Raw genomic sequence first — 246873 nt, 5'->3', positions numbered from 1 at the left:
AGTCTTCCTCTGCCCCCTAGGCTGGCTGGAATGCAGTGGCACAATCTCAACTCACTGCAACCTCCGCCTCCCAGGTTCAAGCAATTCTTCTGTCTCAGCCTCCCGAGTAGCTGGGATTACAGGTGCCCACCACCACGCCTGGCTAATTTTTGTATTTTTAGTAGAGACAGGGTTTCACCATGTTGGCCAGGCTGGTCTCAAACTCCTGACCTCAGGTGATCCACGTACCTCAGCCTCCCAAAGTGCTGGGATTACAGGCGTGAACCACCACGCCCGGCCCAGTACCAATATTTCTTCCAGACCTGCACTGCCCACACACCTCCTGCCAGTCTGACCTCAGACTTGTTATCCTATTCTTGGACACCTAAAAAGCAAAATTATCCAGCAGTTCTATGGATCCTTTGTTTTCGATAGGCTGACCCATGTGCTCTGCAACTGGTTTCTCTGGAGATGGCCAGATGGTGAATTTTAGGAGAACAGTCCAGGGACCCGAAGTCCCAGACCATAGCCTGGCTGCTCTGAGGATACAGGAATCAGTGTCTCAAAGTCAGCCTGTGGTTCACTTGCTGGACATCAGTGTGTCACCTCTGACTTAGCAAATAAGGAGTAAATTAAGATATGCACCCAGATATTTCAGGAATCTCTTATTGTCTATGATTTTTCTATATATTAATAATCCAATTCCATAAATACTTTTAATCATTCTACCAACAGTTACTAACTGCTTAAAGTGATAGCAGAGCAAAAGCCAATGACAAGTTCTAAATATCTCATGGGTCAAATCTTCCAAGATTCAATAGCATAGGTTCAAATTGAAGGGTCAAAATGTTTTGCTTTTTTTTTTTTTAACTGTCATAATTCATCCACTAAATGTTTTATAACTGAAATTGCTAAATATATAAAATACTTAAATCTTTGCATTTTAAACACTAGCAATCACTTAAATTTAAGAATTAAGCTGTAGGTAATCTAACTTAAAATGACAGTGCCTCAGAAATAAATAAATCAAGATTGTGCTAACCCTTGATTTCATTTAACTTTTCATTTTATTTTGAGGACAGAACTGAAGCAACAGAAAAGTCAGAAATAAAAAGGGAGTAGACAAGCATTGAGTGCTGTGTAAGAAACTTCAACAACGTTATTTGTGGCTTGGATTTATATACCGCAGATTTGTAGCAAATGCTAAACCTTTAAGTGTATAACTCTGGGATATTGTTAGAATTTAATGCATGTATTTATCTTGAAGAGTTGTGAGAAGTCAGGGGGTTCCCAGAATTTGAGAAATCAGTAAAAGTTCTCCTTGCTGCCTGACACTTCCCTTTTGATAATACTCATCGCGTCTGTGCTGTCTTCTCTTATAACCTCTGTTACCATCATCCAAACTTAAAAATGCTGCAGAAGTTAGTTTTAAAGGCAGCATTCAATTTTTAATGGTCCACAGATGGATCATAATTCCATATTCTAATTATGTCATTAAAAAATTTCATATATAACACTGCAATGTGAACGTTCACATATATAAATATTTGTGGGAGTCTGATTATAAAGTGGAACTACTGAGAGAAAGAGTATACAGGTTTTTGAAGATCTTAATTCATATAGCCAACTGTCTTCCATGTAAGTTGTATCTACATACATTCTTATCAACTATGTACGGGAGTGCCCATATATCACAAAACTTCAACACAAGCCATTATAGTCCTTTAACCATTGCCAATTTAAAAGAAAAAAAAAACAGTACTGTTTAATTTGCATTTCTTTGGTTGATAGTAATTCTGAACGTTTTTAATATTTGCTGGCAATTTGAATTTCTTTTGTTAATTGCATGTTCATGTCTTTTATTGCAGCATTTATATCCTTCCTGTTGATCTATAAGACTTTTTTCTCTATTGGGAATATGGAATCTTTGCATATGTTTTGCAAACATTTTTCCCAGGTTGTCATTTGCCTTTTTATTTTGTATATGGTGGGAGTTTTTCCACCCAACTATTTTGTAACAGATTATAAAATACATACCTAAAAGTTTTATGCAGAGAAACACAGTTCTTCATTGTATTCATAAAATATATTATATGAAATAATGCAGAGTTTATCAATTAATCATTTATTCTTTTGCTTTTGTTTTTTGAAATGGAGTCTCAATCTGTCTCCAGGCTGGAGTGCAGTGGCGCAATCTTGGCTCACTGCAACCTCTGCATCCCAGGTCCAAGCGATCCTCTTGCCTCAGCCTCCTGAGTAGCTGAGACTACAGGTGCGCGCCACCACACCCAGCTAATTTTTCGTGTTTTTAGTAGGGACAGGGTTTCACCATGTTGGCCAGGATGGTCTCGATCTATTGACCTCGTTATCCGACCACCTTGGCCTCCCAAAGTGCTGGGATTACAGGCGTGAGCCACCAAGCCTGGTCTCATTTATTCTTAAATACAAAATTTACTTGCAGCCTGATTTTGGCTTCCTGAAATGCATCAAAACTTGGTCATCTCCCTTGAAGTGGCAACATCTGACCCTCTAACATCCTGTTAGGGTTGATGATAATATGAATGGCCCACATTGCCATAGTTTTATTTTACAACTTCCAAAGCACTTTTACAAATATTAGGTTATTTTTTAAAAAACACAAATATTAGATTATAAAGGGGAATCTAGGAACTGCTACAAATGGCTACAAATCTGCAATTACTTACCCACTGCAAGCTTCTCCTTCCTGTTTCAATGAAGGAATAAGAGATTAACGAATCTAAAACACAAGAGGTTGTTCCTACTACACTAGTGTTTAACTTTCCTAAGTCTTATATTTCATATCTGAGATCCAGGTTCTCAAAAATACTTTAATGTGTTTGTATTTCTAATCAAGACCAAATGTCTTAATTAAATAATTACGCATTCTGTGTTACATACAAATGTTTAAACTTGAGAGGATCTTTTTCATCAAGGAGGTGCTCTACCCTAGGAAAGCAAAAGCAATATACTTTTTAGAAAATTATAAATAGCAGCCTTAAAAAGGATAGTTTAAATTTAACTTCTACATAGTTATTTATTAATATATGAAATATATACTTGTGTATACTTTATATAAGTAATTTTTTTTCCTAGTTGAAACTGTCCTCCATCCCTTCACCATATTCTGTGGAAAGGTCTTTATTAGATCAACAACAGCACCAACAATCGATGGCATTTATTGAACATTTACTATGTGCTACTGCACAGTGTTGAATGTTTTGTATGAATTATTTTATCCAATTTCCCAGCAACTCTCTGAGGGAGCTGCTGTTATTCCAATTGGATAGACAAAGAATATGCAGTATAGCGAAGTCAAGTAAGGGCTCAAAAGTCACATAGTTAATAAAGGGTAAAGCTAGGTGTCAAACCCAGAGGTCTGACTGCAGACGTAATACTCTCAACCCAACACTCCATTATACCTCCACTGTCAGGCTGTGTGGAAACATTGGTCAAGAAGGGTCACTTATAAAATAATAATCATAGCAAACACCAATGCAGTTTTTACTATGTGCCTGATGCTGCACTAACCCAGGATTTCTCACTGGTGGCACTATCGATACTTGGGGACAGGTCATTCTGTGTTGTGGGAGATATCCTGTACATTGTAGGATGTTCAACAGCTGGTTCCAGTAGCAGGCCTCTCCACCCCAGTTTTTTTTTTTAATAAAAAAAAAATTAAGAGACAGGGTCTCTATCACTCACGCTGGAATGCACGGCATGATCATGGCTCGCTGTAGCCTAGAACTCCCAGGCCCAAGCAGTCCTCCCACCTCAGCTTCTTGAGTAGCTGCGACGACAAGCATGTGCCACTGGGCTTGGCTAGTTTGAAAATTTTGTAGAGATGGGGCCTCACTGTATTACCCAGGCTAGTCTCAAACCCCTGGCCTCAAGCAATCATCCCACCTCAACCTCCCAAAGCGCTGAGATTATAGGCATGAACACAACACCTGGCCTCCCCACCCCAGTTTTGACAAACAAAAGAAAAAAAAAGTTTCCAGATATTGCCAGATGTCTCTGGGGTGACAAAATAGCTCCCAGCTGAGAACCACTGCATGAAACGCTTCACTTATATGAGGCCATTAAAAAAATTTTTTTTATTTCCATAGATACTTTGGGAACAGGTTATATGAGTAAGTTCTTTAGTAGTGATTTGTGAAATTTTGGTGCACCCATCACCTGAGCAGTAAACACTGAACCCAATTTGTAGCATTTAATTTTTGTAACCACCTTATGAAATAGTTATTATCATTATTTCCATTTTAGTCACTTTAGGCCAGTTCTATTCTAGGTAACCTAATGAGCCAGAAAGTAAATTTAAAAGACAATCCATAACCTGGATTAGCCTAATTACTTGTTTTTCTTTCCTTTTTTGATTTTTGAGACAGGGTCTTGCTCTTTTGCCCAGGCTGGAGCACAGTGGCACAATCAAGGCTCATTGCAGCCTTGACCTCCTGGGCTCAAGCAATCCTCCCAACCCGGCTTCCTGAGTAGCTGGGACTACAGACACACATCACCAGGCCCAGCTAACTTTTGTATTTTTTGTCGAGAAAGGGTTTCGCCATGTTGGTCAGACTGGTCTCAAACTCCTAGGCTCAAGCGATCCACTCACCTCAGCCTCCTGAAATGCTGGGATTACGGGCGTGAGCCACCGCATCCCTAATTACTCCTAATTGTGTTACTGGCAGATAATCATCTACTTTGAAAACACAGCAATTCTTAGATTAACATATTTTTGTCGGGAAAAATAATCTCTTTTTAACAAGGTCTACCTGAGTATGGAGAGGGTCCCCGGAAGTTCTAGTATCCTCATTCATTCTGTGGTTCATTCAACAAATATTTACCGAACACTTACAACACATCAGGCAGCATCCTGAACCCTGGAGATCAAGCAGCAAGCAGGCAAGGTTCTCACGCTGACATTCTAGTGACAGTGTACATTCCAATGAGAGAGAGTAGTTAAGTAAATAATAATTTATTTTCAGTTAATGTGGGTGTTCTGAAAAAAAATCAGGCAAAGTATGAGGGTGAGATGTGCCAGTAGAAAGTTGGGCAGGGCACATGTTGGTTAAAATAAGGTCATTAATGAAGGCCTTGTCATTAATACAACACTTGGGAAAAGGCAAAACCACAGAGACAGAAAATAGATCAGTGGTTGCCAAAGGCTGGAGACAGAGGAGGGGTTAATGACAAAGGGACATAAGGGAATTTTTAGGGTGATGGAAATGTTTTATATCCCGATTATGGTGGTGATTATACAACTGTGTGTTAGTCAAAATTCTAGAACGGTACCCTAAAAAACTATGTACATCATTTACTGTATATAAATTATAATTTAATAAACATAATTCTTTCTCTCTCCACTCACATAGCCTCTTTGCTATTTTAGAAACAGATAATTAAGAAAGGGGCTGTGGTGTCTCTGAGGCTGGCGGCTCTCCCCTGGGCTGGAGCTTGAACTTAATAGAGCAGAAATCCAGAGAGAACCTCTGAGCAGGCCAACAGGAGACAGCAGTGGTACCTTCAGTGACTGTGGCAAGGTTGCTGCAAAGAACTCCACAACATGAGTGCACACAGGAGGTCACCCCTTCAGCAGCCAGGTTGAGTCAGCCAGCCTGACCTGGAAGTACAGTCAGCCCCTCAGAGAACCGGAAAAGGTGCTCAGCACTGCTCAGACCCCAGGCTGTGGGTCACTGAGCTGCTTATCTTTGTTCACTCAGTGCATTTCTTTTTTATCATTATTTTATTTTTTTTGAGATGGAGTTTCACTCTTGTTGCAGTGAGCGTGATCTCGGCTCCCTGCAACCCCCGTCTTGCAGGTTCAGGCGATTCTCCTGCCTCAGCCTCCAGAGCAGCTGGGATTACAGGCATGCACCACCACGACTGGCTAATTTTTGTATTTTTAGTAGAGACGGGGTTTCATCATGTGGAGCAGGCTCGTCTTAAACTCCTGACCTCAGGTGATCCACCTGCCTCGGCCTCCCAAAGTGCTGGGATTACAGGCATGAGCCACTGCACCTGGCCCACTCAGTGCATTTCTCCTCTAAGTGGGGAAATATGGTTTGAACTGCCACCATTAGGTTTAGAATCCTCAATGGGCAGAGTTTGCCCCAGGCCCTCACACTCAGGTCTCCTGAGATACGGCTGGGCTTCTCATGCCCAGCCCACACAGGGCTGCTTGGCTCACAGTGTCCTGACCCCAATCACCTGTGGCTGGAAAGGCAGTTTGTTTTCACTCACAAAACCCTCTACCCTGAGACTGCAGCCTAGACAGGAAAGAATCTGTTGGAGCCTCTTTCCTCAAAAGAACTATGCGTCAAGCTTGTCTGCCCAGCTGTATACTCACAGAGAGTGGGAGCAAGGAGGGAAAACCACCCTGGAATGGATTCTGGGACCACTGTGGTATATTTCAGCCTCTGGGAACAAAGTCTGGCAACCGAACAACCGAATTCATTATCTTGTTAATTACATACATAAAGAGACAGAAAAGCATAACCAAAACATTCTTCATGATGGTAAATATAACAACCATTGAATATGTACGAGATAAAGTAAAAAATTTCTCAGAGTCTGAAAGTATCAGGCCTAATAGATCCAGTCTCAGATAAAAAGAACTGGCTGCAACAAGAGAGCTCGTCTGACTCTAAGTAGTATCATTTCTTGGTTTTCTTGGGGATAGAGCAGAGGAGAATGAAATGCTTGGTTTTGCTGTTTTGTAGTTGTTGTTTTTTTCCTTCTTTGTATTGCTTAGCCCATTGACTCTGAATGTCTTCAAATGTGTACAGAGCGTGCCACCTTCTATTCACTCACTGTTTTTGTATTTCAGGTCAGCTGCTTGTTACTTAACTAGAATCTTTCCCCAAGAATTCTGTGCTAAGTATAGTCACTGAATATAGAATGCAAGTGTGAATACAGGGATATGTGCTTTTACAAAGATGAACAAGATGGAGGTAGAAGAAGCTTAATAATTGATAAGAACTTTTCAGTTTACATATCTATTTGATTCATCTTTATTCATTCTCTCCCTCATAACAAGTAGCAGTGTTTTCTATGCTGTAGCCCTCTTTATAATATTTGGTAAATATTTTGTGATTTCTGTACACAAACTGTCAGCACAGTAACAATGTTTAAACTTCTATAGTGGTTATGAACTTGTTCTCTCAGAACATGAAAACAGAAGTCAGATTGAGTAGTTCCCCTCTGTTAGTGAATCAGGAAGTAATATATCAAATACAAAGATACATCCTGGAACTTTTTTTTTTTTTTTTGAGACGGAGTCTTGCTCTGTTGCCCAGGCTGGAGTGCAGTGGCAGGATCTTGGCTCACTGCAAGCTCCGCCTCCTGGGTTCATGCCATTCTCCTGCCTCAGCCTCCCGTGTAGCTGGGACTACAGGCGCCCGCCACCACGCCTGGCTAATTTTTTTTTTTTTTTTTTGGTATTTTTATTAGAGACAGGGTTTCACTGTGTTAGTCAGGATGGTCTCAATCTCCTGACCTCATGATCCACCCGCCTCGGCCTCCGGAAGTGCTGGGATTACAGGCATGAGCCACCGCACCCGTCCCATCCTGGAACATTTTTAACTCATGAGACATCAGCATCAATTAGTAGTCTTTCAACTGTTATTTTCAAAATGCAAAGTAATTATATAGATATGCTGAAAAATTTTTTAATACATGAAAGTATGGAATAATTTTTTCAGTGCATGGAAATAAATACAAGTACTTTGTGTTCATAACCTTGTCCTTGTAAGTTTCTGAAATCCTAAGTTAATAACCTTCTAAAGTTTAAGGAAACTCGTAGTAAACACTATAAATTAGAGGAAAGGTCCTGTCTGTATATGTTATAACACTCAGGGGAAAAATGGCCATACTCAAATAAGTTGTTGTTTGTAAAGACTTCATAGGCAGAGGGGAAGGTGGATTTCATTCATTCATTCAGAAAGTATTTCCGAGGGCCTGCCATCCAAGACCTCTCAGCTAGTCAAGCAGACAGACAAGTAAGCCAATGTTCACAGCCCATTGAGTAACTGCTACAATCAAAGGGGCATCCAGTATACTTTGGGGGCACAAAGAAGTAACTCGCTCAGCTTGGAAAGTTCAGGATAAAGATAGCAGAGGAGGTGACCCTGGAGCTGAGTCTTGAGGGCTAGCAGATATTGGAAAGAAGGGTATTTCGGAAGGAGGAAACTTATTTAAAAGCACAGCTGTGGGAAAAATGATACGTTCTCAATGCTGCAAATAGTTCAGAATGGACATAGGGCTAAATAGGTAGATAGGGGTTAGATTATAAAGGACCTTACAACAATGCTAAGGTGTTTGAACTTTACCTTGAAAGCAATAGAGTCACTAAAGCATGTTAAACACGGTCCTGGGGGATGAACAGAATTAAATTTGTGTTTAGAAAGGTTAAGGAGATTGGCAGGAAGTATGGAAAGTCCTTTTGCAAAGACCTTTTTATTCAGTCAGTAACTGTGGCCTGGTTATAGGACACCTACTTAAGAATGGGTGAATGGAAATACATGCATGAGAGAATGCACATTCCTTCCCCATGTCCCCAACGCTGTGTTGGGCAGTTCTTTTGGGAATGCTCTGGGGACTACAAGGAGTGGCCTGACAGTGGGCCGGTAATGACCTTCCTAACACGTGTAAAGAGTGAGTTTCACCCGAAGAAGTAGCTCATATATTATGACAGTCACCATAGTCCCGCAGTTTGACCTGGACTATGCCATATCCCTCTCACCAGAAGAATGGGGACAGAGGACAAGTGGGGCTTTTAGTCTTGGCTGTGATTGGGACAGGCTTATAGTGGCCATGTGAAAGAGAAAAGTGGTCCAGGCGTGATGGCCCATGCCTGTAATCTCAACAGTTTGGGAGGCTGAGGAGGAGGATCACTTGAGCCTGGGAGTTTGAGACCAGCCTAGGCAACACAGTAAGACTCCATCTCTACAAAAAAAATAAATAAAATTAGCCGGCATGGTGGCTTGTAGTCCCAGCTACTGAGAAGGCTGAGGTGGGAGGATCGCACCAACGTACCCCAGGCTGGGCAACACAGCAGGACCCCGTCTAAAAAGAAAAAAAATAATAAGACAGAAAAATGACCTTACTGTGCAGAGAAAAAGAGAGCCTAGAGGGAAGGAAACTAGGCAGGTTGCCTGCAAATTTATATCTCCCCTTGGGGATGGAAGTTTGTTCTTGGAAGAATGGAAACTGAGAAGATAAGCTGAACAAATGAATAAAGTTATTGGTGTTGCTTATATTTTCCATAATATAGTAATAATTTCATTTTTATTCTCCTTTAGATTTTAGCAAAGTTCACTTAGAAATTCTAGATTGGTTTAGCTGTGGTTAAGAGAGCTGAGGCTGGGCGTGGTGGCTCATGCCTGTAATCCCAACACTTTGGGAGGCCGAGGCGGGCAGATCACGAGGTCAGGAGATCGAGACCAACATGGTGAAACCCCATCTCTACTAAAATACAAAAAGTTAACTGGACATGGTGGTGCGGGCCTGTAGTCCCAGCAGCTACTCAGGAGGCTGAGGCAGGGGAATCACTTGAACCTGGCAGGCCGAGGTTGCAGTGAGCCGAGATCATGCCATTGCACTCCTGTCTAGCAACAGAGCAAGACTCAGTCTCAAAAAAAAAAAAAAAAAAAAAAAAAAAGAGGTAAGGAAATTCTCTTTCTTGTCTTTTCTTTTTTCTTTTTTTTTGTATTTGGACCGAATTGACAGGTGAACCAAGAGAAACCAGAGTGAGAATATAAGGTAAACTTCAAGGGACACACTTTTAGTTGGGTTTACTTGGCCACCTGTCTCTCCTGATTTGGAGATTTGCTTCCCAGGGGTATGATCTGGTCATATTTACATAGCTCTCTATTTTAATGAGACTGATTCCACAGGAGGCTGTTCATGTCAGAACTTGGAGAGCAGAAATACTACTAAAAGAAATCCTAAGTCCTCTAAAAAAGATCACATTCCTGGGATCCAGATTTTGAACACATATACTGTATATAATCATAGTTTAATCTTTTAATCCTCCCCACCCACACACCCAGTAGGCAGAGCACAAAATGAAAAATCAAACTGTTTCTTTATTAAGTGTATTTACATACTAGGGTTAAGTTCTCTTTACTATCTATTGGTATTGCACTTTAACCAGACTAAAACATTGTTAACCTCATCATCATAATTATCAATTAAAATTAAGCATTCACAAAAGACGTCCTACTGACATCATGTATCAAATTATCAGTAGAGTTTTCAAATTTTCTGATTATGGCTGTGTTTCCTCTCATGGAAAATTATTAAGACTTTCACAGCATGTATTGATCCATCATTCCCTCTGATTCTACGGATCCATTTATGGGCGAAGTTGTAAGATCTCAGCATAAATTCTTAGCTGCAAATGCTTCTTCAAATCCTGTTCCTTAGTATTGCCAGAATGAGAGAGAAAACGCCTTTTCATATTCTACGTTTTTTTTTCTTTTGAGATGGAATCTCACTCTGTCTCCCAGGCTGGAGTGCAGTGGCGTAATCTCAATTCACTGCAACCTCCCCCACCCAGGTTCAAGCAATCCTCCTGCCTCAGCCTCCCAAGTAGCTGAGATTACAGGCACCCATCATCACACCCAGCAAATTTTTGTATTTTTGGTAGAGGTGGGGTTTCAACGTGTTGCCCAGTCTGGTCTCAAGTTCCTGACCTCAAGTGATCCGCCCACCTGGGCCTCCCAAAATGCTGGGATTACCCGCATGAGCCACTGCTTCCAGCCAAATTCTACTTTTAAATAAGGTAAATGTGGGCTGTGGTTTAGACCTTATTAATACATCTAAGTCATATGATTCGTTATAAGATAAATTGCATGAAAGCTGTTTGGCCATTACAAAAGGAATACAAGCTATCTCTCCTATTTGGATTCATTCATTCATTCAAAAAATATTTGTTGAGTATCTACTGTATGACAGACATGGGAAATAATAGGTACTGGAGATTTAAAAGTAACAAAACAAAGCTCTGCTCTCATGAAGTTTACATTCCAGTGGGAGTACAGAGATAAACAGATGTATATGTCAGGTGGTGCTCAGTGCTGAGAAGAGAGGAGTTGGGGGATGGGTTACAGGTTTACATGGATAGTCAGGAAAAGTGACATGATGGAGGAGGGAGTAGCTAAGAGCTTGCTAGACAGAGGAACATGTGAAGGCTGCATGGGCAAGCACTTGGCCTGTTGGCAGAAGAGGAAGGAATCCAGTGTCTGGGAGTAGCGTGCGAGCCCGTGGAGGGGGCCAGATCACAGGGGATGTTTTATTTCATCATTTTTACTGGGCTGATGGAGCAAATGAGCTGAAAATACAGATCAGTAAATAAAATAGGTTTCAGGATAGAACAAACAATATATTTCACCAGGAAAAAAAAAAGATTAAGTATGGGAATGCCTCTTTCTTTTCTTTTCTTTCTTTCTCTTTCTTTCTTTCTTTCTTTCTCTTTCTTTCTTTCTTTCTTTCTCTTTCTTTCTTTCTTTCTCTTTCTCTCTCTCTCTCTTTCATTTTTTTAAGATGGAGTCTCGCTCTGTTACCAGGTTGGAGTGCAATGGCACAATCTTGGCTCACAGCAATCTCCACCTCCCTGGTTCAAGTGATTCCACTGCCTCAGCCTCCCCAAGTAGCTGGGATTACAGGCACATGTCACCACACCCAGCTAATTTTTATATTTTTAGTAGAATCGGGGTTTCACCATGTTGGCCAGGATGGTCTCGAATCTCCTGACTTCGCCATCCGCCCGCCTTGGCCTCCCAAAGTGCTGGGATTAAGGCGTGAGTCACCGCGCCTGGCTGGGAATGCCTATTTCTTAAATAAGGAATTTTTACTGCAATTGTAATCTGATTTGATTGCAATGCTTTTCTAGTCTTTCTCATTATAAAACTGAAAGAAAAATGCTGAACTAAAAATCCAAAACTGAACAAGTAACTATGAGCAGGGAAAAAAAAAAAAAAAAAAACTATGAGAAGAATGTCATTTGCTGTTAATGTACACAAAGGTAAACATTGAAAAATCCAATAAGGGCTGAAACGTAGTACCAAATTCCAAAAATTCAAGCAGTGGGTTTGTTTACACAATTGTCTTTTGTATTTAAAAACAAAGTTACTGAGGCAATTTTTATCTATGGGCATAGGTGTCATTGCATAGGAGGTAGAGGGTGTCTCTTCCACATAGCTCCGATAAAAAATGTATCCTGTACTTTGTGGTTGGAACCCTCCTTGGGAGAGTTTGTGATGTATCTTCTTCCTGACTGTAACAATCTTAAATTGTCCCATCCACTTCCCTTTGAACTAGCAGTCCATGTCAGTACTTCATTCTTTTACATCATATTGTTTTTTCCTAACCACTTGCCCAAGTGGAAGTGCACAAAACATCCCTAAATAGATCTCCCAGCCACCCCAGGCTGCTACCACAATTTGGTTATGTTATTTGATTATCAGTCTTCTGGACCACTTGCTTTGCTTGCATTGGGTTTTTTATTATGGAGACAAACTGAAGATCTCCTGAACAAATGTCATTTGCGGGGAATGACCACATTCAACCATCACGGACGGAGAGCATACAGCTAACTCAGAGTAGCAAACACTAATCTACGAATAATGAACATAGGCATTACTTTAAGAACCAAAAGCAGATGGGCATTTGGTTTACGCATCACTCAGAGACAAAGTACGGAAATCCCTCCCTTCGTAATGCATCATGAGCTACTGGGGGCAGGGACCATAGCTGTTTTGCTCAAACCCGATGGTGAATTAACATGTAAAGTACTTTAGTGTTTTCATAAGGTGCCAAATAAATTAGTTGTTATTCTCACAGCCTAGCATATAAGAGTTCAATGTTGGGTAGAGGACTGAATAAAGAATCTACTTTTTCAGATTCTTATTATTCCACCACTGGAAAACAATGATTATGGTCATAGTGCTGAGGATCATATTTGCGATGCCACAAACCCACCACCTAGAGCACAATAATTATCAGATTATTGCCAGGGGAATGATTACTAAGGCTGGAGAAGGGAGGCGAGTCTTGGTGAGTTCCCTCTAAGCTCTGAGACGACAGAGTCCGCCTCTCTCACGGCCTTCCAGCCCTGCAGAGGGACCTCTTCCTAACTTCCACCCCCAGGAATTCTCCTAACCCCAGTTTCAAGGGGCGGGGAACAACCAGAATCTTTGTCAGGTCCGCTACGCCACGCCCCCTCCTCGCCATATCCCCGCCCAGTCTGACGTCCCCTTCCCCCACTAGCTCCTCTCGCCACAGACGCTCCCCTTCCCCCAACCCCTTCCCTGGCTCAGGCAGTCCCCACGCCGCGCAGGAGAGCAAAGAAACCCCCGGTGGGGAAATGACTGCCGCGGCCTCTCGGGGCGCGCGGCCCGGCGAGGGGGCGGGACCTAGCGGCAGGGGGCGGGGCGGGGCCTGGCGGGAGGGGGCGGGGCGGGCAGCAGCCTGCGCCGCGCCGGGACTGACTGGCTAACCGGTCTCCGACCCCCACCTACTCGCCCGCCCCCTCGGGGCCGCCGGGGTACTCTGACCCCCTGGCCTGGCGCCGCCTGACGGAGCGGGAGTGGCTCGCTCCGGGCCGGCCGGCGCCGGGGGTGAGGCTGCCCGGACGGGGCCAGGGGCGCGCGAGGGGCCGAGCATCCCACACCTCAGCTCGCCGGCCCCGGCCCCCGCCTCCCCCGCTCCTCCCGCCTGGCCGGCCTGGCCCGCGGTGACCCCTGGCCGCCTCCGGAGCCCGACGCGGTAAGTGCGACTTCCTCCTCGGCGTCGGGGAGGGGGCCGCTCCGGGCAGGGCCCGCTCCCCGCCCCCACGCGACTCTCACGCCCAGCCGCGGCCGCCCCGAGCGCGCTGGGCGCGAAGACGCTGCCCCCGCCCCAGGAGGCGGCTGCGAGGCCCTCCGATTCGGAGGGGCTGGACCGAGCGGGGGCCTCCCCACACGGCACCCGGGGCTCGAACCCCGGCCCGGCCTCCCCGCTGCACATCCCCGAGCGCTGGAGCCGGCGCCCGGGCCGCCCTGGAGTTGTGGAAAGTTGTGGACGCGGCGCTGGTGGCCGACGGTGAGGAGCGGACTGCGGTGCACACGTTGCTGCTTTCCCGGACTGTTTCTGCCAATAAAACAAACTGGAAACCATTTCGGATTTTTTTTTTCCTCTCCTTATTACTTGCAGGCAATTTTGACCTAAGTTTTTAAGCTTTTCTTTTAAATAATAGCCTCGCCCCCGGAGTGTGGAGAATAAGACGAGGACTTCATTTTCCCGAGACCCGGCGTGTCTGGTGAAACTTTTCCATTTAGACATTTATTTCAGTGCATGCTCTGGGATCAGAAGCTGGCGGAAAAAGTTTGCTGTGTCAAAGAGTAAAGCATTACTGTGGTTTTTTATCTCTTCATTTCATTTTTTAAATTATTCTTTAGTAGTCGACAAGTTCACAGAATTCAAAAGGTACAAAAGGGACAGACAGGCTCCCCACCCACCCCTGCACCCACGCCAATATTCTGTTTCTGGTGTCTTCTTCCAGAGGTTAGATGTGCAGATGCCCCTCCTGCTTGCTTTGAAAAATGGAGCTGCTGTTATGTGCCTGGCATCTGCTGGTGCTAAATAAATGTTGATTCTCCTTCCTGTTAGGAAATAGTTTAATAACTCTTTTTGGTTATTAGACCTCTGGCGGCAAAAAACAATCATGACCCTTTTTTTCCTTTTTTCTTTTTTTTTTTCTTCTGGTTTTCAGCATTTACAGATTTGACTGCATTGTGAATGTGTATGTCCTATTGGCTTGTTATGACTTATGTGAATACTTTTACACAAAGATGAATACGCTGACATTGTTGGGTAATTGGGCGGGGAGGGCGGAATCAACATGAAATTGTAAGAAGATGCAATATGTACAATATGTAGTTCCAGAAACTATATATTTGAAGCAATCTAGGGACCATGTAGTACCATAGGATAAAACAAACTAAATGGAAAAATTGAGGTAGAGCAGGAAAAGAAGAATACAAAGTCAAGAAAAAAGATAATACCAAGTTCCTGTTTAAAAGATCCTGTGCTAGAGATGAGTCACAGTTTGGGCCTTGGGCTTCCTGGGAACTAGGTAAAAAGAGAAAAAGGAACAACATAAGTTTCAGCCTGTTTTGGCTGGGCGCGTTGACTCACGCCTGTGATTCCAGCACTTTGGGAGGCCATGGCGAGCAGATCACTTGAGCTCAGGAGTTCAAGACCACCCTGGCCAACACGGTTAAACCCTGTCTCTACTAAACATACAAAAATTAGCCAGGTGTGGTGGCACGTACCTGTCGTTCCAGCTACTCAGGAGGCTGAAGGAGGAGAAGCGCTTGAATCCAAGAGGTGGAGGTTGTAGTGAGCTGAGTTGGTGCCACTGCACTCCAGCCTGGGCAACAGAGTGAGACTCCATCTCAAAAAATAAAAATAAAAAAAGATGAATTATCTATTCTTCAGGCAGTTCTTCGTTAGTATTTCTTACGACTGAGGTTCAATGAGAATTGGAAAGCAAAGAGTTGAGGTTAGCCAATTTGGTAAGGTCCAAAGTGAAGATAATTTAAGAGTCAGGATTTTAACATACTGTATAGCAAAGAAGAACACTACTTTCCCCCAATTCTTTCACATTCCTTCATTGTTCTGCAAGTTGCCTGTTGAAGGACCTCTAGGGCACCTTCTTGTTCTGTACTTAGTGTCTATGACTTAGACTAGGTATAGGCAAGTTGAAGTCCTTGAGGAATGACTTTATTCTTGGATGTAAATATGTGAATTTTTTTTTATCACAGACACTATTTGTACTGTTAATTTACTATCAAATCATAAGCATTCCATAGCTATGAGAAACCTAAGAAAGCACAGTACAGCGTGGAAAGAGCGAAGATTTGAAGCCAGAAACTCTGGGATTGTGTCACTGCTGAATGTGCAGGATTGTTTCCAGCAAGTCGATGAACCTCCCTGAATCTATTGCCTTATTTGTAAAATTAGAATGATGACAGTACATAAATTCATTTATGGAATAAACGAGAATCTACTGGGTACTGGGTAGTAGAAAAACAGCAGAGTGCAAATGAAATAATATATCAAGAATTCTTCACTGTCTAAATTTATTCCATTCCTGAGTGCAGGTGGCAAGAGTATGGAAGGCAAGGAATGGCACCTATCCAAATGTATTTGGTTCCAGAGTTTGAGATGGCAGGTACAGAGAGTTGAGAGAATGAGGTGTTGATCCAAAAATTTATCAGAATCCTTTCAGTTCCTGTGTTCGGATGATGAGTTTGGATAATGAGGGGCACTTCCATTCAAAAGTATTCTCTAAATGATAGTGCTATACAAAATGATACCATTCTGAAACTAGAGGGCCAGAGCTATTCATTGCTTCATTCCATTTATGAGAAAGGGGTTTGCTGAGTATACCAGGAAGGATAGATTATGCTGTGGTAACAAAAGAACTCTCACATCCTATTGATTTTAAACAGCGAAGATTTTTTTTCTGTTATACTACATGCTGAAGCAGGTCAGCAAGGGAACTCCATTACAAATGGTCAGTCTCAGGCTATCGGAGGCTATATTTCAGCACGTGCTTCCACAGTTGTTAGGACAGGGAAAAGGATGTGGTGATTTTACATTGGCTCTTTTCTTTTTTTTTTTTTTTTTTTTTTTTTTGTGAGACAGAGTTTCACTCTTATTGCCCAGGCTGGAGTTCAATGGCATGATCTCAGCTCACTGCAACCTCTGCCTTCTAGTTTCAAGCAATTCTCCTGCCTCAGCCTCCCGAGTAGCTGGGATTACAGGTGCCCGCCACCATGCCTGGCTAATTTTTGTATTTGTTGTAGAGATGGGGTTTCACCATGTTGTCCAGCCTGATCTCCAACTCCTGACCTCGTGATCCACCTGCCTCAGCCTCCCCAAATGCTGGGATTACAGGCGTGAGCCACTGCACCCGGTGTACATTGGCTCTTCAGGGCTTCTGTCTGGAAGTGACACAGGTAACTTCCACTGCTATTTCATTGGCCAAAAGTCACTTGACTACCCCCAACTTCAAAGAGATGGGGAAATGCATTTCTACCATGTGCCCAGAAAGAGGAGAACTGGAATAGTCTGTGAACGGTCTTAATGACTACTAAAAAGGCTTCAGAGTCCCATGAGCTAACACAGAATCTAAATAAATCAAAACCCAAATTATGTCAGTACAGTATTCTATTTAGAAAACAGAAAACAGCATTTCTTTGTGTATGTGTGTTTAATCAGAATTATGCTAATGAGAATTATAAAGAACATCTTTTATTAGTTTGAAATGAAATGCTTTTGAAAACTCCACGATTAGGTTTGTTATTTTGGCCAAATGAATTTCATTCTTTTTAAATTGTATGTCCATTCAATAAACATTTGTTAAATGTGTATAAGGGGCCAGGTGTAGTGGCTCAAGACTGTGCAATCCCAGCACTTTGGGAGGCCAAGGCAGGAGGATTCTTCAGTCCAGGAATTTTGAGACCCGTCTGGACAACATAGCGAGACCCTGTGTCTACAAAAAATAAATAAAATTAGCTAGGTATAGTGGCATGTGCCTCCAGTCCCAGCTTCCACAGGGGCGGGGGTAGGGAGGTGGGATGATTGATCATTTGAGCCTGGGAGGTTGACACTGCAGTGAGCCATGGTCAAGCCACTGCATTCCAGCCTACGGAACAGCAAGACCTTGTCTCATAAATAAATAAATAAATAAATAAATAAATAAATAAATAGTATAAGGCACTGTGTTAGGCCTGTGAGGATAAAAAGATAAATGAGAGTCGGGCGTGGTGGCTCATGCTTTTAATCCCAGCACTTTGGTAGGCTGAGGTGGGCGGATCACCTGAGGTCAGAAGTTTGATAGCAGCCTGACCAAAATGGTGAAACCACATCTCTACAAAAAATGCAAAAGAAACTAGCTGGGTATCATGGTGCACGCCTGTAATCCCAGCTACTCTGGAGGCTGAGGCAGGAGAATCGCTTGAACCTGGGAAGCAGAGGTTGCGGTAAGCCGACATCACGCCACTGCACTTCATCCTGGGTGACAGAGTGAGACTCCATCTCGAAAATAAATAAATAAATAAATAAATAAATGGGGAGTTTACAATCGCAATAGAAAATAACTATACTTGAGTTCTCTCTCCCTTTCTCTTTAAGGCGTCATTTACAGTGTGTAAATGATGTGTATACACACATATATAAAATAGTGAAAAATACTAAATATATAAACTGTTATACTTTGTTCCTCTCTGCCTTTTTGGACTTAAGGAGTATTTCATGACAAATTAAACAATATTACTTAAATTAGCATAAGCAAAAAGAATGTCGTGTTAGAAAAGGAATATAGTTTATATCAGAGGCCAAGGGCGAGAAGTGCAGCTGGGCCTCAGAAGCAGCTGGCACCAATAACAGAAAGCTAGGAGCTAGGGCTACTTTCTATCTCTCCAGGTCTATATGATTTCTTGCTAGTGTCTCTTTCTGCACTTGTATTTCTTTCTTCTTCTCTGTTGACTGATTTTTCTCTATTTTGCTGTTACTGGGTATTTTAATCTAAGAGTTTATGAACTTGAAACTAGAGGCTTTAGCAATTTTAGACAATCTGAAAATTTTTAAGTGCATTGTCTTTGTAAGCTCTTAACCACTAGACTTAGGAAATAATGCAGTTGACTCTTAAGGTATAACAAATTAGCGTAATTGACAACTTTATAGTAGAGAAAGAGGCAGTTATAATAGCTTTCAATCAAAGAAACCAAGGTGCCATGAAAAGTTCTACACAATTAACATCAGCTTGCAAATTCTAGTGGGACAGGCTGATTATGATAATCAGGATAAGAAGGTATAACTGGATCTGACTTAAGTAACTACGATATTCCCTCCCTGAACACTGGCAAATGCCATCTCCGTTGTAATCCTTTCATCCATCCCTTCTTCCTCTCCGAGGGTGAGGATTGACTGAATTGTCTAACTCTTACAAGTCATCTGCTTTGATCCTGATACAGGGCTCCCTGGCCTCTCCTCATGGGTAATAATGTAGGAAGAAGGGCATATGTAATATACTACCTAGCTCTGCTCTTTTCTTCCATCCAAACTGGTCTCGTAGACACTCTTTATCTGGACATTTTACATTTTAATGTGCTATTACCATATCTCTTCACCAATTTAATCTAACTTTATTCTCAATACATTTCCATCATTTTCTGTTAGACTTGTTTACTTAGCTTCACTAGCAGAGTTCCCTTGCATTTTCAAACTATGCGATATCTCCTTCATGGTTGAAAAATATCTATAGCTTCACCTCAGCAGTGGCTGAAGAGATTAACTATGGGGAGGTGGTATATGTTACCTGAAGAGGATTTCCCAGGGAGAAAAAAAAAAAAAAAGATGAGTAAAAGCTGTATATGAGATTAGGTTTAGATTGTAGAATGTCTGGAATGTCATATTAAGACTCTTAGACACTTGTTGCTGTGCAAATGAAGGGGTTTTCCTGGATTTAACTAAACTTCAAGTTCAGAAAGCTTGTTTACTCAGAAGGCTATCAGACAGGAATCATAGCTTGCCAGCAGGGCAGCATCAAATGTTCCTCAGTGGGAGTGATTTTCACAGCAGTCCACGCAGGCAGCTCATAGCCATCTGGGCAGCACCTCAGAGGAAGCTCACGCTAGGTGGTGCAGGAGCTGCCTTAGCTTAAAAAACAAAAAACAAAAAACAAAAAAAAACACATGTCCCACAGGAGCCAGTAACTCTTACACAAACGCCATAGACTGAGTTTCCAGGGTTCTGTAAAAGCTATGCTAATTAAAAGAGCCATCACAGGGAAGTCAAAGCTATAGCTTCCTTATGAGGTATTTATGGTTCATTTATGGTTCCTGAGTCTTGATGCAAATTTAATCACAGGGATCATTTTTACTATAAGTAGTGTTACCTAGTAACATAGTTGAGGTACCTAGTTTTACAGATGCCAGGAAACAGAGCCAAAAGGGTTAACTGAAGCTTAACTCGACTCATACTTGTATTATCTGCAGTGCCTTTCATTAAGATGTATTCCATAATATTTCTTTTGCTTATTTTGATGTAGTGTGTTTCTACTCTTTTTAAATTTATTATTATTATTATTATTATTATTATTATTATTATTACTGAGATGGAGACTCGCTCTATCACCTGGGCTGGAGTGGGGTGGTGTAATCTTGGCTCACTACAACCTCTGCCTCTCAGGTTCAAGTGATACTCCTGCCTCAGCCTCCCAGGTAGCTGGGATTACAGACACCCGCTACCACACCCAGCTAATTTTTTGTATTTTTACTAGAGATGGGGTTTCACTATTGGCCAGCCTGGTCTTGAACTCCTGACCTCGTGATCCGCCCCCCCCCCCCCCCCCCCCCAGCCTCAGAAAGTGCTGGGATCACAGGCGTGAGCCACCACACCCGGCCCATTTACTCCTTTTTATGATGGAGGAAGTGAAATAAGTTGAGAGGAAGGTGAGCCTGGAAAGGCAGGCAAGACTACTAGATCATTAAAAATCCTGAATTCCATGCTAAAGATCTTAACTTTTATTTATCTTGTAGCTGATCGAAAACAAACAAAAATAAACATTTTAAGTAGAGTGATGTAGTCAAGAATTGCACTTTAGAAGGCTACTTTGGCGATAGTGTGGAGAATAAGAGAGGATTTAGACTTGAGGTTGGTTGGTTCATTTCTACTTAATATTTGCCTTTCTTTGGGGAGCTATTTCTTTGATAAGCAGGAAAAAGGAATACTCAAGTCTCTGCTCCACAGGAGTTTAGAATTGCTCGCCTGGTTTCCGCATGGTTCTTTGGAGTGGCCTGAATCAGTTTGTCCTAAATTTATTTGTCATCTCCTTCCCCCCATTGGAGTTTGGGAGGACTACTCTGAAGTGCCTCCTAAGAACATTGGATTTAATCTAATGCATGATTAACACCAAGAAATTCTAGCCTCGACTGATCTCCACTAATCTCCATTTGACCACTAACATCCTCCTTTTGCTTTTTGCTGAAGTTAAATTATTGAACAGGTTATTGGTGGCTTTTCTTTGGGTCTAGTTTTAGGGCAAGCTAGGCAGTTTAATGCTTAACTGGTTTAATTAACATTTGTAGTGATTAACCATTTCTAATTATGAGCAATTGAGAAACAGTGCTTCACATTTTCTCCTCTTTATTGCTCATGCTGCCCATTACTACCCTTTCCCTACCTGACTTACGCTGTTCTAACAAAAATATATAATTTATAAAATTTGGATTGGTCCTACAGCAGAATCAAGTTGATCTGCGATTGGCTCATTATGTGTTCAGAGAGCACAGGCAACTTTAATTGATGATGCTTGTGACTGGAGAGTACTGATTGATTAAAATTTTTTTTAACCTCCATCACCATAAAGCTATGTGATGAAACACATAGCTTTGGATTTGGTTGAAGCACTTCTGGATTTGGTTGAAGTCAGTAAAAGACAAATTTGTGGTTATCCAGATTGTTACTTTTTTTTTTTTTTTTTTGAGACAGTCTTGCTCTGTCGCCCAGACTGGAGTGCAGTGGCCGGATCTCAGCTCACTGCAAGCTCCGCCTCCCGGGTTTTCGCCATTCTCCTGCCTCAGCCTCCTGAGTAGCTGGGACTACAGGCGCCCGCCACCTCGCCCGGCTATTTTTTTTTTTGTATTTTTTTTTGTATTTTTTAGTAGAGACGGGGTTTCACTGTGTTAGCCAGGATGGTCTCGATCTCCTGACCTCGTGATCCGCCCGTCTCGGCCTCCCAAAGTGCTGGGATTACAGGCTTGAGCCACCGCGCCCGGCCGATTGTTACTTTTTATGGCACGTAAGATAATTGGGTGTCTCAGCACATGCCAACCATAATGGATCAGGCAAGAATTTAGCGGTGGTTTTCCATCATTTTTTAAATGATATTACAGTTTTCATCCTTGTGCACAGCTAATATATACTTACATTGACAAAAATCTAAGGAGTGGATAGCAAGGGAACCTTGTTTTTTACCAGTCATCAAGCCAAAGGACTATTTTCAAAAGTAATGATTTTGTTATACCATAGTAGTATCAACCGTAATAACTTTTACAGGTGAGCTTAAATAAAGGCTACATAATGTTAATTTAGCTGAGTTTTAAAATGTCCCTTGCTTTACTACCAGGTGTCAGTACTGATAGGTAGTTGTGGAATAAAACGATTCTTTTGATGTTACTGTAGGCCAGTACTTTGTAAGAAACAGCAGCAGAAATTGGGAGGGTGCTAAGTAGGGAGAAATCTGTGAGGCACTTGTACTTGGTGAATAAATGTCATTTGGCGTTTAACTGCAGTTATGATGAACTGAATATTTTGTTATATAAGAAATCATGTGTTCCTTAAGTACTCTGTTTTTCCCCCACTTCTGTGTCTTACTTGCTTTTAGTTTGGTCACATATTATCAGCAAAGAATTTGTCTGCTCTGCTACTCTCTACTAGACATCTATCCTTGTCCAAGTCAACTATACTGTCAATCTACTTCCTCATTTTCACAACTACTCTACCTGCCCCACAAGGTGTTTGCGAGTAGTGAATGAGAATACTTCTTGCTTTGAAAGCAAGAAGCAGTGTGGTGTATTCGAAAGTATATGGTTTTTAGAGTCCATCCTGGACCCTGCCACTCACCAGATATAGGTATTAAGTCAGGTTAATTAATCTTACTTCAGTATCTTCATCTATAAGGAGTGGCAGGCTGGGGGCAGGAATGACCCCTGTTTGACAGAGTTTTTCTGACAGCAAAATGCCCCAGTCAGTCTAAAGTATTTTATATATTATTGGACTCATTTGGGCACTTAAGAGATAGTAGCTGCTGCTACAAATCCTGACCATTACTCAATACTTAGATGTGCCACTTGATCCTATTACTGAAGAGAAAACTGAAGACAAAAGAGGTGAAATGGTTTGCCCAAATTATACAGCTAGCTGGTGAGTAGCTTAGCTATTGACTCAGACTCTTTCTGCTGTGTCACTTAGGCTACCATTAATAAGTGATAATGTGGGAAAATAACAGCAGAAGGACTCTCCACCAACTACTTCTGAACTGACTTGTAGCTCTAACCTGATGCACACTCTTCTGCTGTAAAATGTACTTACTGATACCACGGGCCAACTGAACACTCATGAATAAGTAGGCAGCTCCATAGCTGACCTGTACATCTCTGCTTACTCGTTGAATTGAGTACTTACCAGAAGTTGGTTCTGTTTATTCACAAACCTGTTTTTAACAATTATACTTGTTATAGTAATTATAAAACATTAGTAAACATATAAATTGATGAAAATGTAAAGAAAAGAGAATTCTTCCTGTGAAAATTAAGTTGAATGCTTTGCGATGCCTCTCTGTAAATGAGTTATTTAAAAAATTCTATCAAGTTGGATAAAGGCTGGATAATTGTAAGAGACTAGGGAAAAAGTCATCAAAGTCTAAAGCAGTGCCTGTCAAGGGCCATCAACCAGTTACCTGGTCTTCAGACTATTAGGGGTCCTCAAGGATATAAGGAGCGTACATTAGAATATTAATTAACTACATTAGGCAAACTAATGCACACTAGTTCAGCAGATATTTTGTTTTCATGGTGAGACTTTCTCCTTGAAGAAAGCAATGCATTAATTTACAGTCTGGAACAAGTTTTTCCTATGGTGGACAGACCACTGGTCTAATGGATTCTGTATCCATATTCTTTCAGAAGTGCTTTTAAGTTCTGTTTCCATTTATAGAAACTGTGAGTGGAAATCATAGATGATGGATCATTATGGGTATGACTTATGCAAGAAAAAGGACCCAAACTCAGTAGGAGACCCCTATCAAATATGTGGTATTAACCCTATATAAAAAGATTTACAAATGAATGTGCATGTATATGTTCAAGTTAAAAGAACATCTTTAAGGGAATGTATATATTATTTTTATGATTATTGACTTTTTTCTTTAGTGGACCAACTGTAGGTTTCATCTGAAAAGGGGGCCTTCACTGTACTCGGAGTTCCAGGTTGACTGGAAATCAGTCTTTGACCTCTGCAGCTGTCTAAGCTTGCCTTGCTATCTTAGCTTATCCTATGCATTCTGTGTGTAGCTTCATCATGCTGTATTATAATTTTTAAATTTAATGTCAGTTCCTGCATTGTAAGTGATATGGTAAAGGGGCATAGTTTAGTTTAAAGGTTAAAGTTTACTTCATTTACTTTTCTTGCCTTGATCTTTTTCTTTTTTTTTTTTTTTTTTTGAGACGGAGTCTTGCTCTGTAGCCCGGGCTGGACTGCAGTGGCCGGATCTCAGCTCACTGCAAGCTCCGCCTCCCGGGTTTACGCCATTCTCCTGCCTCAGCCTCCGGAGTAGCTGGGACTACAGGCGCCCGCCACCTCGCCCGGCTTAGTTTTTTGTATTTTTAGTAGAGACGGGGTTTCACCGTGTTAGCCAGGATGGTCTCGATCTCCTGACCTCGTGATCCGCCCGTCTCGGCCTCCCAAAGTGCTGGGATTACAGGCTTGAGCCACCGCGCCCGGCGATCTTTTTCATCTTGATCTTCTCTCATAAATGTATACTTATAGGTATATATTACAGTGATTTATTTAGGATACACAAAGAAATAAAATCTCTATATTATATGGCTTTCACCATGAAGTCATCTTCAGTTTTGAGCATATATCAAAGTTCTTGACTGCCTAGTTTTCAGTCTACCATGTGATTTGTAGAGCCACATCTCTTGGTATAATGCAGCTGAATTTAAATTGTGTGTGTGTGTGTGTGTCAGTCTTGCCCTGTTGCCTGGGCGACCGTGTGATGGCACAGTCTTGGTTCACTGCAACCTCCACCTCCCAGGTTCAAGCGATCCTCCTGCCTCAGCCTCCTGAGTAGCTGGAACTACAGACATATGTCACTGCATCCAGCTAATTTTTGTATTTTTGTAGAGACGGCGTTTCACCATGTTGGCCAGGCTGGTCTCGAATTCCTGACCTCAAGTGATCCACCCTCAGGGGTGCTGGGATTTTTTTAAATCTTCTTGATTTGTAGTTCTTATATTTCTGATATTTTCTTCATAAAAAATAAGAAGTAAGCTTAAACATTAATGCCTTTATGGCATGAAATTTAGCATTTACTTAAATTTAACACTTTTAAGGCATGAGCCACTGCACCCAGCCTAAATTTAAATTTGACATTTTAAAATTTTCATTTACTGATTAAATTAGAAGTATTTCCCAGTTGTTTTAACAAAGTGAAAGATTTAACATTGTGCTAGAAATCTTAGTTTTGTATTTCAAACTGTAAGTTTTTTATTACAGAAGACATTTTGGTGCCATGTGTTTGTGGTATCGAGTGAATAGAATACAAAGTGTTAACCCAGGGCTCACTTGTTCACACTTTAAATTTCCGGTTTCTTAAATAGATTAATTTTTGGCTCTAGATCCTATCCTAGCTGTTTGATTGCTTGATACATAGTTAAAACCAAACATGTCTAAAGCCGCACTCAATCCTCCTGAAACAATATTCTTACCTCCTTATTTGTGTTAATTTTAGTATTCTTCTTCCAGTCACTCAAACTTGAAAATGCTGTCATCTTTGAGTTTTTCCTCTCTGTTTGCCACAGCCATCCTATAAGGCCTCTGTAATATCTTCAACTTCCACCATCCTTTCAGATCTTGTTGCTTTGAGTCAAGTTTGAACTGTGCCTCTCACATGGTAGAGTTTTCTGACTGGTTTCCTTACGAGGTATCTTCCCTCGCAAATCCATTTTTCACCATTGCCAAATTAATCTTGAGGTATATTTCTAAACCCTCACCTCAAAAACCTCAACCTCACCCAAATAAAGGACATACTTACCTCTTCTTAATTCAGTAGGAGTTTCATTCCAGATCCTCTGTTGCTGGATTTTAAAATCTTTCAAGTCAAGGTCTATGCCATTAGTTTATTCATTTTTCAAAATTTAAATTCAGAAATGATTTAAATACCATGTTCTGTACAGGTTATTAGGGATATAGTGGTCCCTGTCTTGATTGATTTTTGTGGTCTATTTCCTCATCTTTGCATTTTATTCTGCTTACAGAACAAAAGATTTGTTGCATTTATAGAAATACAGTATATTTTTTACATTTATAATGTTTGCTTTTTATGAGAATGGAGAAGCAGTACAGAATATCTGGTGTTATTTCTAGAATTAAAATCAAGTTTAGTAAAAGTAGATCTCAAATCATTTAGGGTAAATAATTAACTGAAATTTTCCACCATCATACATTTTTAAGTGTTAGGGAATTTACATGCTGGTAGAATTATATTAATATTCAAATATTTTAAATCAAATTCTGATAGACCTAATTTGACAAAGTTTAAAAAGTATCCCAGAATTATTAAACTTTGGAGGGCGCTTCAAAATCATGCAATGCAACTTACTCTTTTTATAACTGAGGAAAAACAGAGAGGTGAGAGCTGCTGGGTTAGTATGGTAAAATTCTTGATGTTTTTTGATGCAGTGTATATCACACACTTAAAACTTTAGAAATAGATTTATTAAAATTGATGAGCCGTAAATACTGTTACCTAAAAAACTCTATGTGAAGAGAGATTGATGTAATGATGATTAGTAATATAAACTAGCTACCAAATAGAATTGAGTAAAGGCATAGCTTTAAAAGCCACACTGTTAAAGTTAGCTCACCTTCAGTCTATCTTAATGACATTTCAGTGTTTCTATTGTAATACTGAATAGTGTCATCTTTTAAATTCACAGACTAAGATTTGAGCAGTTTTGAAACAAATTGCACATGGGTCCTTTAATTACATTTTGAAAAATGTATTCATAATTGACACATATTATCTATTTTAAATAATACTTGAGCTTTTGTATCTCAAGTTTAACCTGAAATAAAGCAAGGTTATAAAATCGGAGGTACAGAATATAACTTTGTAATTAGTTTGAAGAAAGTGTGTCTACTTGAAAAGACATCTGCTGTTTAGCCATTGGATTTCAAGTGATAGAATTTTATGCCTTAAGAATGAATAGAGGGCCGGGCGCGGTGGCTCAAGCCTGTAATCCCAGCACTTTGGGAGGCCGAGACGGGCGGATCACGAGGTTAGGAGATCGAGACCATCCTGGCTAACACGGTGAAACCCCGTCTCTACTAAAAAATACAAAAAATTAGCCGGGCGAGGTGGTGGGCGCCTGTAGTCCCAGCTACTCAGGAGGCTGAGGCAGGAGAATGGCGTGAACCAGGGAGGCGGAGCTTACAGTGAGCTGAGATCCGGTCACTGCACTCCAGCCTGGGCGACAGAGAGAGACTCTGCCTCAAAAAAAAAAAAAAAAAAAAAAGAATGAATAGAAAAAAGAAATTCTTAGAATAACATTGTGATTTTTCTCCTAAGTTGAAAAAATACTGTATGATTTTGCCAGCCAGGCACCGTGGCTCAGGCCTATAATCTTAGGACTTTGGGGGGCTGTGGTGGGTGGATCACTTGAGCTCAGAAATTCAAGACTAGCCTGGGCAACATGGCAAAACCCTGGCTCTACAAAAATTCGCCAGGTGTGGTGGCGGGTGCCTGTAGTCCTAGTTACCTGGGAGCTGAGATGGAAGGATCACCTGAGCTCAGGAGGTTGTAGATGCAGTGAGCTGAGATCGAGCCACTGCACTCTAGCTTGTGTGACATAGTGATACCCTGTCTCAAAAAAAAAAAAAAAAAAAGATTTTATCACCAAGGTAAATGTGTCTGTAATTTTAAAATTAGATTCTTAATTTATTTTATAATTTAAAAAATAGACAGTATAAGTATCTACTTTTATTATTGCTCTTACAATTGTTGGATTTTATTATTGCTCTTATAATTGTTGAATAATTTATGTATTCATTAGAGAAATATTTATTGAGCACTTACTGTCTCCTAGGTACTATTCTATTCTAAGTGCTGGGATTACAGTCATAACCAAAACAAAGCTCCACTTGAGCGTACTTTGTAGTGAGGATAAAGATAATAAGCAAATAAACATCTAATATGCCAGGTGGTGGTAAGCGCTATGAAAAAAATTAGGAGGGTCAGCGGGCTTGTGAATGATGAAGGGCCTAATTTACAGAGAGTAGTCAGTGAAGACCATTTTGATAATTTAACAATGTAATGGTTTTTAATACATATTGATCTTTTATAAATAATTTTCCTGGGAAATACTTGTCATCAGAGCTGGATAAATTTTGGGGCAAAATAATTTTATATTGGTGAAAGTTGTTGGAACAGAAGAAAAGGTGTTTTTTAAGTAAATGCTGAATTTCATTCCATAAAGGCATTAATGTTTAAGGTTACCTCATATTTTTTATAAAGAAATATCAAATATAAGAACTACAAATCAAGAAGATAAAGATTGATAACTTAATAGAAAAAAAAGTAGAGGCCTAAATAGCCACTTCATGGGGGATATCCAAATGACCAATAAACATGAAGTGTTACTCAGCCACATTAATAATGAAGAAAATGTTAAGGAAAACCAAATGGGATACCATTACACACCTGTCAGAATGACTAAAATTAAAAAGACAATATGGCCAGGCACGGTGGTTCACGCCTGTAATCCCAGCATTTTGGGAGGCCGAGGCGGGCGGATCAGTTGAGGTCAGGAGTTTGAGACCAGCCTGGCCAATATGGTAAAACCCCATTTCTACTGAAAAAATACAAAACTTAGCCAGGCATGGTGGCGCACGCATGTAATCCCAGCTACTCAGGAGGCTCAGGCAGGAGAATTGCTTGAACCCGGGAGGCGGAGGTTGTAGTGAGCTGAGATCACGCCACTGCACTCCAGAAACCCCATGTCTAGTAAAAACATAAAAAATCAGCTGGACATGGTGGTGCGTGCCTGTAGTCCCGGCTACTCAGGAGGCTGAGGCATAAGAATTGCGTGAACCCGGAAGATGGAGCCTGTAGTGAGCCAAGATTGCACCACTGTACTCCTGCCTGGGTGACAGAATTAGATTCTGTCTTAAAATAAAATAAAATAAAATAAAATAAAATAAAATAAAATAAAATAAAATAAAATAAAATAAAATAAAATAAAATACACATACCTTCAACCCAGCAGGTCCACTCCTGGGAATAAATTCTGTAGATATAAAAGCCTCACAAGGATGTTTCTTTCAACATTATTTTAATGGCAAAAAACCCCAAAACCTGAAATCAACCTAAATGCCCATTAGCAAGGAGATAGTTTAATAAATTGTTTTTTTACAGCAGTGAAATATCATGTAACTCTTAAAAAGATTATTAATATTTCCATGTATATATGAAATTAGATGAGAAAAGCAAAATGCTAAAAGATGAATACAATATGATCTGTCTTATAGCAACAGCAAAAACTCCTATATATGTGTATATAAGTTTGTCCATGATTTTTAAACATGGAGAGAGGTGTGAAAGGCTGTATGTACCAAGCTTGGCGTCAACAATGATTACCATGGGAATGAGTGGAGGAGGATTGACAAAATAAAGGTATCATCTTTCATTGCCAGATGTTTGCTGTCTCTGGCTCCTGCCCACTCAATGCCTATAGCACTCTTTGGTCATTCCAACAACTAAAAATCTACCACCACCACTACCCATTTTCCAGAAGTCTTTAGGAGCAGGTTGGTGCTTCCCTTGTTGAGAACCACCTACTTAGAGTAACTGAAGTGTTTACAAAGATGGTAGTGCCTGAGCTAAACCTTGAAGGATGAAGTGTGTTTTTTAAACCAGAGTTTCTCTGGGAGGCAAACAGTGTTATAAAAGAGGGAACACCATAATGTAGACTGCCTTAACCGATGAAGTGGTGTGTCTATGTTGGAAAATAGTTAGAAATAAAGTTGGATAGGTAGAGTGAAGTTAGAAGGGTGTTGATCAGGAGTCTGACAAAGGTGAGAGGAGAGGGGAAAGTGTCATTTCACTCTCTAATGCGTCCTGCACAGTACCGCCAAGTTAATTTTCTAAAACATTGTCCTGTTCAACAGTCCATTCAATAATGCCTTTGCTGCATGCTCAAGGCATTTTATCTCATTGTATTCATCTAACTTCATCTCTTACTACACCTTAAAATTAATTAGGTATGGCTGGCTGATCAAACTGATTATTTCCCACTTCTTCCTTGTAGATATGCCCACCTCATGCTTTTATTAGAATCTTTTTCTATAGAAATCTGTCATTCTACCTAAACAACATTTTACTATTCTTAGCAGCCTTCTCCCTAATGAAACTGGCGCATACCATCCATTGCCATCCTGATATCTCCTTTCTTTCATACAGTTTTTATGGTTTTCCCCATATTATTTAGCATGAAATTGTACTTAGCTTTTTATGCTTCTCATTCTTGTTTCTCTGAATAATTTGTATTCTCCTAAAGAGTTGTGTGAGGTTAAGATATATGCCTCACAATATTTTTGTAAACCTCCAAAGTAGTTTTTGTTTTTGTTTTTTGGTCAGCTTACATAGGCATCGCCTTTTGTATGGAATTAATTGATAAAGGAGTAAATTCTGAGCACCCTGAAAACTCAAATTCTGCATTGATAGATCACACTTTAATATTGCAGCATTTTAATGTTTCTTATTTTACCTTATCAAATATTTTGTATTTGGTTCAATGGCTAGATTTAATTATTTTGGGGGTTAGGAACCAAGATGTATATATCTCTGTGTCCCTGACAATGCCTAGTAGATTGCATTGTTCACAATAACTACTCAGTATTTTTTAGTTTGATTTATTTTTATTTGCTTTATCAATTTGCCTTAACTGTAACCATGTTCAAACCATTGTTTGTTTTGCTAACAACAGAGGGCACCATTAGGGCACTTGTACAACCAATAGTCCCATCCCAGACCCTGGTAGCTTTTTTGAGCCGCACTTTCCTTTTCCTAAGTAATGTCATAGACATTTGGATATTATACTAACTGGCAGTGGCCCATTTCTACTTGTAGAGAATTCCTGGCCTCAGTTTATTTGAAAAATAGTATTTGTTACTTTATGATCCTTTGTAGTTTTCAGACTTATTATTCTTTATCCAAGTGAAATCTTACCCAGGATCTTACTATATTAATTAGATCCATTTGTTTTATGAAGGGAGAAGATAGAGGTGAAGGCAACAATCTGGAGCCCCACCTTTGCACTCCCCTTTCCTCCTCATTCCCCACCCAAAGAGCACAGCTTGAAAAATCACCATAACTCATCTAATTTTACAAATGCTTTTTAAAAAACTTGTTTTGTGGTATTTCACTTAGGGACTTAGTTTAGAAATGGAAACATTTTAGTTTTAAAGTGATTATTTTTAAGTACAAAGGGAAATGCTATAGAGTTTCAGCAATAAAAGAGTTAATATAGTAAGCAGCGGAGACTGAGATACTGCAAGGGGGATCGTGTTTTCTGTCTCTGTCATTTGTGGTTTAAGGAAAAGGGGGTGGTGTTCTGCATTTGAAAGGACTTTAATGAATGCTGTCAGTGTTTGTGAGACCCAATGGTCAGTATGGGAAAGGAGAGCCAGGAAAGTGGTCTAGCTGCTTCAGGATAGGTGGATGAGAGTTTGCTCTGATTGAACGGAATGTTCCACCGTGTTTCATCTTTATTCATTATCCTTTGTTCTTTAAAATCTGATATATTGGCATAAAAGTAATTGTAGATATATATATAAATGTGATTTATTTTCCTTTACATCTTTTTGTTGTGTACAGCAGGGCATATACTTCTCTTGTCTTGGTTGGATGCACAAATCTGTGTGCAGTGCTTTTTGCCCGTTGCCTAGACGATCACTTGGTTTCTCTGAGGATGTCTGGTTCTCGTAAAGAGTTTGATGTGAAACAGATTTTGAAAATCAGATGGAGGTGGTTTGGCCATCAAGCATCATCTCCTAATTCTACAGTTGACAGCCAGCAGGGAGAATTTTGGAACCGAGGAGAGACTGGCGCAAACGGTGGGAGAAAGTTTTTAGATCCATGTAGCCTACAATTGCCTTTGGCTTCAATTGGTTACCGAAGGTCCAGCCAACTGGATTTTCAGAATTCACCTTCTTGGCCAATGGCATCCACCTCTGAAGTCCCTGCATTTGAGTTTACAGCAGAAGATTGTGGCGGTGCACATTGGCTGGATAGACCAGAAGTGGATGATGGCACTAGTGAAGAAGAAAATGAATCTGATTCCAGTTCATGCAGGTTGATTATTTTCTTACTGTTAGAAAAGGGGTGTGGGGGTATAGCTCTATAATGTTTTTAAATAATTTAATATTTATTATTTAAAATCTGATTGTATATGTACATCTGCATGCACATATATCTTGGTATGAACATGTGATACTTCTAGGATTTTTTTAATGTTCTAATATTCTGTAAAATTACAAAGACAACAAATAGCATTCATTTTGAAATATCTTGTGTTCTATATATAGATCTGGCTCAGCTTTGAAAATAATATACAGTAGCAATTTCCTGTATCATTGCCTGTGGTTTGCTTCATTCATTAACCTTCTATATTCATATCAAAACTACAGAAAACATTTCTATAGTATGAAATTTTATGTGACATTTTAGTTTATAACAGATTATAGAGTCATTTTTTAATTTAATGAAAAGGAAAGGTTCTACAAAGAGATGCACATTGTAGTTACCAATTTTTTGACACAATTGTAGTTGTCAATAATATTTTTCTTATGGTTATTTCTCTTTGTCCTGTCTGTGTTACAGCTCTTCAGACTAATATAGAGAATACTGAGTAACATGTCTCTAAGATGACAGCTACTAATTCCTGTTACCTTCACTTTCACTGAAATGTGTGCTATTTAAGGAAATGAAGGACATTCCTTCAGGAGAGTTTAAGGAAATGTAGAGGGGCTAGATGTGATTATCTGGTGAAAAGGGGACAGGAAGAAGGGGAAATCAGTTAGAAGAAAAAATAAAGGAAAAAATTGGTAATTTCATAGTGACTTTATCTACCTTTTTCTTGGAATCTGGCTTTATCTTTGAAATGGATTTTCTTATTGATCAGTTTAAACTACAATAAGATTATGTAACAAGTTAGAGCATGAAAGTCATCTTTCTCATCCATCTTCATTCAAAAATATTTCTAAATATTTAAAGGCACAAATAACATCATTTGTCTAATTTTATTATTATATTTTTCTTTTAAAATTTCTGTGCAGCTTTTGATAACACTTGTAATTTGTAAGTTGGTTATTAATGATGTAGGCATCATATGGATTGAGACAAAATGAATTTATATATTTAAGTATAGCTTACTTGAGGATATTTACCACCTTTTCCTCTTCTAACCTTAAGAATGTGGAATTGGAAGGATAAAAAATGTATACTCTAGTCATCTGTCATCATTTGTGTAATGGAGAGGGGAATATCTGTATGTAGGTAAATAGTGTATTTAATTTAAATTTTTTTGAATTAGTTCATGACTTGGCATTATCTTAAGGGAATAGAAGCCACTAATAATTTAATTTGGAAATCAATTGAGCTAATGTGGTTTCATTGTTTGTATTTTCTTTGGAGACTTGTTGCCATAAAGAGAACAATTTATATAGTAAAAGATTCATTATTTTTGTGGAGAACCAAACAGTAAATGTTTCATTTGAAAATCAAAATATCAAGAATATTTTAACAAAATTTTAAAAATAAAACATTTATTTACCAACATAAGTAAAATCACATAAGAAACTCTTAACATAAGAAACTCTACTGGAGAAATTATAATGTGAATATAAAATTTTTCTACATGTGTAATCTTGGAAAAATTTTACACACATTGGTTGCTATAATTCCTTACAACAAAGGTAGTTTGCATGGCTAATAATTACTGAAATAAAATTAAGCTATTCTTTAGTATGCATACAGAAATATCTTGGTGGGCTATTCATTATGAAATAAAAAGATTATCCTTTTTTGACTGAGAGATTGCTATGTGCATTCTTCAATAATTTTAAATTAACATTTTTAATTTATAGGAGATATAAAAATAAAATGACATTTTTAAAAATCTAAAATAAATGAAGTTGTTTAAAAAATGCTACTCAAGAAGACTCATCAAAGTAAAACGGGTGTAGACAGTTTACATCTTCAGTGACCAAACTATTCCAAAAATAAAATTTCAAAAATAAAATGTACTGTGAAAAAATGTTTTTAATTTTTAGATATGAGGGGAAATATTTCAAAGCAATTTAATATTTTGGATGGTTTGAAATTTCAATCTTCTTATTGCAAATAAGGAAAAAAACATTGAAGATTTTAGAAAAGTCCTTTGTGTGTATATTCTTTTTCTCTATTTTTTTTCTAGATTAAATAGATCTGATTTTTATATTTTCCTTCAACGCCCTGGCTGAGTCTTTGACCTTGTCATAAAGATACATTTATTTGCACTCAGCTTTTTGATTAAGTGAGCAGTCAGACTTCTCTAAGTAGTTGTTCATCTACTGTAAACAAATCAAAGCCTGTCACTGTTAATGTCACACTGACATTCATTAATTTTTTTTTTTTTTTTTGAGACGGAGTCTTGCTCTGTCACCCAGACTGGAGTACGATGGCGCGATCTCTTCTCACTGCAACCTCTGCCTCCCGGGTTCAAGCCATTCTTCTGCCTCAGCCTCCCAAGTAGCTGGGACTACAGACGTGTGCCCGGCTAAATTTTGTATTTTTAGTAGAGACACTGTTTCACCATATTGGCCAGGCTGGTCTTGAACTCCTGACCTCAAGTGATCCGCCCACCTCAGCCTCCCAAAGTGCTGGGATTACAGGTGTGAGCCACCACATCTGGCCTCATCAATTTTTTTTTTTTATATAACTTTGAAACAATTCTTTTTCTTATATAATATTTTGCAAATAATATATAGTAAATATGTAGTAAACATTCTGAGCATACTACAGATTGATATCTTAAAATGTTAAAGACATAATGAAGAAATACATATGATATACTAATTACTTGTTTTAACCGTCATAATATTTACATGAATTTCAGAACTTAAACTGAAATTTTGAGTTATTAGAAAAAGGGGAAGACAGCTAAGTGGTTTTACATACTCAGAATCTCATTAACCACGGTGGATCTGGACAGTTTAAAGCAGGAATTAAGAGGCAGCATATATTGGTTATGTTTTATCAGTTGTATTCTAACAAGGAAAAATGTCTGTCTGAGTCTTAGACTTCTGGTAATTTCTACTACCATCCACCTAAGTGATTTAAAAGTTTCTCGCCTTTTAACTTTGACCTTGCCTCTGTAGCCTAGCTACCTTTTCTCCATGAGAGTCATCTAAGTCATTACTTTGGTATTAAAATACAGACTTAGTCTTCTTATGACATGAGGAATTTTAGACCTTCAGTAACAGAGCTGTCACCTTTTATGTGAGCAATAGGATCCTAGATCCTTAATTGAGGATGAATTCATACCAGGGCTAGCAAAATCTATATGGTGGCCCAACATGTAACCATAGTATAAACGTGGTTTATACTTCCCTTGATTTACTGACCTTGAAATTATGTAATTTTTGACATATTTTCAGTTGGAGGAATTGTATTTCAATTTCATTTATAAAGTTAGAGTTTAATATCATCAGGCTATTTTTACTCCTTTTGCATACAATCTTACTGCACTTTACAAGTACAGATGCTTCCTGACATAAAATTTTTCAACTTTACAATGATGGAAAAGCCTCATTTATTCAGTACATTCTGTGACTTACAATGGGGTATATCCCAATAAACGCACAATATGTTGAAAAAATATCCTAAGTTGAAAGTGCATTTTCGATTTTTGTTGGGTTTGTCCAGACATAACCCCATCATAAGTTAAGGAGCGTCTGTGTTAAAAAATAATCATTGCTGATACTAAACAGGTGCTTCCTAACTGTGAGGCACTATTCTAAGCACTTTACTATGTTAACTCATTTAGTCTTCGCAGCACATTCTTGAGTTAGGTTGCTGCCGTTATCAACCTAATTTTAATTTTATAGATGAGTCAAGTGAGGCACAGAAAGGCTAAGTAACTTGCTCAAGTTTAGTAAGTGAAATGACTGCATTTTTTAAAAAGAAACTTTATTTTTTTAGGACCATTTTACATTTACAGGAAAATTACAAAGATGTTACAGTAAGTTCCTATCTACCCCATATCCAGGTTCCCCTGTTATTTATATCTTACGTTAATATGGTGCATGGGTTACTAGTAATGAACCAGTGGTGATATTATTGTTAACTAAAGTCCATACTTTATTCACATTTCTTTAGTTTCTTACCTAATGCTCTTTTGAGTTCCAGGATCCTATCCAAGATGTCACATTACATTAAATCATTATGTCTCCTTAGCCTCCTCTTGGCTATGACAGTTTCTTAGATTTTACTCGCTTTTGATGGCCTTGGCAGTTTTGGGAGTACTAATTATACTAATCAGGTGTTTTGTAGAATGTCTTACTCAATTGAGGTTTGTTTTCCCATAATTAGACTGAGGTTATGGGCTTTGGGGAGGAATACCACAGAGATAAAATGCCATTTTTATCACATCATATCAAAGATGCACACCGTTAATCTGACTTACCACTGTTGGTATTGACCTTGATCACTTGGAAATAGCTGCATTTTTGAACTCAAACAATTAAGTTGTAGATTTCATGCTCTTAACAAACACTGTACTATTAATATATTGCCTACATACCTGTGACTATTCATTTAATCACAGAGTTTAGCTATAGCATGTAGCTAATTATTCATTCTAACCAGTTTCACCTTTCTTCAGTTAATTCTCTTTTAGTTCTTGAGAATGGCAAGCTTGGCTAGGTTACAGGTGTAATCTCTTGACTCACCCATATGACTCACCCATAAGTCTTTTTTTTTTTTTTTTTTTCTTTTCTTTTTTGGTGAGACAGAGTCTTGCTCTGTCACCCAGGCTAGACTGGAATGCAGTGGTGGGATCTTGGCTCACTACAATCTCTGCCTCCTGGGTTCAAACAATTCTCCTGCTTTAGCCTCCAGAGTAGCTGGGATTACAGGTGTGTACCACCGTGTCCAGCTAATTTTTTTATATTTTTAGTAGAGATGGAGTTTCACTGCATTGGCCAGGCTGGTCTTGAACTCTTGAGCTCAGGTGGTCTGTCCACCTTGGCCTCCCAAAGTGCTAGGATTACAAGCGTGAACCACCACACCTTGCCCCATAACTCTTTATCCACGGTCTTCTAACCCATCTTACTGATTGCTTGCCTCTCTCTCTTTCCACTGCAGATATCTCAAACTCTTTTATTTTTTGGTCAATTGATTTGCTACTCCTCAACTCATCCTGAAGGCATAGGTCCTCCTCCCCTCCCAACAAGAGGTTATCTGCATAATATCACCACTCCTCATGGGCATTCTCCTTTTTCTGGACCCTCTTTATGTTGTCTCTGCATCTTATTGTTTGATCCGGTCTATTAATTCTGGTTCAGTTTTAAGTTAAAATCCTATAATGGAAAAAAAAAATGTGTTTCCAGCGGTAGCAGAGAAGTTTATAATGAACTTATATCTGGAAAGGACAATATTGCATTGTCTCCCCTCTCACATATATGCCCACATCTTATCATGGACTCCTTTGAGAATGTGACTTAAGCTATGTAACCTCTCCTCAGAAAACACTGTCTCTGTGTGTGTGTGTGTGTGTGTGTGTGTGTGTGTGTGTGTGTGTGTGAAATATTTCATATAGGGTTCAAGGAGTTCATGAACCCTCAGAAGGCTATCTGTATGCTGTATCCATCAGAGTTCTTAGTTTTAAGCAACTGAAGTTGACTGGATGATTTAACCAGAAATAGGAATTTATTGAATCATAATAGTTCCCAGAACTCCTAGGAAAGCTGAAGAATCGGCATATGAAAAGGATAGGTCCTACAGTTACACAATTGACCTTTTAAACTCCAAATTGTTTAAGCAGAAAATCTGTCTTTAATGCCATTTATCACTCACATTTTATTTTACCTGTGGTTCACTTGGAACTAGAGAGTGAGGGTTTAAGTGTTTAGAATCAGATATATTGGGCATGAAAATGATGGCGTGTAGACACACACACCTCATAGATAACTATGTAACTACATAATTTGCTCATTTAACTTTAGGAAGTATATTAGTAAGGCATAGGCTAAAATGATATAACAAAGACATTCATAAACACAGTGGCTGAAATTAGATTGAAGTTTATTTCTCACCTCACAGGTGGGCAAGTCGCCCAGAGCAGGTAGGTAGCTCTGCTTCACGAGTTCATTCAGAGACCCAGGTTCCTGTTATATTGTTTCTCCTTACTGTATGATGTTGTCTTTTCTGCATGACTGAAGCTTACTCAGCTGTCCCTCAGCATGCCAACCTGTAGGAAGGACCAAGGAGAGGAAAGGGAAGATATTAAGCAAGCGACACAGGTTGTACATATCAGTTCTGCATATATTCATTGGTCACATGGCCACAACTAGTTACAAAGGAGGCTCAGAAATACAGTCTCACCCTGGGTAGCCATGTCTCCAGCTAAAAGTCATTTACTGTGGTAGATATAAAGAATGGATCTGGGATTATAATCAACAGAGTGCAGGAAGTGAAGATGGCTGAATAGAATGGTTCAGCGTTCTTTAGATCTAATTTTTAAGTGAATTTTTCCCTATTACCTTATATATATATTTTACCATATTTATATTATTTTTATATTTGTTACCGTGTGTGTGTGTGTGTGTGTGTGTGTATATATATATATATATATATTTTTTTTTTTACCATAGAGCCATTAGAAAAGACAGATAAGTAAAAATGGAAAAAGTAAAAATCATCAACTACCCAGCCACCTCAAAATGCCAACTGTTAATTTGAGGAAGTGTCCTGTTATATTTTCTATACATGTATAGTATGTGTTTTTAAAATAAAAATCTCAATCTTATTGTACCTTTTGTTTTGTAGCCTGCTTTTTTTGCCCTAATGTAAGTTTGTAAATTAGAACTCATGGTTGAAAATGACAGAAGCCCAAATCAAACTGACTTAAACAAAAACTAGAAATTTTTGGTTCACATAAATAAAAAGTCCAAGGATAGAGTCTAGCTTTAGACATGGCTGGATCCAAATGATCAAATAACACCAATAATCTATTTTTCTCCATTTCTAAATTCTGTTTTCCTTTATGATGCCATCATCTCAGGTAGTCTCTCAGTGTGGTAGCAGAAAGGCCATTAACAGCTCCAGGTTTACTTTTTGTCAGCTTAGCAAGCTCAATGGAAAGAAAGTGACACTTTTCCAAGAGGGTGATCAGACATCATAAAGTTGACTCTGATTGGTCTTGTTTGGGTCCTGTGCCCACCTGAACCAATTGTTATTGCCAGGAGATAGGATACTCTTATTGGCCAGGCCTCATTGGCTTCTACACCTCTGACCATTCCCTGTAGACTGAGGCAGGGAATGTGTGGTTTCTGAAAAAGTAGAGATGGGTTTTATTACCGTAAGAAGGAATGCTGGATAGGCAAAAACAATGTCCACTAAATAGCTCTCTAGGCCATTAAATATTCTGTATCTTTTCAAATGGCTCCATCATTCTTCCGTGTTTGGATTGTCCTTTTGTTTATTTAACCAGTATTCTATTTTTTTGAATGTAGATTGTTTCTAGTATTTCTCTATTAGAAACAACCTGTGAGAAACCCTCCCTGTAGCTAGATCTCTGTACATATTGATGATTCTTTCTTTTGGACAAAATCCTAAGGATGTTCACATTTGAGGGGTTTTGATTTGTATTTTCAAAGTCATTTCAGGAACATTTCTATTTTAATTCTCATCAGCATTGTATAAAAATGTCCATTTCCCTTCCCCTTCATACTGGTTATTATTTATGAAAATTGGATTCTTATAAACAGCATTTAACTCTCTTCACCACTGATATTCTGGCACTATCCCAGGGGAAAAATGCCCTGTAAATTTCCAAATCAAAATATATTTCTCTTGAGGAGGGAAAGGGTGAAGATGTCCATTTTCCTTAGCTCTTACTATTTCTCTTTACACAACTGCCTTGTCTCCTCTTCTTCCTCACCCATCTAAATGTCAAGACATATTTCAATTCGCACCTACTACTTGTTGACTTTCTAAACACTAGCCCATACTGATCTTCGCCTTTTCTGTATTCTAATAGCAATTATACTCCAATTAAAGATGCACAAGATGATCAATTGGAGTAATGGTTAAAAATATATATAAAAGCTTCTGTTTACATTTTGTCTTTTAAATTTCTATTTTTGTATATTATATAAAAATTGTACAATGGCATCTATATCTTTTATAAATTAGTAAATATATATTTGGGCACATGCTTAAAAGTATACTGAAAAGGATATGTATCAAATGTAGAGACTGCTAGCCTATACCTTGCACCTTGTAGTTTTGAATATTTGTAAAAGATGACAAAAGATTCGTAATATAGTAAGCACACTTCTGCAAAAACATGAGTTCTGAATGCCACAAACGAGAAGTAAATCACTTCCCTAGAGAGTGAGCCAAACAGACTCTTTACAGTTTCAAAAGAGCTTTTTTTCCTACTCATAATCATAGACAGTATAACTTTTATAAATTAATTTGTAAAACTTCTTTTGAAAAATTACTCTGTTAAGAAATTCTAGTGTAAATTCTAGCGATAAAAGTAAAAGGATCTAAATAGTTTATAATAAAAAGGTGTATTGGTCATGGTGAATATTGTGTGAGCACATGTACATGTAAGCACATGTAAAATCTGGGGAATTACAAGGGTTAGAGTTGCTAATTCACTTTTTCCAGATATGGAGCTTGACTCTTCAAATTCCAAGTCCCTTCACTAGGGAATAATATCTTTCTTAGCATTCCCCCAGTTTCTAACTGGTGCAATGCAGAGTAGTTGCTCTGTGAATAGTTAGTGACTTGTTTCTATTTGATACTTGCCTCTTTTCTATGTTTAGGCATTTTTCTGACTTTAAAATTCATTGCCTACTGCAGAGAAAGACATAAGCTATAAATTAAATGTTTCCCTGTAGACTAGAAATATTCAGCAATGTATTCATTACAGTGAAAGTCTAATATAAAAGATTTGAATGATCTTATGTAATTTTTTGAAATATGATTTACTATCTTAGTGGTATCATATAAGTAAAACTAAGCAGAGATGTTAGATGTATTTCCTCTGTTATGTAAAAGATCAAGTAGCAATCAGAGAGAAATATATTTTAAATGCTTCAGGAATGGCCTATTCCTGGATATTTGTGTTGTGGGTTAGGATGTTTACTAAAAGCCATTTTAAATAAGAAGTATGAAATTTAGTTATGAAAAATGATAATACCAGGGATCATTTTTTTTAAAAAGACAACCATCCAAACAACATTATATAAAGACAAAAGACTATAATTACAGGCCTTCCCATTGGCCACTGAAAAGTAGGGTTCTACTAACAGTAGCTTTCCTCGATTGTGTACTAATCTGCCCTAGGGCTGTGCATGCATTATATCATTTAATAATCCTCTCTTGAGGGATCCCCTAAAAGACAGCACTATGTATTATTTCTGTTGTGCTGTTAAAGAAAGTAAGCCTTAGAGAAGTTAAATAACTTGTCCAGAATTATACATAGTGAGTGACAGAGTGAGAGTTGAACCCAGGTCTATAGGGCCCTAGACCAGCACTGCACAATGGAACTTTCAGCATTGATGGAAATGTTCCATATCTGTACTATCCTATTTGGTAGCCACTAGCCCCGAGAGACTGTTGAACACTTGAAATACGACTAGTCCAACTAAATAACTGAATTAAAAATTTTTGTTTAAATTAAAAGAGCCTCCTGGGGCTAGTGGCTACTGTATTGGACAGCACAGCTCTAGAACTTCCTAAAATGTGCTTCATCGCTCCCCAATACCTCCTTAATTCTCTTGTCCTATTACATGCTAAACAAAAGATGTAATAGGAGAAAAAAGAGTAAGGAAATCTTACCAGAGGTGCTTACCAGAGGCTGAGGGTGGGGAGTGCCAAAGAGAGACTTGGGTCAGTGTACACAAAGTTACAATTAGGAGGAACAAGTTCTCATGTGCTAGAACACAGGAAGGTGACTATGGTTAATAGCTAAAAGAGAGGGCTTTAAATAGCTAAAAGAGAGGGCTCTACATGTTTTTCACCATAAAGAATTGATAAATATTAAAGGTAATGAATTTGTTAATTACCCTGATTTTAGCAGTTCACCACATATACACGGATCAAAACTTCACATTATACCCTATAAATATATACAATTGTTATTTGTCAATAATATTGAAAATAAAATTATTTTTAAAATATGATGTTCAAATCTCACCTCAGACCTATTGAATCAGTCTCAGGGTATAAGGCCTTGAACACTGAGACTGAAATGCTCCCCGGTTATCCTGACTTGTTTCAGCATCTGAACCAAAATACTCTGAAAGTTCTTGACAAGAAAATTATTAACTGGGCATATGCCAACATCAGAAGTAGCCTATAATAACAATGATGATAGTATTACAAAGTTCCATTGTTCTTTCAGAACTTTAACATTGATTAGCATCTGTGTTAGCTGATGGCAGTTCATCACTCAAGAAACATTCAACTAATTTATTTGTTTAATCATTACTTATAATTTGATATGAAGTACAAGAAATGTGATACAAAATATAGGAGCCTTAAGAAAGAAGTACTTGATTTATTTACCTGTTCTTGAATTTATGGCTTATAAAAATTAGATACTATAATTTTTTCCCCTCCTCAGGTCACTAATGCTCTTATAATCATTTGTCAGTATTTTAACAGTATAAAACTTTATCAAAAAATATTTTAAATATTCTTTTTTTTTTTTTTTTTTTTTTTTTTTGAGATGGAGTCTCGCTCTGTCGCCGAGGCTGGAGTACAGTGGCATGATCTCGGTTCACTGTAACCTCCACCTCCTGGGTTCAAACGATTCTCCTGCCTCAGTCCCCCGAGTAGCGGGACTACAGGCGTGTACCACCATGCCCAGCTAAATTTTTTTTTTTTTTTTTTTGTATTTTTAGTAGAGACAGGATTTCACCATATTAGCCATGATGGCCTCAATCTCCTGACCTTGTGATCCACCCGCCTCAGCCTCCCAGAGTGCTGGGATTACAGGCGTGAGCCACTGCAAAACCTTCAAATTATTATTCATCAAAACCACCATTATTTTTTTGCTTATGTTATGCTGTCTCCTAAATTTTAAAATAGTTTCTAATTCTCATTTATTTGTATAAACAATATGTAATTACATACTATTCAACCCATTTTTATAATAACGATCTTAAATGTGAAGTCAAGTATTACTTGACTTGAATTTTCCAAGTCATTACACCAGTAATATTCATAGTGTACAACACATCCTTTCTAGACAATATACGTTTGACTTCTGTTGTCATTACTGACAATTATCTTCCAGGGCATTTATCTGATGCCCATGTTTGTATGGTACTGAAAATACATCAGACTAGGAGGATTTAGGAAAGAATATTTATCAGTTAAGGCATTGTTAACTTCTAAAACAGATAAATCTTAGTTCAATGTGAATGTTCTTGCTTTAGTGATCTTTTGTGTATTTTACTTCTTCCTTTTTCCAAGTCTTCAGTCCTCTCCCTTCAACCTATGGATAGAGAAAGAAAATACGGAAAAGCCATACCTGTTCTTAGCCACTTTAAGGTGAACTGTGTGATGTAATAGTTCATTTCCATAAGAACACACCTATTTGCAAGAGGGGCTGGGAAATGTAGTTTAGCTCTATGCTCAGGGGGAAAAAGGGATGTTTTGGTGAACACATAGCAGTTTCTGTGATAGCCCTATCTCTGCCATGAATGAACTCTGACTCTTGGCAATCTCCTTGGCTTCAGTTCCCTTTACTTTAAAAGTAAGAAATATGATGACTTTTTCTTTTTTGATAAGGTTATTAGTTATATTAACAAGATTATCTTAAGATATAGTGGGACTTGATTCAACAAAGCATATATCACAACCATAATATCCTTAAAAGAAGATCTGATGAGAAATGAGAACTAAGTTATGGCACAGTCAGTGGTTTTACAGTTAATTGCATAACCAACCGACTTTAATTAGTTGATTTAAGTGATCCTGGAGAGGAGAACTGGGGGTAAGAGTGAGGAGGAATGTGTGCTCAGGACTTCATTCTTAGTCCTAACCTTTTTGCTTTTTCACAGTTTTTGTCAGTAAATCATATGAAAATGGAACATAAGGCCGGGTGCGGTGGCTCATGCCTGTAATCCCAGCACTTTGGGAGGCTGAGGCAGGCAGATCTCCTGAGGTCAGGAGTTCGAGACCAGCCTGACCAACATGGAGAAACCCCATCTCTACTAAAAATACAAAAGTAGCCGGGCATGGTGGTGCATGCTTGTAATCTCAGCTACTTAGGAGGCTGAGGCAGGAGAATTGCTTGAACCCAGGAAGTGGAGGTTGCGGTGAGCCGAGATCACACCATTGCACTCCATTCTGGGCAACAAGAGTGAAATTCCATCCAAAAAAAGAAAGAAAAAAAGAAAGAAAACAGAACATAGAACTCAGAACTCATACTCTTCAAATTATAATTTAGAAATTTCAAATGATTTTTTAGACAGCTGTATTAGGCTATCAAATGCTTTCAACCTGTAATATAAGTTATAGATTACCTGGGCTTTTGAGGACTGGACAGAGAACCAAAAGAATTATTTATAACACTATTTTTATGACAATATATTTTTTAATGAACTTGACTTGAATTTGTATCTCCAAAATAATTTAATTGCCTTTCTGCCTTCAAAGATGAGTTATCTCTTATATCCTTAAATACAATGTTAGGAGATACGGTTATCAATATGAATATAGCTAGCTCTTTTTCAGCAGAGACATTGGTTTTAACAGAGAAAAGACCTCACAAAAAGATACTACAAAGAATATGTGTAGCAATTAATTAACAGTTTAAATTCACTTACAGTGTTTACAGGAATCATATGACTTAAGGCATCATTGATTTTTAAGAGACTAAAATGAATGATTATACATTAATATTGATAGGTAGCATGATTTCTTCTATTACATTTGAAGGCTTTCAAAGGACTTAATAGCAAAGATCTTTTTAATGTGACAGTGATATTTCAAAATGTGTATTTTTTTTCTTTTCAGGACTTCCAATAGTAGTCAGACATTATCATCCTGTCATACTATGGAGCCATGTTCATCAGATGAATTTTTCCAAGCCCTTAATCATGCTGAACAAACATTTAAAAAAATGGAAAACTATTTGAGACATAAACAGTTGTGTGATGTAATTTTGGTCGCTGGTGATCGCAGAATTCCAGCTCACAGGTAGTTGTTTTCTATATTTCTGTATGTGTTTAGTATTTCCTCGGTAATTTAGATATGTATATTGTGGTAACCTACTTCAATTGACTATTATGTTTTGGGGAAGGGGAATTTCTATCTTCATGGAATTTCCATCAAGAAAACAGTGCATATGAAATTATTACATGTTTGGTGATCCCAAAAGGGTCATTGTCCTGCCGTAGAAGCACAATAACAAAACATACTAGCCTCAGATAAGTTGGTACTGTTTGGTATAGACTTCAGCTACTATAAGAAGCTTTTGTGCGATATTCTACCTATTAAATACTTTAAGTAAACTCAATGGCAGTTAAAGCTTGTGGATTTAGAAGAAAAGCTGGTGAAGTGGAGTAGCACAAAGTCTTAAGAGTTTTTAAAATAGACATATCTATCCCAGTTTCTGTTTGCTGATTTCCAAGAAGTATGAAAAGCAGTGCTAGGGGAAAAAAGCCTTTACTACAAATTACATATTATTTCTTGAAGTAAGAAAAGGAAAAGAACTGTTTAATAAAAAATAATTCATTTTCTTATAATTCTGTATTCAATTGTTCATTGTTAATCACCACTATGATTCTCAAAGGTTTTTTTTCTTTTCTGGATGCCCTTCAAAACTAATTAACACTCTGTCCCAAAGGTTTTTTTTGAAAAAAAAAAAAAAACCTTCCGAAGTGAGATAACATTGGGAAAAGCCTTCTAGACATTGGCTTAGGCAAAGACTTCATGACCAAGAACCCAAAAGCAAATGCAACAAAAACAAAGATAAATAGATGGGACTTAATTAAACTAAAAAACTTCTGCACAGCAAAAGAAAGAATGTCTGTGAGTTAACAGACAACCCACAGAGAGTGAGAAAATCTTCACAATCTATACATCCAACAAAGGACTAATATCCAGAATCTACCAAAAAGCTCAAATCAGAAAAGAAAAAAAAACAAAAACAGTCCCATCAAAAAGTGGGCTAAGGACATGAATAGATAGTTCTCAAAAGAAGATACACAAATGGCCAGCAAACATATGAAAACGTGGCTAACGTCACTAATGATCGGGGAGTGCAAATCAGAACCACAATGCAATACCACCTTACTCTTGCAAGAATGGCCACGATCATAAAATCAAAAAATAATCAATGTGGCATAGATATTGCTGAAAAGGGAACACTTTTACACTGTTGGCAGGAATGTACACTAGTACAACACCACAGAAAACAGTGGAGATTCCTTAAAGAACTAAAAGTAAAAAAAAAAAAAAAACTAAAAGTAGATCTACCAATTGATCCAGCAATACCAGCTATCAATTGAGAGGAAAAGAAGTTATGAAAAAGATATTTGCACACAGGTTTATAGCAGCACAGTTTTCAATTGCAAAAATATAGAACCAGCCCAAATGCCTATCAATCAACTAGTGGATAAAGAGTGGACATATATCATGGAATACTACTCACCCATAAAAAGGAATGAAATAATGGGATTCTCAGCAACCTGGATGGAACTGGAGACTTAAGTGAAGTAACTCAAGAATGGAAAACCAAACATCATATGTTCTCACTCATAAGTGGGGGCTAAGCTATGAGGATGCAAAGGCATAAGAATGATACAGTGAGGCCAGGTGTGATGGCTCACATCTGTAATCCCAGCACTTTGGGAGGCTGAGGCAGGTGGATCACGAGGTCAGAAGTTCAAGACCAGCCTGATCAAGATGGTGAAACACCATCTTTACTAAAAATACAAAAATTAGCCAGGCGTGGTGGCAGGTGCCTGTAATCCCAACTACTCAGGAGGCCAAGGCAGGAGAATTGCTTGAACCCAGACGACAGAGGTTGCAGTGAACCGAGATCATGCCACTGCACTCCAGCCTGGGCGACAGAGTGAGACTTTGTCTCAAAAAAAAAAAAAAAAAAAAGAATGATACAATGGGCCGAGCATGGTGGCTCAGGACCTGTAATCCTAGCACTTTGGAAGGCTGAGGTGGATCACTTGAGGCCAGGAGTTCCAGACCAGCCTGGCCAACATGGCAAAGCCCCGTCTCTACTAAAAAGACAAAAACTAGCCAGGCGTGGTGGCGTGAACCTGTAGTCCCAGCCACTTGGGAGGCTGAGTTATGAGTATTGCTTGATTCTGGGAGGCAGAGGATGCAGTGAGCCAAGATCATGCCACTGCACTCCAGCCTGGGCGACAGAGTGAGACTCTGTCTCCCCCACCCCCCCCCAAAAAAGAATGATACAATGGACTTTGGGGACTTAGGGGATAGGGTGGGAGGGGAGTAAGGGATAAAAGACTACACATTGGGTACAGTGTACTCTGCTTGGGGGATGGGTGCACCAAAATCTCAGAAATTACCACTAAAGAACTATTCATGTAACAAAACACCACCCATTGCCCAAAAACCTATTGAAATTTAAAAAAAATAAAAAACTTTCCGAAGTGGAAATAAAATCATTAGGAAGAATTGGCTTGGTATTACAGTTTTCAGTGACTCAATTAGCATTCATTTATTGAGATACTACTATATACTGTGACAGAAAGTCCAGGTTATGAACATGGGTTTGTTAGAAAAGCTGTTTCAACCTGAATTTCATAGAAGCGCCTCAAATTCTGTATTTCCAAAACTGAACTCATTACCTTACCTGCCATGCTTGTGTGAGCCATCAACATCTCACTTAGATGACTGATGCAAAAGCCTCCCAACTGGTCTCCCTGCCTCCACTCTTTGCCCCTACATTCTGTTTTAACATAGCTACCTGGGTGATCCTTTAAAGTGGAACTCAGATTCAGTCATTTCTTTGATCGAATCTTTCATTGACTCCTCATGTCACTGGTTGTGAAAGATGAAGTACATGCAATGGCGTATGCGATCCAGCCTGCCGTATCACTCTAGTATTGTCCTATTGGTCTCTCTCTTGCTCAGTCAGCATCAGCCACTCAACCTCTTGTAGTTCCTTGCATGTGCCTGGCATGCTGCTCCTGCCTTTGGATTTTTGCACTATTTCTTCTGCCTGAAGGCTATTCCCATTTACCTGCATGACCAAATCCTAAACCTCCTTCAGATCTTTTCCCAGGTCACTTTCCAGTGAGACCACCTATTTAAACTCACCACCCTTTCCCCATTTGCCTTTGCCCTACTTTTTTTCCCCTTAGCACTTATCACCTCTTAATATACTATAGAATTTACTTCTGCTGATCATTGTCTCCCTACCCTCTAAATGTAAGACTCCACAAGGGAAGAGATCTTTTGTCTTATTTTGTACCCTGATGTATCTCAAGTATCTAGAACAGTACCCAGTACTTATTGGACACACATCAGTATTTGTTCATTGAATGAATGAATGAATGAATGAATAGGCAATTTTCTGAAGAAGCAACCGGTGGCCAATAAGCATTTGAAAAACCTCACTAGCGATCAAATAAATGAAAATTGAAACAACAATGAGATAGCATTTAACACTACATAGATAGCCAAAAATTTTAACATCTGATAATATTATGGGGAAAATGTTAGTTTTATACAGTGCTGGTGGGGTCTAAATTGGTACCTTACTTTGGCAAATCTTATGACTCAGCAATGCCACTCCTGGGGAGGTAAGAAAATGGAATTAAAGAGGGACCCAATGATTATCTGTATCATAATCCTTATTACTTTTAAAAATGAAAATATTTATTTAAAATCTATTTAAGTCTGCTGACATGGAAATGTCTTCAAGACATTATCCAGTGAAAAAATGCCTGTTTCAAAAATAAGGCCAGGTGCCTTGACTCATGCCTATAATCCCAGCTCTTTGGGAGGCCCAGGCGGGCTGATCACTTAAGGCCAGGAGTTCAAGATCAACCTGGCCATCATGGCAAAACTCCGTCTCTACTAAAAATAAAAAACTTAGCTGGACGTGGTGGCCATCTCTGTAATCCCAGCTACTCGGGAGGCCAAGGCAGGAGAATTGCTTGAACCTGGGAAACAGAGGTTGCAGTGAGCCGAGATCACAGCACTCTAGCCTAGGAGACAGAATGAGACTCTGTCTAAAAAAAAAAAAAAATTTATAATTTAAATGTATTATATATGACCATCAAAAACTTAGAGACATAGCTAATATATTTTATAATTGTATTATAAAAAATATAGTTTTACAGTGTTATTACGACATAATTTTTAACAAAATGCAGACTAAGATAATAATAGACTATTATAAAAGTTTAAAACTTGCTAGCAAAAACCATTTTCAAATGTCTCCTATATATTCACTACTCTATAATTAATTTTTTTTTTTTTTTTTTTTTTTTTTTTTTTTTGAGATGCAGTCTCGCCCTGTAGACCAGACTGGAGTGCAATGGCCGGATCTCAGCTCACTGCAAGCTCCGCCTCCCGGGTTCACGCCATTCTCCTGCCTAAGCCTCCCGAGTAGCTGGGACTACAGGCGCCTGCCACCTCGCCCGGCTAATTTTTTTTTGTTTTTTTTAGTAGAGACGGGGTTTCACTGTGTTAGCTGGATGGTCTCACTCTCCTGACCTCGTGATCCGCCCGTCTCGGCCTCCCAAAGTGCTGGGATTACAGGCTTGAGCCACCGCGCCCGGCTATAATTAAATTTTTAAAAAATGGCTTACTTTATTTTCAAAAGTGATAAGCAAACAATAACTTTTACATTTTTCCTTTATATAGTTGATTTGATGCTATGGGCTTGTAGCTTGTTTTCTGGATGTTATAAAGCATGATTTGAGTAGTGAGCTGGTAAAGCATTCACCTCAGCAGAAAATTTGGTAATGGTAATTTATTATTCAAAGGAAGGAACTAGAGCATAAAGCAATTTGTCAAGCTTAAAACGCATTTCCTAGTACCATGCACTATGAGTAACAAATAAAAAAAGAAGCAGCAGCATTTATTAATGAACATCAACTTGAATGTGGTCATTGATTTTTTTTTTCCTAATGTGTTCTCAGATTGGTGCTCTCCTCTGTCTCAGACTATTTTGCTGCCATGTTTACTAATGATGTCAGAGAAGCAAGACAAGAAGAAATAAAAATGGAAGGTGTAGAACCAAATTCATTGTGGTCCTTGATCCAGTATGCTTATACAGGTAACAAGTCTGAAAATGTAAATTAAAACCTCTTAAATTTATGTTGTATTATTAGATTTCGGATTTCTGATTTTAGAAAGCATGCCATAGCTAACAGTTAAGTCTGCCATTGTCATCACTACCCTTTTGTATTTAACCTAGTGATAAATTAAAATCTCCATATTAAAACCTTTAAAATTGTTATCATAATTAAGTTTTTGAATGGCCCTTTAAAATGTTAATATAAAAATTAAATTAATTATGTAGTGTCAAATTCTTACATTTAAAATTTGAGAGTTGGCCAGATGCAGTGGCTTACACCTGTAAACCCCAGCACTTCGGGAAGCTGAGGCGGGACAGATGATCGCTTGAGCCCAGGATTTCAATGCTGCAGTGAGCCATTGGTTACACCACTGCACTCCAGCCTGGGCAATAGAAAAGACCCTGTCTCAAAAAAAAAAAAATTGAGAATTACACAGGTATATAGTAGATGTAAGTTACTAATGTATCATTTTAAAATTCTGAAAATAAGCCATTAGTTTTTGTTTTAGTAGATGTCTCAAGGAGCTAATAATTTTTTCTCCATTTAGCCCTTTTTTTCGTTTTGGGATGTCTTAAACCATGTAGGTCTGTAATGCATGTAATGAGCTCTTACATGGAACCACCACTGTTAACATCAGTTATTTTATAAAATAAGGTTAATGTAGTTCCATAGCTAATGGAATTTCTTTTTATCATTAAGGCCGCCTTGAATTAAAAGAAGATAATATTGAGTGCCTGTTATCTACAGCTTGCCTTCTTCAGCTTTCACAGGTTGTAGAAGCATGCTGTAAGTTTTTAATGAAACAGCTTCATCCATCCAACTGTCTTGGAATTCGTTCTTTTGCTGATGCCCAAGGTTGTACAGATTTGCATAAAGTGGCTCACAATTATACTATGGTATGTATTTTTTGAAAGTATCCTCCAAATGCATATTTCTTATTGTTGCAGGCTTATCTACATATTACTGTTTTCCCATGGCTCTGCCACATGTCTTGAGATTGAGTTTCATTGCCTAGTGTGTCATATTTTCATTGAGTTATAATGGGAACGCACCGAGTAATACTTCTCCTGGGTGTATGAATCAAGCCCTAAAGCAGTCCCTGGGAAACAGAACAGTGGCCTAGGCCTGTTCCATTAAGATTTTCAGATTTGCTGCTTTTTAAAATAGGACTCTCCCCAAACATTTTACTTTGCTGCACATGGATGAATTTCAGGATTGTATTCACTGATAGAAATTTCACTGATAGAAATTGGTGACAGAGGTTGCAGCATATTGGTAGAGGATGAATGGGAGGCTTTTTGTTAAGGATAAATCTGACTATGTATAAAGTGTTTACAGCCATGTATAATGATGTTTTTATTCATTATAGCAAATTATGCGCTCAATAAATCATAGAGGAGGTTCTGATTCAGTAGCCTGAAGGATAATAAAACGAAATAATCTGTACAAACCCCCATGATAGAAGTGTACCTGTATAGCAAATCTTCACATGTACCCCTGAACTTAAAAGTTAAAAAATGGGTTGACCTAGGAGAGTAAGAAAATAAGGTCATGTTGAGAGCATAGTATTAGGACAACCCTGTATGGTCTTAACAGTAGAGGGGTGCAGGCAAGGGAGGGTGCGTGGGTTTTTGAGGAATGTTCATGTTGCCACACTGTAACAGTTAGTTCTTCACACCTGAGCAATGACTGAAAACTGTTGCTTTAAATGCTTCAGTTTAGGGCAGTACAGTTTCTAAGAGAAGAAAAAATGTGAACATTCACATACATGTGTACAGTTGTGGATATTACTGATTTTATCAGCATTTAGGAAATGTTATTTTGCCTACCCTCTCCTTCATCGTTCCATTGAGTTGGGATATGAAAAGATTGAGAGTGCTTTAGGAATCCTTCATTAGAGAAATAGAGATTTGGAAAAATTTTAAGAATAGGTATTTACAAACTATTGGGAAGATCAGTTCTGTCTACTTCTTGAGCTTGGTGTGAGGATTAGATGAGTTAATAGAAGTTTAGCAGTCAGAACATTGATTGGCATGTCGTATATCCAGTCAGTGAGTCTCATTCCATTGTTGTCATCATCATTATATAGATTTCCTCTATCCAACACAATAGAAATTTATGAGAGGGAACAAAAGCACTTACAAAACCACAGCCTTTATGATTGGTTTTCCTCCCTGTGGTGTAATCATTTTCTCAGGAATGTTTCTTGTTTATGATAGTCACAGAGCCTCAACTGGAAAAATAAGAGATTGTACAACAGGACAATAATATATAGCCCTAGTGTGCTATTATGTTGACGTTTTAAAAATTAAGTCCATTGAAATGTTTTTTTCCCTCAGTCTTTATCATTCTTTGTAGATTCTCATTTTAACCATACACCTGCGATTTCAACTACTTTTTTGAATGAGATGAATATAAAGTTGGATTTTTTCCTTCATAATCAGTTTATAATTTGAATAATCATCTTTTTTCTAGGAAGGAGTTTTATTCAGGTGAAAACATTTGTATGCATTTAGGTCACTCCTGTTGTTTACAGTAGAGGCACGCTTGCTGCTTTAAGGCTTACACAGAAATTAAATTTAAATTAGCTGGATGTTTTTAAAGCTATTTTCATAGCCAATTAGTTGTGGTAGATTTTTTTTCTCAAGGCCATTATTTAACATTATTCAGTTTTAACAGAGACATGAAATTGAATTCTAATAACAATAAGTAATTTAGAGGCAGATTGTCTGATTTGAATTGTTGCTATGGGAACCAAATGAAAATGTATTGCAAAATTCAATCTTCAATTTAAATAAATCCCTCCATAATTTCATTTGCTTAAAAACTGTTCCAAAGGGGGAAAGGGCACAGTGCTAGCAAGTGTTTGGTAGCATGATAGTTGTGTGTATTTTAATATGGATTTAAAATATACAGCATAATACCACGCCAGTGAGTCCAATCAGTGAATGGTGCATGGACTGGGGACGTTCACTGATCCTGCACGAATACAAGTGGTAAAGGATGAGGAGTCCTCCCCAGGATCCATGAATCTGGAAACCTGTTTTCTCATTCTCCCTGCCACTGAAAATGACCTGGAGCAAGTCATATAACCTCTAAAAAAGTCTTAAGACTGGTTGTATCATTACAACTATTTATTGTCATTTTGAATTTATGACACAAATAAAAACGTTTAATTTTAAAACTTAAAATTGTCTTTCTCAATCTAGAAGACTTATAAAAAACATTGAGATCTGCTAAAGTAGCTGCTTCAAAACCAAATTAATACCTTTGAAAAATACTTTGTATTCAACCTTGATTGAGTTCAGTAGTATTTCATAAGTTGTTGAAAAACTCAATTTTCACTTAATGTAAATTATACTACAATGGAATGGGCATTATTCTGAAATAGATATATCAACAAATAATTTGTCAAGTGAACATTTACATGATAGTCCTTTTGTTACTGATGAAATCCAGTTAATGCCATTTGAAAGTATGGCATAGTTATACCAATGTATATATCTGTCGATTATACTTTATATGTTTAAGGAATTGGAAATACATGTTATTATTTCAGTTTCTTCACAGTCTCACCTAACATTTTATCATAAGTATCTTTCCATGTAGCTACGTGATCTTTGTCTTTGAAATTTTTAATGCTTATTTAATATACAGCTCCGCATAACTGAACATGTAGGCTATTTTCCATTTTTTACCATTGTAAATAATAATACAGAGAAGTATTGTAGGTATTCAGCTTTGTTTTTTGCTTACAAATTATTTATTAAGGTTTAAATTACAAATGGGATAACTGGGTTGAGAGTTTCAACATTTTTGTAGCTCTTGCTATGTGTTACTAAAAGAATGTCAGTATGCAATTCAATAGAACCTTTTGCTTGGAGCCATTCTAGCATTGAAGTTTTATTAAAATATGTTTCTGAAATGATAATCTATCATTTAAAATAGACTCATTTAGACATCCTTGAACAAATCATGATAAATTGAAGCAATTGAACTTCATTAATTATTCATGAATGGTTTTCCCCTTTAGAACTTCTACTGATAGGAATGCCAAGCTAGTATATATTTTAGATCAGTACCTCACTCGGGTTACCACAGGCTATATGGAAAATATAATTCTCATTTTAATATAGAAGATAGTTATTGATAGTCCTTATCTCTAGCTCTAATTTAAACAGCCTTAGCTTCTTTAGTAAACCTCTGCATGCTGAGACAGCGATAATACATCAGGAAATATGAGAAAAACATTAAGGGACAATATGTGTCTAGCATTTGCATTTATATTATAACTATGTCAACTATCCATTCATTAAGACTTACAACCTTTCAAATTAGATGGTATGTTTTCCTTCTCTCCTGATTATTTAGCATAATAGCCTATCAAGGTCATCTCACACCTAACGGCATTTTTATTTCCCATTTCCAATTATAGAGGATTTGATTCTAACGTGAGGCCAGGACTGAGTCATTTAATGTCCTGATCCCAGGACATTGTAGGTCACTACTTTTTTCCCCCCCTTTGGTCCTTTTTCCTATGAGACCAAAATAGCTTTGTAAATTACATTAGAAGAGATTAAAAATTTAAAAACAGACACTTAGAACATATAACAAATTAAAAAACAGACCCTTAAAAGAGATTAAAAATTTGAAAACAGACCCAAAATCCTAGATGGTCTTATAAATATCATTAAAACGACCTTGAAGACCAATATGGTTGTAGTATAACCCTAAGGACAATACTCATTCCAGGGAAGATCTGAGAAGACATCCGTGGTCTAGAAAGGTTCTGGAAAATCTAGCCACCCTGGGGGCCATTTCCTAGTTAGAGAAGTAACCAAGCTCTCTAGGTGTTTGGCTCCACTGCTGGCCAAATTCTTCAGCACCTACAAATCCAAACCACAAATCCAACCACTTCTCGTGTTAGAGTATCATATATCTCAGTGTCTAATTCATTTTTTCTCTCTTCCTTCAAAAGAATTGCCAAAAGTATTTCCTAACTTGAGTGAAGCAATACTTAAATGTCCCAGGTCCATTTTTTAAATGTAATAAGTGATATAACACTTTAATTCTACTTATATATGTTTAACAACATAATTGCAGTTTAATTTTTTTTTTCTCTGCTGTGTTTCTTTCCTAACAAGTAGTAGTACATTGTAAGGTCTAAAATATAAATTGTGTTTGGTAGCTAACACAAAAAGCTTTTACTTTCTTCTAAGTAAATTGTGATGGTCAGAAGGGACAATATTGTTTATCTGCTATTTCTTCCCTCTAGGAGCATTTCATGGAAGTAATCAGAAACCAGGAATTTGTATTATTACCAGCCAGCGAAATTGCAAAGCTCTTGGCAAGTGATGACATGAACATTCCTAATGAGGAAACAATATTGAATGCACTTCTTACTTGGGTCCGTCATGATTTGGAACAGAGACGGAAAGATCTAAGTAAACTTTTGGCTTATATTAGGCTACCTCTTCTTGCACCACAGGTAATTAATAGGTACTTGTTTATAGGAATTTTTCTTTGCCTATTCTATCAAAGAAAGTAATTTTACATGTATTCCTATGAAACGTGTAGGTGAAAAGATAGTAGCTAACAAAATTCTGCTTATGTTTTCAGTCCAGAAGATCTGGCTACCTAAATTGCTTCAATTAAGTAACATTGGTTTTTTTTTGTTTATTTTATTTTGAGATGGAGTCTTGCTTTGTTGCCCAGGCTGGAGTGCAGTGGCCCGATCTCAGATCACTGCAACCTCTGCCTCCCCAGTTCAAGTTATTCTCCTGCCTCAGCCTCCCAAGTAGCTGGGATTACAGGTGCGTGACACCATGCCCAGCTAATTTTTATATTTTTTAGTAGAGATAGGGTTTCACCATATTGGCCAGACTGGTCTCAAACTCCTGACCTCAGGTGATCTGCCTGCCTCGGCCTCCCAAAGTGCTGGGATTACAGGTGTGAGCTACCATGCCCATCCTCAGTTAAGTAACATTCTTGATTTGGGGTTAGTAATTTAATTGACTCAGCTACAAACCTATCCTACCAATTGGAGGAGAATTACTAAAACTGCTAATAAAAGGAGCACTGGACTCTAGAAACCAGAAAATTTAGCTTAATTTCTTTGCCACGTGTTTAATAAAGTGTCCACAAAATATTGGATTCTGGTGATATATAGATTAATAAGGTATATTAGTAGTCAAAGCTCTGACATTTTAAAACTCTGTGGCTTGGCATATTCACACAGCTCAGTTTCTTCATCTGTCAAGTAGAGATAATGTCTTCCCTGACAATCTCACAGGATTATTATAAGGATCAGAAACATACTCTATTACATAAAATGTGCTATGAATAAAAATATTATTTCAGAATTAAGAGCTATCTAGTTGGTGCATTCAAGGGAATCAGTCATAACATTTACATGCATAGTTTTCCCCTTTTTACAATTTTCACTGGAGTATATAAAAATTTTCCCTGCATACTTTGCTGCCTATCTCAAGGCCTTGAATGGTGAAAGAGGTTTTGAAAGCAGAAAAAGAATGAGCTGTTACTGTTCAAGTTCAGACTTTCTTTTTCTTTTTTTAAAGTGTCATAAATGTTCTCTTATTTGCAGTTAGCTTGAGCATAATGCATTATTTTCTGCTGTTGTGAGCAAAAGTTACTGTTCTTTACGTTACAGAGACAGTAATCAGTGTGGATGCTTTGTAAGACCTTCCTCTTCAGAAATAGAATATTGTATGAATACATAGGACTGAAAGTGCATGAGTTGATAATTCAGGAAAAGTAACATGATAAAATGTTTCTCTTGAAATCAGATTTTTAAAAGGGAGTTACATTTTTACTGCTACTTAGCAGATTTTAAAAAATTCTTTCTAGATGAAATCAAACCAAATCTGAAAAATCCTATTTGACTTTGAAAAGAATCTGTGCAATTAAGTAACCTGACAATTAACTTCACTTCTGTAGTTTCAAATATTCATGATACTATATTTGCACGACTCTCATAGACCTTTAAAATATCTCTTATCCAGGATACTACTGGTAATCCTAGCCATAAGTTCTTAGGGTTGAAAGGCGTTTTGGAGATCATTTGTTCCAACACCTGTTGTGCAAATGAAGTGACAGACCAAAAAAGTAAATCCATATGTTCAAAATCACAGTGTGATTGCATAAATTCCTCTCTTTCTGCATTGTGGTTTTAACTGGTTTTTGCTATTTGGCTAACATCATAGGGCTAATAAGAGGCAGAGGTGGGACTTGAACCCAAGAACAGTTCTGTACCTTATCCACTAAACCAACCATTCTGCCTCTTGAATGTACTGTGTGTAAAATTGCTGGAGGTAGCAGGGAGATGGTATCAGATGCAGGAAGAAATAGATTAAAAAATAAATCAGTGATTATAATGAGATGAAGACTGTGACAGATACGTGAATGTGGCATTCTGAAAATAATGGAAGTAACCCACCCAAAAGAGGGGGGTTGACGAGAAAGCAGGGAGAACTTCTTACAGTGTTATTTGATCCACATTATGAATTAGCCACCCAAAAGAGGGGGCATGATAACCAGGAGAAATAGGAGCTGTACTTCATCATGAAGTCATGAGCAAATATATTGTATTTTGGAATGTGAAGGTAGTTTGCATCGCTAGAGTGCAGGAATAAAAGGGGATAAAGTCAAGAGATGAGGCTGAAGAGAGGAATGGACCAGAACATGGAGAACTTCTAGTTATGCCAAGGAGTTTGAATTTTATCCTGAAAGCAAGGAGGAAGCACTAAAGGATTTTTTAATAGGAATGGCATAATTATAATTTTATTTCAGAAAGGTTACTGTAACTGCATTGTGGAGAATGGATCTGAGGGGTCAAAGCCAAAAACCCATTAGGAAGGCTTTTGGAATTCAGACAAGTAAATTAGGCACACTCTGGCAGTGGATATAGACAGAAATTACCAGGCTCAAGAGCTATTTATGAGGTCAGTTTGACAAAACTTAATGATTGAATGGTGAGGGTGTACGAAAAGAGGAATTGAGACTGACTCTGATTTGTGCAATTAGGCTGATTAAAAGGTGCTCTCGATTGAAACAAGGAATATAGAATGAAGAGCTAATTCAGGGAATGGGGAAGGAAGTTGAAGAATCATGTTCCCAAAGCTTCTTGGCACCTTTAATTCTTTTAGAGTCTAAGGACTCTGAAGTCCTTAGACTTTTTTGAAAACTACTTCCTTAGATTGTTGAATCCAAAGGCAAGAGAATGACACTGGCCAAGGAGTACACAAGAGTGCTTGGGATGGAACCCTAGGAGACACAATATATAGAGGTTGTTCCCAAACCTGGCTAAATAACTGGAGTGTTATTAAAAATTGATATCCTACTTCAAAAAGGACGAAGTTTTATCATCATCCTTTGCTACAGAGAAGACAAGGAAGGGAAATCCAGTGGATTAGCCCAGTGGTTCTCAAAGTGTGATCCCTAACAGGAAGATCAGCGCTACTTGGAACTTCTTGGAAATACAGATTAGGCCTCACCCTACAGCTACTGAATATGAAACTCTGGGGCTGGGGCCTAGCAAATGGTGTTTTAATAAGTCTTCCAGTGGCTTTGATGCATCCTCAAGTGTGAGAACCATTGTCCACCATAAGTAGTGGTGATGGAAGCCACATTGCCTTGTATAATTTAAACAAGTTACTTTACCTCTCAGAACATTTTTCTTTCCTACAGTGATAATAGTGTGCTGCAGTATTGTGACATTTAGAGATACTGGCAGGGTTGATTTTTCTTCATTGCCAAAAGTGAATGGCAAGATTGCAGAATTAGAGTTATCAGATAATAAAGTTTTGAAGTAGACACTAAAATAATGAAGAAAGTGTTGGATTGTATCCTGTATGTTTTATTTTAAAAGGTAGGAAAATATAACAATTATTAAATTGCCATATGCCAATCAAATAATAAATGACTAATATTTTTAAAATTCAGATTAGGTCTGGTTACCAAGAGAATTTATTTTTATGAAATAGCTCCTTTTCCAGTGATACCAACTAAATGAGATTTTATCCTACTCTGTTAATATGAAACATTCCACTTACCCTGGCTAGAAGGGATTCAACTTACATACAGTAATTTTATCATAGTGTCTCCAACAGTAGATTCTTAAAACAATATAGGAAATAATGCCTGATGATCATTTTTGTATGGCTTTTTTTTTTTTTTTTTTGACGGAGTTTTGCTCTTTTTGCCCAGTCTGGAGTGCAGTGATACAATCTTATCTCACTGCAACCTCTGCCTCCTGGGTTCAAGAGATTCTCCTGCCTCAGCCTCCCGAGTAGCTGGGATTAACAGACACAAGCCACCATGCCCAACTAATTTTGTATTTTTAGTAGAGATAGGGTTTCACCATGTTGGCCAGGCTAGTCTCAAACTCCTGACCTCAGGTGATCCACCTACCTCAGCCTCCCAAAATGCTGGGATTACAGGAGTGAGCCACCGTGCCCGACCTTTGTATGACTTTTTTAAAAACTGAATAATCCAGAAGAGAAGTATTTATGGTCATTTTATTTTATTATTTTGAGGCAGGGTCTCACTCTATTGCCCAGGCTGGAGTGCTGTGGTATGATCATGGCTCACTGCAGCCTCAATCCCCTGGGCCCAAGAGATCCTCCCACTTCAGCCTCCTGAGTAGCTGGAACTACAGACACACACCACCAACACCACCATGCCCAGCCAGTTTTTAAAATTTTTGTTTGTTTGTTTCTTTTTGATACAGAGTCTTGCTCTGTCGCACAGGCTGGTGTGCAGTGACGCGATCTCTGCTCATTGCAACCTCCATCTCCTGGGTTCAAGCGATTCTCGTACCTCAGCCTCCTGAGTAGCTGGGATTACAGGCACATGCCACTATGCCTGGCAAATTTTTGTATTTTTAGTAGAGACAGGGTTTTACCATGTTGGCCAGGCTAGTCTCGAACTCCTGACCTCAAGAGATCCACCCACCTCGGTCTCCCAAAGTGCTGGGATTACAGGTGTGAGCCACGGTGCCCAGCCAGTTTTTAAAATTTTTTTGTGGAAATAGGGTCTCACCATGTTGCCCTGAGTGGTCTTCGACTACTGGACTCAAGTGATCCTCCCACCTCAGCTTCTCAAAGTACTGTGATTGATTTTATCTTACTTTTGAAAGCATTCCAAACATTTCAATTTGATCAAATTTTAAACCATGTGACTAGAAATACTAGAACATATATACATTATTTAAAAGATTTTGACACCTAAATTGTAAATGTTTTCAATGTTTAGCCTGAATTTATAAGTATCTGAGTCTCTGCTATTCTACTCTCAGTTTAGTGTTGTTTTCTAAAGGAAGTCGGAAATATAAAATGAGTCAGTATTTACCTTTAGCATTCTTTTGGTTTACAAGGTCTTGATACTAAAACAACTTTTTTTTTTTTGTACAGGGTCTCACTCTGTCACCCAGGCTTGAGTGTAGTGGCACAATCATAGCTCACTGCAGCCTCAAACTCCTGGGTTCAAGTGATCCTCCCACCTCCGCCTCTCGAGTAGCTGAGACTACAGTCACTGTGCCCCATCACACATCTGACTAGTTTTTTTTTTTTTAATTTTTTGTAGAGACAGGGTCTCACTTTGTTACCCAAGCTGCTCTCAAACTCCTGGCCTCAAGTGATCCTCCTGCCTAAGCCTCCCAATATGCTGGGATTATAGACATAAGCCACCTTGCCAAGCCTCCAAAAACATTTTTTTAACATGTATAGAGTTCATAAATTATTCACATCCTATTTGTGTTTGAGGGGACAGTTTTAGAGCAGTAGTCATAAGGTGAACAAATATGAGTGAGGATAAAAATTTACAAAATAAAACTTTGTTCCTGTATTATGAATGCTTTCATTTTAATAATTTGCTCTTCTTTTATAGCAGAGAAGGCATTTAGTATTCACCAAAAATGCAGAGTACATGAGAGTATATATTTTGTAGTTTTCTCTCAGTGCCTTCTGAATAATTTTCTAAATGATATCTGGTTCCTCCCATTTGATTAATCTGATACTTAGATTAATGGCTTTTTTAATTCAAATGTAATTAATCCTACTTATTCATAACTTACATATACTATCTGTATATTAGGAAATATACTTTGCTTCAAATTGCAGTTACTATTGAGTCTCCCAAGAGTTTACTTTCTACATTTTTTTCACATATTTTTATTTAGAAACAACTAAAGTAATTGTATATAATAGAATTAACATAAACATTAAAATTAACCTTAATGAGCCAACTTTATGCATATTCACTAATGGTTTCTATGACAAGTATAACTATGTTTTGTATGCGTAGAAAAAAATGTGGAGTAATTAATACCAAAATGTAAATTCTGGTGTAGGTCAGGGGACTTACGTCTTATTTTGGCTTTTTTGCCTTTGGTATGCAGTGCTAGTTTCCAAAAGCCACCAACTTTTTTATAGTGACTCTTTTTAGAGACTGTTTCCCTCTTCCTCTATAAAAACATGAACATATTATCAACATCATTAGTCACTAGGAAAATGCAAAATAAAACCACATTTTCCACCTTCCTGAATGGCTAAAATAGAGACAAACTAACAATTGGTGAGGATGTGCAAAAACAGGAACCCTCGTACAATGCTGGTGGGAATGTAAGGTGGTGCTGCCACTTTAGAAAACAAGTTTGGTTGTTTCTTAAAAAGTTAAACATAAATTTGCCATATGCCCCAGCAATTCTACTCCTAGGTAATAATTACCCAAGAGAAATATATCCACACAAAGACTTGTACATAAATGTTCTTGGCAGCTTTATCCATAATAGCTTGAAACTGGAAGCAACCTAAGAAGCATCTATCAACTGATGAATGGATGGATAAAATGAGGAGTAGACCGACAGTGGAATATTATTCAACGATAAAAAGAAATGAAGCACTGATATGAGTAGCTACAGCAGGGACAAGTCTCAAAAGTATGCTAAGGGAAAGAAGCAAGACACCAGAGTCTCCATATTGTGATTCTCTGTATATGAAATGTCCAGCAAAAGCAAATCTGTAGAGACAGATTAGTGCTTGGGACAGAAGACGGGAATGAGGATCAACAGTAAATGGGCATGTGGGATGTAATTGAGGTGAAGAAAATGTTTCAGAACAGTTTTATGGTAATGGTTCCACAACTTGGTAATTTACTACAAATCACTGAATTGTATACTTGGAATGGATAAATTAGGACATGTAAAATATGCCCCAATAAAATTGTAAAGAAATATATAGTCAAATACAACCCGCAGTGTATCAAAAGTATACACTCTGACCAGAAAGGTCTTTTTCTAGGAATACTGAAATGATCATTAAGAAACCTATGAAGGGGCGAGGTATGGTGGCTCATGCCTGTGATCCCAGCACTGTGGGAGGCCAAGGTAGGAGGATCACTTGAGGTCAGGAGTTCAAGACCAGCCTAGCCAATATGGTGAAGCCCTTCTTTACTAAAAATACAAAAATTAGCTGGATGTGGTGGTGCAGGCCTGTAATCCCAGCTACTCAGGAGGCTGAGGCAGGAGAATTGCCTGAACCTGGGAGGCAGAGGTTGCAGTGAGCTGAGATTGCGCCACCACACTCCAGCCTGGGCAACAGTGAGACATCCTGTCTCAAAAAAAAAAAAAAAAAAACTATGAAAATCTATATTATCTTTATTGAATATAATAAAAATAGATGACCAAATGTTACAGCAACTATTGTCCTAAGTAATGAAACACTAAAACCATATCAATTCAAACCAGAAACAAGATACTCTATCATCCTAATTATTTAACATTCTTTAGAAGGCTTTAGCAATTGCAATAATAAAATAATTGGCATACACATTAGAAAAAGATATTCAACTATCCCTATTTGGTGACAGTTATGATTATTTGCATAACACATAGAGCTTAATAAGGGAATTTGGTAAAGTAATAGGTTAATACAAGTGTAATCAGTAGATTTTCTCTCCTGCAACACATATATGAAATAAACTTTTAAAACTCATTCCCAATAGCAATGAAAATAATAAAATATATAGGAAATGTATAATCAAGAAAGGTGTAATATGTAGAAAGCTATACAACAAATGGAAAGGCTTCTTGAACAGAAAGACTTAATATAAAAACATCAGTTCTCCAAAACTTAATAAAATTAATAAATTTAATTAATAAATAAATTTAAGTTCTTATTAGAATTCCAAGAGAATCAGGATAAAAAAAAACTGGATAAATTTGTCTTAAGTTTACATGAAAAATAAAGGCACAATAATAGCCAAGAAAGCTATGAAAGTTAACAGGGAGGGAAAACCTAAAAATATCGGGTATCAGAATATGCTATAAAGACACTGTAATAAAATATGCTATTTAGAAATAGGAGTAGACAAATAGATCAATAGAACAGAATAAAGAATTAAAAAAACAAACCTCATATACCTTGAGATCTATTTATGGAATGTAATACATGACCAAGAATCAATTCAGTTGGAAATGAAGGGGGTTATTTAATAAGTAGTACAGAACTGGCTCTTGATCTTAAAGAAAATAAAAATGCTCCTCCACTCTTACTCTTTTTAAACATTAATTCCAAAACAAATGAATTTCACGTGAATTCTTGGCCTAAATGAAAGAAAGCAATAAAATCTTGCCAGATAATCCAGGAGACTACATCTACAAACTGAAGCAAAAAGACTTTCTAAGAAGCAGGACTGTGAAAAGAAAGACACATATTTGATGACCTAAAAATGAAAAATTATTTGAATAGCAAAAGTATTATGAAACAACCTTAATAGACAAATGATTAAAAATCTAGAAAAATACAGTTGAAAAATAAAGGATTAGTGTGTGTATTATAAGGAACTCTTACAAATTTTTAATCAAAAGATAGTAGACAAAAGGAGGCAGATAAAGGAAGAAAAAGTACAAATGGTCAAAATATTTTTAAATGCTTATATTCACTTATCAGAAAAATTCAAATTAAAGGGAAAATGTGATATCATTAACAAAAAGAGCTAAAACACTTATTCCTGGCAGGAATGTTGTGGTCTTGTGCTCTTATATATGGCTATAATGGAATGTGAGCTACTTTGCTATACATGGCTGTCTCTATATATAGACACACATATATATGGCCATATATACATATATATGGCTATATACGTGGCTATATGTATAGGGCGCTCTCTCTCTCTCTCTAGATATATATATGTATACATGGTTCTCTATATATATATAAAATGGAATGTGAGCCACTTTATTATACATGACTATAATGGAATGTGAGCCACCCTGGAAAATAATCTGACAACATTGATCATACACATAGACACACACAGATACACATATATGTGCACACACATGCATACATACATACATATATACTTTGACCCACCTGGAATCAATTCAATTCTTAGAAATCTATCCTATAAAGGTAAAAATTAATCATAAGGACTTTTGTACTGGACTTGTTTTTAGTAGCAGAAAAAAGTATATTTACATATGCATGTGTGTATATATACACATATATACATATGAATATATGTATGTACATACTGCAACAAAGTTAATGTCCGTAATAAGGAAATGGCTAAAAAATTAGCGTATCTATATACTATAGAGTATTATTCAGTTATTAAAAAGAATAGATCAGGCTGGGCGCGGTGGCTCATGCCTGTAATCCCAGCACTTTGGGAGGCCGAGGTGGGCAGATCACGAGGTCAGGAGATCGAGACCATCCCAGCTAACACAGTGAAACCCCGTCTCTACTAAAAATACAAAAAATTTGCCGGATGTGGTGGCGGGCGCCTGTAGTCCCAGCTACTTGGGAGGCTGAGGTAGGAGAATGGCGTGAACCTGGGAGGCAGAGCTTGCAGTGAGCCAAGATCGTGCCACTGCACTCCGGCCTGGGCGACAGAGCAAGACTCCGTCTCAAAAAAAAAAAAAAAAAAAAAAAGAATAGATCAGAACTATACCTTTTCAGAAGACCTGGAGGAATTTTTGTGAGATAATGTTGAGTAAAGATGGTAAGATGCAGCAAAGCATATAATAAAACAATTACTAAAAGAAAAAACTGTAAAAATTACTACATGTATTTATATATGTTATACATATAAATGTATGAGAATTATGTCAGCAGAGGATTGCATAAATATGAAGAAAATATGAAAGGCTGCACACCAGGTTGTTTTTATAAGGCAGGGAAGAATTGCAGGATGGGGAGGGGGGATGGAGAACCAAGCACAAAAGGAAAAGATTTTAAATTTTTTTTGTTTTATTTAATTTCCAATGTGATCGTATTTTCATTTTATTTTTTAAAAGACTATCATTTTTAAAAAGACAAGGTGTAATCATATGTGTGCTATATAAACATATAAAAATTGTATTTGTGTAATATAAATATATAAAGTTGGATTCAGTGACACAAAAGGGATTTTAATGTTTTTAGGCCAATCACTGTTTGGAGTTCTTTGTCCCTTGAGAAATTGGTAACTTTTGCTTTTGCAGTTGTTAGTTGGACATTGTTTAGCAAAGTTAACGCAGCATAATTAGTCAACTCCCACTTATAATTATTCTTCCATTAGAATTAGTTCTGATTTTAATAGTAAAATTATTTATTTTAGAAAATCTGGAAATTATAGAAAAGTAGTAAAAATAACTTTATTTAAAAAGCGCCAGTATTCCTACTACCCAGAGATAAGCACTACAGTACTAAGATTTTAGAGTATACCATTTATGCTACTCATGTTTTGTTTTTCAATGAAATTTAAAATGTAAATCTTGTAAATGTTGCATATTTTAGTTAAAAATATGTGCCTATGCTTGAATTTTTAAAAACTATGTAAAAATCCGTTTGATAATTATGTCATTTTTTTCTGTAAACCCTACCATTTTCTTAGTCATTCAGTATACCTACCCACCGCTATTCTTTTCTAGTTCCTGGCAGACATGGAAAATAATGCACTTTTTCGGGATGATATAGAATGTCAGAAACTCATTATGGAAGCAATGAAGTACCATTTATTACCAGAGAGACGACCCATGTTACAGAGTCCTCGGACAAAACCTAGGAAGTCAACTGTTGGTACATTATTTGCAGTTGGGGGAATCGATTCAACGAAAGGTATCAAATAATCTTTTATTTGGGGGAGGGAGGAACAAAGAAAAATATATTTTAATAAGTACATATACGGCCAAAGAACTCTTTGGAGAAATGGCTGGTTGCAGGACAGGGGCAGAAAAAGTACCAGACAATTGTGTAACATCCTCTAGACCGGAAAAAAGGAAGTGGTCAAAGAATGATGGAGACAGGTCAAAAGACACAGGAAACAGCTTGTAAGGGCTACTACTGTCCAAATCTGGGATCATCTGAGCATCAAAATAAATAATAGTAAAGGATTATAACCTATGAAATCAATAAGTATTCATGGTTCCACACCTATACAAATAAGGGAGAAAGGAAAGCTCTTCCTTACATAAGAATGCCAATGAATGAATATAGAAGGAAAGATGAGATTACAAAAGTTACCATTTAGTAACCACCAATAACCAATTCAGTCGAGAATTATCAGTGGATGCTGAGACTAGTGGGAAAAGTTTGACAACAGGATACTTAGTCTAAAAGTGTCTCTCAGCCACATGTTTACTAGTTACAAATATACAAATAGTATATTTACAGTAGAAAAACGTAGCACACAGCACTTAAGCAAATGATCAAAGATAATGTTGACAGAAATCAGACTAAGCAGCAGCATTGTGCAGGACAGGATGCACGGAGAACTCAGCCACCCATCTATGCCGTCCTTGCCAAGAGTGTATAACCTGAATCTAATCATGAGGAGGAAACAAATCTAAGTTGAGAGATAGTCTACAAAATAACTTATCTGTCTGTAGTATTCAAAAATGTCAGTGTCATGAAATAAAAAAAAAAATTCAGAAATTGTTCCAGATTATAGGAGACTAAAGAGATGCGACAGCTATTATGCACCATCTTGGATTTTCTTTTGCTGTAAAGGACGTAACTGAGACAAATGACAAAATCCAAATAAGGTCTGTAGATTAGATAATAACGTGGCATAAACGTTAATTTCAGGCGCGTACTGTGGCTCACGCCTGTAATCTCAGAACTTTGGGAGGATGAGGTGGGTGGATCGCTTAAGGTCAGGAGTTCAAGACCAGCATAGGCAATATGGTGAAACCCCGTCTCTACCAAAAATACAAAAAAATTAGCCCGGCATGGTGGCACACGCCTATAGTCCCAGCTACACTCAGGAAGCTGAGGCAGGAGGATCACCTGAGTCCAGGAAACAGAGGTTGCAGTGAGCCGAGATTGTGCCACTGCACTCCAGCCTGGGTGACAGAGCAAGACTCCATCTCGAAAAAAAAGAAAAAAAAAAAGTTAATTTCCAGATTTTGATGATTGTATTTTGGTCTTATAAGATAATTTCTCATTTTGAGGAAGATACACTGAGTATTAGGGGTATAATGCCATAATTTCTGCAAGTTACTGTTTTTTTGTTTTTTGCTTTTTTGAGACAGAGTCTTGTTCAGTCACCCATGCTAAAGTGCAGTGATGCTCTCTCAGCTCAATGCATCCTCTGCCTTCTGGGTTCAAACAATTCTCCTGCCTCAGCCTCCTGAGTAGCTGGAATTACAGGCACATGCCACTACACATGCCTGACTAATTTTTGTATTTGTAGTAGAGATGGGGTTTCGCCATATTGACCAGCTGTTCTCGAACTCCGGACCTCAAGTGATCTGCCTGCCTCAACCTCCCAAAACGATGGGATTACAGCTGTGAACCAGTGCACCAGGCCACAACTTACTCTTAAACAGTTCAGGAAAATAAAAATACCTACATAGCAAATACAGTAAAAAGTAAACATTTGGGAAATCTGGGTCAAAGGTATCTTAAGAATTCTTTGTACCACTCTCACAAGTTATTATTAATATTAAAAATAGGCTGGGATCATGCCTGTAATCCCAGCACTTTGAGAGGCCATGGCGGGTGGATCACTTGAGGTCGGGAGGTTGAGACCAGCCTGGCCAACATGGTGAAACCTCATCTCTACTAAAAAATATCAAAAAAAATTAGCCAGGCGTGGTGGCAGTTGCCTGTAATCCCAGCTACTTGGGTGGCTGAGGCAGGAGAATTGCTTGAACCTGGGAGGCAGAGATTGCAGTGAGCGGAAATCATACCACTGTACCCCAGCCTGGGCAACAGAGCAAGAGTCTATCTCAAAAAATAATAATAATTAAAAATAATAGCAATAAACACTATGCACAGTGCCTGCTGGTCGCCAGTGTTATGCTAGTAGCTTTCTGTGTATTATCCCTCAATATGCATTGATCTCCCCTTTGAACTCCTGGCATTAGCAGTCTGCAATCTCCTGACAATCTCTCTTTGACTTCTGGCTACCTCTCTGATCTGATGTCAGCTCATTCTGTTAATACTTCTTCCCTTACTGATGCTTTTATTTCAACCCCATTGGCCTTTTCATTCATCTAACAGGCCAAACATTTTATCCATATCCAGGATATTACTTTAGCTGATGCTCTCACTGGCATGCTCTGCCCCCAGATATTGAAGTGCCTAGCAGAAATTATTCACTCAAATCTCTCAAATGACAACTTACCAAGGAGGCCTTCCATGACCATTCAATAGCAACCCCCTGACTACCACTTTCTAACCCAAATACATATAACATAGTGCTATTTATTTGTAGATGCTTAAGTTTTAGATATAGGCCTGATGACTGCACGGTACAGAAATAAATAACTGATTAGGGTTACAGTATAAGTATTTCAACATTGGGAAAGATTTTCCATTGTTCAGATAATCTGCAAATACTTATTGTCATCTGTGTACCTGGAGCTGGTGCTAGCTTTTGTAGTCATTACTAGCACTCTCGTCCCTCTATCTTTTTCTCTCCTTTTCAAGGCTTTAACTGTTATCTCTATATTTATGTATAATACCCTCACTTTGATTTTATTCTCATATTTCCAACTTGTATGTAATATCTATTTGATGCTCAGCTTTTTAAATTATTATTATACCTTAAGTTCTAGGGTACATGTGCACAACATGCAGGTTTGTTACATATGTATACATGTGCCATGTTGGTGTGCTGCACACATTAACTCGTCACTTACATTAGGTATATCTCCTAATGCTATCCCTCCCCCCTCCTTCCCACAAGGATTATAAGTCATGCTGCTCAGCTTTTAACTCAAACTTGGTACATGGAAAGGCAAGGAAACTTGCCTTGGTACATGGCAAGGAAAATGTGTATCTGTCTTTTCAGCTTTCTAGGAGATGAGTTCCTGCTTCCCATAAAGGCTCATACATACAGTGGAAAATTCCCCAAGCTTGGGAAGGGGACTAGATACTAAGCACCCAAAGTAAACAATTCTCATTCTCTCTCTGTCTCTCTGAAATCTTACATTCTGACAGTCGTCAGGTCTTTTTTCAAATGGGTCTTATATCTAATTCTTCCAAATTTCTGCTGCCATCCTTCTAATTCCAGTTAGCCTTTCGTCAGCCTACATATTTTGGTCATGTTAATTTAGAGGGAATAGCATTCATTACGTTGTTAATATGTGGCAGGCATTATGCTAAGCACTTAGCCTATATTATTTCATTTCATCGTCATAACAGTTCTCTTTTTATAGATAGGGAAACTAAGACTTGGGAGAACTTAAGTAACTTTCCAAAGATTACACAACTAATTCGTGATAAGATCAAGATTCAGAAAGGCATTTTGGCTTTGGAGATGATATTCTACTCCATTGACTCTTCAATGAACATACCATTATTCTGCTCAAAAACTCCAGCAGTCTTTATTTCTTAGCACATAAGATGCAAATGCCTCATTTAAGACTTTCTCTAATCTGACCCTTCTGTTTGACCAACTTTATTTCTGAGTATTTTTTAATAATTAAATACTCTGACCTCTCCTGTTCAAGCTATCTGCCTGGCCCTAATTTATTTCCCATCTTTATAATGAAGAGCAGTTTGCCTTAGTCGGATGGTAGTCTGACCATTGGACTCTTGGTTCCTTCATATATCTGTTTAGTATAGGGCCAAACAAATAAGTGAATACTGGCTCCAAATAGCCACTCAGAAAATGTTAGAGTATATTTGTGCTTACTTTATAAGAGGTTAATTCTTTGGTATAAATTAGGGAAGCCCCAAGGTTTTACATAAAATTTTATAATTATTAGGCTTTTGTTTTGGATATTTGGATTTAAATATGTATATATTTAATATATATTATATTTAACATTATATTTATATATTATATATTATAATACATATTTTATAATATATAATATATTATACATATGATCTATATAATATATAATATAATTTATATTATATAATATAATTTATAATTATAATTATATAATTATATTTTAATATATAATTATATTTTAATATATAATTATTATATAATTATATTTTAATATATAATGATATTTTAATATATAATTATAATTATAATATATATATTATAATATAATTTATAATATAATTTTTATATATAATTTATATTATATAGCATATGTATTATATATTATATAATATATATTACATAATATATGATACATATATAATATATAATATATATTACATATGATATAACATACTATATATAAATATATAATTTATATATTATATTTAATATATAATATTAAATATATCATAATATATAATAAATGTATTATAATATATATTAAATATATATTAAATGTATTATAATATATATTAAATATAACTTAATATATATTAAATATATATACCTGAGACTATGTTTTAATATTTTTATGTTTCAAATTAGCAAAATAACTTTTAGTTACCAATTCATATGAATATGATACTGCTTAGTAAACTAGATCTAAAAGAAATAACTTAAAATTCAAAAGAAAAGTATTCCCTAAATATATTCGTGAAGAGAGATGATTAGCTTTTTATTTGTTGGAGGGAATTTTCTAATTTGATTTGATTTATTTGATGGCAGGAATGATATTTTAAGATCAAATTTAGAGTAATTAAATATACTATTACTGTGTATGTTATTATTATAATGTAAGCATATGAGTAAAAAACCTCACTATAGCTAGAAACTATAAAGAAAAAGTACTCAAACATATTTTTGAATAGCTATACTATGTATAAGGGACTCTTATTTGGTGCTGTGAAAAATACAGAGGTGAAGGCCGGGCAAAGTGGATCATGCCTATAATCCCAGCACTTTGGGAGGCCGAGGTGGGAGGATCACTTGAGGCCAGGAGTTTGAGACCAGCCTGGCCAATATAGTGAAACCCTGTCTCTACTAAAAATATAAAATATTAGTTGGGAGTGATTGGTACATATCTGTAATCCCAGTTTGGGAGGCTGAGGTACAAGAATTACTTGAACCTTGGAGGTGGAGGTTGTGGTGAGCCAAGATCATGCCATTGCACTCCAGCCTGGGTGATAAAGCAAGACTCTTTGTCTCAAAAAAAAAAAAAAATATATATATATATATATATATATATATATATATATATGCATGCATGCAGAGGTAGAAAAAGACTTGCTGTCTATCCCAAATAATTTAGAATTCTGTAGGGTAAGTAAAAACTTTAACATGAGAAAATCCATATGTATAACAAAACTATTTCTAAATTTTAGGAAATTATCAATAATACTAGTGCTCTGATGACCAAATTATAACAAATACTTTAGAATAAATGTTAGTCATGATTATAATTCTGTAAGGTTAGCACTGCTTACTTGATGTATTAGAAGCTTAGAAGAGAGAGGAGGGTTCTAGTTGAACTCTTCACAATTGGGGGTTAGGTTTATTTTAGAGGGTTTTTTTTTTTTTTAAACATCCGCTCATCTTAACTCATAAAGAGAACAAAGGAGTCCTGGAATCTTCCAATTCTTAAAAAAAAAAGAAAGGAAAACATAGATGCCTTCAGGCAGCAACTTCCTGAACTCCTTACCCTCATAGTTTCCAAAGTACCTGATCTGTACTTACCCTATCCTTGCTTATTGCAGTGGAATATGTTCCCCTCCTCCTGTGAAAGCCAGCTCTTCTGCCTGTGCCCTGGGTACTGTGCTTTCCTGCCTCCCCACGAACCATAATGAACATGGTTCATTATGTTCATTCTGATCTCTTTCATCTCCTGTATTTTTAGCTGCTTTCCTCTCAACCAGATCCTTTTCATTCACATTTAAGCAAACTCTTGAGTTTTCAAATTTTAAAAGCAAAACAAAACAAAACTTTCCTCAACGCTTCTAGTAATTTCTACCTCTCCTTACTTTGATAGCCAGACTTCTCAGAAGAATCTTCTATGCTCACTGTCTGTGTTTCCTCACCTCCCAGTCACATCTCAACCACTCAGTAAGGAACCTCCCACTGAAGTCATCAATGACCTCCATGTAGCTAAATCCAATAATACTTCTTAGTCTTCATTTTATTTGATCCTTTCAGTGGGATACTGTTAGCAGACCTACTGCTACAAACTTTCTTCCTTTGGCTTCCATGACACTTAACTAAGCCTCTGCTTTTTTTCCCCCCACTTCTGGGTGTTTGTTTCTTACCCTCCTTTGACAGATAATCCTTGTCCATTTGACCTTTTCTTACTGGGGCCTGTGTGTGCCTTGGAGAATAGTAAGAGTCGAGGACACAGAGTTAGGCAGAGGCTAGATCATGCAGGACCTTCATGAAATATAATAAAATTATTATTCTCAATGCTAATAAGATTATATTTTTGTATCTGTAATTTCATAAAATTACCAATTATGGTATAATTTTTATTTATATAACTTCTGTATCTTACTATGAAGGAGCAACAAGCATTGAAAAATATGATCTCCGTACAAATATGTGGACTCCAGTAGCAAATATGAATGGGAGGAGGCTACAGTTCGGTGTTGCAGTGCTAGATGACAAACTGTATGTGGTTGGAGGAAGAGATGGACTGAAGACTTTGAATACTGTAGAGTGCTACAACCCCAAAACAAAAACTTGGAGTGTGATGCCACCTATGTCCACACATAGACATGGCCTTGGTAAGTATAACTGTGCAGATTCACTCAAAATATCACGTAGCTCCCACAGCACGTTTACATTCTGTACCAGGCAGAAGACCCGTGTGGCAGCCACTGCATCAGCAGCAGTCACCAAGCATTCCTCACATGCTGCAATAAAGAACTTGACAGGTCATCATAAAAGATGAGGCCGGATGCAGTGGCTCACGCCTGTAATCCCGGCAATTTCGGAGGCCAAAGCAGGAGGATTGCTTGAGCCTAGGAGTTCAAGACCATCCTGGGCAACTTAGGAAAATACAGTCTCTACAAAAAATTTAAAAATTAGCTGGGAAAAAAAATTTTTAATTAAAAAATTAGGTGGCTTGGGCCTGTAGTCCCAGCTACTCAGGAGGCTGAGGAGGGAGAATCATTTAAGCCTGGGAGGTCAAGGCTTCAGTGAGCTGTGATCTTGCCACTGCACTCCAGCCTGGGCAACAGATCTATCTCAAAAAAAACAAAAACAAAAAAAGATCAATACCAGTGAAAGTATGGTTGAGTTTAAATAGTATGGTTTATACAATACTCAGTTTATTAATACTGACCACCAGAGTAGAGGCTTCTGCTAAATAACAGTAGACAGTAATGAAAACTCTCTAGGGATGAAGATTGAAATGGGTATGGTGGTGGGTACAGTAAAAGATCAAAGAGACATAGATTTCCACTAGTTGTAATTAGTTCTCAATGCAAGATCATCTTAAGTTTGAAGTTTGATAAGGAAATAAAACCAGAGGGTTAAGGCAAAGACAAGAGAAGGAGCTTAAAATTAACTATATGAAATTTAACAAAGTAAACTTGTAAAACGTGACTCTTGAGTCCATAAAATCAACTATTATATAGGCACAGACTGGGAAAATGTGAGTTGAGCATGAATGAGACTTAGAAATTTGGGTTGACCATAAAATCCAGGGTAGAGTGAGTCAACTGCGTGCTTCCCCTCCCCTACAATGGGGAAGAAAATGTAATTCTAACACAGGCTAAATCCTTATGGATATAGTACATAGAATGTGATTGCTCATAGTCCAGCTATTCTGTGCAAATGACACTGTGCATTGAATACTGTCAGTAGTTCTAGGTGCCATACAGAAGACTTTACTGAACTGCAGCAAGTTGAAAGGAAAATGATCACATAGCTCAAAACTGTCTTCTTTAAGCCCTAATTTAAAAGTTTTGTGTCATTCAACACAGCAATGTTCTTACTAAATTACCTTGTAATTAAATAACTGTTACAAATTTGAACTTATAAAATAAACTTTTTTTTTCTTTGAGACAGAGACTCGTTCTGTTGCCAGGCTGAAGTGCAGTGACGCAATTTCGGCTCACTGCAACTTCCGCCTCCCGGGTTCAAGTGATTCCCCTGCCTCAGCCTCCCTAGTAGTTGGGACTACAGGCGCGTGCCACCATGCCCAGCTCATTTTTGTGTTTCCACCAGTAGAGACGGGTTTCACCATGTTGGCCAGGATTATCTCAATCTCTTGACCTCTTAATCCACCCACCTCGGCCTCCCAAAGTGCTGGGATTACAGGCGTGAGCCACCACACCTGGCCTAAAATAATCTTTTATTTAAGAAACATTCCTTTTATCTCTTCATATGTGGGAATTTTATGGACATTTCATTCAAAAAAGGAGTTCTGCTAAAATTTTTTTTTTTTTTTTTTTTTTTTTTTTTTTTTTTGAGACAGGTTCTTGCTCTGTAACCTAGGCTGGAATGCAGTGGTACATTTTTGGCTCACTGCAACCTCTTCCTCCTGGGCTCAAGCAGTCCTCCCACCTCAGCATGTCTAGTAGCTGGAACTACAGGCATGCACCATCACACCTGGCTAATTTTTGTATTTTTGGTGGAGACAGGGTTTCACCGTGTTGCCCAGGCTGGTCTGGAACTCCTGGGCTCAAGCAGTCTGCCTGCCTCAGCCTCTGAAAGTGCTAGAATTACACTTGTGAGCTACCACACCAGGCTTAAAATTTCTTTTCAAAGCCATTTTTTAATGGGTTGAATTAGGTGAACCCCTTAAGTTTTCTGCCCCCTTTGACATATTACACATTACATATACATATATATGTAAAATTAGAGAGATATACATATATCATAAACAAGTATATACAGTATGTGTATATATTATACATGTATATTTTGATATGTGTATATTTTTGTTTATACATAAATATATACACATATAAAATGTGTATATGCACGTATAAGCATATAAATAACATGTATGCATATTTATATACACATATATGTGTGTATATATGTGTACACACACACACATATAAAATCTCCAAAAGCTAGTACTGGTGGGGTACAATATGTAATAAATGAGTGGAATAATACGTTGATTTGGGTCATGCATGAATGATGAGTATTTTTCTTATCTGGCTGTGATTTCACAAATTAAAATATATCTGTAATACAGGGGTTCTTTTGGCCCCCAAGTGAGACATTTTATCTCACCTGGCCATGATCATGTCGCACCTCTTCTCAAATCCCCCTACCTTAAAGCCATGTCAAAGCCATCACGGAGACCGTTCTCCATCTCATTCAGAATAAAATCCAAAGTCCTTACAAGAGATAAGATCAGAGCCCTTATCTGCAGTCTCTGCCCTGCGTGCTCTGGCTCTACACTCTCCCTCATCTCTTATATTTTCCCCCTCACTCACCCTGCCTAGCCAGACTGGCCACCTTGTTGTCCCTCAGACACAGTGAGCATACCTCAGGACCTTTGCACTGCCATTTCCTCTACCTCACCTTCTCTTCCCCCAGCTATCTTCAAATCTGGTTTCCCAACTTCATTCACATTCCTGCTTAAATGTTACCTTACCAGAAAGGTCTCCCCTGACCCTCTCTATCCTTTTACTTTGCACCACTTTTTAAATTAGCAATTGTTATTAACTAAAATATATTTTATGTCTGTTTCCAGACTATAAGATTTATGAGGGCACAGCCCTTACCTGTTATATTCTGTTGAGTGCCTGGTACTTAGTAGACATGCAGAAGATATTTGGTGAATAAATTAACAAATGAATCTAGCTCAGCTCCCTGCTGATGAATCATACCAATAGATTATGGTATCGAATCTAACTATAGTAAAATCTCATGAATTTGAATTAATAGGGGAGAAGGTATAAAAATACAAATCCAAATTGTTGAAAAATGTTTTAAATAGTAGCAGTGTATGCATCTGGTGCAATTTTAAAATAATTTTCCACCATTGTACCTAAAAATATTGCCTGTAAAATTTTTAATTTTTTTTAGAGACAAGGTCTCACTCTGTCATCCAGGCTGGAGGTGTGATCATAGCTCAGTGCGTCCTGAAACTCCTGAGTTCAGGGGATCCTTCACCTTAGCTAGGACTATAGGTAATGCCACCATGCCTGGCTAATTTTAACAAAAAAATTTCATAGAGATGGCAGCCTTCCTGTGTTGCCCAGGCTAATCTCACAGAGATCCTTCCGCCTTGGCCTCTCAGAGCTCTGGGATTACAGGCTTGAGCCACCTCGCCCAGCCTCTAGAACTTTTTTTTTTGAGACAGAGTGTCACTCTGTTGCCCAGGCTGGAGTGCAGTGGCGCGATCTTGGCTCTCTGCAACCTCCGCCCCCAGGGCTCAATCGATCCTCCTGCCTCAGCCCCCCAAATAGCTGGGATTATAGGCACCTGCCACCATGCCCAGCTAATATTTGTATTTTTAGTAGAAAAGGGATTTCGCCATATTGACCAGGCCTGTCTCAAACTTCCCGACCTCAAGTGATCCTCCCACCTTGGACTCCCAAACCACTGAGATTACAGGCATGAGTCACCATGCCCGGCCAGTCTCTAGAACGTTTAAGACCAGAACTCCCATGCTATTTCAACTCCCTACCCACCCACCCACCGACCTACTAAGAACACTGAGGACACATGTCTACATTATAAATGTTTACTCAGTTCCATTTGTATGTTTAAGGCTTATTGTACTTATACTTCAATTAAAATGTGATTTTTAAGACGGCAGCCAATCTGAAGTCGTTGTTTCCTGTCTCTTCATAGGTGTGGCTGTACTAGAAGGTCCCATGTATGCTGTAGGAGGACATGATGGCTGGAGCTATCTGAACACGGTGGAAAGATGGGACCCTCAGGCTCGCCAGTGGAATTTTGTTGCCACTATGTCTACCCCCAGGAGTACAGTAGGTGTGGCAGTACTAAGTGGAAAGTAAGGAAATACTTAAAGTTTCTATTTAAAATGCAGTACACCAAATTTATTAAGCTATATCATTTCTAATTTAAAGATATACATAAATACAGTGACTTGAAGAGACTTTTAAGACAATGTCTTCTATAATAGTTGTAAATATAAACAGTTGATTGTTAAGCTAGGCTTTCATTTTAATATGCAGATACTGTACATTTCTAGTTATTTTGAGTGAAGACATTTTATATTAATGTTCAATATTAATAAGTTGTACTGTAAAAATCTGGTATATCTATATTAAAATATTTTATTTAATATACTTTAAAAGTATATTATCTGTATTATGTTTAAAAGCATGTATGGTCTTTTAAAAGTAGTGTAGTCTCTCTCAGTGTTTCTCTAAAAATTCCTTACATCTTTTCTACTGATTTATCTTGACTTTCACCTCTTTCTTATCTTGACTTTCACCTCTTTCTTATCTTGGAAAACTGGTGAAAACTAGAATGGATTTATAAAGAGGTGCTCTCTTGCTTCTTGTCTGCTCTGAATAAATAAATATAGGTAGAGCCATCACTAATAGCTCTGTTACTCGGAAAGTAAATGTGTGTCTTTTTTCAGTCCTTTCTTCTTCAGTCCTTTCTTCTTCCATAAAATGAAGCCGTCTGTGGTTGTTAAAGAAAAGTTATTTGTGGGGTACTTTTTGCTCATTTAGAATGCTTTATCATTGTTTCCAGAAAAATAAATGAATCAAGGTTAAAATAGAATTAAAATTATTTATAGAATTTTGTTAGTGATTATAAGGAAAATGAAAAATTAGTGAAATGTTTTATATTTTAGGACCTAAGACCTTGTTTCTTCAGGACCCATCAGTTATGTTCTACTTTTTGGTACTTTTTTTTAAGCACTATTACATGTGATAAGATGGATAAATGGAAATCACTTTTTAGATGTTTTTGATCTCCATGCCCCTGCCCTCATTTATTTTAGCTAAAGAAATCACCTCAAAATTCATCACTACATATCTTTCTAAACTCTTTGATAAGAGTCAGCCATTAAATAATCTAGTAAATAGAGAGAAAAAGAAAATGAAACAGTATCTTCGCGGCTTTGACCCTTTGGTTTAAACCTTTGGGATTGATTCATTGGATTAATTTTTGTTCAGTAGCTTATTTCTTAGCCCTTATTTCTAATAGAGGACAAAACAATAATTGCCTCCCCTAAACCTGATTTCCGGACCTACAGTAGCTTAGCTTTCTAGGCATAGAAACATCTTACTTTCTTACCTTTTCTTGCCCTCTAATGAGAAATATTTCAATCCTTAACCCACCTAAAGTACAGTTAACTGAATATAATTCAGAGACAACCTAATTAATCATATCAGAAGCTAAGGATCTCTAATCTACTAACTATTAAGAAATTTGATTTTGAAAGTAGAGTATATCTAAAGAATCTGGAATAAGTAGAAAGTATGCGGTTGGTTGAAAAAAACTAACGATGCATCTTATCATTGCTTTGTGGTTTAGAACAAATCGTTTCTCTGTACCTCAATTTTTTTATTCTGTAAAATGAAGAGCTTTGATTTTTGTGGTTTTTGTTATTTTAACTTATTTATTTATTTATTTTGAGAGAGAGTTTCACTTTGTCGCCCAGGCTGGAGTACAGTGACACGATCTCAGCATACTACAGCCTCCTCCACCTCCCAGGTTCAAGCGATTCTCCTGCCTCAGCCTCCCAAGTAGCTAGGACTACAGGTGTGCACCACCACATCCAGCTAATTTTTGTATTTGTGGTAGAGACAGGGTTTCGCCATGTTGACCAGGCTGGTCTCGAACTCCTGACCTCAGGTGATCCACCCACCTTGGCCTCCCAAAGTGCTGGGATTACAGGCATGAGCCACTGCGCCTGGCCTATTTTAACTTATTTATAATTTCTTTTTCTTTTCTTTTTTTTTTTTTTTGGTGGGGGGTGGTGGGGGAGTAGACAGAGTCTCGCTCTATCTCCCAGGCTAGAGGGCAGTGGGCAATCTCAGCTCCTCCTGGGTTCCAGTGATTCTCCTGCCTCAGCCTCCCAAGTATCTGGGATTATAGGCACCTGCCACCATGCCCAGCTAATTTTTGTATTCTTGACAGGGTTTCACCATGTCAGCCAGGCTGGTCTCGAACTCCTGACCTCAAGTGATCAGCCCACCTTGGCCTCCCAAATCTTAAAATTTTCCTACCATATTTGACAGAAAGAAACCTTATTTAGACTTCCAGTTGCTCAGGCTACCTTTAAGGCACTGGCTGGCAAATATTTTTAGCAGTTAAATCTCTCTTTCAAATGAAATCTTAAAAATACCTCAATATTTAAAAGGCAAATGGAAGTTCAAGTTTATTTTAAGCTTACTTAAAGTGTATCACAAGTTCAAGCTTATATTTACTTATTATAAAAATCTGTGAAGAAGAGTAAGTGCTGAAGAACAGAAGAATACATTTTAAAGAGCACTCAGCTTATTTCTGTGTCTTGTCTTGATTGTCTAATATGAGGAAAATCTTGATTCACAGATAAGAGGCTGAAATGGTAACAGTTATTTTAACTACTAGAGTAATTTAATTGGAATTTCAGGAAATTCTTCAGTTAAATTGCCCAAACAGTTTGAAAGTAGTAATAAATCTTTTTTCTAAGTTGAATCTCAAACAGTATCTGCCAACTACTTGCATTCCTTTTACTTTTGAGACAGGGTCTAGCTCTGTTGTCCAGGCTGGAGTGCAGTGACACGATCACAGCTCACTGCAGCCTCAGCCTCCCTGCCAGGCTCAAGCTATCCTCACACCTCAGCCTCCTGAGTAGCTGGGACTACAGGCATGCACCACCATGCCTGGCTAATTTTTAAAAAATGATTTTTTGTAGAGATGGGATCTCACTGTGCTGCCCGGGTTGGTCTCAAATACCTGGGCCAAAGTAATTCTTCCCATCTTGGCCTCCCAATGTGCTGGGATTACAGGTGTGAGCCACCGTGCCCAGCCTACTTGCATTCTTGATCATAATTTTAAAAGTCAGGCAAGACCTAAATCTTATTATTAAGATATATAGGTAGTACAATACTTTCACAAGTTGACATAATATTTCTCTTTTTATTATAATAGACACTATCATGGGGAAGAGAGATGAGTTCTGAGTCTTACATGACATTTAATTGAGCAAGGTGATATTTTTGAAAATTAAAAATAATTTTTAAAATTTGAAATTCAAATGAACCATTTTTTAGACTCCCTCAATTTCTTCATAGAATCCTATTCTTAGAATACAGTTTGAAAATCATTGCTTGAGATAATGATTATTTAGGAAGTGTTACCAATTGATTTTAACCCTTAATATTAGCTGAATATAAACATTGTTTGTACACTTAAGATCTCCTGTAAGTGCTATTTTCTACAAGAACAGAGAGACAATTAATTTTTCTCTGTAAATGTCTACACCATGATTATCATGTATTAGGCAGTGTTCAAAGTACTTTAAATTTAATTATCAAACCCTCCTATGAGGCAGGGTTTATAGATGATGAAGTTTAGATGGAGGTTAAATAACTTGTCCATAGTCACAACTAGTAAGTGGTAGAACCAGAATTGTCTGGTTCCAGAGTTCAAGCTCTTTTTTTTTTTTTTTGAGACGGAGTCTCGCTCTGTCGCCCAGGTTGGAGTGCAGTGGCGCAATCTCGGCTCACTGCAAGCTCCGCCTCCCGGGTTCACGCCATTCTCCTGCCTCAGCCTCACGAGGAGCTGGGACTACAGGCGCCCGCCACTGCGCCCGGCTAATTTTTTCTATTTTTAGTAGAGACGGGGTTTCACCATGGTCTCGATCTCCTAACCTTGTGATCCGCCCGCCTCGGCCTCCCAAAGTGCTGGGATTACAGGCATGAGCCACCGCGCCCGGCCGAGTTCAAGCTCTTAATCATTGTACTGTACCATTCTTTACAATTAAGACCCACGAGTCCACTGTTCAAGAGGGTAAGAGGCTTTAAAGCCTATTGTGTGTGGGTATGTGTGGGTGTGCGCACACATATGCATGTGTGAATTATTTTAAATTACTGATCCTCCCTAATTGTTGAAGGCTTCTTATGTTCTGTGATCCATATTTAGATAACTCTTCTACCAAGTATTAGTTGAAGAATAATATTAAGAACTAGAACATAAACAAGTTACTAATAGATAAAAGTTTTTAACAGATAAAAGAAGTTTTAAGATAAATTTTAATAGATGTTTCAAATAAATTTTAATTTCCATACTATTAATATAGCTTAAGTTTAGAACAAGATATTGCTACAACCATATGTTGCTGTTTAAGATATGGTCATCTTATTATTTAAGAAACAGTTTCAGTGACATAGTGGCATACCTTAATTAGGAAATCTGTGGTTAAATATGTAGATTTACCTAAATATAAATACTTAGAGTTTTAATTGGCAGAAATTTGGGATAATTAAAATATTGTTTCTTGAGAAATGATAAAAACAGTTAAGTATTAACTAACATTTGTAAATTCAAAATGTTATAATGTTTTTGATGAGCAACAAAGTAAATTTACTCTTTTAAAAAACTAGTAGAAAAAATATTTATAGAGAGCTTCCCAAATGAATAGTAAATACAAGAAGATTTTTGCTTAACAAGAAATACTATGTTCAAATATTTAAAATATTTTACAAACATTTTAGGTTCAGAGTAAAAGACTATTTCAAATTAGTGCAGTGTATTGATTGATAATGAATTTAAATTGATCTACTAGGTAACATTTAGGTCGTTCACGTGATAACCTATATCCTTTTCTGCAGTAATTTAAATTAATGAAGGATCATTGTTCATATGTAACAAATGTTACTTTTTATGCCATTGTTTCAAGCTATATTTTTATTCTCCTATTTCACTATTACAAGTACACTCTACATGACTGTGTTGACTGTCCAACTGTTTGTTCATTAATAAAACTGTGTGTCCCGATTCTGCTTCTTACTGGGTGACCCTGTGCAAGTGTCTTAGTCTCCGTGAACCGTTGTTTCTTTACCTGTGAAACAGCGATTCAAACAGTTTCTTATATCACTGTGATGATTAAATTAGTACATATAAAGTCCCTAACCTATGGTAGGTGCTCAGAGAAGGTTAGTTTCCTTCCCTGATAATAAAGTCTTAACTATTAAAAAAAATAAGCCATGGTATATTTATACACCATGTTTTGTCTATTCTAAGACACACATTTTAACACCTGTAGAATTTCAGTGCATATTACAATCAATGGTGACTTGTCAAAGAGATGGCAGTGGTGAAATAGTTGTCAGTGCCTTCATGTGCAGTTTGTTTTCCTTTTCTTGTTTATACAGAGTGATATAAGATACTTACATGTGTCATTTCAAACATAGCATATCTTCTTTAATGACACACACATTGACAGTGTGTTTTATAACTGATGGCACCTTAAATTCAATGAAATAACATAAGAAGAGCCACTTTGTTCTAAGCATAATGGCACAATGTCTTATTTATCATTTCATTTATTCTTTTTACAGACTTTATGCAGTTGGTGGTCGTGATGGAAGCTCTTGTCTCAAATCAGTAGAATGTTTTGATCCTCATACTAATAAGTGGACACTGTGTGCACAGATGTCAAAAAGGAGAGGTGGCGTAGGAGTGACGACCTGGAACGGACTGCTGTATGCCATAGGGGGGCACGACGCTCCCGCATCCAACTTGACTTCCAGACTCTCAGACTGTGTGGAGAGGTAATTTCCTGCAAAGAAAAACTAGGAACAAGAAAAATATATATATAAGTCTCTGATACTTATGTCTATTTGGAGAACATGTTGGAGAACTGGAAGGGAAAGTCAGCATTCAAAAATGCAAAGCAGCTTCACTTTATAACAGCCTGCTCTCACAGGAACTGATACTTCCAGAAAAATAAGTTTGTGTTGAGCATGCACTACACACAAGGCAATTTTACTTTATATGGGATATTGGACCTAATAAGAAGAGGAGCTTGATGAATTTTATGCAGAATGACTTAAGGGCTGTAGGCTAAATAAAAAGCGAAAAGGATAGGGACATTTCTGTGTGTTTTGATATAAAATAAAAAACTAATAATAAGGCTTACAAACTTAAGTCATCCCAACTGGCCTCGCAAAACTCAAGTGTGGTGCCAGGTAGAGAGCCAAAGAGCAGTGGGAGATTTGGATGGTAGGTCAGGTTCCCGTTTCTTATGTTTAGTCTAGTACAAGGAATAGAGAGAATTGAATGGATTTAGGCGGTACAATCAATAGGAGTTTGTCTGAACACTCCAAAGCAGAAAGAAATACTGTTCATACAGGAAACTGAAAGGTAGCCATTGTGGCTGGAGAGCAAAGAGTGATGGGGAGGGAATGGCAGGAAAGGAGGCGGAGTGGGCAGGGTGGGTGCAGATCATCTAGATTCCTTGAGGCATTGTTAAGGGTTTTGGATTATAAAGAAAAATAGGAAGTTAATGAGCGCCCATGTGTGACAGAGAGTGTGTGTGTGTCTGTGTGTGTGTGTATGTCTGTTGGATGTGATCAGATTTTTTTTAAAGATTAGTTTGATTTATTTAAGTTGTACATGACCAAGTGACCATAAGAAGGATAAAAAATAAAATCAAAGTTTGTTGATGATAATGAGCACTCTCTTAGTCTGTTTCCCATTGCTATAACAGAATACCCAGGACTGAGTAATTTATAAAGAAAAGAGGTTTCTTTAGCCCACAGTTCTTCAGGCTGGGAAGTTCAAGATTGGGAGGCTGCATCTGACAGGTTCTGGCGAGGGCCTTGTGCTGTGTGATAACATGTTGCAGAATTGGAAGAGAAAGTCGGCATTCAAAAATGCAAAGCAACTTCACTTTGTAACAACCTGCTCTTACAGGAACTAATGCATTCACACAAGAACTAACCAAAGAGAAAAACATTAATCCATCTTATCAACCTAATCACCTCTTAAAGGCCCCACCTCCCAACACTATTACATTGGCAATTAAATTTCAACATGAGTTTTGGGGGGTATGAACCACATCCAAACGATAACAAGTGCTTTCTGTATTGGTGTTGTTTGAGAAAGCGGGAAAGTTACAACTGCATTTCACTTATATTGGGGGGAAAACAATTCAGACCTATGCTCGTTTCATGTTGTAATCCAGGAAAGGAATGTGGAAGTGTTTATATACTTTGCCCCATGAATTATGGGCTTGCTGTTGTACTACACTCAGTGGAAAGCTGTTCATTGATACAACAGATTTAGGAGCAATATCAGTCATCCTAGCATGATGTATCTGCTCTTAGCTATACAACTGTGGGCAATTCTAGTTAAGATACCTCATGAAAGGAGCAAGAAAGCCCAAAACTGGACAGCTACAATGATTGAGGCTGTGAGCCATCTTACATAGAGCTTAATGCATTGATTTCCCCAAATTTTCAGTAGGTAATCTAAGGTCTGAAAGCAGTTTTCAGTACTGACCCTAGCTCCTTTTAAGTGTTATACATCTGTTAAGTGGATCTGTTAATATAATACTGTAAGTTAAAGTTGTCAGAAAAATATTGGTATTTTTCTCAAAAATATGTTCAAATGTATTTGATTTACATCGTAGATAATAAGTCAGAAGATAGACTTGAAGAACAAAACTGTTTTTACCTAAATATTTTAAGAATAATATCAGCTCCGGTTCTAAAATTTTCTTTCAGATATGATCCCAAAACAGACATGTGGACTGCAGTAGCATCCATGAGCATCAGCAGAGATGCAGTGGGGGTCTGTTTACTTGGCGATAAGTTATATGCTGTTGGGGGGTATGATGGACAAGCATACCTTAATACCGTGGAGGCTTATGATCCCCAGACAAATGAGTGGACCCAGGTACGGCATTTCATGTTTCATTATTACACTGACTCTCTTTATTAAAACAATTCTTATGGTAAAACAGATCCCCTCAATCTTGTCCAATACTGAAATATATGGCATAAATATGACAATCACCTCTTGATTAAAGATGAGAAAAAGAGGCAATGTTTAATTTTATCACATAATTAAAATCCAGAATTACCTTTGAGATGTAAGTTAATACTCAGAGAAATTATAATTATCTGCTACCACTTGCATGATGAGGTGTTCTAACCTGATTAAAGCCGATAGGACTACAGGCAGGCTGTAACAATGGGAGGGGAGACTGGAAAAGAAAAACAAGGATAGTAGTCAGAAAACTATGAACAACTTGCCCATGCATGAGCAGTGATTTTAAAATACTCAACCCATTGATATTTGGGAGCAGATTAAAGTCCTGATAACCTAATGAAGATGGCAACCCTAAATTACACTAAGTAAGAAACCTGATCTGGCAATCTTACTAACAGAAAGAATTTCACCCTTGTGTATGTCTGGGAGGGTCTAGCACTTCTAAGAATGATCTTTTGAGATCTTTGCTTCCGTCATCACCAAGAACAGAATCAGGAATTTGTGCTTATGACACCGAATTCAGTACTTGGTACATAAAAGACAATAAATGTTTAGCTGAGCCAAGATTGTATTGTATACAAGGAGCAATGGTAAGTATTGTCAAGAAAACAAAGCTTCTGTGAAGCCCCACGGTCATGTAACCTAAGGTCTTGGGGTAGGTAAGATCTACATGTGCAAGAGGAGAATGCACCACGCAAGGCAGTGGGTATTTCGTGTCCCGTGGCACAGGCGCCAAGTGATACAGGAGATAAGAGAAAACAGAAAGTGGTTATGGGGAAAGCTTTAGTGAGAAAGAAGTGGGATTTAAACTAAGCCTTAGTGAATTGATCCAATTCAAAAAGATTGGAAAGAAGAAACTGCGAGAAAATGTGAAAGAAATGTCACCAAAGCAGAATTATGTAAGACATATTGAAGTATGACTGGTTATAAGGATCTATGCTTGAGAGGAGGAGGAGTGCTTACTAGAGAGGAAGATTGGGGTCAGAATGGAGATCTGTGAGACCAAGGTGGGAGGATCACTTGAGGCCAGGAATTCCAAACCAGCATGGGTGACAAAGTGAGATGCTGTCTCTACAAAAATTTGTGGGTTTTTTGTCTTGTTTTGTTTGGTTTTTCAGATGGAGTTTTGCTCTTGTCACCCAGACTGGAGTGTAATGGCACGATCTCAGCTCACTGTAACCTCCACCTCCCGTGTTCAAGTGATTCTCCTGCCTCAGCCTCCCGAGTAGCTGGGATTATAGGTGCCCACCACCACACCCGGCTAATTTTTGTATTTTTAGTAGAGACAGGGTTTTGTCATGTTGGCCAGGCTGGTCTCAAACTCCTGACCTCATGATCCACCTGCTTCGGCCTCTCAAAGTGCTGGGATTACAGGCATGAGCCACCATGCCCAGCCCAAAAAATTTTGAAAAATTAGCAAGGTGTGGTGGCACGTACCTGTAGTCCCATCTACCTTGGGAGGCTGAGGCAGAGGATCGCATGAGCCCAGGAGTTGAGGCTGAAGTGAACCATGATCATGACACTGCACTCCAGCCTGGACAACAGAGCAAGACTCTGTCTCTTAAAAATAAATAATCATTTAATAATAATTTTTTTAAAGAATGGGGATGTGTGAAGGCCAAGCTAAAGAGTTTGGTAACAAGAAGCCAGCAGAAACTTTCAACCAAGTGAATGATGCAGTTGGGGTCACGTAGGTTGGGTTAGGGGCAGGGGAAGTGAGGGCTGGATAAAAGGAAAAATATTTAGAGGATTGCTTCAGTTGCAAGGCTTGAAGCATTCAATGTAGATGGATTCAAGAGATATTGCCAAGTCTTGTTGATCTTTCTTTATATACACACACTTGCTGGGTTGAATTGGGAGGTGTGGTCTCTGAAGAAAACAGGAAAGGAATGATCAGAGAAGTTCTCAGAAGACAATGGAATAGCGCATCTAAAGGGAGGAGTAGGAGTTTCAACAGTATAAGAAAGAATGAAGATTTGTCATTTGTAAAGTTATGGGATTCTCTGAGAATCTGATAGAAGCAGAAGCCAGTACACAGTTTCAAAAGTAAACAGAAGAGGCCAGGCACACAGTGGCTCAAACCTGTAATCCCAACACCTTGGGAGGCCGAGGTGGGCGGATCTTTTGAGGCCCGGAGTTCAAGACCAGCCTGGCCGACATGGTGAAACCCCGTCTCTACTAAAAATACAAAAATTAGTGCTCCTGTAGTCCCAGCTAAGGCACAAGGCTGAGGCACAAGAATCAGTTGAACTCAGGAGGTGGAGGTTACAGTGAGCCAAGATCGTGCCACTGCACTCCAGCCTGGGTGACAGAGCGAGACTCTGTCTAAAAAAAAAAAAAAAAGTAAACAGAAGAATAGGGTGTAGGAGCTAGAGAGGCATGCAGTTTTTAAATGATGATGATAGAAAGTGAATATTTATTCAGCACATCTTACAGACCAGGCTCTGTTCTAAGCACTGTAAAGAATTTAATCTTCAACAACCCTATAAGGTTGAGTTCTGGTATTTTCCCACTGTACAGGATGAGGAATATGACACAAAGGTTAAACAGCTAACCCAAGGCCACATAGCAAATAAATGGTAGAGTTAGAATTTGAGCCAAGGATTTTTTTTTCCACAATAGAGATGACAAGAGGGTAGAGAAAGATTCTAGATACTAGAAAGAAAGCAAAACTTGAAGGGCACCTTTCTGAGAAAAGGGCAGGAAACAGAACTAGGAGCAAAGACTGGGGGGCAGGCGCAGTGGCTCATGCCTGTAATCCCAGGACTTCAGGAGGCCAAGGCGGGTGGGTCACCTGAGGTCAGGAGTTCAAGACCAGCTTGGCCAACATAGTGAAACCCCATCTCTACTAAAAATACAAAAATTAGCTGGGTGTGGTGATGTGCACCTGTAATCCCAGCTTCTTGGGAGGCTGAGGCAGGAGAATCGCTTGAACCTGAGAGGTGGAAGTTGCAGTAAGCCAAGATCACACCATTGCACTCCAGCCTGGGCGACGAGAGCAAAAACTCCCTCTCAAAAAAAAAAAAAAGCAGACTGGTCACCCTCAGACTAGAAGAAAGATCTTACCCTCCAAGGCTTGGGAAAAGATGAGAATTTGAGTGTAGTGTGAAGAAAAAGATAGAAAAAAAGGACTTAGATTGTGTGGGCTTTATTCTGTTTCTTAAGTGAGATCACTTGATGGAGGGAGGAAGGGATAAGATTGAGAGCTACAAGATTCCATTGGAAATTAGATGATTACCTAGTATCAGCTTCCCACTATGGCAAAAACAGTTGTGAATGACACCCAAGGAGCTAAGATAAGAATCTTTTTCTGACATGTATTTAAGCCCTAAGTCCAGTTATATATATGATTTAAGCCCTATCAGCCAGTTATTTGAGACTTGTTATTATTTATAATTAATACATTATGCTAAATAATCCTATATCAAAATTTATCATCAGTGTCCACATAGCTATTTTTCTTGTAAGCCACCTCTATTACTATGTTAAAGCACCTAAAAATGTGAACTCATTTTCATAGTATCTGAAAAATGTAAGTTTTCCTGGGCCAGGCATGGTGGCTAACCCCTGTAATCCCAGCACTTTGGGAGGCCGAAGCGGACGGTTGGCCTGAGCTCAGGAGTTCGAGGAGTTCGAGACCAGCCTGGACAACATGGTAAAACCCTGTCTCTACTAAAATACAAAAAATTAGCCAGGTATGGTGCCGTGTGCCAGTAGTCCCAGCTCCTCAGGAGGCTGCGGGACGAGAATTGCTTGAACCCGGGAGGTGGAGGTTGCAGTGAGCTGAGATGGCACCATTGCACTCCAGCCTGGGTGACAGAGCAAGACTCCGTCTCAAAAACAAGCCAAATAAACAAAAAAATTTTGAAGTTTTCCTTTCAGTGTTCTGACAGATGGACATTTGTATAGGCACTAAAACAAGATGACAAAGTCCTAAGCCACTACCCCCTCACTACCAGCCTTACCTCAAAGCAAGAGGTGATTGTATTGTATTGATTGATTGTATTGATTGATTGATTGATTGTGATTGTATTGTATACAAATTCTCTAAGCTACACTTTCTAGCTGGTTGTCATGACAGTGTCAACTATTCACAGTGTAGAGACTAAATGTCTTGGGTGATTTGAGAAGAGCTACTAATTATAAACTGACATTTTGATATAAATGATTTTTGAGGTCAGTTTGATAATGCTATAAATAGATATGGTTTTAAAATAGGTTATTTGATTGTTCCAAGAGACTTACAGTGATCAAAACAACTGATTCAGATGGAGAACTGCTAAGTATTCTCTTATAACTGAAATCTGACCTGTTCTTAAAATCTACTCATTGGTCTATGGGGTCAAACTGATTAGGAAGTCATTTTGGCATTTGACAAAAACACTTTAGTATATACCCTAACATATATAAGTACAAAGCAAACCTTCCTAGTACTTTTCATTACTCACCCCCCCAATCCATGTTAACATTTTAACTCTCCTGGGTCAAATGCATAGATTCTTACTGCGTTCAGAGTAATTCTTCAGAAACTATTTTTGTTCACACTTTTATTTCCACTATAAATTACCCAGTGTCTAGAGTTCCTATTGTTTAAAAAAGAGGTGAAAGATTTAAGAATTGTTCTTTATCCATAAATTTAGATTGTATTCCTTCCTAGCAACCCTCCCCCGACTTCTATCTCACTGTAACAGAGCTCATTCACTGAGTTTGTTTCCACTCCTAGGGGAGTTGGATGGGTAGCATTTATTATTTATTTAGTCTGCTAAAAAGTAGTAGAATGGGTTTAGACTTTTCAGCCGTGCACATAGAAGGTAGTCCAAAAATGTGAGGTTACGAGTTCTTCTAGAATAAGCAGATCCCCAGGCATTCAGAGTACTTTGTGTGCTGTCTCTGAGACAGCATGGCTGTTAGAGGACCTCTCTAGATAAAACTTGATCTTTCCTCCATATTGGTCACAGCGTTACTGTAAGCGTTCAGCATTTCTTCATGTCCATACTGTGCATCATTTTGGCTAAAATAGAGTGTTTCATGTAGATTAATTCTTGAGCTGTTTTTAAAAATCACCTTTAAAGAAGAGTGAATGCTACACAATCATGATATACCCAGAACAATGTAGTCTGTGAAGCTTTGCCACGGAGGGTGGTTCTTGGGAAGAGGACCAGGCCAGAAACAGCACTGATACAGCAGGGGCCAGGGCAGCAACCCTTTGCCAACAAGTACAGGCTGCTTCAATATTTCACCAACTGGTATAGTAGAGTCGACATTTTAACCTACAAATCCAATACATATCTCTTTTTCTTTTTCAGGTTGCTCCACTGTGCCTAGGAAGAGCTGGAGCTTGTGTTGTGACTGTAAAATTATAATTTAGTGCTCTGTTTTCTACATGAAGACACCGTCTTCCTTTATTAATTTAGTATAATTATTCTATCCATGGATACATTTTTAGTAAACGTGCATTGTCACAATCCTGGGCACAAAGTGCCTGATCTCAAAGTGAAGATAGTAAAACAGAGGAGGAAGCAGTGGATGGACCAGGATTAATTCCTTTCATTTCTTAGTAAATTAAAACATGCAGCTGGTGGATTGTGAACACATGTTCCTGATGTAATATGTGCGGACAAATGCACTGCCCTGGAACATAACCCAGTGCTAACTGGGGGTTTCACTTAATTCAGTCAAGCACATCTTACTCACATCCAGATTTATTTTCCTACGGTGCAGACACACCAGATGAAACTTTAAAATGCTACTTTTTGTAAGCTTATCATACATGAGTTGCAGTAATTTGTTTGCTTGTTTAACCACAACCACTATTTTAATGATACACTAAAGATAACACTATTTAGTTTTTTCAGAAACATCTGCATTATATGTGTGTTGGTTGTGGATTTTGTTTCTAAAATTGGCTTAGTCCAATAAATAAAGAAAAGCATTAAGGACTTAAAGCAACAATAACCAAATAAAAACTTGATAGGATCTTTGAAGTCTATTTAAATATTCATTCCATTACATCTTAGACTCAACAAGAACTACATGTTATGATGTTAAGTTGAAGTTGAAACATGATGTTTTGCATTAAATTTAAGATATGCAAATTTATGTAGAGAAAATAAATGTTATATACCCTATAATGTTCTTTCACCTAATTAGTATTTAATTATATGGATTTGTTTTATATTATAAAAGATGCTTTGATTTTGTCTTTTGATATTGACAAAATTGTTTGGATATCCTTATGTTCTCAAGTCTGTATCTGCCCCCCTGCCTTATTTCTTATGTTTTGCCACAGTTAACCCATTGTGCTTCTTTGTAATCAAAGTTTGTGGGGGAATGGGCTTATTGAATGTCTAAAAACTAAGTTTAAAGTGTTTGTTACCCTAAGTTTTTTACATTTGTAAACTCTAATTACATATGTGAATGTTATTACTCTCAGTGAATTGTTATTGTTTGCAAAAATGCACTGGGCAGTAGCATTTTGTGATAAATCCTACAAGATATAAGTCATTGAGATGTCTAAGATGCTTTTTATTTTAACCCCAATTAGTAACCACCTTATGGAAAATATTTGCTAATATTGTTTATTGTGAACTAAGAATCAAAGTTTTCGTATGCATCAATGCACTTAATCCTCACAACAACCTTATGAGGTAGTTCTATTACCTTTTTATAGCTAAGGAGATTGGGGTACAGAGAAGTTAGCCCCAGGGTTATATACCGCAAGTAAGTGGCAGAGCAGGGATTCATACAAAGGCCATCTCACTCAGCAGTCTTCACTCTTACTATTCCTACCACTAGGGAGAAAAAGAAAGATTTCGGCTGGGCGCAGTGGCTAACGCCTGTAATCCCAGCACTTTGGGAGGCCGAGGCAGGTGGATCATGAAGTCAGGAGATCGAGACCATCCTGGCCAACACGGTGAAACCCCATCTCTACTAAAAAAAAAAAAAAAAACATGAACCCGGGAGGCGGAGCTTGTGATGAGCCGAGACCGCACCACTGCACTCCATCCAGCCTGGGCAACAGAGCAAGACTCCGTCTCAAAAAAAAAAAAAAAAAAATGTCATTTTATGTGAGGAATTATTTATTTTAATTGTTTACATCTCTTATGGAATTTTACAGATTTTTCTTTAGAAAAGTAGATGCAATATATTTCAAGTTTTATACATATTAGATGAATTGCATGGTATTTTAGGCAACTTAACTATAAACAAATTTATTCATAAAAACAAGCATTGTTGCCAACAACTTAGATGACCTAGATTAAAAAACACACCAATTGACAAAACAGGCTCAAAATGAAATAAAAATTCCGAACAGCCCTATAACAAGTAAAGAGATTGAACCACTACTCAAAAATCTCCCAGCAAAGAAAGTCCAGGACTAAATGAGTTTACTGACAAACTATGCCAAACATATGAAGAAGAATTAACACTAATCCTTCTCAAACTCTTCCAAACAATGGAATAGAAAAGAGCACCCTGTGACCCATTCTCCAAGGCCAGCATTACCTTAACACCAAAGCCAAAGACCTCACAGGGAAACTACAGACCAATATCCCTCATGAATATAGATGCAAAAAAACTTCAAAATACTAGCAGGCCAAATCTAGTAGCTTATTAAAATGATCATACAGCATGACCAAGCAAGATTTATCAAAGAAGTGCAGGGAACATGGTTCTACACACAAATGTCAATCGATGTAATATACCATATTAATAGAATGAAGGGAAAAAACAGCATAATCACCTCAATTGATAAGAAAAAGCATCTGACAAAATCCAACACTCTTTCATGGTAAAAACACTCTGCAAACTAGGAAGAAAAGGGAACTTTCTTAATCTGATAAAGACATTCATAAAAACCCACAGCTAACAACATAATAGCAAAACATTGAAAATTTTTCCCCTAATATCATGAAAATTCCTGGTTTCCCCACTGCTATTCAGCATTATACTAGAAGGTCTAGCCAGAGCAATTAGGCAAGAAAAAGAAATAAAATGAATCCCAAATAGGAAGAAGTAAAACTACATTTGCAGAAAACATGGTCCTATATACTAAAAATCCTAAAGAATCCACACAATGATTCCAGCTGATTTTAAAAATTCAGCAATGTTGCAGGTTGCAAGATCAACACACAAAAGTCTAAGAAAAACCTGAGAGAAAATTAAAACCATTTATGATAACATGAAAAAGAATAAAATACGAATAAATTTGACCAAGAAAGTGCAAGACTTGGACACTGAAAAGTACAAAACGTTGCTGAAAGAAATTAAAGAACACCTAAATAAATGGAAGATATCCTGTGCTGGCAGGTTGGAAGACTTAACATTGTTAAGATAACATTAGTCCCAAAATTAGTCTATAGATTTAATAAAATCCCCATTAAAATTCCAGTGACCCTTTTACAGAAACAGAAAAGCTGACCCTAAAATTTTTACAGGATTGCAAGTTACTGAAGGCACTCAAGTTTGTTCAAAACAATCTTGAACAAGAATAAAGGTGAAGGACTCGCATTTTCCAGTTTCAAAATTTACTGCAAAGCTACTTCAATCAAAACAGTGTTGTGCTGGTATAAAAATATATAAAACAATAGAGTAGAATGGAAAGTCCAGAAATAAATTACGTCAATACACTATGGTCAATTGATTTTTTTGACAAGGGTTCCAAGACCACTCAATGAAGAAAGAACAGTGTCTTCAACTAATAGTGCTAAGACAAGTGAATATTCACATGCAAAAGAATGAAGTTGTACCCGTACTTCATATCATATATAAAAATTCAAAATAGATCAAAGACCTAAATGTAAGAGCTAAAACCATGAAACTTTGAGAATAAAATATAGGAATAAGTCTTCATGACCTTGGATTTGGCCATGATTTCTTAGATATGGCACGAAAAGCACAAGCAACAGCAGCAAAAAAAAAAAAAAAAAAAAAAAAATTGGGCTTCGTCAAAATTAAAAGCTTCTATGTATCAAGGGACGCTATGAAGAAAGTGAAAAGACAACCCACAGAATGGGAAAAAATCTTTGTAAATCTTAAATATCTGCTAAGGAACTAGTATCTAGAATATATAAGGAACTCCTATGCTCAACAAAAAGACAACCCAATTTTAAAGGGGCAGAGAACTTAAATAGACATTTCTCTAATGAAGATATACAAATGGCCGACAAGCACATGGAAAGATGCTTAATGTCATCAGTCATTATGCAGATCAACACCACAGGAAGATACCACTTCACACCTATTAGAATGATGATAACTTTTAAAAAAGAAAATAGACCTAGGATCTAAACCTATAGGTAAAAAATAAATAATAGAGAAAATAAGGGTTAGAGAGGATGTGGAGAAATTGAAAACCTTCATTCATTATTGGTGGGAATGTTAAATGGTGTAGCCACTGTGGAAAACAGTTTGGCAGTTCCTCAATAAGTTAAAGAATTACCATATGACCCAGCAAGTCCAGTCCTGGACATATACTGAAAAGAACTGAAACAGGTGTTCAAGCAAAAACTTTCACACAAACATGCTTCGCAGCACTAGTCACAGTAGCCAAAAAAGTGGAAACAACCCAAATGGCCATCAGCTGATGAATGAATAAACAAACTGTGGTATCTACACATGGCACAATAGAATATTGAGCCATAAAGAGAAATGAGGTACTGATACATGCCAAAACATGGATGAGCCTTGAGCACATTTTGCCAAGTGAAAGAAGGCAGACACAAAAGGCAATGTATCACGTGAGTGCATTTATATGAAATATCCAAAATAGGCAAATCCATGGAGACAGAAAGCAGATAAATGGTTGTAAGAGGCTGAGAGAAAGGAGGAGTGGGGAGTGATTGCTAAAAAGGAGTTTCCTTCTAGGGTGATGAAAACGTTCTGGAATTACTTATTGGGGATGACTGTACAACATGGTGAAGGTACTCAATGTCACTAATGGTAAATTTCACGTACGCTTTACCATAATGTTTTAAAAGCTTTATTAGCTACATTATGTTATGATACTTAAATGTCATAATAATAGCATTCTGTACGCTTCACTAGGATCAAAACACTGGATTTATATACATCCGGAAGAGAATTTTTTCAATGTAATTTGCTAATAAATTAATTTCTAAAAATCTGACAGAAAGACTCTTAAATCTTAATTTCAACCTAAGAAGGGAGTGAGAAACACTGAGAGCCATGAGGGGAGAGTTAACAGGAACTCCCCCCTATCTGGTACATGGCAGACATTCCACAAATGTTTTCTAAAAGTTTAAATAGATATCTTTTCATGAACTCTGTAATATTTGGAATTGTTAATAAGTCTTACTCAAAAACAAATATTCAATAAAATGGTATTTAATTTTACTGTGACTAGATAATAAAGTTTCATGTAATTTTTTTATTTTTTAACTGGAGTAAAACAAAATCAAATGCCATGAAAAATTATAGGCTACTTAGGGCATTTTCATCATTCTGAGTCTTAAAGAACTTGTAAGAACACACCACCTCTCCCATCACAGCCTTTGTCCTCATTCCTAAGGCATAGGAGAGTACCATGTTCATTTTATATCTTCTCTTGGGGCTGAACAACGCGCAAGCCTCTTGAAGAAATGCCGTAGTGACTGATGTGGGTATTGGCATCATCGCTACACTTCACTGCCACCCTCATTTCCCCCTAGTCCTGGGTAATTATTTGGGCTAACGAGGTACAATTTAGAGAGCAAACCCAGGGAAGCTCGGGAAGCAAATCTAGTGCCCTGGATCTTTGCCCAGGCTCAAGCTGGTTCCATTTCACCATATTTCTTTGTGGATAATAAACAATTATGTTTAATTGAGGTATTTTCACATAGTTTTGAGGACAGCAAAAATCACCTGGTGGCCATCAAGCAGACCATCCAGAGGCAAAACTCCTTATCTGAGGAAGTCAGAAGTCATTAGACTGCCCTATTATCTAAAGCCAGCATCTGGCACTAGGCTTTGTTACCAAAAATGTGTTTAATATAAGTAATTAGAATTTTTTATACATCTCCAGAATGAATGTGTGTGAAAAGTGACTGTGCAACCCTTGCTAACGTCAAGGCACCAAAATGTCTACAAATGTAATCATTTACCATGGCCTGTGTAACAAATGTGGTCAAAATTACCCTTAAGGTCCATAAATACCTTGTTATTAGTCCATTTTCACACTGCTATAAAGAACTCACACCTGCAATCCCGGCACTTTGGGAGGCTGAGGCGGGGGGATTGCTTGAGCTCAGGAGTTTGAGACCAGCCTGGGCAACATCTTGACACCCCTGTCTGTACTAAAAATACTAAAATTAGCTGGGAATAGTCCCAGCCACTTGGGAGGCTGAAGTGGGAGGATCCTTTCAGCCCAGGAGACGGAGGTTGCAGTGAGCTGACATCGCACCACTGCACTCCAGCCTTGGTGACAGACACCTTGTGTCAAAAAAAAAAAATAGTTCAACTTAAATGAGTACTGATTTTCAGGGAGACGTTCACCTTCAGGGAAAAAAAGGAGAAACGAAAAGGATGTAGAGTAAATTTAGGGGTTGATTGGTTGATTCTGTTTTGAGACAGGGTCTTGCTCTGTCTCCCAGACTGGAGTGTAATGGCCTGATCATAGCTCACTACGTCCACAACTTCCTGGGCTTAGGCAGCCACCTCAGCCTCAGCCTCAGCCTGTCAGCAGCTGGGACTAGAGGCATGCACCACCACGTTTGGCTAATTTTTTTTTTCTGTTTTTATTTTTTGTAGAGACAGGATCTCACATTGTTGCCCAGGCTGGTTTCAGACTCCTGGGGTCAGGCAATCTTCCCACCGCCTCTTTCCAAAGTGCTGGGATTGTAGGCCTGAGTCACCACACTGACCTGGCGCAAATTTTGTGGAAGGAAAGAGGTCCCAGCTTAGTGGTAGCTGGAGTGATGAGGTTAGGGAGAAGCTATCACTCAGAGCCATCTCTGCAGTGACAAGAATAACTGTGTTGTGTGAGAACTTCAGAGAAGAAAAATGTTGGGTAATAAGTTTGGCAAAAGCTGACCTACTTATTTCTGATTCCGTATCAGAAACTCAGTAGCAAAGCAGCAGGGAAGGACTGGGAGAGTGAGTTAATCCAATAGAGAATCCCTTTACCTCAGAAACTTTCTGATCTAACACATTGAGCAAAACACTAGGGAGACTGAGATCCTATACAGTAATAGATGATAAAACAAAGGAGGGGAGAGAATGGTAGTTCCTTAAGGCCACATACGGGGGTATATTTAAGCACTTACCTTTTTATCTATTGTTACACCTTCACATAATTCGCTTCCACTCATTATTCATTGAATTTAAATAGGAAATATATTTGGTCTTTGAGGTAAACCATCTCCAAGGTATTGGAGTGTGCATTCATAGTATCACAGATTCTGAAACACAGAACAGAAAGAATCCTTGTGGCTTCCTTGTTCACATGTTGGTGGGGGTGGCCTAGGAGAGTGGACTAGGGCGGAAAACCTGGGCATGGAAGAGGGAAAGCCAGGATACCTTCAGAAAGTAGTGAGCGGCCCAGGCTGACTGCAGCATGGAACATGTGCAGAGGGATGGAGGGAACTGTCCGCCAATTTACTGTTTTTAAAATTAATTTTATCGTTAAAGTTTGTAATTCATTGCTTCAAATTTAAAATGCCAGCCATTCAGTGCTGGGATAAAGACTGCTAGCAGAATAAATAAAATAATAATAGAACTAATTTTTAAAATGCCAGTCATGCCTTCTGTCTGTACCTGACTAATATTATGGATGCTAGATGCAGTGGCTCACGCCTGTCATCCCAGCACTTTGGGAGGCCACGGCAGGAGGATCACTTGAGGCCAGGAGTTGGAGACCAGCCTGGAAACACAGGGAGACCCCCGTCTCTACAAATAATTTTTTAAAAATTAGCCAGGCGTGATGGTGTGCACCTGTGGTCCCAGCTCCTCAGGAGGCAGAGACAGGAGGACTGCCTGAGCCTGAGAAGTCAAGGCTGCAGTGAGCTGTGATCAGCCTGGGTGACACGAGTGAGACCTTGCCTCAAAAAATAAAAAGTAAAATAAAATATATGGAGACATAACAGCTGGTCATAAAACTGCAAGAGATGTAATCAGCAAGCAGGCCCCCATACACTCAGTCTACCTGCTCCTCCCTCCCGACGTTGTTTAAGTAGCCATACGGACTGCTTCCAGCTAAAATACATTAATACCTTAACTAAGCAGTCTATTTTCTCTTCTCCCAGCAATATTACAACATATTTTCTTAAAAAAAAAATTACAACTTTTTTTTTTTTTTTTTTGAGACGGAGTCTCGCTCTGTCGTCCAGGCTGGAGTGCGATGGCACGATCTCGGCTCACTGCAAGCTCCGCCTCCTGGGTTCAAGTGATTCTCCTGCCTCAGCCTCCTGAGTAGCTGGGATTACAGGTATGCGCCACTACATCCGGCTAATTTTTTTGCATTTTCAGTAAAGACAGGGTTTCATCATGTTGGTCAGGCTGGTCTCAAACTCCTGACCTCGTGATCTGCCTGCCTTGGCCTCCCAAAGTGCTGGGATTACAGGCGTGAGCCACTGTGCCTGGCCTCAATTTTTATTTTAGAGTTAGGGGGATACAAGTGTAGGCTTATTACATGGGTATATTGTGTGATGCTGAAGTTTGGGGTACTGGTGATCCTGTCACTTAGGTGGTGAGCACAGTACCCAATAGGTAGTTTTTCAGCCCACAACCCCTACCTACCTCCCTTCCCTCTCTGGGAGTCCCCAGTGTCTATTGTTCCATCTTTATGTCCTTTATAATAGATTTTCAAATGCTATTGATATTTTACTCAATATTTGGGTTGTGGAGGAATTTTATAATTTATTTACATTATATAAATCCTTCACAATGAGAAATAGTCATTGCAAAGATTGTACCAGATGATTGCTCAGATCCCTTCCAGCTCCAGTATTCACTAAGGTAGGTTGAATATCATATGACTGTCTCTTGGGAACCCACCCAGAACTATAACATCTTTGAATGTGAATCCCAGCCACAACCTGGAATGCCACAGGAGTTGTTACCCCATTACTTGAACTACAGTCCAGTGATTCTCAACTACAGTGTCATGGTAGGATTACTTGAAGAAATTTTAAAATACATAGATGCCTGCACTTCACTCCAGGTGTGACATCTTGGGATGCCAATCCCAGCCAAAACCCAGGTGATTCTAACGTGCGGCCACATTTAGGAGGATGACCGGGCCCCATTCCACACAATGGTGCCTTAGGCTCCTCGCATACTGCGTCCCTGACTTACCAACTTCTTCATATCTAGGCCCTTTGTCTTATTCCATGAGCAAACTTTTCAAGCACCCTCAGGCACGTTTACAAGAGCCATTCATTTACATAAATACGAGATTACAAATCATTCTTTTTTTTATTATTTTTTGAGACAATGTCTCACTCTGTCTCCTAGACTGGAGCTTAATGGTGTGATCTCGGCTCACAGCAACCTCCGTATCCTAGGCTCAAGCAATCCTCCTGCCTCAGCCTCCCAAGTACCTGGGACTACAGGCAGGTGCTACCATGCTTCGCTAATTTTTGTATTTTTTTTTTTTTTTTTTTGTAGAGTTAGGGTATCACCATAGTGGCCAGGCTGGTCAAGAACTCCTGGCCTCAAGAGATCTGCCTGCCTCGGCCTCCCAAAGTGCTAGGATTACAGGTGTGAGCCACCTAAAGTTCCCTGAAGACAACTACTAGGTACTTTACTAGTTTTATTAAGCCAGTGCAAGATACACAATTTAATTTATTTTAAAACATCATACCATGTGGAGGTTTCTACTAATTTAGTTGAGCTTTCCCAAATTATACCAAATCAGTGAGGCTGACAAATAATAGTTATTTTTGTAAAAGAAATTGAATATTTTAATCAAAGTTACTTAAAGAGATATTTGTGACAGTCTAAAATGGATCGTAGCTTTTAAAGCCATGAACAACTCAGCAGACATTGGTTTCTGGGTACCATGTTTGAGTAGATTATTCAGAAGAATCATCCTGCTTAAAACCACCACAAATTCAGAATGAAACATAAAATATGTTGTCTTTAAAGCATTAAAGCACAGACAAAATTTTCAGGATTAAGAGGACAAAAATCTAAGTGAAAGCCAGCCAGGTGCAGTGGCTCATGCCTGTAATACTAGCACTTTGGGAGGCCCAGGCGGGATCGCTTGAGCCCAGGAGTTTGAGACCAGCCTGGGACAACATAGTGAGACCTGTCTCTATAAAAAACACAAAAATTAGCCGGGTGTGGTGGTGCATGCTTGTAGTCTCAGCTACTTAGGAGGCTGAGGTGAGAAGATTGCTTGAGCCTGGGAAGTTGAGGCTCCAGTGAGCCAAGATCACACCATTGCACTGCAGCCTGGGTGATAGAGCAAGAATCTGTCTCAAAAAAAAAAAAAAAAAAATCCAAGTGAAAGGAGAGAAGACATGGAAAAATAAGCAGAGAACTGAAGCTCCTCTGCCCCAACGGCATTTGCCAAACTCTCAAAAATTCCCCTTGGGTTCTGTTGACCTCCCAGGGGATGGGATAGAGAACTCAAAACCTAGGACCTGTCCAAAGTGGGAAGATCCTACTTCTATATAGCTGGGACCTGTAAGTACTACAGCTTCGAAGGTAAGGACAAACCAGAAGCACACCTACCTCACTCCCCATTATCAGGAGACTACAAAAAAGGAAAGGAAATCCATTGGAAGATGTGACCAGAAACCAGTCTCTCTGGAAAGTTGCAGCCCAGATTCACATTACTTGGGAAAAAGAATCTGAATAATGCTATTTATTTAAAGAAAATCTTCCCCCAAAAAAACTCTAAACTGGGCGTGTTGGCTCACTCTTATAATCCCAGCACTTTGGAAAGCTGAGGCGGGTGAATCACTTGAGCTCACAAGTTCGAGACCAGTCTGGGCAAAATGGCAAAACCCCATCTCTACAAAAAATAAAAAAATTGGCCAGGTGTCGTGATGCGCACCTGTAGTCCCAGCTACTTGGGAGGCTGAGTTGGGAGGATCACTTGAGCCCAGGAGGCAGAGGCTGCAGTGAGCCGAGATCACCCCACTTCACTCCAGCCTGGGCGACAGAGTGAGACCTCATCTCAAAAAAAAAAAAGAAAAAAAAGAAAGGAAAAGAAAAGAAAACTCTAGGCCTTGACATTTTCATTGGCATTTTCTACCAGTCAAGGAAGACTATCTTTCTGAAACATATTTAAGCAGAATAATGAATGCCCAGGAAATGAAGCACAGAAAATATCACAAGGGAAACGCCCTAGCTACGCAATTTCAGTACATTTGTCATTCATATTACCTTCAACAATGCTAACACGTGTTCGTTTCATTACACTAAGCAATTCTATAATTACTCAAAATATGGTGAAAGACTTTCTTCGCTATTTCTGTCTAGTCTTTCATATTGCTCACGAGATTGACTGCCATTACTATAGTGTGTTAAATAATGGTTCAGCATTTCAGAAAGTATTGTAATACCTAAAAATATTAAACGATAGTCTATTCACAGGAATCAAAACCACAGTACATCCACATCTGCATACTGGTGACAAGTCGTCTGACCATAATAAAATAACAACTTAATATTATATATTTTAATAGTCATAATTTTTAAATTATTCTCTCTTATTGGTAATAAAAATTATTCAGGTCAATTTTTCTTTGGCTTATCCAGCAGATGTTTTAGATTATATCAAAGTGTTAAAAATCATGCTAACTTATGATTCTTGGTTGTTTGCTGATACTGCATAGTTAATGCTATTGAGCACATTGTCATTTTTTCAACTATTTCCATTGTGCTTTAAGATTTGAGCTAAAGACGTTTCTGCACTGAATTATCTACATTCGTATAATAACCTGTGAGTACAGAATCCCAGGGAGCCAGTTGACTGTTCAATGAAGGTTCATGATAAAATGTGGCAAGTATTATTGGAATAAGGACTATACTTAAAATTAAGAGTTTCATCGGTATGACTCACACCTGTAATCCAAGTGCTTCAGGAGGCTGAGGCAGGAGGATTGCTTGAGGCCAGGAGTTGAAAACCAGCCTGGACAACATAGCAAGACCCCATTTCCTAAATAAAAAAGAAAAAAAAAGTTTTTAATTAAAAAAAAAAAGATTTTTATCTGTGGTAAGGCGAAGTTTCCCAAACAAATACATATTTAAATGAGCACCTTTCTGAAGGACAAAGATAGAGAAAAATGCCCAATATAAGATTATACCTCAGCTTTGCAGGCCAAAAGACCTAAAAACTGTAGCTCTGTAGTCAGCAAACTACAGCCCACAGGCCAACTCTGTCTGCTATTTGTTGTTATAAATAAAATTTTATAGGAATACAGACATGCTCATTTGTTGATGTCTGTAGCAGCTTTCATGTTATGACAACAAAGTTGAATACCCGTGACAGATATACTGTTTTTTCTTAGCATTTACAGAAAACATTTCCAACCTGTGCATGGGGGATCATTCTTCCATCACCTAGAATATGAGGCCTCTGAGAGGAGGAGAATGAGGGAAAAAACTACAAGGAAAATGGTAGCAAATACAAGCAAAGAAAATGGTAAGCCAAGGTAAAGCTTCCAATGATAAGAAAGTAATTGAAAGAAGAGACCACGAGGTGAAAGACTGAGGAATGTGGGCCTGAACTCCACATGTCAGGGTCACCCTGAGAAAGTCTCTAAGAGTCTCTGAGAAAGTTTTCTCTGGGTCTGAAAACAATTAGGGAATATCTTAGCTGTGGAGGCACTGAAGTGAAATTGAGTTAAAAATTCAAGTTTTATTAAATTGCTTTAGACTTGTTCATTTGATTATTTTAACAGAGGGAGGATGAGTCAGCTTGATTATGTAACAAACACTGTGCTAAGCATTTCATATGTATGTTAACTCATTTAATTTTTACAACAGCTGTATGAAGTAGATATGACTATTCCCAGTTAATGATAGGGAAACCAGCTAGTAAATGTCAGAGTCAAATTTCAAAACCAACCAGATCTGTATGACCTTAGAGCCTCTTAAAAACTCTCTGCAAGATTGCTACATGGAGGTGAGTTTAAGCTGTCTACATTACACAGGATGATACATACTTAATGCCAAGATACGTCCTCACCACATCTGTGCTACATTTTAAGTTTTTACTTTTAGTGAGTAGCAACAGGCTATATAATTCTGCCTATTGTGTGCATGAATGGATACACACACAGAGAGCTTTCATAAGTGCCTTTCTATTTTCTTTTTAAATATGTTCTGTGAAAGGACAAAAGAAGGGCATTTTAGAAAGCATGGCATAGTTAATGACTTGGGTGCAGAGGGCTGTTGCTGTCAATAGAGCAGAGAGCAGGGATGCTCAGTTGAGCAGTCATGAATGGAAATGAGAGGATGAGCCATTAGCAGGAAGTCATAAACCCATTATTAGAAGTTTCATGTCATTGAAGGCAGCCAAATGCTTCGCAATTCTAAGGACTATGCATGGCCACCTAAGGAGGATGCGTCTGCTGCTGTGATGTATCAGACAGGGTCCAGTCGGGAGACAGAAACCACATGGTCATCTGAACAGGGAAGATTTTAAATAAATAATCATGCCCCATAACGGAGGATTGGACTCAGAAAGGACTGGCTAGTTATCAGGATCTGAGATTTGCTTTTGCCCTACTGGAGCTAATAAGCTGACCTGTTATGGTTTCATGGATGCTGGCAGAAGACATCCAGGGGTTGAAGAAAAAGGATTTTATTACTGAAGTCACAGAAAGCAGTAGGAATATCGTGTTGGGTTCACTTCCCTGTGCCCTTCAATTCCCCCAGGAACAAGACAGAGGATTCCAGGTGGGAATCCACAGAGCTTGGGAACTCCATTGCTTTTATAGTAAGTGGTAGGCTCTCCTGCTCTTTGTCCTCGAGATCTCTCGCTGCAAATACAACTCTGAGAAATGGCCCAGTTAAACAGTAGTGGGCGGGGACGCTCAGAACCCGCAGCAGATTGCTTCTCCCCTTCCTTCTGCAATGTCTCCAGCACCCTCTACCGACAAAATTTAGCACCGTGCAGGCTGGCAAAGGAGAAAAGGGCTCGTGTCCACTGAACCCAGGAGGTAGAGGTTGCAGTGAGCAGAGATCATGTCATTGCACTCCAGCCTGGGTGCACTCCAGCCTGGGTGACAGAGAAAGACTTAGTAAAAAATATATATATATATAAAATTAAGGAAGGGAAATGATTTTTAAAAATAAACTTTAAATTACTTAAATACTATCTATGTTTTGAGTAGACTTTTTTTCATGTCTTTTAGCTACCTTAGCTCTGAGAACATAGTGGTGATCACACACACACACACACACACACACACGTGTTAGAATGAATTGAATCACTATCCCTTTTCTTCCCTGTTTTTGGACCATATCATAATTCAGCGGTGTCTGGTTCTGCTGATAAACATATATGCCAGTTTGTTTTTTGAGACGGAATTTTGCTCTTGTAGCCCAGGCTGGAGTGCAATGGCTGATCTCAGCTCACTGTAACCTCCGTCCCCAAGGTTCAAGCGATTCTCCTGCTTCAGCCTCCCAAGTAGCTGGGATTACAGGCACCCACCACCAAGTACAGCTAATTTTTGTATTTTTAGTAGAGACGGTGTTTTACCACCTTGGCCGGGCTGGTCTCGAACTCCTGACCTCAGGTGATCTGCCTGCCTCGGCCTCCCAAAGTGCTGGGATTACAGGCGTGAGCCACCATACCTGGCCCCTTCCTTCATAATTCAATCGTAAAGCTATTAGGTAGATTATAGGAAGGATGGCATCCACAGTGGTGTCGAGAGGACTCACAGTGACCCAATGTGGGATACTGGAGTACAAGTGGGGTGAGGAGCGTGGGCTACAGGGGGGTGGCCTGGCACAGGGTTCTCAGACCCCCATCAGAGTAAGGACAGCATCCACACAGCACGGCAGCCTGGCCCAGACTGTCAGAGCCTGAGCAGGATGAGAGAGATACCCACACCTGAGAACAGCCCAGCACTTGGGGGATTAGAGCCTGGGCATGATGGGGAAGGTGCCTGTCCAGGGGATAGCCTGCGGTGGTGAGTGAGCCAGGGTCCAGGAGGGAGAGGACAGCACCCCTGTGCATGGTGTGGGCTTTCAGAGCCCAAGCAGTGCGAGGAGGCCATCCGCGAGGGAGAACAGCCTGGAAAGGGGAGAGCCCAAGCAGGAAAACATGGGCCTCTGGGCCGGGGTGGGTGTGGTAGCAGAAATTGGAGGTTGTTTCCATAGAAGATTGATCAAACTAGTAATTACCTTAAGGAAAATGAAAGACAAGGTTTTCACTGTTGGAGAAGGAAGTGACAAATACAGAAGAGGAAAAAACAAGGATGATCCCTATGGCATTGAATTGGAATTCAGCATATTGTTGTAAACTAGTGGTTTTCAAGATAGAGAGAGATAATAGATAAATACATATGCAAGTGTGTGTGTGTGTGTGTGTGTGTGTGTGTGTGTGTAGAAAGATAGGTATACAGACCAACAGATATTCCCTAAATCTGAACTGAGCCAGCCTGAGAATAGCAATAAATACACCTTATGTCCAGGTTTTAGCTTCTAAATGCCACTTTTTACCAAAAAAAAAAAAAAAAAAAAATCTTCACTTTGGGAGGCCAAAGTGGAGAGGATCACTTGAGCTCAGGAGTTTGAGAGCATCCTGGGCAATATAGTGAGTCCCTGTCTCTACAAAAAAATGAATAAAAAATTATGTAGGCATGGTGGTGCACCCCTGCAGTCCCAGCTACTTGGGAGGCTGAGGTGGGAGGATTGAGCCCAGGAGGTCAAGGCTGCAGTGAGCCATGATCATGTTGCTGCACTCCAGCCTGGGTGATGGAATAAGACCCTGTCTCAAACAAAAACAAACAAACAAAGAATAAAACATCTTGGAGAAATGGCTGATTCCAGAGCTGGGGCATGGAAAATACAAGGTGAACTGGGAACATCTTACCATCTAACCAGAAAACGAGGTTATGCTCAAAGACTGATGAAGATATGTGTGAAAGACATTGTGGCCCAGTTGGATGGGCTTCCACTGGCCAAACAGGAGACAATTTAAGCATAAAATAAATAAGATCTAATATCCAGCATCTATATGGAACTTAAGCAAATTTACAAGAAAAAAACAACTCCATTAAAAAGTGGGCAAAGGACAAGAACAGACACTTTTCAAAAGAAGACATACATGCAGCCAAGAATCACATGAAAAAAAAAAAAAAAACTCAGCATCACTGATCATTACAGAAAAGCAAATCAAAACCACAATGAGATACCATCTCACACCAGACTATTATTAAAAAGTCAAAGAATAACAGATGCTGGCAAGGTTGTGGAGAAAAAGGAACGCTTACACACTGTTGGTGGGAGTGTAAATTACTTCAACCATTGTGGAAGACGGTGTGGCGATACCTCAGAGACCTAAAGACAGAAATACCATTCAACCCAGCAATCCCATTACTGGGTATATACTCGAAGGAATAGAAATCATTCTGTTATAAAGACACATGCATGTGTATGTTCATCACAGCACTATTCACAATAGCAAAGACATGAAATCACCCTAAATGCCCATCAATGATAGACTGAATAAAGAAAATGTAGTACATGCACACCATGGAATACTATACAGCCATAAAAAAGAATGAGATCATGTCCTTTGCAGGGACATGGGTAGAGCTGGTGGTCATTATTCTCAGCAAACCAGCACAGGAACAGAAAAACAAATACTGCATGTTCTCACTTATAAGTAGGAGCTAAATGATGAGAACTCATGGACACATAGAAGGGAACAACATACAATGGGGCCTAATGGAGGGTAGAGGGTGAGAGGAGGGAGAGGATCAGGAAAAATAACCAATGGGTACTAGGCTTAATACCTGGGTGATGAATTAATATGTACAAGAAACCTCCATGACACAAATTTACCTATATCACAAACCTGCACATGTACCCCTGAACTTAAAATAAGTTTAAAAAATTAAAGTAAAAAATGAGAGTCATGAACTATAACCATTTGAATAAAATAGGAACACATATATATATATAAATAAAATAAATACATAGATTGGAAGTTTGATGAGGAACAAGATGTTTACATCGTTTTAAAGTAGCTCCCCTCAAATATTTACTTTTTTCAAAGGTCAGAGAGTAACTTTCAGTTGAGAAGCCTTGCAGACATCACCTTAATTAAGTGATCAAACTGTACACATCGGCCGGCACAGTGGCTCACGCCTATAATCCCAGCACTTTGGGAGGCCGAGGCAGGTGGATCACCTGAGGTCAGGAGTTCGAGACCAGCCTGCCCAACATGGTGAAACCCCCTCTCTACTAAAAATACAAAAATTAGCCAAGCATGGTGGCAGGTGCCTGTAATCCCAGCTACTTGGGAGGCTGAGGCAGAAGAATCACTTGAATCCAGGAGGCGGAGGTTGCAGTGAGCTGAGATCATGCCACTGCACTCCAGCCTGGGCAATAAGAGTGAAACTCCATCTCAAAAAAAAAAAGAAAATGTTCATCATCAATAATGGGGCAAATGAAAATCTTGCCTAAACTATGGAGACAGTAAAAAGATCAGTGGACACCAGAGGTTAGGGGAGAGGGAAGGATGAACAGACAGCGCACAGGGCTTTTTCAGGGCAGTGAAACTATTCTGTATGACACTATAATTATGGGTACATGTCATTATGCATTTGTCCAAACTCGTAGAATGCAGCATACCAAGACTGGACCCTAATGTAAACTGTGGACTTTAGGTGATGATATGTCAATGTGGGCCTCAGTTGTAACAAATGTAGCACTCTGGTGGGGGATGTTGACAATGGGGAAGGCTATGCATGTGTAAGGCAGTGGATATATGTGAACCCTGTACCTTCTGCCCAATTTTGCTGTGAACCTAAAAAACACAATCTATTTCTTTAAAAAATCTTACCCCACGTGATAGGATGCAATGAGAACACAGTATCACTTCTGTGATGTTCCTGCCAAAGATGCATAATCTGGATCTAATCATAATAAAACATCAGACAAACTAAAATGGTGGGTCATCCTACAGAATAGCTAGCTTGGAACTTTCAAATGTGCTAAGGGATGAGATTTGAGGAAAGACTAACTGTACTAGATTGAAGAAAAAAGAGACATGAGGCCGGGCGTGGTGGCTCACACCTGCAATCCCAGCACTTTGGGAGGACGAAGCAGGTGGATCACTTGAGCTCAGGAGTTCGAGACCAGCCTGGCCAACACGGCAAAACTCCATCTCTAAAAAATATACAAAAATTAGCAAGGTGTAGTGGTACATGCCTGTATTCCCAGCTACTTAGGGGGGCTGAGGCAGGAGGATTGCTTGAACCCAGGAGGTCGAGGCTGCAATGAGCCAAGATCACCCCACTGAACTCCAGCCTCAGTGACAAAGTGAGACCCTGTCTCAAACAAAACAAAACAAAAAAGAAGCATGACAGCTAAAAGCAGTGCAAAATCCTGGATTGAATCCTTTTGCTATAAAGGACATTATTGAAACAACTGTCAACTTGAATGGCTCTGTGAATTAGACGATAGTAATGTATCAGTGTTTACTGCCTAACTTTTATGATTGTATTGTGGTTTTATAGATGAGTGTCTTTGTAGGAAATACAAACTATTCCAGGGTGATGGACCAGCAGGCTGGCCACTTATTCTCAAACAGTTCAGGGGTAAAGGTTTATTTAAACTATACTCTCAGTTTTTCTGTAATTTTCTGATTGGTTCAACTTTTGGTTCAATAGTACAAAAACAAAAATAGGCCCATTTTCAGCTTGGCACATGTTCTCCATGTCCTAGGCTTCCTCCTTCCAGCTTCCACACAGCAAATATTTTTGTCTTCCTCAGATGCATAAGAAACATTGGTAGAGTTGAAAATAATCTACAAATAACTGATTATTGAAAACTGTACATCTGATATCAGAACTGCCAATGAAGGTTCTCTGCACATTACCTCATCAACTCCTTCATCCCAGGGGTATGAGATGAATTTTATGAAAATGATCCATATTTGTGACATTGCAAATGAAGCAGATAAAATTCTATTTTCCATTTGTTCCTTTTGGGGAATTCTTAGAAGTAAATTGATACCCTTCCCTGTGGAAGAGATAAGAGAAAGTGAAGGAAGGTTTGCAAAGAAGCACTGAGACCTTCAAAATTCTCATTTTTATGAGTTTAAGGTGATGTTTACATTAAAATAGCTTGCCAGTGATGAGCCAATGAAGGGAAAAGCTTACTTCTCAGTCAGTTATGATTTCCAGGGCAGAGGAAAAGTAACAAGGAGACAGGGTCAAAGGAAGTGAGAAGATGAACCGAACTTTTAAAGTTTAAACTTAAAGAATAAAAACACAAGATAACCAGAAACAGGTTCATTTATGCTGAATACTCTATTTCCCAAACTTATCTTCTACCTGTCTCATTAATGCCTGTATTTCTGAGCTGTATTAAACATTCCACCTCCGTCATTCCCGCCTTCATTATTTTTTAGTCTTAAGAGAGGGCTGAAGGTGGTGTGGTGGCTCACACTTATAATCCCAGCAATTTGAGAGGCTGAGGCAGGAGGACACTTGAGCCCAGGAGCTCAAGACCAGTCTGGGCAACATAGCAAGATACTGTACCTATTTTTTAAAAAGAAGGAAAAAGGAAAAAGAGGGTGTTGAGGCTAGCAGCCGCCACAGTTCGACTCTATGAAGGTGGTGTGCTACTGAATCATGAGAGAACATGAGCAACTCATTTAGAATTTAGTGGGCAAAAAGAGACAATTATATTGTCTTCTTAGTCTTTCTTTGAAAATATTGTTTTCATGATTATTTTAACCAAAGTACCCTATAAACAATTATTTTTATCTCTGAGCCATTATCACTCACAACCAACCCCACCATTCTGTTATGTTTAGCATGCCGTGAAATCACAAACTACACAGGATCAACTGCTTTTTGACATCTGAATCATGACAAAGAAATTACAAAAATAAAATGTCTGAGTTCCAAATAAAATTTAAAATACAGTATATTAAAACTCAACATTTTAAGAAAATAATTGTATTTCCCTTTTCTTTTAAAAATGGATTTATTTATGCAAAAATTAGCTGGACATGGTGGCAGGCTCCTGTAATCCTAGCTACTCTGGAGGCTGAGGCACAAGAATCTCTTGAACCCAGGAGGCAGAGGTTGCAGTGAGCTGAGATGGTGCCATTGCACTCCAACTGAGCGACAAGAGCAAAACTCCGTCTCAGAAAAAAAAAAAAAGATTTCTTTAGAGAAATGTGGGAGGCTTCTTCGGCAAGGTTAGTATTTCTGAAAGAGAGTACTTCCTCTCTTAAAAGACTGCATCCACTCTGGAGAAGCACCCAGCTGTTCCTTTTGAAACTAGGCATGGACTCATCCTATGATCCAGCAAGGGCACTCTTGGTGTTACTCATGGTGCACCAGAGGAAACGAAGACTGACTCCCAGCACCTTCATTCATAACAGTCCAACACTGGGAGCTACCCAAATGTCCTGCAATGGTGAATGGTTAAAGAACCTATGCGACATCTATACCATTGAATACGATCCAGTCATAAAATGGAACAAACCCTTCACACAGGCAACAACTTGGAGGAACCTCAAGGAAATTATGCTGAGTGAAAAAAAAAAAAAAAAAAAAAAAGCCAGTCCCAAAAGGGTACATACAACATGGTTCTATTTTTGTAACATCCAAAAAATAACCTAATTATAGAGATGAAGAACAGATTAGGAACTGTCAGAGGTTAGAGATATGGGGAGAGGATGAATGTGGCTGTAGAGGAATATCTCTAGGGAGTCTTGTGATGGTAGCATAGTCTCTTGATTATGGTTGTGGTTATGCAAGGCTATGGATGTGGCAAAACTGTATAAAGTTACACACACACAAGTGCATATGTAACTGGTGAAATCTGATTAAACTGTATGTTTTGGACCAGTGTCAATTTCTTGGTTTTGATATTATATTACAGTTGTGTAAGATGTTTATATTTAGGAGGCTGAGAAAAAGGTACGTGAGAATTTCCTGGACATTTCTTTGCAACCTCCTATAAATCTATCATTATTTCAAAAGAAAAATTTTTTAAAAAGCCCATGTACACACATTAAATCTTTGTATATAAGGTGACTTTTTTGAAGATACAAAGACGAGCAGGGAGCAGAGGAAGGAATTGCTAGCTGTTTGGTATGGCCATAGCAATATGGCAGCATTTCCTATGAACAGCCTATTTTTAATATCTTAACCAGGAAGATAAAAATGTGTTCTGTATTCAGGGATAGTCAAAGGGTTTCAAATACCTGATGTAACCAGAGTGTGTTAAGGCCTCAGCTCTGTGTTATACCTGCCAACCTTCTAAGGGTATGGGTATCACATAGAAGAAGTCTAAGGACAAGTTTCAGGGTCTTTGATCATTCCTCCTCTGTAAGTCTGATCCTGAGTGTTTATTAAAGAATGTTTCAGTAAATCAGTTACATTACTTGCCCACTATTTTCACTCCTCCAGAAGATTATTTCTCAAACAATAACAAGTTTTTTCTAGGTTCCAAATATATCCATTGTTTGGCATTTTAAAATACCACTAGAGTATTCTTATATCTTTTTATTAAGAAAAATTCAGATTTCTGGTATGTTTTCAAAACCTGAAGTCTCTAGCTACTTGTGACATTTTCACATCTCTTATGCTGATTTTTCCTATTCTCTTATTTCCTTAATTTTTAAAAAACTTTTTTATTTCACTAGCTTTAGGGGTACAAAAGGTTATTGGTTCCATGGATGAAGAGTGGTAAAGTCTGGGCTTTTAGTGTACCAGTCATCCCAATAGGGTACATTGTACCTAATAGGTAGTTTTTCACCCCTCATCCCCCTTTCACCCTCCCCCTTTCTTATTTACAGAGTCTCGCTCTGTCACCCAGGCTGGAGTGCTGTGGCATGATCCTGGCTCACTGCAACCTCCATCTACTGGGTTCAAGCTATTCTCCTGCCTCAGCCTCCCGAGTAGCTGAGATTACAGGCGCATGCCACCATGCCCAGCTGAATTTTTTTGTATTTTTAGTAGAGATGGGATTTCACCATGTTGGCCAGGCTGGCTTTGAACTCCTGATCTCAAGTGATCCACTCAAAGTGTTAGGATTACAGGCATAAGCCACTGCGCCCAGCCCATCCTCCCTCCCCCTTTCTGAGTCTCCAGTGTCCTTTATACCATTCTGTATACTTTTGCATACCCATAGCTTAGTTCCCACTTGTGAAAACACGTGGTATTTGGTTTTTTGTTCCTGTGTTACTTCACTTCGGATAATGGCCTCCAGTTCCATCCAAACTGCTGAAAATACATTATTTGGTTCTTGTTTATGGCTAAGTAGTATTCCATGGTATATATACATCACTTTTTTAAAAATAGAGACAGGGTCTCACTTTGTTGCCCAGGTTGGTCTCAAACTTCTGGCTTCAAGGGATCCTTCTGCCTCAGCCTCCCAAAGTGCTGGATTACAGGCATGAGCCACTATGCTTGACCTGTATACACCACACTTTCCTTCATCCACAAGCTGATGGTCACCTAGGTTGATTCCATATCCGCAATTGTGAATTGTGCTGCAATACACATACGTGCGCAGGTATCTTTTTGATATAATAATTTCCTTTCCTCCTTTTGGCATGCTTCTCCTCTGTCCTTTTGGGGAAGGTAGTATCTTCAATTTTTTATTTATTTATTTTTAAAACAGAGTCTCACTCTGTCGCCTCAGAGACATGGCCAGAACTTTTGAAACCAAGGGCATGAATTTTTGAGACAAGGGATACCCTTTGGTCCATGAGAGCTCCCCAATGAAGACCTAAACACAGAGTTTTAAAGAAATTCAGATTTCCAGATAACAGTATCTTCTTAGATGTATTCAGAATGTGGGCAAGTCACAGCTTCTTCCTAAGGCTGTTTATGAGACAAACGAAAAGCCTGGATCACAGAATTAAGTCAATTCAACTGGTGTTTTATGACAAGCTTTAATCTGATTTCCTAAAAAGCTAGTTTTGTTTGTTTTGTTTTTGTATTTTTGTTTGTTTGTTTGTTTTGAGATGGAGTCTTGCTCTGTCACCCAGGCTAGAGTGCAGTGGCACGATCTCAGCTCACTGCAACCTCTGCCTCCCTGGTTCAAGCAATCCTCCGCCTCAGCCTCCCAAGTGGCTGGGATTACAGGCGCCCGCCACCATGCCCTGCTAATTTTTTTTTGTATTTTTAGTAGAGTCAGGGTTTCACCATCTTGGCCAGGCTGGTCTCAAACTCCTGACCTCATGATCCACCCGCCTTGGCCTCCCAAAGTGCTGGGATTACAGGTGGGAGCCACTGTGCCTGGCTGAAAAGCTAGTTTTCTTTAATCAAGAAAATCACATTAAAAGTAAAGATTTAATGTTTGTAGATGATAGGTTTTTTTTTTTAATTGAGGCAAAATTCACATCTCATAAAATTAACCATTTTAAAGTGAACAATTCAGTAGCATCTAGTACATTCATATTGTTGTGCAACCACTACATCTAGCTCCAAAAGATTTTCACCGTCCCAAAAGAAACACCCATACCCATTTAGCGGTTACTCCCCATTCTTCCCTCTTCTCAGCCCCCGCGACCACCAATATGGTTTCTATTTATAGAAATCTACCTATTCTGAATATTTCATATAAATGGAATCATACAGTGGGACCCTTTGTGTCAGGCTTTTTTCATTTAGCATGTTTTCAAGATTCATCTATGATGTAGCATGAATCATTACTTCATTTCTTCTTGTGGCTGAACAATATTCCATTGTATATACCACAGTGTGTTACTCAAGGACATTTGGATGGTTTCCTCCTTTTAGCTATTGTGAATAGTGCTGCTATGAACATACATGTACAAGTATTTGTTTAAGCATCTGTTTTCAATTCTTTGAAGGTATATCACCTATGAATGGAATTGATGGGCTATACGGTAATTTTATGGTGTTTAATTTTTTGAGAACCTGCCAAACCAGTTTCCACAGCAACAGAGCCATTTTACATTCCTGTGCATTGAATTTTAAAAAAAGAAGCTATGAATCTTCAGAAATGAAGTAGGCTTTCCATCTGCTTCCTTGGATTTGGCATACTCTAGAATAAATCGGTGGTTCTCAACTCTGGCTCGACAACATAGGGAGCTCAAAAAGAAGAAGGTAACAGGCTCCATCTCTAGAAATTCTGTTTATTTCTCATAAATCTGGGTTGAGCCCATGCCACTCCAAGTGACCCTGAAGTAATTCTAATGGCTGCCAGGATTGAGAACTACTACTCTACATGAACTCAGGGGAAGTAGTGCAAGAATATTTTCCCCACAGAATAAGAACCATTAAATTGTCATGGAAACAGAACTCATTTCCATTTCTTAATTCCCTCGGCTGTTTGATTCATAGCCGTGTATCTGCACCTAGAATCGTTCTTGGCACAGAATTGAACAAAAATATTGGCTTAATGTTGAATATCCAGTTTTATTTTAAGCTTAAATGGATCATATAAAATAGCAATTAATAATTTTAAATGACATCAGCATTTTTAGCTACCAATAGTTAGAAAACCAGAAGGAAACCTGAAATTCTCTGGTTAGATATTATTTTTAAATACACTATCTTTCACTAGTTATTAATTATGTTTTTTAGACTTTCTATGTAATATTGGTAGAAAATGATTTATTTCCTCAAAAAAACTTTATTTTATTTTATTTTTTATTTATTTTTTTATTTTTTATTTTTTTTTGAGATGGAGTCTCACTCTGTTGCCCAGGCTGGAGTGTGGTGGTGCAACCTTGGCTCACTGCAGTCTCCACCTCCCAGGTTGAAGCGATTCTCCTGCCTCAGCCTCCCAAGTAGCTGGGATTACAGGCATGCACCACCACATCTGGCTAATTTTGGATTTTTAGTAGACATGGGGTTTCACCATGTTGGTCAGGCTGGTCTTGAACTCCTGAGCTCAAATGATCTGCCCACCTTGGCCTCCCAAAGTGCTGGGATTACAGGCATGAGCCACCATGCCCAGCCTAAAACAGCCTTTATTTTAAAGTCTGCAAGGCTAAATGATAAATTGGAAGCAAAAATATAAGATGACCAAACAATCTTGACATTTTCTAGAATTGTAGTATGCAATAAAAAACCCTATATTTATGTTTATTTATTTTTATAATGTGAATTATATCTAAATTTCCCAGTTCTGTACTTAGTATTAAATGTTATTTTTCTCCATCCCCAATCTCACAGCTATCCCCCTTTCCCTTACCTTGGAAACTCTTCCTCCTCCACTTCAATCCCTGTGAATACATTTTTCTGATTTGCAGCAAACCATGCTATTAATTTTTTCAGTATCTTTCTGTTGAGTTTCACATAATCTTTACCAGTTTTTATAGCAGATTCTGACAAATATTACTTTTTATAATGCCATCCTTTCCCAAATAAATTAGAGGTTTCTGAAAATTACTATAACAGGTATTTATTCATACTTAATCAATTTTAAATAGCATAGCTATTAAAAGCTCTGTGCTCTTTAGAATTACCCTTCCTGCCCCACCCCCCTCCACACACACACACACACACACACACGTTGTATAATGGCTTCACTAACTCTTCAATGAATATCTCCCAAACAAGTGGATGCCAGATTCCTTCCCAGAGGCCAGGTTGCATCATGTTCCTAGTTCTTACATTTTACAATAGGAAGCTGAATTTCCCTTTTTTTCCAGAAATTATATTTACAAAAGATTATTCAGATAAGGATATGACCATTTGCAAAGGACACAAGTATTTTCAAAAGACTAGCACAAATAAAAATATCTTTGTTTCAAATAAATTATATTTCAAATGACTTAAAAATAAGCGTTTTGTAAGTTGGCCAAATCTGAAGCTATTTCTCCAATTAAAAACAGAAACTAGGCCTGGCACAGTGGCTCACTTCTGTAATCCCAGCACTTTGGGAGGCCAAGGCAGGAGGATCACTTGACCCTGGAGTTCGAGACCAGCTTAGGCAACATGGCAAAACCCTGTCTCTACAAAAACATACAAAAATTAGCCAGGTATGGTGGTGCGTGCCTGTGGTCTGAGCTACTTGGGAGGTTGAGGTGGGAGGATCACCTGAGCCTGGGAGGGCAAGGCTGCAATGAGCTGTGATTGCACCACTACACTCCAGCCTATGTGATAGAGTGAGACCCTGTCTCAAAAAAATAAATAAAATTTAAAAAGAAAGAAAGAAAGAAAAACAAAAACTATATACTTATTTGTTGGAGAACCTAAAACACATACATCAACAAGGACATCTTCCTCCAATGGGTCATCATCCGGAAGATACTGACTTCGAATATCTTACTACAAAGAGAGTGTGAGAGAGAAACGGAAAGAGATAATGTCAGACCCAGATAAACACAATCTTTAGCAAATCTGGCCACATTTGCTGAAATAAGAACTCTGTCCATTGAACTTCAGTGACCTCCTGCCATTTCTTCCTCCTGATAAAAGGTTAACATATCTAAAGTATTCTAGCAAATAGATCTTGATGACTTCATCAAGGGTAACTGTATCTTGTTGCCTTGGCTATATTAAATAGGAGGTACTAACCACAGAAGGAATGAGAAAATGAATGAATGAACAAATAGACCCAATTGTTTTGTCCTAGGACTGCCCAGAGAAGGTGAAACAAGTAGAATCCCTGGTGACGTGTAAGCATAAGTAGCAGATCCTAACCAGATTTCTCAAATTAAGCCTTGGTGATCAGATGGAAGACCCCGAGGGGAGTGGCAATGACAGATACAGGGAATCCCCAGACCAGGGGTTGGGGTACACACAAGTAGGGGTTACAAGTGGGCTGACCTTGACAATGTGGTCACTGGATACAGAGGCATCAGGTGTCGTGCTCTGAGGTACATGGATGAAGCTGGAAACCATTATTCTCAGCAAACCAACACAGGAACAGAAGACCAAACACCGCATATTCTTATTCATAAGTGGGAGTTGAACAATGAGAACACATGGACACAGGGAGGGGAACATCACATACCAGGGCCTGTTAGGGGGTGGGGAGCAAAGGGAGGGAGGGAGAGCATTAGGACAAATACCTAATGCATGCAGGTCTTTTTTTTTTTTTTTTTTTAAGTAGGAAAATATTTCTTTTATTTGTTAATCCAATCAAAAATGATGAGTGCTAAACTAAAATTCCCAACCAAAATTCCAAAGATGAGCAAAACAAATGCCCCGAATTTTTTCCACGAGAGAAAATCCTCTCTGCTAAGTTTAAGATAAAACAATCCTGGGAATATAAAAATCAAACATGTTGATGTACTGGCACCAACTACACCAAATACATTTCTAATGTCAGGAACATACATTGCAAGTAAAACGATGATAATATTGAGTGCTAGAGTGATCAAAAAATGGCGAATCCACGAGAATGGAAAATTGGAGAAAAACATCATCATTACAGCTTTTCTGGCAGGGAAGTGGATTAGAGGGACTGTCAAAAGCACAGCAAATAGTATGCATAACTTCACAGTCATGACAACAACATCATGTGGTAAGTATTTACTATAACCTTTTAGTAATTCTGACTCCACTTTGTCATAAAAAGTGAGGTAGCCAAAGAGTGCAGATATAAAATAAACGAGAAAACTTAAAGCAATTGCTGTATTGGTAACATTCTGCATTCTTTTCTTTGAAGGACTTTGAAGTTCACAGTATATGGGCAATATTGAGGTATGGCAGAGAAATGAAAAAGCCATGGTTGGTAAGGCATATGCACTCTCTTTGGAGAAATGAAAGAGTTTCGGCTTACAATCATCTGTAGCATTTGAAATCTGGAAGCATTTCTCTACATAATTTAATGTCAGAGGACAAGGGATGGACCATTTTTTAATTATTACCACAAGAGCAAAGAACATCATAAAGAAAAATGATAAACTACTTGTGTAGCCAAGAAAGCCTATTTTGGGAAGAAGTGCAAGAGGGAACACGATGCCAACACATATGATTATTAGCAGTGTTTGTCCATCAAGATACCAATATCTACTATAGTCTCCAGTCAAAAATTCTGCAATAGCAGCAGGAAACTCTGTTTTAATAATTAAAAGATAAGATGACATAGCTCCAATATTCTGAATTATTATGGTGCCTGCCACCACCACCTTTCCAGGTAATCCAAATGCAAAGAGTCCAAGATCTTCATAAGATGTTACAGCTGTCTGAATACACATACTAAGCAGAAGATGGACTGAGTAAGAAGCTAGGAGAGCAACTGTCAGCAGCAAGAAGCTAAATCCAAGGATACCAGTATTAGCCATAATAAAAGCTAAGCCAAGGATGCCACTTCCCATGATGGCATTCATCAAATTAAACACTGATAAACCAAATGAAACACCCGGGGATCGCTGTCTGTGAAGTTCAGCAGTGAGTACATAATCCTAGGGCCGCTCATCCCATCATGCACTAAACGCTGCATCTCTTCCACCCGACGCTTTTCATCTTTTCTTTCTAGAGTATGCTAGGCTGCTATCACATTCATAACTACGCCAATCTCATCTGAATCTCGGCGGCTGCTTTCGGGCCCCATCCGCCAGGGTTCAGGCTCCAGCATCTCCCCTTTCCCGGTGCGGTCCTCCTTTTCTGGGTCTTATTTGGCAGGCACTTGAGGGAAGTCGGCGGGTGTCAGCGCAGGGAAGCGAACAGAGTTCACTTACGTTGCTTAGCAACGGACTCAACTCTTCGGCCTCCGCTTCTTCAGGCTGCTGGGCAGAGACATACCAGCCCCGCTCAGCGTTGACACTCCCCCAGGACGCCTCCATGCTGCTCTCCAGCTGACTACCAGGTCCATCTGAGAGCCTCTACCTCTGCCCTGCCGCATGCAGGTCTTAAAACCTAGATGACGGGTTGATGGATGCAGCAAATCACATGGCACATGTATACGTATGTAACAAACCTGCACGTATATGCCAGAACTTAAAGTAAAATTTAAAAAAAAAAAAAAAGAAGTATAGAATCTCTGAATGTCAGGCTGGACTTCACAACTAGGATACTGAGGTTACAAACTAAGTTATTTCATGCTCTTAGCAAAAATGGGCAGGACCAAGACACTGATCATCAGAGCCCACTGACTGTCAGAAGGTAGGGAGAAAATTCAGCCACTCGAGCTGCATCACCCAGTCTCTGAATGCTAACCAACTCAGGGCTTCAAGCATGTAGTTCAAAGAAGCTCACTTTGAAGGATATGTGACAGATAGGAGGGAAATTAGGTGGACAGTCAGCATAGCACCAGGCATAGAACTGGCCCTCAAAAAACATGTAAGCTCATGTGTCAGAACTAGAAAGGAACCAAAAGTCATTTAATCCAATTCCACCAGTATCAGTTAGAATTCGTGTAGGTTGCTTGTAATGGAGAGCAGCATGGCTTAAACAAGAAAATGGTTAACTTTATCTGTGTAAAGTAAGCCCATAGAAGCGGCTTTTCAAAATTGATATAACAACAATGAATATATACAATTACAAAAAGAGAGGTGCAGCACCAGACAGGGTCAAATTCTTAGCACTGAAACAACCAAGGGAAACTCTCTACCTAGTCAGTGACAAACCAGTTCAAACTTCTGAGATCTTAATTTCTTTTTATCCTAATCCTAAAGAGTCTTGCTCTGAAGATTAGGGTTCAATCCAAGTCGGGGTGGGGGATGGGGAGGGAGGAAGGGCACAACAGCTCCCATCTCCAATCCCTCCTATTCGGTTACTATGTCAGATCTGCCCGGAGGAACTCTACTGTCAATCTTCAAGTACAGGTATCTTGGACAGAAATCAACTTTCAAAAATTTTCACTTTAGATACAAGAACCATAGGTAAAGGCCAGGCACGATGGCTCACTCCTATAATCCCAGCACTTTGGGAGGCCGAGGAGGGTGGATCACTTGAGGTCAGGAGTTTGAGACCAGCCTGGCCAACATGGTGAAACCCCGTCTCTACTAAAAATCCAAAATTAGCTGGGCGTGGTGGTGCATGCCTATAATCCCAGCTACTCGGGAAGCTGAGGCAGGAGAATTGCTTGAACCCAGGAGGCAGAGGTTGCAGTGAGCCGAGATCGCGCCACTACACTCCAGCCCGGGTGACAGAGTAAGACTCTGTCTCATTTAAAAAAAAAAAAAAAAGAAAAGGCTATTTCTAATGAGAGAGACAACTTTGGCCACTGGAGAATGTAAAGGAAAGGAAAAATACCTCAGTTTACCAAATTATGCTTAAAAATTACAAATTAAACATCAAAGAAGTTTCCAATGATGGTTGTTCCTCTTCTCAAATGTGCTATTGGAATTGATTTTTTTTTTTTTTTTTTTTTTTTTACCAGCCTAGGGCAAAGAAGAGCTCTGCTTAAATGGGCCAAGCACATACAAACATGCCAAATGGGCACTCTACCCCACCAAACTGTGAATTTAAAACAGCACTAGGTCCCAGGGACAGTAAATAAAATCATAATTATATACACCTATTAACTTCTCCCTTTTCAAACATTAGATAGGCTGCTCCAAAAGACAGAGGAATCCAGGAACATCAAATATAAATTACAGGAAATAAAATGGGGATCTGGCAACTGTGGTTACTGTTGTATCAGACATAGTTTCTGTATTAGATCTTTGTAAAATGCTCCTTGAGTAGTATGCCACGATTGGTCTTACTTAGTAAGTTACTTACTAACTTTAATTTATTGGTATTTTAATACAATAGTCAGAATAGAGACGGCACTTTACTTTCATTGTCCTGCCATAAAGATATTTAAATCCTCTAATGTGTGTTATAATCTGATAAATAGTGTTTAAATAGGTTGCAGTTTCTCATTTTATTGATGACAGGCTCATTAAGGATGATTCAGAAACCATAATATTAGAGTTCTGTCTTCCTTCATTGCTTTCATGACTGAAGGGAACAGGGCACTAAAGAGAAGCACAGAGAAGTAATCTGCCAATAGAGACACAGCTCAAATACAGATAATGTGGCTCTAGCACCCTAGCTCCTAACCACTCCTCTATGCCACATTAGAAATAAGAAAGTTGACCAGGCCTGGTGGCTCACGCCTTTAATCCCAGCACTTTGGGAGGCCAAGGCAGGTGGATCACGAGGTCAGGAGATCGAGACCATCCTGGCCAACACGGTGAAACCCCATCTCTACTAAAAACACAAAAATTAGCTGGCGTGGTGGCACGCGCCTGTAATCCCAGCTACTTGGGAGGCTGAGGCAGGAGAATCGCTTGAATCCGGGAGGCGAAGGTTGCAGTGAGCCAAGATAGCGCCACTGCACTCCAGCCTGGGCAATAGTGTGAAACTCCATCAAAAAGTTGCAGTGAGCCAAGATCACCACTGCACTCCAGCCTGGCAACAGAACACCACCCCATTTCAAAAAAAAAGAAAAAAGAAAAAAGAATGTTTGGTTGGGAGCGGTGGCTCACGCCTGTAATCCTAGCACTTTGGGAGGCCGAGGCAGGTGGATTGCCTGAGTTCAGGAGTTTGAGTCCAGCCTGGGCAACACGGTGAGACCCTGTCTCTACTAAAATACAAAAAAAATTAGCCGGGCATAGTGGTGTGCGCCTGTAATCCCAGCCACTTGGGAGGCTGAGGCAGGAGAATCACTTGAACCTGGGAGGCGGAGGTTGCAGTGAGCTGAGATAGCGCTACTGCAGTCCAGCCTGGATGACAGAGTGAGGCTCCGTTTCAAAGAAAAAAAAAAAAAAGAATGTTCATTGTTTAAATAACCTTGTTTAATTTAAATAACCTTGCTGGAAACTAAATGTCCATCAAAAAAAGAATGTATAAGTATATTCTGATGTAGCCATACAATTGAATACTGTTTAGCTGTTACAAAGGTATGTGTCAACATAATGAGTCCCAGAAACATAATGTTGCATTTTTTTTAAAGGTATGTGGCCAGGCAGTTTCTCACGCCTATAATCCCAGCACTTTGGGAGGCTCAGGCAGGAAGATCACTTGAGCCTAGGAGTTCCAGGCTGCAGTGAGCTATGATCATGCCACTGCTCTCCAGCATGGGCAACAGAGTGGGACTCTGTGTCTAAAGAATAAGTAAATAAATAAATAATTTAAAAGCATATAAAACATACTCAGCCTCCTGAGTAGCTGGGATTACAGGCATGCACCACCACACCCAGCTAATCTTTGTATTTTTGGTAGAGATGAGGTTTCACCATGTTGGCCAGGCTGGTCTCGAACCCCTAGCCTCAAGTGATCTGCCCACCTCAGTCACCCAAAGTCCGGGGATTACAGATGTGAGCCACTGCACCTGGCCTCAATAAATATTTTCTTAATATTTAAAAATTGAGTTCAGGTGGAACTTAAAGCTCTCACAAACATTAATGACATTTTCTTTGACCATATCTACATAATGAAAAAAAAAAACTTGATAAAAAGACGTAAGTTTATTTTGTATTAATTATACCAATGTGGGCCAGACAAGGTGGCTCACACCTGTTAATATAGTTTGGATTTGTGTTTCCACCCAAATCTCATGTGCAATTAGAGACGGGACCTGATTGGAGGTGACTGGATCACGGGGTGGATTTCCCTCTTACTCTTCTCATGATAGTGAATGAGTTCTCAAGAGATCAAAAAAAAGTGTGTGGCACTTCCCCCTTCACTCTCTCTCCCTCTTTTGCCACCATCTGAAGAAGGTGCTTGCTTCCCCCTTGCTTCCACTATGATTCTAAGTTTCCTGAGGCCTCCCAGTCTTGCAGAACTGTGAGTCAATTAAACCTCTTCTTCATAAATTACCCAGTCTCAGGTAGTTCTTTATGGTAGTGTGAAACAGACTAACATACCTGTAATCCCAACGCTTTCGGATGCCAAGGTAGGAGGATCTCTTGAGTTCAGGAGTTCAAGACTAGCCTGGGCAATACAGTGAGACCTCATCTCCACAAAAAATTTTAAAATTGGTCAGGCATGGTGGTGCATGCCTGTAGTCCCAGCTACTTGGGGGCTGAGATGGGAGGATTGCTTGAGCCCAGCACTGCACCATCACACTCCAGCCTAGGCAACAGAGTGAGATCCTGTCTCAAAAACAAACAAAAATTATATCAGTGTGGTCCCCATAAGTGTGATTTTTAATAGGTGTGTGGTTCCATATTCAAATCATTCTGGAAAAAGAATAATTAGGACCCTTTAAATAAAATATCCTTCATTCAGTGTACTACAAATAATAACTTGTCATTATCTACCTTCCTTACTCACTGGGTGACTTCATGTCATCTCAACCCTGCCTGAGATAATTAACTAGATTTAAGGGATTAACACAAATTCTTCACAATTTTTCTAAGCAGTCAAATATCCTCTAACTGAAAAAATGTTCCTAATAAGAATGTTTTTAATTTAGCTATTGACTAATTTTCCCACCAATGTAGTATCACATTTATAATTTAGACTTTATTATTCTAAATGGCTACTTGAGGGCATATTAAGAAAGAAGCTACGATATAAAGAACAAGTATTAGAGTTAAAAAAAAAAAAAACTAATAATTACATAGTCAGCCTCTTTGAACCTTTTAAGGCCCTCATTTACAAAATGTACAACAATGCTTAGCAAAAACGACAAATGAGATAATTATTCAAGAAGCATAAACAAAAGCTTTTTATAAATTCTAAATCACCCCACAATTTTGAATCAAAATATCAGTTGGCTTCTTTGCGGAAATCAACAAGCTGAATCCAAAAATTAGTATGAAAATTTAAGGGACCCAGAATAGCCAAAACAATGCTGAAGAAAAAGAAAAAAGTTGGAGGATTCACACTTTTTCATTTCAAAATTTACTGCAAAGCTATAGATATTGAGACAATGCTGTACTGTCATAAGGATAGACATGTTGATCAATGGAATGGAATTGAGAGTCCAGAAATAATCCTTAACATTTACGATCATTTCTGACAAGAGTGCTAAGATCATTTGATGGTGAAAGAATAGTCTTTGCAACAAATGATGCTATACACATACAAAAGAATGGACTTGGACCCTACTAAACACCATATACAAAAATTAACTCCAAATGGATCAAAGATCTAAATGCAAGACTTTTAGAAAAAAACACAGGCATAATTCTGAATGAACTTGGATCAGGCAATCATTTGTTTTTTTTTTAAATGGAGTTGCACTCTTGTTGCCTAGGCTGGAGTGCAATGGCGTGATCTTGGCTCACTGCAGCCTCTGCCTCCTGGGTTCAAGCAATTCTCCTGCCTCAGCCTCCAGAGTAGCTGGGACTACAGGCACACGCCACACTCAGCTAATTTTTTTGTATTTTTAGTAGATACGGGGTTTCACCACATTGGCCTGGCTGGTCTCGATCTCCTGATCTCAGGTGATCTGCCCACCTCAGCCTCCCAAAGTGCTGGGATTACAGATGTGAGTCACCGCACTCAGCCAAAAATTTAAAAACTTCTGTGCTGCAAAACACATCAAAAAATTGAAAAGATAACTCACATATTGGGATAAAATATTTTCAAATCATCTATCTGATAAAGGAAGGATTTGTATCCAGAATATATAAAGAACACGTACAACTCAACAATAAAAACTTAACCCAATGTTGAAAACGGGCAAAGGATCTGAAAAGTCAATTCTCTGGAGAAAATATACAAATGGTCAATAAGCACATGAAAAGATACTCGACATCATTAGTCATAAGAAAATGCAAGTCAAAACCACAATGAAAAAATCACTTCACACTCACTAAGATGGCTATAATAAAAGGAACAGGTAAGTGTTAGCAAAGATGTGGAGAACTGGACCCCTCATAGAGTGCTGATGTGATTGTACAATGGTGCAGCTGCTTTGGAAAACAGTATGGCAGTTCCTTAAAAGACTAAACATAGAGTTAACACCTGACCCAGCAATTTCACTCCTAGGTATCTACCCAAGAGAAATAACACACAAAAAATGTGTACACCAGTGTTAATTGCAGTAATACTCAAAATAGCCCAAAATGGAAACAACCCAAATAGCCATCAACTGATAAATGGAAAAAGAAAATGTGGTATATCAATTCAATAAGATACCATTTGCCAATTAAAAGGACTGCAGTACTGATACATGCTATGACATGGATGAGCCTAGAAGACATTACGCTAGGGGAAAGGGGCCAGGCATGGTGGTGCACACCTGTAGTCCCAGCTACTCAGGAGGCTGAGGTAAGAACCTGGGAGCTAGAGGCTGCAATAAGCTGAGATCATGCCACTGCACTCCAGCCTGGGCAACAGAGAATGACTGCCTCAAAAAGAAAAAAAAAAGAAGATATGCAATTCGAATATTAAATCATCTCCAAGAACCAAGTGTTTTTTCAGGAAAACATGGAGCATCTTTCTTTCATTCAGTTGCCAACAACTGTCCATCATTTACCATCCACATGGTAAAATATTAATGTTTACAAAAGAAAATACTTACTTTTATTGTACCATAGAACTTGATTTTTAAAATACAGGGCCATAAATTCCTTACTACAAAATGATCTTAGCCAGGTAGTTATAAACCTTCTATTTTTAAGCCAAACGAAAATCAAATAGCACTTACATATTGGTAGAAATATATGTCTGTGAGTGACCTATTACATATTGATTTGTATTATACATCATGTTAGACATTGTCAATGTCTTGTGATCAGGAACACACCTGTAGTTGAACAAGTTGTGTTTATTATTCACACACACACCATGAGGCTGTGATCCTAGCTACGTGGGAAGCTGAGGCACAAGAATCACTTGAACCTGAGAGGCACACCATGAGGCTTGGGGCACCTCAGTAAGAGGGTGTTAGAATCTGTCATGGATTTGGACTCTGGTTGTGATTTGGGGGAGAGTTCAAGGAAGCAGGGGTTCACTGTATACTGAGTGTTGGCAGAATATGAGGACAATTCTGTGACTAGCTACCTCAATAAATCTTACCTATAGGGAGGGCACTAGAGCATAGCTCAAGCTATAATTGGTAAAGAAGCCACCGTCACTAACAGTAGCCGGGAAGGGGATGTTTGGTATTTTGCAGATGACACGGTAACCTTATTTTTGTGTGCATTTAGAAAAAAAATGTGTGTTTATCTTGTATTGCATCAAGATATCTTGTATTTATTATCTTGTATTTAGCATGGTCTCAGATTGGCCTTGCCTAATGCTGATGTTTTGTGAAACTATGTCCAACAGGAGAGCGCCAAGGCCTACCAGTGAGTGCCAGGCTGGCCCCACAGGTCAAGGGCTGCCCTTCTCTTTCTCAGCATCCCTAATATGTTACATATGATTTTAATTGCCAGCACTTATAATGAACTTGTGATAAAATAGCTGTTTGGAAGGTAATTGTGAATAACTGTCATCAGAAAACGTTTAATAATAAATAATATGTTTAATACACAAGTCTTTTATTAAGAAATTTATAAAATTCAACACACCAATTTGAAATAAAAACTTAGGACAATAAAATATTCTCAAAAATAATGATTTTTTTCTAAGATATTTTTGTAGAGGTTACTTTCTGATAAAATATCAAGAATAGTACAAAAAATTCACATCTACCTTTTACTTGGATTTACCAACTGTTTACATAAAGTGTCTCTTTGGCCCTAAACAATTCAATATGCATTTTCCTAAGAAGTAGGACATTTTATTATATACCCACAGCACAGTCACTGAAATAAAGAAATCTAATGCTGATACAAAATGATTTTGAGACAGTTTCCCTCTGTTGATCATGCTGGAGTGCAGTGGTGCCATCTCAGCTCACTGAAACCTCCGCCTCTCAGGTTCAAGTGATTCTTGTGCCTTAGCTTCCCACGTGGCTGGGATCACAGGCGTGTGCCACCACATCCACCAAATTTTTGTATTTTTAGTCGAGACATGATTTCGCCATGTTGACCAGGCTGGTCTCCAACTCCCGGCCTCAAGTGATCCACCTGCCTCAGCCTCCCAAAGTGCTGGGATTACAGGTGTGAGCCACCACACCAGGTCCTATTTTCTAATCTATGGTCCGTATCCAAATTTCATCACTTGTCCTAATAATCTTTTTTTTTTTTTTTTTTTTTTTTTTTTTTGAGACAAAGTCTTGCTCTGTGGCCCAGGCTGGAGTACAGTGGCATGATCTCGGCTCACCGCAACCTCTGCCTCCCAGGTTCAAGCGATTCTCCTGCCACAGCCTCCCAAGTAGCTGGGATTACAGGTGCCCGCCACCATGGCTAATTTTTCTATTTTTAATAAAGATGGGGTTTCACCACGTTGGCCAGGCTGGTCTCGAACTCCTGACCTCAGGATCCACCTGCCTCAGGCTCCCAAAGTGCTGGGATTACAGGCGTGAGTCACCGCCAATAATGTTCTTATAGATGTCATCTTCACCTGGAGCAGGATCCAATCCAGGTTTATGCACTGCATTTAGTTATCACATCTTCGTCTTTAAAAAACGTGCAAGTCTCTCAGCCTTTGTGTTGCTTAGCCTTGACATGTGTAAGGAATCCAAGCCGGTTACTTTGTAGAATGTCCCTCACTTTGGGGCTGTCTTATGTTTCCTTATGATTTGATACAGGTTACACACTTGTGGTAGGAATGCATTTTTATGTTATATCTGATTCTTGCCAACAAAGACAACTCAAATGTAGTTGTATAAATATAGAGAGAAAATACAGTCCCGAGAGTCATTTATTTGTTATTTCTTCCAACTGCTAATTGTTTATAACTTAAAAGTCTAGATCTAGAATATGATATGGTGTATGTCTATGGTAGCAAATAGAGTAAGAAATCTTTCTTCATTACATGATTATTTCAGTGCAGTATTTCCTTACAAAATAAACACTCTCATCAAGTTGATTTAGCAACTTGTTGAGAGAGAGGAACTTTTACTAATTTCTAACGTAGGCCTACGGTTTACTTTATGGCAAAGCTGCACTCCAGGTAAACTCAAAGGTACCTGATGTGAAACAAGACTGGGTTTAAGGGATCTAAGTCAATTCAACATATTATTCATGATTTCTGCCACGTGGCAGCTTCTCTAGGTCCTTTCGTTAATAGAGGCCTCCTGAAATCAATGTCTTGGTTATTCTAATTGTGCTGGTATTTCTACCCATTTATTTTCTCCTTATAGACATATTCTAGTTGTAATATATCAAGAAGATCTAGAAATGTGATATGTTCTTTTTTCTAAAACAAAGCATAACTTATGGTCTTCTAGTGTTGTGGGGGGGTGGGAAGAGAGAGAGAAAAAACAACAGAGAAACTCCACCTAAAAAACACTACCTACACAGATTCTATGATTAAAAAAAAAAAAAAGTTTCTGGGCACAGTGGCTCATGCCTGTAATCCCAGCACTTTGGGAGGTCGGGGTAGGCAGATCATCTGAGATCAGGAGTTCAAGACCAGCATGGCCAACATGGTGAAACCCCATCTCTACCAAAAATACAAAAATTAGCTGGGTATGGTGGCACGCGCCTGTAATACCAGCTACTTGGGAGGCTGAGGTGGGAGAATTGCTTGAACCCGGGAGACAGAGGCTGCCATGAGCCAAGATTATGCCACAGCACTCCAGCCTGGGTGACTCCGTCTCAAAAGAAAAAAAAAAAAAGTTTCTACATGTCAGCAATATGTACTTCCCTCAAAAATCTAATAATGCAAAATATTTGGGGAAATAGGTTTTAAGCTTCACATTTATGAAATTGTCTTAAATGTTAAGCCCAAAAGATAGTGATGATTTTATATCCACAAGTCATAAGAAAGTAAATTATGTTTTGTTTAAAAGAAAGGAGTGTGTGTGGATGGACAAACACACAAAAGGAAGAAAGGAGAAAGGTGAGGGGGAATAAATGGATCAATAAAAGAAAACAGCCCCTGAAAGCACAATACTAGTCCTTATAAAAGCTGAACCATGAACTTGAAGAAAAGATGCTCAGGTGAGAAAAATCATTCTTCAAATGCTTTCAGCAGAAGCGGAAAAAAAATTCTAGTTACTGCTATTTTAAATGACTCATAGCAACTTAGTTTACACTGTGGAGGACAGTATAGCTCCCTACTTCAATCCTAGGTCAAATTTCCACCCAGAAAATGTCTTGAACTTGTCTTCACCCTTCCATTTCTACTGCCAATACTCATAAAGTCCTTAAATTAGTTCTTATTTCAATAGGTTCTAAGAGTATCCTAACTAGTCTGTCTCTAGTGTCTTATCCTTCCAATCTCTTCTCAAACTCGTAATCAAAGTTATCTTTCTATTATCTTGATTGTGTTGATAGTTTTACAGGTACATGCATATGTCCAACTCAGCAATTATATGTGTAGTTTATTGTATATCAATTATACCTCAATAGTTGTTTTCTTAAAAAGCAAAGTTATCTTTCTACAATACATATCGAATCACATCCCCCTCCTACTCAAGAACCTACAGTTGAAGAAATGTAGTCCCGACTTCTCAGCATGACATACAAGGTCCTTCCAGCCTCAGCTCCCACAGGCCTGCACATTAGAAAAGGCATCGATCATGGAAAATGCCAGGATTTTCATATCGCTGTGCCTTTGTTTAGATTGTTGTCTCTCTGGAATGCCCATTCTAATCTCTTTTCCATCCAACCAAACCCTACTCGTTCTTCAAAGCCCATATCTTCAACATTGTAAAGCTTTTCCCAATTCTTTCCACATACCCTCTATCCATTGATATTAAACCCTTCCTCCTATGCTCCACACTTCCTTCACACCTCAGTAACAGCAATAGGACTGAAGGACAGTTCGATGTAGAGCAAGGCACTTGATAAATGCTCAAAAAATGTTTGTTAAATGAGAGCACTGATTTTAAAATAACTTTTTTGGGGTTGTTTTGTTTTTATGAGATAAGGTCTCACTGCAGTCACCCAGGCTGGAGTGCAGTAGCACGATCTTGGCTCACTGCAACCTCCACCTCCTGGGTTCAAACGATTCTCTCACCTCAGCTTCCCAAGTAGTTGGGACTACAGGGATGACCCACCACATTCAGTTAATTTTTTCTTTTCCTTCCTTCCTTCCTTTCTTCTTCTTTTTTTTTTTTTTTTTTTTTTTTTTTTGGTATTTGTTGTAGAAATGCGGTTTCGTCATGTTGCCTAGGCTGGTCTCAAACTCGTGAGCTCAAGCGATCCACCAGCCTCGGTCTTCCAATGTGCTGGGACTACAGGCATGAGCCGCCATACCCAACCCACAGCTAATTTTTAGATTTTTTTGTAGAGGCAGGGTCTCACTATGCTGCCCAGGCTGGTTTTAAATTCCTGGGCTCAAGCAATGCTCCTGCCTTGGACTCTCAAAGGGTTGGAATTACAGGCATGAGCCACTGCGTCCAGCCTGAAACTTTTTATTATGAAAACGTTCAGGCATACATAAGAATAGGCACAATAGTATAATAAATTCCCATGTGATTATCCCCCAGCTTTAACAATTATGAACATTTTACTCTGATCTTGTGTAATCTCCATTGTTTCCTGTCATCACTGTCTGAATATTCTCCTCCATACATTTTCTTTTTTGAACAAATTGCATCTGTCATTTTTCATCCTAGAAAATGTATTTTATTAGTTTGATGGGTATTATACCTTTATTTTTATCAAGATTTATTGCGATATATACAAATTATAATGTTGAAATAAAAAACAAGTTCAAACTTGAACTTTTCATTGCTTAATAACAGTAACAACATTACCTCACCTATTACTTATTGAGTGCCTACTATAGATGAGGCATGGCTAGCAACCATCATATATGTTATCTCATCTTTTTAACAACCCTCTAAGGTGGATATCATTAGCTGTATTATAGATTAAAAAAAAAAAGTGAGGCTGAGAAAGTATATTATCCAAATTATTAAAGGATTATTACTGAGTTCAAATCAACTTGTCTGTGTTTTCCACTCTACCTAATTACCTCTAAATATCCCTTCCCTCCTATCTACCTACTGAAATCCTCTTATCTATTCTGTCAGCCTAATGAGAAAAACAGAATACATAATAAAAATCAGAAAATGAGGCATCAGGGTCCCTAATTTTAAAATTATAAAATTATATAAAATAATATCAAATGCATCTTGCAGCTTGAAAATAATAAACTGAAAAGTGACTTTCAAAAGGCATATAATAGGAAAAGATTTGTTGCTTTGTAAACAATCAACATTAAAAAATACATGCTGTTTTTCATATCACTCATATGACAAAAAGTGAAGGGGATTTGGGAAACAATTATCTAGGGATCAGTGACCTAAAAGTGTGCTCCCTGGACCAGCAAAATCAGCATCAGCCAGGATCTGCAATTTGAAATGCAAATAAGTTGACTTATTTGTTATGAGAAAACTAAAAATCTATTTTATTAAGATTATATGCTTTTTTATTGCTCGATACTGAACAGCCAAATAAAAGTGTTACATTTTTTATTTGACCTAAATAAACGTGTTAAATATACACATATACCATACTCATAAATACATAGTAAAATAGATATACATAGGAGCAAAACCCAGAACGAAATATGCAAAAAAGTAATACATATTGATAGTGGGATTTTGTTTTCTTTTCTCTTTTTAACTAATTAAATTGTCTCTAAAACCAAATTCCGTGAACATTTTTGTTCCTATTTTATGCATGGGAGCACAGATTCAGAGAAGATAATTTTCCCAAGGTCAAAGAATGAGTAAGTGCAATGACCTGGGTTTAAAGTAGGAGTTCATGACCAAGTTCAATTTGCTGTTACACCATGTGGTCCTTCAGCAAGTCTTATTTTACAATAGAAACACTTAAAATATAAATATGTATTGTGAGGCAATGCAAAAAAATAAAATTTTTAAGAACCCAAATGTGATGTTTAATATCATGTTTAAAGATTAAATGTGCAATGGTCATTATATACCAGCTTAGCTTAGTTACTAGGTTTTTGGAATGTTGAAAAAATTATGTTCACAAGCTTGAAAAATGTCTCAGCCAATTTCTTGAAAATATGTTACATTGACCATATTATTATATAATTTTTATCAAACTGGAGGTAAAAGTGAATATTAAAAATGAAAAACTAAGATAGTAGAATTTTATGATATAATAAAAAAGGTAACAATGGTTATAGAACATCAGTAAGTTCTACCATTCCTAAAAGACTTCCAAAAAAAGTCCTTTGGTAGGACTAAGGATTGTTGAGTGGGCAATATTAAACATAAAGAAAATGACTTAGAAGATGGAGAGATGTAAGGTTAGTTAATAAAAATAGAATAAAGTCAGTGAAAGTAGGGGAATTATGTAAGTTACTAAGACTTTATAAAAAACCAAAAACAAAATCCAACCGAAAAAAAAAAAAAAAAAGACAAAATAAAGAGGAGACTAATGTGGAATGTTTACATTCTTGCTTCTACCAGAATTCTAGGCCAAACGTAGAGCATCAGTTTAACTTTCTGAAAAGAATAATCTGAGACTGAACTAAGTGATATGGTTTGGCTGTGTCCTCACCCAAGTCTCATCTTGAATTGTTACTCCCACAATTCCCACGTGTCGTGGGAGGGACCCAGTGGAAGGTAATTGAATCATGGGGGCGGGTCTTTCTCATGCTGTTTTCATGATAGTGAGTAAGTCTCATGCATTCTGATCGTTTTATAAAGAGGAGTTCCCCTGCACAAGCTCTCTGTCTGCCTGCCACCATCCACTGAAGATGTGACTTGCTCCTCCTTGCCTTCTGCCATGATTGTGAGGCCTCCCCAGACATGTGGGACTGTAAGTCCATTAAACCTCTTCTTCCCAGTCTCAGGTATATCTATATCAGCAGCATGAAAACGGACTAATACACTAAGTAAATATAAGGTGTCCTGGCTATAGGACCCCCTCCTGAGTATAATAAAAATATATGTGTTATTTTAACACAGTTAGGAGGTAGCAAGCTCTCTACCCTGGGTGAAGGTCTGAAGAGGAGTTTGGGCTGAGTTTAGTATAAAAGAAGATCTGCATCTTATACCATATGTAAAAACTACTTCTCTCTATATTAAAGACTTAAGTGTAAAAAAATTAAAATCATTCAATAAAGTCTTCTATAAGCAGGTAAAAACTTCAAAGCCAAGCCTAGAAACCAAGTAGCTATTTTTTAAATAGACATGTTTAACTATACAAGAATATGAAAAAGAGCTCTTACAAATTGACAATAAAAAAAGAAAAACCACTCCATAAAGTTAGATAGCAGAAGAACAAATTTAAATAGCCAACAAATATATGAAAAGTGTTTAAATTCATTAGCACTCAGGGAAATGCAAGTTAAAGTAACAATGAAACCTTATTCCTATCAGACCAGCAAAGAGAACCTATGAAAATTGTTGCTTGTTTCTGGTGAGAAAGTGAAGGAAAAGTACTTTCATAAGTTGCTAGTGGGAGCATTAAGCATTGTAATCTTTTTGAAAATCACTCTGATAAATCTATTAAAATTTAAAATACATATAGTCCTCAGCCCAACAATTCTACCCATGGGAATTTATTCCAAAGAAATAAAAGTATGATTATGTTTAAAAAAATATCTAAAAGGACCTCAATGTTCTAGTAGCAAAACCCTGAGCATAAAGTGGATGCCACAGGGGAAAGATGAAATGGGATTTGGAGAAATATCCAGAAGATATTGTTGAATAAGAAAGGTAAGATCCAAAAAAAAAAAAAAAAAAATGCGTATACATTACCATTTTTCAACAGTGCCAGAAAACACATGTATATGTGTTTATGTGTGTGCATTACATATATGGATACACATACATAAACACATATACATGTGTGTGCCACATTAATGATTTATGACCATGGAGGAAAAGTATGACAGAATTCATATTAAGTTGCTAACATGTATTGTCTTCTTGTGGGGAGAGGGAAAGGGTTTATGAGGAGGAAGAAGGGAGGGGAAGAAATGGTGGAAAAAAAGGAAGGAAAAAAGCTACACTAAAAATCATTACACTCTTTCTAGTAAATCTTACTGCTACCCCTATTTTCCCTTCTGCTGACCAAGGTGGTCCACCACATTTCATAAGAAACATGAAACATACTACACTAAAAATAAGTGCTGCAAAAGCACTAAGCAACTGGAAAAAAATATACAGGTTAAAGAATAGTTAATTCTTATATGAAAAGAACAAAATTATATGCATTCTTTCCTTTTTTAGCTAGCTAATATAAGAAGTTTCTTATATCAATAAGTATCTTATTGATGGCCAATTCCTAGGTAATAAATGCCATCAATTCATATTAAAACATAAACTGAGTGTTTATTCTGTGAAAGGCACTACTCAAGGTACTGTAGAAAACACAAATCAAGGTCCCCCACTTTCCTTTCTGTTTTAACATGTGGAAGACTGGAAGACTTCCATCCTCACATCTTCCAGTCTGCTCAAAGCACTAGAGAAAATTCTAAATGCAAAAAATAGCATCCTCTTGTTCACAAGAATGGGAAATGTCATTCAGTGTAGAGCTCCCATTAGTTACGACTAGTTCTGAAGGTATTCAGCATCTTTCATGTTGTAGCACTGCCTGTGTTCTTCCAGTCAAGCTAAATTGTCCTCAGCTCCTTTGGTGTCTCTCCTTGAAAAGATTTTTCCTGTGTGCTCCTTGAAGCTACCCCATGAAACTTAACCACCCACCTTCCCCTGGCTAAGGGTCTTTTCTCATTCAAAAATCTCCTATACTCTATCCGAGCTTCAGTGAATTCAGTTTCACTTCCTAATGCTATTCAGTTCTGTTACAAGCCTTCCATCAAACATTTAAGAAGAGGAAAAAATAAAAGACAAAAACCAACCTCCCAACCCCCAAATCAAACCAAGTGAAACACACTTTTCTTCTTTTTATTGCCCTCTGGGGAGAAACATTACTCGCCCTCATGGCTTTAACTGCCAATGACTATATGCCAATGACAACATGTCTAGCTGTGACCCCTCGTAAGGCCCACTTCCAAGTTAGGTATCTCCAACTTGATAGCCCATGAGTCCCTCATGATTTAATATACTCCAAACCAAACTGATAGTCCCCAAATCTCATCTATCTGTATATCTTAGCTACTTATTTGGCTGCAGAAGTCAGAACCCTGAGTCCTGCTTGATTTATAGTTTTGTTTTGTATTATTGTTTATTATCTGTACAACTATGTAGCTTCTTGAAGACTGATTGAGTCTTTGATCTCTGTAACTGGCATGATACTGTATCTGGCGCATAAAAGTTGAACAGGTCAGGCATGGTGGCTCACACCTGCAATCTCAGCACAAGGGCAACAAAGCGAGACCTCCACCTCTATAAATAAATAAGTAAGTCAGCCAGATGCAGTGGCATGTGCCTGTAGTCCTAGTTACTCAGGAGGCGGAGGTAGGACGATTACTTGAACCCAGGAGTTTGAGACCAGCCTGGGCAACATAGCGAGACCTTGCCTCTGCTAAAAATCAAATAAACTAGCCAGGCATAGTGGTGCATATTTGTTGTCCCAGCTACTCAGGAGGCTGAAGCTGGAGGATTGCTCGAGCCCAGGAGATCAGGGCTGCAGGGAGCTGTGATTGTACCAGTGCACTCCAGCCTGGGCAACACAGCAGAGGCCCTGTTTCAAAAACAAAAAAGTGCATTATGAAAAATGCATATATGGATTTCAAGATTATTTTGCACCAAAATAAACTTGTACTAGCTTGTTATAACATGTCTGAACAAGATCTAGTTTGAGGCAGTAAAAAGAAGAAGGTATCAGTTTTAAAAAGATCCCTATCAGAGCAACATGCTACTGAAATTGAAGCAGAAACAAACATCAACTTTATGGTGAGGCATTGGTGGGAGAATGGTGAAATCACTGATGCTTTACAGGAAGTTTATGAAGACAATGCCCCAAGGAAATCAGCAGTTTACAGATTGATCAATCCTTTTAGGAAGGAACAAGACAAGCTGAAGATGAAACCCACAGCAGCAGACCACTCACATCAATTTTTTAGAAAAAATTATAAAAATTTTTGCAGTGGTTCACACCTATAATCCCAGCACTTTGGGAGGCCAAGGCGGGTAGATCACAAGGTCAGGAGATCAAGATCAGTCTGGACAACATGGTGATACCCCATCTCTACTAAAAATACAAAAATCAGCCAGACATGGTGGCATATGCTTATAGTCCCAGCTACTCAGGAGGCTGAGGCAGGAGAATTGCTTGAACCTGGGAAGCGGAGGTTGCAGTGAGCCAAGATTGTGCTGCTGCACTTCAGTTTGGGCAACAGAGTGAGACTCTGTCTCAAAAAAAAAAAAAAAAAAAAAAAGTATGTGGATCAAGATCCTGAAGTATTGCTTTGAAGATCTGTAATGGGAAATAAAATATGGCTTTACCAGTACAATCCAAAAGGCAAAGCACAATCAAAGCAATGGTTACTAAGAGATGGAAGTAGTCCAGCCAAAGCAAAAGCAGACCAGTCACGAGCAAAGGTCATGGCAAAAATGTTCAGGGATGCTCAAGGCATATTGCTTGTTGACTGTCTGAAGGGCCAAAGAACAATTAGATCTGCTTATTATGAATGTTTTAAGAAAGTGAGCCAAAGCTTTAGTTTAAAAAGAAAATGCCTGAAAAAGCTTCACCAGAGTCCTTCTCTACCATGACAATGTTATTGCTCATTCCTCTTATCAAACAGGGGCAATTTTGCAGAAGTTTCAATGGGAAATCACTAGGTTTTTGCCTTACAGTCCTGATTTTGCCCCTTCTGACTTCCTTTTGTTTTCTAATCCTAAAAAAATCTTGAAAAGGCACCTATTTTTCTTCAGTTAATTATGTAAAAAAGACTGCATTGACTTGGTTAAATTTACAGGATTCTCAGTTCTTTAGGGGTGGACTAAGTGGCTATCATGGCTTACAAAACTGTCTTGAGCATGATGGAGTTATTTTGAGAAATACATTTACATTTTTAATTTTTAATCTTTTAATTCCATCTTTCAAAAACTTTTTGAAGTCCCCTTGCATAGTACACTGGATTCTTGACATTAGTGACCTCAGAGAACTTTTTTTTTTTTCCTGAGACAGAGTCTTGCTCTGTCACCCAGGCTGGAGCGCAGTAGTGTGATCTCACCTCACTGCATCCTCTACCTCCCAGATTCAAGCGATTCTCCTGCCTCAGCCTCCCAAGTAGCTGGGATAACAGGTGCATGCCACCACGCCCAACTAATTTTTGTATTTTCAGTAGAGACAGGGTTTCGCCATGTTGAACCACTCATATTCATGAGTATGTCAACATTTGTACAGGCTTCTGGCTTTCTACTGTCACAGTTTGGCTCTGTATTTTTTCCCTCTTGAGAATTATTTACTACAAAGAAACGAATTTATTAATACTTATTAATACAAATGATAACATGTAGAATAAAACAAATTCCAAAAAGTTACAAATGACAGATGGAAAACTAAGCTCACTCACTAGATAAGTGATCTGATGGCACTACACATCAGCCTCAAAGCTTGTAATTCAAATACTCCATGATTTTCACAGCCATTTGCAAGCAGCTGAAACTCCAAATGTTAGATCTGTAATTGTTAATGTAGTCTGTTTTTACATGTTAAAAGAAAACAAATGTACTATGCACAATGTCATTGATTTTTAAAAATTCTTCGTTGAAAGAAAATCAATATTTTATACTGTTTATGTTTGAATATAATACTTCTCAGGTCTTTCTACATAGTAATTTTATTATTTGTTTTTAATGAAGCTTTCAAAGAAAAATTTTGGTCTCAAACTTTAACATGGGTGAATTGCATAGTTTTGAATCTTTGCAGTTTGAGAAAAATTACTGGTAATTATTTGTTTAAAATTAGAACTGGTTGCATTGTGCTTTGCTTCTGATTTCTGTTGGCGCTTGTGATCGTTTTTAAATGACCATAAATTCTTTGTGATTATTTGCATTGAGAGGTGGAATATTTTTCCCCTCCTCTTATCTCTGGGCTCAATCTGTGAATTGGTTACCCAAAAGAATGTGGCAGATGTGGGCATCATGCCAGTTGACAGCTTCCAATTTTACCTCTTCAAGTTTATTCTTAGGATGCTTTCTCTCAGAATCCAGCATGTTCTGAGAAGCCGAAGCCACATGGAGAGGCCACATATTAAGTAGCCACATGTAAGTAAGCTTTGGCTAATAGCTCCAGGTGGGCGCCCGGCCAATAGCCAGCAGCCAGTAGCAAATATCAAATGTCAGCCATCTGAGTGAGCCATCTTGGACATTCCAAACTATTCAAGCCCACAAACGACAGGAGCCTATGCCAACATCACACAGAGGAGAAAAAAACCATTGTGAAGAGCCCAGTCAACCACAGAATTGCGAAATAATAAAGTGGTTATTAGACTATTAAATTTTGCTGTTGTGCAACAACAGATTTATTTATTTATTTACTTATTTATTTATTTATTTATTTATCTGAGACAGAGTCTCACACTGTCACCCGGGCTGGAGTGCAGTGATGCAATCTCAGCTCACTGCAATCTCTGCCTTCTGGGTTCAAGCGATCCTCCTGCCTCAGCCTCCCAAGTAGCAAGGATTACAGGCGCCCGCCACCATGCCCAGCTAATTTTTTGTATTTTTAGTAGAGATGGAGTTTCACTGTGTTGACCAGGCTGGTCTCAAGTTCCTGACCTCGTGATCTGCCCACCTCGGCCTTCCAAAGTGCTGGGATTACAAGTGTGAACCACCACGCCCGGCCAGATTTTTTTAAAATGCTACTGCATGCTTTCATATCAGTTGGCCCTATCGAATACTACCATTGGGGGATGACAGTTTGTTGTTCCTATGGTCCACAAATATAGGCTTAAAACTTGCTTCTTAAATGTGCTATTTTAATTCTTCTGATAGCACACACACCATCTCAGACTGTACTGCTACCGACTTCTTTCATAACAACTGATGTGGATATATTTGCATGACCTTGTGAAATGAAACCACATTCTTTCATACTTAAAAAAAAAAAACTTGCTTGTTACGTAAGCACTCAGTTTCCCTACTCTAGAACCTCTCCGATCGCAGGCGCTTCTCTATCCTCTCCGATCGTAGGCGCTTCTCATACTCTCTCTGATCATAGGTGTATCTCATACTCTGTCTGATCATATGCGTTTCTCATACCCTCTGATCTTCCTTGGAGAAATGGCTATTCAAATCATTTTCCCATTTTCGATGGGTTATTTGTCTTTGTTTTAGGGTTGTAAGATTTATCTATTTTGGATATAAATATTTTATCAGGTATATGATTTGCAATTATTTTGTTTCAATTTATGGGTTACCTTTTTACTTTCACGATGTTGTCTTTTGAAGCATAAAACTTTTTAATTTGATGAAGTACAAATTGTCTATTTTTTTCTTTTGTCACTTGCGATTTTGGTGTCAGATCCAACAAATAATTGTCTAAACCAAGGTCAGGAATTCTTTGGCTTTTTCTAAAAATTTTATAGTTTTAGCTCTTACATTTAGGACTTTGATCCATTTGAGTTAATTTTTGTACATTCTGGGAGATAGGGGTGCAATTCCATTTTTTGCATGTCCCAACACCAATTGTTGAAAAAATCTATTCTTTCACCCACTGAATTGTCTTGACAATCATTGAAAACCAATTGGCCTCAGATGTATGGTTTTATTTCTGGACTCTCAATTCTGTTCCATTGATCTATATATAGTATCCTATGCCAATACTACACTATTTTAGTTGCTTCAGCTTTATAGTAAGTTTTGAAAATGTGAGTTCTCCAACTTTATTCTTTTGTTTTGGGTATTCTGGTCCCTTAAAATTCCATTTTAACCATTGTGATACATTGGTTGAACTAAGTACGGTTGATGAATTATTTTTGTCATCCGAAGTCCATAGTTTACATTGGGGTTCACTCTTGAGGTTGTGCAGTCTATGGGTTTTGACAAATGTATAATGATATGTATTCACCATAGTAATACAGTATTGTATAGAATAGTGACACTGCCCTAAAAATCCTCTGTGCTCTGCCTATTTTTCCCGCCCTCCCTCCTGACAACCACTGACAGTTATATCCATAGTTTTGCCTTTTCCAAAATGTCATATAGTTAGAATCATATGGTATGTGGCCTTTTCAGAATGGCTTCTTTCACTCAGCAATTTGCTGCTAAGGTTCCTACATATATTTTCATGGCTTGATAGTTCACTTCTTTTTAGTGTTGAATAATATTCCCTAGTCTGGATATACCATAGCTTATTTATCCATTCACTTACTAACAAACATCTTGATAATCTTGATTGCCTCCAACTTTTAGCAATTATGAATAAAGCTGCTATAAACATTTTTGTACAGATTTTTGTGTGGACATAGTTTTCAATTCATTTAAATAAATTCTAAGGAACATGACTGCTGGACTGTATGTTAACAGTATGTTTAGTTTTGTAAGAAACTGCCAAACAATCTTCCAAAGTAGCTGAACCATTTTGGATTCTCACTAGCAATGAGTGAGAGTTCCTGTTGTGCCACACCTTCATTTGCATTTGGTGTTGTCAGTGTTCTGGATTTTGGTCCTTCTAATGGGTGTGTAATAGTTGTTGTTTCAATTTGCAATTCCCTAATGACACATGATTTTGAACATTTCTTTATCTTTACTTGCCATCGGTATACTGGCTTTGGTGAGGTGTCTGTTCGGATCTTTTACATATTTTAAAATCATGTTGTTCATTTTCTATTGCTGGGTTTTAAGAATTCTTTGTATGTTCTGGGTAACAATCCTTTATCAAATGTGTTTTTTGCAAATATTTTCTCCCAGTTTGTGGCTTGTCTTCTCTTTACAGTTGTGTTTTGCAAAGCAGAAATTTCAAATTTTAATGAAGTCCAGCTTATCATTATTTCTTTCAGGGACCATGCTCTTAGGTGGTATCTAAAAAGTCATCATCATACCCAAGTTCGTCTTAGATTTTCTCCTATATTCTAGAAGCTTTATAGTTCCACATTTTCCATTTAGGTTTATGATCCACTTTGAGTTAATTTTTGAAAAGGCTCTGTGTCTACATTCATTTCTTGCTTGTGGATGTCCAGTTGTTCCACCACAACTTGTTGAAAAGACTACTTTTGCTCCATTGTATTGCCATTACTCGTTTGTCAAAGATCAGGCAGGGCACAGTGGCTCACACCTGTAATCCCAGCACTTTGGGAGGCTGAGATGGGTGGATCACCTGAGGTCAGGAGTTTGAGACCAGCCTGACCAACATGGTGAAACTCCATCTCTACTAAAAATACAAAATTTGGCTGGCCGTGGTGGTGTGCAACTGTAGTCCCAGCTACTCGGGAGGCTGAGACAGGAGAATCACTTGAACCCAGGAGGCGGAGGTTGCAGCAAGCCGAGATTATGCCACTGTACTCCAGTCTGGGCGACAGAGTGAGACTCATCTCAAAAAAACAAACAAAAAAAATCAGTTGACTAAATTTATGTGGGTCTTTTCTGTACTTTCTATTCTGTTTTATTGATCTATTCATCTATTCTTTCATCAGTATCATGTTCTCTGATTACTGTGGCATAAGTCTTAAAGTCAGGTAGTGTCAGTCTTCCAATTTTGTTCTTCTCCTTCAAAACTGAGTTGCGTCTTTTGCCTCTCCATATAAGCTTTAGAATCAGTTTGTCAATAGCCACAAAATAATTTGCTGGGATTTTTATTGCATTCAATCTGTAGATAAGTTGGGAAAAACTGACATCTTAACAATTCTAAGTTTTCCCATCCATGAACATGGACTCTGTCTCCAACAAAGTTTTGTAGTTTTCTTCACATAGATCTTGTATATATTTCATTAGATTTATAGCTATGTATTTCATTTGGGGGATGCTGATGTAAATGGTATTGTGTTTTTAAATTCATGTTCTACTTGTTTGTTGCTGGTATAGGGGAAAGAGATTGACTTTTGTGCATTAACATTGTATCTTGCAAACTTACTATAATCACTTGTTAGTTCCAAGAGGGCTTTTTTGTCCATTCCTTCAGATTTTCTACATAGACAATCACATCATGTGCAAACAAAGATGGTTTTTCCCCCTCCCTTCCCAATTAGTATACCCTTCATTTTCTTTCTGGTCTAATTGCATTAGCTACAACTCTCTGTATGATGCTCAAAAGGAGTGGTAAGAAGGGGACATCCTTGCCTTGTTCTTGATCTTAGTGGGAAAATCCTCAAGTTTCTCACCAGCAAGTATGATGTTAGCTGTAGGATTTTTGTAGACATTCTTTATCAAGTTGGGAAGTTTTTCTCTATTGCTAGTTTATTGAGAGTTTTTATCATGAATCAGTGTTAGATTTTGTCACATGCTTTTTTCTCATCCATTAGTCTACAAACATACCTTTTCTTCTTTAGCCTGCTGATGTGATGGATTATATTAATTGTTTTTCCAATGTGGAATCAGCATTGTACGCCTAGAATAAATCCCACTTGGTTACGGTGTATAATTATTTCTATATGTTGCTGGATTTGATTTGCTAACATTTTGTTGAGAATTTTTGCATCTATGGTCATGAGAGATATTGGTCTGTAGTTTTCTTTTCTTGTAATGTATTTGTCTTGGTTTGGTATTAGTGTAATGCTGGCCTTAAAGAATGAGTGATGAAGTATTCCCTCAGGTTCTATTTTCTGAAAGAGACCATAGAGAATTGGTATAATTTCCTCCTTAAATGTTTGGCAGAATTCACCAGTGAACCTGTCAGAACCTGGTGCTTTCTCTTTCAGAAAGTTATTATTATTTTATTTACTTATTTATTTTGAGACCAAATCTCGCTCTTGTCGCCCAGGCTAGAGTGCAGTGGTATGATCTTGGCTCACTGCAACCTCCACCTCACAAGTTCAAGCAATTCTCCTGTCTCAGCCTCCCGCGTAGCTGTGATTACAGGCGCCTACCACCACGCGCAGCTAATTTTTGTATTTTTAGTAGAGACAGGGTTTCACCATGTTAGCCAGATGGTCTCTAACTCCTGACCTCAGGTGATCCACCCGCCTCAGCCTCCCAAAGTGCTGGGATTACAAGCATTAGCCACTGCATCCGGCCTAGAAAATTATTAATTGCTGGTCTGATTTTTTAAATAGATACAGGCTATTCATTAGTAATTCATTAGAACAGCTGACATTAGTAATTTTTGAGTCTTCTCTCTTTTCTTCTTAGTCTAGCTAGAGGCTAGTCAATTGTATTGCTCTTTTCAAATAACCAACTTTTGGTCTTCTTTCTCTATTGATTTCCTATTTTCAATTTTACTGATTTCTGCTCTAATTCTTATTATATCTTTTATTTTTTTTACTTTTAATTTAAATTTTTTTCTAGTTTCCTAAAGTGGAAGCTTAGATTATTTATTTTTAGAGCTTTCTTCTTTTCTAAAATATGCATTCGATGCTATAAGTTTCTATCTTTGCTAGGCATGGTGGCTCATGCCTGTAATCCCAGCATGTTAGGAGACCAAGGTGGGAGCATAGCATGAAGCCAGCAGTCTGAGGCTGCAGTGAGGTATAATTATGCCACTGCATCCCCACTCCAGCCCGGGATTCAGAGCAAGACCACAACTCAAAAAAAAAAAAAAAAAACTAAGCAAAAACAAACAAAACAATCACTGCTTTCACCGCATCCTACAAATTTTAACAAGTGTATTTTCACTTTATTTAGTTCAAACTATTTTAAATTTCTCTTGAGATTTCTTCTTTGATCCGTGTGTTATCTAGAAGTGTGTTGTTTAATCTCCAAGTAATTGGGGATTTTCCAGCAATTTTTCTGTTATTGATTTCTAGTTTAAGTGCCTAAGGCTTGAGATCAGACATTGTATGGTTTCATTTCCATTTGTTCTTCGTTCTTATTTTTGTCTTCTACATTTTTTTACCTGACTTTTGTGGTTTTAATTGAGCATTTTATATTATTCCATTTTCTCTCCTTTCTTAGCATATCAATTACACTTTTCTAAAACCTTTTTTTAGTAGTTGCCCTATATTTAGCAATATACATTTACCAAGTCCACTGTCAAATAACACTTTACCATTTCACAGGTAACGTAAGTACCCTATAATAAATTATTTCTATTTCTTCCCTCCCATTCCTTAAATCATTGTTATCATTAATTCCCTTATATATAAGCATATATTTATATATAAGCATATGTCATTGAATACATTGTTGCTATTCTTATTCAGAACAAACTGTTACCTGTCAAATCAATTAAGTATTAGAAAAAATATTTAATTATACCTTCATTTATTCTTTTCCCAATGCTCTTTCTTTCTTTATGGATATCTGAGTTTCTGACATATCATTTTCTTTCTCTCTAAAAAAAAAAAAAAAAAAAAAAAAAAAAAAAAAAACAAACTTCTTTTAACATTTCTTGTTCAAGGCAGGTCTACTGGCAACAAATTCCCTCAAATTTTTTTTTTTTTTTTTTTTTTGTCTAAGAAAGTCTTTACTTCTTCACTTTTTTAAATCTTTGATTTTAATTTAAAAATTAGCTTAATGATAAGGATATGTTATACCATGTGTACATTTACATGAACACTGTATGTTTACCTTGGTTTTATATCAAAGTTTTTACTTAAATCTTTCCCAAGAGAAGAATCACCATCTGTTAGTGACATATTGCAATTAAACTATGAAATGATTCTGAAACTTTTTTTCTATTTTGAAGATACTTTTATTTTTAAGGAGGAATTAGTTTCTCTTCAGATGTTCATTTTTGACTCTGAAAATTTTAATTTTTTTTTTTTGGTCTAGACTTGTTTGAAACAGTGACATTATTTTGTGTACTAGAATGTCCTCTTGTTTAGACAGATTTATAATACTAATTAGAAAGCTGCTAACACCCTTACTTCAACTCATCGAGATAATTTAGATTCTTAAAACATAAGGAGAGATAACTTGTTGGAAACATTTTTATAACTTTAGTTAAAAACAGTATAAAAAACATAAAACACTTTTTTTTTTTTTTGAAACAGGGTTTCACTCTGTCGCCCAGGCTGGAGTGCAGTGGCATGATCATAGCTCACTGCAGCCTTGAACTCATGCTCAAAGGATTCTCCTGCCTTAGCCTCCCAAGTAGCTGGCACTGCAGGCACATGCCACCATGCCTGGCTAATTTTTATTTTTTAATTTTTTTGTAGCAAAGGGGTCTTACTTTGTTGTCCACGCTATTCTCAAATTCCTGGGCTCAAGTGAACCTCCCACCTCTGGCCTCCCAAAGTGCTGGGATTATGGGCTTGAGCTGCTACTCCTGGCCATGAAACACAATAAAAAAAATTTTAAGTCTACATGAAACAATTGTACCTCCTTCATAGTACAGAATCAACTTCCTTATCATTCTTACACAAAAATATTTCTCAATTCCATTTACTGATATTCAGGGATTTGAATCCTCATATAGTGCTTCTGCAAAAATGTGTGTGTGTGTTTTACATTAAAGCATAAATTAGTGGTATTGTTTGAGTAACCCCCAAATAATGTTTACATGAAATACTCTTTTTTTTTTCCAAGTCTTGATCTGATTACTGACCACTACATCCTTGTAGTATCAAAACACTTAGAACTAAAGCAGCTTTACTGTAGAGTCAGGAGGAAAATGCATGGCAAGAAGTAGTTCCAGTTTGAAAAAAGCAGGTCAAGATTCTTTCACCAAAGTTAGCCACTTTGTGTTTGGCATCTAATCAATGAGGAGTAGACTCCTTCACTGGTGAAGGATAATTTTACAGGATACAGAATTCTAGGTTTGTGGGTTTTAAAAAAATTCTCAACACTTTAAATATTTTATTCCACTCTCTTCTTCATGGTTTCTGAGAATTCAATGTAATTCTTATCTTAGTTCCCCTATACGTAATGTCCCCCTCCCTTCAGCTTCTTTCACGACTTTTTTTTTTTTTTTTTTTTTTTTTTTTTTGAGACGGAGTCTCGCTCTGTCGCCCAGGCTGGAGTGCAGTAGCCGGATCTCAGCTCACTGCAAGCTCCCCCTCCCGGGTTCACGCCATTCTCCTGCCTCAGCCTCCCGAGTAGCTGGGACTACAGGCGCCCGCCACCTCACCCGGCTAGTTTTTTGTATTTTTTTAGTAGAGACGGGGTTTCACCGGTTTAGCCAGGATGGTCTCGATCTCCTGACCTCGTGATCCGCCCGTCTCAGCCTCCCAAAGTGCTGGGATTACAGGCTTGAGCCACCGCGCCCGGCTCTTTCACGATTTTTAAAAAATATTTTGTTTTTCAGAGTTTAAATATGATATGCCTAGGTGTGATTTCTTGAGCATTTATCTTGTTTGGAGTTCTCTGAGCTTCTAGGACGTGTGATTTGTTGTCAGACATGAACTTGGGGGAAATTAATCATGAGCATTCTTCATTTCTGTTAGTGTTTTTTATCTCTAGCATTTCTTTTTGAGTCTTTATTAGAATTTCTATCTCTCTGTTTATATTTTCCATGTGCTCTTGCATGTTGTCTACTTTTCCATTACCTCCAGTAGCACATTCATCTTAGTTTTTTTTGTTGTTGTTTTTTTGGTTTTTTTTTTTTTTTTTTAGTAGAGACGGGGTTTCACCATGTTAGCCAGGATGGTCTCAATCTCCTGACCTCGTGATCTGCCCGTAAAGTCCTGGTCTCATAATTCCAACACTCCTGCTCTATATGATTCTAGTTCTCCTGCTTGTTCAGTCTCTTCAAACAGTGTTTTCTGCCTTTTAGTATGCCTTGTAACTTTTTGGTGAAATCTGGAATGGTGTGAACGTCCCCTCCAAAGCTCATGTTGAAACTTAATCACCAATGTGGCTATATTGAAAGGTGGGCCCTTTAAGAGGCAAACAGATCCTGTGTGCCCTACTTTCATGAATGGATTCATTCATTCACAGATCCACAGATTCATGGATTAATGGGTTAATGAAGTAGTGGCTCATGATGGGAGTGAAACTGGTGGCTTTATAAGGAGACCTTAGCTAGAACGTTAGCACACTCAGCCTCCTTACCATGTAATATCCTGTGCTGCCTCAGGACTCTTCAGAGAGTCTGCACCAGCAAGAAGGATCTCACTAGATGCACTCCCTTGACCTTGGACTTCTCAGCCTCTGTAACTGTAAGAAATGAGTTCCTTTTCTTTATAAATTACCCAGTTTTATGTATTCTGTCATAAACAATAGAAAACAACACCAGACGGCCGGGCGCGGTGGCTCAAGCCTGTAATCCCAGCACTTGGGGAGGCCGAGATGGGCGGATCACGAGGTCAGGAGATCGAGACCATCCTGGCTAACACGGTGAAACCCCGTCTCTACTAAAAATACAAAAAAAACTAGCCGGGCACGGTGGCGGGCGCCTGTAGTCCCAGCTACTCGGGAGGCTGAGGCAGGAGAATGGCGTGAACCCGGGAGGCGGAGCTTGCAGTGAGCTGAGATCTGGCCACTGCACTCCAGCCTGGGTGACAGAGCGAGACTCCGTCTCAAAAAAAAAAAAAAAAAAAAAAAAAAAAGAAAACAACACTAGACAGGATGTACTAGATAAAAGGAGTGCTGGTAAGTAGGCTTTTAGTGGTGTGTGGTAAGGCACAGGATAGGGCAAGTGTTCTGCAGTCCTATGATTAGGCCTCAGCCTTTAGTGAGCCTGTGTGGATGGTGAATCTGTGTGGATGGTGAATGTCACCAGTACTTCCTTTTTTTTTATTTTTATTTTTTGAGATGGAGTCTAGCCCTGTCACCAGGCTGGAGTGCACTGGCACAATCTCGGCTCATTGCAACCTTTGCCTCCTAGGTTCAAGCAATTCTCATGCCTCAGCCTCCTGAGCAGCTGGGATTATAGGCATGTGCCACCACACCAGCTGGGACTACAGGTATGCACCACCGCGCCGGGCTAATTTTTTGTATTTTAGTAGAAACGGGTTTTCACCATGTTAGCCAAGGTTTCACCATGTTGGCCGAGCTGGTCTTGAACTCCTGACCTCGTGATCCTCCCACCTCGACCTCCCCAAGTGCTGGGATTACAGGCGTGAGCCACTGAGCCTAGCCACCAATACTTCTTAATCTCCCACACTTAAGTGGAACAGGATGGTTTATGGAGGCTGGAGTTGTGTATTTCCCTTCTCCCAAGTAGTTTAGGCTCTGATAAAACCCAGCAGACTAGGCTTTGGTAAAATACTTTCTCCTGAGGGCAGGTCTTGTTAAGAACTGATTGCTCTGGCATATTTTTAAATGCTTACCTTTTCAGCAGAGGAATCTTTCAGTAAAAATGTAAGTAATTTACCTAACTGTCAGAGGCATTTGAACCAGAGCGACTCCATTTTGAGTGAGGACTAGGAAAATGAGGCTGAGACTTGCTGGGTTGCATTTTCAGAAGTTAGGCATCCCTCACCTCTAGATGTTTACAATTAAGGGAACAAATTAATAACGTTTACTAAAACACAGACTTGGGAGAGTCCAGATATCCCAATATCTGGAGAACAAAGGCATTCCTAATTTTGCTTTAAAGATATCTATTCTTGCAAAATAAGAAAATTAATCCTTGATCAAAACTCTTGTAGCAGAGCACGTCTCCCCATATACACAAGCATTGTAACGAGGGTGGATGCGTCCCTCCTCTTACTTTCAGGAATGTCCTGCTCTGTCTATGGAGTAGCTGTCCTTTCACCACTTTACTTTCTTAATAAACTTGCTTTTATTCTGCACTAAGAACTCGCCCTGAATTCTTTCCTGCGCGCGATCCAAGAACCCTCTCTTGGGGTCTGGATCCGGACCCCTGTCTTGTAACATAACTGAAAACCCCAGTGCAAAGGCATAGCATCCTACTTAAGAATTTGCAAACATTCATCATTATTTCAAATCATTGATTAACTTTCTTTAAGCCAGATTCCTACCTGATGTCGAAAAGAAAAGCAAAAGGTAGACTGTTTAAACACTTTCAGACGCTTGGGCAAAAAATGCACTTTCATGCTATAAATAACGCAGCACAAATACTATACGACAGGGCTTTATACTTGGGGGAAAGCTGCCAGGTCCAAACTATAAAGGAAGATTATTGGAGCTCATTCTTCCTGCCCACGTTAGCTAGCACATTTTGTTGAAACTGAAAAAAAAAAAAAAAAAAAAAAAAAAAAGATTTTGGTGAAACTGAAAAAAAAAAAAAGCACCAACAACTCTATCTTGAAATAAACTACTGTATCTCTTACGCCTCATCCCTTCTACCCCAGAATCCTGGAAGAAAAAAAGATATACCCGAGCTCGTCCAACCCCTCTTTGCGTGGACCGTGTAGGAGTATTTGGCCCATCCTGCCTCCTTTAATCCAACATTCTGCTTCTTTTTTTCTTCAGCTTCCCGGCGCCCCCTTTGGCCACCACTGACATCTTAGTCATCGCGGTCCAAAATATACGCACGCGCCTTTGAGGGCTCGCAGAGCCCGTCTCTCCCGGACAAATCTCATCCAATCAGAGCCAGCCAGGAAGCCTAGGCCCAGCAAGGCCTTGCCGCGCCCACCTTCCTGGGGTTAGCGTCTCTGATGTCACGTGATTCCACCCTCCGCCTCTCGCCCACCCTCGCAGAGGGCTGTGCGCTTGACCCGGCCCCGCGAGGCACCGCCTTTCAGTTAGCGCTCGCTGATTGGTCGCTGCTCGCGCGGTCTCCTGGGTGACGGGAACGCGGTAGCCTGCTTGGTGGAGACTGGGTGCGCCTGCGTACTTCATAGTTCGCGTAGCGGCTCGAGCCTGGAGATGAAGGTAAATAACTTACAAATCCCCGGGCGGGGGGCGGGAAAATGCGACTACTGACCCTCGCTCGCTTTTAAAAGAGGGTATCTGTCCCTCTCCCTTCTTCCGAGTTCGTTGGAAATGAGGGAGAGAGGTGACCAGAGAGGGCGGGGGCGAAGTTGGACGGACGAGGGAAAGGAAAGAAAATATGAGAGGAGAGGGCGGAGAGAGAGGCCTCTAGTTTTTGGGACTGCAGACGCTGTAGAAGCGGTGCAGAAAGTAGGAACCCCTCCCTGGCCGAAATGAGCGGACTGAATCTAAAGATACCCCAGCTTCGCACGCGGAAAGAACGGGTCGAGTAAACGCGTTTGGAGGGTCGCGGTGAAATTGACTGGGTCCGGTATCACGAGCTACCTCATTTCTTGGGGCTACACCTCTGGCAAGACGCGCAGCTGCCCAGCGCCTTAAAAAGAATGAAAAGCCTCCTAAAGAATAACCTCAAATTGTATTACCTGTGACCAGTTCAATCACCTGCTAGCGAGTGTACATTATTGACAGGAAATCTGCACCCGAACACTCAGGTCTCACGCTCATGTGCCTCATCCTCTGCACGCACGGTTTCTAGGCTTGGACTTCTTGCCCACCCCACTTTCTGATTTATCCGAGCAGTCTCCCCCTTGCTCTGCTCTGGCAAAGAAATGGAAGGCTCTGTTTTCTTTTCTTTCTTCTTTTGAGATAGAGTCTCGCTCTGTTTCCCAGGCTGGAGTGCAGTGGCTCAATCTATGCTCCCTGCAACCTCCACCTTCAGGGTTCAATCGATTCTCCTGCCTCAGCCTCCCGAGTAGCTGGGACTACAGGCGCGTGCCACAACGCCCAGCTAATTTTTTGTATTTTTAGTAGAGTTGGGGTTTCACCGTGTTAGCCAGGATGGTGTCACTCTCCTGACCTCGTGATCCGCCGACCTCGGGCTCCCAAAGTGCTGGGATTACAGGCGTGAGCCACTGCGCCCGGCCGGAAGGCTCAATTTTAAAATTATTTTAGGTGTCCTCATGCTTCTTCGTGGCTATTAGTGTGGTAATTGGAAATGACGGACCAGTAATCATAACTCCCATTTTTATTTCTAAAGCTCTTTACAATTTATGAAATATTAGAAGTGAAGAGATATTATTCATGATTTACAGTTGAGAATTTTTTGCTGGAGGCAATTTAAGCGACTCACTTAAAGCCCTACAGCTAATAAGCGACAAACAAAATTTAAATCTTGGTTTTTTGGTTGTGAAACTAGCACTTTTTCCTCTGCACGTTATATGAGGCATCTATAGAGCTCCACTGAAGAAAAATAATATGAGATCACAGCTAGAGGCAAGTCAGCCATAGAAGGAAACGAAATTCCAGTTTAAGGACTTGTCACTTGCATGAAGGAGTTCCAGGGTGAAATGGTCACAAAATTGCAAAAGTAAGATGCTTTTAAGTATTCTTTCTTCACGAGTTTCTTTATGCTCTACAAAACTTTTATGTCCCATGATCATAGCCCACTTCTACTTTCAATAGAAGTTAATTTCTTCTTTAACATGTAAAATGCTCATTGGGACAGGGCGTGGTAGCTCACGCCTGTAATCCCAGCACTTTGGAATGCCGAGGCAGGTGGATCACTTGAGGTCAGGAGTTCTACATCAGCCTGACCAACATAGTGAAACCCCGTCTCTACCAAAAATATTTTAAAAATTAGCCGGGCGTGGTGGCATGTGCTTGTAATCCCAGCTATTCGGGAGGCTGAGGCAGGAGAATCGTTTGAACCCAGGAGGTGAAGATTGCAGTGAGCCAAGATCGCCCCACTGCACTCCAGAGCCTCAACAGAGCAAGACGCCGTCTAAAAAAATAATAAAAATAAAAAACCTCATTGCTTTGTGTTTGGTTGGTTATTTATTTATTTTGAGATGGAGTCTCGCTCTGTCACCCAGGCTGGAGTACAGTGGCGCCATCTCGGCTCACTGCAACCTCTGCCTCCTGGGTTCAAGGGATTCTCGTGCCTCAGCCTCCCAAGTAGCTAGGATTATTACAGGTGCGTGCCACCATGCCCAGCTAATTTTTTGTATTTTTAGTAGAGACGAAGTTTCGCCATGTTGGCCAGGCTGTGTTTAATTTTGAGGATTGTAAGAGTTTTGTGTTGCTGCTGCACAAACTGAGTCCCCTGTAATAATATCTAAACTTCATATGCCTAGATATGGGCATCATTGTTTAATCTATAATTTAACCTAATATTGAAATCCAGATTTTTTCACCCAAACTCATATTCCTAAATGTTCTAGATCAACACTGTCTAATATAAATGTAATATGAGCCAATGTAATTTCATATTTTTGACCATCAAAAATTTTTTAAGAAAACAGATAACATTTATTTTAATAATATATTTTATCTTACCCAGTATATCAAAAAATGTTATTTCAACATGTAATCAATATAAAAATTAACAATGAGATAGTTTATATTCTTTTTTGAGTCGTTGAAATCTGATATACGTTTTATATTTACAGCGCGGCTAGGTTGGGATTACTTATATTCCAAGTCCTCAATAGCTATATGTGGTTTGTAGCCTCCATCTTGGACATCACGTTTCTAGATTGTTTCAAGGAAAAGAAAGAGTTTTCAGTTGATAACACTAGTCACCCAGTAGCCAAGTTAAACACTTAATGATGATGTAAATATAACCAATGAAACTAATAGAAGAAAATAATGTTGAAAGGAGTAAAGACATTCTGTATTTTTATCATGTTTAAGATAGCAATTTTTGTGTTTAATCACCAGGAATCCGTGCCACAGATAATTAACTGAATTCAGGCTTCAATTATTTTAATCTTTAACATCTACAAAACACTAAAATTACACATTTTTATAAAATTAACATTCAGAAGCATTAAAAAGCCAAAAAATTTTATAATAAAAGCTCTCCTATATCTTAAGATCTGTAATTTACCACGTAGTTGTGTATGGTTGGTTGGTTGGTTGATTTTGTTTGTTTTGTTGTTAACTTCTAGATAAGCTCTAAAATAATCCTCACCATCCTGAATCCTATTGTTTTCATGACCATGTTTTGATATCTTTTCTGATCAACACTTGATTGTGTGTTTTGAAAATATTAAAAATTGTGTTTATTTTTTAGCGTATTTTCTCACTGCTAGAAAAGACTTGGCTTGGCGCACCAATACAGTTTGCCTGGCAAAAAACATCCGGAAACTACCTTGCAGTAACAGGGTAAGAAACCGATGAATGTTTTAAGCAGTGGTTGTATGCCCATGGAACCACACCATCTACCCAGTAAAAGTTTTTTTTGTTTTTGTTTTTTAGACAGAGTCTAGCTTTGTTGCCCAGGATGGATTGCGTTGGCATGATCTCAGCTTGCTGCAACCTCCACCTCCCAGGTTCAAGTGAACCTGGCCTCAGTAAAAGTTTTTGTGTAACAATTGTATGGTAGGAAAAGGAATGTATTTATCTCCATTAACATCAAAGTTCATAGAACCTTTTCCCTGGTAATAACTTTTTATATACAAATTATGAAACTTTCAGGAGAAAACACTGAAATCACTTGGATGGCAGCTTTACATATATATAAATAAATAAAGGAAACATTTAGGCCGGGTGCAGTGGCTCATGCCTATAATCCCAACAATTTGGGAGGCCAAGGCAGGCGGATTACTTGAGACCAGGAGTTTGAGACCAGCCTGGCCAACACAGTGAAATGCCATCTCTACAAACATACAAAAATTAGCCAGGTGTGGTGGCAGGCATCTGTAATCCTAGCTACTTGGGAGGCCGAGGCAGGAGAATTGCTTGAACCTGGAAGGTGGAGGTTGCAGTGAGCCGAGATCGCACAACTGCACTCCAGCCTGGGCAACAGAGGGAGACTCTGTCTCAAAAAAAAAAAATAGTATATCATACCTTTATGTTCTGATTGCTTTCAGAGCTGATTATATTGTGAAAATCTTTGATCGCCATGGTCAAAAAAGAAGTGAAATTAACTTACCTGGGTAAGTACAGAAGTAGATTTTAAAAAACCTGTCAAGCTTTGTTACCTAAAGCATTAAAAAAATACTGCCTTAAAATTATAATCAAATAGAATCTTTCGCTTCTTCTGTTTGCAAAGGGATTTGTTTTTTTAGCCATAAGTAGTTATGAAATATGTAGAGATATATGAATTAGAGTTTCTATATATAAACACCCATATACTCACAGAGAAGCCTTAAGACAGGATCATAAATCAGACCATGTGAAACAATTGAGTCCACACGAAAGAATTCTTTTGAATTATAAACAAGTCTTAGTGTATGTATAGGCAGATAAGATAAACCTGTGTCTACTTTAGTTTTCCATCTCTAATAAATTGTTGGAAAATACTTACTTTCCACATAACTTTGTAAAGGATAAAGGCTTTATCCATTTTCAGGAAATCATTCTACATTATACTAAGCATAATTGAAGCATTTTTAATGATTCAATGTAATCACTACCTGTATTAGTTATTCTGCTGATGGTCTCAGTGGTTATTAAGATGTATAAAGGCTCTGTGCGGTGGCTTATGCCTGTAATCCCAGCATTTTGGGAGGCTGAAGCAGGTGGATCATGAGGTCAGGAAATCGAGACCATCCTGGCTAACACGGTGAAACCCCACCTCTGCTAAAAATACAAAAAAGTAGCTGGGCGTGGTGGCGTGCGCCTGTAGTCCCAGCTACTTTGGAGGCTAAGGCAGGAGAATTGCTTGAACTCGGGAGGTGGAGGTTGCAGTGAGCCAAGATTGCGCTACTGCACTTCAGCCTGGGTGACAGAATGAGACTCTGCCTCAAAAAAAAAAAAAAAAAAAAAAAAATGTATAGAGTCCTTCACCTAAACTGACTTATGGTGCTGTGCTTTTAAAATTCATGTTTCTTTCTGTAGTTTATTGACCATTTTTGAAAATCAAGTTTTACTTTTTTCAGTCTCTAACAGCCTTTCCTACCTCTTGCCCTGCCCCACCCACCTAATGCCATCATTTTGGCATTTTCCGTTAACTCTCTTAATTGTAGCTTCTGGTTTCTATATTCCTGGAAGCAGGTCAAAGAAGCTATAATTATATGTGAAATGAAGGAAGGCTCAGTAAAAGTCGTCTTTGAGTAAATTGCGTGAGCTTTATTGTGTGATCTCTGTGACATCTATTTCTGTTACATGATGGCCTCATTTCTTCTGGATTGTTTTGCTGTATTCATAACAGTGGAAATTGACTGACAGAGGATCCCCAGATAAGGAAAATGCTGTTAAATACATAATCTTTAATTAGTAGATGATTTTGTCAATAATTGGAATAATAGACCATTTCCTATTTATAACTCTGTTGTTACCTTAATCAAATTACTCTCCTTATTTTCCATCAAGATATGAAATGAAAATAATGACCAGGCACAGGGGCTCACACCTGTAATCCTAGTACTTTAGGAGACTGAGGCAGAGGATCACTTAAGCTCTGGAATTTGAGGTTATCGTGAACTATAATCACTTGAGCCCAGGAGTGCGAGGTTATAGCCAAGTATAATCGCACCACTGCACTCCAGCCTGGGCAGCAGAGCCAGACCTTGTCTCAAAAAAAAAACAACAACAAAAGGAAAATAACATTTCTTATTCACCATTTTAGAATCAATCTTTCCCTTTTTTACAATCATATATCTACCCAATCACTCAATGTAGCTATAATTTTGCTTCTTTTCTTTTTTTGAAACAGGGTCTCACTGTGTCTCCCAAGCTGGAGTGCAGTGGCACAAACATGGCTCACTGCAGTCTTGACCTCCCGGGCTCAAGTAATCCTCCCACTTCAGCCTCCTGAGTAGCTGAGTAGCATGTGCATGCCACCATGCCCAGCCACCCTTTTTTTTTCTTTTTTTTTGGTAGAGATGGGATCTTGCCATGGTACTCAGGCTGCAGTTCAGTGGCACAATCTTGGCCCACTGCAACCTCTGCCTCCCGGGTTCAAGCAATTCTCCTGCCTCAGCCTCCCAAGTAGCTGGGATTACAGGCGTGCACCACCATGCACAGCTAATTTTTGTATTTTTTAATAGAGATGGGGTTTCTCCATGTTGGTCAGGCTGGTCTCGAACGCCTGACCTCAGATGATCCGCCTGCCTCGGCCTCCCAAAGTGCTGGGATTACAAGCGTGAGCCACTGTGGCCAGCCACTTTGTTTCTTCTCAATACCTTTTTTTCCTCTCTGTCAATCTAAAATGATCTTTTAAAAGTTGATCATACAAATTATGTCTCGATTCCAGATGTGATTCATTTGTAAAGGTGCTTGATGAGTTTGTTTTATCAAAAAGCAGGGTTCTTTATAGGATTTAAGAAAATCTGCTAACTTAAGTATGATTATATTTAATGTAGTATGTGAAAATGGTATGAAAAGTAAAATTTTAAATTTTACCATCCCCTCAACCACAGCAAAAAATTGAAGTTAATATCACCCATGCAGTGAATAGTGAGTTGTATTTCTCACTTTAGAGAGTTCATTATCCGTTCAAAATAGATTGAATAATCTTGTTATAGACAAAAATCACAGTGATTTTACTTTAAAAAAATGTATAGTGATATTTTGCTCTCTTTTTAAAAAGTAACTGTGTTGCCATGGATTGGGATAAAGATGGAGATGTCCTAGCAGTGATTGCTGAGAAATCTAGCTGCATTTATCTTTGGGATGCCAACACAAATAAGACTAGCCAGTTAGATAATGGCATGAGGTAAGATAACTCTTTTATTTTTTAAAGCTTCACTTAGAAACATGAATATTTGTAGGTTTGGGGCTAACAATTCTTTTCTACTCTCATTTTAAAGGTTCCTCAATGAGTTATTTTCTTAGAAAATGGTTATTTTATTATTGTTACCCAATTAGAATGAAATTGTTATAACTGTGAAATATAAATAGCTTCTTAAAAAGTTGCTTTCAGTGGAACAGACTAAGAAGTGCAGAGATGAGACAAAATATATATGGGAAAATCCAGAGATGGGCTTGACCATAGGCATGGCTGGATCTAGGAGTTATAATGGTGCAATCAAGACTTTTTCTCCACCTCTCAGTTCCTCTTTTCTCTATATTGACTTCATTCTAAATCAGATTCTCATCCACGACTACTGGTAGCTATCAGTGTGTATCATTCTTCACAGCAAGCCATGCCAGAGAAAAGAGCATATGCCTTGACATCACCAGAGCCCATTCAGTTCCTCAAAAGGTCTCTGAATGGAGTAGGCAGGGCCATGGATTGGTACTCCCACCAAGTGAAAGGAAGGGTGAAGGGCAGGGCAGTTCCCAAATGGAAAAACACCTTGGGCAGACAGAATAAATGACAGATATCTGCTAAAATAGAAACCAGTTTCCGATATGGAAAAGAAAAACTTGTCAGCATTTCCAGCTAAAACTTTGCCATTTTGACCTTGGACAAGTTGCTTAACCCCTCTCCAAGCCTCAGTTTCTTCATCTGTATGACGTGGGTATAGCATGTTTCATGGCTTCATGTACCCCTCAGGTGGGGAGGAAGAGATCATATACATGCTATGAGACCAGACTATAAGTTTTCAAGTTATTAACTAAGGAATAACTGAACCCAGAGGAAGCAAGGCAGTCATGTAGAGCAGCATCAGCTATAACCTAGAGAGTGCAGTGCCGTTGACCCTCCAGAGTGACTGTTGAGGCAAGTAGCTGCAGAAGATACTGTCTACCAATGTAAAGTCTTTCTGAGTCTAAGAACCTTCAGTTCTTGCTCTGTCCTCTTACACTTTGGGTTTACATCACTTTTCAGAAAGATTTTATATACACTCTCTGTGCTTCCATTCAAGGGAGTGTTTAATAAACTTCAAGTACTGGTTCTTGAGCCAAATTCAGCAACAGTAAGGCCATGTTCTCACTCAGAGAAAAGTGCATAATTAATCCCCTGGTGTTTCTAACTGGTCTATCTCTGCCTTCAACTCTCTGTCTTCCCAGAGTGTCTGTTTCTCCACTTTATCTTAGGATTGTTGTGATGTTTAAATGTATGTCATGGCAAGGCATAAAATTAAGACCCAAGTAAATGGTAGATGTTATCGTAATTGTCATTAAAATAAAATTAAGGTTGCTTTACTGTTGATGTTTATAATTAAAGTCTAAAGAACTTTTGTATATACAAAAGCATACCCACTATTGTTTGTTCTCTATTCAAAGGCCAATCTGTTATACTGTTATATATTAAACAAAACTTTGAATATCAATTTTTCTTAAGTATTTTTATTTAAGAAGGTCCTGTTGTACATGGCCACCTTGCTTCCTCTAGGTTCAGTTATTCCTTAGTAGATAAAAGCTTTTAATCAATTTAGGTTCCATTTATAAAATTTATCTGAAGTGAATCTTTTGAGCACTTCAGACACCTTAAATAGTACCCAAAACCTATCCAAATGTAATTATCACAAAACTTACCGTGGTGCCACTTAACTAAAAATATTACATTAATTCAATGAGCTGAATTCATTTATTTTTGCTATATATGCTTTTATACTCTTTTAGGATTATAGCAGTATTTACTCTGCTCCTGCCTAGACCTAACAGAAGTAGTCATTTAATTATGTGACTGGGATATAGCCATTTCTTTCCACAGAAAACCCTATATGTAACATCTGCTTCATCAACCAATTCATTCTTGGATGGATCACAGAACATGGTTGCTTCTCCCAAGGCAATTTGGACCTGAGTACTAGGTATCCTACTCAGTGTCTTTTTAAATTGACCTTCAGTTGTCATGTTAGTAAAATTATTTTAAGCCCATGCCTTATACATAGGTTGCAATTTTTTGTAACCTGTATATTTCCCTAGGATGATATATTCTTTAAATTTTGCTTGGCCAGAGATACATGTGATTGTTATATGTTGTCCTCATCCAATGGCATTATTGGAAATTTACATATGCTTTAGTATCATATTGTAATTTGCAAGACTTTCTACAGGCCTTATCTCCTAAGAGGGATGGAGTCTGTTCAGTTAGCTCTTCTTTTGAGGACATTAGATTACTTGATCTTCTTAGAACACATTATTTAACACTTTCTTTCTAGTTGGTGGTTGTGTAACTGTCAGTGCTGATAAACTATTGAATAGACTAATGTTATATTTATCTTATTATATATGATCACTTTTGCTGGTCAGATCTTGTTCTTGTTATACATTTCTTTTCTCTGATACTATTTTTAGCTCATGCAGAATTATTTTTATTCATATTTTCTTTGAAGGAGTCTCTCTAAGACAGGATTAAATGTGTAAGAGATTTCTTACAGGAAATGCCTGTGAGGGAACTTAGAGAGGTTAGGAGAAGAGACTGGAAGAACTGTCAGACCTCAGTGCGTGTCTGACCCTTATAAATGAGAGAGGGAAAGAAGTAAGGTTGGGAAGAAGCATCTTTTTTTTTTTTTTTTTTGAGACGGAGTCTTGCTCTGTAGCTCGGACTGGACTGCAGTGGCCGGATCTCAGCTCACTGCAAGCTCCGCCTCCCGGGTTTACGCCATTCTCCTGCCTCAGCCTCCGGAGTAGCTGGGACTACAGGCGCCCGCCACCTCGCCCGGCTAGTTTTTTGTATTTTTTTAGTAGAGACGGGGTGTCACCGTGTTAGCCAGGATGGTCTCGATCTCCTGACCTCGTGATCCACCCGTCTCGGCCTCCCAAAGTGCTGGGATTACAGGCTTGAGCCACCGCGCCCGGCCGGGAAGAAGCATCTTAAATTGTAGCACAGTTTTGGTTTTTTGGGGTTTTTTTTTTGTTTTGGATCGGAGTCTCCCTCTGTCACCCAGGCTGAAGTGCAGTGGCACGGTCTCGGCTCACTGCAACCTCCACCTCCTGGGTCAAAGCAATTCTCCTGCCTCAGCCTCCCAAGTAGCTGGGACTACAGGTGCCCACGACCATGCCCAGCTAATTTTTGTATTTTTAGTAGAGATGGGGTTTCACTATGTTGGCCAGTCTGGTCTCAAACTCCTGACCTCGGATGATCTGCCCACCTCAGCCTCCCAAAGTGCTGGGATTACATGCGTGAGCCGCCGTGCCCAGCCCATTAAATTGGAGTAGAGTTCTAATTAAGAAAGTTCAGCTAGGTCTGTGGGGAGTCTGGGCAAAAGTTACCTGTCAAAGGAGTTCTGCCCGGGAATGGGCCCAGCAGTTATCCCTCCCTCACTCAGTCATTGTCTGGGAGCAGCCCATGAGAAAGCACAGCCCAGTTCATTGAGGTGATGGATTCCAAAGCCTAGCACTTGGGGCTTGTGGCCAGTTACACTTTCTGCAGACAAAGGGAAATCTGAGAGGCACATTATTATAGCTATGGCACCTACTTAAAACAAGGAAAAAAAAGATTAAAATGCATATTTATCTTTTGTAAAATAGATACTTAATAGAAGAACCTAGCAGCCTGGTATGTTACTACTCCCTTACTTGCTAAAATTAATTTTTTTTTCTTTTTTTTTGAGAGTCTTGCTCTGTTGCCCAGGCTAGAGTGCAGTGGCACAATCTCGGCTCACTGCAGCCTCTGCCTCCCGGGTTCAAGCGATTCTTCTGCCTAAGCCTACCTAGTAGCTGGAACTACAGGTGCATGCCACCACACCCAGCTAATTTTTGTATTTTCAGTAGAGACAGGTTTTACCACATTGGCCAGGCTGGTCTCGAACTCCTGACCTTGTGATCTGTCCACTGTGGCCTCCCAAAGTGCTGGGATTACAGGCGTGAATCACTGTGCCCGGCCTAAAATTAATTTTTTAACTAAACATTTTATTATATGCTTCTATTATTACAACTAATTTTTCCACATACTTTATTTTTTTCTCTTCCAAGTAACATCATGATTTTACGGTGTTTCACAAACTCAACTTGTATTAAATAAGTATGTAATGTTTAATCCTCAAGTTCTCCTAATTTTGCCAGAGGAAACCTCTTTAAACTTACTATTTTGTCCTTTTATCACTGCCCTCAACATTCTTGGAAGCAGTGCTGCTTTCTGAAAACCATACCATGGTCTGTCAGTGGTGCTTAAAATTTAGCTGCATCAGAATCCCCTGGGGGGCTTATGAAAACACAGGGAGCTGGGTGCCACTTTCAGAATTCCTCCGTTAGTATGTCTGGGCTGGGATCTGAGAACTGACATTTCTCACAAGTTCCTAGATGATGCTGCTGGTTCTGATTTCAAATCTTGAGAACCACTGTTCTTGACCCATTGTAATTTCTTTTCTCAATATATGGAAAGAGGTACACTCCAAGAAGTTCTGTATCCCCTTAGTAGGGAACTGTATAACACTTGAACCTCGTGAATCCTAGAATGCATGTCAGAACTGGTGGTGGGCAAAAGTGTTTACTGCCTGCTTTTGAGCTACTCTTAACAGTGATGGAGCTAGAAAAAATATATCCTTTTTAAAGTTACGAATTCCCAATGATTTTTACCATTTAATATATTATGTTATTGGATGCCACTTTTTTAAAGCATGAGGTTTCACCATCCATTAATATTTTTGTAATTACATGTAGAGCTAAAACTATCTTTAATAGACAAACTAATAAATATCTCATCATAGGTCATCTCATGAATTTTGAGGTTTATCATAACAGAATTGAAGTCTACATTCATTATACTTTTGTATTTTGAGTCTAACTGACCCTAAGATCATCCTATAGCATCTCCAAAATGTCTTTAGCGTTCAGTTTTTGCCCTGAAGCATTAAGTTGTATTTTGTACTTCGGCTTCTAAGTAGATGTTAAAGTTATCCATGGAGTACTTTTTTAAAGGACTGTTTAGAGGTTATGATTGTGAATTGTTTAGTAATGTATGTCTTAATGTTACAGGGATCAAATGTCTTTCCTTCTTTGGTCAAAAGTTGGAAGTTTCCTGGCTGTTGGAACTGTTAAAGGAAATTTGCTTATTTATAATCGTCAGACATCTCGAAAGATTCCTGTCCTTGGTAGGTGATAGCTGGAAACACTGCTAAATATTTGAGATGCTTTACCTAAATGTAAATTCTGCTGCCTTGGGTTTCCCTGATCTTGCAAGGGAAATTTTGCAGTACAAACCCCCTCCCCATGTCCCCCCAAAGTCTTACATTTAGCTAAACATGAAGATCCCTCTTCACTGCTTACTGATAACTTCCCAGGGTACATAGAATAGATTGAGTTAAAGTCGGTCTGTGCCTTTGGCATCGGAACATTAATAGCATGGCTTCCATTTGTCCTTTCTCACCCAGACTCTACCTCTGGACAAGGAATAGCTCATATGCATATGAACACATATTGATGATATGTGCTATTTTTGTTAATTTTAGTTAATTTAGTTGCATTATAATATGTGGTAATTTTACTACACACAGTACGCAGATTAAAACATTTACTGCTTGGGTCTGGGCATGGTGGCTCACGCCTGTAATCCCAGCACTTTGGGAGGCCAAGGTAGGTGGATCACAAGGTCAGGAGTTCAAGATCAGCCTGGCCAAGATGGTGAAACCCCGTCTCTACTAAAAATACAAAAAAATTAGCCCAGCATGGTGGCAGGCACTTGTAGTCCCAGCTACTCAAGAGGCTGAGGCAGGAGAATCGCTTGAACTCGGAGAGCGGAGGTTGGAGTGAGTCAAGATCACGCCACTGCACTCCAGCCTAGGTGACAGAGTGAGATTTCATCTCAAAAAAAAAAAAAAAAAAAAAAAAAAAAAAAAAAAAAATTTACTGCTTGGATAGAATATATCAAGATTTCTAATTCTGACCCCTCACCCTCTCCAAATCCTAGTTAAATCTTGATGTGGACTATGAGTTCCATTTGCCTCAGGATATGCCGCCGGAGGGTGTTTTTATGTGTTCCTTGTTTGACCTTCTTGTTTCAGCTCTTTGATTCCCCCAACCTCTGGCCACTTGGCGTCTGCCCTCTGAATACCCAAGAAGAACCATCTATTCTTATCAATTATTGTAATATCATTGTAATGAATGGTAGAACCTAGTGGGCTTAATTGCATCCAGGTGGCCAGGAAAAGTATAACTTACTGCTAATAAAGGAATTACACTCTGGAGATAGTGGCACCCACAGATACTTCAGAAAGTGCTCTTCCATTCAAGACAATCAATTCAAATTAGTTTTACATATATGTATCTCTTTAATGTTAACATTAATTTTTGGTGCTACAGCTAAACATTAATGTCATTGAACTATTTGAAAAGTTAAACTAAAATTTTTCAAGTTACAAATATCAACTTTAAATTAGTTTGTCTATTAACTATTATTATTGGTGTTAAGACTAACTTGATATCTGAGCACTGAAAGCAAAAGGGCTTTGAGGTATATAAGGAGGAGGAGGAAGATATTTTCTTCTCCCTTTCTTGGGTATAGAAAGATATCTTTAGCATCTTCCTACTTGTCTTTGTATAGTCTTTTCCCCTTCCTAATGCCTATTTCTTTGGACACCCAGTTCCTTTATAACACCCAAGTCCCTTAATCTATGATCTGCAAAATCTCTGTAGCCCCAGTCTCTTCTCTGAATATTTCCTTCACTTTTGTGCTCTGGTCTCCTGATATGAAATACTGTCTATATCCTGAAAACTCCCAAATTTATATCTTTTCCACACTGTAGACTCATACCTCCAACTGCTTACTCAACATTTTCAATGAGGTGTCACTTCAAATTTAGTATCTCCAAAACCTTCTTGACTCACAGCTTTTCCTTCCACTATTGTTGACATTTCATTCTTCCAAATCTTTAGGCCAAGGTTTAGGGCCACCCTTGACTCTTTTCTTTCTCACTCTCCATATCTAATTTGTCAGAAAATCTTATAGACTCAACCTCCAAATATCTCCAGAATCCAGCCTGTCTCACCATCTCTACTGCTGCCACCATGATGTGGTCTCAAACATTTTCTACCTTAATTTCTGCAGTCTCCTCTTTACTGGCCTCTCCACTTCAACTCTTGCCTCACTCTAGAATCTTCTCAACCCAGAGGCCAGAATGAGCCCTGTGCTCAGAACTCTTCAATGGTTTCCGTCTCACCCAGAATCAAAGCGAAAGGCCTTAAAATGGCCAGAACAAATTTTCCATAATCTGGCCTTTGCAACCCCTCTGACCTCATCTCATGTTCTTCCCTCCTCATTTGTCTGCTCCAACCACACTGTCCTTCCTGAGCCTCTTAACACACCAGGCAAACTCCTGCCTCAGGGTCTACTCACTTAACCATTCATTTAATACCTGCTTTCTGCATAGGTACTGTATTACGTTCTATGAGGGTACGAAGAATGAAATGAATGTGGTCTCTGCTTTTAGTAACAGCTAAAATAGCTGACACTTTGATAGCATTTCATTTCATATATGCCTTGCACTTTGGTCAGTGCTTTAATTCAATTGAATCTCAACCCTATGAGAGGTCATACTATTATTCCCAATTTATGGATGAAGTGAGTAAGGAATAGAAAGGTTGGCTAGGCATGATGGCTCATCCCTGTAATTCCAGCATTTTGGAAGGCCGAGGCAGGCGGGTCACTTGAGGTCAGGAGTTCGAAACCAGCCTGGCCAACATGGTGAAACCCCATCTCTACAAAAAATACAAAAAAATTAACCAGGAGTGGTAGTGGGCTCCTGTAATCCCAGCTACTTGGGAGGCTGAGGCAGGAGAATTGCTTGAATCCAGGAGGCAGAAGTTGCAGTGAGCTGAGAAGATTATACCACTGCACTCCAGCCTGAGAAACACAGCAAGACTCCATCTCAAAAAAAAAAAAAAGGTTAAGTAACTTACCCAAGGTTTTTTCAGTAGGTAGTGGAGCTAAGACTCAGAGCTAGGCAGTCTGGCTCCAGAATCTATACACTTAACTGTTTTTCTCATTAGTAGAATTACCCTTGGGACTCTTGAGGATTTATCTATCCCAAGACCTTCAGAAATGCCCATAGTGTCAAGTGTGTGATTCCCCCCCCCCCAAAAAAATGTAATTTTTGCACTGACTGGAAAGCTCAATGAAAAACTTCCTGATAGTTAGTGGCTATTTGATATTACTCATTAGCTTAGTTACACAGTTCTTAACAGGTACATCAGTGTTATCATATATTATTATATATCTTTTAGTTGTTACTGTTTTTGTTTTTTTTTGAGAGGTAAGGTCTTGCTGTGTCACCCAGGCCAGAGGGCAGTGGTGGGATTACGGCTCACTGCAGCCTCAATCTCCTAGGCTCAAGTGATCCTCCCACCTCAGCTTCCCGAGTAGCTGGAACTACAGGCGTGTGCCGGCAGACCTGGCTAATTTTTTTTCTTTAATTTTTGTAGAGATGAAGTCTCACTGTGTTGCCTAGGCTGGTCTTGAACTCCTGGGCTCATACAATCCTCCCACCTCAGCTTCCCAAAGCACTGGGATTATAGGCATGAGCCACTGTGCCTGGCCTCTTTTAGTTATATGTCAACAGTTAAACTGTGAATGTTAAATCTGCTTACGTCAAAGGTATACCACACTATGAAGCTGAGTATGAGTAAAGTTAACTTCACTGCTTTGGAATTTACGTCTCTTAAGACATTAACTTTGGAGCCAGGCATGGTGGCTCACGCCTGTAATCCCAGCACTCTGGGAGGCTAAGGTGGGTGGATCACTTGAGCTCAGGAGTTGGAGACCAACTTGGGCAACAAAATGAAACCACGTCTCTACAAAAAATACAAAAATGGCCAGATGTGGTGGTTCATGCCTGTAGTCCCAGCACTTTGGGAGGCCAAGGCAGGCAGATCACCTGAGATCAGGAGTTCAAGACCAGCTTGGCCAACATGGTGAAACCGTGTCCCTACTAAAAATATAAAAATTAGTCAGGTTTGGTGGCACACCTGTAGTCCCAGCTACTTGACAGGCTGAGGCAGAAGAATTGCTTGAACCTGGGAGCTGAAGGTTTCAATGAGCCAAGATCACACCACTGTACTCCAGCCTGGGCAAGAGAGCAAGACTCCGTCTTTAAAAAAAAAAAAAAAGAAAGAAGAAGAATTAGCTGGGTGTGGTGGCATGTGCCTATAGTCCCAGCTACTTGGGAGTCTGAGTTGGGAGGATGACTTGAGCCTGGGAAGCAGAGGTTGCAGTGAGCTGAGATCACACCGCTGCACTCTAGCCTGGATGACAGAGCCAGAACCTGTCTCAAAAAAGAAAAAAAGACACTATCTTTGCAGGTTTGGTTATATGATAAGCAAAGAAATCTTGTCAAGGAGCAGAATATCTTTTTACATTAGGGCCCCTGTGCTTATATCCAGATAAAAATTTGGAAAACAGTAATGCCTTTATACACCATTATTTTGATTGATACCTTGGTAATAAACTGTTTTAAATAAGTTTGCTTAGACACTAACTGCTTTGATGAAATTCTAAATTCTTGTCTGTTTAATCTCTTGGTATATTCAGATTGGCATCACAGATTTTTTTCTTTGAGAAATCCACATGTCTGTACAAAAATCATCTCTTTTTCAGGAAAACATACTAAGAGAATCACTTGTGGATGTTGGAATACAGAAAATCTGCTTGCTTTAGGTGGTGAAGATAAAATGATTACAGTTAGTAATCAGGAAGGTGACACGATAAGACAGGTAATACAGTAACATCTCTTTGGTCTGATATATTCAAGCTTTCACCCCAAATAAATAGTCTATCAAACTAATCTTTACAATTTTTAAAAATCTATATGTGAGGTATATATGTGTGTGTGTGTGTATACACAATAACTTCAAAAACCTTTCTATTTATGTGTCAGAACGTTTTTCTTTGATATGAATATGTTATCCAAATATCCTCCTTTGTATATTTCCCTTTGTTATTAACATGGATTATCAGCTCTGTGGTTCTAGTCAGTGTATTTGTGAAGTAACTCTTTTTTATATATGTGTATTTATAATACAAATGTTAATAACTGGTAGATCTTGAACTCAGAGTCAAATCTGCCTGATTATAAAGCCCATACCTTTAACTGATAAATTGCTTCTAAACTAATCCTAATGAAATTTAATTTTAAGATTAAATTTTTCTACTATTCACATTTCTCAAGATTGATTAGCTCTTTCAGAGGCTCCCTCCTTATGGGAATTTGTATCGCCAGTAGCTACATAATGTGACCAATGGGAAATTTTCACTTTGGACTACTGCTTATGATTTAGTATTGCTAGAGTAATATTGACTAACATATTCTTTGAATACCTGTTAGGCACATGGTACTGTGCTATATACTATAGAAAGAATATGAAATATGGCTCTGTATTAGCCAATCTATTGCTGCATAACAAATTAACCTCAAAATATAGAAGCTTAAAACAACAGTTACTGTTTCATGGTTTTGTGGATGAGGAATTTAGATGCAGCTTATCTGGGTGTCTCTGCCTCAGAGTCTCTACAAGGCTGCAATCGTGTTGTCAGACAGGGCTGCAGTTTCATGTGAAGGCTCAATAGGGAGAAAATCTGCCTCCAAGCTCACGTGGGTGTTGACAGGGTTCAGTTCCTTATAGGTTGTTAGACTCAGTTTCTCTCTAGCTATTCACTGGGAGCCTCCCTCACTTCCTTGCCACATGGATCTCTCCATAGAGTGCCTCACAACACAGCAGCTGGCGAGAGAGTGAGAGAAGCCATTCAAGACTGAAGCTGCATCTCTTTATAACCTAATCACAGAATCACTTTTGTGATATTTTGTTCTTTAGAAGTGAATTACAAGGTATAGCCCACACTCAGTAGGGCAGGGATGGGGATCACACAGGCATAAAACCAGAAAGTGGGGATCATTGTGGGCCACCTTAGAGGTTGCCGATCATAGGGCCCCACTCTTAAGAAGATATTACTAATATTATAAAACACACATGGCCTTGCTGATTAATTGTCACATTTTGTGGTGCAGCTTACCTGTCCTGCAACATTTGGGAGATAGAGAAGATCAATGAAAGTTTGATTGTGACTCTCTCAAAGATAGAAGGCTATCTGAATCAGTCAGGGTATAGACTAAACTGTTGGGACAGAGAGACCTAAAACTTCAGGGGCTGTAAGAATATGATAGTATGGGTCGGGGCAGGGGGTTTCCTCTCTTTCTTTCTCGTGTAACAGAGAGACAAGTCACCTACGTACCTCCGCTTCACTAAATTGTACAGAGCCTCAGGTTCCTTCCATCTTATTGCTCTGCCATTTTCTAGAGTATTGTACCCTCATCTGCATGATTGAAGCTAGTGTAGCAGGATCACATCTGCATTTCAGCTCCAGGGAAAGGACAAAGAGAAGAAATAGAATGTAAGAAATTTGTAAAGGACTTGATCTGGAAGATGCATTTATTATTTCCCTTCATATCATATGACTAGAACCTAGTCATGTGGCCAAATCTACCTGCTCCCAGGAAAGCTGCAATTTTAGTCCAGCTAGATGACTATGTACCTTGCTAAAACTTACTTTAGTAGATAGTGCAAAACATTTACTCATTCAGTACAAGCAGAACAGCAAGGAAAAACTTACTACAGCTTGTTCATGTGTTGTTCAGGCCTGGACTAACTGAAGATACAGGTTTTGATTGGGAATTTTTAGAAAATAGGGCTGAAGAAAGTCGATTCCTGTGTCTGTTTTAATCATCCTATTTTCAATGCCCTTTAGAAATAGAATGTTAGGTATAGTACAAATGCTACAACTCCCCTCTCTTGTGTCCGTATCAGACATCACCAATAGATAGTGGATTTTTTCCCTCCACTGAATCAAAATATGGCCTTAGAATATTTTTTCCATATAGCATTCCAGGAAGTCACTACAATTCAGCTGTTACTTACGTACAAGATAACTATTTTTCATTTCTAATCCTTAAGAAGTCTGCTTCCAAACTTAGACATCCTACTTAAGCTGTCATGTAGTAAGCAAAATATGCATTGTAAGTGTTGCTTTGTTTGGCGTTTTTTCTTAATTGTTTTAACTTTGGTGTTCTGAAGATCACTATGGTGTTACTTGTATGAATTTATTTTTATTTATCCTGCTCAGGATTTGTCTTGCTTCCTGAATCTGAAGATTGCTATCTTTTGTCAATTCAGGAAAATTCATAGTCATTATCTCTTTGAATATTACTTCTTGCCCTTTCAATTCTGTTTTTCGGGAGCATCTGTTAGATAGCTGTTGGACCTTCTTATGTCTCTTAATCTCTCCTTTTCATAGTTTCTATCTTTTTATCACTCTGCAACCTTTTGGATGATTTCCTCATATTAGTTCACATATTCTTTCTTCAAGTTTGTCTAATCATCTGTCTATACCATTTAGTTTTTTTATTTTAATGACTCCTCGTTTTTAGAAAGTACTTTGTAGTTCTTTTAAAAATCTGCTTGAAATACCTGAATAGACAGTTCACACAAAAATATATAAAAAAATGGCTCTCATACATATGAAAAAATTTCAAACTTACTCATAATTAAATAACTACAAATTAAAGCCACACTGAAATACCAGTTTTCACCTATCAGGGTGGCAAAATTATGTAAAATATGACAACATATTCTGTTGGTGAAACTGTAGATAAAATAAGTATGTCCCGTCTGGAGGAAAATTTGGAAATAGCTAACAAAACTACATCTGTACTTACTTTTTGACCTAACAATACCATTTCTAGGACTCTACCCTTCAGATACACCTCCTATAATACAATACCATTTCTAGGACTCTACCCTTCAGATACACCTCCTATAATACAAAAGTACATATGCACTTTAAAAAAACTGACTGAAATTTAAAAATTCTTTTCTGATATTTATGAGTCCTCTTACAGCTTTAGTCATTTTTAAAATATTTATTTTATAATTTATGTCTCCGATAATTCTATTATTTTTATATCTGCTAGCTCCTTCTCTTGATGCATTGTTTCTTTACGAGTTTTGTAATTTTGAATTATGAGCTCATCTTTAGCAAGGTTTATGTGTGGAAATTTTTTAAAACCTTGGTAGAGGTTCTGGGTTAGTTTTTTCCAAAACCGCAGGGGTAATATAAGCCTGGATGCTTCCATATTTTATGTTAATTTCTCATCTTGGGAGCTCCCAAACAACCCAACATATAAATTTGAACCTCAGACTATAGTGAGGATAGGAAGGGAGGAAGGGAGATCTTTAAATCCTTTTTCCTTTTTCTTTTTTTTCTTTCTTTCTTTTTTTTTTTTTTTTTTTTTTGAGACAGGGTCTTGCTCTGGAGTGCAGTGGCATGCTCATAGCTCACTGCAGACTCAAACTCCTGGGCTCAAGCTATCCTCCCACCTCAGCCTCCCAAAGCACTGGGATTACAGATATGAGCCACCGCGCCCATCCTTTAATTAAGTTATTGAAATGAACTTTGTTTTGTCTGACTCAACACTCAGGCCAAGATAATTGGGTTTTGTTATTGTCTCCCGTAACTAGCTGCTCTGGATAGCTGCAGCATCAGTTTCTGCACACACTCTGGTTTTAGTTTGATCTTTGCTGATGGTCCCTGTAAATTTCCCTTTTCTTCTTTCAAGCTTATTTATCTATTTAATAAGATATATTTTCTGTTTCATGTAGAATTTCTAGATATTTGTGACAGTAGGATTTTCAGGTTCTTAGTCCAACATTAGTCAGGAATGAAAACAAGTTACCTGTTCTATTAATATTCAGAATGAATTTAAATATTGGGTTTGTTCATAGTGATGATGTTTTTACTCCGTTAGACACAAGTGAGATCAGAGCCTAGTAACATGCAGTTTTCCTTGATGAAGACAGATGACCGAACCTCTGCTGCTGAAAGCATGGTAAGAATTCTAATCAAATCCATGTGCAAATCATTTGGGTAATTTTGTGGAATATATAATTTCCTTTTCTTGGATGACAAAATAGTGATAAATAAATTATGTCCATTGACTATATTTTAAGCCAAAGTAGAGCTAGGTCTTTTAGTCCCTAAAAGTTGTTGTAATTGCTACTGACTACCTGGCATTACAGCAAATGAGTACAGCTTTCTGTTACAATTGGTATTGCTCTTTTCATTCTTGTGGTAGCAAAAACATTAGGGGTACCTTGCAGAACAGAAGTATTAATTCGTATATTATTTTTAAAATTTTTACTCTATGAGATGTGGTTAGCAAAGCTCTTGAAGTTGTAGGTTTGGTTTTGTTTTGTTTTGTTTTTCTGGTTTTTTTTTTTTTTTTTGAGACAGAGTTTTGCTCTTGTTGTCCAGGCTGGAGTTCAGTGGTGTGATCTTGGCTCACCGCAACCTCTGCCTCCTAGGTTCAAGCGATTCTCCTGCCTCAGCCTCCCAAATAGCTGGGATTACAAGGATGTGCCACCATACCCAGCTAATTTTGTATTTTTAGTAGAGATGGGGTTTCTCCATGTTGTTCAGGCTGGTCTCAAACTCCGAACCTCAGGTGATCCGCCCGCCTCAGCCTCCCAAAATGCTGGAATTACAGGCATGAGCCACTGCGTCCGGCCAAAGTTGTAGCTTTTGGTTAATACTTAGATGCATTTTCCCTGCCACATCTTAACATTCTGAAATCCAGATGATTTTCACAATCAATATGAATATATTTGATGAAGTAGTAGTTCTTTATTTCCTAAAACTCTATTATTAAATTGATAGTGACTTACAATTGAGAGCATCTTATAATCAAGGAAATATATCAATAATAAACCCAAATAAGTAATGTACTATTTTTTCTCCCAACATAATTACATCCTCCACTGGGAATTGCACTGAAGAATTTACTTGCATGAGTAGCAGAGAGACACGAGTTTAGCCAACACTGACCTGCAGGTGATGGAACCAGTGATGATATAAAAGCCAAGCTGGATTATCCACAGGAGTATGGACCTGTAATCCCAAATGGCTCAAAAACAGAACAGCCTCTTAGAGTGGAAGAGTCTTTATAATCAGAATATGAATTCATTTGCAGTGGAACTGTCAGACTTACAATCCTGTATTGTGCATTACTCTAATGAAACGTATAGAAAGTTTAAATGGTCACTCCACAAAGGAATTTTAGTGTATTTCAAAGGGTATATTGAAGATGTGTAAAACCAAGGACCCTTACCAGACTATATATTAGTAAATGCATTTTTTTAGTCAGTCATATTATTGTGCTAGTTACAGCATGTAGCACATCTAAATTGGGCTTATTATTTTCACAAATTAGGTTCAGCTTTTGGGTTTGCTTATTGGTCTTTTCATGAAGTACTAAATAACTCATTTCACAATCTCCTAATCTTTTCTGGCAGATAAGTGTGGTGCTTGGCAAGAAAGCTTTGTTTCTTTTTAATCTGAATGAACCAGATAACCCAGCTGATCTTGAATTTCAGCAGGACTTTGGCAACATTGTCTGCTATAATTGGTATGTCTGCTATAACTGGTATGTACAAAAAGCTCATTACAGAAGGACATCTATAGGTTTTTCCTTACTAATTATATTCAATTTTTGTTTGTAACATTCAATTCTATACATAACATTTTCTGATTCATGGTCTGTGATTTAGTATGCAGAACTATTTAGCATATTATCTGACACAAAGTAGGCCCTTGATAAATTATATTCTATAATTCCTTAATTTTAAGGTACTTGCTAATTTACTGTGTTGCCACTGATAGCTAATCTCCTTGTTTACCATATTTTGCCTTCATTGCTATAGGTATGGTGATGGCCGCATCATGATTGGTTTTTCACGTGGACATTTTGTGGTCGTTTCTACTCATACTGGAGAGCTTGGTCAAGAGATATTTCAGGCTCGTAACCATAAAGATAATCTAACTAGCATTGCAGTGTCACAGACTCTTAACAAAGTTGCTACATGTGGAGATAACTGGTAAGTTATTTTCACATATTTTTAGTAAAGTTTATATAGTAAATACTCAAGTGAATCAGCCAAACTTTGGTAGCTAATATGAATCTGGCAATCGTGTTTACAATTTAAGACATCTAAGACTACTTTACTCCTGATTTTAATATTCAGGGCAAAAATATCAAACAAAGTATAGTTGAAAATCAGTCTTAAAAATAAAATAGGTAGTTCTGGGTAACATGGAATAAGCACACTCCACCCCAAGTCTCCCACTGAATATAGCTGTAAAATGTGAGCAGAATGCATGGAGCAGATATTTAAGGACTCTGAAAAGTAAATAGTAGCAGGCAGATTGGAAAAGAAGATGGAATTTGAAGTGCCAGCTAACCAGCAGTGAGTCTCCCATTTGTCCTCTGCTGTCTCACAGCCAGGACTCAAGGAAGTCTAAAACCTACAACTAGGCACCAGAGCACAGAGAGAGCTTTAAGGAAGCTCTCTGGTTCTGGCTTAAGTTGTGGGAAAGAGAACTTGTAATGCTCAAAGGCAGTTGGGGAAATCCCCTGGTTTTCTTTTTCTTTTTTTGTTCTTTGTTCTCTAATGCTCCAGCCACCAAGCAATCTTCTCATGACAGTGGCAGCAGGAACAATGGCACCAAGGACCCACAGGCACCTAAAACTCTGATGGAGGATGATCTCTCTCCAGTTAGAGGCTGTGGTTTCAAGAAGATAGGGCAAACCACTGTTGCCGATTTTTCTCTTTGTCCTCCCTTGGTCACAAGTGCTCATATAGTTGTGGGAATTATGTGGTAGAACAGAGGAACCAGAGATCAAGCATTAATAGAGGACCAAAATTAGGAGCCCTAGGGAACTAGAAAGTACCAGATTGATCACAGAGAGGAAGGAACTCAGGAAAGCAACCCTGTAAACATATTTATGAACTCCTGGGTTCATCCTTAAGCTCATATGTATAGACTTATCCTAAACATATACCAAAGACCCTGTGAACTGAACTAAGACATAGATCATAGCCAAGGTCTTATACTAGCCACTGAGTGGGCCATAGAGGGACATATCTGAATACCACTGCAAAGGCATTGAAAATAGAACTGACATTGAAACCATAAGCCACAGAAGTCTCCTTGAAACTTGTAACTTGAACCCAGCGAGGTTGATGGCCTACTGAAACAAAAATATTAACCTTCTCCATGAGATTTAGATTAGACACAGTCTCATAATTTCACAATGTCCAGAATATAACCCCCAATTACTTGATATATGAAGAATTTGGAAAATTTTAACTCGCTCAGGAAATAACAATAAAAAAACACCAATGCCAAGAAGATGCAGATAGCAGATATAGAAATGCTCCAAGAGGTAAGGGCTAATACTCTTGAAACAAATGGAAAGCTAGAAAGTCTCAGAAAAGAAATAGAACCAATAAAGAAGAACCAAATGGAAATTTTAGAACTATAAAATGCAATAAATGTGGTGGACTTAATAGCAAATGGAGATAATAAGGAGTCAGTGAACTTGAAGAGAGATCATTAGAAAATATCCAATCTCAACATGAAAGAAAAAAATGAAACAAAATTATTTGTCCCAGAGACCTGCTAGACAATAACAAAAGGTCTAGTATTTGTGTCTTCGGAATCCCAAAAATAATGGCTGGAAACTTATGGCAAAATACATAAACCTCCATATTATAGAAGCTCAGCAAGTCCCCAAACAGATAAACCAGAAGAAATCTAGAGCTATTCACATCATAATCAAACTGTTGAAAAATAAAGACAAAGAAAAAATCTTGAAAGCAGCCAGAGAGCAACATTTTGAATGACAGTGGATTTTCTCACCACAAAGCATTGAGACTAGAAGGAAATGCCACAATATTCTTAAAGTGCTAAAATAAAAGCGTTGTCAACTGAAATTCTTTATCCAGTGAAAATGTATATCAGTAAATGAAAATGAAATAAAAGCATTTTTAGATGAAGGAAAATGAAGAGACCATCTTGCTCTCTGAAAGAATTACTGAAGGAAGTTCTTCAGATGGAAGAGAACTGAGAACAGAAGGAAATTTGGGACATTAAGAATGAAGGAAGAGCAATAGAAATGGTAAATATCCGGGTAAATATAATGGACTTTTTTTTCTTTTGAGATTTTTAATGTATATGTGATGGTTTAAAACAAAAATTATAATATTGCTCAGTAGGGGGTTTAATGCATGAAAATGCAATATATGAGACAACTATACCATAAAGGGGAGAGAGGGTAAAAGGTTTTGTTTTGTTTTGTTTTGTTTTGTTTTTGAGACAGAGTCTCGCTCTGTAGCCCAGGCTGAAGTGCAGTGGCCGGATCTCAGCTCACTGCAAGCTCCGCCTCCCGGGTTCACGCCATTCTCTGGCCTCAGCCTCCCGAGTAGCTGGGACTACAGGCGCCCACCACCTCACCCGGCTAGTTTTTTGTATTTCTTAGTAGAGACGGGGTTTCACCGTGTTAGCCAGGATGGTCTCGATCTCCTGACCTCGTGATCCACCCGTCTCGGCCTCCCAAAGTGCTGGGATTACAGGCTTGAGCCACCGCGCCCGGCCTGTTTTGTATGTGATAAGACTTATACATTCCACTTGAAATGGTAAAATATTGATTCTAAGTAGACTATGAAAACTTAAATATGTATATTATAATCTAGAGCTATTCAAAGAAATATACAAAGAAATATACAAAGAAAATATTCAAAGAAATATACAAAAGCTATTCAAAGAAAACTATTCAAAGAAATATACAAAAGCAAAATAGAGAGATTAAAATGGGATGCTAAAAAATGTTCAAATGGAAAATGAGAAAATTTAAAAAATCAGCCTGACCAACATGGAGCAACCCTGTCTCTACTAAAAATACAAAACTAGCCAAGTATGGTGGTGCGTGCCTGTAATCCCAGCTACTCAGGAGGCTGAGGCAGGAGAATCACTTGAACCCAGGAGAAAGAGGTTGCGGTGAGCTGAGTTCGCACCATTGCACTCCAGCCTGGGTAACAGAGTGAGACTCCGTCTCAAAAAAAAAAAAAAAATCAATTAAACAAGAAGCTGGTTCTTTGAAGAAAATAAAATTGGTAAGCCTCTAACAAGCCTGACAAAAATAAAAAGAGAATAGACACAACAAATCACCAATATCAAGAATTAAACAGGAGTATCCCTACAGATCTGAAAGCCATTATGAGAATAATAAAGGAATACTACAAACAATTTTACACTCAAAATTTGACAACCTAGAAGAAATGGGACAATTCTTTGAAAACCATAAACTACCAAAACTCAACCCAAATGAAACAGATCATCTGGATTAGCCCTATAACTACAATAAAATGGAATTAGTGATTTAAATGCTCCCAAAAAATAAATCTCCAGGCCTGTATGCTTTCATTGAAGAATTCTGCCAAACACTTGATAAAGGATTAATACCAATTTTTAAAAAATCTCTTCCAGAAAATAAAAGAGTAGAGAACTCTTCAACTTGTTTTATAAGGCTAGTATTACCTTTATACCAAGACCAAACAAAGACAGTGTATTAAAAAAGAAAAATACGGGTCAGTATCTCTCATAAACTTGAGCATGAAAATTCTCAAGAAAATTTAGCAAACAATGTAACAGTGTATAAAAGGAATTATACTTCATGACCAAGTGTGATTTATTTCAGATACTGAAAATATCAAATGGTTCAATATTTAAAAATCAGTGTAATCTAGGTCAGGTGCAGTGGTACATGGCTGTAATCCCAGCGCTTTGGGAGGCTGAGCCAGGAGGATCACCTGAGGCTGGGGTTGGAGACCAGCCTGGGCAATATAGCAAGACCCCATCTCTAAAACAAAATCGCGAGGTATGGTGGCATGTGCCTGTATTCCTAGCTACTCAGGAAGCTGAGGTGGGAGGATTGCTGAGCCCAGGAGTTTGAAGTTGCAGTGAGCTGCAGTTGCATCACTGCACGCTAGCCTGAGCAACAGAGCAAGACCCTGTCTCAAAAAGAAAACAAAAAAATATATAATCACTATATCAGAAGCTAAAAAAGACAAGCCATGTAATCACATCAATTGACACAGAAAAAGCATTGCACAAAGTCCAGCACACCTTCATGATAAAAACTCTCAGCAAGTTAGGAATAGCAGGTAATTACCTCAGTTTGACAAAGAACAATATAGGCCAGGCACAGTGGCTCACTCCTGTAATCCCAGCACCTTGGGAGGCCAAGGCAGGAGAGTCACTTGAGCCCAAGAGTTCAAGACCAGACTGGGCGATATGGCGAGACCCCATCTCTACAAGTTGCCTGTAGTCCCAGCAACTTGGGAGGTTGAGGTGGGAGGATCACTTGAGCCTGGGAGGTTGAGGCTGCAGTGAGCTGTGATCATGCCACTGCACTCCAGCCTGGGCAAAAGAGTGAAACCCTGTCTCGAAAAAAAAAAAAAACTACAAAAAACCTACACTTAATATCATGCTTAATGGTGAAAGACGGAATGCTTGTCCCTTAAGATAGGAACAAGACAAAAATATCTGCTCTCATTACTGTTATTCAACCTAGCATTAGAAGTTCTGGCCACTGCAATAGGCAAGAAAAAGAAATACACAGCACTCAGATTAGAAAGGAAGAAGGAAAACTATCTCTATTTGCAGATGTCGTGATCATCTTGGGATTTTCTACATAAAAAATCTTGGAATTTTCTACATAAAAGCAACTCCTAGAACTAAAACTAATAAATGAGTTGAGCAAGATTGTAGGATATAAGATCAACACACAAAAATTAATCACATTTCAATATACTAACAATGAACATTAACAATCAAAACAAAAATGAAAACCAATACCATTTTCAGTCACTCCAAAGAAATTGAACTGCTTAAGTATACCTCTAACAAAACCTGTACAGTGTCTGTGCTGAAAATTATAAAATGCTGACGAAAGAGATCAAATTAGACCCAAATAAATGGAGAGTTATACTGTGTTCATAGATTGAAAAGCTCAACAAAGTGAAAATGTCAGTTCCCCCAAGTTGATCTATTGTTTAATGAAATTTATATCAAAATCCCAGCATGCTTCTTTGTAGGTATAGACATGCTTATTCTAATATAGATAGATAGAGACAGAGAGACAGAGAGATAGACACAGATCCTAAAATAGCCAACAGCAATCTTAAAAAAGAACAATAAAATGGGAGAAATCATTATTCCCAATATAAAAACTTGTGTAGCTACAATCATCAAGACTATGTATCATTGGCAGAGGAAAAGATATATCAATCAATGGAATAGAATAGAGAAGACAGAAATAAACCCACACAAATATGCACAGTTGGTTTTTGACAAAGGTGAAAAATAATTCAATAAAAGCAAGATGCCCTTTTCAACAAATGGTACTGGAACAATCAGACATCCACAAGTGGAGAGGAAAAAAAAAAAAAAGCTTAACACAAACCTTACACCTTAATAAAAAAATTCACTCATAGACTTAAATATAAAATGTAAAATATAGGAGGATATATTCTGGATCTAGGGTTAGGCAAAGAGTTCTTAGACTTGAAACCAAAACTATGATCTATAAAAGAAAAAATCGATAAAGTAGATTTCATCAAAATTTTAAACTTTTGCTTTGTGAAATACTCTGTTAAAGATGAAAAGATAGTCGGATGTGGTGCCTCATATCTGTAATTCCAGCACTTTGGGAGGCCAAGGCAGGCACATCACCTGAGGTCAGGAGTTTGAGACCAGCCTGGCCAACGTGGTGAAACCTTGACTCTGAAAATAAATAAACAAATAAGATGAAAAGATAAGCTACAAAATGAGAAAATATTTGTAAACCACATATCCAACAAAGGACTAGTATCTAGTATCTAGAATATGTAAAGGACTCTCAAGACCCAACAGTATGTCATATGTTTAATATCTGTATATGTTATCAACCCAACACTATGTTGATACTATTTTTGTTTAAATGTCAATTATCTATTTACATATCAATTTATCTATGCAACACAAAAATAATAAACTTACATATATAGTTACCATTCAACAAAAACCCAACAGTAAAAAACAAGCAAACAACCCTGTTAGAAAATAGGCAAAAGACATAGATTTCACCAAATAATAACAAATACATGAAAATCAGCCATTAGGGAAATGCAAATTAAAACCACAATTAACTCTTGCTACCCATCTATTAGAATGGCTAAAATGAAAAATAGTGATAACACCAAATGTGGGTAAGTATGAGGAGAAACTGGATTACTCATACATTGCTGGTGGGAATGCATCATAGTACAGCTACTCTGGGAAGCAGTTTAGCAGTTTCTTAAAAAACTAAACATGCAGTTACTGTATGATCTAGCAGTTTCACATCTGGCCATTTATTCCAGAGAAATGAACACCTACATTCATATAAAAACCTGTATATGCAGCAACAGACACGTGAAAAAATGCTCATCATCACTCGCCATCAGAGAAATGCAAATCAAAACCACAATGAGATACTATCTCACCCCAGTTAGAATGGCAATCATTAAAAAATCAGGAAACAACAGGTGCTGGAGAGGATGTGGAGAAATAGGAACACTTTACACTGTTGGTGGGACTGTAAACTAGTTCATCCATTGTGGAAAACAGTGTGGCAATTCCTCAAGGATCTAGAACTAGAAATACCATTTGACTCAGCCATCCCATTACTGGGGATATACCCAAAGGATTATAAGTCATGCTGCTATAAAGACACATGCACACGTGTGTTTATTGCTGCACTATTCACAATAGCAAAGACTTGGAATCAACGCAAATGTCCATCAGTGACAGACTGGATTAAGAAAATGTGGCACATATACACCATGGAATACCACGCAGCCATAAAAAAGGATGAGTTCGTGTCCTTTGTAAGGGACATGGATGCAGCTGGAAACCATCATTCTCAGCAAACTATCGCAAGAACAGAAAACCAAACACCGCATGTTCTCACTCATAGGTGGGAATTGAACAGTGAGATCACTTGGACACAGGAAGGGGAACATCACACACCGGGTCCTATTGTGGGGAGGGGGTAGTGGGGAGGGATGGCATTAGGAGATATACCTAATGTAAATGACGAGTTGATGGGTACAGCACACCAACATGGCACATGTATACATATGTAACAAACCTGCACGTTGTGCACATGTACCCTAGAACTTAAAGTATAATAAAAAAATAAATAATAAAATAATAAAAAACCTGTATATGAATGTTTATAGCAACTTTATTTGTAATAACCAAAAACTGGAAACAATCCAGATGTCCTTCAGTGGGTGAATGGTTCACCTATGTCATAGAACACTACTCAACAATAAAAAGGAACAACCTGTTGATACACCCAGCAACTTGAATGAATTTCCAAAGGATTGCGCTGAATGGAAAAAAGCCAGTCTCAACAGGTTGCATACTGTATGATTTCATTTATATGATGTTCTTGAAAAGATAGAATTATAAAAACAAAGAACAGATTAGTGATTGCCAGAGGTTAGGATGGGGCTGGGGTTAGAAGGAAAGAGGTGAGTGTTTAGGAAAAGGCAACATGAGAGATCCTCGTGGTCATGGAACTATCTGTATCCTGACTGTGGTTGTGGATTTCATGAATCTCTTGTGTGAGAAAGTTACTAAACACACACATTGAGTACAAGTAAACACACACACCAAGTACAAGTAAACACACACACTGAGTACAAGTAAAACTAGGGGCATCGGAGTAAGATTTGTAGTTTCTATCAATGTCAGTATCCCGATTGTGATATTATACTATAGTGTTTCAAGATGTTATTGGGAGAAAAGGGGACATGGAATCTATCTCCCTATATTGCCTCTTACAACTACCTGTGAATCTAAAATTATCTTAAAAGTTCAACTAAATGAAAATAATGAGGGAAACAATGTAAGAGGAAAATACTGGAAGGGAAGAGAAAGGAGAAAAGGAGATTAGGAGGAAAGAAATGTTACAACTATTGGGTCTCAACATTGTACTACACAACTTTCATTTACATCAACTTACTTATTCTTATTACAACACTATGAAATAATATTATGCCCGCATTTTTCAGAGCTTTCAACCTGATCCTTCTGATCCAAATTTAATGTTCTTTCTGTACTATAATTCACTTCCTTTTGTATGAAAGAACTCTGGGCACGGGAGAAAGGGAACACATTGTAAAGAGAAACCTGTATCATCTTACAATAATTAATACTACTCAGGAGAATATTTTCATACTCAAATTTCTTCAGGACCATTTTAACCTCCTCATTCCTGATGCCATAGATCAGAAACTAAGCCAGGTACAACCCACCCCCCCATCTCTTCACACAGTAAACAAACAAACAACAAACCCCAAAATTTAAAGATGTAATGAAGTACAGAAATTCTAATATTTTCTTTCTTTAACTGGGTGGATCGTTCTGTACATCACATTTTGGAGACCAGTAACCTATTCCATGGTTTATAATTTTTGGTGAACTAAAACAGTTTTATATAAAGATCATATATTTTTTTTTTTAATACATTTTTGTTTTTCAGCATTAAAATCCAAGACTTGGTTGACTTAAAAGACATGTATGCTATACTCAGCCTGGATGAGGAAAATAAAGGTATTGATTTTTCTGAAGCAGATCGACATTTTATCATTCCAGTTACAGAGAATAAGGTTGTGTTCATTATTGTATGATTTGCATTCGTTGTAGGAGGATTTTTTTTTTTTTTTTTTTTTGAGATGGAGTCTCATTTTGTAGCTCAGGATGGAATGCAATGGCATGATCTCTGCTCACTGCAACCTCTACCTCCAAGGTTCAAGCTATTCTCCTGCCTCAGCCTCCCAAGTAGCTGGTATTACAGGCATGCGCCACCATGCCCAGCTAATTTTTGTATTTTTAGTAGAGACAGGGTTTCACCATGTTGGCCAAGCTAGTCTTGAACTCCTGACCTCGGGTGATCCGCCCACCTTGGCCTCCCAAAGTGCTGGGATTACAGGCGTGAGCCTCTGTGCCTGGCCAGAAATAAATTTTAATATTCTTCACTAGAGTTCCCTAAAATAGTCTCCTTATTTTAGTAATTATGTTGTCATACTGCTTGACTAGAAAGATATGTCTACTTTGACCCAGAGATTTATAGTGAATTTTATCCTAATTCTAATGTAAAGTATAAATTCTTATAGACAGTCATGACCCACATAATGACGATTCAGTCAACAATGGTCCACATACATGGTCCATATTTACTACTTTTTCTTTTTCTTTTTTTTTTTTTTTTTTTTTTTTTTGAGACAAGGTCTTGTTTTGTTGCTCAGGCTTACTGTACATTTTCTATGTTTAGATATGTTTTAATGTGCAAATACTGCTGTGTTACAGTTGCACAGTGTTCAGTACAGTAGCATGCCATACAGGCTTATAGCCTAGGAGCAATAGGCTCTACTATATAGCCTAGGTATGCAGTAAGCTGTTTCATCTAGGTTTGTGTAAGTACACTCTATGATGTTCACACAACAACAAAGTCACCTAATGACAGATTTCTCAGAACATGGTCCTGTTGTTAAGTGACACATAACTGTACTTTCCCTTTGAGCCACAGGGAATGAGCCAATGCTCATATTCTTATGCCAATCCATGGCACATTTCCTACTCTAAATAGAAACTACTTAAACTGGTAAGGAAGATATTTGAAAATTGTTATGTCTCTGGTAGCTCAAATGAAAATATTTGTTTGCTGCCTGCAACTATATATTGTTTTTGAATGATCATTTATTTTGTCGATTATTTCAGGATTGGGTACCTTGTCCTGGACTGATGATGGCCAGTTGCTAGCACTCTCTACCCAAAGGGGCTCACTTCATGTTTTCCTGACCAAGCTTCCTATACTTGGGGATGCCTGCAGCACAAGGATTGCCTATCTCACCTCCCTCCTTGAAGTCACCGTAGCCAACCCTATTGAAGGAGTATGAAAATGGTGTTATTTTTCTCTTATTTATTAATAAAATAAGTTTAGCAGTTGATTTATTACTATTTTTCTCTATATAGGAGCTACCAATCACAGTTTCTGTTGATGTGGAACCCAACTTTGTGGCAGTAGGTCTTTATCATCTGGCTGTAGGAATGAATAATCGAGCTTGGTTTTATGTCCTTGGAGAGAATGGCAAGTCTAAATCTAGTTGTTTATTCTTATCTGGCATATAATTTCTGTTCTTATTTGGTAAGCACTGGAAGTTTCTTTCAGGACCAAGTCTTTCACTCTTTTGTTCACATATCTCATTCTTAGCTTAAATGGTTTTGCAAGTCTTCTAAAAATTCACGTAATTTTTAGAAAGTTTTTATTCTTTACCTGTGTAGTGAAGGCAGCATAGCATAGTGGGTAGAGTATAAGCTTCAGAATTAGAGAGGCCCTGGATTTAATTTCCCTTTCTGCCTCGGTTAGTTAAGTGACTATAGACAAATCACTTTGCGCTTGTGAGCCTTACTCATCTAGAAAATGAGGATACTTCTACTTTAATGGATCATGAGGAAGATTAAATAAAATAAAATGTGTGATCTCACTTGGCACAGTGACTGTTTTAAGCACTCCTAAACCTAGTGGGTACTTAATAAATGTTAGTTCTGTCGCCCCTTTTATGCCTTGAATAATAGCTACTAGCATGTGAGGAAAACCTTGTTTTGTTTTTTCTTCCCCTTCTTCCTCCCCATCACCTTTCCCCAATTCTAGGTCAGGTAACCCTCAGGAATAGAACAAACCTGAAAATTAACTGGTTAAACAGAAACACCATTAAGTTTATTGCCACTTAAGGTTTAATTCTTAATTGTTTTGCATGTGATTTTATTTTCTATTACTTTGTTTCATGTAAACCATAATGGAATGCCTGAAGGCAAATTTATATGGCAACTAAGATTAAAATGAAATTTAATAAGATTCAATTTAATCATTTAATCATTTAAGATTAAAATGAAATTTTAAGTTCAGAATATTTTTGCAAAAGCACACCTTTTAAAATTATATGCAAGTATGTATGAAATAGTTTTACCAATATTTTAATGTGTTGGTTTTTAAAAATTGCTACAGCTGTGAAAAAATGGAAAGATATGGAGTATCTGGGAACAGTAGCCAGTATTTGCCTTCATTCTGACTATGCTGCTGCACTTTTTGAAGGCAAAGTCCAGTTACATTTGGTAAGTATAATTTTGATGTCCTGGAGACATGCTAAGTTAAGTTATGATGAACAGCCTAATGTCTGATTATCAAGAATATTGGTCAGGAAGCAAGGATGTACAGACTAACTAGAAAGTCAGGTGTGAGTAAAGGATTAACAAAACCCTTCCCCTTCTATATGAGAAGTTCTATTGACTTTCTAACCCTGTTCCCCAAAAACCTGATAAATATCAACAGTGCTACTCACAACATAGCCTTTAGCAAAAATAATAATGATAATAATTACCCTGTTGGTAAATTGCAACTAGAAGGAACTATACACGAACCATAAAAACCTGATGGGAATGCCATACCTTTGGACTTCCTGGAAGGTGCTGACTCATATTTGGGCATTATGTGTGTGGGGGTCTTTGAAACCATGCCTGCTGAGTTGTTCAAGAGATGTTGGCACCTGTGAAGAGGGGGCTTCTAAGTCAGGGTATTTCTCACATCTGTTTCATGGCTCTTCATGGAAGACAAAGAGATTAGCAATTAGATAGCTGCAGAGCCTGCAGTAAAGACTGTTCACACTAAGAGGGACGTCTGTGCTACCTTGCTGGCAAGCTGTGGTTCCTGTCTGATTGCTTTCTGACTAAACTGACCTCTGGTAGTCTTGGGAGTCTGAATGTTTAGTTGAACTTGAGAAAAAGACACCCCTAGATGTTGTATAGCAGGTTTACTCAAATAAATCTGTGAGCCATTATTATTCTTTACATTTTAGATAGAAAGTGAAATCTTGGATGCTCAAGAAGAACGTGAGACTCGGCTTTTCCCAGCAGTGGATGATAAGTGCCGTATCTTATGCCATGCCTTAACTAGTGATTTCCTCATCTATGGTACAGATGTATGTGTCACCTTCTTTATTAGAGAACATTGGGAATTTCTAATTTTTACTTTGTGATCTCGGTCATTTCCTTCTCCTACCAGCCTTTTTTCTATATTGAATCCAATACAATTACTGAAGTTATCTGTGATTAATTATATACATTCATGTGTCTCTTAGCAATGGAGATACATTCTGAGAAACATGTCGTTGGGCAAGTTCGTCATTGTGTAGATGTCATGGAGTGTGCTTACAGGAACCTAGGTGGTACAGCCCACTACACACCTAGCCTGTGTGGTAGCGCCTATTGCTTCTAGGCTACAAACCAGTACAGCATGTGACTATACTGAACGCTCTAGGCAATTGTAACACAATTGTATCTAAACATAGAAAAGGTACCGTAAACATGTGATATAAAATATTTAAAACAGCACGCCTGTATAGGGCACTTACCATGACAGGAGCTTGCAGGACTGGAAATGGCTCTGGGTGAGTGAGTGAGTGGTGAGTGACTGTGAAGGCCTGCGGCATTACTGTACACTACCATGGATTTTATCAACACTGTGTACTTAGGGACACTAAATTTATTTAAAATTTTTTTCTTCAATAATAACCTTATCTCACTATAACTTTTTTACTTTATAAGCTTTTAAATTTTTAAAAACTTTTTGACTCTTTTGTAGTAACACTTAGCTTAGTAACGCTTAAACACTTGACTCTTTTGTAGTAGCACTTAGTTTGTTAACAAACACATTGTATAGTTATACAAAATATTTTCTTAAAAAATATTATATCCTATTCTATAAGCCTTTCTCTATTTTTCACTTTTTTTAACTTTTAAACTTTTTATAAAAACTAAGACACAAACACACACATTAGTGCAGGCCAGCATAGCATCAAGATCATCAGTATCACTGTCTCCCACCTCCGCATCTTGTCCCACTGGAAGGTTTTCAGCGGGAATAACATGCATGGAACTCTCATCTCCTATGATAACAGTGCCTTCAGGATACCTCCTGAAGGACCTGGTTGAGCCTGTTTTACAGTTAACTTTTTTTAAATAAATAGGAGTACACTCTAAAATAACAATAAAAAGTATAGTATAATAAATATATAAACCAGTAACAGTCATTTATTATCATTATCAAGTATTATGTGCTACACATAATTATATGCGCTATATTTTTATATAACTGGCAGCACACGAGGTTTGTTTACACCAGCATCACCACAAACTTATGAGTAGTGACTTATGCTTTGACATTATGACAGTCACAATGTCACTAGGCAATAAGAATTTTTCACCTCCATCCTGATCTTATGGGACTATCATCATATACACAGTCCATCGCTGACCAAAACCTTATGTGGTGAATGACTGTACATGTATAGAACACGTAGGTGGCATGATTTGTTAATGTCAGTGCTTTTGTGATTTTAAGCAATTTTGATGGCCTAGTGAAAAGCTCAGACTTTGGAGCCTAGCAAATCTGGGCTCAAACACCAGTTCTATTACTTGCTAGCTGGTGCTTAACCCCTCCAAGCATCATTTTCCCTATCTGGGTACCTTAAGGATTTAATTTGGTGATGAGCGTAGACAATTCAACTTCAAATCTCTAATGCCTGTATTTAGTAGGCATTCAGCAAATATTAAAATTAATTGAATATTGAGAATCTGACTTCAATTTATTCATCCTTTGAACCATAGGTACCCTATATCTCCAAATACATTACATTAGCCACATGCACATAAAACAGTTATAGCATCTTATATTTGTAAAACAGTTTTCACAGATTTTTCAAAGTATGCCATACCTGTTACTTTGATCAGTCTGTAAAAGAAGTAAGGTTGGTAGAAAATGCATTATTTTCCACTTCAGCAAAATATTGGCCGGGTGCAGTGGCTCCCACCTAAAATCCCAGCATTTTGGGAGGCCGAGGCGGGTGGATCGCTTGAGCTCAGGAGTTCGAGACCAACCTGAGCAACGTGGCGAGACCCCCATCTCTAATAAAAATACAAAAAAATAGCCAGACGTGGTGGTGTGTGCCTGTGCTCCCAGCTACTCAGGAGGCTGAGATGGGAAGATCACTTGAGCCCTGGGGGTGGAGGTTGCCAGTGAGCTGAGATCATGCCACTACACTCCAGCCTGGGTAACAGAGCAAGACCCCATATGAAAAACAAAAAACAACAGCAGCAAAGAAAAAGTTATTTACTATTTTAAAAGTTTCCACTTTTTCACATGAAATTATCATTACCATTATTATTTTTTAGAGACAGGGTCTCACTCTGTCACCCAAGCTGGAGTACAGCAGCACGATCATAGCTTACTACAATCTCGACCTCCTGGGCTCAAGCAATCCTCCTGCCTCATCCTTCTGAGTAGCTGGGACTACAGGTGCATGCCACCATGTCCTGCTAATTTTTAGTTTTTAATTTTTTTCTTTTTTCTTTTTTTTTTTAAGAAATGGACCTCCTTGAAAATTTTTTGTTTATTTGTTTTGAGACGGAGTCTCACTCTGTCACCCAGGCTAGAATGCAGTGGTGCAATCTTGGCTCACTCCAACCTCCACCTCCTGGGTTCAAGCAGTACTCTGCCTCAGCCTTCCTAGTAGCTGGGATTACGGGCACCCACCACCACACTCAGCTAATTTTTGTATTTTTAGTAGATACGGGGTTTCACCGTCTTGGCCAGGCTGGTCTTGAACTCCTGACCTCATGATCCACCTGCCTCAGCCTCCCAAAGTGCTGGGATTACAGGTGTGAGCCACTGTGCCCAGCCAAAATATTTTTTTATAGTTCTTTTTGTTTATTTATTTATTTTAGAAACCTGCTAATTAATGTGGGTTTTTTTGGTTTTTTTGTTTGTTTGTTTTTTGTTTTGGTAGAGACTGGATCTCACTGTGTTGCTCAGGCTGGTCTTGAACTCCTAACTTCAAATGATCCTCCTCCCTTGGCCTCCCAAAATGTGGGAATTACAGGCATGGGCCACAGGTGCCTAACCTAAATTATTTTTTTGAAAGAACATGTTTTAAACCATGCTTGTTGCTATATGAGAGACTTTTTAAAATTTAAATTTGACCAAAACTAGTAAGTCTTTGAGATAATATACATCAGTAAGGTAGGTCTCATATATCAGGTAATTTGGTGATATGGAAAAATAAAGAACAGGAAATTTGTATGACGCTAATAGTTTATAGATCCTTGATCTCACTTATTTTATCTCATCTATAAAATACACAGGGAAATTTTCAGGAGGAAGATACTGAAGATTGAGAGGCTAGCAAGTCTGTAGCAAACTGGAACTTAAACTAAGATTTCCTGATGGAAAATCTACTCTTTCCACTATGCCACAGTACTTTTGGAATAAGTGTAGTAGTCTGTTCATTAAGCAGCAACTATTCCAGTTTCTTTCTTGAGTAATTCAGAAAATATCATGGTTTTTGGCAGCTTTATTGAAGTTTCATTGATATGCAAGAAAAATGCACTATTAAAGTATACAATTTGGACGGGCACGGTGGCTCATGCCTGTAATCCCAGCACTTTGGGAGGCCAAGACAGGCGGATTGCCTGAGCTCAGGAGTTTGAGGCCAGCTTGGATGACATGGTAAAATCCCGTTTGTACTAAAAATACAAAAATTAGCTGGGCTTAATGGCGCACGCCTGTAGTCCCAGCTACTCGGGAGGCTGAGGCAGGAGAATCACTTGAGCCTGGGAGGTGGAGGTTGCAGTGAGCTGAGATCGCACCACTGCACACAGCCTAGGTGGCAGAGCAAGACTCTGTCTCCAAAAAAACAAATAAATTAAAAAGTGTACAATTTGATAGGTTTTGACATATGTATACACCCATGAAACACCATCACTTCAGTGACAATAGTGAACATGGCCAGGTGCTGTGGCTCATGGCTGTAATCCCAACACTGGGAGGCCGAGGTGGGCAGATCACTTGAGGTCAGGAGTTCGAGGCCAGCCTGACCAACATGGTGAAACCCTGTCTCTATTAAAAACACAAAAATTAACTGGGCATGGTGGCGCATGCCTGTAATCCCAGCTACTCGGGAGGCTGAGGCAGGAGAATCGATTGATCCCGGGAGGCAGATCCACCCACCCATTAAAGAGTGGGCTGGGCCGGGTGCCGTGGCTCGCACCTGTAATCCCAGCACTTTGGGAGGCTGAGGCAGGCGGATCACGAGGTCAGCAGATTGAGACCATCCTGGCTAACATGGTGAAACCCCTCTCAAAGTGCTGGGATTACGGGCGAGAGCCACTGTGCCCAGCTTTTCCCGTTGTATTTATTTTCTTGAGTCTGTACCTTTCACATATACTAAATATTATTCTTAGTCGCTTCATCAAAAACATGACATTTTTTCTCTTAAAATTAGGATGTATGTTTAATTTAAATGTTGAAAGTTAGTATTTTCTTGACTACCTTTTATATTTTCATGACTGAATTTTTTTTTTTAGACTGGTGTCGTTCAGTATTTCTACATTGAAGACTGGCAATTCGTTAATGATTATCGACATCCTGTCAGTGTGAAAAAGATTTTTCCCGACCCAAATGGGACCAGATTAGTTTTCATTGATGAAAAAAGTGATGGATTTGTTTACTGTCCAGTAAGTCTAGAACATTTTTAAATGTTTATTTTTTGAAATGCAATATAGGGGGGAAAAAGTGTGTTTAAAGCATATCTCATGTAAAATTTTCTATTAATTAGTGCCAAGGATTGTAGTTATTCGCTATCATCTTCATATCATGTTTATGATAGATTTCTTATGACTATATCAAGACAACCTTTTCCGTTATTCTGTCATTTTTCATAGTGGCCATCCCAGAAAGATTTTTAATGGGAAAAAATAGTTATTATATCCTATACCACTTTCAACCTTATCGTATACTTACTGCACAATACAATAATTATAGTATATCTTCCTGTACGTGACTTTTCTCTCCCAATAGGCAGTGAGCTTATCTGTCCTTTCTGCTCACCTCAGTTGATTTTTCTCTTTCCTTAAAGATCCTGAGCACAAGGAACAGGTATTTCTGTATTAGATGAATAAAAATGGATGAGCCCATTTTAAAAATCAGCGACTCATATTTTTAAACATCCTTAACTTTTTTGAAAATAGATTTAGAAAAAAGGAGATGTGCCTTTACATTAGTTACTATAATTGGATTTTTCATTTACTTTTTATATCCTGTTAATAGTTTGCTATGTTCTTGGTCAAATTCACATAAACTACAGCTGCTTGTGGACCCATCCTTAATACTGTTTCCAGGTCCCTAGGTCTCACTGTGGTGTCCCCTCAATGTAAACAGCCTGCTCCTCACTGCTACACTTCGCTTGATACAAAGACTTACTTCCTCCCCATGCCCACCCCTTCTTCCTTTCCTTTCCCTTCCCTTCTCTTCCCTTCCTTTCCTTCTCTTCTCTTTTTCTTTTCTTTTCTTTCTTTATTTGACAAATATAATGAATTTCCATGAATGTACCTGGATTATCTGTGCCAAATTCCTAATTTGCTAGTTCTTACTCAATGCACTCCTCCCCCAATTGCAAAGCAAATAAGGAAGGATGAATGACATAAATGAAGATAAACCTCGAGTTCCCTCTACTTAATATGGAAATTCCACCTTGTATAGGTTTCCTTTCTATAACAGGGAACTAATTAGAGCTGCCTTGAATTTCCCCCGTGTGGGTTCACCACAGTTAGAAACTGTGGCTTAGACAGAATAGACAAGAGAGTAGGAGGGTAAATCAGGTGTCTGTCAGGAGTTAAAGTCAAAAATAGGGTGTGGCTGCTAGGAAAGGGTAAGGAGTAAGGTCAGCCCTTAAACAAGGTGATTTCATTCATTTTTACTTTCTCCATTTACAGTTCTCTTTTTCTTGATAATTTCTGTTAAAGAGCTCTCACTTTGATTGGATTTCCAGTTTTCCTGTCTGTCTAAGATGGAGACAGTTCTAGTACCTACTTTGTAGGGTTGTTAAATAAAAAGTTAATAGGATGATGCATGTAAGCTTTTAGTACAGTGTTAGCCACATAATAAGCACTCAACAAATAGTTACCTTTTTTAAAAAAAGTTCAACCACTAGTCCAGTGGCACTGATGTGCTCATCTATACAAAGTGAGCATCAGTATAACATAGACTAACATGGGTTAGAAGCAGAGACTCAGGAGCCAGACTGCCTGGGTTCAAATACTGGCCATCAACCTACTAGCTGTGTGACTTTGGGCAGATTTCCCTGTACTTCAGTTTCTTCATCTGTAAAATGGAAATAATAATAGTACCTGTCTTTTAGAGTATAAGGTTAGCATGAAATGAAGTAATTAGTACAATATCTTGTAAGTAGCACTGTCCAATGGAAATATAATGTGAACCACATATATAATTAAAAATTTTATATTAGCTACTTTTTTAAAAGATAAAAAACAAACAGGTGAAATTAATTTTAATATATTTAATTAAACCCTTGAGGAATCGCCATACTGTCTTCCACAATGGTTGAACAAATTTACATTCCCACTAACAGTGTAAAAGCATTCCTCTTTCTCCTCAGCCTTGCCAGCATCTGTTGTTTCTTGACTTAATAATCGCCATTCTGACTGGTATGCAATGGTATCTCAATATTATCATTTCAATGTGTAATTGAATATAAAAAAAAGTAATGAGATATTTTACAATCTTTTTTTCATGCGAACTCTCTGAGTGTGTAGTTTACACTTAAACATAACTCAATTCGGACTTGGCATATTTCAGTGCTTAATAGATACATCTGGCTACATGTAGATATTATAATAGCAACTACTATATTAAATAGCACAGCTTTGTAGTATTACTTATTATTTTCAGGGATTTTATATTTCATTTTTATTTTGAGAGTAGGAGGAGGCAGATATTTTTCAGTTCCCTATTCAGGATATATATAAGCCTATCTGCCTGCGTTCACAGGACTTATATGGACTGATTTTTATAAATAGCTTATTTAGTATAATATTACAGTCAGCTCACCCTATCTGTGGGTTCCTCATCTACGGATTCAACCAACTGTGGATCAAAAATATTCAGAGGAAAAATGGATGGCTTTGTCTACGCTAAACCTGTGCAGAAAATTTTTCTTATCTATATTCCCAATACAGTATGACAATTTACATGGTGTTTATGTTGTATTAGGTATTATAAGTAAACTAGAGATGATTTAAAGTATAAGGGAGGGTGTACACAGGTTATACACATATTACACCATTTTATGGGTCAGGGATTTGGGCATCTGTGGGTTTTACTATCCGTAGGAGATCCTGGAACCCATCCCTCATGGATATTGGGGGATGACTGTATATTTATATTTGTTGATATGCATTTTAGAGAAGTCTTTTGAAATAAAGCATCCCCAGTGTAATTTACTTCAATCATGTGAATTAATTTGTTTCTTAATACCCAATATTATCAAATACTCAGTATTATGAAAAATTTCTAAACACAAGTACAAGTGTGTTCGTAGTTTAAATTTCTGTCATCTTGAGCAGCTTTAATTTTTTTTCCTTAAGCTGAAGCTTTGTGTCTAGACTCGTGCGTTCTCCTACAATTTTGCCAGATTTTAGATCAAACCTTGGATTTTCCAAATAACTATAGTTTTTTCAAGCCAGACCTAGGATAAGAATGGAAAAAGAAACTTTCTTTCCTGTTGTTGTTGGAGTGATGTTAGGTTGAATATGACTTAGCTAAGCCAGCTAAGGCTGCAAACAGGCTTCTACCACGGCAAATGATAATGATTTAAGTACAGACTTGGGGCAAATCTGTAAATCTTATTTTGTAGGTTAATGACACTACCTATGAGATTCCAGATTTTTCACCAACCATTAAAGGTGTTCTTTGGGAAAACTGGCCAATGGATAAAGGTGTATTTATTGCTTATGATGATGATAAGGTGTACACTTATGTCTTTCACAAGGACACTATACAAGGTACTAAACCCCTTTTGTGTATATTTGCTGACAAATGAATTTCCCCATTGCAGTAAAATTAAAACATGCCTTTCTGATTTTTGTGCTGAGTATTAGCTTTCAGCATTGAGATGTCTGTTTTATAATGTAGGAGCCAAGGTTATTTTGGCTGGTAGCACCAAAGTTCCTTTTGCTCATAAACCTTTGCTGCTATATAATGGAGAGTTGACCTGCCAAACACAGAGTGGAAAAGTAAACAACATCTACCTTAGCACCTATGGCTTTCTCAGCAACTTCAAAGATACGGGGCCTGACGAACTGAGACCAGTGCTGGCACAGAATTTAATGCTAAAAAGGTAGGCTTTCAGACACTTCTTTTGGAACTTCTCGTTTGCTTTTGTGATTTTAAAGGTCAAATCCTATAATTATGTTATCTTATTTTATTGCTTTATTCTTTCTCCTTGCAAGAATATTTTTTATTTTTTGTAAATGTAGAAATATAAGTGCAGTTGTGCTACATGGATGTAGTGCATATGGTGAAGTCTGGGCTTTTAATGTGCCCATCACCAGAATAGTGAACACTGTACCCAGTAGGTAGTATTTTATCCCTCAACCCCGTCTCACCGTCCCACCTTTTGGAGTTTCCAGTGTCTCTTATTCCACCTGTATGTCCGTGTGTACCCATTGTTTATCTCCCACTTCTAAGTGAGAACGTGCAGTTTTTGACTTTGGGGTATTTCACTTAGGATAATGACCTCGAATTCCATCCATATTGCTGCAAAAGACATGATTTCATTTTTAACGGCTGAGTAGTATTCCATGTTGTGTATGTCTGTATATACACACCACGTTTTAAAATCCAGTCATCTGTTGATGGACACTTAGTTGATTCCATGACTTTGCTATTGTGAATAGTGCTGCAGCAAACATATGAGTGCAGGTGTCTTTTTGATAAAATGTCAAATCCTATTCAATAGATGGAGGTAACAGCACTTCCCTTGTTCATTTCACAGGGGTATTGTGAGGCTCAGATAAGATAGTAAGCTGTTTTTATTATGAGTACTTTATTATAAGAAAGCCCGTAAGAACAAAACAGTTTCTAAGCTTCCAAAGAGCCCAGTTATTGTGAAATCCTAATAAACCTAATTATGTCAACAATATCTTGATTTCATCATAATGAAGTTTGATTTTTGCTTTGCTTGTAATTTCCTTTTCCTGTTTTTTTCTCTTATCTCCTAGAGCCACCGTGAATTTCCTCTGACATTCTAATTCTTCTGAGCCTCTCTTAAATGTGCTGTTTATTGGGGTCTCATGAGTTTCCTTCTCTTCTTACTCTAATTATTCTTCCTGAGTGAATCTCCCCTGCTTAACATGGCTCAACATACCACCCATATGAAGTTGACTTTAAAATCTGTGTCTTTATCTTAAACCTGTACTTACAACTACCTTCCAGTCATATGTACTTGGAAGTCCATGAGCTCTTCAAACTTGCCCTTTCTAAAACTGAACTCATCAATTTCCACAGACCCCTGTTTTCCCTCACTCTAATCACACATGCACATGCCTTAACACACACATACACCGGCTCCTTTCCTTCTCCTGTGTTCTCTTGTCTTTACCCAGGCCCTCACTTGGAATAACGTGTAATGTAACTCTCCACTTCCTAACTGCTGTGTCTGCCAGTAGCCTTATAACGATCTCATCTGTTCTCCACACACTTTTGAAAATGTGATTTGATCCCCTCATTTCCCTGCTCAAGATACTTCAGCGACTTCCTATTGCTTTTACAAACAAATCCAAATTCCTGGGGGACCTCCATGACCTACTAGGCACTTCATGATTTAAGACCAGCTCAGCTGTTTCCACTCAACTCCCTCTCTGTTCCACTGGCTGCTGAAATTGCATATATTTCATGATTCTTCCTGGAGTGCCCTTTCCCTATCTCTGAATGTAGTAACCCCTCTTTCTTTACCCATCAGAAATTAGTGGAGCCATCTCCTGCTCCAGGGAGCCTTCCCCGACTTCCCCACCACCACAGGCAGTCCTGCTTGGGGTCTTTCTGATGTGTTGCCTCAGAGCCAGGACGCAGTACACAGTGGTTAAGAGCATGACGCCACCTATCTCTGTGTGCCTTGGGCTAGTCTTTTAACATCTGTAAGCCTCACTTTCCTAATCTTTAAAGGAAAAATAATAATAATACTTAGTGGATACTGTTATTAGGGTAAGGGAATTTATGCAAAAGACTTAGCACCAAGAGTTATCTATTGTAAGTACTCAGTTACTTCTGTCAAACTGTGTTATAGTCATTTGTTTCCTTATCTGTCTCTTCCACCTTCCCCAATTGTGACTGCCTTAAGGACAGCAACTGTGGTTGATTTTTGTGTCATGTTTCCAAGCACATAAGAGGAGCTTAGTAAATGTGTGTTGGATGGAAAAATGAATAGGTGAATAGATAAATGGATAAATGAATAGATAGATGAATGTAATATATTCACTCATGTAGAGGTTCCACCAAAAGTTTAATTGGCATTTATGTTCATGTTTTAAACCAGAGATCTGAAAACCTTTTCTGTTATGGTCCAAATGGTAAATATTTCAAGCTTTAAGGGCCATAGGGTCTCTATCACAGCTACTCAGGCTGGCTGTTGTAGCCGGAAAGTGGCCACAGACAATCCATTAAAGAGTGGGCTGGGCCGGGTGCGGTGGCACACACCTGTAATCCCAGCACTTTGGGAGGCCGAGGCGGGTGGATCACCAGGTCAGCAGATCAAGACCATCCTGCCTAACATGGTGAAACCCCATCTCTACTAAAAATACAAAAAATTAGCTGGCGTGGTGGTGCGCACCTGTAGTCCCAGCTACTCAGGAGGCTGAGGCAGGAGAATAACAAAGCGGGGAGGCCGAGGTTGCAGTTAAGTGAGATTGCGCCACTGCACTGCACCCTGAGCAACAGAGTGAGACTCTGTCTTCAAAAAAAAAAAAAAAGAGTGCACTGATGAGTGACTTTGTTCCACTCAAGCTGTATTTTCAAAATAGCATCTGACTAGATTTGGCCCATGAGCCATAGTTTGCTGACCCCTGTTTTAAACTTCTAAATTTATAGGAATAGAATACTAATTTTATTAAACTTATGGAGAACAAAAATAATATTCATCTATGTGTGAAATAAAAAGAAATAAATGAATAGAATTAGTTTAGTTGTTAATTGAGTAGACTGATTACAGAGTAGATTCAGATTAATAAAAGAAATTCAGGGAAAAACATTTATCTGCACAAAAAAGGAAGAAAGCTTAAGTGTCTTTTCATTACTTGCAAATGACAATTACAGGTTAAGAAATGTTTTAGACAGTTTATCTGGGGCACACTATTAGATAACATGTAGTCTGAAAATTGCCTAACGTGGCAAGTGGAGCGTTCTGATTAAGCTTATGTACTTACATCCCAGGTTTTCTGATGCTTGGGAAATGTGCAGGATTCTGAATGATGAGGCTGCCTGGAATGAGTTGGCCAGAGCTTGTCTACATCACATGGAAGTGGAGTTTGCAATCCGTGTTTATCGGAGAATTGGAAATGTTGGCATGGTGATGTCCTTGGAACAAATAAAGGTAAACAGCATGTTATAGAATTATCAAGTAAGTTAAGATTTAAATGCTATTTTAAGTTAAATACAGTCTAAACTTTTTCCGTTTAATCTTACCTAACTCTTAAACAAGTGAATCGATAGAATATTACCACTTCTAATGATCAAAGTCCTTAAAAAAAAAAAAAGTTAAACTCTTACATTTTTTTCTCATCAAAATTGCTTTTATTTGTAGGGAATAGAGGACTACAATCTTTTGGCAGGACACCTTGCCATGTTTACCAACGATTATAACCTGGCTCAGGACCTGTACCTTGCATCCAGCTGTCCTATTGCTGCCCTGGAGGTATAGCAGCAAATAAGAATGGAAATTGTGTAAGAGGTATCCAGTGGGGAAATGGGGGGAAAAAAAATGGGGCCTGGCACAGTGGCTCACGCCTCTAATCCCAGCACTTTGGGAGGCCAAGGTAGGTGGATCACCTGAGGTCAGAAGTTTGAGACCAGCTGACCAATATGATGAAACCTCATCTCAACTAAAAATACAAAAATTAGCCGGACGTGGTGGCATGTGCCTGTAATCCCAGCTACTCAGGAGGGTGAGACAGGAGAACTGCTTGAACCTGGGAAGTAGAGGTTGCAGTGAGCCTGTAATCCCAGCTACTTGGAGGCTGGGGAAGGAGAATCGCTTGAACCTATGAGGCAGAGGTTGCAGTGAGCCAAGATTGCACCACTGCACTCCAGCCTGGGTGACAGAGGGAGACTCTGTCTAAAAAAAAAAAAAAAAAAAAAAAAAAAAAGGAAAGAACATAATATGCAAAGGAGGATCACCCCTTCTATCTAATTAAAATTTCTCAGCACAGACACTATATGCCTTCCCCCTCCTAAAATTCAAGCATGTCAGTTTAAGAACCCCTGAGTACTCATTAATTATAATATTTTTTATTAAAATCATAATTCAAAAATATGTTTATTCTGCATTTTGTGGAGGCACAAAATGCATGGTATTACAACATTACTAATTGAAATCTAAGTGTGTCCAAAGAGAACAGATTGTGTAAATTACAAAAACGTATACAAGGAAAAATATCATCATATATTGAGTGCTTACGTGGGCCAGGCACTTTTCTAAGCACTTGACATGTATTAACTCATTAAACCCTCACAACGATCCTATGAGATAGGATTGGTTTTTTCTCTGTTTTCCAGATGGGAAAACCGAGGCACATTTATCCTTATTGTGTGAAATTCTGTTGTGTATTAAGAGGTGAGCTAAGGACTAGTGTACCATCACTGGTTTCCCAGAGGTGAGCATTGCAGGAGAGGGCCTAGAGCAGGATGAAGGGCCTAGTTAGTTCAAGGGCAGGGAAGAAGGGAAGCGTGGCCATATAGACTTGCAGTGAGGAGCGCAGACTTCACAGTCAGACATGTCTGGGTTCAAATTCCAGCTCTGTGTAAGCTTGGACATGTTATTTAACCTTTCTGAGCCCTAGATCCTATTTCTTTAAAGTAGGAAGGATAATATCTAGTTCACGGGATATTTGTAAAGATTTAAAAATGAGAACGAGATCTTTTAGCACAGTGCGTGATCAATAGTAAAGACATATCATTAGCTGTTGTAATCATTAATATTATTTCACCTAAAACTTTCATTTCTACAACTATGTAAAAGAGGTTGTTTTGGAAGCATTTGTTATTAATTTTACAGCTTTCCTTTTACAAATCATTCTATAGCAAATTTTAATTTTTAAATTTTAAGTGAACTAAATTAACTTTAAGAAAAATGTAGGTAATTTTACAGTATTATTTAAGATAATTGGGACACCCTGAGAAGTTTTCTTAACACCCTGAGAAAGAAAGTTTTCTTTTCACCCTGAGAAACTTGGATTAGTACTCACTGAAATGGGAATATGGCTGCGATGACTGAGGTCTCAACTCTCCTGCATTTAACTGTGGGCACTGGTCATGTGCGGCTAGACTTGGAAAGAATTTGATGTAATGGATTGATAATGGAGAGGGGTGATTACTCTTTAACCTCAGTTTGAAAGCTGATGAGTTAACCAGGTGAAAAGTTCAGAGGCAGAGCCCTGCTGCCCAGCTCCGTCGTGCACCAGTTGTGTAACCTTATGTACAGAGGAGCCTCTCTGCCTCAAGTTTCTGGATCTCTAAAATGGATACAAGAAAGTGTTAATACATTGCAAAAGGGTAGTCGTGAAAGATAAATAAGCTAATCCCCTAGAACAGTATCTGGCAGATAATGACACTTGAAAAATGTTAGCTATTATTGTTTGGAAAGTATGAATAAAGTGAGGAATGAACTTTGAAAGATTCTTTAATGATTAGTTTATATTTACAATTATGTACCAGGCAGAGATAAAAGACCACAGGAACTAGGAAGAAAGATATATTTACATTTTAGTTACATTTGCTATTACTCGTGTTGTGATACAGCTTCAGATTTTCTGAGAAAAACATACCAATTCCTATAGCAAAGTGTTCTCAACTTTTTAAAATCACTACCTTCTAAAAATAAAAATTAACTTTAATTGATTACATTAATTTAATTTGATTACTCCCTGCTGAGAAAAATTAAATACTAAGGACTAAGATTTTGTTAGATAAGATTGAGTTTTGGAGGGCCACAAACCATTGTAATAGCTAAGATTTTTTTGCCCCTCCAAGAATCAGTTTTTGCCTTCTTCAGGGCTCTGTCAACCCTATTGAGAATGCATGCTATAGTAATATATTATCATTGTAAACATCAAGTTTCATTATTTAAACAAAAAGGTTTTGTAATTAGTTTTATTAAAACTAGCTCTTGGTGGTAACTTTGCAAAATAATTTTGCTCATTTAAAGTTAAGGTCTTTCTCTTCTTAACAGATGAGAAGGGATTTACAGCATTGGGACAGTGCTCTACAACTGGCAAAGCGTTTGGCCCCAGATCAGATTCCTTTTATATCAAAAGAATATGCTATTCAGCTTGAATTCGCGTAAGTCTTTGTTTTTATACTTTTCAGTCAGTAGCCAATGACTGCAAATATCTTTAGTTTGAAACTTCCATTAATGATAAGGCCCTCCATTGATTTAATAATTTTTTTAGAGAAAAAATACTATATTAATTATATATCTGAAAAATGTTTTTTCTAATGATGTCTTATCCATGCATTATCCACTTTAAGTTTTCAGCATCAAAATCTAAGTCTGGATCTAAGCTGTTTCTGCATTTAGAATCTAAATGTTATTATTATTATTTTATTATTATTTTTAATAGAGACAGGATCTCTCTGTGTTACCCAGGCTGGAGTGCTGTGGTATGATCATAGCTCACCGCAGCCTCGAACTCCTGTGCTCAAGTGATCCTCCCATCTCAGCCTCCTCAGTAGCTAGGACTATAGGCACGCATCACAATGCCTGGCTAATTTTTAAATTTTTTTTAATTTTTAGAGAGACAGGGTCTCACCATCTTGACCAGGCTGGTCTCCTGAGCTCAAGTGATCCTCCCAAATCAGCCTCCCAAAGTGCTAGGATTATAAGCGTGAGCCACTGTGCCCAGCCTAAATATTATTTTTAATCACATGTGGCCATCAACAACTATGCATAGCATCACACTGCTTTTCCTAACTTATGTTCATGGTTCTGACCTCCTTTAACACTTTGAGGATTTGCTCTGTAATTTCAAACCATAGTGAAAAACACCAAGGTTTGGTCTACATTTTCTATTTGCTTAGAATTATAGTTTTTTCTAACAAAAGTAGACAAATGGGACTTAAACTAAAAAGCTTCTGCACAGCAAAAGAAACAATCAGCAGAGCAAATAGACAACCAACAGAATGGGAAAAAGTATTTGCAAACTATGCATCCAATAGCAAGCGAATATCCAGAATCTGCAAGGAACTCAAACAACTCAACAAGAAGAAAACAAATAACCTCATTAAAAAGTGGGCAAAGGACATAAATAGACATTTTTCAAGAGAAGACATATAAGCAACCAATAAAAATATGAAAAAATGTTCAATATCATTAATCATCAGAGAAATGCAAATTAAAACCACAATGAAATACCATCTTACACCAGTCAGAATAGCTATTATTAAAAATTCTAAAAATAATAGATGTTGGTAAGGATGTGGAGAAAAGGGAATGCTTATATACTGTTGATAGGAATGTAAATTAATAGAACCTTTATGGTAAACAGTATGGAGATTTCTCAAAGAACTAAAACTAGAACTACCATTCAACCCAGCAATCCCACTACTGAGTGTATACCCAAAGGGAAAGAAATCATTACATCAGAAAGATACCTGCACTCATATGTTTATTGCAATGCTATTCATAATAGCAAAGGTAAGGAATCAACCTAAGTGTCCGTCAGTAGAGCACTGGAGAAAGGAAATGTGGTGTACACACACACACAGACACACACACACACTACAGAATACTACTCAGCCATAAAAAAAGAATGAATTGTGTCTTTTGCAGCAACATGGATGGAACTGGAGGCCAAAGGGATGTAACTCGGAAAATCAAATACTGCATGTTTTCCTTCATAAGTGGGAGCTCAACCATGGGTACACAAGGAGATACAGAGAGGAGTAATAGACACTGAAGACTCCAAAAGGTGGGAGGGTGGATGAGGGTTGAAAAATTACCCACTGGGTGCATTTTTCACTCTTCAGGTATGGGTACACTAACAGTCCAGACTTCACCAGTACCCAATATATGCACACAAAGACCTACACTTGTACTTCACAGATACATACATTTTTTTTAACTAAATGATTTTTTTAATTATAGTTTTTTGAGTTTCATGTGTATGAAAATTAGACAACTGGTATTGCAATTCAAGCCAAAAACTCTTCCCAGGAGGATATTGAGGGCTTGAGTAATAGTCCTTCATGATGCATGAATAGGAGTCACAAATCTCTCTTGCCTTTGGAAATTCCATAATCTATTCTGAGAAATTTAGAATTTTCTAGTGCTCTTAATTGCTAGACCCTCTTAATTGTCAATAGTCTTAATTGACAGACTATACATTTTTATTGCAGCGTTGCATCGAAGTGTAATTTTAGAGGCATTTAGGATCCAGTTTTAAGTTAACATTCAGCCATGGTTGGTGCTACCAATGTAAATATCTGCAGAGAAAATAAATGAATAATTCATTTGCAAATATAAGTTTGTACATGTATGTGTAATGACAACCAGACATTTTGACATTTATTATGATACATTCCAACATTCAAAAATATTAAAATATGGAAAAAGATTAGTCTTTAAACAAAGAAAATATAGTTATAACATTTGATTTTTTTCTAAAAACATTTCACATAGTTCTACTTTACTGTCATAGAGACTTTGGATTCATTGAGAATACTGACACATAAATTCATGTTGTAGGAGTTACTCTATCAAAAAGTACTCTGTACCAGGCATGGTGGCTCATGCTTATAATCCTAGCTCTTTGAGAGGCCAAGGAAGGAAGACTGCTTGAGCTCAGGAGTGTGAGACCAGCCTTGGCAACATAATAAGAACTTGTCTCTACAAAGAAAAAAAAAAAAAGCCAAGCCTGGGCTCACATGACTGCAGTCCCAGCTGCTGGAGAATCTAAGGTGGGAGGATCACTTGAGCCCAGAACGTTGAGGCTGCTGTGAGCTGTGATCACGCCACTATACACCAGCCTAGGCAGTGGAGCAAGACCCTGTTTCAAAAAAAGAAAAAGAAGTACTCTTTCATTTCTAAACATGGTATCTTCTTTCAAGTTTTCTGTTCTACAGATTAAAAACATTTTAGAGATTTTATTTCTTCTCAGTCAATCTGACGAAGTTTGCCACATTTCTGTTCCTTATAAATGCATATACCAAAAAGTGCACGTTGGAATCTTTGTATGTAACACAAGAGACAGGGCCCCAGTCCCCTGGCCCTCCACCTGCATCCTAAGGATGACTGAGTCTTAGAATATAAAACTTCTGTGCTAAGGAGAAAAGATGATCCACCATGTCCTGTCAGAGTACAGACACCCCAGTAAGCCGTTGGACCATCCAGAACACTTCCATTTTTCACTTCCTTCAGGAAAATTTGAAGTGTTGTAACAAATTCTCAAACATGTCTCATGGTCAGATGAACTGAAGTCAGTTGAAAGCCTGTGTGTTGTCGTTTCTAACCCTTTCTGCTCACCACTTGACTGTGAAGGCACTGATTCTCAAAGCTTTCACTGATATTTGTATGCAGATCTTCAGACCCTAGTGTACACACACTCTAGCCCCCAACAGTCTGAAGGAATTTCCTTGTGATAATGGGAACTAACTTAAGTATAGTTCATTGTCATCAAATACCTGAATAGCCACCAGCTACTGACTTTGACACCTAAGACCCTAGGCCTGTGTTCAATTTCAACCGTCTGTTTCATTATGCATCCAAGACCTTGATTAGGTCAAAGCAGGGCCAGTCTATCAGGTCTAGGTGAGATTTAACTTACTAAAGTCTGGGATTAAACTAATGAGCTAGTTCCATATGAGAGCTTTAAAATAAAATAATAAATAATCCAGTGAGCTAAAATAACAAAAAATAAAGTGAGAGTTCCAAAGTCTTAATTTAGCTTGCCCAAGGAAAACCTCAGGCTCCTGTGGGAGGAACTGTCAACTCAATGGATTACATCAGCTGAGCTAGGGATATCTCCTGAGGATGTCTCTTCCCTATTCTCAGGAAAAATCCCTAGCTTGGTTGATGTAATCAGGTCCGTATTGGAAATTTCCATTTAGGAATATTGCTGACTGAACAAAAGAAAGTTCTCAACCGCAGAACAGCTCCTTTTCCAAAATGTCCTTCTACATTAATAGATGAGGAAAGTGAATGAGGCTTAGAGAGGTTTAGTAACTTGTCTAAGCTGATAAAGTAGTGATAAGGTAGATCTCAAATCATGCCATTTCAGAGCTGATTAATTTATTCTGGAGAAGATGGTTTCTTAGAGGAAGATAGATCCCAAAAAGTATCTTAGGCAAATCACTGATTCATTCTATCCCAAACAATGAAAATAAGTTGAAATAATAAAAGTCTTCTGTATATGCAGATCCATGTTAGCATCAGTCACAGGAAGGGATGATGATGATGATGATGATGATGATTATTATTATTATTATTTGAGATGGAGTCTTGCTCTGTCACCCAGGCTGGAGTACAGTGGTGCAATCTCAGCTCACTACAACCTCCGCCTCCTGCGTTCAAGCAATTCTTCTGCCTCAGCCTCGTGAGTAGCTGGGATTACAGGCACATGCCACCACACGCAGCTAATTTTTGTATTTTTAGTAGACACAGGGTTTCACCACGTTGGTCAGGCTGGTCTTGAACTCCTGACCTCATGATCCATGTGCCTCAGCCTCCCAAAGTGCTGGGATTACAGGCGTAAGCCACCATGCCTGGCCCAGGAATATTATTTATATCATGTATATTAATACTTTTTCTCAGTATAAGAACCAGGGCCCTCAGCACTATAATCCCCAATGTATTCCTCCACTTCTACCCTTTAATAAATTGATGGCCCTCTAGATTCCCTCAATATATATTCTTGTAAATACTGGGCTTTTGGTTTAAAAAAAAAAAAAAAAAAAAAAGTGTTTTATCGTCACATGATTGTCATTTAGTGCCCCAAAGGAAATAATTAACCAAAAGTAGCCAATAAAAGTAATGTAGCTTCTTATCAGAAAAAATAGCTAATACATGCTAGGCTTAACACTTAGGTGATGGGTTGATAGGTACAGCAAACCACCATGGCACATGTTTACCTATGTAACAAACCTGCACATCCTGCACATGTACCCTGGAATTTAAAAAGAAAATTAAAATAGCTCCTGAAAATGCCTAGCATACCACACAGTAAGTACCTTACAGTATAGCATAACCCAGCTTAATAATTACTTTTAAAGTAGTAAGATAATGACATACTGCACTTTGAAAGAATGCATCTGTAGTGTTCCACATCTTTTGTGAGCTTAAGCAACTCAATGACAAAGATTATCCTTTAAATCCTGTATTTGTAAATTGGTCTACTACTCCCCAATGGTGGCTCATGCCCGTAATCCTAGCACTTTGGGAGGCCGAGGTGGTGGATCATTTGAACCCAGGAGTTCAAGACCAGCCTTGGCAACATGGTGAGACCTTGTCCCTACAAATTTTTTTTTTTTTTTAATTTGCCAGGCATGGTGGCACATGCCTGTAGTCTCAACTACTCAGGAAGCTGAGGCTGGAAGATCACTTGAGCCAGTGAGGTGTTGGGGCTACAGTGAGCTGTGATTGTGCCACTGCACTCCAGCCTGGGCAACAGAGTAAGACCCTGTCTCTAAAAAAAAGAAAAAAAAAAAAAGGAAAAAGTATATGTAAATAAAATTCTAAAATAAATATTAAAAGTCACTCTTTTTTTTTTCAGGGGTGATTATGTAAATGCTTTGGCTCATTATGAGAAAGGAATAACAGGTGATAATAAGGTAACCTTGGATAAAGATAAGATATGCCTAATTATCTTTGGGTTCATTTTCAGTTTCATTTTTAAAAATCATGGTCTTATTTGTATTATATTTCATATCTAGCAGGTGAGCCTTTTCTTTGGTTTACTAACAACCTTGCAAGGAAATAGTTAAATCATTTTAAAACACTTCAAGCTCTTAAAATCTGACGAAGACAATGTTTTTATCAGTCTGATAAGTTTTACATTCTTAATATAAGTCTAAGTAAAGTTGGAAATAAGATTTTTATCCTTTCTTACCTATAGGCTATGATTTTCATAAGGTTTTTCCTTTTGCTCTTTTTAAAAGTTTCAGTAGGCCGGGCGCAGTGGCTCGCACCTGTAATCCCAGCACTTTGGGAGGCCAAGGCAGGCAGATCACAAGGTCAGGAGTTCAAGACCAGCCTGGCCAATACGGGGAAACCCCGTCTGTACTAAAAAAAAAAATACAAAACTTAGCCAGGCACGGTGGCTCACGCGTGTAGTCCCAGCTACTCAGGAGGCTGAGGCAGAAGAATCGCTTGAACCCAGAAAGTGGAGGTTGCAGTGAGCCAAGATCGTGCCACTGCACTACAGCCTGGTTGACAGAGTGAGACTCCATCTCAAAGGAAAAAAAAAAAAAAGTTTCAGTAACCATTTTGAAAGTGAATTCCCAATCCATAAAACTTTGTTCTGCCGTTTCTGTCTCATACTGTATCTTTCAAGATGACCCTGGAAAGCATGACCCACTATGCTACCTCTTTTTCCCATCCCAGAATTCTAGCTTAAAAAGCTAAGATTTATAATAATAATTACTGTTTTTAAGTTAGGTGATGTCTTGTGAAGGTTGAAAATCTTTTGACTTTCCGTTTTATATATAGCATTTTTATTACAAAAGTAATGCAACCTCATGATAGCTAATTTGGAAAATCACCAAAATATGTTAACATGAAAAGTGAGTCCAGGCCAGTCTGGCCAATGTGGCAAAACCCCATCTCTACTAAAAATACAAAAATTAGCAGCCATGGTGATGGGCGCCTGTAATCCCAGCTACTCGAGAGGCTGAGGCAGAGAGAATCGCTTGAACCCAGGAGGCGGAGGTTGCAGTCAGCCGAGATCGTGCCATTGCACCCCAACCTGGACAACACAGTGAGACTCTGTCTCAAAAAATAAAAAAAAGTGGGTCCAGGACTGGGCACAGTGGCTCATGCTGGTAATCCCAGCACTTTGGGAGGCCGAGGCCAGTGGATCACTTTAGATCAGGAGACCAGCCTGGCCAACATGGTTAAAACCCTGTGTCTACTAAAAATACAAAATTAGTCAGGTGTGGTGGCACACACCTGTAATCCCAACTACTCGGGTAACTGAGGCAGGAGAATCACTTGAATCGGGAAGCAGAGGTTGCAGTGAGCTGAGATCACACCATTGCACTCCAGCCTGGGCAACAAGAGGGAAACTCCGTCTCAAAAAAAAAAGTAAAAAAGAAAAGTGAGTCTAACTAATGCTTGACACCAGGAGTTCAAGACCAGCCTGGACAACAAAACAAGACCCCTATATCTACAAATTAATTTGTTTATTTTTCTTTTGGAGACGGTCTTTCACTGTGTCACCCAGGCTGGAGTGCAGTGGTGCGATCCTGGCTAACTGCAACCTTTACCTCCTGGGTTCAAGTGATTCTCGTACCTCAGCCTCCCAAATAGCTGGGATTACAGGCATGTGCCACCATGATTGACTAATTTTTGTATTTTTGATAGAGACAGAGTTTTGCCATGTTAGCCGGGCTGGTCTTGAACTCCTGGCCTCAAGTGATCTGCCCACCTCGGCCTCCCAAAGTGCTGGGATAACAGGCTTGAGCCATCGTGCCCGGCCCATCTCTACAAATTTAAAAATAAAAAATTAGCTGGGTATGGTAGCATTGCATCACTGCACTCCAGCCTAGGCAGTAGAATGAGACCTAGTCTCTTTAAAAAAACAACAACTTTTTTAAATTAAAAAATAAAAATTAAAAAATTAAATTCATTTTTTTAAATCACTACAATGAGTATTCTACTTAGTACATGTATCTTTAGCTACCTATGATAGTATTTCTGAAGAATATTCTCCTATAAGTTAGATTTCTAGGTTACAAAGTGTACTTTTCATTTTTGGCATGGCTAAATTGCTGTTCAAAAGAAATTGTAGTGATTCACACACACTCCATGTATGATAGTGCCCCCTTCATTCTCAGCAAAACTGAATGTTATCAGCTGTTTTATCTCTACCAATTCTGTAAGCAAATAAAGATATTTTATTTTATGTATATTTGATTATTGGTGAAGTTGAGCATGTTTTTATTTATTGGCCAATTGTATTTTGTTTCCACTCGTATTTTTTAATGAATTGTCTGATCATGTCCTTTGCTCATTTATCTCTTAGGTTTTTGACATTTTCTTTGTCTGGCTACATCAATTTTAGTTCATTCTTTATCTGCACCGTCAAATACAGTAACCACTAGCCACATGTGTCTACTTAAATTATTTAAAGTTAAATAAAAGTTAAAATTCAATTCCTCTGTTACACTAGCTGTATTTCAAATACCCAGTAGCTACCATATTGGACAGGGCAGATATAGAACATTTCTCTCATCACAGAAAATTTTACTAGACATGCTGCTTTAGATAAAATATAATCTGACATTATATCTTACTAGTAGAGATTAGTTATTTGGTGAGTTCTTTAGCTGTCTTTGGTATCTTTAATGAAGTTAACAATTACTAAAGAAATGAAGTTTTTATGTTTAATCATGCCTCATAGAGAAATCTGCAATTTGATAAATGGTTTTCTTCTTAATTTTATTCATGGCATTTATGCTATATAGCCAGTATATTACTTCTTATATAAAATTTTATACCAAAAAGACATATGAGGGTGGCCGGGCACGGTGTCTCATGCCTGTAATCCCAGCATTTTGGAAGGCCAAGGCAGGCGGATCACGAGGTCAGGAGATCGAGACCATCCTGGCTAGCACGGTGAAACCCCGTCTCTACTAAAAAATACAAAAAATTAGCCGGGCGTGGTCATGGGCACCTGTAGTCCCAGCTACTCGGGAGGCTGAGGCAGGAGAATGACTTGAACCCAGGAGGCGGAGCTTGCAGTGAGCAGAGATCACGCCACTGCACTCCAGCCTGGGCAACAGAGCGAGACTCCGTCTCAAAAAAAAAAGAAAAAGAAAAGAAGGTCAAGACATACAAGGGATAGTAAAAATTTGGTCTTAAGCATGAAGTTGATCTAGGCTTTCACAGAACAAAATATAATTTTGTAATAGCTGGTTTTTTTAAAAAAAAGACCCAAGTGTTATTTTAAAATCATGAGACTTCCCTGAAAAGATAAAAGTAAACCATAACCTTTGGACTCATTTTAGAGTTAAATTCATTGTTCTTTCTTAAACACATGGTGTTAAGTTAGAATCTGATTTGTTAGTATTTGCCTTGTGATTGCAGGAACATGATGAAGCTTGTCTGGCTGGAGTGGCCCAGATGTCCATAAGAATGGGAGACATACGTCGAGGGGTTAACCAAGCCCTCAAGCATCCCAGCAGGGTCCTTAAAAGAGACTGTGGAGCCATATTGGAGAATATGAAGGTCCTCTTTTGTCTGCATCAATATTCATATTGTCTTTTGTACATAATAACTTAGTATTTTAATAATCCTGTCTTATTTTAGCAATTTTCAGAAGCAGCCCAGCTGTATGAAAAAGGTCTCTACTATGACAAAGCAGCATCTGTTTACATCCGCTCTAAGAATTGGTAAGAGCTGCCTGCGGTGTGTTTCTGAACAGGATTGGAAATGAATGTGCCTCTGGGGTCTCCCCACTTGCCTCCTTGCCATGCTTTCTCCCTGTCCATTCTGTTCCCCTATCTAGACCTGCCCTTCATCTCTTTTGTTCTCCTAAGATAAGTTCATATTAATAGTTCTTTTTCCAAAGAATAGCACATTCTCCTGGTTTGGTGTGGAGAAATCCTTAGTAGGAAAAAACAAAAACCCCCTTGTCCTAACAGAGTTAATGGACTAACCATTTTCCTACCCTTGGGGGTGGGAGTGGAGTGGGTGTTAGGAGAAACAGCAATTAAATCAGCTTTTACCCATAGGAGCCAAGATTTTCTTTTCTTTTTTTTTTTCTTTTTTTTTTTTCTTTTGAGACAGAGTCTCGCTCTGTTGCTCAGGCTGGAGCGCAGTGGCACGATCTCAGCTCACTGCAACCTCCACCTCCTGGGTTCTAGCAATTCTCTGCCTCAGCCTCCTGAGTAGCTGGGATTACAGACATGCCGCCACCATGCCTGGCTAATTTTTGTACTTTATTTTTCTAGTAGAGACAGGATTTCACCATGTTGTCCAGGCTGGTCTTGAACCCCTGAACTCAGGTGATCTGCCCGCCTCACCCTTCCAAAGTGCTGGGATTACAGGCCACTGCATCCCGCCAGGAACCAAGATTTTTGAAAGATAGTAATAACTGTTTTTTGCATCCTAAAATCTAACATTTGGTTATAGCAGGCTACTTTTGGAGTGAACATGGTACTCATATTGTTCTCCTGGACCTACTTTTCCAGGGCAAAAGTTGGTGATCTTCTGCCCCACGTTTCTTCTCCTAAGATCCATTTGCAGTATGCCAAAGCCAAGGAAGCAGATGGAAGGTTTGTATACTTTCTCAAATTTATACCGATTTAAAGTAATATAAGCTTTACAAATTAACCATTGATATTTGCAACCCTGTAAGAAAGGCAAAGTAGAGAAAGACAGAAAACACCTTTATTTAATCCTTTGTTGGCCTGAAGTGCCAGACTATTAAAATCCTCCTGTACCTCATATATCTCAGTGTTTCCTTTATATACTCAAATATAGACTAATATCTCTTTTTATTTGAGGGTTTTATAGTGGAAGTTGAAATTTTGATATAATATGGCATGAAAATAAAGTGATTGTTATTTTATTAAGGAGGATTATTATTGTATAAATCACAGATGCAGGGGGAAAGAAAAGTGAAGAAACATGAATTCCACACATACAGCTGCTTGCTGAAGCCACATAGGGCTGCTTGTTTAAGCTTGTTTAAGCTGCTTAACTATCCATTGCTATATTTTAACTGTATTTAAAAATTTATAACTCTATTGTAATACAGTTAAAATATAGCAATGGATAGTTAATATCCTAAACATACAAAGATCTCCCACTACTTAATACAAGAAACTCAAAGACACTAGTAGGAAAATGGGCTAAAGACAAGAACACAAGTGCCAGAGGAGGAAGTACAATTATGAAATTGCATTTGATGTAAACATGAAAAAGTTCTACCTCACTAATAGTAATTAAATTAAGGCAACCTGCCATATTTGGAAATACTTATTTTAAACTAATAACCATGTTGTCAAAATATGCTTATATGTACACAACCAATAGAAATGTAACTTTTGGTCTGGGCATGGTGGCTTACACCTGGAATCCCTGCACTTTGGGAGGCCAAGGCAGGAGGATCACTTGAGGCCAGGAGTTTGAGGACAGCCTGGGCAGCAGAGAGAGAGCCCATCTCTACAACAAGTTTAAAAATAAAAAAAAAATTTTTAAAGAAATGTAACTTTCTATAGCCTCTGGAAATTAACTTGGAAATATCTACTAAGAAACTTTTAAAGGAGATTTAATACCCTGCACTTTTAGAAAAGTAACCTTAGGAAATAGAGATATACACCGAATGTCTTGTTGAAATGGAGGGAGCTGAGAGCCGGTCAGGAACTGAAGAGGGGTCCTGAGCTCTATCTGGAGGTCAACACAAAGGTACGAGCTTTGTGACTGAGGATATGTAAAGGTTTTATATGTCACCATGAAGCTGTATCTATAATTGTGAAAAAAAATTACATTTTCTATGTTTTCTATATTACTATTATAATCTTCCTACTTAAAAGGAAAAAAAAAAAAAGCAGTAAATTGTAAAAAAATATATGGCTTTGATTCAGATGGGAAAATACAATTTAATATTGATATTTTACTGTTCATTTATCAAATTCCTAAAAAGAACATTTTAGTGGGATGGTTCCTGGTATTTTTCTATTAAAGGAAAAAGAAGTTCAGGAAAAATAAGCAGTCACCATCAATAACATGAAAAAGTGTCCTAAACACTTATCAACATTTTCTCCCCAGATTGACAGTGTTAAAAAAAGTTTATCTGAGCTATGTTTTTACAGATACAAAGAAGCTGTTGTGGCTTATGAGAATGCAAAACAATGGCAAAGTGTAATCCGCATCTATCTGGATCACCTCAATAATCCTGAAAAAGCTGTCAGTATTGTTAGAGAGACCCAGTCTCCAGATGGAGCCAAAATGGTAGCCAGGTAACATAATACATTAATATTTTTGGACTTTCAAAAACCACAGAAGTAAGCCTCCACCTTCTATCATCAAATATATTAATTCAAAAGGAATATTTAGTCTTTATTTTTCTTATCAGGTCTAAGTATTTAAATTCAAAGGCTGTTGTGGTCAGCAGACAAGAGTATGTCTTTCAAGTGTAAGCATATAATATAGAACTGCATGCTGGGTGTGGTGGCTCACACTTGTAATCCCAGCACTTTGGGAGACCGAGATGGATGGATCACCTGAGATCAGGAGTTCAAGACCAGCCTGGCCAACATGGTGAAACCCCATCTCTACTGAAAATACAAAAAATTAGCTGGGTGTCGTGGTGCATGCCTGTAGTTCCAGCTACTTGGGAGACTGAGGCAGGAAAATCACTTGAACCCAGGAGGCAGAGGCTGCAGTGAGCCGAGATTGCGCCACTGCACTCCAGCCTGGGTGACAGAGTGAGACTCCGTTTCAAAAAAAAAAAGAACTGCAATTTATCTAATAAATTCTGATTTTTAAATGGTTTCCCCTGTTTGAAAAATTTTATAAATCACAAACTCATATAAGAGTCTAGCTAATTAAAGAAAGTACTTTGCTTCAGGTTTTTTCTACAGCTTGGTGACTATGGGTCTGCCATCCAGTTTCTTGTCATGTCCAAATGTAACAATGAAGCTTTCACACTGGCTCAGCAACACAACAAAATGGAAATCTATGCAGATATTATTGGTAAATATCATTTTTTCCCTAGTTCTCTTCAAGATGTTTATCATAAAAACACTGTCGCTTATGATCTAATTATCAGATTGGTATACATACAAGAATGCGCTTGGTGTAAATGTTTATCATTTATACATAGACACACACGTGTCTATGTTATGTGTTGGATTTGAAGATCCCTGCTACTTCAAGGTGAGATGGTATTGTTAAAAAGGACTATTTTAAAAAATGAAGGGTCTTTCTGTGTGAATTCCAAGAGAGGCTATATTTCCCAAATCCTGCTATTTATCAGCCAGTAGTAAATCAAAGATTTCAGAATGAAGGTGATAGAAAATGCAGGATGATTTTTGAAAATGTAAATATTTTCATTTAAAAATCGAGTTACAAATGATGAAGAGTGATATACCCAAGATGTGTTTTTCAAAGATTTGGACAGTCCAAAGGAGAATTTGATATTCTGGGAATGCCTGCTTAGAGGTTTTCTTCTCATGTTTGCAATTGTTTTTAGAAACTACTGAAATAATTTTCAAATTTTCATTTCATGGACCATACGTAATGTTATTTGTGTTTTGTTTTGTTTTATTGTGCTAAAATATATATAACATAAAATTTCCATTTAAAAGTGTACAATTTGGTACATTTATTCACGTTGTTATGTGGCCATCACCACTGTCCATCTCTAAAACTTTTTCATCATCCCAGACTTTCTCTGTACCCATTAAATAATAATTCCCCATTGCCCTCTTTTCCCTAGACCGTGGTAAGCACGATTTTACTTTCTGTATCTATGAATTTGACTCTTCATGGTACCTCATATAAGTGGAATCATAAAATATTTATTCTTTTGTGTTATTTTGTTTTTTATAATTCACAAAATGACCATAAGAATTGATGTTAGGATTCACAAGAAAATATTTATTTTAGTCTTCAAGGAAACAAATTAGGTAAAAGCTTCTTGGGATGCTTTGGCTTCCCAAATGACTTCTTGTGAAGTCATTAAGATAGTTAGAGAAAATAGAGTTAAAAAAAAAAAAAAAAAGGAAGTACAGATAAGCAACTTTAGAATTGCCAATGCTTAACTTGACAGATGACATTTCTGTCCTAATGTTACCACCACCATTTCACTAAAGCAATTTTTCTAAGTTCATAAGAACATGGTTTGTCTTATATCAGGTGTGTATATTAAGGGGGTGTGTGTGTGCCTCCTCCCACCTTCAAAACACACACATACTTTTCCCCACTTTGCTTTATGCCTTTCTCTTATAAACCCCCTTTTCCCCCAGCTGGAGGCGCAGGGTGGTTGTTATACTTTAGTATTCTATTGGGCCCCAACTCCCATAGGTAAATGTAAACAATGAATTGGAATTCCAGCAGCTTTGGAGGTCCTTCTTCCTCTATGCTTAATGTATTTAAGCCCCAAGCCAAAGGAAAAACAGTCATATCTTTAACCAGCATCTACTGGCTACTTGAATGTCATCTTCCCTACTTGTCTGACAAATATACAGACTATTGTTTAAACCAGGCATTGCTGAGAGGGATGGATTCCATTTGTATTACTAACAAAAACCTTATAATTTCCTCTCCTGGATCACATTTAGAGTTAAAAAAAAGATGGAACAGAGTCAATATTTGGGGTAATTGTGATAAGTATGTTTTGTGACGAAAATAGACATTAATAATTACATTGATGTTTGCTGTTAGGAGTTTTTAATCACCTATTTTTAGATCACTCGTTCTTAGATTTTATTTTCAGGTTAGCAATAAAGGGTAAACAAGTTTTGCTCAGATATTTTACTTAGTAAACTTCTGTTATAGGTTCTGAAGACACTACTAATGAAGACTATCAAAGCATTGCCTTATACTTTGAAGGAGAAAAGAGATATCTTCAGGCTGGAAAATTCTTCTTGCTGTGTGGCCAATATTCACGAGTTAGTATTTGCCAAGAAAATATACACTGACTACGCAGGAATAATTGTAGGAAATATATGTAAATGCCAGTAACTCCCACTCAGATTTGAAATCTCAGAGCTAACTCTGAAATCTTCCTCTCCCTCCCACACCCAGTCACAGCCTTCCTTTGTAATACCTCTCACATCTGTCACTTTCATTCTAACTACCATCAACTCAGTCCAGGCCCACATGACCTTGCTTCTGATTATTGCAGTAGTTTCTTATTTTTCCTGTTTTTAGTTTGTCCACCTTTAGAGTTTGTCATCCTTCACTTTGTTCCCCAAATAATAGTTGCTTTCATTGTTACAGAGTCCCTTGGCCTAAGGCAGGGGTTACAGTGTCCAAAGAAGGGACATGATAAGTGAAGCTATGGGGTAACGCTGCGCATTGTTCATGTGACAGGGTAGGGACTACTGAACGGCACATATCTTAAGAAGCCAGCTGTTGCTCACCTCCATCAAATTGTTGTTTTTTAGGAATCCAGGCCCTGTAGTGCCAGATCATATGATTTTTTTCAAGAGAAACGGAAGCTTGGGGCTGCCAGTTTTGAAATATGTGCCCCAATATTTATAGAATACCTCACTGGCCAAAAAAAAACATGTCTGTGTGTGAATTCAGCCTACAGGCCACCACCAATTTGTTGTTGCTGGCTCTTAGATAAAGTCCAAACTCCTTTGCTGGCACTTAAGAGAATTTCCATAGTTTGACCAACCAGCCAGAACTCCCTAATCTGGCACCCAGCTGTTTCCATAGAAGAGTCCCACACTCCTCTAACAGCCAGGACTTCATCCATCCTGTTCTCCATCTGGGTTCCTCTCTGCTCCCTACGCCACCTACCACAAACCTATTCGTCCTTCAAGTGACACCTTCAGGATCATCTCCATGCCAAACCATCTTTTCTTCCTCAGAGCACCTATAAAAGAAAGAAAAAAATAACACTGACAATCCAGTCCATTTGTCTCTTTATAGTTGTAAATTTCTTCCTAAGTGTGGTGTTATGGTGTGCAGGAATTAGACAATTATGACTTAAAATATTTGGTCTCTTATATTATCATCATATCACACAGATCTTCCTGGTAAGATTGTACGTAACACAGAAAAGAGGGGCCGTGCCATACCATTCCTGGTATTCTCCACGGGGTCTAGCGAAGTCCCACATTCATAGCAGCAGGTTGTCAGTAACTATTTGTTGAAAGAATAAATGAATGAAAATAATTAAATCTTCCTACTGAAAAGGGCACATTTTGCCTTTTCATTTCATCAGGACTAGATTCTTCAGAGGGTTAACTGGGTCCTTCCATTTTTTAAACTATACCCAGCTTTTAAGGATATATTTAAGATCCAACACTATGCGAGCCCCTGGTTGAGATGAAGGTACTTTCACAGACTGTAATTACTTTGTGTAAAAGCTGTGTGAAAGCTTTGTTTTCCCTAATGTGAAAATATTCTGAAAATGTTTAATTGCTATAATTCTCTTTTCAGGCACTGAAACACTTCCTGAAATGCCCAAGCTCCGAAGACAATGTGGCAATAGAAATGGCAATTGAAACTGTAAGTACACTTTGACTGAAACTTTCAAGAATGCCAATTTTTAAAAAAACTTCTTGAAGAAAATTTTAAATATATGCAGAAGTAGACCAAACAGTATAACAAACCCCTACATACCCATCATGTAGCTTCAACAGCTGTCAGTGCATAGACAGCCTCGTTGTATTCATACCCTCACCTCTTTCCTGGGTGTTTTGTTTTTTTTTTAAGTAAATCGCAGTCACCGTATCATTTCACTTGTGGGTACAATATCAGTGTCTAAAAGATAAGGAACTTTGGATTTTCTTTTAGGTGTAACTTGAGTACAGTAAGTTCACAAATCCTAAGTGTACAACTGGATTAGTTTTTTCCTCTGTGCATGGCTGTGTAACCCCCACCCAGATCAAGATATAGAACATTTCCAGCTACCGAAAGTCTCCCTCATGTCACCCCCCAGTCAATATCCCCTACCAAAGGTAACCACAGTTCTGACTTATATTCTTACAGATTCGTTTTGCCTTTGTATAATCTAAATAGAAACAGAATCACACATGTGTATGCTTGTGTCCAGTTTCAGTCAGCATTATGTATGCAAATGTGTGTTTGTGTTACTGCACATAGCAATAGGTCATTCTTTTTTTTTTTTTTTTTTTTTTTTTGAGACAGAGTTTCGCTCTTTTGCCCAGGTAAGAGTGCTGTGGCATGATCTCGGCTCACTGCAACCTCCGCCTTCCAGTTTCAAGCGATTCTCCTGTCTCAGCCTCCCGAGTAGCTGGGATTACAGGTGCCTGCCACCATGCCCAGCTAGTTTTTGTATTTTTAGTAGAGACGGGGTTTCACCATGTTGGCCAGGCTGGTCTCGAAATCCTGACCTCGTGATCTGCCCACCTCAGCCTCCCAAAGTGCTGGGATTACAGGCTTGAGCTGCCGCGTTCAGCTCAGCAATAGGTCATTCTTCTTCATTGCTGTGTAGTATTCTACTATATGACTGTACCACAGTTTACCCCTTACACTGTTAATGGACTTTTGAGTTGTCTCCAGTTTGGGCATATTATGAATAAAGCTGCCATAAAGCTGTTCATGTCTTTTGGTGAACAAAAGCCCTCAGTTTTATTGGGTATATATCCAGGAGTAGAATCATTAGGTCATAGTATTCTAAATACAGGTCTTTTTGTCAGATATATGTTGCAAAAATCTTCAAAGGCATGACTTGCCTTTTTATTCTCTTGATGAGCAGAAATTCTTAACTTTTAATAAAGTTTAACTCATGAATCTTTTATAGTTAGTGCTTTTTGGTCCAATTAAGAAATTTTAAGCTGGGTGCAGTGGATCACTTGAGGTCAGGAGTTCAAGACCAGCCTGGCCAACATGGTGAAACCCCATCTCTACTAAAAATACAAAAATTAGCTGGGCATAGTGGTGGACACCTGTAATCCCAGCTACTTTGGAGGCTGAAGCAGGAGAATCACTTAAACCTGGAAGGCAGAGGTTGTAGTGGGCCGAGACTGTGCCATTGCCCTCCAGCCTGGGCAACAAGAACGAAACTTCATCTCAAAAAAAAAAAAAAAAAAGAAAAGAAATCTCTGCCTATCCCATGGTCATGAAAATATTTCCCTTATGTTTTCTTCTAGTAGTTTGTTCTATCTGTCTCATTTAGGCTTATGCCCATCCCAAATTAATTAGGTATATGGTATAAGGTAGGGGTCAAGGATATTTCTTTTCAATGTGGATATCCTGTTGACCCAGCACCATTTATCAAAATACCATCCTTTCCACCACTGAATTGCCACAGAGCATTTGTTATAAATGAAATGACATGAAATTACCATGTAGTATGAATCTGGTTTGGGATCCTCTAGTCTTTTCCTTTAGTCTGTCCTTGTACCAATACTCCATTGTCCTGCTTACTGTATGTATTGTATATTATAATCTTTCTGTTTCTGTGGATTTGCCTATTCCAGACATTTCATATAAATGGAACCATATAATATGTGGCCTTTTCTGCCTGCTTCTCTCATTTAGCACCATGTTTTCAAGGCTCTTCCGTGTTGTAGCATGTGACAAGAATTCATGCCTTCTTATGGCTGAATGATATTCCATTGTATGAATATACCACACATTGTTTATTCATCAGTTATTGGGCATTTGTTGTTTCTTCTTTTTGGCTATTATGAGTAATACTGCTATTAACATTTGTGTGCAAGTTTTCATGTGGACATGTGTTTTCATTTCTCTTAAGTGTATTACTTAGGAGTGGAATTGCTAGGCCATATGTAAACCCTATGTTTAACATTTTGAGAAACTGTCCAACTGTTTCCCAAAGTGGCTGACCACTTATATTCCAACAGGCACTATGTGAGGGTTCCAGTTTTTCTAGTAGCAATTCCTTAATATTGTCAACTATCTAGTTAGGGTTCCAATTTCTTCAACTCTTGCATAAATGCTTTCATACAGTTAGTTAGTTCACCTCAGTATCAAGACAAGGCCCATGTATTACATTTAGTTTATATGGGCCTTAAGTCTCTTTTAATCTCCCTTCCCCTCCCTTCTCTCCTTCTCTTTCTCTCTCTCTCTTCAACTATCTCCTGAACACCGCCCGCACACGCATACTTGCTATTTATTTGTTAAGAAAATGGGTCATTTATCCTGAGGAATTTCTGACATTTTGATTTAGCTAATTACATCCTTGTGGTATAATTACCCTGTATTTCCCACTCACTAGTAGTTAAATCTAGATACTTGATCAGATATAGATGACATTTCTGTAAAAGCAACTTCATAGATGGTACCATGTACTTCCTATTCTCATCACAGCAGTAGGGCCATATTTTTTTTTTTTTTTTTGAGACAGAGTCTCACTTTGTTGCCCAAGCTGGAGTTCTGTGGTGCAATCTCAGCTCAACGCAACCTCTGTCTCCTGGGTTCAAGTGATTCTCCTGCCTCAGCCTCCCCAGTAGCTGAGATTACAGATGTGTGCTACCATACCCAACTAATTTTTTTGTATTTTTAGTGGAGACAGGGTTTCACCATGTTGGGCAGGCTGGTCTCAAAATCCTAACCTCAAATGCTCTGCCCACCTTGGCCTCCCAAAGTGCTGGGATTAAAGGCATGAGCCACCACACCCAGCCTAGTAGGGTCATATCTTAAATCAACTTGGGCTGCCATAACAAAATACCATAGTCTGGGTGACTTCTGGAGTTTGAGAAGTCCAAGATCAAGGTGCTGGTAATTTCGTTCCTGATGAGGGCTCTCTTCCTGACTTGCAGACGGCGGCCTTCTCACTGTGTCCTCACGTGGCCTTTCCTATACATGTATGCAAGGAGAGAGATTTCTCTCCCTTCCTCTTAAGGCTACAGTCTAACCTTAATTACCTCCCAGAGGCTCCATTTCCAAATACCATTACATAAAGGGGCTTTAACAGATGAATTTGGGGTATGTGGGGGACACAAACACTCAGTTCATAGTAGCCCATATTTTTGTGGTCTTTTTTTTTTTTTTTTTTTTTTTTTTTTGTTGCCCAGGCTGGAGTGCAGTGGCATGATCTTGGTTCACTGCAAACCCCACCTCCTGGGTTCAAGTGATTCTTCTGCCTCAACCTCCTGAGTAGCTGGGACTACAGGTGCCCACCCAGCTCCTATGGTTAAAAAAATTAACCACACCCAGCTAATTTTTTTTTTTTTCTATTTTTTAAGTAGAGACGGATGTTTTACCATGTTGGCCAGGCTGTTCTCAAACTCCTGACCTCCGGTGATCCACCCACCTTGGCCTCCGAAAGTGTTGGGATTACAGGGGAGAGCCACCGTGCCCGGCCTGGTCTCTCTTTTTATGGTGTTAAGATTGATTATTGGGTGTAGGTGTGGTCAACCTGATCAGTCTATGATAAGCTTTCCCATCAACTTGTCACCTAATGATTTCAGCAACCATTGATGATGATTACTTAGATCGGGGTATCCAATCTTTTGACTTCCCTGGGCCACATTGGAAGAAGATGACGACTTGCCTTTAATTAATAAGTCCAGAAGGGCTCTGATTTGGGTAGTTCAAGTGTCCATTGCAGGATTAGTCAACTGGTGGCCACAGGGATGGAATATCATGCCTGGGCAAATTGGGTCAAATTCCCACCACTAGACAAAGTTCAGTAGCCATGGAGATGGGGTCTCTTAAGACATGGAATTTCCACTGGAACTCCATGGTTGAAGTGAAGCAGAAGCATCTCTCAGAAGAGTTGAAGGAATGAATATTAGACAAAATTACGGATGTCCCTTGCAGCTGTCAAATTTCTCTCCTTTCATTAGTATTCTGTAATCCCACAATACTTCCTCATTGTTGTATTTCTAATGGATTTTGTTAAATTTTATTAAGGTCAAGGACATGTAGTCAGTAAAACCAACGTATTTGTACTTATTGCTGGGATTACTTCATTCAGACAAGTCCATTCTGAACTTTACTACTGGATTTTTTTTTTCAAGTGCAGCTGCAAATCATTTTATTCTTAAGCTGCAAAACCTCTCGTGGTTCCCCATTGCCTCCACAATTTATTCCCAAATTATCCTTCATGGATCATAAAATCTTAGAAATACCTGGAAGTGAACCAGTCTAACCTCCTTCATTTTACTGATGGGGAAACCGAGGTACCAGAAGATGATATGACTAACCTACAGACACCCAAATAGAAAGTAATCGATCTGGGACTAAAACCAACGCTTTCTTTCCTTCCCACTTACCTCTTAAACTCCTCTAGGTCAGCAGCCTGTGCTACAACTAAATTGGCCACTTTTTTTTTTACCCCCTTTTGAGACAGGATCTCTTCTGTTGCCCAGGTGGCATGATCACAGCTCACTGCAGCCTCAACCTCCTGGGTTCAAGCAATTCTCCCACCTTAGCCACCCAAGTAGCTGGGACTACAGACATGCCACCACACCTGGCTAATTTTATATTTTTTGTAGAGATGGGTTTTTGCTGTGTTGTCCTGGCTGGTCTTAAACTCCTAGGTTCAAGTGATCCTCCCACCTTGGCCTCCCAAAGTGCTGTGATTACATGTGTGAGCACAGTGCCCAGCCTTAAACTGCCCTCTTTTATTTGAATAGTTCAGGGTTCCCCTTCCTTCGTTCCTTCACTCTTGTGCCTTACACCTAAAACACCCCTAGCCCTGCACCTCTGCCTCATCCTCCTACCCAATAAGCCTTTCCTAAACTGTCCTCGAGATGAAATTTCACCCTCCCTAGAATGGTCTAAGTACTTTGAACGCCACTTACCGCTATAGTAACTCCCTTCAGATTTACAAGTTCCTCAAGGTCCAGAACCCATCTCTTTATATAGAGTGTTCAGCACATGGCAGTCACTCAATTCATATTTGTTGAATCGAGCACATGTTGGTCCCTAGCTCAGTGAAAACAGGTGATAACAAGTTTCCTTTCCAGTCTTCCATTTCTTTCTTTCTTTCTTGGGGACCTTACCCTGGGGAAAAAAAAAAAATCACTTTTACTCGTGACTTGCATTTTCTCACAATGTGCGCGCTCTTTCACCTGCTGATTCGCAGCCAGAAGCCGCACCCCTGAGTTATTGGGTTCACCGTCAAAATGCTTGTGCTTCACCCACCCCCACCCATCCCCATCCTCGACATCTCAAGGCTTTGAAACACCTCCTTGGTTTATGGAGGGGGAAAGGAAATATGAGACCCCTCACTGGGAGATGATGGGGAAGGTGGGGCTCACTGGTGTCCCTCAGGTGAGTTGGGAGAGTCCTCCTTACCTCCTCGCACTCAGCTTCTGCCTTCCCCACTCCATGAACTTGCTTGAAAAGGTCCCCACAGATCTCTCACTTGCTAAATATAGAAGTCTCGTGTCAGTCTTCACCCTACTCCATGTTACAGTAACATTTTACCCTATTATACTACATCTTTTTGGACGTTTTTCCCCTCAGAATACTGCATCTTCTGTTCTCCACTTCCTTCTCAGATGGTCCCTTCTCAGCCTCCTTCCCTGGCCCCTCTGCCCCTTCAATGCAAGTGCCCCTCAGCATTCCATCTGCACCCTGCCATGAGTTGCCTTTGCCTGGCCACGTCTATTCCCTGCTGGCTCTCCTGTCTGCCTGTCTGTCCTGACACTTCGAGTATGCTCCACTCTCCCTGGGGACAGCTGCCATTATTGCTGGTGACAAAAACAATAGGGACAGCCGGGCATGGTGGCTCACAGCTGTAATCCCAGCACTTTGGGAGGCCGAGGTGGGCGGATCACCTGAGGGCGGGAGTTCGAGGCCAGCCTGACCAATGTGGAGAAACCCCATCTCTACTAAAAATATAAAATTAGCCAGGAGTAGTGGCATATGCCTGTAATCCCAGCTACTCAGGAGGCTGAGGCAGGAGAATCACTTGAACCCGGGATGCAGAGGTTGTGGTGAGCAGAGATCACGCCATTGCACTCCAGCCTAGGCAACAAGAATGAAACTCCCGTCAAAAAAAAAAAAAATAGGGACACCTATCGAGTGCTGACCCTGCCAGTGGGGTGGCCACATTTTGCATATGTAATAGTGAAAATTACTCAGTGCTTCTCTGAAATTTAACTTTAACTGGGAATGCTGTATTTTTGTTGTCTGTATTTGACAATCCTGTCTACTTGGCACCTGTTCAAGCCGTGTACATGTATTGACTTATTTAATCCTCACAGCAGTTCTGTGAGTTAGGTGCTATTACTGCCCACGTTGAGGCCCCAAGAGTAACCTGCCCAAGATCACACGGGTCTCAAGTAGTGTCACTCAATTGACCCCCAGCAGGCTGGCTCCAGAGCCTTTGCTTTAACCATTTCTCTGTCCTGGCTTATTCACCGAAAGCCATCCACAGAAGCCATCAAGAGAACAAGCTCTATCATTTATGTCCCAACATCCCTGCTTTACTGAAGTGGCAAGAGCAGAGGTGACACAGATTGGTGAAAGCCTAGCTTTTGCCCTGACGGTGACCACAGGCAGGGCAGTGTGCAGAAATCCTGCAGCTTGAGAGCCTCTGCACCTGCAGGTTCAGGGCCATCTCTCTCTTACTCAAGTCTGCTGATTGCACCCTTCCTGTACCGGACAGATAACTTGCAGACTTGTCCTCATACCTCTCCTGAGGTGTAGCAAGCAAGACCATGTGTTGCTGAGTCCCTAGTGATCATTTCCTCCATTGTCTGGTGGTTTTTCTCATTGTAATGTCATTACCATGACAAGACTGTTCAGTGTTCCTTCCCCTAAGTTGAGCTCCAGGTGTGTTTTTGGCTCACTCCTTTTTAATAGACACAGAATTCTGAAGCCTCCTAATTTTGTCAGTAATTCCCTAGTGCTCCCCCTAAATTCCTGACCTCACACATTCTGTTCCTATTAAACTCATACATGCCCATCCTGCAATGTGGTACATTATTTTTCCAGTTCAACACCACCCAGTACTTCAATGATTTAACTCACCTTTATGGAGATGAATTTTTTTTCTTCTTTTTTTTTTGAGACAAAGTCTCACGCCATCGCCCAGGCTGGAGTGCAAGGGCAGGATCTCAGCTCACTGCAACCTTCGCCTCCCAGGCTCAAGCCGATTCTCATGCCTCAGCCTCCCAAGTAGCTGAGATTACAAGCATGCACTACCACACCCAGCTAATTTTTGTACTTTTAGGAGAGACAGGGTCTCATCATGTTGGCCAGACTGGTCTTGAACTCCTGGCCTCAAGTGATCCACACGCCTCAGCCTCCCACAGTGCTGGGATTACAGGCGTGAGCCACCATGCTGGGCCTGGAGATGACTTTTAAGTAAAGATTTCTAAGCCAGCCTTCTCTCCAGAGCCGCACCCACATTTCAGCTGCTTGCCTTTATCCAGGCTTCTCTGGCTGGGACCCTCACTTCTTTACACTTTTCATAACGTGTAGTCGTGCGCAAGACCTTTTCCTCGGGGAGCCGCTGCAGAGGAGGGCACCTGGAATGATATCGTTGTGTCAGCGCTTGTGCTTAAGATGCTGTCCTCAAGGTGTCATAGTCATTTATCTTAAAGTTTTTATTAAAACATCCAAAGGCCGAGCACGGTGGCTCACGCCTGTAATCTCAGCACTTTGGGAGGCTGAGGTGAGCAGATCATGAGGTCAGGAGATCAAGACCATCCTGGCCAACATGGTGAAACCCCCGTCTCTGCTAAAAATACAAAAATTAGCTGGGTGTGGTGGTGCATGCTTGTAGTCCCAGCTACACAAGAGGCTGAGGCAGGAGAATCGCTTGAACCCAGGAGGAGGAGATCGCAGTGAGCCGAGATCGTGCCACTGCACTCCAGCCTGGCAACAGAGCGAGACTCCATCTCAAAAAATAGTAATAATAATAAATTAATTAATTAATTAATTAATCCAAGAAGTACATTCTCTGTGCATGTGAAAGAAAATATGGTGTTTTGATATAGCAGCTAAGAAAAGCTATAGTGTCTAAGGATGGATTTTTATTAATGGAGAATCTAGCAACAAATGAAGAAAGGCCCTGATCCTATGTCATATTTCAGGCACTTTACTATAGATACTATTAATGTTTTTTATTCCATCTCCCTAAGCAGAAGATTGTCTTTTTTTCCAGTCTTGCTTGATTTAAGATGGTGAATTTGCTGGGTCTTTCTCTCTTATTAAACAGGTTGGTCAGGCCAAAGATGAACTGCTGACCAATCAGCTGATAGACCACCTCTTGGGGGAAAACGATGGCATGCCTAAGGTACTGAACACGTGGGCTTCATGTGCGTCCTCAGATCTCAGTTACAGTTTGATTCTGCCTGTTTTTACCCATCATGCTTTTACAACATAGATGTGAAAAATTTTCTCCCTGCCAGTAGTGTAGATAATCTAGACCAGGAGTGTCCAATCTTTTTGCTTCCCTGGGTCACATTGGAAGAAGAAGAATTGTCTTGGGCCACACATAAAATACACTAACAATAGCTGATGAACTAAAAAAAAAAAAAAAAAAAAAATCACAAAAAAAAGTCATACTGTTTTTAAAAAGTTTACAAATTTGTGTTGGATTGCATTCAAAGCTGTCTAGGGCCACATGTGGCCTACAGGCCATGGCTAGAGCAAGCTTGATCTAGACAGACCCTGTGTTTTGGAGGATAACGTATATTTACTCTTTAAAATTGGCTTTGTCACCTGTGAGATAGCCATGCCCCTCTAGATAACAATCCTCACCACATGCAATTTTTCTCAAATGTTATAATTTTGCTTATTGTAGGAACTATGAAAAAAGATCACTGACATTGAAACGATGACCTAGCACTCATCTCTAAAACTCAGAGTGTGCTTTGTTTACATTCCCAAAATTATGGAAATTAACAAAAATCAGATTAAGCATAAAGGTAGTTCTCTATAACATAAAATAGAAATAAATTGGCCAGGTGCGGTGGCTCATGCCTGTAATCCCAGCACTTTGGGAGGCAAAGGCGGGTGGATCACTTGAGGTCAGGAGTTGGAGACTAGCCTGGCCAACATGGCGAAACCCCGTCTCTACAAAAAATACAAAAATTAGCCGGGCGTGGTGGTGCGCACCTGTAGCCCTAGCTACTCTGGAGGCTGAGGCAAGAGAATTGCTTGAACCCAGGAGGCAGAGGTTGCAGTGAACTGAGAGATTGTGCCACTGCACTCCAGCCCGGGCAACAGAGTGAGACTCCATCTCAAAAAGAAAAAGTAAGAAAGAAATCATTACAAGCGTATTTTCAAAATATGTGACTCACTGTGGCTTCCTACAGAATGTCCATCTTCTCCCAGTCCTGGTGAGGAGAGACTCACATACCTTTGAGAATGCCCCAGACCTCCTTCTTCCCCTTTGCTTTATGTTCAAGGACATTTGCTGGTGAAGAACTCAAGTCACTGATTGGAAGCAAGGGCAATAGCATGTCACCGCTGGAGAGGACTGTAGTGGTCCCTGAGTCCATTTTCTGCATCTTACAGATAAAGCCACAGAGACCCAGAGCAGCTCAGTTAACTCATCAAAGGATACAGGCCCTTCAGCTGCTTCAGCCACCTCCCGTGGTGTCCACTTACTCTAATAATCTGAAAACCAGCATCAGATGCTCGCAGCTGTCTAAAGTTGGAATAGGAATGGAAAATGGCCAAAGGCCAAAGAAAATTTTATAGGTCAGAGAAAATTGATATGCATATAAAAATTATTGAAAGTTTGCAAAATTCATGTGTCATGTAAGAATATCGTTTGTTTCCAAGCACATGAGAAATAGTCTGTGGACTAGGGTCAGGAATACAGACTCAGATTGTGTGGTTCACATCCTGGCTGGCCCCCTCCTGTTGTTTCAGCTTCTCATCGGTGAAATCAGGATGACAATAGTGCCTTCTTCTCAGGGTGGGTATGAGGATTGAAATGCATTAGTATTTCCCAAGTACTTAGAATACCACCTGGCCATATTGAACTCTGAATAAATGTTTAATAAATAAACTAATTCTTTATTCATTGAGTTTCTTAAAGCAGTATCAATTCTCAGTTACTGGCAGATGAATGTGATTCGAACTGAAATGCAAAATTTAATCTCCCCTTAGCTAACGAAGAAACTAATGTTTCTATAATGGTTTATATGTCAGGACGCCAAGTACCTGTTCCGCTTGTACATGGCTCTGAAGCAATACCGAGAAGCTGCCCAGACTGCCATCATCATTGCCAGAGAAGAGCAGTCTGCAGGTGGGTCCGTGATACATACGTGTTACTCCCCAAACAGGCAGCAGAATCAAGCCCCAGCCCCTTTTCTGTGTAGGAAAGAGTAGCCCCTACATTCCTAACATAGGCTTGCTTTGAACCCAAAAGACTAAAGAGATGACCATTTCTAGGTTTCAGAGGGGTTAAACAATGCACTGTCCCAGGAGACTGTATAAATGTAAAAGACTAAGACCGTCTCTTGTCAAGTGCTATTTCCTCTCCTCCCCCACAGCCTCAGAGTTTCTGCCTCATGAGTGATGTCTCCTCTCACCCCTCCAGCCCACAACCCCCTTCCTACAGACTCATGGCATTTTCTTCCATTCCCTGTGTTTGGCCTTAACAATATGAGACATTAGGCGATGGAGGGTAATGATGCGGTGCTATTATGGACCTAGTTCTTTATAATATGCAGAGACTGTTGATAGACTCTTCAGGATGGTTCTGCTCACATGTGCTCTGTCAGTACTTATTGAGTGACAGAATTAGTCTGATATCTTCATTAATTTTTGTGAGCTGATCTTAAATCTTTATAGATGTGGACACAATTTTGGAAAATATGCAGTCAAATAAATCATTACTTTTTTCAGCTTACATTGATCTAACAACACCTTCTTCCTGTCAGATGCGTACTAGGAGCTCAGGATACAGAGAGAACTGAGCCACAGTTCAGCCCTCAAGGTCATGATTTGATGGGAGAGACAGAAAGTAAATTCAGAGTTGTTGGACAGGGTGACAAATGCCAGACTAGAAGGAGAAATAGGCTGAAAAGGCACAATTAAAATAAGAGCGACTGCTGGGTTACCCACAGCATCCTGAAGGTTGGGGTAGGGAGAGTTGGAAGATGGAGACAAGAGAAGGCAAAGAAAGCTTTAGCTGAGTTATAAAAGGATGGGGGAGCAGGAGACAGGGGGAGTGGGAGGTGCTAGGAGCCAAAGTGCTGGGATGTGGGGAAATGGGGGTGTGGGGAAGTGCTGGGATGAGGAAAACTGCTGGCAAGGCTGCAGCATTTACACGCCTGGAGAAGGAAGGGAGGGAAAATCAGGCCAGAAAGGAGCGCGGAGGCCAATCCTGAAGGGCACGAGTCCTCTGCTCAGGAATTTGCACTTACAGGCGTGAGTGGTGCCATTGGAGGGTTTTATGCAGGGGTGTGACCTTGAGGTGTCTGAGTGTGGATGAAGGCTTGAGGGTTTTCAAAGCATACTCTGACATCAGATGTGGGCCCAGAGCAATCCTGATGAGCACTACTGCAGAAGGAAATGGTGACCACGAAGCTTTCACAGTGGGCATGGGAAGGGAGGCTGGAATTGGGAGACTGAGAGACTCAGAACTCCATGGCCTGGTGGACTTCAGGGCCAGGGGGGTGCCCTGAGGAAGAGTAAGACATCAAGGAGGATACCACCATTTTTCACCAGAGGGACTGGCTAGGTGTTCATAACATCAATTAAAATAGGAAATCTGGCTGGGTGCATTGGCTCACGCCTGTAATCCCACCACTGGGAGGCTGAGGAGGGTGGATTTCTTGAGCCTAGGAGTTTGAGACCAGCCTGGGCAACACGGTGAAAACCTTGTCTCTACAAAAAACACAAAAATTAGCCAGGCATGGGAGGATCAGTTAAGCTTGGGAGGCAGAGGTTGCAGTGAACAGAGATTGTGCCCCTGCACTCCAGCCATGGTGACAGAGCGAGACCCTGTCTCTGATAGACAGACAGACAGACAGATAGGAAATCTGCTGAGTTGCTTTGAATAAGACATTATTAAGCGATTACGAATAACAAGATTAACAAAATCCACTTGTAAGATGGGGGTCCATAGAACGTCCTCAGATTTCACCCTTTGCAGTAATGTAGTTTTACCACCTTTTTTCAAGGCAACTACCGGAATGCACACGATGTTCTTTTCAGTATGTATGCAGAACTGAAATCCCAGAAGATCAAAATTCCCTCCGAGATGGCCACCAACCTCATGATTCTGCACAGCTATATACTAGTGAAGGTGAGGCCCATGGAGTGACTTGGGACATAACCTGCCAGGTGTTTGTCCCCCATTGAGATTTTCTCCAGGCATTCTCCATTGGATTAGAGTGATTGCCTAGATCTCTGTATTGTTAAGTAACAAAACAAGATACAGAACACTTCTACAATACGCTGCCTTGTGTGGAATGAGGCACGGGGTAGGAGGCACAGCACCAACTCCAGTGTGGGGACAGGGAGACGAGGGGGACCAGGCTTCCCCATGTGCATCCTCTTATAGTGTGGTGTGTTGTTTTGTTTTGTTTTTGAGATGGAGTCTTGCTCTGTCGCCCAGGCAGTGGCACGGTCTTGGCTTACTGCAACCTCTGCCTCCCAGGTTCAAGCAATTCTCCTGCCTCAGCCTCCCGAGTAGCTGGGATTACAGGCACACACCACCACACCCAGCTAATTTTTTTGTATTTTTAGTAGAGATGGGGTTTCACCATGTTGGCCAAGCTGGTTTCAAACTCCTGACCTCCCAAAGTGCTGGGATCACAGATGTGAACCACCATGCCCAGCTTTCTTATATTGTTTTGATTTTGAAACATATAAATGTATTACCTGTGCCAGAAAAATAGATTTACTTAAAACATCTTTGTTTATCTGAAACTTGTTAATTTATTTATTCTGTTAGTGGATTTCATAAAATTCCACTATTTTTTCAAATATTGTTTAGTTTTCATCCAAATATAAAAATAATACATGTTCACTAAGGAAGTATAAAGAACATCAAAAAGAATTTTTAAAAAATTCATCCTTTAGGTCCACCGTCCAGATATAACAATTGTTAACACTGTGTTGTATATATTCTTTGTACTTCTATAAATGCATGTTTTTTACCAAATTGGGATTATGTTTAGTTGTATATATTGTTTTTGAAATCAGTAATTATCAATACAAACAAAAATAGATCCTGCAAACATCAAGTACCTGTATGTATAATTTACATAAATGAGGCTGGGCATGGTGGCTCACACATGTAATCCTAGTACTTTGGGAGGACGAGGGAGGAAAATCATTTAAGCCCAGGAGTTTGAGGCTGCACTGAGCTACAGTCACACCATGGCACTCCAGCCTGGGCAACAGAGCGAGACCTCAACTCTAGAAAAAGACACAATACAACTTACATAAATGTCACATATATTCATGTGTACATTTATATATATACATATCTGTAAAGATACAGGCAGATCCAACTGACGTATTTTTTCAAATGTTCATTTATGTCACAGTACATCTTTTCATATTAATGCTAAATTGGTTCTCTGACTTGTCCACAAGAGCAGTCATGTTATGAATGATTTACATCCTAATTATTGTCTATATCAGCACTGGCCAGTAGAACTTTCTACAGTGATAGAACTATTCTATATCTGTACTTCTCAGTACGGTAGCCACTAACCTGGCTATGGAGCACTTAAAATACAGCTAGTACAGCTGATAAACTACATTTTTAATTGTATATGATTTTAATTTTTAAATGTAAGTAGCCATACATGACTAATGACTACTACATGAGACTGTACAGGTCTATAATGCTGATTCTAAGGGAAATGCATCTGGAGTTATAACTTGCAACCTCCAAGAGTACATTTCCCTTCAGAGAGTCAGGAAGACCCTTCTTCCATAAAGATGGAGGTTGGAAGGAGGGGAGTCTTTCTCAGCTGCAGACATGAGTGGTGACATCAATGTCCTGGGAGCACAGAATCTGGCAAAATGGAGCCTTTAGGAGTGCAGTGGGGGAGGGGAAACACATTGGTGGAAGATGTGGGGCAAAAATAGGAATTCCTGTGAGAGGCTCTCCTCCAACAGAGCTTTCTAGCACCGTAAGCCACAGGGGTGCTTCTCTGGTCCTTTTCTTTTTCTCTGGCCCCAAGCGTTGGCGTCATTCCACACTCACCCTGCACATTCTCACCAAGTATCAGCAGCCCTGACCCCTCATCTGTCTGCTTCTCTCCTCCCCACTGCCTCTCTTTTTAGCCTCCTTATCTCACCCCTGGATGACTGCAGTGGCTTCATGGCCTGGCCCCTGCTGACTCTCGAGGCTCACCCCATCCTAAATGCACCCCTCAATGTGTCACTGACCCTGCTGGTCCTTGCCTAGTCTCAGGCCTTCCGCCCATCATTGCCCTCTTAGCACAGACAGGGCCCCTTTCCTCTAGCAGATCATTCTCTTTCTTTCTGCCTGATTCCTGACTCACTCAGCTTTCAGGTCTTACCACAACTTGGTGAAGTTGGTCCCCTAAGAATGGCCAGTAAGAGATAGACTGGGGATTTGAACCATATCAAGTGGTCTAGGGCAAAGTCAAAAGCAGAGCATAGAGTAGGTGAGGCAGGTGAGGCCATGGAGCCAGGCAGCAGCTGTTGAAGAGAAAAAAGGGAGGGATCTCCAGTGGCATCAGCCAGGAAAGTCTACAAGGATCCCACAGTGACCCTGGGCCATAATCAAGGAGTTATTTGGGGGAACAAAGCATGAATTGGGGCTAATCAGTGACTATGAGAAGAGTAAAATATGTCATTTGTTTCAGATTCATGTTAAAAATGGAGATCACATGAAAGGGGCTCGCATGCTTATTCGGGTGGCCAACAACATCAGCAAATTTCCATCACGTAAGTACCACTGACCACGCCACATGCCCCATGCCCCACGCTGGCACAGCATCCCTTGTGCAGGCTCCCCAGGCTGCATGCCCCATGCCCCATGCTGGCACGGCACCCCTTGTGCAGGCTCCCCTTGTCACTAACTCGTTTAATTACCACAGCAGCTCCGTGAAGTGGCATGTCAGGGCCCCGAGACCACTCCCAGGTTTGATGATTCTTCACTGGGAGGATTTACAAGAGTCAACACACAGTAGTACCAAAGCTGAGATTTACCACAGCAAAAGGATCTGAGGCAAAATGAGCAGAAGGATTCGCCCAAAGGCGAGCAGGTGCAGGCACGGACCTCCAAGAGTCCCTTCCCAGTGGAGCACACAGGACGCAAGTTCAGTAACTCCTCCAAGACTGACTTGTACAACATGGCGAAACGTAGAGTGCCAAGAAGCTCATTAGAGACTTAGCAGCCAGGAGTTTTATTGGGGTGTGGTCACGTAGGCACCCCCTGCCTGGCATGTACCCAGTTTTCCAGGCTCCCAAAGAGCACGTGTTCAGCATAAACCACATTGTTTGTACAAAGATTTTAGGCACGGTGAGCCACTCATCAGTTCTGGAAATGGTGGGAACCGTCTCCAAATCTGTGTTCCAGATGCGAGCCAAGGGTTAGCTGTTCAAGCCTTTCCAAGGATGACAGTCTCAGGCCTGCACACACAAGTACTTTTCTGCACAAACTGGGACAAAAGAAAAGAAAGAACATTTGCCCGAGATCACATTGTCAGCTAATAATAGTCTGACTCTGTGTTCACAAGCACAGTAGGGTGTTGCCTCTGAAAAGGCCCCGCTATTCTTAAAGCCATGTCATGATAGCATTCTTAAATAATTAAATCCTGTCACATTGTGACAGGGACCAGCAAACTTTTTCTGTAAAGGGCCAGACGTAAAATATTTTCAACTTCGTGAGACATATGGTCTCTGTCACAACTGCTCAACTCTGCCATCTTCTCATGAATAATACATAAACCAATGGGCATGACTGTGTTTCAGTAGAGCTTTATTTTTGGACACGAATGTCAACCACATACACTTTTAACATGTCACAAAAATATTTTTCTTTTGATGTTTTTTCAACCATTTAAAATTGTAAAAATCATACTTTGCTCATGGGCCATATAAAAAGTTAGAGGGCTAGATTTGGTCCATGGGTCATAATTGGCCAACCCATATTCTCTTAAGTGTATTTTTGTCGTCATCGTTACATGAAAGTCTACCATGCGGGCAAAGTGTTGGATAGGACAAGCACTCTCATGACTGCTGGTGGGAATGGAGATTGGTATGGCCTTTCCAGAAAGCAGTTTGGCAATTTGTGGTAAGAGTATTTTTTAAAAGGTCCTGTTTTTGAGCCAGTAATTCTGGGTGTCTGTCCTGAAGAAAGAATGTGATGCCTGCGGAGAGATTAGTGCATAAAGTCATTAATCCCCCTAATGCTTTTATCAGCAGTCCTGTCAGATGCAAAAAAATGTATCTAAGAGGTGTGAAAGGAAACTCACCAAAGTGTTGCCTCAAAGGATGCAGGTCCCAGCGTTACAAGGCAGAACATGGTGTAATCAAAGGAAAAGCAATTGATGGGCAGTTAGCCTGACCCCACGGCTAGGTACTTTCCTCATTAAACAGATCATATCTGTTTCTTTGCAGAAAAAGCAAAGTTCAGAGGCTATGACCCTGTTTTCCTACAGAACCAGGGTGGAGTCCCGCCTGTATCACTGAGGACAGGAGACACTGTGCCCTTACTGCTCTCCCATTTTCTCTTGCAGACATTGTACCAATCCTGACGTCAACTGTGATTGAGTGTCACAGGGCAGGCCTGAAGAACTCTGCTTTCAGCTTCGCAGCTATGTTGATGAGGCCTGAATACCGCAGCAAAATAGATGCCAAATACAAAAAGAAGATCGAGGGAATGGTCAGGTAGGCAGAGATAGCTATTTCTGCTATCTAATCACATTTCTCAAAGGCATTTCCCAAAATGTAGCTGCCAATGTGCGGGTTCAATAAGAAAACAGCAGGGGGCCAGATGCGGTGGCTCATGCCTATAATCCCAACACTTTGGGAGGCTGAGGTGGACGAGTCACTTGAGGTCAGGAGTTCAAGACCAGCCTGGCCAATATGATGAAACCCCATCTCTACTAAAAATACAAAAATTGGCCGGGCCTAGTAGCGCACACCTGTAGTCCCAGCTACTCAGGAGGCTAGGGCAGGAGAATCACTTGAACCTTGGAGGCGGAGGTTGCAGTGAGCCGAGATTGTGCCGTTGCACTCCAGCCTGGGCAACAGAGTGAGACTCCATGTCAAAAAAAAAAAAAAAGGCGGGCATAGCAATTAGGATTATATTCAGCTCCAAGCAGCAGAAAACCTAACAGCAGCTTGACCAAGTCAGTATTTATTTGACTCATATGAAAGGCATCACAGTCCAGAGCTGGTGTCACTGTGCCTTGATGCCACCAGACCCAGATGCCCCTGTCTTCCAGCTTTGCCATCCATAGCATAGAGGTTTCCTCCTCATGGTGGCAAGACATCTGCCACACCCCCAGACATCACGTCTTCCTTCCAGGCAGGAAGAAGTAGGGAAATGAGAAGTCAGAGGGATCTTCTCCTTTTTGCTCAGGAAGGTACCATCCTCAGGACCTTCAGTTTTCACCTGCGTGGCCAGTACTCTGCCTCACAGGACTTAAGGCTGCTAAGTGGAAACAAAGTTCTGCTGGCAAGGAGATGGAGAGAAGCAGCGAACTACGTCTGCCAAAGAGGGATAGAAAATCGTGGGCATTCTCAGTGTGAGGAACTTCCTGCTCACCGGGCCCACTGCCAGCAGAGACCCCATTTCCAAATCCTGTGCAGCCCCAAAGCCCTTAGGCACGTCCTCACTTCAGAAAGCGTCAGTAGCCTGCTTTTTCTAAAGGAAAACTAGGGAAAAGTAGCCCTTGCATTTGGAAAAGAAAAAAGTCATTGCAGTCATGGAGTCATTCTAAACAACCACTTATTCAGAGGGGTGATGACATTTGGGGTTCCTGTTCATTACATTATGATGAGACCCAGGTCCCTGAGTCTTGACCCAGACCTTAGCCCAGGGAGATGACTGGATTGGTAATGACAAATGGAGGCAAATGACACTTCACTGGGAGCTGGACTTGGGAGCCACCCTCGTGGCAGAGAGCTCTAAGGTGGATAGGAGTACGTGGAATACTCCATTTTTTAAGCCTAAGTAGCTGCAGACCAAATCACTCTGACCCAAAATACTGCTAGCATGGAGAATGGGGTGGGGAGAAGGTAACTAGAAAATGCAAGATCATATTTACCCCCACAGCATAGAATCACCCTAGCTGAGGCTCTGGCTGGGAGGAGATGCTAGTCATTCTCTCCCCATGCACAAATGGTTTATAGCTGTGTGGTCCAATATGGTATCTGCTAGCCATATGTGGCTATTTAAATTTAGTTAAAATGGAATAAAAATTAAAACTTAGTTTTTCACACTACCCATATTTCAAGTGTTCAAATGTGGCTCATGGCTACCATATTAGACAGCACAGAATCTGAACATTTCCATTGTCACAGACAGTTCTATTGGACAGTGCTGGTATAGCTTTTACCACTTCTGTTACACAAAAGAGAGAGACAGAGGAGAAATACCAAGCTCACCACTCCAGTAGCACAGGAAGAGAGAAGACCACAAGACCTACCCGTGCTTTCTGCCATTGAATGTGCTATGAACTCCGGTTCCCAAAGGTGGCCCATGTAACACCCTAGAACCTAACCAATCCTAAGTACTCTTCCTCCTCCCTGGAGTGAATCAAGGGCTGGTGTGAGCTTGTAAGTATCTCTCTAAGCCCAGAGTCTGACTATGAAGTAGGTGTGTCATATGTCCCTGGTTTTCCAAATATGCTTTCTCTTTGCCATCCCCGGTACATGAATAAAACGGTATTTTTAATTGACATGATTCTTCCTCACAGGAGACCTGATACATCTGAGATAGAAGAGGCCACGACTCCATGTCCATTCTGCAAATTTCTTCTCCCAGAGTGTGAACTCCTCTGTCCTGGATGTAAAAACAGTATCCCATATTGCATTGCAACAGTGAGTTCCTTTATAGTAATTTCCCTTTCTTTGCATATATATTTGTAACCCATTTGACTACTTGATGTATGTCAATATTTTCTTCACTTTTAAAATAATCTTATCCCTCAAATTTCCTGCAACATCTGGCATTTTATTTCGTGGTCAATACAGTTAAAGGTGATATTCAAAGCAAATAATAATAGTGGAGGCAGTATCACTGCAGGGCTGAATAGCGCAGACTCGGGGAACAGACTGTCCCAGGCTCAATCCTCTGCAGCAACACCAACCACAGACTGATGAGCTAACATGTGAAGCCTTGGTGGCATCCTGGCAGGCTGCAGCACTTAATAAGCAGTAGTTTTTATTATTGTAATATTGAGACTTAGTGTCAGAGAACTTTAACATGTCAGTTTATTTGTAATTCACTGGACTAATTTAAGCTTTATTTTAAAGAAAACTAAATTCAGGTAATGATATCACAAAATTGAAGATTATTCTTCTTTAAACGTGAATCTGATAAGCAAAAACCTAGCTTTAGTCCTTTTAATGTCATCTGTTACCCACCTGTGTGAAATAGCAATGATTTTATAATTTAGAGGTCTGACTTATAACTGGAGTTCAATTATTATAATTGAATAACAGGCAGGGCGCAGTGGCTCACACTTGTAATCCTAACACTTTGGGAGGCCGAGGCGGGTGGATCACTTGAGGTCAAGAGTTCAAGACTAGCCCGGCCAACATGGTAAAACCCCGTCTCTACTAAAAACACGAAAATTAGCCGGGCGTGGTGGCATGCGCTTGTAGTCCCAGCTGCTTGGGAGTCTGAGGCAGAAGAATCGCTTGAATCCAGGAGGTGGAGGTTGCAGTGAGCTGAGATCGCACCACTGCACTCCAGCCTGGTCAACAAAGCAAGATTCCATCTCAAAAAAAAAAAAAAAAAATGAATAACGGTGGGAGTTTTTAAAGCAAAGTTGAATTTAACTCTTAAACATACCGTTTCCAGGGTCGACACATGTTGAAAGATGACTGGACAGTGTGTCCACATTGTGACTTCCCTGCTCTGTACTCAGAATTGAAGATGTAAGTGTGCATTATGTCACCCCGTCTCACAGATTTGTCCAGACACAGGCCTTTCATTCTACTTCTTTTGTTCTGAAGCATCCTTCTGTTTATTTGTGTTCCTAAGGATCTCTAAAGACTCGAATTGTCTTTGAGAATATTATCCTTAAAGAGGATCTTGCATGCGACTGAACAGTTCTGATTCTCACATTGCATGGTGGACATGTATTAGGAGGTGTAGACAGAAAGTAGTTGTCTTTCTCATTAGAGTAACCCAAAGCTAAAGGAATGTTATAGATTTAATTTACTCTGTCTTTCCCTCCCCTAATCAGCATGCTAAACACTGAAAGCACATGTCCTATGTGTTCAGAAAGATTAAACGCTGCTCAACTGAAAAAGATTTCAGACTGTACCCAGTACCTGCGAACAGAGGAGGAACTGTGAGCGGCATGTGCAGGTGAGTGGCAGAGCACCCATGTGCCTTCTGGGCGTGAGGGTCCACAGCGTGCATGCAGCTTTTTTTTTTTTTTTGAGATGGAGTCTCGCTCTGTCTCCCAGGCTGGAGTGTAGTGGCCGGATCTCGGCTCACTGCAAGCTCTGCCTCCCGGGTTTACGCCATTCTCCTGCCTCAGCCTCCCAAGTAGCTGGGACTACAGGCACCCGCCAGCTCGCCTGGCTAGTTTTTAAATATTTTTTAGTAGAGACGGGGTTTCACCATGTTAGCCAGGATGGTCTCGATCTCCTGACCTCGTGATCCACCCGTCTCGGCCTCCCAAAGTGCTGGGATTACAGGCTTGAGCCACCGCGCCCGGCCGCATGCAGCTTTTTACTGTGTATCGGTATCAACTCCTCTTAGTGTATCATGGAACTTGCCAGATTTGAACAATCTGACAACCACATTTGATGTTTTTTTTTTTAATGCTAAAATGCAGGCATTATTGTCTCCATACAAAGGTGGTTTGGCCAAGCAGCATCATTCGGACTAGACAGATTTTTTCAAATCTCACAGGGGTCTTTTTAATCACGCCATTAAAACTAGAGTCAGCTAATAAAAGTTTTTTGTTTTGTTTTGTTTTTGTTTTTGTTTTTTAGGGTCTGTGATATAATTCAGGAGAATATATTGTAAAAATATTGGCTTCCAGAGATTTGGAAATAATCTCCATTTCTTTTTCTTTCCAAGTCCCATTTTTGTCACATGAAAGCTGCACATATTCCTTCTACTTCATTCCATTGGAAGCACTTACTCGTGGCCACACATACTGCAGAGGAAGACAGGGAAATGTAGTCTTTAATTGAGAAGCCAAAAGCCCTGCCAAAGCTCAGGATATTCTTTTACCAAAGGGAGAAGTGAAAGTAATTCACCTCTGACACGGCATCTCACACTTAGCCTGGTTAAACCGGAGTCGAGGCTCCCCCCACAACCTCTCTGTTTTCCCTTCCTCAGGAAGCGGCAGCTCCATCCAACCAGTTGGACGGGACAGAAACCCTACATGTTATCTAGATTCCTCTCACCCTTAGCCCCCATGAGCAAGGGCTTTCAGGCTATCTCCAGTATATCTGGTTCATGGTTCTCTTGGCTTTTTATTGCACCTACAAAAACAAAGAACCTCCAAGGCTGTCCATGAACAGGCCCAACCTCCTCCTCCTGCCTCAGGTCTGATTACTCACCATGTTGCAGCCCCACTGGCCTTCTTGCCCTTCCCTGACCACTCCAAAATGTTTTCCACAGCAGTTGCACCTTCTTACATTCCCACCAGCTGCACACAAGCGTTCGTCCCTCCACTCCACATCCCTGCCAACAGCTGTTGTCTGCCTTTTTTTTTTTTTTTAGGCAGAGTCTTGCTCTGTTGCCCAGGCTAGAGTGCAGTGGCATGATCTCGGCTCACTGCAACCTCCGCCTCCCAGATTCTGGTGATTCTCATGCCTCAGCCCCTGAGGAGCTAGGACTACAGGCATGTGCCACCACGCTCGGCTAACTTTTGTATTTTTAGTAGAGACAGGTGGGTTTCACCATGTTGGCCAGGCTGGTCTCGAACTCCTGACTTCATGTGATTCGCCAGCCTCAGCCTCCCAAAGTGCTGGGATTACAGGCATGAGCCACCACACCCAGCTGGGTGTTTGTCTCTTTTTTGTTCAGTTCTAAGAGTTCTTTATATGTTCTAGATACAAGTTCTGTATCATATATATGATTTGGAAGTATTTTGTTGTGGGGTTTTTTTTCCCCTTAATAGAGGCAGGGTCTTGCCACATTGTGCAGGTTGGTCTCGAACTCCTGGGCTCAAACAATCCTCCTACCTCGGCCTCCCAAAGTGCTGGGACTACAGGCATGAGCCACCGTGCTCGACCTTGATAGCATTGTTTCATGCACAAGTATTTTATTTTGATGAAGTCCAATTTATCTGTTTGGTTCCCCTGCCCCTTTAGTTGCTTATGCTTTTGGTATTGTATCAAAAACCATTGCCAGGCTGGGCACAGTGGCTCATGCTTATAATCCCAGTGCTTTGGAAGGCCAAAGTGGTAGGATCACTTGAGCTCAAAAGTTCGAGACCAGCCTGGGCAACATAGTAAGACAGTGTCCCTACAAAAATAAAATAATTAGCCAGGTATGGTGGCATACACCTGTAGTCCCCGTTGCTTGGGAGGCTGAGGCAGGGGATCACTTGAGCCCAGGAGTCTGAGGCTGAAGTGAGCCACTGTACTCCAGCCTGGGCAACAGACTGAGCGAGCCCCTTTGTCTCGAAAAACCAACCAGCCAATCAACTATTGTGTAAACTGGGCACAGGGGCATGCACCTGTTATCCCAGCTACTCAGGAGGCTGAGTCAGGATTGCTTGAGTCCAGGAGTTCAAGACCAGCCTAGGCAACATAGCAAGACCCCATCTTTAAATGAAAACAGTGCCTACTCCAAGGTCTTGAAGATTTGCACCTGTTTCCTTCTAGGAGTTTTGTAGTTATTACTCTTACATTTAGGTCTTTGATCCACTTAGTTTTTGTGTCTGGTGTGAGATAGGGATCCAGCTTCCTTCTTTTGCATGTAGATATCCAGGTGACCTGGCAGAATTTGCTGAAAAGACAAATTTTCCTCATTGACACTGGATTATTGTCTATTTGAGTTGTAAGTTTTTTGTGTATATATTCTAGATACAAGTTCTTTGTCACATATATTTTGCAAATATTACACGCTGTGGCTTCCCATTTATTTTTCTGAATGGTGTCTTTTGATGAGCAGGTTTTGATTTTGATGAATTATAATTCATTAATTTTTAAATTTAAAATGTTATGGTTATTGCCTTCTTTGTCCTAAATATATGTGTTTTTATATATATATATAGCCTACTAACAAGTCAGAAACATTTTCCTGTTTTCTTCTAGAAGCTCTAGATCTGCAATTTATCTTGAAATAATTTTTGTTTCCAGTGTGAGGAAGGGCTGGATTTTCTTCCCCTCAAATGGATACAAAATGTGGGCCTATTTCTGGACCCTCTCTTCTTTGGCATTGATGTGCTTCTCCCTTATTTTAATACTACACTATTTTGATTACTGTGGCTTTATAGAATCTCTTAAAGTCAGGTGTTGTGGACCCTCCAATTTGTCATGTTTTTTTCCAAGATTGTTTTGGCTGTTATTCTTTTTATCTTTGTAGACAATTTTAGAATCAGTTTCTCAAATTCTGTTTTAGAAACCTGCTCAAATTGTGATTGGGACTTGTATTAATTTTGTTGCTATATAACAAATTATCACAAATTTAGCATCTTAAAATAACATACATTTATTATCTCACAATTTCTATGGTTATGGGTCAGTAGTCTAGGTATGGCTTAGCTAGGTCTTCTCTTCAGGGTCTCACAAGGCTATAATCATAGTGTTGGTTGGAGCTGCAATCTTATCTGAAGTCTTTTTCTAGTCTGTTGGGTTTTGTTTTCTTTGGGGACAGTGGGGGAAGATTCTGATCTTTATGGTCAGAGGACTGAAGCCCTTAGCTCCTACAGGCAGTTTCCTGACATGTGACCCTCCCCACAACATGAAACTGCTTCAAGTCCAGTGTAAGATCATATCTCATATTTACAATCTCTCCCTTCAGGGAAAGTCTGGACCCTATTATAAAGGGTTCACCTGATTAGTGAAGCCCAACACAAACTCTCTTTTGATTAATTCAGAGTCCATTGATTGGGACCTTAACTACATCTGCAAAATTCCTTCATCTCTATCATATAATTAAACCTAATATGGTTATTATCACATCATATCACAAGCCCTGCCCACACTCAAGAGGAAGGTATTACACAGGATAAGTATCACTGGGTGTGGGAAATTTAGGGACAATCCTAGAATTCTGCCTATCACAACAGTTACATTGATTCTGTAGATCATTTTGAGAACTGACATCTTTAACAACAGTCTGCCAGTCTATGAATATGGTATATCTCTACACTTACTTAGATCTTTTTCAATTACTCATCACTATTTTGCAGGGTTTTTTGTTTTTGAGATGGAGTTTCAACTCGTCACCCAGGCCAGACTGCAATGGTGCAATCTCGGCTCACTGCAACCTCTGCCTCCCGGGTTCAAGCCATTCTCCTGCCTCAGCCCCTCGAGTAGCTAGGATTACAGGTGCCCATCACCACGTCCAGCTAATTTTTGTATTTTTAGTAGAGATGGGGTTTCACCACGTTGGCCAGGCTAGTCTGGAACTCCTGACCTCAGGTGATCCACCCGCCTCAGCCTCCCAAAGTGCTGGGATTACAGGTGTAAGCCACCGTGCCCAGCCTATTTTGCAGTTTTGAATAAAGAAGTCTTTCGTGTCTTTTGTTAAATTTATTTCTAAATAATTTGGGGAGATTTTAATACTAAATGAAATTTAATTTTTTTCATTTCCTAATTGTTTACATAGGAAAGTGCAATTAATTTTTATATATTGACCTTGCATCCTATAACCTTTCTAAATTGACTTATGTCTAGTAGTTGTACTGTAGAATCCTTCAGATTTTCTGTGTAGTCATTTACAAATAAACAAAAAATTTACTTATCTTTCCAATCTTTATAACTTTTATTTTTCTTCTCATATGCACTGGCTAGGACCTCCTCTACAATGTTGTATAATAGAAGAGTCAACATCCTTGTCTTGTTCTCAGTGTTGGGGGAAGGCATTTAGTATTTCACTATCATGATGTAAGGTTTTTCAGAGAGTCTCCTAACAAATTGTGGAAGTTTCCTTCTAGTTTACTAAGTGACAGATTTTGTCAAATGCTTTTTTTCTATCAATTCAGATTATATGGCTTTTCCCCTTTAATGGTGATATTTATTTTATATGGTAAGTTATATTTAACTTTTATATATGTTATATATATAACATATATATAACATTTATATGGTATATGGTAAGTTATATTTATGTGGTAAGTTATATTTATATGGTAAGTTATATTGATTTTCAAGTGTGAAAGCCAACTTTTATTCTGGAGATAAACTCACTTGATCATGATGTATTATCCTAATGCTGGATTATTTTGCTAATATATTAAGAATATTGTGTCTGTGTTCATGAGGGATACTGGTCTGCAGTTTTCCTCTGTTGTGATTTTTTTTTTTTTCCAAGTGTTATAAGGCTGAATTTAGGTCTACAATTTTGTTACTTGTTTTTTATTTGTCCTATCCACTTTTTGTTCAGTTCCTCTTGTCTTGCCTTCTATTTGACTAAATATATTTTCATATTTCATTTGATTCTTCTATTGACTTTTTACCTATGTCTTTGCAAAATTTTGTACTTGATTAATATCCTATTTTATATATATATACACATACACACAAATATACATATGTACACATTCTAAATCCTGAAATACAATGATATAATTTTTCTTTAGTTGTGTCTTTTTAAAGGAAATTATAAAGAAAAAACTACAGTGTAGCTTTACATTTACCCACATTTATAATTTCCATGTTATTCTTGCCTGAATCCAAGTTTCCATATGGTATTATTTCCTTTCAGCCTGAAGTACTTCCTTTGACATTTCTTACACGTACAGGTTTGCTGGTGACTTCTTCTGTTTTTATTTTCCTTCATTTTTGAGGGTATTTTAGCTTGATATGCAATTCTGAGGTTTTCTTAAAGCACTTTCACGATTGTCTCCAATATCAAACTTCATTGTTCCCTTGAGTTTACTGGTTTCTTTCTGGCTACATTCAAGGAACCCTTTATTTTTGGTTTCCAGAATTTTGACTATACTTGCCTGGGTGTGGTTTTTAAATTTTTTTAACTTAGGATTTCCTAGAATTCTTGAATCTGTATGTTTGTATTTTTCCCTCAATTGGGACATTTTGAGCCATTATTTCTTCCAATACTTTTTCTATCCCTTTCTATCTTCTCATTCTGGAACTCCAGTAATATCTGTGACTACTTGATATCTAAAGTCACTAAAGTTCTTTCCTCTTTTTTCTCTGTTCATATTGGATAGTTTTGATCTCTATTCTAGCTCACTGACCTTCTAATTTTTTTTTTTTTTTTTTTTTTTTTGAGACGGGGTCTCCCTCTGTTGCCTGGGCTGGGGTGCAGGGCCACAATAATCGTTCACTGCAGCCTCAAACTCCTGGGCTCAAATGACCTTCCTGCCTCAGCCTTCCAGGTAGCTAGGACTACAGGCACGTGCCACCTTTTTTTTTTTTTTAAGAGATGGGGTCTCACTATGTTGCCCAGGCTGGTCTTGAACTCCTGGACTCAAGTGATCCTCTCACCTCAGCCTCCCAAAGTGTTGGGATTACAGGTGTGAGCGACCATTCCTGGCCTTCTAAAGACAAAAAAAATTCAGATTTTGTCGCAAGTTTCTAACTGTTATCTATGGGAAGATTAAACTGCAAGTGGAACCTTGTATTTTTAAAAAACGTCCACAGAACCTCTCCACACACTATCACGGCATTAGATAATGCTTTACAGAAAACTTCAAGGAACCAGACCATGGTACATCATAGCTCCTTGCAGATACGTCTTCACTGAGCTATGATTGTGCACTGTCCTTCAAATACGCCATTATAGCCAGGCGCAGAGCCTGTGCCCCAGTCCCAGCTACTCAGGAGGCTGAGGCGTGAGGATCACTTGAACCCAGGAGTTCAGGGCTCTAGGAGACTATGATCATGCCTATGAAGAGCCACGGTAATCCAGCCTGGGCAATGCAACAAGACCCCATCTCCTAGGGGGAAAAAAACACACACACACACACACAGTCACTGTAAGCATCCTTATACAGTGAATACTGGTTGAAGCTGTTGTTCACTGGCTTTTAAAGAAATATAACTGTTTAATTTCAGGAAAATTTTTCCTACAGATTAATTTCTGAGCACTTTGCATTCGTTCTTCCCAGTGAGGTGGCTGTTATCAGCATCCTTCCTTCATTACAAAGGCTCAAGAGCTTGCCCACACAATTTGAGTCAGTTGGCAAGGCTAGTACTGAAACTTGATGCAGATTACAGGCTGGAGATTTCCAACTTGAATGTTTCCTGTTCCACATTCTAGAAACAGGCAAAAAATTCTTTTTAGTATGTTTGGCTTTATTACTAAATGCTAGCTGTTATTTGAAACCCTTCTAGAGGCATGTGTTCTCTTTGTCCTTTCTAGATACAATGCTCCTGAGAAGACAGCATTTTCCACAGGAGGCTGTTTCCTCCCCTGGTGGATTTAAGAGACGGTCCTTTCTGGATACAGAGAAATGAACCAACAGTGACCTCTCCAGGTCGGCACTTCCCACTTCTGTACAGTGGCAAAACCATGATGTGTAACCTTACTGTTTATTGTACTTTGTGTATTTCCTCTTCAAAGTCTTACACACTCTATCCTCTCCACTGTTAATAGTAACCTATGACATAATTGTAAATATTCAGCTTTTTGATAACTTTTGTATTTTGAAATACTTTAAAATAAAATTGTTGACTAGATATTTTATCTAGATAATCAAATATCTAATCATTTGTGACGTTTTCCTGGATTTGGAGACAGAAAAAGAGATAAAGGTAGCTCTGAAGCACATTGTCAAGTTTGGGCAACACAGATGTGAACAGTGTAAAAAGCTTGAAATGAGAAGTTTATACAAATCACAGCAAGCAGAATCAGCCCAGAAGCAATTAATTAGGAAATCAAAATTTAGGAAATTAGGAAAACCAGTCTTGTAAAGAATGAAGGAAACTATCAGCTTGTATCTGCCAAATCATTCTACTGCATACTACAGAATTCCCATCACAAAATTAAGTCATTTGACTACCCCTGAAAACATACATTATTTGGAATCTTCTCTGAGACTGCGTAAAGGTTCTTTCCCCATATCACACATACAGCACACACCATCAATATACACACACACACTCTCTCTCCAAGGGAGTCTATACTTTTCCCACATCAGTACATGCTTCCTAGGCCATCCAAGGCCAGTCACCAAAGTGAGCAGCTGACAGAAATGAGTCAGGGGGTCAACTGTGAATGAATCCGATGATATTTTATAGTATGGCCCCAGCAACCTGAGCATTACAGTGGTACCCAGGGGCCTAAGCTAGGGCCCAAGGTGCCAGTAATGTTGTATAGCATCCAAGTATCCCACCTGCATGATGCCTCCAGCTTTAGGACCTGTCCTTCCCTCCCAATGACCAGCCAGAGAACAGGCCAGAGGCCTTGGCTTTACTAAGTGATACAAAGTTATTATCATAAAACCTACCCACAGTCCCCTGCTTCCTCTAATACGCCTGGAGGTATATTGTAAGGCTGTAGAAATAAGAACCACAGGCACCTAGGACTGTGAGGGTGGGTAGATTCTACTTTGGAAGTTACAGGCCTTAGACTTTCACCCATGAGCATACTCATACTGGAGCTTGTTTAGGAAGCCACTCAACCTAGTACAAATAATCTACCCCATCAATAACATTAAGAGATCAAACCATGGTGCTACATAACTGCCAACATTTAACAAGATGAAGGATAAAGCTGAATGATTTGTAAGTAACAAAATGGTTGTGCAAGTTTGTTACATATGTATACATGTGCCATATTGGTGTGCTGCACCCATTCACTCGTCATTTACATTAGGTGTATCTCCTAATGCTATCCCTCTCCCCTCCCCCCTCCCCAAAATAGGACCCAGTGTGTGATGTTCCCCTTCCTGTGTCCAAGTGATCTCATTGTTCAATTCCCACCTATGAGTGAGAGCATGCAGTATTTGGTTTTCTGTTCTTGCGATGGTTTGCTGAGAATGATGGTTTCTAGCTGCATCCATGTCCCTTACAAAGGACACGAACTCATCCTTTTTAATGGCTGCATAGTATTCCATGGTGTATATGTGCCACGTTTTCTTAATCCAGTCTGTCACTGATGGACATCTGGGTTGATTCCAAATCTTTGCTATTGTGAGTAGTGCTGCAATAAACATATGCGTGCATGTGTCTTTATAGCAGCATGACTTACAATCCTTTGGGTATATCCCCAGTAATGGGATGGCTGGGTCAAATGGTATTTCTAGTTCTAGATCCTTGAGGAATCGCCACACTGTTTTCCACAATGGTTGAACTAGTTTACAGTCCCACCAACAATGTAAAAGTGTTCCTATTTCTCCACATCTTCTCCAGCACCAGTTGTTTCCTGATTTTTTAATGATTGCCATTCTAACTGGTGTGAGATGGTATCTCATTGTGGTTTTGATTTGCATTTCTCTGATGGCGAGTGATGATGAGCATTTTTTAATGTGTCTGTTGGCTGTATGAACGTCTTCTTTTGAGAAGTGTCTGTTCATATCCTTTGCCCACTTTTTGATGGGCTTTTTTCTTGTAAATTTGATTCAGTTCTTTGTAGGTTCTGGATATTAGCCCTTTGTCAGATGAGTAGATTGCAAAAATTTTCTCCCATTCTGTAGGTTGCCTGTTCACCCTGATGGTAGTTTCTTTTGCTGTGCAGAAGCTCTTTAGTTTAACTAGATCCCAATTGTCAATTTTGGCTTTTGTTGCTGTTGCTTTTGGTGTTTTAGACATGAAGTCCTTGCCCATGCCTATGTCCTGAATAGTATTACCTAGGTTTTCTTCTAGGGTTTTTATGGTTTTAGGTCTAACATTTAAGTCTCTAATCCATCTTGAATTAATTTTCATACAAGGAGTAAGGAAAGGATCCAGTTTCAGCTTTCTACTTATGGCTAACCAATTTTCCCAGCACCATTTATTAAATAGGGAATCCTTTCCCCATTTCTTGTTTTTATCAGGTTTGTCAAAGATCAGATGGCTGTAGATGTGTGATGTTATTTCTGAGGGCTCTGTTCTGTTCCATTGGTCTATATCTCTGTTTTGGTACCAGCACCATGCTGTTTTGGTTGCTGTAGCCTTGTAGTATAGTTTGAAGTCAGGTAGCGTGATGCTTCCAGCTTTGTTCTTTTGGCTTAGGATTGTCTTGGCAATGCGGGCTCTTTTTTGGTTCCATATGAACTTTAAAGCAGTTTTTTCCAATTCTGTAAAGAAAGTCATTGGTGGCTTAATGGGGATGGCATTGAATCTATAAATTACCTTGGGCAGTATGGCCATTTTCACAATACTGATTCTTCCTATCCATGAGCATGGTATGTTCTTACATTTGTTTGTGTCCTCTTTTATTTCACTGAGCAGTGGTTTGCAGTTCTCCTTGAAGAGGTCCTTTACATCCCTTGTAAGTTGAATTCCTAGGTATTTTATTCTCTTTCAAGCTATTGTGAATGGGAGTTCATTCATGATTTGGCTCTGTTTGTCTGTTACTGGTGTATAAGAATGCTTGTGATTTTTGCACAGATTTTGTATCCTGAGACT

General features: G+C 38.9%; 3 protein-coding genes and 2 long non-coding RNA genes across 11 annotated transcripts; 2 read left to right on the top strand and 3 right to left on the bottom strand.

Annotated features, from left to right (window-relative positions):
- Window positions 1-13553: 13553 nt before the first annotated feature.
- Window positions 13554-92136, top strand: KLHL5 (kelch like family member 5). 4 transcript variants are annotated; one of them, XM_073012461.1, is made up of 13 exons: window positions 13554-13764; window positions 31709-32185; window positions 45137-45319; window positions 50257-50393; window positions 51115-51311; window positions 55691-55903; window positions 66350-66536; window positions 73254-73478; window positions 77518-77680; window positions 83196-83408; window positions 85365-85536; window positions 89153-89287; window positions 90939-92136. In XM_073012461.1, the coding sequence occupies exons 2-12, from the start codon at window positions 31803-31805 to the stop codon at window positions 89243-89245; spliced, it is 2166 nt and encodes a 721-aa protein (XP_072868562.1). In that variant the 5' UTR covers window positions 13554-13764; window positions 31709-31802; the 3' UTR covers window positions 89246-89287; window positions 90939-92136. The 4 variants fall into 4 exon arrangements, with proteins under 4 accessions (XP_072868562.1, XP_072868563.1, XP_037864551.2 ...); XM_073012460.1 differs by having other exon boundaries at window positions 13663-13764; window positions 31712-32185; XM_073012462.1 differs by lacking the exon at window positions 31709-32185 and having other exon boundaries at window positions 13662-13764.
- LOC140710552 (uncharacterized) lies at window positions 14536-38285 on the bottom strand. 2 transcript variants are annotated; one of them, XR_012091618.1, is made up of 4 exons: window positions 38188-38285; window positions 15312-15433; window positions 15042-15108; window positions 14536-14639 (listed from the first exon to the last, which is right to left on the bottom strand). It is a non-coding gene; the product is annotated as an uncharacterized lncRNA (long non-coding RNA). The 2 variants fall into 2 exon arrangements; XR_012091619.1 differs by lacking the exon at window positions 38188-38285 and adding an exon at window positions 15602-15699.
- Window positions 92137-97892: 5756 nt separating the features above from the next.
- On the bottom strand, window positions 97893-150149 carry LOC103246206 (uncharacterized). The gene is made up of 3 exons (XR_012091617.1): window positions 149818-150149; window positions 144850-144925; window positions 97893-98030 (listed from the first exon to the last, which is right to left on the bottom strand). It is a non-coding gene; the product is annotated as an uncharacterized lncRNA (long non-coding RNA).
- Window positions 117797-119535, bottom strand: LOC140710551 (solute carrier family 38 member 6-like). The gene is made up of 2 exons (XM_073012458.1): window positions 119396-119535; window positions 117797-119119 (listed from the first exon to the last, which is right to left on the bottom strand). The coding sequence occupies exons 1-2, from the start codon at window positions 119498-119500 to the stop codon at window positions 117836-117838; spliced, it is 1389 nt and encodes a 462-aa protein (XP_072868559.1). The 5' UTR covers window positions 119501-119535; the 3' UTR covers window positions 117797-117835.
- Window positions 150150-150236: 87 nt separating the features above from the next.
- Window positions 150237-244009, top strand: WDR19 (WD repeat domain 19). Of its 3 annotated transcripts, none has more exons than XM_008017627.3 (37): window positions 150237-150315; window positions 153449-153540; window positions 154248-154313; window positions 156911-157036; window positions 162130-162245; window positions 166742-166857; window positions 170943-171023; window positions 172486-172598; window positions 172894-173067; window positions 181605-181675; window positions 182843-183015; window positions 183098-183212; window positions 184131-184237; window positions 184978-185100; window positions 189542-189691; window positions 192889-193036; window positions 193167-193371; window positions 196461-196620; window positions 196831-196941; window positions 199474-199583; window positions 205010-205067; window positions 208543-208683; window positions 208765-208847; window positions 209649-209732; window positions 211275-211421; window positions 212033-212157; window positions 213964-214076; window positions 215581-215649; window positions 224252-224329; window positions 226198-226294; window positions 228177-228301; window positions 230847-230928; window positions 232725-232875; window positions 234912-235035; window positions 236021-236097; window positions 236409-236533; window positions 243686-244009. In XM_008017627.3, the coding sequence occupies exons 1-36, from the start codon at window positions 150310-150312 to the stop codon at window positions 236518-236520; spliced, it is 4029 nt and encodes a 1342-aa protein (XP_008015818.2). In that variant the 5' UTR covers window positions 150237-150309; the 3' UTR covers window positions 236521-236533; window positions 243686-244009. The 3 variants fall into 3 exon arrangements, 2 of the variants coding, with proteins under 2 accessions (XP_008015818.2, XP_037864550.1); XM_038008622.2 differs by lacking the exon at window positions 150237-150315 and adding an exon at window positions 151588-151741; XR_502293.3 differs by lacking the exons at window positions 228177-228301; window positions 234912-235035; window positions 236021-236097; window positions 236409-236533; window positions 243686-244009 and having other exon boundaries at window positions 232725-232822.
- Window positions 244010-246873: the final 2864 nt, after the last annotated feature.

This window comes from Chlorocebus sabaeus, chromosome 27 (genome assembly GCF_047675955.1).
Source record: "Chlorocebus sabaeus isolate Y175 chromosome 27, mChlSab1.0.hap1, whole genome shotgun sequence".
Lineage (NCBI taxonomy): Eukaryota > Metazoa > Chordata > Mammalia > Primates > Cercopithecidae > Chlorocebus > Chlorocebus sabaeus.
This window is presented reverse-complemented; position numbering and strand designations above follow the sequence as displayed.

Excerpts from the sequence above, each read along its gene's own strand:
- KLHL5 (XM_073012461.1), top strand. The coding sequence starts at position 31,803 with ATGTCTGGTTCTCGTAAAGAGTTTGATGTGAAACAGATTTTGAAAATC. Across the intron at positions 45,320-50,256 it reads CGCAGAATTCCAGCTCACAG|ATTGGTGCTCTCCTCTGTCT; the intron begins GTAGTTGTTTTC and ends ATGTGTTCTCAG. Across the intron at positions 55,904-66,349 it reads TACCTCTTCTTGCACCACAG|TTCCTGGCAGACATGGAAAA; the intron begins GTAATTAATAGG and ends ATTCTTTTCTAG.
- WDR19 (XM_008017627.3), top strand. Across the intron at positions 212,158-213,963 it reads AATCTATGCAGATATTATTG|GTTCTGAAGACACTACTAAT; the intron begins GTAAATATCATT and ends CTTCTGTTATAG. Across the intron at positions 230,929-232,724 it reads CATCAGCAAATTTCCATCAC|ACATTGTACCAATCCTGACG; the intron begins GTAAGTACCACT and ends TTTCTCTTGCAG.
- LOC140710551 (XM_073012458.1), bottom strand. The coding sequence starts at position 119,500 with ATGGAGGCGTCCTGGGGGAGTGTCAACGCTGAGCGGGGCTGGTATGTC. Across the intron at positions 119,120-119,395 it reads TGAGTCCGTTGCTAAGCAAC|GATTATGTACTCACTGCTGA; the intron begins GTAAGTGAACTC and ends GAGCGGCCCTAG.